Source organism: Lagenorhynchus albirostris, chromosome 3 (genome assembly GCF_949774975.1).
Source record: "Lagenorhynchus albirostris chromosome 3, mLagAlb1.1, whole genome shotgun sequence".
NCBI lineage: Eukaryota > Metazoa > Chordata > Mammalia > Artiodactyla > Delphinidae > Lagenorhynchus > Lagenorhynchus albirostris.
The window spans coordinates 62,646,186-62,918,384 of NC_083097.1; the positions used below are offsets into that span (position 1 = coordinate 62,646,186).

The 272,199-nt window shown below is 36.8% G+C and overlaps 3 protein-coding genes and 1 pseudogene across 14 annotated transcripts in view; 2 read left to right on the forward strand and 2 right to left on the reverse strand.

Annotated features, from left to right (window-relative positions):
• Window positions 1–13,801: 13,801 nt before the first annotated feature.
• HOMER1 (homer scaffold protein 1) lies at window positions 13,802–138,155 on the reverse strand. 4 transcript variants are annotated; one of them, XM_060143182.1, is made up of 10 exons: window positions 137,461–138,155; window positions 93,654–93,810; window positions 89,076–89,207; window positions 85,189–85,281; window positions 74,953–75,092; window positions 41,820–41,981; window positions 39,887–40,043; window positions 35,721–35,831; window positions 35,022–35,102; window positions 13,802–16,710 (listed from the first exon to the last, which is right to left on the reverse strand). In XM_060143182.1, exons 1-10 carry the CDS (start codon window positions 137,463–137,465, stop codon window positions 16,522–16,524), a joined length of 1,227 nt encoding a protein of 408 aa, XP_059999165.1. In that variant the 5' UTR covers window positions 137,466–138,155; the 3' UTR covers window positions 13,802–16,521. The 4 variants fall into 4 exon arrangements, with proteins under 4 accessions (XP_059999165.1, XP_059999166.1, XP_059999167.1 ...); XM_060143183.1 differs by lacking the exon at window positions 41,820–41,981; XM_060143184.1 differs by lacking the exons at window positions 13,802–16,710; window positions 35,022–35,102; window positions 35,721–35,831; window positions 39,887–40,043; window positions 41,820–41,981 and adding exons at window positions 42,207–42,813; window positions 43,403–43,473.
• Window positions 138,156–200,785: 62,630 nt separating this feature from the next.
• On the forward strand, window positions 200,786–258,006 carry TENT2 (terminal nucleotidyltransferase 2). Of its 8 annotated transcripts, XM_060143187.1 has the most exons (18): window positions 200,786–201,113; window positions 201,340–201,408; window positions 203,111–203,298; window positions 204,405–204,484; window positions 206,864–207,037; window positions 207,249–207,338; window positions 210,138–210,375; window positions 225,344–225,458; window positions 225,550–225,641; window positions 227,423–227,501; window positions 229,305–229,374; window positions 232,881–232,957; window positions 233,340–233,468; window positions 238,216–238,259; window positions 245,199–245,335; window positions 253,689–253,780; window positions 255,991–256,070; window positions 257,671–258,006. In XM_060143187.1, exons 5-18 carry the CDS (start codon window positions 206,901–206,903, stop codon window positions 257,743–257,745), a joined length of 1,455 nt encoding a protein of 484 aa, XP_059999170.1. In that variant the 5' UTR covers window positions 200,786–201,113; window positions 201,340–201,408; window positions 203,111–203,298; window positions 204,405–204,484; window positions 206,864–206,900; the 3' UTR covers window positions 257,746–258,006. The 8 variants fall into 8 exon arrangements, with proteins under 8 accessions (XP_059999170.1, XP_059999172.1, XP_059999171.1 ...); XM_060143189.1 differs by lacking the exon at window positions 201,340–201,408 and having other exon boundaries at window positions 203,170–203,298; XM_060143188.1 differs by lacking the exon at window positions 204,405–204,484 and having other exon boundaries at window positions 200,786–201,408.
• Window positions 243,202–243,641, reverse strand: LOC132518125 (NHP2-like protein 1; annotated as a pseudogene).
• A 4,177-nt stretch (window positions 258,007–262,183) lies between the features above and the next one.
• CMYA5 (cardiomyopathy associated 5) overlaps window positions 262,184–272,199 on the forward strand; it is a 106,084-nt gene continuing 96,068 nt past the window's right edge. Inside the window, exon 1 of one of the 2 annotated variants that reach the window (XM_060143196.1) lies at window positions 262,184–262,414. In XM_060143196.1, the coding sequence (XP_059999179.1) occupies window positions 262,260–262,414 (155 nt within the window). In that variant the 5' untranslated portion in view covers window positions 262,184–262,259. The remainder of the gene's footprint in view (window positions 262,415–272,199) is intronic. The other variant, XM_060143195.1, reaches the window with a different exon arrangement.

Below are 272,199 nucleotides of genomic sequence, written 5' to 3' on the forward strand. Positions count from 1 at the left end.
ACGGGGGCCTGGGGAGATGAGGAGCCTGTCAAAAGCAGAGTTGCAGGTCACACGTGTGTGAAGAACACTGAATGGCAAACACAAGTGTGTGGAATTGTGTGCAATTGTTCATGGAAGGAAATGTCAGGAAGAACTGCACAGTCCTAAGATGTGGCTCATATTGTCAGAGTCTGAAAAGATCCAGTCATCATTTATAGTGGATGACATACCTTTTGTTTTTTTTTAACATCTTTATTGGAGTATAATTGCTTTACAATGGTGTGTTAGTTTCTGCTGTATAACAAAGTGAATCAGTTATACATGTTCCCATATCTCTTCCCTCTTGCGTCTCCCTCCCACCCTCCCTATCCCACCCCTCCAGGTGGTCACAAAGCACCAAGCTGATCTCCCTGTGCTATGTGGCTGCTTCCTACTAGCTAGCTATTTTACGTTTGGTAGTGTATATATGTCCATGCCACTCTCTCACTTCGTCCCAGGTTACCCTTCCCCCTCCCCGTATCCTCAAGTCCATTCTCTAGTAGGTCTGCGTCTTTATTCCCGAGGTTCCTTAAAAAACTAAAAATAGAACTACCATACGACCTAGCAATCCCACTACTGGGCATATACCCTGAGAAAACCATAATTCAAAAAGAGTCATGCACCAAAATGTTCACTGCAGCTCTATTTACAATAGCCAGGACATGGAAGCAACCTAAGCGTCCACCAACAGATGAATGGATGACATACCTTTTCTACCTAGAATCTGGTGGGGAAAAAGATCGTTTTTAGCATGAGCTTCTGACCAAACCCTAGAAGCCCCTGGGACTTAACAGATGTGCAGAGAAGGCCACTTCTCCCACGCCAGCACTGCCCACCAAAGGGCTGGGCCCTGCTGAATTGGAGGAAATCAACACCTCTATGGGCACAATTTTACACCTTTGCCAGATGCAAAACCACTAGTAATGAACTTTGCTTGAATTCATTCAAGGGGAATCCAGTGTGGAAATATTTTTTCTCTTTTTCATTCTTGTTTGCAATAAAAATGGAATAAAACCATTAACTGACCACATCTCTTTCTTAATCCAAAACATAAGGCTAACAAAATTCTAATTTAAAAAATCAGTTCATGTCTGCTTTCTGTTGTCACTTGGAGGGATATTTGTAAAATCATCTTTAGCAGTAACAACAAATCATTTTAGATGAGACGCCACTGGATGTATAACATTTTAAGTATTGTAATCAGGTAGATCAGAAAGTGCCTACTTCATGGAAAAAAAACATGTCATTTGCAAGTACTTGACCATAACCCAACAACAAATAAAATTACTTTCATTCCTCCCAGAAAAAAACTTTGAGAAGAGAATTTGTGATATGAAAAGAATATATTGGTCAAGTCTTTCTTGCTATGACTGTTTTTCTTGATACACAAAGTGAAAAGAATTGGAATGAAATTCAAAAACTTCTTTGACCCAAATAATAAAGAGGGAGAAATAACAGCTTATTGAAAAGTGTTATCTTTACCACATTTACAAATTTGTCAGTTTTCTCAAAGGGAGCCTAGGCTCTGCAAAGAAAACAAAAGCCCCCATCATCACGTAGCTGGTTTCAGAGCTGGAAGATTAAGTTGATTCTCAAAAGCATTTCTAAGGTTTTCATGCTGCTCCATGCTGCGTGTTTTTAAGGAATTCTACATATCCTGGCTCTGGAGAGCTGCTGCCAGCTCCCAGTCTGCAACAAAAACTGTCTCAATGTTTAGACAAGGCAGAACCAAAATCTTCATTTTGAAATCTGTGGATCCCAGCAAGGCTGAAGTGGAAGGAGTTCTTTACTAGAGAACATGTCTGGGGAAAGGCTAAGAAGGTTCTCTAGGTGGAGGAATGAGGGGGTGTCATCACCTTTGTTACTACTGACCCCTCATTTGACCCCGACTCCAGCAACCCCAACCCCGGGACTCTTTCCAGGGGGATGAGACAGGAACAGGAGTGCTCTGTAGTAAGAGTACTAAGCTTCCAGAACCCCAAGGCCTGATTTTCCAAAAACCTGTCCCTGAGGCTCCTCTAAGTCCACATGAATGAGTCTATCCTGGCACAAGTGGGAAGCTGTATTTGGAGTGTTGTTCAGTCACTGCATGTAACTTCCTTGTATGCATTTCCCCCATTATGTATAAAGTAGGCATCTCAGGAATCACAGCATTAGATGGGAGTTGAGAGTACTGTATGGATTCTTAGCTTTGTTTTTTCACTTCAAAGTTACAGCACAGTCTTGTGATCAGATGATAAAATCAGGCAACAGAAAGGACTGAATGAGTCACGGTCAGCAATTTAGGAATCTTCCTGAGGACTCTGCCCTGGAGACTCTAGCAATAGCCACCAAGCTCCAATCTTGTTACAGCCTCTTAAGTGAGCAGTCACTCCATTTTTTAGATTATCTTTCTGCCTCTTTTTCTCTCATTGTTGAGGTTGGCAAAGAAAAACATGCCTCTTAGAGAAAAAAAGGAGTCAAGCCCATCTGAGTTCAAACTAGATTCCACTCTTTGCTAGTTATATGGCGTTGGGTGACCACTGGTTTCCTGGGGTCCCTGGGTGCTACTCTGTGAAGCAGAGCCACCACTGCCCTTCCCAGGGCTGTTTTAAGGACCAAATGACCTGACATGTCCAGGGCCCAATACACACTCTGTGGTTAATAAAAGTTCTTACTCTCCTCCCCTGAAGCTATTGCTCTTTCCAACAGAATGCAGTCAATTAAAACCAGAATTATAGGTTTGAGACATCTTGGTTTGACAATCAAATCATTAGCCAAAAGGAGAGTTTGGACCTTGTTTCTCTTTGTTGGGGTCCAAGCTGGTATTTAGCAGGCATTGGCTGAGGAAGCAGGCTACATTAAGTCCTGTGATGAGCCTTATTCAAAGGAGAGTTTCATCCAACTTTCAGTTCATGTGGCTAAGCGCCATCTAAGTTGGGAGAATTAAAGCAATGGTGATTGGTGACTGCATTCTAACCTGGCATACGTGGCTTAAAGGTTAACTTAGTAGCCAGTGGAGGAAAAGGAGAATTACATGGTGCATCCTCCCCAGGGGCCAATCTTTGGCAGGACTCTTGGGGAAAAATTTTGTCTTGACAAAGTCTCTTTCAATCATTCAGTCTTCACCTTGGAGGAAAGCCTTGTATCTTCCTCACTGGTGATGGTAAAAGTAGATCCTGACACCTAAAACAGATGTGATCGTCCAAAAGGTGTGACAAATGAAAGCATGCCCACAGTTATGAACCTAGCACAGTACATATGCTATTATTTATTTTTGTTGAGTTCTTCCTCATGATAGTTCAACAGTCAGAGCAAGAAGCTTGTTATCAGCTCTGACATGAGATATGGAGAAAAAAAATCTATGTCAATGACATAAGATTACTGGCCACTATTCTAACCAATGTGCCATGACAGATAAGCAGAGCTAACAGACAAAAGAGGAAAGCTAATTTTATCACTTCACTGGGGTTACCTTGTTTTCTTAAATGCTCTATAACATCAAGCAATCACATGTCTAAGTTTTGCTATTGTTAATATATGGGTTGACTATAGAGGAAAAAAGATTCTCTGAATTATTCAACAGAATGAACTTTGCAACTAATAAATGAAGACAGTTACTAACATAGACCAATGGCTAGCCTTAGACGTACAGGTTAAAAAAAACCTGCAAAATTATGATGACATATCCTTTATTTTTTTGTAGCTATTCTAATTCTTGCCAAACTCAAAAAAAGATTTGAAGTAGCTTACTATAAAAATATTACCGGGACTTCCCTGGTGGTGCAGTGGTTAAGAATCAGCCTGCCAATGCAGGGGACACAGGTTCCACCCCTGGTCCGGGAAGACCCCATACCGCGGAGCAACTAACCCCATGCACCACAACTACTGAGCCTGCGATCTAGAGCCCACGAGCCACAACTACTGAGTCCACATGCTGCAACTACTGAAGCCCACATGCCTAGAGTCCATGCTCTGCAACAAGAGAAGCCACCACAATGAGAAGGCTGCGCACCACAACGAAGAGTAGCCCCTTTTCGCCACAACTAGAGAAAAGCCTGTGCAGCAATGAAGACCCAACGCAGCCTCCCCCCTCCAAAAAAAAAATATATATATACCTATATATATGAGTACCATCAGGCCAGTATAACAAAATCAAACTACTGAGCAAAAAAACAGGAACAGGAACAAATAAATAAGGGCCAAAAGGAAGAAAAGAACCTAGAATTCTAAGAACACCTATCTGAGGAACCCTACAGCAATTAAGCCCCAAATCTGGTCTTGAGCTTCCTAGCAGCCAGGGTGATAAGGGAATAATGGATGTATGTAGTTGTCAATGCCTAGAAATAAGAAGCACAGGTCAAAAGAACAAATTTTTTTAGTCTTAATCTCTGAAAATAATTTGTGAGTGCTCTTTTCTTAAAAGGGGAATTGGGTAAGATAGTGAAAAAAAAAAATCCTGACAGCTCCTTGGCATAACATGCAAAAATGCTCTCCGTGTACATGAACTACGATCTACCTTGCAGGAACACTATGGAAATAAGTAAGGCTTCACCATTTTAACACAAATTAGGCCCTCGTAGTCGGAATCCCGGCATCCTCAGGCAACCAGAATGTGGCCTTGAGTTTGGACATGAGGAAGATCATTTCCTGGATAATAAGGAGAAGAGATGTCACAAAGAATTTTAGTTTGTATCCATGAACTCTCCTGGAGCTGGATCCTATTGACTTAGTATAAAATTAAATGAGAGCTATCAATTGGATTATCTGGTGTCACCTGCTAGTTCTTCTCTAGTTTACTCTGGACCTTTCCTCATGGGCTCTTTTCTAACTCCATTTTCTCTGCACACCCTTTTACATGTCAGGGCTTTCCAGGGCTCCGGTCCTGTAATCCTCACCCTCTGTTTGATTTCATCTACTCATGACTTCACCAATAGCCTGTTTTCTGGTAACTTTCAAATTCATTTCTTCAGCCTACACTTCTCTCCCAAGCTTCAGATCCATGAGGCTTCTGGAGAAGTACCTCAAACTCACCAGATCCAAACGGAATTTATCTTTCTTCAAACCCAATCTGGAAACCTAGAAGTCCTCGACAGTTACCAAGTCCTGCAATGTCTACTGCTAGTAGATACATTTTCCCAGGCCACAACTAGAGTGTGCAAAGAATATAATTTTGTTCTAAAATACATTCTGCATAGCAGCAGAAATTGTTTTTGTCAATTCAACATAAACTCAGCCAATCAGAGTTCCCCTTCTACCACCTCCTCCCTGCAGTTACAATTAAGTTTCACCTCGTATCAACCGCCTGGGGGGACTTGGAGAGTATGGGTCCTTGCTCTTTATCCACTTCTGTTGATGCTGCATTTGCTTACATGGCTGGTTCCCTCTGGCCCTCGTCACTGGCATGTTTCTGTACCAGCATCCACTGAGATGTCCATCTGGTCACTGGTGCCAGATCCACCAGGTGACCCTCTGTCCCGATTCACTGGCTCCTTTGCCAGTGGCTTCTGTGCCTGCTAGAGAGGGTGAGGCAGGGGAACTTCTCAGCTGCTTCCCTATGCCACCCTGGACCCCCAGGAAACTTCCAGGCAAAACTTGGAAACTGAGGCAGAGCTGTCTTCTGCACTTTGATCCTCCATCCTCTCTGGGGACTCACTTATTTGTCCCCAAACTCTCATCTCAGGCAGTGTTGGCAGGAGGGGGTGCTCGGGGCTCCTTCTTGGTGACACTTGCCGCCCTCTCATTGTCTTGTTTCCCTTCCATTCCTCTTCCTTGACATGAGGAGGGAGGGTCTTTTTAAAAAAAACCTCATTTGAGGGGAGAAATTCAAAAGTAGGGACTTGCCTCTCTCATTACTACAGTAACAACCCAATCCTGAGGGCCAGGGAAGAGGATGTTTTTGCTGTTGCCTGAATTGCTGAGAGTGCAGGGGAGGGAAAGGAACAATAAATGTCAGGAAAGAAAGAGAAACTAAAAATTTCAAAATATCACCCCAACACATATCTCTTGAACATCTCATATTTAGTTCAGCTGTTTTTGCATCACTTCCTTTTTTTTTTTTTTTTGTCTCTTACCTGGATTGCTACAATTGGAAACAAACAAAAAAGCCACCCTGACCCTGAATCTGGTCTTGCAGAACATTTCTTTAACCCATTCTTTTCCCCAGCTTTACTGAGATATAATTGACATGTAACATTGCGTGAGTTTAAGGTGTACAACGTGATGATTGGATACATGTATATGTTGTGAAATGATCACCAGGATAGGTTACTTAACACCTCCATCACCTCCCATAGTCTTGAATTCATTCTTGATACTGTGGCCAGAGTGACTTACTTTTTCTAAAATGTAAACCCAGTCCTACTACTTCCCTCCCCTGAGGTTTCAGTGGCTTTCCACTCCCTTTAGGAAGAGTCAGAACTGCCGAGAACACAAGACAAGGTCCCATCTGGAATCTGTCCACCGTTGTCCGCTCTGATGCTCCAAGCTAAGCCACTGGGCATTAAACTGAATTTGAGCACGTCTCTCTGTTCTTGCGATGAGCCTTTCTCCTCGGCTCTCCATCCGTTCACCTGATCTTCAAAGTGGACTGCTATTCACCTTTTACATTCAAATGCCACCTCCTCAATGACACTGACTATCTCCCCTCTCTGTATATTCCCCAGAAGCTATGACTCCTTTCATGATAAGGTTAGTGTCTTATGGTACTTATTGGCTAACATACATGCTTCTTCCTTCACTACAGTATAAGCTTCTTGAGGGTAGGGACTCTGTCTTATCATCTTTGTATTTCCAGGGCCCAGCACAGTCCCTTGTGACATTGCAGGTGCTCAAAAAATCTTTCACTGAATGAACAGCCAAATATGGCAGGGGATGGACCAGAAGCAAAGCCACCCCACTATTAAGGTGACAAAAGGCTCCTGGCATAAGAGGGAGACAGTAGCTGGATACACCACAGTTTAAGCATCTCCTTTCCTTTTTAAACTTATGTCCTTCTTCCCCACTTTGAAGGCTATAAAGCACAGCATTTTGGGTTTTAAACCGTCCTAAGCACCCTTGGGGGTCCTCCAGGCATCCCCAGATGGTGGCCCTGTACAGTGGTTGGTGGACCAAGTCACTAAGCAAAGGTAAACATTTACACTAAGCATCTTCTCTTTTCTAAGACAGTAAGCGTGTTCAGTCACGCAGCACATTTACTGAGTGATGACTACATCCAAAGCATGTTGCTGGTTGCTGCGTGTAGTGTAATTTAGAAAGATTTTCATCAAGATCAGTTAAAAATTTTTTGGAGTTTTAGTTTTTAGGAAAAGTTATTTATCCAGAGTTCATTCTGACTCCCCGGGGACACGAGAGGGACTATGGAACATTTGACTTGATTAACTGAGTATTAATCAATCTTGAATATCCCTAATACTTGAAAAAGTAGCATCAAGGTCAGAAAGAAGGGGATAGAACAAAAAGTAAGAAAAAAATATGGAAATGCTTAAATAAACTATCATCCATCCACAAAATGTAATAGTCTGAAGAAGCTAAAAAGCATGAGGTAGGTCTATGTGTACCAACTTGCACAGATCTTCCCAAGAGATTAGGTAAAAAATAGCAAATTTATAACAAGACATACCATTTGATGAAATTTATGTACTCCCTCCCCTCCAAACAACTAGTTATTTCTATAAGCACATTATGTTGTATATAAATGCATATAAAAATGCTGGAGGGACATACATGAAATAAATTACACTAGTAATTTCTAGGGCTGGAACTGAAAGATCAAGGGTGACATTTGCTTTATCTGTACTTTTAAAGACATTTGAAAAAGGAAAGCATATATGAACCACTTGCATAATTAAAATGAAAATAAAGGGTTTTTTTTTTCTAAAAAAGGAGAGAAGCAGGGAGATAAGCATTCAAAGACATAATACCTTTGTGAAATGGAAAACGAACGATTTTTCTCATTAAGTGATAGATTGTTAAATATCGTGAGTTGATAAATTTTTGTACCTGCCTTCTTACAAAAGGTCTGCCGTTCATAGTTCAGACACGATGGAGTGGGAAGGGAACACGATTAGCGGGCAGAGCACCTGTGTTCTACTCTTCCTTCTGCCTCTTACTTGGCCCATCACTTAATCTTGCTGAATCTCAGACTCTACAAAATCTATAAAATGGGGATAACAATAACACTTAGGTCATGACATTGCTGTGAAAATTTGTTGTGAGCTGTTGTGAGATGGCCATGTGCCATAGACAGTGACATTCTGTTTTATACTATTATATAGAACATGGGATTTTAATGCACAGAATATATTCTAAAATAAAGGCTCTGCCAAAGGAGACCAAGATTAATCACTACATAAGAAAAATATGAACAAAGGTGGTTGAAAAGTTAGAGTTTATTTGACAATTCACAAGTGATTTGCAAGTTTTATGGATTAGTTGGAGCCAAATTTGAAAACCAGTAGCTCCTCTTTTCTTCCTGGAAGTCTAACATGCTCTAATTTGTTGCCCAAGTAGTGCAAGCCGTGTCTACTCAAGGAATTCAAGCTAATTTTAACTTAAACTAGAAATAAAAATCAAATATACCATACAGCATTCTAAAACCAAATACAGAGAGTATTTTGTGGTTGTTGTCCTTGTTTGAGATAATTTCTACCAGAGATAATTTGTATACAGTTATCTGTTTATGAATCAGTATGAAAAAAAGAGTAAGGATCATTTAAGATAACAGAAATGTTAACTCTCAAAACTTTCTATAGCAATGCAAACACAAACGCCATCTGCTCCTAGTGGTGAATTTAGTATCAAAATAACACATTTAAAAAGGTACATGTAATACACTTAAGCCTCTAGAACTTGACTTTGAGGGGAGGCAGCTGAGCCACAGAAAGATAATAAGCCAAGTTCTACTAGGAAACAGTGACCCTCACCCCTGTAACCTTTTAGAAATGACAGCCACCTGGAAAACCAATATATTAACAGAAAGAATGGTATGTAACATTTAATTTAATAAGTCAATAAGAAAAGTGAAGTTATTTTCATAAACGGCATTTGAGACTGGGTTTACAGAAGACAGACATTATCTTACGTAGACCCTATTTCTGTATTTTGTTTCAGTTGCACGGTATTGAGAAAGTCCTGATTCACATTAAGAAATGGGAGCAGTTCTTTAACAGCTCACCTTGAAACACCAAGGCGCTCTTCATGAAGTTTATCAGAGATGGCTTTAGTCTGGCATCTGCACAAAAAGAGTTAACCTGGTACTGATGTTTGCTGGATTGCAGTATTTTAAAATGTTATAAACTGCATATCTGAGTTTGTTGGCTTTTAATTTTTTATGTTCAAATATATTTATCAAATATTAATGAAGAGTCTCAACAGAACACAGCTGGAATATCATGGCCTCAAGACATGAGTTGATTTGTTGATTTATTTATTCGCGTGTGAAATCTGGCTACTCTATTCTGCGCTTCCACGAGTCCCTCACTCTGTCTACTCACTGCTCTCGGTCATTCCTTCTGTCTCTTTCACAAGCTCTTGTCTTGTACCTGGCTCAAAGTGACATTTTCATCTTGTAATCTCCCCATTTCTCATGCTCTCAATTACAATTATCAATACATATGCTGACAATTCCCAAATATCTATCTCCAGCTCATGTTTTTCTCCTAAGCTCCAACTAGAACTACATTTCTACTTGGATATTCCATAGGCATCTTAAACTCAAAACAGATCTAACCCATCATTCATCTTGCTTTGTCTTGCCGCCACCAGAACTAACCCTTTCCCCATGTTGAATTCACTGTCTGAGTAAATGCGATGGTAACACCTGGCTGTCCAACTCAAGAGATCTAGGAATCATCCTACATTCTTCTCTTTTCTTTGCCATCTACTGATTCCACCAAAGAAGCCCCACTCATTCTACCTCCCCAATACTCTCTGAATCCATTTCACCTTTTCCATCCCAGCACAACCACCATAAAGCAGCCTCTCAACAGGGACTACTATGATTTGCAGAACTAACTAGACTTTTAAACCATATATTTTAACACTATATCACTTCTTTACAAAAAAAAAATCCTTCAATATCTCTAGATTTTCTTCAGAATAAAACCCAAATCTTTTATATGACTTACAAAGTCTTTCCTGATCTACCCTTCGCCTACTCCTCCATCACCATCTTTTGCCATATACTTTTCCCTAACACCCTGTGTGTCAGTGTACTAACCCATTCTAACCTTCTAAATGTCTCAATGCTTTCATCCCTCTAAGCCTTTGCACACGACACATTCTCTACAATTCTCTCACACCCCTTCAACTAGCTAGCTCTTACTCTCCCACCCAAACTCAGCTAGGTATCATCTCTTCTGGAAAAGATTTCTTGACTCTTCTTCCCTCTGGGCTCCCTCATGCTAGTCCTCTTGATCAGAGTACTTATGCACTGTAAACTGTCTGTGTCCTGCACTGAAGTATGAGCTTCTCTCTTGTGTCTCAATTCTTGGGATATACCAGGTGCTCAACAAATATTTTAGGTAAGAGAATAGAAGGCATGACTTAAGAGACCAATGGATCACTTACAGACCTATTAACAAAATACTAACCCCACAACTGTGATTTCCCAATGAGAAGACACCTTGCTCTATGAGTCTTTTTAATTAATTCAATTCAAACCCAACCCTTCCTTAAAAAGTTAAACATAGAATTACCATATGATCCAGCAATTCCACTCCTAGGTATATATTCAAAGAAATGAAAGTAGGACTCAAATCTTTGTATATGAATGTTCACTGCAGAATTATTCACAATAGCCAAAAGGTGGAAATGACCCAAATGTCCATCAATAGATAAATGGATAAACAAAATGTGGTATATCCATACAATGGAATATTCAACATCGAAAGAGAATGAAATTCTGACATAAGCCACAACATGGATAAACCTTGAAAACATTATGCTAAGTGAAATACGCCAAATACAAAAAGACAAATATTATATGATTCCATTTAATTGAGGGCTACCACCCATCTAAAGAACCTAGGGCCATGAGTCACTTCTGTAAATGATCTAATGGCCTGATCAGTCACAGAGGCCTTAACTTCTGTGGAAACAGAATTGACCACAAAGTTACCTAGGACTGACTGCAAAACCCACATCCTGCTGAACTATTTTAGTGTTGGAGGATGAGTTTTACAGGTTTACAACTTATTTCATTAGGGAACTTAAGAGATAAATTGTCTTCCCAAGGCCTTTATAAACAGTTTGCTACTTAAATTTTATAGACTGAAATTCTGCATATGAAACGTACTTTCCTTGGATTATCTGAACCCTGTAAGTTTAAAAAAACTGGAGAGTAAAACATATTGCATAAACATAACACCTGCAAACAAAGTATGACTTGCAACTGAATGATGACAAGCATTGTAAACACCAAAGGAGCCTGAAGGAAGAAGTTCAAGAAGAGCAAATATAAAATATATAGTTAAGAAGTGTCCTAACAGAGATATTCTAGACAGGCAAGCTCAAGGGAAAAATGGTACCAGCAACATGAATAAGATGTCCACCTTCTGACAGTGGACTGGATGACCAGATTGACTGCTGTGGGAACATACCAGATGCAATCATTTGAGCCTTTTTCCCTCATCCCCCCTCCAAAGGAAAACCCTGGCAGGGACCCTATACGTAGAAATGAAATGTCAAACAGTTAGTACAGTGCCTGTCACATAGCAGATATTCAACAAACACCCATTTCTATTCCATTTTATACTGAAGTTGTTGAGAAAGCATTTACTTCAAGTACGTCTGCTTTCTAGCCCTGTTTTCTGAAACAGTCATTCCACTTAAGGTATAACAATCAAATAAGTCATATACACAAGTCATATAGATATGACTTACTATATATATATATATGCATATATAGTAACATAGTTATAAAACACAGATAACAAGATAAAATCATGAACATAGTTAGAAAAAATACCCACAAAAGAAATTTTTCTATATTACAGAAATGGGCTTAATTTTGGCGGGCACCCATTGTCATCTTAATTTGGTTTTATTAGGAGAAAACAGAGCAACATTTCTGTCCCTGGGCAGATCTGACGTGAAAATAATTGACAAAAGTAGGTCAGAATCCCATGGAATGGTGAGGTCTGAATGCTAGGAATCTTATATTAGGTTATAAATCCTGACAGACAATAATGACAGGATCTTCTGAAAGCCTTTGAAATTCACTAGGGCAGTCCCAACTTGTTTAGTTAAAAGCAGCAGCAAGGTAGGAAATAGAACTTCCTGTGACTCTGGCTACCCTGATGTGTCTTAGATAAAAACTGAAGTCATCACGCTCCTACTCTTTTTGCTGGCTTTGTTTTCACAAAAAAATATCCTCTCCTTACCCACATACACTTCTGGTAGCCTTTGGAATGTGTCCTTTAATCTAAAAGATAAAAAGCGTACTTAAAGAGATCAACGAATTGACTAGAAATCTGTTGGGAGCTTATGGCCTTTCCCCTATTCTAGATGCAATTTCTCTCCCTGGGTCACCTGTTTTTGGTAAAAATAACTCAATTCTTTTTTATCTAATATACTAAGCAGAAATCACTTGGCAGTGTAGTGCTGACTGAGTTTTTCCTTGGATAAAATTGTTAGCAACTTGTAGCTACTTTACTAGGTAATATCAATATATAAACAAAAAGAGAAAAACATTCATTTCTTTTAATTCATTAACTATGCTTATTTGTGTGACACCTATATATTGGTTTCCCATAGAGAAAAACTGCCATAAAAATTTAAGGTCCAATTTAACATGAATATTAGTTAAAAATACACTTTCACAATTTAGAGTAAGGTGAATGATACATCTGTTTCCATTCTAAAATGATCCTTTTCTAGTAACTTTTACAATATTTTCTCACATGAAAATTATCTTCTCAACAAATACTTACTATAGCATAGTATCCTACTTGAGAAATTTTTTAAAAATGTGTCTTTCTCAACTACTTCTTACCTGAAAGTTTTCCTCTTTAAGATTTATATAAATTAATTGACTTCATGAATGATAAAGGAACAATGTTAAATACCCAGAAGAAAAAAGTTCAATGAAGACTATTTCATGGCTTCAAGCACTGAATATCAGGATGTTAAAATCATTTGATATCAAATAAACAAAAGGATTTCTTTAGAAAACAAGAAACCACTGCCACCAAACACATTTTCCCATATGGCCTGCCTCGCATTCCAGAGCTGACAGAAAATCAGGTCTGCGAGGAGACAGCAGCTGAGCTGCATACTCCAGAGTTAAGTAAAAACATGGGAGGCCGGAGCACACATGTGAAAGAATACATTTAATTTTAACAAGGCAAAGAAATGAGTTTTAAAAGGTGGTGGTGGTTTAACTGAGTATCTCTTTTAGTTCCACTTGAAAAAAAGGTGTAAGTTTTTCCTCTAACTGCTTCCCAACAGTTCAATGACAGCAAAACTTTAAATCTATGGTGGTGCTGGAGTTCTTCTATTAGGGACAGGAGGGATGCAACTTCATGAACTTTTTTTAATCTGCAGAAAGAAAGGGGGAGGAAAAAAAAGACAGAAAGAAAGAGAGAGAGAGAGAGAGAGGAGAAACAAAAACTAATTTTCCAGGCAGGGAAATACTTATAAAACCTTTTATGTCAAAGTTAGGATTTCACAACATAACACACTAATGCAAAATCCAGTAGCACCTGTAAGATTTAAGTAAATGCTGCCATCACTTAAATGCTTTTTAAAAAGTATCTGTAAAAGACTGAAGGAAAAAAAGATACATTCTCCAGAGAACAACAAATGTATTTCAAAATAAAAACTGTATTTTTGTTTTTCTTTTTTTCAATTGTTTTTTTGTACAAGAATTCATAGTTATAATAACTTACACACAATGGGATCAATCTCTGCTCTCCTTTTCTGTGTCACTTCAAGTCCACATGTTCAGGCTATAGTCCCCAACATTATTTTCTGATAAATATATTACCACAGTTTGATCTAAATATACATTATATAATACTTGTCTCTGGGAAAAATCAAATTTTAATATGCAAACTTTTATTTATATAATACAGAAATGAAGAAAACTACAGTAGGCATACAAACTAATTATGACTTGTAGATGATGATTTCTAGATACTCTCCTACTGTAAATGAATGTTTAAAATAGTCTTAATAAGAAAATTTTATTTATATGTGCACTTGTGTCCACCTTATCCCATATACTGTACACGTCTAATGACAAGCTGGGAATTTAAAGGTGCAGCCCTCAAGAAATTGTTGAATCACTAAAAAAAGAAAAAATTAGACTCTATTGGAAAGGAAAAAACTCACAAAATTTCCAATTTTAGATTTCATGTCCATAGGAAAATAGTAAAAATAATTTTCTGTATATACATATGAGTATATGTATATATTGAATTACAGATGTCTCATATATCAATACAATTCAAGTGGAGACATTTTGGTGAGTTATTTTCCCATTAAATGACAACTATGTCAAAATTTAAAAATATCTTATTACATCATTAAAATAATTCACTTACCATTTCAACAGCTTGTCCTATTTTTTTTTTGAATTTTTAACTCTTCATAACCAAATTTCCTGATCCCTAGTGCTAAATCCCCTATTTTAATTAAAATCTGGTGCTCTGTTACTCAGAAACTGATGGATAAAATCACATCTACTTCAAAATTCCATCAATCAAATAAATTTTATTACCTGATTTATCAGAGAAATAGCTCTGAGCTTGTGTACCTAAATTATCCTCCCTATTATAAACAGGTGAGGCAAATACCCTAAAATAGATGGAGGTAACTTACATGATATCATAGCACATATAATACAAGATGATTAAGTGTCTGATATAAACTTTTCAGAGACACCTGAAAACTCACTTTAGAAACTAACTTTAGAAACAAACCATTTATTTTTCACTCTAATATAAATTAATATGTATGTATTTACATACATACACATACATATATATAAAACAAAATTGTCTAGTGTTGATTAGCTGTTTGTGAGTGAAAAAATGGTTACAAATTGATTAACCAGCTTAATTCTGTACTTAACAATTCAACTGTTTTGGGGTACAAACAAAAAGTCAGTGCATTTGTAAACTCCATGGAGTCAGATACTCAAGCATACACTTTAAATAAGAACCCTCCTCAACGTCACAAGCATTGGACAGCAAGAATATATGGACTCTGATGCAGTTCCTACTCCATAAGCAGACTAGACAGCACTTGACTTACTTTTAAAACAGTTTCTTAAAAGAAATATATAAAGAAATGCATGTTTGCTGAAAGTCCTTTAAAATTACCTCAAAACAACATTAAATCCTGTTCACTGAGAAGAGCCCGCTGAATTGAATTCCTGTTTTGAAATGCCTAGTTAACAGTTTAGAATATTGCCTTGTGAGGATTGACTAGAGACGTGGTTGATGTGAAGACCCAGACAGAGTACACGGCTCCAATCCCAATAGTCCTCTGATTGGCTGCTCGATGGAAATGGATCGCCTTTAAAATAGCTATACACCTTAAAATGATCTATAATAAACAGTTTCCCAACAACCATTATTATTTGTAAATTGAAATGCATTAATCATTCAGAAAAGATTTCTTGCAAAATATATAAATAAATGTAACTGCATATTCTGTAAATATACTTAACATTGCTAGACCAGACCGCCAGTGACGGGCTGCTGTATTTCAGTACTGTGTGTCAAATTTATTAGAAATTTAAAAAGAAAAATTTTGGAGGGACTCAGCTGCCTTCATTAGTTGGCTTTAAAATGTGTAATAAAATGGGAGACAATATCTTCTCATAAATACATGGAATCAATATGGAAAAGTAAACTATACAGCAGACAAGATTAGAGAACACCAGAGTGTACCAGAGTGGTCACCAGAGTGAAATATCTTCCAGTATAAAAAAAGGGAAGAACTCTATACACCCAGTTATAGTAAGTATGTTTCAATTAAAGATGCAGCTCACTCTCACTCCTGGCAAGAATTAATTGGTAATGGCACTGCTGCCAGCAGTGCAAAAATATCCTGAGAAATTATTCCGATTACAACAAAAGACAGGGCTTTCATCACTAAGTTTTTGCACAAAACACAGCTTTAGATATCATAAATAAATTAATTTAAAAAGCAGATAACCTTCACTGTGTTGAACACAAAAAGGGGATGTGACCCAGACATTTGTTAATTCTCCCATTGGCTAATATCAGAAAAAAAGATTGCATTAAGTGTCTGTTTATAACTTTCTAGTTAACTATGGCCAATAATATACATGGAGGTAATCTGTAGTTCAAGTTTTTCATCTCTTTTTCCCCAACTAGCTACAAGCTGAACTCTAAAATTTACACTGAAATATACAATTCCAATTTTCAAAAGATCCTCCTCCTGGACAAGGGATATTCAAATTTTTTGTGCAATCTTGATGCAGAGCCCAAACAGTCCTATGAAGAGAGACAGTATATTTTTTAATCAATTGGCACTGAAATTTAACTTTCCTTAGCTGCGTTCTAGTAGCTTGGCCAAGTTATCTCGTAATTCTGTTAGTTCAAAGATTTTTCCATCAAGAATTTCTAACAGTGTCTTCAGGTTATTGCGAAAAGCTTCTTGTTCATTCTGACTTTTCTCCAGACGTTGCTCCAAGTCAGACAGTTGTCCCTCCAGGTCTTTGTTCCGAATTTCTACTTCCTTTAGAAACAAAAGTGTGATATATATATGTGTGTCAGTTTAAGACTTAAACAATATAACTTTTGTTATGACTAATATTGTGGTAGTTAATGCAGTTTCATAATTAGGATGACCTTCTGAGTCTCAATACAATTTAAGGAGGTTTTTAGCTTTTGCCATCTGAGAAATACATGTGGTTTTATTGATTGGCTTGTTCATGAATACATCTGTCCCCCCAACACAAATTTCCTGACTGCTTGCTTTGTGCCAGGCAACACTAGTCTAGGCACTTCAAATACTGAGATCGGACGAAGACCCATTTAGTGGATTATCTGCGTCTCTTTTCTATTTCTGCCCATGTTCTTTTCCTCTGGCACAACTGTTAGCAATCTCAGATGAAAGAAGGCAGAGAAAAAGAGACAAATTAATTTTTTCTCCTTATTGGAAATTTTGGAGAAAGATGTAGAGAAGAAAAATGACTCAAATAAGGTTTTAGGATCCTCTGAATATGTTAATTATTCTTTGTTTTGCCTCAATATCAAATGAATGCATACGGTAGAGAATATAGCTCACCTGCTAAAAACTGTAGTGAAGATATATAATAACTGTACATATAAGAGAATTATACAACTAACAATTCCAATATACTACAGATTAAGGAAAGAAAAAATAACAAAAGGGAAGTAAAAGTTCATGACAACAAAAAAATTTTTAACTTTTTAAACAGAATAAAATCTGGCATACTTAAAAATTATTTAGAAGTTACTATATATCTGAAGGACAGTAGATTGTTTTTAAAAAATTATTGAAAGGCAATCTGGTAAACGTTAAATGAAAATAACAGAACATGAAGCAGCACACTGCAACGAGGCAAAAATTAGTATGCATGAGGACAAACAATAGGAATTAAAGTACACACAGAAAATAGGAAACAGTTCTGGTTGTTGGGATTATGAGCACTTCTTTCCAAAATGTAATTGTCCTATAATACCAGCAAAATTAAACTTTTGAGAAAAATAATTGGAAAACTGACTTGAATACATACAAGAAAGTAACCATTGATTTAGCATTCTCAACACAAAGAAATATTCACATGTTTAACTAAGAGCAAAGCTCAAGCAAAAAGACACCACAGATGAGTCGGAAGAGCCTGGGAAAATACAAAAAAAGGAAGAAAGCAGTTATAATGACTTATAAAGAAAGAATTTAGGGAATTCCAATCTAATCTTAAAGTATTTACTGTTAGATGTTAAGCAGGTATGTTTCTAATCTTTTTCCTTTGAATAATCTACAAGGTGAAGATAAGTAAACTGAGAGCAGATTCTGAAACCAATAAAATATTTATAAATTCAGAAGCCAAGTTCATGGAGGCTCTAAACTATGGGGGAGAAAACAGACCCTGGGATCAAATGTAAAAATTCCACTCATGATTGCACAGCATGCTCTCTTGCCTGCTTAAACAATAAGCTTAAGAGTACTGTAGAATGTTTCCAACTGTAAAAATAGACCAAATGTCATTCACTAGAAAACACCCACTTCACCAGGCACCACCCAGTTTGCCCTCTAAAGCCGTCCTTAAAAATGAAAGGCTTCCTTGTTCTCCTTGCCAATCAATGAAACATCCAACCATTTTCAGTGGAAGCAAGCAAAACACCAAATTCCCTCAGCTATTAAAATTGAGCTGTTCTCTCCAGGAGTCTTGTGCTCTAAGCCATTTCTCTGATGGAGGAATTTCACTAGGCCCGTAACAAAAGGGATCCAATACAATGCTGTTGGTGCTGGTCTATTCTGAGGCAGAGAATAAGATCCCAGAGGAAGAACAGACAACCCAGGATCAGTATGAAGCAAACTGATTGGTGGCATGTCCCAGTTTTCTACCTTCTGTCTATATTTTCCATCCCTTCTTCTTGACTTTTATTCTCCCTCCCAACTCATTCTTCTGCTTATTATCATTTTTGTGCTACTATTTCCCCTTCCCCTTTACCCATAGGTGAGCATATGCCAGGGGCACCAAGATAAAGCACTAAGGCCAGAATTTGCTAAATCCCTTTAGGGTGCTTTAAAAGGCAGTAACTGAAAGTATATAAATACAAATGCTCTGTATTTGTTAGATATGGAGTCTACAACACTACAGTGATTAAAAAAATGTAGACAATTATTACCACCATCAATGGGACCAGGTCAGGTTATAAATTTAAATCTTGCATCATTTAATCTAAATAAAAGCTACAAAAAATTGTCTTTATTGATATCTGATTCACACCTTAAACTCTTAAAAGATAAATTATTGTTCTATTAGATTATTAACCTTCATATATAACATGACATAAATCATCAAAACAAGTATTAATAATTCAACAGAAAAATGGGTTAAAGAAGAAGTTATTCAACAATTATTTACTGAGTGTCTTCTACATACTAAGCACTGAAGATAAAGTAGAAAATAAAGACGGGCCCTGTTTTGATGGAGCATGCATTCTAGAAGGAAGATACTGGTAACAAAGAAGTCAACAGAACAGACGTCTGTGTAACTGAGGAAATCACTGTGTGCACTGAAATCTTTCAACCATCTTTCCAAACTGTGTAAACCAATAATAAGAACAAATAAAATGACACGAATTCCACGACTTCAACTAGAAGAAAGAGAACAATACAAACTTCAAGTTACCTATAATTAGGAGATATAAGCACCAGTTTCTAGCAAAGATATTTCTCAAGTTCTTATTCTCTTCGCAGAGGGCAAGGCAGGGTTGTGGGGAAATGCACAGAAGAAGGAAGAGGAGAATGAAAGGCCTAAGACTGAACTCTAATAATCCAAAGAAAGAGAAAGACCACTGAAAGTGCCAAAATACTGGTGGAAAACAAAAAGTCCTGGTAGACCAGAGCAGCCTACAAGAAGCGAATTCACAGTATATAGTAGGACACTCGAGAAGGCAACCTTGGAATGGCATACTTCTGAGAGTAAAAAGAAGAGAAAGGGACTTTGGGGATAGCTAATCATAAAATAAATGGTCCTTCCACTGGGAAATTCATTTAGAAAGTCCAAAAATTATGATATGGGCAAAGGTATACCTGGCAGGGGTTGTAATAGTGGTAGAAAAAATGGCAAAGAAAGACACCTTTAATGCTAAAAGTGACAACACACAATGAAGATATAACAATTATGTTTATGTACCAAGAAACACAGTAGCCACCTTTATAAAGTAGAAACTACAGGAGGTCTAAGGAGACATAGAAAAAAGTACACTGATAAGAGCTTTTAATATTCCACTCTCAATATAGGACAGATCAAGAGGAACAACAACAAAAAAGGTAAGGATATAGAAGTCTTAAACTACAAAATCAATAAAGAGCATTCATAAAATTGATCATATGCTAGATTACACAAAAAATCGGTAAATTAGGCAAAGCAGACATTACATAAACAAACCCTTGTGATCACAATGCAGTAAAACTAGAAATAAGTAACTAAATCATAAAACTAAAAGGCCCTTCCACAAGCAAATTAAAACACGTTCTTTTAAACACTTCTAGCGTGAAAGGGAAATAAAACCAAAATTACAGAATTTCAAGAAATAACGATAATGGAAACACTGTCAGAATCTATGGGACACATGAAAGCAATGACCAGAGAAAAATCTATAGCCTTAAACACAAATAAATAAAAATGAAAATAAAGGAATTAAATTCCCTTCTCAAAATGCTAGGAAAACAATAAAAAAGTAAACCAAAACAAAAGGCAGAAATAAAGATAAAAGTAAAAATTCATTAGGTAGAGGACAGAAAGAGTAACACTAATTAATAAGTCAAAATCTCCTTTCGCAAAAAGCTTAAAATAGACATATCATTACTTAAGAAAGAAAAAAAACCTATATAAAATAAGAAATTATAAGAGTTCCCACTGAATATTGAAAACCCAGATGTAAAGCTTAAACAGCCCAATATCTGCAGAAGAAATAGAGAGTAATCATGGAATTACTCCATAAAAAGCACCAGGCCCAGATGGTTTCAAGGGGAAGTTCTATTAAACTTTCAAAGACCAGACAGTTCCAATATGATATAAGTTATTCCAGAGCATAGAAAATAAACAAAATCGTCCAAATTATCTTATGAAGCTAGTATAGCCTTGATACCTAAATCTTATAAATTCAGCCCCCACCTGAAAATGGAAGAAAGTTACAGACCAATATTACAAATGAATATCATGTAAAAACTGTCAATAACAGGGAACAAAAATCTGGTACCACATTAATAAAATGATACACCACAGCTAAGTGGTATTTATTCTAGGAATGCAAATGTGGTTCAGTTTTAGAAAATCCATTAATAAATCATATCAATGGATCTGTGGATAAAAACTATGATTATCTAGATAGATACTAAAAAAGCTATTAACAAAGTTCACTCATTTGTGGTAAAAACACTCAAGAAAATAGGAATTAGCCACTCTCATAATATGGTAAGATACCTATATTTTAGTGGTAAAGCCAGCATTTCAATTAATGGAAAAATATTAGAGGCATTTCCACAAAGATCAGGAACAAGAGAAGTCTGTCACCTCCACTATTGTTTAACACTGTACCTGTATTTTTGGTTTGTTTACTCCTCAGTGCATGAGATCTTTTTTTTTTTTAACATCTGTATTGGAGTATAATTGCTTCACAGTGTAGTGTTAGTTTCTGCTGTAAAACAAAGTGAATCAGCTATATGCATACGTATATCCCCATATCCCCTCCCACTTGAGTCTCCCTCCCTCCCACCCTCCCTATCCCACCCCTCTAGGTGGTCACAAAGCACAGAGCTGATTTCCCTGTGCTATGCAGCTGCTTGCCACTAGCTATCTATTTTATATTTGGTAGTGTATATATGTCCATGCCACTCTCTCAGTTCGTCCCAGCTTAACCTTCCCCCTCCCGGTGTCAAGTCCATTCTCTATGTCTGTGTCTTTATTCCTGTCCTGCCCCTAGGTTCATCAGAACCATTTCTTTTCAGATTCCATATATATATGTTAGCATACAGTATTTGTTTTTCTCTTTCTGACGTACTTCACTCTGTATGACAGACTCTAGGTCCATCCACCTCACTACAAATAACTCAATTTCGATTTCTTTTTATGGCTTAGTAATATTCCATTGTATATATGTGCCACATCTTCTTTATCCATTCATCTGCCGGGGGATACTTAGGCTGTTTCCATGTACTGGCTATTGTAAATAGTGCTACACTGAACATTGTGGTACATGACTCTTTTTGAATTATGGTTTCCTCAGGGTACCTGCCCAGTAGTGGGATTGCTGGATTGTACTGTAGTTCTATTTGTAGTTTTTTAAGGAACCTCCGTACTGTTCTCCATAGTGGCTGTATCAATTTACATTCCCACCAACAGTGCAAGAGGGTTCCCTTTTCTCCACACCCTCTTCAGCACTTATTGTTTGTAGATTTTTTGATGATGGCCGTTCTAACTGGTGTGAGATGATACCTCATTGTAGTTTTGATTTTCTCTAATGATTACTGATGTTGAGCATCTTTTCACCTGTTTGTTGGCAATCTGTGTATCTTCTTTGGAGAAATGTCTGTTTAGGTCTTCTGCCCATTTTTGGATTGGGTTGTTTGTTTTTCTGATATTGAGGTCATGAGCTGCTTATATATTTTGGAGATTAATCCTTTATCATTGCTTCGCTTGCAAATATTTTCTCCCATTCTGAGAGTTGTCTTTTTCTCGTTTATGGTTTCTGTTGCTGTGTAAAAGCTTTTCTTTCATTAGGTCCCATTTTTTATTTTTGTTTTTATTTCCATTTGTCTAGGAGGTGGGTCAAAAAGGATCTTGATGTAATTTATGTCATACAGTGTTCTGCCTATGCTTTCCTCTAATAGTTTTAAAGTGCCTAGCCTTACATTTAGGTTTTTTTTCTTTTTTTAACATCTTTATTGGAGTATAATTGCTTCACAATGGTGTGTTAGTTTCTGCTTTATAACAAAGTGAATCAGTTATACATATACATATGTCCCCATATCTCTTCCCTCTTGCATCTACCTCCCTCCCACCCTCCCTATCCCACCCCTCTAGGTGGTCACAAAGCACAGAGCTGATCTCCCTGTGCTATGCGGCTGCTTCCCATTAGCTATCTATTTTACGTTTGGTAGTGTATATATGTCCATGCCACTCTCTCATTTTGTCCCAGCTTACCCTTCCCCCTCCCCATATCCTCAAGTCCATTCTCTAGCAGGTCTGCATCTTTATTCCCATCTTGCCCCTAGGTTCTTCATGACCATTTTTTAAATTTTAGATTCCATATATATGTGTTAGCATACGGTATTTGTTTTTCTCTGACTTACTTCACTCTGTATGACAGGCTCTAGGTCCATCCACCTCACTACAAATAACTCAGTTTTGTTCCTTTTTATGGCTGAGTAATATTCCATTGTAGATATGTGCCACATCTTCTTTATCCATTCATCTGTTGATGGACACTTCGGTTGCTTCCATGTCCTGGCTATTGTAAATAGAGCTGCAATGAACCTTTTGGTACATGACTCTTTCTGAATTATGGTTTTCTCAGGGTATATGACCAGTAGTGGGACTGCTGGGTTGTATGGTAGTTCTATTTTTAGTTTTTTAAGGAACATCCATACTGTTCTCCATAGTGGCTGTATCAATTTACATTCCCACCAACAGTGCAAGAGGGTTCCCTTTTCTCCACACCCTCACCAGCATTTATTGTTTCTAGATATTTTGATGATGGCCATTCTGACCAGTGTGAGATGATATCTCATTGTAGTTTGGATTTGCATTTCTCTAATGATTAATGATCTTTAGCATTCTTTCACATGTCTGTTGGCAATCTGTATACCTTTTTTGAAGAAATGTCTATTTAGATGTTCTGCCCATTTTTGGATTGGGTTGTTTGTTTTTTTAATATTGAGCTGCATGAGCTGCTTGTAAATTTTGGAGATTAATCCTTTGTCAGTTGCTTCATTTGCAAATATTTTCTCCCATTCTGAGGGTTGTTTTTTCACCTTTATGGTTTGTGGTTTATGGTTATGGTTTATGGTTTCCTTTGCTGTGCAAAAGCTTTTAAGTTTCATTAGGTCCCATTTGTTTATTTTTGCTTTTATTTCCATTTCTCTAGGAGGTGGGTCAAAAAGGATCTTGCTGTGATTTATCTCATAGAATGCTCTGCCTATGTTTTCCTCTAAGAGTTTGATATTGTCTGGCCTTACATTTAGGTCTTCAATCCATTTTGAGTTTATTTCTGTGTATGGTGTTAGGGGGTGTTCTAATTTCATTCTTTTACATGTAGCTGTCCAGTTTTCCCAGCACCACTTATTGAAGAGGCTGCCTTTTCTCCACTGTACACTGTTGCCTCCTTTATCAAAGATAAGGTGACCATATGTGTGTGGGTTTATCTCTGGGCTTTCTATCCTGTTCCATTGATCTATATTTCTGTTTCTGTGTCAGTACCACACTGTCTTGGTTACTGTAGCTTTGTAGTATAGTCTGAAGTCAGGGAGCCTGATTCCTCCAGCTCCATTTTTCGTTCTCAAGATTGCTTTGGCTATTCGGGGTTTTTTGTGTTTCCATACAAATTGTGAAATTTTTTGTTCTAGTTCTGGGAAAAGTGCCAGTGGTAGCTTGACAGGGATTGCATTGAATCTGTAGATTGCTTTGGGTAGTATAGTCATTTTCACAATGTTGATTCTTCCAATCCAAGAACATACTATATCTCTCCATCTATTTGTATCATCTTTAATTTCTTTCATCAGTGTCTTATAATAAGTTTTCTGCATACAGGTCTTTTGTCTCCTTAGGTAGCTTTATTCCTAGGTATTTTATTCTCTTTGTTGCAAAGGTAAATGGGAGTGTTTCCTTAATTTCTCTTTCAGATTTTTCATCATTAGTGCATAGGAATGCAAGAGATTTCTGTGCATTAATTTTGTATCCTGCTACTTTACCAAATTCATTGATTAGCTCTAGTAGTTTTCTGGTAGCATCTTTAGGATTCTCTATGTATAGTATCATGTCATCTGCAAACACTGACAGCTTTACTTCTTCTTTTTGATTTGGATTCCTTTTATTTCTTTTTCTTCGCTGATTGCTGTGGCTAACACTTCCAAAACTGTGTTGAATAATAGTGGTGAGTGTGGACAACCTTGTCCTGTTCCTAAACTTAGTGGAAATGGTTTCAGTTTTTCACCACTGAGAACGATGCTGGCTATGGGTTTGTCATATATAGCCTTTATTATATTGAGGTAGGTTCCCTCTATGCCTACTTTCTGGAGGGTTTTTATCATAAATGGGTGTTGAATTTTGTCAAAAGCTTTTTCTGCATCTATTGAGATGATCATATGGTTTTTCTCCTTCAATTTGTTAATATGGTGTATCACATTGATTGATTTGCGTATATTGAAGAATCCTTGCGTTCCTGGGATAAACCCCACTTGATCGTGGTGTATGATCCTTTTAATGTACTGTTGGATTCTGTTTGCTAGTATTTTGTTGAGGATTTCTGCATCTATGTTCGTCAGTGATATAGGCCTGTAGTTTTCTTTCTTTGTGACATCTTTGTCTGGTTTTGGTATCAGGGTGATAGTGGCCTCGTAGAGAAGGAGTTTGGGAGTGTTCCTTCCTCTGATATATTTTGGAAGAGTTTGAGAAGGATAAGTGTTAGCTCTTCTCTAAATGTTTGATAGAATTCGCCTGTGAAGCCATCTGGTCCTGTGCTTTTGTTGGAAGATTTTTAATCACAGTCTCAATTTCAGTGCTTGTGATTGGTCTGTTTATATTTTCTATTTCTTCCTGGTTTAGTCTCTGAAGGTTGTGCGTTTCTAAGAATTTCTTCCATTTCTTCCAGGTTGTCCATTTTATTGGCATACAGTTGCTTGTAATAATCTCTCATGATCCTTTCTTTTTCTGCAATGTCAGTTGTTACTTCTCCTTTTTCATTTCTAATTCTATTGATGAGTCTTCTCCCTTTCTTTCTTGATGAGTCTGGCTAATGGTTTATCTATTTTGTTTATCTTCTCAAAGAACCAGCTTTTAGTTTTATTGATCTTTGCTATCGTTTCCTTCGTTTCTTTTATTTCTGATCTCATCTTTATGATTTCTTTCCTTCTCCTAACTTTGGGATTTTTTTGTTCTTTCTCTAATTGCTTTAGGTGTAAGGTTAGGTTGTTTATTTGAGATGTTTCTTGTTTACTGAGGTAGGATTGTATTGCTATAAACTTTCCTCTTAGAACTGCTTTTGCTGCATCCCATAGGTTTTGGGTTGTCGTGTTTTCATTGTCATTTCTTTCTAGGAATTTTTTGATTTCCTCAGTCATCGCTTGGTTATTAAGCAGTGTATTGTTTAGCCTCTATGTGTTTGTATTTTTTACAGATGTTTTTCCTGTAATTGATATCTAGTCTCATAGTGTTTTGGTCAGAAAAGATACTTGACACGATTTCAATTTTCTTAAATTTACCAAGGCTTGATTTGTGACCCAAGATATAATCTATCCTGGAGAATGTTCCATAAGCCCTTGAGAAGAAAGTGTATTCTGTTGTTTTGGGATGGAATGTCCTACCTTGTTTCATGTGTCATTCAAAGCTTGTGTTTCATTATTTATTTTCATTTTGGATGATTTGTCCATTGGTGAAACTGGGGTGTTAAAGTCCCCTACTATGATTGTGTTACTGTTGATTTCCCCTTTTATGGCTGTTAGCATTTGCCTTATGTATTGAGGTGCTCCTATATTGGGTGCATAAATATTTACAGTTGTTATATCTTCTTCTTGGATTGATCCCTTGATCATTATGTAGTGTCCTTCTTTGTCTGCTGTAATAGTCTTTATTTTAAAGTCATTTTCTCTGATATGAGAATTGCTACTCCAGCTTTCTTCTGATTTCCATATGCATGGAATATCTTTTTCCATGCCCTCACTTTCAGTCTGTATGTATCCCTAGGTCTGAAGTGGGTCTCTTGTAGACAGCATAAGTATGGGTCCTGTTTTTGTATCCATTCAGCCAGTCTATGTCTTTTGGTTGGAGCATTTAATCCATTTACATTTAATGCAGTTATCGATATGTATGTTCCTATTACCATTTTCTTAATTTTGGGGGTTTGTTATTGTTGGTCTTTTCCTTCTCTTGTGTTTCCTGCCTAGAGAAGTTCCTTTAGCATTCATTGTAAGGCTGGTTTGGTGGTGCTGAATTCTCTTAGCTTTTGCTTGTCTGTAAAGGTTTTAATTTCTCCATCGAATCTGAATGAGATCCTTGCTGGGTAGAGTAATCTTGGCTGTAAGTTTTTCCCCTTCATCACTTTAAATATGTCCTGCCACTCCCTTCTGGCTTGCAGAGTTTCTGCTGAAAGATCAGCTGTTAACCTTATGGGGATTCCCTTGTATGTTATTTGTTGTTTTTCCCTTGCTGCTTTTAATATTTTTTCTTTGTATTTAATTTTTGATAGTTTGATTAATATGTGTCTCGGTGTGTTTCTCTTTGCATTTATCCTGCATGGTACTCTCTGTGTTTCCTCGACTTGATTGACTATTTCCTTTCCCACGTTAGGAAAGTTTTCTACTATAATCTCTTCAAATATTTTCCCAGACCCTTTCTTTCTCTCTTCTTCTTCTGGGACCCCTATAATTCGAATGTTGGCGTGTTTAATGTTGTCCCAGAGGTCTCTGAGACTGTCCTCAATTCTTTTCATTCTTTTTTCTTTAGTCTGCTCCCTGGCAGTTATTTCCACCATTTTATCTTCTAGCTCACTTATCTGTTCTTCTGCCTAGTTATTCTGTTATTGATTCCTTCCAGAGTATTTTTAATTTCCGTATTGTGTTGTTCATCACTGTCTGTTTGCTCTTTAGTTCTTCTAGATCCTTGTTAAATGTTTCTTGTATTTTTTCCATACTGTTTCCAAGATTTTGGATCATCTTTACTATCATTACTCTGAATTCTTTTTCAGGGAGGTCACCTATTTTGTCTTCATTTATTTGGTCTTGTAGTTTTTTACCTTGCTCCTTCATCTGTAACATTTTTTTTTGTCATTTCATTTTTGTTTTTTTTTTTTGATGGGTGGTGCTGTATTCCTGCCTTACTGGTTGTTTGGTCTGAGATGTCCACCATTGGAGTTTGCAGTCAGTTGGAAAGAGCCGGAACTTGGTGCTGAGATGCGGACCTCCGGGAGGCCTCACTTCAACTGATATTCCCTGGGGTCTGAGGTTCTCTGTTAGTCCAGCAGTTTGGACTTGGAGCTCCCACCACAGGAGCTTGGGCCCAACCTACGGCCTGGGAACCAAGATCCTGCAAGCCGGTCGCTGGGGGTTCCTCCCGTCCCCTTAGGTGTCCGTGGTCCCCCACTGGTGCCTGGTAGGTGACCTAGTTGTGAGGAGACGCGAATTCCGCGTCCTTCTAGTAGGCCATCTTGACTCCACCTCTGTACCTGTATTAACAGGTGTAATTCAACAGGAAAAATCAACAGAGGCATAAGAACTGGAAGAAAAGAAGTAAAATTATCTCTATTTGCAGAATATATGTTAGTATACCTAGGAAATCTTAGAGAATAAATGGAATAAATGACAAAACTAGTTCAAACAATGAAATAATTTAGTAAGGTAGAGGGATATAAAATTAGCAAACAGAATTCAACAGCTTTCATATATTGGGATGGCCAAAAAGCTCATTTCGGTTTTCCGTAACATCTTACGGAAAAACCCGAATGAACTTTTTGGCCAACCCAATATATAAACAATAATCAATTAAAAGATACGATGGTAGAGAAAACTCCATTGTCAATAGAAGAAAAGAAGATTAAATATTTACAAATAAACAAGAAACATGCCAAATTCACAGCATGAAAACCCTAAAATGCTCCTGAAAAACACAGAAGTAGATGTGGACAAATAAGAAGACATCCCTTTTTCTTGGATAGGATGGAAACCACACTTCTGCTAAACTAGCATTATAAATTTTAAGCAATCCCAATGAAATTTTTTATAGAGCTAAAGTTTTCATTGACACTAAAATTGGTACTAACGTTAATACTAAAATTTGTATGGAAAAATAAACATGTAAGAATATATTAAAAAACAATGAAAAAGGAAGGCTATGAGGACTGATTGGCCTTATCAGATATTAAAACATACTGTAAAGCCTCTACAATTAAAGAAGTGTGGTACTAGGAATACATAAGAGTGACTAGTAGAATAGCATAGGAAGTCCAGATATACACCAGAACACACATGGAAATTGAATACTTAAAATCTCTGGAAAAAAAGGATAAAGTTTTAAATAAATGGTACTGATAAGTAGATAGACATTTGGAAAAAGATAAGGTTAGATCCATATCTCACACCACACACAGAAGGACAAACCCCAAATGACTCAGAGATCTAAATGTAAAAAATGAAACCACAGAAGTACTAAAGGGAAATATGGATGGATTCCCATATGATTTGAGTTTGGAAAAGAGCTATCTAACTATGATTGACAGCTAGAGCAATGAAAGAAAAGAATGGTGTATATTTGACTACTACATAAAACAACACCACCATCTTACGCAAAGTCAAAAACTTTTACAAACTGGGAGAAAATACGTGTAACATATAATTGCAGATATATAAAGAACTCTTCAAATTTTGTGGAAGAAGGATCAAAAAAGGGCAAAGATAAGAATACACAATCTATATAGGTACAAAAAGATACCGAAATGGCCTTTATGCTTATGAAAGATGTTTAATCTCACTCATAATATGGGATACACAAATTAAAACTATCATTTCCCACCTATCATACATTGCCACAAGTTAAAAAAGTACGAGAACACATTTTGTTGGTGAGGCTGTGGAGAAACAGGCATTCTCTCACACTGATGATACAAGGGAAAACTGGCACAACCCATCATGGAGAGGAATTTGACTACATGATGTTCTCACTTAGAAATCTCACTCCTAAGAGTTCACCCTGTAGATACACCTCCAACAATAACAGAACACCTATGCATAAGGTTACTCATTCTAGTACTGCTGCAAAATACTGGAAACAACCTAAATACCCACATAAAGGAGTGTGGTTTTAAAAACTATCACACATGCAAATGAAGTACTATACAGCTAAAAAAAAAGAATGAACAAGGTCTCTCTCTATGAACTGACAGTGATTTCCAGGACATACCTTAGATTAAAAAAAAGCGAAGTGCGGAAGAGTAATCTAGAGTATGTTACCATTTGTATAGGAAAAAAAGGGAAGGAAATTAAGAAAGAGACATATCTGTTCATTTGTGTAAAAAGAAACACAGACAGGATAACCCAGAAGCTAATGAGATTGGTTACCACAGGGGGCAGCCGGTAATGGGGGGCAAGAAAGGGGGTAGACTGGATTGGACAGGATGACGTGTCCCTGAAGATATCTTCCTGAATAGTTCTGACTTTTAGAACCATGTTAATGTTTCATATGCTCTGTAAATGCATACAAATACAAAATAAAGAACGGGGAAGAAAAAACTAAAATGGAATATAATAAGATACAAATGAACATAAATGTGTTTCAAATGAATAACTAACCAATTGAAAAGGGGGAGTGGAAGAACTAACCTAACTTTTGAACACAGGCTAAGGACAAAAAGAATACTGATCTCTAGTTAGTAGGGTTTTGTTGTTGTTGTTGTTTTGGCAGTGGTATGAATTAGAAACTACTTTCTGTGCTTTCAAGGACTAAGCAAGCAAATAAACATATTGTGGTTTCTTTTTTGTGTGTTTTATTTATTTAACGTCTTTATTGGAGTATAATTGCTTCACAATGGTGTGTTAGTTTCTGCTTTATAACAATATTGGGTAAAGGAGTTACTAACAGGAAAATGGGGAAGGCTAAAATGAACTCCATAGTACTGGACTGCAGTAGGAGGTATGAGTATGATTTCAGGTTTGTTTTTTTTCAATATAGCTATTGTAATGGACATAATGTGCTATGTGTGTACTTCTAGCTTTGATCATTAATAGGGCCTAGAAACAATGACATCTCAATAGCAAAAGGTATATCTTGTGCCCAGAACTTGGCTTCTAAACGCCAAACTTTGCTAAAAGAAATTTTTCTTTGAAGAAATAGCTAATTTCAAGGCTGAAGCTGATAAATACAACTAGGAATATCTAGTTGAGCTAAAACATGAAGTTCTTTAAATGATAGGGTCACATCCAAAGGACACAGAAGCAGGATTAAAAAGGTTCCCACTTGCCAAACCTGGGACAATTTAAACAACAAAATAAATAGACATGACAACTAAATACAACTTGTGATCCTGGAATGAAGCCTGGACCAGAAAAACAATTTTTAAAATTTTGTTATAAAGAGGATTATTAGGACAATTATGGGAATTTGAATAAAGTCTTTAGATAATTTCTTGATTTTGATGGTAATCTAAGAGACTGTCCTACTCCTAGAAAAAACATTGAAGAGATTGTCATACTGAGTGAAGTCAGACAGAGAAAGACAAATATCATATGATATCGCTTATATGTGGAATCTAAAAAAATGGTACAAATGAACTTATTTACAAAACAGAAATAGAGTCACAGATGTGGAAAACAAACTTATGGTTACCAAAGGGAAAAGGGGGGCAATAAATTGGGAGGCTGGGATTGACATATACACACTACTCTCTATAAAATAGATAATAAGAGCCTACTGTATAACACATGGAACTCTACTCAGTACTCTGTCATGACCTATATGGGAAAATAATCTAAAAAAGAGTGGATATGTATATTATAACTGATTCACTCTGCTGTACAGCAGAAACTAACACAACATTGTAAATCAACTATACTCCAATAAAATTAATTTAAAAATTAAATATGAAAAAAAAGAAAGTATACATTAAAGTGTTTAGAGGCAAAGGGACAGCATATTTGGAACTTATTCTCAAACATTTAGAAAAAAATATGAATATATACAGAGAGAGTTCCATAATGATAAAACGAAACAAACATGGCAAAGATGTTAACATCTGGGGGATGTGGGTGAAAGGCACATGAAAAATCTTTGTCTTATTCATGCAACTTTTCTGTAAGTGTGAAATTTCTTCAAAATAAAAAGTTTAAAAATAAATTAAAAAAACAAGATCATTGGGACTTCCCTGGTGGTTGAGAATCCTCCTTCCAATGCAGGGGATGCAGGTTCGATCCCTGGTTAGGAAACTAAGATCCCACATGCTGCAACTACTGAGCCTGTGAACCACAACTAGAGAGCCACGTGCCACAACTACAGAGGCCACACACTCTGGAGTCCATACACTGCAACTACTGAGCCTGCGCACTCTGGAGCCCGCGCACCACAACTACATAGAAGCCCACATGCTGCAATGAAAGATCCTGCATGCCAAAAATACGACCCAACGCAGCCATAAATAAATAAATATTTTAAAAATTAAAAAAAACCAAGATCATTTCATATGGTGATGACTGCTACAAGGAAAATAAGACATGGTAATATTATAAAGAGTACTGGGGGAGGGGGCGTGGCGGCCTGCAAAGTAGTGCTTAAATTGGGAAATCAGAGAAATTAACATGTGAGCCAAGATGTAAATTACATTAGAAACCAGCGCATTTGAAGATCTTGGGGCTCAGACCTCCAGGCAAGGATACGCCAGGTACTCTAAGGTGAAAATGTACTTGGTGCCTTCAAGATACAGAAAGATGACAATAAGCATATGGAAAATTTGTAATCAAAAAAATGATAATACTAAAAAAATAGTAAACTACTCCTTTGTTCCTTATCAGACAGCAAAGATGGCAGGAGACCAATATCCAGAGGGTATCCTGCTGTTCCCGACATCAATTTCTCAGCATAAGTAATTTAAAAACATTTACAACTAGTAATTCTTCTTAAAAAGCTCATCTTAAAGAAATAATGAGAAAGGATTATGTAAAAAGATTCATTATGACATTATTTACTATAGCTAACATTGAAAACAAATAACCATCCCTGTAAGAATGTTGGAAGAAAATTATGGTATATCTATATAGGAGAACACTATACAGCCATATAACATATGCAGCTTATGACAAAATGTTGTTAGGAAAGTAAGACAACAAATTGGTATCTATATGTCTCACATAAAGAAAAAGTTATCCAAAGAAACATTGGGGGAAGAAAATTCTAAACACTTTGCCTTAGGATGATGGGATTATGGGGTTTCTTTCCCTGCTAAATTACATTTTTCTAAATTTTTTACAATGAGCATATGTCACATTGACATTTGAGGAAAAAAACACTTGCAAATTAGAAAAATCATATCATACTATTTTTAATTTACCCATAACTACAAATTTTTTATCCATATCCATACCTACAATCCAAATCCATGCACTGCAATTTCAAAGTTCTTCTACCATTCCAAATATTTAATGATCCCAATTTTTTGGACTGGATTTATGAATGGAGGTTCAAGAGTGTTGGAACTTTTGACAAGCAGATCTTTAGGTAGGAGGGGCCAGGCTATAAAGGAGGAACTTTCTTCAAGTTGGAAAAAATACAGGTTATTTCTGTGGCTTGGCCTTTTAGAATTCACCCTTAGGTTTTCTGAAAGTTTCCCTGTCCTATTCCAGGTAGGCTGTTTTGATAAGTATTTTTGATATTCAGTGAAAGAGCAGGTAAGAACTGACAGTCACAATTCTAGGTGCCAGCTGTAAGATTCAATTACTGCTCAATCAATGATGAAATACATTTAGAAGTTTGATATGAATAAATCACTTCTTGGTTTCTCTGGGACAATGTAAATGTATACATAACTGAAAAAAAATTTCCCAAGAATTGTTAGGGATGGCTTGGATGCTTGGCTGCTGAAACAGTGTGGTAATGCAGAAAGAACAGAGATTTTAGAATCAAAACAAATCTAGGCTTCACTACTTTCTAAGTGCTTTAATTAAACTTGTTAACACCTCTAAACTCCTGCCTTCTCTTTGAAAATGGGGATACCACACCTGTTACTGTGAGAGTTAGAGCTAATATATGTAAGTGCTTAGCAACTGCCTGTATCAAAGCAAGTAATTAAACAATGGGAGCCAAACCAAAACAAAAGACAAAACTAGCCTGCATTTCCCCCATTTCTTCCAGCCCTGATTACATGCTTCATATTTTAATTCTACACCAAGATTTTCTCAACTTTGGCACTCTTGAAATTTTGGGCTGGATAATTCAATGTTCAGTAGCAACCTTGGCTTCAATTTACTAAATATCAATTCCACTACCCTAGCTGCGAAAATCAAAAAAAAATGTCTCCATACATTGCCGAACGTCCCCTGGGGCACAAAACTACCCCTAGCTGAGAACAACTAATCTACACAAATGGTTAAATATAGGAACACTGTTTAATAGGGCAGACCAAAACAAGCAACTTCATTTTTCCCAGACTGCTGAAAATCAGTGATGGGAGAGAAAGAAGGAAATATCTCATTTCATATAAAGAAACTGTTTGTTTTATGAAGGGTCTCTGTTACAGAATTTGCACTCATTTAAATGTAGGTTGGACAAGTTAACTTATCCAAGCCTTAGTTTCCTCATATGACTATTCTATGGATTAAATGCATAATATAAGTAAAGCACAGTATCTGGTACATAATAAGCACTCAATAAATGTTGGTCATTCTTATAATAATCTAGGTACTCTTTCCAATCCTAGGCTTCCAGGTCCCACTTATCACCCTTTGTCCCAAATTCATCACTTCATACACACATTTATAACTACTCCAAACCCTGAAGTGGTCCTGACCCTTCTTGAGGTCATGGGGTAGAAGAAAAGTGCCTGAGCTGGCAGCAGGAGATTTGGGTTGTAATTTTGAGAAATCTTCCCCAACCAAGGCTGATTACCACTGAAAAGGATATGTATATGTGAATTAGAGTCAGGAAGCATAATATTTATGCAGAGAAAAGTGAGTAAAATTAGTTAGGGCAAGGAAAGAAAAAGAACACTACCTTGATTTCCATTAGGGCACAACTACTGCTGTAATTCATACATTAGTTCAGAGTGAAAAAAAAACGAGAATTCCAAAACTGAATATAATCCATTTGAGAAATTTTCTTTAAGTTCAGAGTACTTTTTATGTTAAAAAGTAGACATTTCTAAAATAATTTACTAATGACAATTTATAAAATGGCCATCTATGATGATAAGCTATGTAGATGAAGTTATCAAGTAATTTTTGAAAAATCAATGATCAGGCATGAATCAGAAGTCCTGGAAAAGAAAAGTGACCAATAACCTATAAAACGGAGTTGCAGAAAAAAAGTCATTACTAAGTGAAAGAATGATTGATGACTCTCACTTATGCAGAAATGAATAAAAAATTTTATTATAGCTCACCTGTAGTTTCTGAGTCAAAGAGTCCCTCTGTTCTTGTAGTTCTCTGGCATTATCAATTTCTTGTTTTAATCTTTCTATTTCCTAGAAAAAGTAGAGCAATGTCTTTAACAATATTTTAACTATATCAAGGAGAGAGAAGGCCTTATTTTTCCCTGAAATTATTGTCCCAGTCCTTAGAAAAAAGATGACTTAAAAAACACTCCTTTATACTGATTTCAAGGGGTAAATTCATCTTTATGGGTATGTTGTCTAGTACAGCATAATCTTAAGCAACAAATCAGCTTGGTTGCTTTGGTACGGCACTGCTTAGAAACAGCAGTCTGAACATTTTAAGGTTGCTTCAAGCTTTGTGGATATAATTCTTTCCTGGGATATTAAATCTTTTGACTGGAAACTAGACAAAGGAACAGCTTGTAAAATTCATTTAACTTCTAATGGTTTTCTGTTGATTGTATGAATGCAACTCTCATTACAGAAGTCAAGAGGCAGTATCTCAGTCTGACTGCCTCACTGTAGTTCATAACAGACACAGGGATGGGAAAAATATGAACAAGCTTAATATCACTCAAGAAAAATTTCATCCTAAAAACACCCCACAACCTGACCTTACTGCATAAAGTACCTTTAAATCTGACATAGACTGTAATGTTTGTACACATATTTTAGTGAGATTACAGACAAGTGAGAAGTAGCAAATACCTCTTCCTTCACTTTCAGCGTCTCTTCCAATTCTTGTATTGTCTGATTTAATTCTGTCTTATGGGTATGCACCGCATTTGCTTGACTACTAACACATTCAAGCTCAGTAACCTAAAATTAAATGAGAACACAGATTAAATTACATGACAATTTCAAAGGATTTCTTGCTGAAGACATATAAGTCCCTGATAGGTGACTAATGAATTTTGAATCAATATATCAAAATTAATTTTGAGAAATATTGACAGGGTAGGATGAATAGAATTGATTTGTTAAAAATATCAATTTAGGGGACTTCCCTGGTGGCACAGTGGTTAAGAATCCGCCTGTCAATGCAGGGGACACAGGTTTCACCTCTGGTCCGGGAAGATCCCACATGCCATGGAGCAACTAACCCCTGTGCCACAACTACTGAGCCTGCACTCTAGAGCCCGAGAGCCACAACTACTGAGCCTGTGTGCTGAAACTACTGAAGCCCGTGCACCTAGAGCCCATGCTCCGCAACAAGAGAAGCCACCACGATGAGAGGCCCGCGCACCACAACGAAGAGTAGCCCCCACTTGCTGCAACTAGAGGAAGCCTGCACGCAGCAACGAAGACCCAACGCAGCCAAAAATAAATAAATAAAATTTACAAATTAAAAATAAAATCAATTTAGGACTAAGGATAAAGAACAAAGGAAATAATTAGACTTGGTCATGAAAAGGTTAGGAAAACTTAAATTAAGTGATTAATGACAGTAGAGAACCCCTGTAACAAAAGTCTTCTTTAAAAATTTCTTCTGAAAACAAATTCAAAATCAGCCATCTGCCCTCCATCTGTAGCCTTCAAATTAAATATGGGTTCTGAAAACTGGCCTTGCAGAAGTGAAAAATTTTTCAAAGACATTTCTAAAATGTAAAGGAATCTGGAAGAAAAGATATGCTTAAAATACAACTTAAATCATTTGATGCTAGAATATCTTCACAACAATTTTTTCTTAGAGCAAAAGGGAACAGTTCTCTACTCAATCCAAATTTACTGAGGGTCCAGAGAGCAACATAACTTCTAATGTGCACTTGCTATTTTTTGAGAGAACAGAGAACGGCATTATCCCTAAAAGTGATACCATTCCAAAACAGTCAAAATAGAAGTCAACATAAACACACACACACCTTATCAAAGCTCTCTACACATGTCAGGATCTCATACATTTTGACTGACTAGAATATAATAAATTGTAGACTACTAAGGAAACAGCAAATCTCTCTCCCTCACATTTTCCAAGTATTGAATTAACCTCCATATTCTGTCACTCTACCTCTCATATCACTTTCTTGCTTTCTATTCATGCTCTAATAGCCTTGTGCAGACCCTTATCACCCAGGTGTAAACAAAAACAATGACCTGCCAGTGGACCTAATTATATCCTTTGTCTATTTTTATCTCTTCTGCAAACTGCTAATATCCATCTTTCATTGTGTGACTGTCCCATTAAAAGCCTCATCTTTTTCACAGCATCAAATCTAAACTCTCAGGTCCTCCATAAGCTAGCCACAAACTACTTAAACATCTCATTGCCCAAGACACCTAGTTATGCACTTTCAGCTAAAAGCAGGCAAATCTCCCTGTCCTAAGAACAAACCATGCTCATATCCATCTTGTTGACTTAACTAGAATGTCTTCTCTTACCTTTGAAAACCATTCAAAACTAACCAAACCCTCAACTCTCAGCTCAGAATGCACTTCTCTAGAAAGCCATTCCTATCTACTCAAGTGCTCAAGGCTCTCCTGACCTCTGGTCCACAACACTGAACATCTGTTCAAAAATCTTGGGAATTATTTCCCTATTGTTTAATATATATTAGTTTTCTTTGCTCAATTAGGTAGTATATTCCTCACAAGGAGTTCTAGTTTTGATAATGATGGAGTAGCTTTTACTGGATTACCTTTCCCTCAGATAACAATTGCAAATCATGGGCAAAATGTAAACATCAACTGTTAGAAGGCCCTGGTGAATGACCAAATTGGGCAAAAGACTGAAAGAAAGCATCATACTGGGTGAGATACACATTTACACATCTTTTTGCCTGAAGGCACTGTGCAGTCTGGCTGAGTTGCTTGACTAGAACTCAAGCAAAAACCTGAGATCTTATTTTCTCAAGGAGTCTGAGGAGTTGGGGATGCCTCAGAACCGGTTAAGCAACTAGAAATTCAGGGAACTGTATGAAAAAATGACCTCTAAAAAGCATATAGTTCATATAATGCATATATTATAAAAAGCATATAATTCAATCTTTGGCTGACTTCTGAACTGAACATGTAAACGTAGGAATCCAAGGAGTTCAGCGGTATGGGAGAGAAGCTAGAAGGCTGAAAGAACTAAGCCGTGGTAGTGCTCACCACAGAGAAGACACTTTGAGGTTAGAGTCCCACCAAATTAGGTCTTAGCAAGCACCTTAAGCTTCCCACTGAAACCCCAGAAGGGTTATGCCTTAGAAATAAAGATTTTCCAGGACTCAAGGATTCACCCTAGAATTAAGAACAAAACGGAAATAAACCAACTAGTAAAGCATAAGTCTATACCTCCCAAACTTCAAAGTACAGTCAGCCCTCCATACCCACGGTGGATGTGAAACCTGTGGATACAAAGGGACGAATGTACTATGCCATTTTATATAAGGGACTTGAGCACTCGTGGATATTGGTATCCAGGAGGTGGTTGGTGGGGGGGGTCCTGGAACCAATCCCCCTCAGATACCAAGGGATGACTATACAAGTCATTTAGCTGCTCACTGAAACAAAATTCAACACTGAATATTCAGAGAAAGATAACAGAATCTATGGGCTCTATAACATCATCTCATTTACCATTTCCAATATACAACCAAAAATGACTAGACGTGAAGAAATAGGAAAACACAACCTGTAGTAAAGACAAAATATATATGTATATATATTTATAAATATATATAAAAAATGCTAAAGGAGGTTACTCAGGCTGAAGGGAAATGGTACCTGATGGAAATTCAGACCTACAGGAAGGAAAGAAGAGCACTGGAAATTATAATTATGTGAGTAAATAAAAATACTTTGTTTCTTTAAAATTCAATTGACTACTTAAAGCAAAAATTCCTCAAGGGCAGGGAATACGTAAAAAGGATAGCTCCTCAATGAATGTTTTTTGGATTATGAATCAGTTGTCCTAAGTTAATTTTTCTTATTGTGGCAAAAAACAATAAAAAACACAGTAAAAGTTTATCATCTTAACCATTTTTAAATGTATAGTTCAGTAGCGTTAAGTATATTACCATTGTTGCAAAAGTATATTCATCTTGCAAAATGGAAACACTATATTCATTAAATAACAACTTCCCTCTTTCCCCCTCATGAGTTGACTTTTATACTTAGGATAGAACGGTGTTTACTCAGGGTTCTTACTCTCCCTCCAGTCTCTACTCAACTTCTACCTTACTTCCCCGGTCATCCTGGTCCACTAAGTACACTCCTCAAACTGTGCTCTAAGTCCATTTCCTTTTGTCTATGGGGTTCACTTCTTTGGCAGCTGTCTGGAAAACAGAAACTAGTGGCATCTGCTTCCTACTGGGTGAATGCATATGCTTTGAATAAAATAATTCTTAAGTAATTGTTTAGTCTTCTGATATTAATGGTATTGCGATGTCTGATTTTTCTTTTACTGCCCCATATTTGTATTGTCACCAACTTTTATAAAGAATTTTCTACCTGTATTTTTCAAATTTACTGTTGTTTCTTTAAGAAATAACAATAAAATAAAATAATAAAAGCATTATCATTAACTCTGGAATTACATGTCAATTCAGTATCTCAATTTTCACAGGAATTACAGAGTCTATGTTATTATTCCTATTTTATAGATGAGAATACTGAGTAGAAAGTGGGGAACAACTTACCAAAGGTCAGACAGCTAATAAGTGGCACAACAGGAATTTGAAATCAGGTGTTTGGACTCCAAAAGCTGTATATTCTTCATTCCCATTAAGAAAATATTTTTCTTAACCAATAAACATATAATACAAACCATATATGTTTTGATAACCAACAAAAATCTCCATAAGATGTTCCTGTGCTGAATCTACATGTAAATTTCCTCTGATCAAGAAAATCTGTTAGCCATAAATCCTTACCCATAGCAGCCCTGAACTTACCCGTTTGTGCAGACGTTCTGCTTCCTCTTGATATGCAGCAAGTTGCTGTTTCCATTGTTTCACATTGGCAGTGGACTCCAACAGGGCTGCAGTGAGTTTGGCATTATTTCCTTTGAGGGTAGCCAGTTCAGCCTCCCAATGTTTGCTGATTGCTGAACTAAAATAAAAGAAAATTCTACCCATTATGCTGAATATTGTTACATTGAAGAGACAACAGTACTCACTTCTATTATTTGGTTTATAATCCATGAATGTTTCAAAAACAACCCCAAAAGAATAAAAACACAAATATTTCACTGAAATGTTCCTAGTGAATAAAACCTACCAAGTAAAGAAATATAAAAGCTACCAAAGTAGGAGGCTTAATATGGAAGAGTTCCCTTCTTTATGACAGATACAAGTATCTACAGAAGAGATTCTACCCATTCTCTTTTGAGGAATAAACATTATATCTTGAAAAATATTTATAAACAAAACCTAACAACGTACTTTATTTTTTAAGAGCGTCAAAGCCTGAAGTACAATTTCATTCCTTCATATAAAACATATGAGGATGCTTCAATGTTAATAAGGTCTGGAACATGTAATACAGTATTTCTTTTGAAATTGTTGATTTACGTCATCTTATTCAGAATTTTTAAATGCCCCAAATACAAAATTTGCTGTAACAAATTGAATTCAGGTCATATGATAGGCTAGACCTAGGAACTGGTTCTAAACACTTAACTTCTGATAGAATTCCAGTGTCACTTATAGAACAAAACTAAAGCAATCACCTTTTTCCTCATTTAATGTTCTACTTGATAAGTTACCCAGAGTTAAGTATCTCAACCAAGATAATTTTCTATTACAAAGACTATTCCATTAAGTGAGAAGACCCCTCTCTTGATAATTCCTTCTTAACTTTCCAATGAAGAAAGAATTACCTCATTTGAAAGAAAAAGATGGTTTCTCTTTCTCATTATTGAACCGTTTATTCCTATTAGTGAAATTCTACTAACTTCATCCCATTAACTAGTGATGATAATAGCTTTTTTAATCAGCATTTTGGGTTTTAAAAAGTCATTTGCATCACAGAGCAAATGTTTTGGTGGATTGATATTTTATAGTAATCTTAATATATATTGTATAAAATAAAGTATCATTTCAATCATCAAGATTTCTAGAGCTCATCACCAGGAAGAACACATATCAGCATAACAAGATCATTTCTGTGGCGTTCTTCCCAAAAATGCATAGCCATCATTCCAATTTTGTAAAAACATCATATATATTCTACAAAATAACTGATTGGCACGATTCAAAAGTGTCAAAAAAAGGTAAGTTTGAGAAACAGAATGGAGGAGACTAAGAAGAAATAATGAAATGCAATGTGGGATCCTGGATGGGATCCTAGAACAGAAAAGGGACACTGGTGAAGAAAACTGAGATCTGTAGTTTAGTTAGTAGCATTATATCAATGTTAATTTCCTGATTTTGATAATTATATTATGGTTATGTAAGATGTTAACATGAAGACAAGCTGGATGAGGGTATATGAGGATTCCCTGTACAGTTTTTGCAATTTTTCTGTAAGTCTAAAATCAGTTTTAAATGAAAAGTTAAAAAATTTTCTGAAGTTTACAGAAAAAACTTCATCAACCACAATGAAAGGACAAAATCAAACAATCAGTTAAGCTATTAATTTAACAATCCATTTCTATCCTTAAAAAGAAAGCTCTTTCCATTTCTTCTTTTGTGGAATGATTTTCCAGGTTCAGATTTTCTGAGTAAACCATGCACCGATTCACCTGCCCTAACTGAATTACAGATTTTTAAACCATCTACCAATTTTTCTGCTACAGATGTTAGTTTTATTTAAATGGACTCTACAATCTGACAACAAAAATCTTACTGAACTAATTTAAACACTTGATACATGCAAATATCAAACCTCTTAAAAATTAAAGAGCAGGGCTTCCCTGGTGGCGCAGTGGTTGAGAGTCCGCCTGCCGATGCAGGGGACGCGGGTTCGTGCCCCGGTCCGGGAGGATCGCACATGCCGCGGAGCGGCTGGGCCTGTGAGCCATGGCCGCTGAGCCTGCGCGTCCGGAGCCTGTGCTCCGCGACGGGAGAGGCCATGGCAGTGAGAGGCCCGCGTACCGCAAAAAAAAAAAAAAAAAAAAAAAAAATTAAAGAGCAGAAAAAATGATTTTGAATATTTCTAAAACACATTTGTTGAAAATTTCACAATTATAAAGTAAGATTACCATCTTTATAAAAGGAAAAAGAACAAAAATGAGAGTGCTTTATTTTTTATTTCTCTAGGTTTTATCTTACAATCTGTATGTAGCAAAGTCCATTAAGAATTTGAGAACTCAGCCTACATCACAATTATTTCAGTCATTATTTGTGTATTGTCCAAATGTTAGCCGCTAGCTGCATGTGACCATTTAAATTGCTCAGAATTAAAGTAAAAAATTCAGCTTCTCAGTCCCTTTGGGCACATTTCATATGCTCAGCAGCCACACATGACTAGTGGCTACCATACTGGACAGCAAAGATACAGAACTTTTCATCATCACAGAAAGTTCTACTGGACACTACTGTCCTAGATGATCTCTACATTTCCGTTTTTTTCCGCAATTCTTTGCATTATGGGCTGAATTGTGTCTGCTCACGAATGAATGTGTTAAAATACTAACCCCCAGTACCTCAAGATATGAGTATATTTGAAGACAGGGTCTTAAAAGAGGTAATTAAGTTAAATGGGGTAATTAGGGTGATCCCTGATCCAATATGACTGGTGTCCTTAAAAGAAGATGAATTAGAACACAGACATGCACTGAGGAAGGTCATGTGAAGACACTGGAAGAAAGCATCTGCAAGCCAAGGAGAGGTCTCAGGAGAAACAATCCTGTCAACACCTTGATCTTCAGACTTCCAGCCTACAGAAAATAAAAGTCTATTGTTTAAGCCACCCAGACTGTGGTATATGTTAGGGCAGCCCTAGCAAACTAATACTACATATAACTTAAAAAAACCCCACTATATATCTGTAATATTGCGATTTATAATAAACATACATTTTGGTCTTTGTCCATGGTTCCTAGTTCAATAGTTCCCCAAACCCTTAGACTTTCCTAAGCAATAGAGCAATGGGAGCATCTTTTTTATAATATTTGGTCTTTTGTCCTTAGTTCCTGAAACTGATCCAGAACCATAAAGGTGAAATGTGTCCTGTTATTCATAATAAGCCCTGTTCAGCCACAAGTAAGTTTATGTTAATGAGGTGACTTTGGGAAACCCCTAAAGATGGGGGGACTGGCTGCCAAGGAAGCCAACCATGAGAACAGAGTTGGAACTTTCAGTCCCAATCCCTGATTTCCAGGGAGGGAAGAGGGGCTGCAGACTGAATCAATGACTAATGGCCAATGAGTTAATCAATTATGTCTACATAATGGAGCCTCCATAAAAACCCAAAAGGATGAGGTTTGGAGAGCTTCCATGTCAGTGAACCAGAATGCATTCACATACCACTGTGCTGGGCCCCAAACTCCACAGTGACAGAAGTTCCAGGGATCCTTGGGTGAGGGAAGAGGCCACCACTGTGGAAAAGCCACAAAGCATGGTCAGGATTCTTTTCCTCTTTGGAAACAAAGCCTTAAATCACTGGGAGAAGGGGAGAAAATCTTGTTACCCCCACCCTCCCAGACACAGATGAAGACCCGTGATGGCTAGGGGAAAAGTAGGGAATAAAACTCTATAACCCTGTGAAAAGAACAAAAAACAGTCCTAGACTGCTAGAGGTCCTAGACCATTAGAGGTCTCCAACCTTGGGGGATGGGGCAGGAAACTCCTGCATAAGACTGTTAGATTTACAAGGTTGAATTTGTCTGCTACTTGGAGGGGTACAGGATCACTGACAGAACCCCACCCTGATACCCCAGGACACAGGGCCTGCCCAAGATTGAGGCTGGACAAGGACAATAGAGAAACCTACCCTATCCCCTACCACCAAGCTGATAGCAGCCTTCTACTGGGGGGAGGTCAAGAGACAGACCCCCTCTGAGGCAAAGGTACACAGAAAAGACCAAAAGCTGAGGGTGGAGCAGAAACAGTAAGAAAACCTTCCAGCAACCCAAACCCAACTCTAAGCACATGGTAATGCTAGACATGTTTAAAGCCTGTGATGTACTCATGGTAACCACAGCAACAACAAATTCCAAATCCAGGTCAACCCCTGAATAAACCAGCTTAACCTTCACACTAACAACCTAGCAGAAGAGTCAGGCCCATCTCCAAGAGTAAATACTATTTATCTTTATTGAATGCCTTACTTTTGGCATTCAATAAAAAATTATAAGACATACCAAAAAGCAAGGGAAAAAACCTACTGCCAAGAGAGAAAGCAGTCAACAGAGTCACACCCATAGATGACCACAAAGTAGTATTTATCAAACAAGGAATGTAAAATAGCTATGCTAAAGGTTTTAATGGAAAAGGAGGACACCCTGTATCATCAGATGTTGAATTTCAACAGAGATGGAAACTATAAGAGTCAAATGGAAATGCTAGAGGTAAAGAACATGATAACAGAGATGAACAATTCTTCTGACAGGCTCATCAGTAAACGTGACATGGCTGCATAAAAGTCAGTGAACTTGAAACCAAATAGAAATTAGCCAAACTGAAACACAAATAGAAAAAAGAATGAAAAAAAAGAAACAAGGTATTCAAGATGTGGGGCAATATCAAACTGTTCAACAAATGTGTAGCTGGAATCCCAAAAGGAGAAGAGAAAAAAAAGGCAGAAGAAATATTTTGAAGAGAATCTGGCTAAGAATTTTCAAAAAATAATAAAAGACATTAAACCTCAGATCCAAAAAACTCAAAAACATATTACATATAGAGGAACAAAAGTAACAATTACAGTAGGTTTCTGATCACAAACTAAGTAATTCAAAAGACAATGGAGTGACAGTCATGAAAGAAAACAATTCTCAGCTCAGAATTCTACACGCAACAAAAATACCTCTCTAAGTGAAAGTGAAATAGAGTTTTTCAGACAAACAATAGATGAGAGAATTCATTAACAGCAGACATACACTATAAGAAATATTAAAGAAAGTTCTTCAGGTGAAAGACTATGATACAAGAGCAAAACCTGGATCTCCAAGGGAGACAGGAAAGACAGGAAAATATCTGAAAATGATTAAAATGAAGATAGTTATAAAGGGTCTAAGACAATCCAAAGGAGAAAAAATAGTCTTTTAAACAAATGGTGCTGAAACAACTGGATAACCACATACAAAAGGAAAAACAAAGAATTTTGACTCATATCTCATATTCAATACAAAAATTAACTCAAAATATAAAACTCTAAACTTCTAGAAGAAACCATAGGAAAAAATGTTTGTCTCCCTCAGTTAGGCAAAGGTTTCTTAGATACAACACCAAAAGGATGATCCATTTTAAAAAACTGAGAAAAGGGGTTTTATAAAAATTGAAACATTCTCTTTGAAAGACACTATTTAAAAATGAAAAGAGATTCTGGAATGCAAGAGTGGATCAACAAAGCAAAAATCAATACAGCATACCACATTAACAGAATGAAGGGGAAAAAAACCATGTGATCATCTCAATTGATGTAAAAAAGGCACTTGACAAATTTCAACATCCTTTTGTGATTTTTCAAAACACTCAATAAACTAGGAATAGAAAGAAACTACCTAACATAATAAAGGCCATGTAAGAAAAGCACATAGCTAATATCAGATTCAAAGGTGAAAGACTGAAGCCTTTTCCTTTAAGACCAGAAATAAGAGAAGGATGACTATTTCATCATTTTAAATTCAATATGATACAGGAAGTCCCAGCCAGAGGAATTAGGCAAGAACAATAAATAAAAGGCATTTAAATTGGAAAGGAAGAAGTGAAATTATCTCTGTTGCAGATGACATGATCTTATATGTGGATAACCCTAAAGATTCCACAAAAAAGCTGTTAGAACTAACAAATGAATTCAGCAAAGTTGCAGGATACAAAAATCAGCACACAAAAACTAGCTGTGATTCTATATACACTGAACAATCTGCAAAGGAAATTAAGAAAACAATTCTGTTCACAATAGTATTAAATATAATAAACTACTTAGGAATAAACTTAACCAAGAAGGTGAAAGACTTGTACAATGAAAACTATAAAATGTTGCTGAATGAAATTAAAGAAGACACAAATAAACAGAAAGACATACCATGTAGATGGACTGGAAGATTTAATATTGTGAAGATGTCAATACAACCCAAAGTGATCTACAAATTCAATGTAATCCCTATCAAAATCCCAACAGTGCTTTTTGGAGAAACAGAAAAATCCATCCTAAAATTCATATGGCACCTCAAGAAACTCTGAACAGATAAAACAATCTTGAAAAAGAAGAACAAAGTTAGAGGTCTCACATTTCCTGATTTCAAATGTATTATAAAGCTACGGTAATCAAAATAATGCGGTATTGGCATAAAGGCAGACATATAGACCAAAGGAAGAGAGAGTCCAGAAATAAACCCTCACATATGTGGTCAAATGATTTTCACATACATGGTTGCCATGGCCATTCAATGAGGAAATGACAGTTTTTTTCAACAAATGGTGCTGGGAAAACTGGATATCCACATGCAAAAGAATGAACTTAGTTCTGTGTCTCACACCATATGCAAAAATTAACTAAAAATGGATCAAGCATAAGAGCAAAAACTATAAAACCCTTAAGAAGAAAACATATGTGAAAAGCTCCATGACATTGGACTTATGATGATTTCTTGGATATATCACAGAAAGCACAGGTAATAAAAGAAAAAAATAGATACAGCTGGAGTATGGCAAAATTTAAAACTTCTGTGCATCAAAGGATACAATCAAGAGAGTTAAAAGGCAACCCACAAATTGGAAAAGATATCTGCAAATCATATATCCAGAGTATATGAAGAATTCCTACAACTCAACAACAACAAAAAACAAGCAGCCTGGGCTTCCCTGGTGGCGCAGTGGTTGAGAGTCCGCCTGCCGATGCAGGGGACACGGGTTCGTGCCCCGGTCCAGGAAGATCCCACATGCCGCGGAGCGGCTGGGCCCGTAAGCCATGGCCGCGGAGCCTGTGCTCCGAAACTGGAGAGGCCACAACAGTGAGAGGCCCGTGTACCGCTAAAAAAAAAAAAAAAAAAAAAAAAAATCCACCTGCCAATGCAGGGGACACGGGTTCGAGCCCTGGTCCAGGAAGATCCCACATGTCTCAGAGCAACTAAGCCCGGGCACCACAGCTACTTAGCCTGCGTGCTGCAACTACTGAAGCCCACGTGCCTAGAGCCCGCACTTTGCAACAAGAGAAGCCACTGCAATGAGAAGCCCACACACTGCGATGAAGAGTAGCTCTCGCTCGCCGCAACTAGAGAAAGCCCGCGCACAGCAATGAAGACCCAACATAGCCAAATCAAACAAACAAACAAAAACTTTTAAAAAAAAGGAAGGAAATTCTTATACATACTATGACATGGAGAAACCCAGAGGACATTATGCTAAGTGAAATAAATTAGTCACAAAAAGACAAACACCATATGATTCCACCTATGTAAGTTAGCTAGAGTAGTCAGATTCGTAGAGACAAAAAGTAGCAGGGTAGTTTCCAGGTGCTAGGGGGAAGAGAAGAATGGAGAATTTTTGTTTAAAGGGTATATAATGTGTCAGTTTTGCAAGATGGAAGAGTTCTATAGATTGGTTCCACAACAACGTGAATATACTTAACAATATTAAACTGTACACTTAAAAATGGTTAAGATGATAAATTTTATGTTATATATATTTTACCCCAGTTTTTTTAAAAAGGAAAAAAAGGGCTACATACTGTATGATTCCATTCTTTCTTTAATGTATGATTCCATTTATATGACATTAGGGAAAAGGCAAAACTATAGCGACAGAAAACAGATCACTGGTTGCTAGGAGCTGGGGGTAATGGGGAGAGGCTGACTACAAAAGAGCAGGAGAGAATTTTGGGGGGTGATTGAACCCTTCTTTACCTTGATTGTGTTGATGTGTACACAACTGTACAAATTTGTCAAACCTCATAAAACTGTACAGTAGAAAAGGTGAATTTTACTATACATAAATTATACTTCAAATAAAAATATCACACAACTAAAAGAAAAGAAAGTCTATCGAAGCACTCCTAGATACTCTTTCTATGACTTGTAGGATTCCAAATAATAGGAGCTCTGGAAAGTCAGGTCTTCTTAAAATGGGTAGAATGGTCTCTAAGCTGCTCCACTCATGTATTTGTTGGCATAGGAAGAGACTGGGTGGGCAGGAAACAGAACAGCTGTGACACATAATAAGAGAGTTGAAAATTAAAAGGAAGGAGATGAGGGCAACTGGAGATGGTGATAAGAAGTAGATAGGAGAAATAGGATTAGAGAGGCAGAGATATACACAAAGGAAAGGAATGGGACATAGCAAGGTATAATTAAAATTGATTTGGGCAGGAAAAAATTAAAACAATGCCTCTGGAACAGGAAAGAAAAAGATGAACAAAGTTTTGATATACTATAGCTTGTTTACTTCATATCCCTGAACATGTTTTGAACCTCTAATGTATTAAGTAGTGATGTCTGGCCACAGATAAACTGATCAATGGATTCCCATTAACCTTTTTCTTATTTCCTCTGCAGAGCCCAAAGTACTGCTGATTCCACTAAAAAACAAATGTTGAAAAAACTGTCATATCAAATACTTTTTCGCATATTGCACAAGAGTACAGTAAACCATAACAATTTGAGATTTAATAGTGCCGAAATGAACACTACAGCAGAGCAGTTCAATGCTAAGTTTTTGTTTCTGCATTTTTTTATACTTGGTTCCAAGGTAAATAAATATGTGTTGTTAAGGCTATTTTGCCATATCAACCAAAATTTCATCTTTGTTGGTAAATCTGAATCTTTCAGAACATTCTTGCTACCTGTACTTAATGAGCTGCTCCTCTAATAATCTGTCTTTCTACAGCACAACTTAGGAAATAAAATGTTTTTGATTTTGGTCAATCTGCCCTGTTTTCTCTCTACAGCTTCTTTATATAGTCCTTTCACCATCCAGTATATTAGAATACCTTCCACAATTTCGGTTTATAATGAATTCTAGAGTGCCCTGAAGGAAGTTCCACATGTGAGCTATCTCAGACGTGTTCAGCCCTTACATATAATGTTAAATACTTGGCACACTTTCGCAAGTTTGCAAAAACAATGTTCCTTGCTTTAGTCTACAACTCTTAAGTTATCACGTTCCTGATTTTTAGCGGTAACAAATACCTTGGGATTAATTCTGATACCAACATTTTAAGTTAGCATTTTACATTTCAGAACACTTGTTTTTTTTAAAAAATATTGGGGTTCTCTGGCTACTAACTTGGTCCTTTTTTACAGGTACAGTTTTGATAGTTTCACATTAACTGTTTGCAAAGAAATTGCTTAGCTGGAGACACTGGTGAGTCAGAAGATATACTGAAATACAACTATGATCTCATGTCTGAATGCTGGAATAAAGGGCAAAATAATTCTTTATTCTTGTGACTGTTTGGTAGAGTTTCCCTTCAAAAAGGACCAGCTGATTTCCTGTTGGCTTGAGATCTAGAAGTCAGATGAAGGAGTTCAAAACACTCCAAAAACATCATTTGAAAGGTTCCTTAAACTGGAATTTTACTGTTTTCCTTCATCTAATGTCAGAGTTCTGCAAGAAAGTAGTAAACTTCATTAAATTAGTTACATAAAATCTAGAAGAAAAAGTACTTCAAAAGTACTATTTAACAAATAGACTGTCTAACAAAATAAGAATCTTATGCACAAACAATGCACTTATTTAACCTGTGGAGTGAATCCTCTATGTGAATGGTCAGTTGTAGCATTGAAGAAAGATGCCTCTCTCCCGTGCCTCCAGGACCCAGGATCCACCATCAGAGTCTCTGGAATGGTAGCCCCTTGTATTGATATATATTTCCTAATAAGCATGTTAATTATGTAGAACTGTGAAAAATATCCAGATAAGCTTTTAAAAGAGGATTTAAGATTAGGTTGCAATAGGCTTACTTCTTGACATTCATCTTGGTAGTGAGGTCACTCCCTAACTATGAAAGTAAGAGGGCTGATGTGAGCACCCCACAATACTGCCTTGTCTCAGGACCTGCCTGTTGGTTTCTCTCCTCACTCCCTCTCCACACCTGTGGATGCAGTTGCAGCCACCATGGCGTTCAACCTGTTTGTGTGCCACTTCTGGGCTAGGTGCTCTCATGCCCACCTACTGGCCCCAAGCTAGTGCCACTGAGAAACTAAGGCCTTCTTCAACAGTTTGGATCGCAATTTGTTTTTCTTAATACAATGTAAGCTATTCTTTTAAAGCAAATAAATACCTCTTAAATGAAAACAGTAATTTTGCATTGTGTATAAACGGTATTTAAAGAACCTAGTATACTAAGAATTTTTCTACTAGATATGGCTGAAAGCCCCAATTTGCCTAAATCCTTAACAAGGTGCCTCTCAAAGCTGACTGGAATTTTGGCAACTTCCTTCCTTATCTTTATGCTTATCCTCGGGGCCTTCTTATCAGATGTTCCCTTTGCTCTGTTCCTTACCCTCCTGTTGGCACCTGCTTCTAAAAGCTGCCTCCTCTGACCATTGCTTTCAAGTTTGCCTTGATAATGTCCCAAATTTTACTTTCCTTCCCTGCCTCACAATCCATTATCTTTGCACAGAGCCTGGTGTGTCTGGATTAACATACAATATAGAAAGTGATCGCTAATGGTAAACAGATGAAGATACGTTTGCCAATAAAGTTTTAAAGACAGCCCTGTCGTGAACTGGAAATCACATGGTTATAATTGGGAAACACAGTTTTTAGAAGTGAAATGGAATTTAAGTATTAAAGCTTTTAATAAACAGTGGTTTGGAAGAAAATCTCAGAGACAAGAGTAAAGTAGTTTTTAAAGAAACACTGTATCACTAATGTTATTGACAGCCCCAAAAGATGTTACTGGGTTGAAAAACTGGACATAGGGCTTCCCTGGTGGCACAGTGGTTGAGAATACGCCTGCCGATGCAGGGGACACGGGTTCGTGCCCCGGTCCGGGAAGTTCCCACATGCCGCGGAGTGGCTGGGCCCGTGAGCCATGGCCGCTGAGCCTGCGCTCCGCAACTGGAGAGGCCACAACAGTGAGAGGCCCGCGTACCGCAAAAAACAAACAAACAAAAAACTGGACTTAAGTTATAGAATCAGAAAGTGAGTTGAAGAGTTGGACTCTGCATATGATGAAATTATAGGAACATCTTAAACCATTTATTTTACATATATTACGCATGTACAAAAGAGTTACATAGATATATTAATATCTATGTTTAAATATACGTGAAAGAGCTGTTATAGTCAGTTTAATTGACAATGTTTTTTCTTGGTAGTATATAAATAATAGTGTGTCTTATCAAAGGCATCTGGAATCAGATAAACTACAGAATTTTCCTTAGTTCTGGTAAAGAAACTGAAATACCACTGACTTTTCTGAGGAAGTTATGAAATTAATCTGAAGCAAATTACTTCCAAATGTATAATGCATGTCTGTATCAGTCTATAAATAGAAATTTCTAAGTTGTGAAGAATTCTGTTAAAAGTACACATTAAGCAAGAACCAACTGTGAAACAGTGATTAAAAGTATAGGCTCAGATACACTGAAAACTAATACAATGTTATATGTCAATTGTATCTCAATTTTAAAAAGGCACAGGCTCAGGACTCTGTTGTTGATATGGTTCAAATCATGGCTCTGGCCATTTGCTAGTTATAGGACTTCGGGGATGTTATCTAACCTCGCGGGGTCTCAGCTTCGTCATCTGTAAAATGAGGATTAATACTAACTCTCCTCATTAATTTTGAGGAATAAACAGCCCAAATAAAAGTACCCTTGAAGAAAGCACCTAACCGTCATATGTTAGTGCCTTCTGTACATGTACAGGCAATAAAGAATCCTGAAAGAATCTTCAGTGAGCTATAAAGCTAAAGAGATTTACATTAAATATTTTAAGGGAGATATTTTTGACTAGTGATGTAAATAACTTAAGCAGATACAATTCAAGTGAAACCACATCAGGTGAGCACTCCATGATTTCTGCTGTCACCCTTAGGTAAAATAGATGTATTATTTATAAGTTTAAACCTTTGGTGTAGACCTCAGAATAAATTTATCAAGCTAATGAAGGAGTGAGAAAATAAGTTAACAAATATGATTCTCATGAAGTGGTAAGGTTGCTTTCTGATTGTGAGGGGTGAGAAGAGAAGGTGAAATCTGAATTTGAACTATGCTATGTTTACCTCATAAAAACATAATGCACTTTGATGCAGAGTTTCCCATTTGACTTTAGAGGACACAAGAAGTCTAGCCCTAGGCCTGTTTTTATTCACTAAAATGGAGGGACCCATAAACCCACTAAAAAGAGGCCCTTAGAAATCCCCTACCACCCATAACTGTGCTCCTAGCAGTAATGGAAGCATATCTATGTGCTAGAGTAGCTTTCACTGGAGATGGCTTCATACTATAGTATCTGCTAATATCTGCACACGGCCTGCCTGGCACAGTAATGTCTGTGGTCTCTGCCATGTGCCTTAAAGTACCTGTGGTCAAGGAATGGAGATACAGGTGAAGGGACCACGGAGGTCCCAATTTCATTTTCCCTTTTTACTCTCACTGCAACTCCCTACCTCTTTGACCTCTAAAACCTTTAAAGAGATTCCCTTTGAAAACGTAAAGCAGCCTATTCTCTTTAAAGTAAAGTAGGCGTGGATACCAACTTCTTGCTCAAAGATATTTATTTGTGAAAGGCTCAAACTACTTTAGAGGTGTTTAAAATATTTTAATGTAAATCATACTTCCCCTACCATCAGTGAATTTGAGAGGGTTGGATGCTGGATGTAAGGGAAGGGAGGAAAAGCTATTTAGTGGGCCTACTGCTAGTTCATAAATGAGAAAAGAAAAGAATTTACTCAGGATCATACTGTGAATTGTGCATCTACTGCCTTTAGGCAAGTCAATAATTGTGTTGATTTCCCTCTTATAAAAACTGGTCAGTGACTAAAAACTTTCTTTGGAAACTTATTCAGAGAACGATGTTAGATTATCCTATTGGGGAGATGTCTTCAGGGAAACAACCTTAAATACTAAGAATTACGTTCCTCTTATCTCTTATGAATATACATCTATCTTTTACAAAGAGTGAGATCAATTAATATTGAGGCTGTTCTTTTATTTACAGGGTAATAGCATTATAATCATCATACTTTATTCAAGACAGAAATGAATATTTTTATCTGTCTATCCATAATTTGATTGAGTTTTAGAGGCTAAGATGTCTCTGTTTCCTTGCAAAGCAGGTCACTTAACGAAAATCCATGCTAAAAACTGTTCAGCACAATATTTAGTATTGTTGGGGAAAAACAAGATAAATAAAATAGAAATCTCGCTCAGTACTAGCAGAATGGAAAAGATGCTATTAGCAGAGATTTTGCAAGAGCTAAAATTGAGTAGAAATATATGGATAATTTTACAGTAAAATCTGTTTTCCAATTTCTTGTCATGAAAACTTTTCATTTTTTTAGAAACCAATTGTAATAAATAATTTAATTGACCATTACTTAACACTCAGAATCAGAGAACTTTTGCATTTCAGTTTAAATTTGTTTTTAAAGGTAAGGCCAGAGTCAAAAGACATAACTTCAAATTACTTGAAAGTTTGAGTTGTAGAATGAACAAAATTTTACTTGCAACTATTATTGTTTTTTAGTTGAGGCAGATCATCATTACTAACTTCTTTTATTTAATGTATACGTGAGCTATGTAAATAATATGCAAAGATAAAGGCCCTGACCAGAAGTATTATGCAAACGAACTTTAAAAAGGGGGAGATGATAGGTGAATATACCTCAGAATTAATAATAGCTTAGTCTACTACTGATTGATTGGCTATTAACAAGACAGGCTTTTTTGGTTTTCCCTCTAAAGCCTGCCTGCTCAGCCTGGATGGAAGCCAAAGTAACTCCAAGAACCAACTTTATTGGCCAAGTTGATGAAGACTGGCTGTACTCCAACTGCAGATTAGTTCTGCAAGAGTCACCACTTTAGCAATAGAAAGATGATACAACTAAAATCACTGTCAGCAGGATACTGCTTTGTGTTGTTTTTCTAGTAACAGTGACAGATTTGAACATAACCATCCCACAAATTTAAGTTTCCCTTTTGCTCTAACACCTCTTCTGTAATCTGTGACTTGGAAAGAGTTTTTGTTTGTGTGAAGCTATCACATATGATGTCAAGATCAGTGATGTGGGCTTCATTTACACCAAGCTTAAGCAACTGAATTAACTAACTCAACTATTGAATCCAAATGCTGTAATGGATGGGGGCTTTCTGCCTTCTATATAGCAGCAACAGAGCTAAAACTTGAATTAAGATTCCTGCCTTAAGGTTTTTCCAACTAAACCATAAAGCATTTTTTCACATGTGCTCCTCTGCTCTATTATTTATCACAATGGGCTACACGCAATCATATGTAAGGGTGTTGAGAATGCCATGCAGGTGACTACTTTTCAACTAGCTTAGAATGTGGATTAATAAAAATAATTATCAGATTATACTAATTTAAACAGATTAAGTTTGGATCAAACAGATTTAAGTTATTGCTCCAAAGGTCTTCGACATCATAGCAAAATTTGCAAAACATATTTTGAAATGGAGAATGGTTACAAGTATGGATTGACTAATAAAGCAGGATCTCTATACTTCTTTTTGAGGATATGAAAACAATAGACATCCATATCACTAAATAACTCAAAATCAAAAGACTTTATATTATAGAGATGGATGACTTGTTTTATTTACATTTACATGTAAAAGTAAATAATTTTATAAAACATATAAATGTGAATATCTGCATAATTAAGGGCCTTCTATTACTTTTTGCTATGCTGTTTTCTACAAATGAGTGAGTCTACTAAATCTAGGCTCTTAGCACTAAAATATGCTTTGAGGTTTACTTGGTTTATTAACAGCCTTTGGAAAATAACCCCAAATAACTATATATCCCAAGCTTCAGAGGAGCTTCTATCATATATATTAGTTTGCCCATATTAGTGAAGTCCTTATGTAAATATTTTATGAGCGTGTAATGACTGTTTTTTTTTTTTTGCCTTTCAATTAGTTAAATCTCTATGATTGTTACTGATTTATAAAAAACAAGTTAAAGGCTTATGAGCCCAGGGTCACTGCAGCATTATTCACAATAGCCAAAATATGGAAACAACCTAAGTGTTCATCAATAGAGGAATAAAGATGTGGTATACACACAATGAAATATTATTCAGCCACCAGAAAGAAGTACATCCTGCCAGTTGCAACAACATTGGATGGGCCTTAAGGGTGTTCATGCTAAGCGAAATAAGTCAAACAGAGAAAGGCAAATACTATATAACAGCAGTCCCCAACCTTTTTGGCACCCGGGACCAGTTTCGTGGAAGACAATTTTTCCACGGAAGGTGGGTGGGGGCGGGGGCGGTGGTGGTTCAGGCGGAAACGCAAGCGATGGGGAGCGACGGGGAGCAGCAGATGAAGCTTTGCTCGCTCACCCGCCCACCGCGCACCTCCTGCTGTGCGGCCCGGCTCCTAAGAGGCGGAAGACCAGTAGTGGTCCAAGGTCCGGGGGTTGGGGACCCCTGCTATATTCTATCACTTATACATGGAATCTAAAAAAGCCAAACGCAAGAAACAGAGACCACAATGGCAGTTACCAGGGGATGGGGTTGGGGAAAAGGAATCGAGATGTTGGTCAAAGAGTGCAAACGCATAAGTTCTGGGGATCTAATGTACAGCAAAGTGATTACAGTTAATAATACTGTATTATATACTTGAAAGTTGCTAAGAGTAGATCTTAAATGTTCTCACCACAAAAAAAAGAAATGGTAATTATGTAACCTGACACAGGTGTTAGCTAACACAATCATCTGCAACACATAAATGCACCAAATCAACACACATTGTACACCTTAAACTTATACAATACAGCAATTATATCTCAAGCTGGAAAAAAAATACTTAGGAGAAAGTCTATGCAAATATAGATCTGGAAAGCTAGCTTCCATGCTGAGTTTTTCAAGAATTATATTAAAATGACATGACTTGTGGCAGCTAACTTCATAGGCAACTTAAAAATGTTAATCTTTTGAGAGTATAAATACTCTTTCAGATGCATTTTTGTAAAACTGAACAGAGAAATTCAAGAAGGAAGACAAGCCTATTTTAGATTCCATTTACTGATACCACTTATCACTAAATAGATGTATATATTTTTCTCTTCCTCAAAGGAATTTCTACCCTAATTGTAGAAAAAAAAATTCTAATACATAAGGAACAATTAATCAGTCACTTGAGTCAACAAATGTTTTTTGCACACCTACTATGTGTCAAGCACTCTACCAGACAATGTGAATTTAAGGATAAATAATCATGGCTATTGTTCTCAAATGGTTTACAAGCTCGTGGAGTAGAAATACCTTTATCTTTTGTATTTCCTTGCTCTCAGAGCTGCAGAGTGAAAAAACCCTCTCTTTTTTCCCATCCCCGTTTTTCTCTACAGATTCCTTCCATTGTCACTACCAAGACCTCAGATAAGGGCACTAAGGCGAAGGGCTTCAAGGCGAAGGCAGGCACCCCTCCCTCTGCCTGGATTGCTCCTCCCCCAGTCTTCTAGGTGGTTTCTATTCTCTGGAAGATGACTGATAAGTGACCCCTCAAGGAGGCCTCCTCTTCTGATCTAGACAGACTACTACCTGCCCTCTCCCTCTCCCTTTAATCTCCTCTTACATGATACTTTTCATAACAGTAATTATACAGTCATTTATTTCTTTTTCTTGCACCCCCTCCTTAAGTTTAAACACCATGAGAACAGAGATGTTTGCCTTGTGCACTGATGTATTCACAGTACCTGGCACTCAAATATGTCAAAAAGAGTATAAAGGGAAGCATGAGATCAGAGAGTGTTAAAGTAGCTATGAAGACAGCTAGGGCTCTTTGGGGCTTGCAGAGCACTCCATGAATCACTACCTCTGCATCATCATCATCACCACCAAATATATGTTCCACTGCCTCACAAAGCTCCTTGAGGGCAATCTTAGTCCCTTTGTCCTGGCACACAGACATGCTCAATAAACGATATTGAATGAATGAGTATTAAAAAGGACCTATACATGGATAACTTCCAGAAACAGCTGGTCATGTTTATTTTGACCACGCTTTTGCATGTGGCTCATGGTAATTTTTACATATATAATGGGTTAGCTAAATGATTTCTAATCCATGTGATTATATATGTGTGTATATATATATATATATATATATATATATATATATATACATATAAAAACACTCCACAAAGATAATTGTGCTTTCCAGGTGCTCCTCACCTCTGGACACATCTTTAGAATCACTGGTTTATAGTAGAGCTACTTTTAACCTCTTTACCTTCAAATAAAATTTAGAATCTAATTTTGAACTATTCAGGGCCTATGACCATATTTTGTAGAATACCTTTGAAGCTATTTGCAAGTTTCAACTTGCTGCTCCTAAGAAATGACGTTTGCTATGAGACCCTCTCTAGATGCTATTAAGTTGCCATATCCTTGCACGCAAATCTGAGAACTCTTAGGACAAGTGTTCCAAATGTTTGTTCATGCCATGATGGTTTTGGAAACATAAAGGTGAGCTCTAAGCAGTATTAAAACCATTAGCCAGCTACTTAGTAAACACCCAGATTGTATTCTTAACTATATTACTAGATCAATAGACTAAAGAGCAAAGAAAGTGTATAATGTGTAAGTTTACTATGACACTAATATAAATTACCTAAATCTAAGATTCCCTAATGATTTTCCTTTGCTTGCAGCTATATAATCAAGAATACTATGACTATACACATATACAAGCACACACGATAAACTATTAAAATATCTGTCAGTGTAAATAACTCTAAAATAAATACGACCATGCTGACTTAACCAAAATATATAATACATTCTCAAATGAATTAAATGCCTACAGACCTACCACTTACTGGTGAATTTCAACCACATATTTAAAAACTATTGTGCCAAACAACAAATGAATTTTGTTAATTATCATCTTTTTCAACTTTGGTCTCCACGTGGGCTTAAAATTTATTCAGGATAAACTGGAAAAAGACTGGGGCAGAGAAGTGGAAGGTTAGAGTCAAATTCTAATTCTGAAATCTATAGATTTTAGAAAAATTCCCTAACCTCCTTACACCTCAGATTTTTTTTTCCTGGAAAATGAAGAAATTGTATCTGTTCTTCTTCTCATGAGACAATTATAAAATAAAATGAGTAGAGATAAAACTATAAAAAAAGTAAAAAGTATATGTATATACTCATCTAAGGCCCTTTAATAAATAGACTTCCATACACACCATACCACCTAATCTTTAGAAGCACTAAGGATAGTGCACATAGCCTAGCATTCAGAGTTCTGAACTGAAATAAAGTATTATAAGGTGAAAATGGATAAGTAATAATAACCTATTGTATAGCACAAGGGAACTCTTCTCAATACTCTGTAATGATCTATATGGGAAAAGAATCTAAAAGAGGCTGGATATATGTATATTTATAACTGATTCACTTTGCTGTACAGCAGAAACTAACACAACATTGTAAATTGACTATATTCCAATAAAATTTTAAAAAAGCCAAACAAACACAAGATGATCTCTTAAGGAAGAAAATAAAGGAAGAAGAAACATAAAGATGATTTTTCCCTCAATTGGTATCACTGAACTTCAGTGAATTAAAAGCAAGGACTATTCTCCCCTCGCCTTTTTGGGCATAATGCTTTCTACAAATTAGTTTAGAAGTTGTATTAAACTGTGAGGTATGATTCACAGATGAGATATCAAACAACACTATTTGAAGTGTTAAATGCCTACACTATTATTTCCAGCTGTAGCAATATATTACTTATTAAATTTTTACATCTTTCTTTCTCAAAGGACAGCATATCCGACCTCACCATTTTCCATTGGTTAATACCATGTTTTAAAGTGAGCCACTACATAAAGCAAGTTTCTTTCAGTTTGCTGTTTATGATTTGATACTGCTAAAATCCATTCCCAAGTATAGAAGATTTACTTGTCATTATGGGTTTCAATCTATAAGTCTAGTTATTAGGTAGTATTATAGTTCAGAAATTCATCCCATTATAATAATCCAATCCAGGACATTACAATACTATGCTATCTCCTGTGCTAGCACTCTAATTTTAAATGAAAATTATTATCATTGAAAAGTAATAACTGATGGATCACACATTTTGAATCCACAGTGTCATCTGGAAGGAATTTAAATAATTTTAATTATGTGTGCACATAATGCAAAAGCATAAGACACTTCTTTTTCCTAATGTTCTGTTTAAAGACAGAGATGGCTAACTTGACTTATGTAGTATAATTTTTTATGTAGCACGGTAACATATCAAAGTTCTTAATGATTATAAACTCAGTACTAAATCTCATGCCCAGCAACAGAACACTGCAAGAGGATATCTTATTTCCTGGATTAAAGGCAGGATCACTTCAAGATAATCAAAAGACAGGACCTTATAAATCATTACTCACCCCCATCCCTCCGCTTTTACTTAATAGATGAAGAAACCAGCTCAGAGTGATTAAGTAATTTGCCTGAAAGAATACTACTGGTGGCATAGCCAGAAGAACCCAAGTTCACCTTTTTATTTTTGAGAGGTATATGATGGTAAGAACATCTTTTATTTTTAGAGACCAACAAAATAATCACAAAACCATTATATTATTCACATTTCCTCCCAGGAAATCATTCTCTCTAGAATTATGTCAGGCTCAGGATGTATTTTATAAACTGTTCCCATAATAAAATGGACACTGATACAAGATAGCCCTTCTAAGTTTTAAACATCAGAAAAAGAATACTGTTAAGGTAATGACTAATGTGGTTATATTTCTTCATTATTTCTGAAGCACATGTTCACCAACTTTAGTATTTGCTTTCTATGATATAGACTGGTTAGAACACACATACTGTATTAGATGCTATCATATTTGAGGGGAAAAGAAAGCACTGTCTACTTTTTTTAATCAAAAGATAACTTCTCAGTGTTTCTGATGTTAAAAAAAATCAGTATGGGCAAGAGAAACCAGGTTCAGAATTATTCTTAAAGGAGTTTATTTTTATTAATGCTTACACATAAAATTTACAAATAATTTCATAATTATCCTCAAACTAGCTGTTTACACAGTGTTTTTCTCATTATTATGAGGTTAGAATTTCCAAGATATTATTCTCCCTGCAGTATTCAAACATATCAGCATTAAACTGGATAAAGAGGAAAACACTATGAACCAATGTATATGATTCATATCGGTAGTTGATATGAACATATGCATAAAATGCTTAAATGAGGGCAAATTATAAAATGTTGAAAAGAGGGATAAACCAAGTTAGCCAAAGAAAGGCCCCTCAACAGTCACCTCCCTATACAAGTTAAAGAAACTAATAATTTAAACAACATGAGTGAGTGAATTTTGTGGTATATGTGACCGTAGGGAGCAGTAGGATCTCTGGTAAAATGAAGCATACAAAGTTCAACTAAAGCCGTTAAATTTTTTTAAAGTGAGGCATTCAAAAAATATGGTATTCTGGTTTCAAATGCTTTCTTGATACTAACACACTTAACCCAGGACTATGTCCATTCCCATTTTTAAAGCATACAGAATAAGTTATAAAATACACATTTAAATAATATGGTAATTTAGAAAATATTTTCTAAATTATTTGTTTACAAATGCCAGATTATAAGGCTGACTCCAAAGATTCACTTTGAATTGATTTGTCTTTTGATACTATACACAGTGAAAACAAAGCAGCATAAAGTAGACACTTGATAGCAATTTAAAAACCTCACTCTGGGAGTCATTATCTGATAATTCACACACTATATCTAAGTTTGATTTGCAAAATCGGGCTGGTTGATTTATGTGGAAGAGAGTATGTTATACAATTACTTTCTAAAATATGTTATGAAAATGAAATTGTATAAATGAAATCAAATTCTGCAGGCTAATAATTCTTCTCTAGGCATGAATTTTAGCTAATATTTAAACATTTTTCCTTTATTTAATGAGGCAAATTTCCTTTATAACCCTTTTTGCTGTGATGTGAAGCAAGTGCTTATCAAATCTCTATTCCTATATTAATCCTATTTTTAATGAAAATGTTACTAAAATTTCACCTCTATCTAATTAATAACACAGAGTTTTACTCAAAACCCAAATTCTGGGCACCTCTCTATAACTTTTTCCCTTAAATTTTATCTATTTCATTGTATTTTTCATTTCCTATTCATTAGAAATTGATGAATTGGGTTACCCTTCATCTCTCTAAGACATATGAGTAATTAAATCTCAACTAAATAAAAGGGGAAAACAGACACTTTTACTTTAGCTTTTCTTTAATTATAATTGTATAAAAGCTCTTCGTTGAAAAAAAAATCAATGCAACATTCCATTCAGTTAAATTATTTACAAGGATGCTCAGTGATAAATCAAATACAACTTCATTATCTTACTTCCATTTTAATACACCTAATATCCATTTATAACTATAGGAAAGCACTTGTAAATTTTAAAATAAAATCTTATGGTTGTAGAAACTACCAACAAAGAGACAGTCAAGAGTTATAAATTCTACACTTTTCTTAGAAACATTTAAAACTTGCCTCACAACATCCCTGTGAGGTGGGGAGTTAAGTGTTGTCATATGACAACAGAAGAAATGGACCAAGAAATGAGTATCAGATTACATGTAGGAAAATAACTACATTAAAATCTTAATAGAAACAGCATCTATGAACCACTTCTACTTTGAAGTCCAGGAAAATTAGGTTGCTTATTTTTTTCACTATCTTTATCAGGAATAATTTTCTCCATCAAGGGCTTTTAAGACTTCTGAAAATTAAGTGGAGCAAGTATAATAACATTTTGCCAAAGGAATGAAACACAAGATGCCATGCCAAGTCATTTTTTTTTCTGCTACTCAGAGATATTTTAAATGCTATCTAGGCATAGTGAGGAACTGATACATTTCAGTATCTTCCTTATAGGTACTAATTCTTTTGGCTCTTCAAAGTTAAATCTGTGAAGACTGGGTCTTTTTAAAGTGTCATGTTTCTTCCATGTCAGTTACTCTCTCTCGGTCAGGGTCTATTTGCATCTTTTCAATTAGGATAAACTGCAGATCCTCTTCTTCCATGGAAATGGTGACTCCACTACGTTCCAAAACTAGAGGTGGTCACAGAAGTCATCTACCAAGGAAAACTGGTTGTTTCCGCAGTAGGAAAAAAATCCAAACTGGAGGACTGATCTTTTCTGACTTTCAAAAAAAGTAAAAGTACCCTATCCAGCAGGTATAAGGATGTAAGGAAGTAAGGGGTCCAGCTTTTCCATAAAAATAAAAAATGTTCAAACAGAAATTTTTCTTAAAGTGGGAAGCGGGGGAAAGGGAAATGAGTTCATTTAGGTATATGATTTTTCTTCTTTATTGTTTCTGCCCAAGATACCTATTTCTCTCCAAAAAATCAAAATGTAATATATGTCTAGTACTAGTTAAGGGCTTGACATCTAGTAGGTCCCATGGATTGTGAGACCTGTAAGATAAAGTACATCTCCTTTGCTATGGAAACTAAGACTTTCTGACAATATGTAATAATGACAGAATGGCTTAGCTACACCTTTTAAAAGAAGTTGAAAACGTATGGCTACTATACAATAGCAGTGTTTGTGCACTCAGATAATACCCAATGATGTGTTTCTTCCTGTAATTTAACAAATTACTAATATTCATTCTCTGTATCTCTAGAGAAAAAAAAAATCTATTATTTCATAGAGCCAGAGAGGCTTCAGGTCGTCTCTTTAATAATAAGTTAGCTTGTGAGTAAAGCATACCCTAAAATGATCCCATTACAAAAAATTATTAACCCAAAGGATCATATATACTTTCTAAAGTCACTTTTGCTAACATGCTTTTCCATAAACCTCATGTTATAGACGCCAAAGCAGCTATGAAGGAAATCTCTCTATATAACTGTGTCTAAGGTTTCATATTAAGTATCATGGAGAAATTTTATTGTTAAGATTTTTAAATTAATTAAAAAAAACTTTGGTTCCCCTGGTAAATGACACTAAAAAAATCTGACTAAATTTACCTAGTGACTTAATTTTCTACTTTGTATGCAAAGGCAGGCTTTAAAATGTCCTGCGGCATGATTATAACATGCTTATGTTGCTTAAAGGTTAATGTACAACTATGCTGAAAACTCTTTTAGACTATATGCATCCAGAAACACAACTCCTTCATGGTAAACTAGGTAGAACACTATTGGCGTAAAACAAGTACTGATCACGTAACTGATCATTTAAAATAATCATCAGCTAACATTTCTATAATGCAATAAGGAAAAAATGCAGGATTAGTCTTTTCAAGAATAATATTTACACTAGAAATCAGAGTTATTTGCAATGAATAATTTAATATGTGTATTTCTATTCATATTTAATAAGGACATGTTTTATATTCATTGAAATAATGCCATGATTTATCCAGTATCATTTAAAAAGGACTATTTACATTCTTTCTCTTCTTAAAAAAAGGGCATTTTAATCAGTTGTTTTCTCTTAATTAAAAAATATGAAGAAAAAAGTCAACTATATCACTTACAAAATCAGATAAGAAGTAAATGTACCACCATTCCCACTGTCTATAAAAGCTGCTTCACATATTCTGGAGATAAAAAGCTAGAAAACTGGAAGGTTTCATACTTTTAGATAGAAAATCTGAAGCCTAGTGATAAACTTTTAAAAATTAATGACAGTTTTATAAGGAAAATTCTTCCCCTCAAATCGAGTTTTTTTTCCTTTAAACTATCAAAAATGGTACAAATGAACCTATATACAAAACAGAAACTGAGTCACAGATGTAGAAAACAAACTTATGGTTGCCAAGGGGAGAAGCAGGGAAGGGATAAATTGGGAGATTGGGATGGACACATACATACTACTGTATATAAAATAGATAACTAATAAGAACCTACTGTATAGCACAGGGAACTCTATTCATTACTCTGTAATGACCTATATGGGAATGGAATCTAAAAAAGATTGGATATATGTATATGTATAACTGACTCACTTTGCTGTACAGCAGAAACTAACACAACATTGTAAATTAACTATACTCCCATAAAAAAATTAATTAAAAAAATTACCTTTTAAGAACAATTCCATGTAAGGAAAGCATATGGTTACATTTGTCAAAGCATAGTTTCCTAAAGCTACCAATTGAGGGGAGGTAATCATTAACCAATCAGAATAAATATTAATGGAAAAAACACTAAAAAGCTAGGAATATATGGGAACTTCCTCAACATCATAAGGAGCATCTACGAAAAGCCACAACTAATAGCAAACCTAACAATGAAAGACTGAAAGCTTTCCCCCTAAGATCTGGAACAAGAAGGAGATGTCCACTCTTGTCACTTCTATTCAGCATTGTACTGAAGGTTTTAGACAGGGCAATTAGTCAAGAAAATGAAATAAAAGACATCAAGAATGGAAAGGAAGAAGTAAAATTATCTCTATTTGCGGATGACATAATTTTGTATACAGAAAATCTTAAGGAAGCTACGAAAAAACTATTAAGACTAATGAGTTTTACAAGTTTATAGGCCACAATATCACTCTACAAAATCAACTGTATTTCTAGATACATCATGACAATTAGAAAATAAGATTAAGAAACAATTCCACTAATAACAGCATCAAAAAGAATGCTTAGGAATAAATTTAACAGAAGAAATGCAAAACTTATACTCTGAAAACTAAACACCGTTGAAAGAATTGAAGAGCTAAGTGGGAAAACATCACATGTTCATGAATTGACAGTCTTAACATTATTAAGATGGCCATCCAAATTTTTCTACAGATTCAATGGAGTTCCTATCAGAATCCCAACTGATTTCTTTACAGAAATTCACAAGCTGATTCAAAAATCACATGGAAATCCTAGGGACTCAGGACTGTCAGAATAATCTTAAATCTTAAAAAAGGAAGGATAAAATTGGAGAACTCACATCCCCAATTTCAAAACTTAATACAAAGCTACAATAATGAAGAATGGCATGAGGACAGATCAATGGGATAGAACTGAGAGTTCAGATATAAACATTTATGGTCAACTGATTTTTGACAAGGATGCCAAGAGAACTCAATGGGAAAAGAACAGTCTTTTCAACAAATGATGCTGGGATAACTGGATATCCACATGCAAAAGAATAAAGTTGGGTCTCTATCCTACATCATATACAAAAATACTCAAAATTGGCCAGATCTAAACATAAGAGCTAAAATCACAGAACTCTCAAGGAAAACAGGTGTAAATCTTTGTGCCCATGGATTAGGCAATGGTTTCTTAGATATGACAACAAAAGCACAAGCAACAAAAGAATAAAAAAAAGATAAATGGGACTTAATTAAAATTAACAGCTTTTGTGTTGCAAAGAACACCATCAAGAAAGTGAAAAAGACAACCCACAGAATTGGAGAAAATATCTGCAAATCATTTATCCGATAAGGAGTTAACATCTAGAATATATAAGTAATTACAACTCAACAACAAAGAGACAAACAACCCAATTAAAAATGGGCAAAGGATCTAAGTAGCCACTTCTCTAAAGAAGATATGCAAGTAGACAATAACTAAATGAAAAGATGGTCAACATTAGCCATCAAGGAAATACAAATCAAAACCACAATGAGATACCACATCACACCTATGAAGATGGCTATAATAAAAAAGAGATAATAACGTGTTGATGATGATGTGGAGAAACTGGAACACTTATATACCACTGGTGGGAATTTTAAATGGTGCAGCTGCTTTGCAAAACAGTCTGGCAGTTCCTCCCAAAGGTTAGCCATAGAATTACCATATGACCTAGCAGTTCCACTACTAGGTATATACGTGGAGAACTGAAAACCTATGTCCACACAAAAACTCATATACAAATGCTCACAGCAGCATTATTCATAACAATAGTGGAACTTCCAGAAAGTGGAAACAATCCAAATGTTTATCAACTGATGAGTGGGTTAATAGAATATTATTCAGCAATAAAAGGAAATGAAGTATTGACACATTCTACAACATAGATAAAACTTGAAAACACATCCTAAGTAAAAGAAACTAGTCGTAAAAGACCACATATTATGTGATTCCATTTATACACAACATCCAAAACAGACAAATCTGCAGAGACAGAAAGTAGACTAGTGGTTGCCTAGGATTGGGGGAGGCAGCAAGTGTGTGAAGGGAAATAGGGAAGTGACTGCTAACTGGTACAGGCTTTGGGGGGAGGTAATGAAAGTGTTCTAAAATTGACTGTGGTGATGGTTGCAGAAACTCTTGTACAATTTTGGTTGTACCAGATACCACTGAATTATACACTTTAAACAGGTGAATTGTCTAGTATGTGAATCGTATCTCAATAAAACTGTTATTAACAATATTAATGGGAATATTAATAGCTAAGTAGACCCCATTAGAATTTAAAAGGTAAACTAATTATTCTTTATATCAGTATCTTTTTTAGTCCTGCCTAGTATATGGTATGTTTTTGATGCTAATGATCAAGTTGCACCAATTTATTTACCCCTTTCTGTCATCTCAGTAACAGTAAGAGCATACACAGTTTTTTATGCAACACATTTATTCCTTATCTCTTACATGCCTAAATGACTAGAAACAATATGGGCTACCAAGAAATACTGGTACCAATATAATTCTAATATTGTACCAATACAACTCAACAAGGCTTAGCCGAAAGCTAAGACTCTAGCAGGGGAATTTGGCAAGTGGTGCTAAATATGCGTTCAACAATGATTAAAAACTGAGACGTCGAGTATCGGAAAGGTCATACAGAAAACAAACCCTCTTGGAGTTTAGTAGAAGGAGAGCTGCCACAACCAGGATGGACCCTAATGACCACTGACTCTGGAGTCCTTTCTGGTCTTATCTAGCCATCAGCAAATAGTGATGCTGAATACCTCCTTCCCTGGACTTGCTTCCATATCTGTAAAATGAAGTAGCTGGACTATTAATAGTGGAGGTTCCTTCTATATCCAAAGTTCTAATATCAACAATTAGACTTCAATTTAGGCCAGCGTCAAAAAGATTAACTATTTTGTCTACAATGAATATACAGCTAATCTAAACTGTTAAAGGAAAATGGCAAACTGATAAACAAAAGTAAAATTTACACGTATTTCAATGGTTTAGTTGTATTCACATTTTACATACTCTACGAGGAAGACAGTCCCTGGAACAGGACTACTTTCAATACGTTTCACTGAATTACTTGTCAGCTTATTTCCTTGTGAAATGTATTATCCCACAAAGCAAGAGTTGGTCTCCATCTTTACTTTTGCCAAATGTACATAGTACAATTCTCAATTTCAAAAAATCTGTAGTCCCTAAATTCACTTATTTGAGTCAAATAGTAAGTACTTGTGCTGAACTTTATAAGAGATGATATTTTTAAAAACACAGTTTGCTTCTAACTGGTTTTAAAAACACAGAATATAAATATTGCCTAATTTCACAGAAACTACATCATTGAATTACTCTGCACTGCTTCTGAAATGAAAATTATTCTCAAGAAAGGGATGAAAAATGATTCCATTACATTGAAAATGCACATTTTAGTATCTTTCACATTATTAGGTACTTAATAACACTGTTATTATTTGTAACACTATCTTTAACATTTCTTTACACAAACTACGAAATTTTGAAGAAAATTAGACTAAGTCAGTTAAACTCAAGTCTTATGTTTGACAAGAGTGACTGCTTTTCAAAGAATATAACTAGTTTTACATTTTACCTTCAAGGTCTTATGAAACTGTAGGTGTAACTTTAGCTGACTGAAGCACCGTACCAAGGGCATTCAGAGTACATATTCAATTTCTGTGAGGGAAATTGTTTCCTTCGTATGTTTAATGAATGTCTACTGTACTAAGCACCGGTGATACAAATGAATAAAGCACAATCCTTGTTCCAGGAGACACTGAAAAGCTAATGTTAACCTGTATATGTTGGTTTAGAGGCAAAAGGGATTTAATAGAGGAGACATAATTCAGTCTGAGGACATGAAAGAGAGCTTACTGGAGGAGATGATGCTGGACCTTATGAGGATATACCAGGGTTCACCAGTTGGTGATCAAGTTAGAGGCAGAGGTGGGGTGCAAGGAAGTATGGTGTGTGTGTGTGTGTGTGTGTGTGTGTGTGTGTGTGTGTGTGTGTGTGTGTGTGTGTGTGTGTGTGTGTATGTGTGTGTGTGTATGCAGGGACTCTAAAGAGAAGGGAGAATGTTGCAAAAACGAGGGAGCAAAGACTTGCAGATGAGCAATAGCATGGTTGCTTGGTTTTAAGTAGTTACAAGCAAATGCAAGTAACTACTACAGAATCACAAAGTGATGAGTCTGGGGAAGCCTCATCTGATGATCATGGATTAGTCTACATACATCATGCCACTGAAATATTTTAAGGAGAAAAGTGACATGGTCAGATTTTTGTGTTTGAGAGTAGTAATAACACCTATCAGAGTAATATGTCAACAAAGAGCAAATATCCAGGATTCCAAATTTGCAAATCATATCCTCCCAAATACCACCACCAAGAATTTAATAATCATGCCAACGGATATTACTAGCTGGGAATTTGCTTAAAATCCTTACCTTGGGCTAAACCATATGTAAATCACAAAGATTTCTTTTGAAAGTCTAAGCTAGAAACCAGATGGGTCATCTAATCCTCATCTCTCTGTTTGGCCTTATTTTTTAAAAACTTTAGTATCTCCAGATGAACCGTGTACATTCCACCGTACCACAGACCTCACAATTCCATACCGTCATACACATCACGAACTTCACACATTTATGTGACTTGCTTGGCCTCTGCCTACATTCACTATTTCATCTTGTCCCTTACTATTCTAGTAAGAGGAAAGATAGAAAGCCAAATCCAAAGGAAGAGTATTTTTCCCTAAGTCCTAGAGCAGAACTGTTATCACACACCTCCCTTCCAATGGAAGCCCCACTATGGTCTTCTAAGAACAGAAATGGAAGGAAAAAAGAATTCTTAGAAGCCCTCCATGGGAAAAAGGTCATAATTAACCTAAGATCAATCTGTTCCACTGTGAATGATCACACCTCTAACTTCAAGCCAATCATCCTGAAAATAGAAACTAACAATCACTAGGGATGGACTGGTGAAAATTCTTCCCATTAATTACAACGGTAAGGCAGAGAAGAAGGGCAAGGGAACGATCCCTATTGAAGGTGGGTTAGTAATGTCCTTATCTCATACGAATAGTATTTTTCTTCTTGCAAACAATCCATATTAAGTGATAATTCCCAACAAAATGCATTAGCAAATTTTTATATTTTCTTCAACATCTTTTAGAAGACATTAAAATAGAATAAAAATTAGTTCTTAAAAACTTAAGATAGGAAATTTAAGTATACATACCTAAAAACCTAATAAACAGTCTTGGTCACTAAACTGTATTTTTTCCTGTGCCTTATTCAAAAATACATGAATTGCTTCTTAATTCCCAGAAAATGCAGGCCTATATATACTGCCAAATTACCACAGCACCTCTTACAAAATGCTATCTGTTCACAATTATGGTACAGGAAATTCTGACATCTCCAAATTGTTTAGTTGAGATCTCTCACAAATTGTCTTGGCCTTCAAATTAATTTTTTAAAACTAATTCTAATTTTGAGGTTCAATGGTAGAGGAATAACAATATTCAAGTCAATTGTAACTAATAATAAGGGGAATCCTACAAGTTAAATTTTTCATCTGCAATTTTATCAATGATAAGGCACTTCTTGTGAAATCAACCCCCAGCTTTATACACAGTTTTATTCAAACAAGAGTTATCCACAGAAATTATTTCTATTTTACTTCATAACTATAATCTTAGAAGTTTTGCTTACTATCCATAAAAAAGAGAGACAAATGGCACAGCTGTGGAGAATATAGTACCCCAGAGCTCTTAATGGTCATTCAGTTTTTTCCTGCTTGTATCATCTTCAAAGCACGTACAAAATATATTTGATTCGAGATAAAACACTGCTTGTTTTTTAACATATAACTAAAATGGTGTGTATATTTTCCAATGAAACTTAGTTTTTGAGATTACAAAAATCCCTAGACACAGTTTTAAAGTAGTAGCTTTTAGAAGCTCTGATAATAAATGAAGAAATTAATCTATTAAATACAAATGGAATAAACCCACCCAGATTACGGTAAAATTGTAGTTATACTGCTTTAAAGCAAAATCAACCTACTAAGGAGTGATGATTCTACACATATCCTTTAATGAATATCTGTTGGAAACACACAAAGTGGCAGAAAAAAAAATCTCTTTCACAGAATAGAAGATACATGCAGAACCCCCAAAATGCATAAATTCTAGCAGCACCATGAGAATACATTATCTAAACATTAGAAGAATTTAAATATAATTAGTGCTCAAAACAGCCTATTTTCCATTAAGATAATCAAACTTTTGAAAATTTATCAGTACAAAAATAGCTTCACGAACTACTGCTGTATACACATATCTGCTTTCAACTCTCAAAAATAGGATACCAGCAGTTATTTATCAATATATCACTATATATCTGAGGATCATATATTCACAATGAACAAAATAAAAAGTTTCAGTTTTCAGTATTATATTTCAGTATTACATTCTAACAGCACTGGGAAACTATAAAATTAACTATTTCCAAGAGAATTTTAGATAGTTTTAAATCTTTTTTAAAAATCCTAGAATTCATTAAGAAATAACAAGTAAATTCCAGACAGCTGATGCTATGAAGCAAATCCCTCCTGGAATCAGAGTACAAAACTTTCCTCCATATATATATAAATACTATATTTATATATATAGTACAGTATATAGTAGTTATTTTATTTAGTATACAGATGACCCTTGAACAGTGCAGGGAGTTAGGGGTGCCAACCCTCCGTGCAGACAAAAAGCCATGCATAACTTTACAGGTAGTCCTCTGCATCCGTGGTTCCACATCCACAGATTCAACCAACTGCGGATTCTGTAATACCGTAATATTTACTATCGAAAGAAATCCACTCATGAGTGGACCCTCGCAGTTCAAACCTGTGTTGTTCAAGGGTCAACCATATAGCTAATCTAAGACTACAGTCTCAAAGGATGCCCTGAACACTTCAGTAGGTCAGAGTGTACACCTGTTCAGTCCCAAAAGGATATTATCATTTAGGTTAAAAAAATATTTTTTAAGAAAAAATAGCAATTTAGATAAAATTTATTACCATTTCCCCAAAGAAATTAGTAAACATTTTCATAATCTTCCTATTTTACACATCTCTAGACTTTTAAAAGCATTTAAATAAATATACTAAAAAAGTGTTAATTTATCTAAACTTATTCAATGAGAATGTTTTTGCATAGTTTATAACAAGGACACAACACAGTACTATATAGCACTTGACTTAAGCATTGAGCAGTCCATACATTTTAAAATTTACTTCAGCAGTGTAATTTTTAAAAAAAACAAAGAAAAGAGTAAATAAAGGTAACTCTATAATGCCAGTGAGTTAGATGGAATATAAAAAGTTGTACTAGCTTAGTAAATAAGTTTTTTAAAAGTTCAAAAGTAATTTTAAAAAAGTATTTGTGGATGAAATTATATGTCTGGAATTTGCTCTAAAAATAATACAAAAGTGGAAGAGTGGGTAGGATTAGAAAAGAAACAAGCCTGGCCATTTTTTCCTAAATGTTGAAGCTGGGAGACGTGCTCATGGGAGTTCACTATAGTGTTATCTCTTTCAAATATACTTGAAAATTTGTGTTAGTTTAAAGACTAACAAACAAATCTTGCTTTTCTCTTTAAAGTTAAGTAATACTTTTTAAAAAATAAATAAAGTTTACAGAGAGTAAATAAACTATAAACACATTACTAAATTTTCAGGACCAAATGAAAATCAGGGTTTCCTTTTGTTATGTTAATTAATGAATTAATAAGATTTAGGTATACAATTTAAATTTTAAGAAGAGCACAAGCTGGCTTGCTAAGTAGCTATTACTACAATCAACTCAATCAACTTGACTGACTAGATCATGTTCCCTATATCCTTCCACCTTTAAAAGAAAAAACAAAAAACACAGATATTCTAGTGATTTTGCTCCTAATTTAGCAATAAAATGGTATCAACCAGAACAGAGGAATGTTGGCAAAGTATCTTTTTTCCTATTCATTCTTTTCTGTTGAAATAAGTACTAAGGAAGAAAGACAAAAATAAATAGTATAAGTAAGCCTTAAAAACATAGATTTTAAATGTTCTCTGCCATGGGAAAAAAGGATAGTGTATCAAGTTTAAACATTTGTGAGTTTCAGATTTGAATAGAAATTATTTTAATATTCTTTGTGTCTCTCATTAATGAAACACTGACCTTATTTCTATATAGTTCTCCCAAAATAGAAACAGTTATTAACTTCCTGACACAACAATGTGCTTGTTTTGGGGATTAGACTAAAATGCACTATTAACTAACTGGCAGTACATAGTAGGGTCAAAAGAGCTGAGCTGTAGTTCTAAAGCTGTTACTAATGAACTGTATGACCTAGGACAAATCACCTAACTTCTGGGATGTGTCAAAGGCCCATGCTTTCAAACTTTGACGTTTTACCCTATAATCCAGCCCACACTAAATATGTATGTTACTGAAACACAATTTCATCTCTTAATGTGGGTTTTATCCTGGTGTTACTTATTTCATTTTATATTTCATTTTTTCAGAATGCCATGAATAACCTAAGTTGATTTCAAACCACTGCAGTTTGAAAAATCCTAGATTACACCATCTCTGAGGTCCCCTCTGTTATTTTGAGGTTCTAACATTAGCTGTAAAATACTCAATTTTCTATCTCAGGTAGAAATCTTAATTTCAATCAAGTAACAAGGAGAATATTCATTGATACTGATTGATGTAAAAACAAGTTCAGAGAATAAGTCTTCTAAAATCCTATGCTGAAGTGTTTTTTAAATAATAAGAAAACTGTAAGATTATATAATGCCTTTAACATAATTAAAAGCTTAAATTCATCTGTTAAATTTCATTTTCAGAACTCAAATATCTCCCTGGCTAATCAACATATTTCAGTAGTCAAAGAAGCTGTACCTCACATCAAAGAAAGTAAACTCCTATTTGACTCCCCAAAACAGAGAAAATCAATAGATGACCAATCACAGTTAATAACTCCAAACACTAAGGATTAGCAAAATAATAAACACTCAGAAAATTTTAGGTACATAAAGTAAACTAGAAATAGCTTTTACAAATGATAAATACAAAAGTTCTTATTTCATAATGCTACAGTATCCAATGCACGTCTTGTTTAAGTGTTAGCCAAAGAAATCAAGTTTATAATTATGTTCAGTGTAGTTACATCTATTTATTAATTGGACGTGTTAAATATAATAGGAAAGAAATTTTTGCTTCCATCAACACAAATATTTTTAAAACTGCATATGAATCACATTGCTCTTTAGTAGTAATTGCGTATTTTAAAAACCAGTATGGTTTACAAATCAATGTAAACATATAGTCTTCAGATTGGAAGAACCAAAAATGTTCATGTGTTCAGTCATTTTTTAGCTATAGAAAAGAGAATACACTTATACTGCAATAGTTAAAGCATTACCTCTATGAAAATTCTAAAATATGCCTAACTCTTTTATGCAAAATTATTACCATTTTTAGGAACATATTAGAATAGCCTCATAGTCAGAGTTTTTCCCCATTCATTCCTAAAAAACTCTTTAACAAATTCCTTCTTCTTCCTCAGCTTGACTATGAGGTCCCTCAATGTTAGTCTCTAATAAATTTAGTCCTATGCCCCTAATATTCAACCAATAAAATCAAAACTAAAATTCTCATGAAAAAGAGAGTTTGGAATATCTCACTTCACAATTCTTCTGAATATGCTAAAGAATTTGATCTTTTTGAACTGGTCCAAAGAGATGCACAACAAAGGAAAACTTTTTTCTGAATTTTAATTAAAATTATCTAGGTCAAAAGTTTCCAAAGAAGGATAAAAATTAACTTTAAGACAATGACTGAGAGGTATTTGTTTACATTTACAGTTTCACAGACCTCCTTACATCCTAAAAATACCACAATATGGCCAATAATTAATGTAACTGGTTTTGAACATATTTAGGATAAAGTGCATCTTTTTAAAGTATCAAATTCTTTAAAATTCAGAAGCATGTAAAGATTTATCTCCTGTTAGTTGGTGTGCAAAAATGAACCTGACATTAACATTAACAGGTCCATGCTGGAAGTTAAACCAATAACTTGTCTTCTTCTTTGAAATAATACAGTGAGATTACCTCTAAGACTGGCAAAGCTTAATTTCAGAATAGGAAACCTATTTTTTTAAAAAAATTTTTATAACCCTCAAGAACATACATGAAAATGGAAACCAGGTTAACAAAGAGGGCTTTTTAGGAGCTGGGTTAAGAAATAAGTAAAAGAGATTTGCAATAATATGTTGTTTCACTGAAAAACAATTTGTACTATAATTAGCTCAGTAGCCCTTTTTCTACAAAGGTAATGGAAATGTCCACTCCAGTCCATCTAAGCAACTATAAATCATTAAAACTTTTCTGAGGTTAACAGTTAAAAAAAAAAGTCTGACCTGGAATTTTCACTCAGGGTTGTAACTTTGCAAGATTCATCTGAAACCAAGTAAGTTTCTACACATTTTACTTAATCATGATGGTTGAATTGAATCTGTACCTATGTGAAAATGGCAATGCATTCTGAGTCGGTTCAGGCCTTGGCTCTGAGTTCTGGGTCACATCAGGTGTTCTTTCATCATCTGTCCCATTGATACTTTCTGGTGTTAAAGGAGACTGAAGATCCCCTCCTGCTGATTCCTTTAAAAAAAAAAAAGGGGAGTGGGGATAAAAAAGTGTTACACTTTTGTTAAAATACACAAGATCATCTAAAAGTTAAAACTGACTCTGATGTATGCTTACTTATGAAATATAGTTATTTCAATTGAAATTGGAGTCAAAGACGTAAAAATGAAATTTGAAGGAGAAAAAATTTTAAACCAAAGCAACGCACAAGAAAACTAACTGAAGCAATACAATTTAAAAATGTAAACATAACACAATTTAGAAATGTAGTTTCAAAGAACTGAAAAACTTTTAGGTTATATAAGCAATTAATTGGTTAAAATAAGATATTCAACTAATTACTTAAGAAGAAAAAGAAGATGGGACAAAAATGCAAGAAGATTTTATTTTTTATTTGGGAGGGTAGGAAGAGAAAGGGAACGAAATCTTCAACAAGTCTATCTTTTTGATCTGCCATAGCTTTCAATTCCAAGAGACATTTAGAAAAGTAACTGGAAATATTTCTATAGCACATTATATATAATGTATTTCAGCTTTTCTTGCCTGCTACTCATAATGAAATTATTTCTCTTTGCAATATTTCCTGTTTTATTTCTATCAAGGTAAATTTAGTTTATCCCACTGGAAAATAGATGGGATTTAAAACAAAGGTCACCCTGACACCTACTCTTATGACTGCCATCATCAGATTATCTAAATTTGATATTAGAAGTCAGAATGAAGGGTCATTTGATAACCCTGGTAACCAGGGGTGGTCCTAGCACCAGACTGTTAAAGAGCAGCTTGACAGACCCCTTGCAATCTCTGACCAATAAAACTTCACAATAAAACATCAGTGTCCAATAGGGGAGTAGTTGGGGATAGTCATAATTTGTCAACTTGAAAGAATATAAGATTTCCTCTCAAATAAAAATAAGAATATGTGTAATATAGGAAAATGCTTATAACTAGAAAAAAGAGAATATAAGGAGATATCTAGATTATGATAATTTATACACTTTACATAAAAATTATTGCACGTGAAGAAGCACTAGAAAGAAATATGGAAAATATTGATATTAATGTGGTGAGACCAACTTCCTTTTTTGGGGCTTCTGGTTTTATATTGCTGTATGTGTTTTATTTTACATTTAAGTATTTTAACTAATAGTACCATAGTGCTATAAATTATACAAGCTATCAAAGATCAAAAGACTAGTTTCTTGATTCCACATCCTCACTTAACTATTTTTCAATTATTAATGGAATCTCTAGTTTGACCTTTAATTTCATTCTTTTAAAATCTTTCCTCTGGGGCTTCCCTGGTGGCGCAGTGGTCGAGAGTCCGCCTGCCGATGCAGGGGACACGGGTTCGTGCCCCGGTCCGGGAAGATCCCACATGCAGCGGAGCGGCTGGGCCCGTGAGCCATGGCCGCTGAGCCTGCGCGTCTGGAGCCTGTGCTCCGCAATGGGAGAGGCCACAACAGTGAGAGGCCCACGTACTGCCAAAAAAAAAAAAAAAATCTTTCCTCTGAATCTACTGTTTCTATTAACTGAGAGTCAGTGTATGAATAGTTTGTAGTATACTGTGAAAACATGAAATTTTGTTTTACAACAAAGTCAAATCCTACTGAGGGAACAGTATCCAAAATGACTATCTCTAGATCAATTATGGACCATGTCAATTAGCCTGAAAAAGTTTAAGCAGCCAGTAAGAGACCATGAGGTATTCATATTTGGTTTCAATAAATTGGGAAAATTTTTCTCCAAGAAAGGCCAAACTAAAATAATCAAGGTTGACTGTCCAATCAACTAAACAGTAAGTTGGCCAAGACCTAATTCAGTGGAAATGATAACAGAAAAAATTACCTTGTCAACCTGAAAGGGCATAACCAGTACTAGCAACTAAGGATTTGTTAGATTTGGTTGATAAGAGTGTGAGGGCCAAAAGCAGATTAGGATTAAAAGAAAGAGTCAGAGGAGGAGTAGTGTGATTTCTGGTTCTTATTACCTTCTGGGGTGAAATAAGAAAGATTATGAGGCATGGGTGTTGGGGAGGCTATAACTGTTGATGATACTGAAGTAGACTCTTCTTAGAGACAAGCTAAGAAGGAGAGAAAGAAGAAAGGGATAGAGGTTGCAACAATTCCAGCATCTCAACAGAGCGAGCTTTTCTTCTGAAAGCTCGATTATTAGCTATATTTAACAAAAGGCATATTGAAATTACCCTAGACACTATATCTAAAATGAAAACAAAAGCCCAAAGCATATTTCATTTTTAAGAATGTTTTAAAAAAATTAACATTTGCTCAAGAGAACAAGAAATAGTTCCAACAGTACATAAGGGAAATGAAACTCCTTTGCCTTCTAACTATTCCAACTAGGTAGCCGCACAGGTAGCCAAAAGTGTTGTGTGAAACCTTCTAGAAATTTTACATAGGCTAAAAATAGCACTGCGAAACTAGTTTTATTTAACATATTCCAAACATCTAGTTGTTTTTCAGTTAAAATTTTGTGTAATTTCCTAAACATTCCACTTTAGTTATTCCTTAAAGACCCTAACTTTCATAAAACCTGCATTTTATATCTTTAAATCAAACATTAAAATAAAAAGCATGGAGGTATATCTGTTAGACTACAAACTTTTGACAAAGTAGGATAATTCCTCTTTAGAAAGAGATTCCTAAACTATTATGGCTAGCCACTTCTTTGGTAAATGTTTAAGGAAAAAATTATCAAATAATATATTCTTTGATCACAGTTGATAAAAAAATTAAAAGTGTAAAATATAAATAAAAACAGATTTAATCAACTTCTATCACCTCTCCATCCTTATTTTGAGAAAATAAAACTCACATCTCACTGTTTCTGGGAAATTTCCCTCACACCCCACACCAAAACAAATAATCTGAAAAAGAAAAATAACAGTCAAATTGAAAAAAAAGTTTGCATATTAAAATATGAGAGAGTATCAAGGAAGCCAAAACTAACACATGTGACCACACTATAAAAAAGGAATCTGAGCAATGATGTAAGATTCAGAAAGTGCTAAAGAATTCTCTCTACTCATTTATGAAGTGGCAAGAAAGTCCTCCGGCAAAAAGCAAAAGAAATCAGGTTGGCCCTCACTCCAGGCCAGGCCTTCAGGGTGGTGTCACCAGTCTACTCTCAGGTGTATGTGCCATAGAAGGAGGATGGGGTGTCAAGGGTTAGCTCTACTTAAAGAAAAAAAACTCAGGAAATTGCAGACGATCAATTACTGGTATGATTTATGTAAGAAAGATTAACAATCAAAGAAAAGCCTTCAGCTTTAAATCAAAATACTAGTGAACAAATGAAACATAATATTATTGAATTTTAATTTATAAATGTAAAAGAATCTTTTTTTAGAAAAAGTCTTTACATTAACTGACTTTTTTTTTTTTTAAAGATCTTTTTGTTTTAATTTTTTTTGCTGTGTTTCTGTGCAAGGGCTTTCTCTAGTTGTGGCAAGCAGGGGCCACTCTTCATTGCGGTGCGCGGGCCTCTCAACTGACTTTTTAGATTAACTCATCAACTACTGGCTTTGATTCCAACAGATAAGAGGGCTTATGCTGTACAACCTCCTATCCTCCCAACCTGTCCCACTCCCTTTCCACCTGCTCTTCAACCTCATCAGGACTTACATCCTCTTGGCCCTCTGCTATTATGCTAGTTGTCAGGCTCAACCTGGCTTTATTTCTCTTCATACCCAGCCTGCAATAGAAAGTCAATCATCTCAATTATATTCTCAGTAGCATCATCCCAACTTCCGGGCTTCCTTACCTTCCACAACACCCATCTTGCCAATTTCTAATTCATATCATCATTCCCTATTCTCATGTGCCCAAGCTACCAAATGCTATGGGAGAAAATACGTTAAATATGCTGGTTAGTGTCATGAAAATAATTTTGAGCTCTGACTTCAATTATGCTCTTGAAGTGACGAGTATTCTTTAATTTTACTTATTCCCACTTGACTCTTCTTTTTCTTTACCTAACAGCAATCTCAAACCTCTGTTCAAGCTTTCTCTTGTTCGGTTGTCCTTCCTCTCAGAGAATGATCTAACTCTTCCTTCACAGAAAAAATGGAAATAAATTGGCATAGACTTCCTCGATCTCACACCTATCTGCATCTAAATCTGTTTTTATCCTTCCCTCCTATCTCAAATAAAGTAGCTAATTTGTTTCCACCCTTCCCTCTCACATTACCCTCTTCTGCACAATGCTCCATCAATGATCCCTTCCTTCTCGTCTCTTTTTCCTTCTCTAACTCCTTCCTTCCATTTAAGAACACATTCCAGTCACCCCCACACATACATTCCAGAAAAAAAATTCTTAGCTCCATATCCTCCTGAGATTATCACGCTAACCCTTTTTCTCCTCATACAAGAGAACCAAATATTTGTTACCTTATTCTTATTACTAAGCATTTTGGCCTCAAGAATAACCTAAAGTCACTAACTATCTCCTTTCATTCTACAAAGTGCTTCACATTGCCCTTCCTTCCCAACAGTCCCTGTATTTACAAGTGGACTCCACTTTGTTAGGTTGAAAGTCCTCTTAAAGTCTCAACCTAGTGGAACTCTGCTCCCTGCACTGCCAAGTCATTGTCTCCAACTTAAAATGCTCTTCTCTTGACTTCTGTGCTAACATTCTCTGCTGGTTCATTTCCTACTTCTGTGTTTTTCCCTATATCTCCCTCAAATTCCTTAAGTGACCATCTTTTTTTTTAAAATTAATTAATTAATTTTTATTTTTGGCTGTGTTGGGTCTTTGTTGGGGGGGTGCACGTGGGCTTTCTCTAGTTGCGGGGAGCGGGTGCTATTCTTCGTTGTGGTGCACAGCCTTCTCATTGAAGTGGCTTCTCTTGTTGCGGAGCACAGGCTCTAGGTGCATGGGCTTCAGTAGTTGGGGCTCGCGGGCTCTCGAGCGCAGGCTCAGTAGTTGCGGCACACGGGCTTAGTTGCTCTGCAGCATGTGGAATCCTCCCGGACCAGGGCTTGAAACCGTGTCCCCTGCATTGGCAAGTGGATTCTTAACCACTGTGCCACCAGGGAAGTCCCTTTAAGTGACAATCTTTAAGTGACAATTTTTGACCCTTGTCTCTCCTGTCTTTCCATCCTATTTTTTTCTGGATGATATCATTCTCACCTACAGCTTTAACTATTACTCATTTGTTGATGATTCTTGAGACTTAGTTCCAATTCCAAATTTCTAACTACACACTATTCACCTGTATGTCCAATAGGATTGAAATTCATTCTCTGAAGTAGATATCCTCCTTTGAAGTTCACGCTACAAACCAAGAATAGAAGTTTCAGAAACATCTAACTTAATATCTTACTTTACCATTCTCCCTTGCCTTCACTATTTCCTCAATTCTTACATTTCCTCCAAGTTCAGTCAAGTTCACCATTATGTCTATTCCCTCCCTCTCTATTTTCACTGCCAATAACTAGTAGGTAAACCCAATAGAGAAACACTCCCAATAGATAAATACTCCATTGGGACAAGTAACAGGATTAAAGACACATATCTCCACTGCCCTTACTTTGGAGAGCAAAAAAAATATCCAGAGAACTCTACTGAACCTTTCCTGAAGTTGTAAAACTTGTTCTCGTGGTATTTGGTTCAGTAAAACCACACTTGTCATATGATACTAAGAAGGCATCATATTAATGTATAGGCATTCACTAATTCTAATGGCATATTTGTGGGCTAGATATATAAATAATATAGTTTACGATAGTAACAGTTGGCTACTGCAGACCACTTTTCAAAAAATCCATTTATAGCAGGAAAATCTAAAACATTCGAGATTTACTGCACTTGAAATGTCCTTAGAAATGATATAGTTCAAACCTCTGACCTTACAGATTCAAGAACCATGGCCAAAGAGATCAACTGACTTTCATAGGATCAAACAGCTAGTCACAGAGAGCCTAATAATCACTTACAATAAACCAGTGCCATTGGGTAAATATAATTTATCGTTAAAATGAATATTTTAAAAATTATGGTATTTATAACAAAGCTAAATAAACTTTATTTTTCTCTGAATACACACACTCACACACACATATAATCCATTTTTTCTATAAAGTGAATTCTAAAAAATCTTGAGGAAGAGGTTTAGACATATTAAATATAAATCAAGGTAGCTACTACAATATATTTAATGTTATACAACCTGATATCTTAAATGGAAAAAAAAAGCCCATGAATATTCTTTGGCTTCAAACAAGTGATGGAGTAAATAGATTTTACTCAATTTAAAAGTCTTAGTCAACTGAAGCTAAAAATTATTTTTTTTCTAAACTCCAATGAAGAAAAATGTGGATTAAATGATCATATAGCCCCTTTTTCTTCAATGCATATTCTGAGGAAAGTGCCTAACAAGTTAACTGAAATACAGTATTTTTAAAACTGTGAACTATGTAAGAAATTTCAAGTTTAAAGTCAATCATCTCTCTTGATTTTATATCAAATTGACTATTTAAAATATTCCCATGGAAACATGAGAACATAAGATCTCCAACAGAGGAAAAGTTCTAAATTAATGTCTGTTATTTAAAGAGAGATGCGAAAGAAACTGACAACTAATATGTGATTCAAAGCATTCCTAGAGATGTTACCTTGATGAAGACAACATGAAGATTATCTGATATGACCACATATTTATATCAAGTATACAACCTTAGCTCAAGAGTCTAAGAGGGAATTGGCCAACTTTGTTCTAAATGCCAGACTCCTTTCATCACAAGCCTTTAGGGAGATGGAATGGTTTGTCTACAGCATTATTTCTCAAAGTCTGATTCCCCAGATCAACAGCCATCAGCATCTCTTGGAAACCTGTTAGAAATGCAAATTCTCAGGTCCCACCTCAGCCCTTCTAAATCAGAAATGCTAAGGTTGGGATGCAGCAATTTGTGTTTTAACATGTCTTCCAGGGGCTTCTGATATAGGCTTTATTCAATTAAGGCATCTGTATTTTTCTAAATAACTATGTCAAGACTTTACATCATCATCTTCACCATTACACCAACATTGGAAACTCAGCTGTTAACATTTATTAAGCCTTTACTATATGCTAAGCACTTTGTAATCCTTATTTAATTCTCACAATAACTTTGTAAGAAAATATCATCCTTATTCCCATTTTATGGACTAAAGAAAATACTAACATGCCTAAGTTCAGAAAACTAAAAAGGGTTAGAGCCCAGATCAAAGCCAAGCTCTAGAGTGTACATTATTGCCATTATTTTATGACAGTGTCAACATGACATTGCCATTATCATACTTATTCCACCCAACAATCCTGTAAGGTAAGTAATGTAATACTCATGCTGCAGATGTATAAACAGACTTGGGTTAAGCAATTTTTCCAAGATCACATAGAGGCAGAAAAAGAATTTATGTCTAAGTTTGTTTGACTTGAAAATACATACACCTAACTGGTCTGCTATACCACCTCGAATAAAAGTGAAAGCTATGACCAACTCAGTGTCTACTATTATCAATTATCCCATTTAATCTCTCTACCCACTTTGCTGAATTCCTGAGTAACATTCTAGTCTTCAGGCAGAGTGTTAATTTAGTAGATTGGGTTAAACCAGTGAGAATCAAGCTGTGCTTTCTAGCTGAATGGAATCAGAGTGGCCAAAGGTCATACAATTCGAGTCAAAACAGAAATAGTAATGACCTCTGTAAGGGACTGTCATTAAAAAAAAAAAGAAAGGAGAGGAAAGAGAAATGAAAATACCATTTTCCCCCTACTTCTCTGGCTCTGTAAATTAACAATCAGACTTCAAATATTTTAAAAAGATAAATTAAGGTCAGTATATTTTGGCTCTCAAATACTAATGAACTTAAGACATTTCTTTATTCTTTATATTTCACAGCACTTTCCAAATACAAACATCTTTGATATATTCCTTTGATGAAAGGCTTAAAGACATTCCTTCCACCAAAGAGAAGCAGGTATCTTAGCAGCAACTTGTAACACTTTATGACCAATTAAACAAACACAAGTTATGATTAGAGAAACAGGAACTAAGTACAAGAGCAAAGTGTAAACCATTACAATTTTACTGGAGTTTTTTCAGTATTCTCTTATTGAATGTGTTATAGCATCCTCCTGTGACACTGGAATCATTCACCTGAGGAACTGGAGCTCCCAACGTGTACTGGTACTAAATTTTAAATAGGCTTTTATGCTTAAAAGCATCGCTACATTATCACAGCACTTAGGGAGACAGATTCAAGGGAAGTTTCAAAATGATCATTCTTGTTATTCCAGGTCACTGCAAGTACAGAGGAGGTATCATGGAGCTTTGGCTTCAATCCAGAGTACACCTTTAGTCTATGAGGAAATATGAACTTTAAGCATACTCAACAGAACTCTTCTTTCCTCTGAAAACACTCAAAACTATTTATACCAGTAGGGTTTACCAAACAGAGTTGGGTGCCAGGGGTGGGGAGGAAGGTGAAGAGCAAAATATTTTCTAAAATGTTCCAATCATTTGGCTAGTCACAAAATTCCAAGGCAATTACTATTTACTCACTTAAGAAAGTTTTATGTAAATCAGCTACTACTGACATATTCCACAGAAACATTTGTAATATCCAATCCTTCCTTTTATAAAATCTCCTAAGTACACTTCAAAAACAAACAATTACTCTAGAGAAGAACCCAGCACAAAGCTGAACCTTACTCTTAAGATGACAACTGAAATAAAGATTAACTTTAGAAAAGTCTATTATTAAAAAGCTGAAAATTATTGGCTTTCTATGAGTGATATTATTACATTAAAACCTTTGTGAAAGTACTCAAATGTAACTATTTAATGAATTTTATTTAGAGATGTAATTAATTTCCAACTGAAGAAAGATTACAATGGACAAGTAATAAGTATTAACTCATTTTGTTAAAGGAAAAAGGGATGCTTTTTCTTTTCTTTTTCTTTATTTATTTTTTATTGGAGTATAGTTGCTTTACAATATTGTGTTAGTTTCTACTGTACAGCAAAGTGAATCAGCTATATGTATACATATACCCCCTTTTTTTGGATTTCCTTCTCATTTAGGTCACCAAAGAGCATTGAGTAGAGTTTCCTGTGCTATACAGTAGGTTCTCATTAGTTATATATTTTATACATGGTATCAATCCCAATCTCAAAAAGGGATACTTTTTTAAAAACTACAACCTTTGGGTCTCAGTGCTGAGATGTAAAATGTCCCAACTGTCAGATTTAAACACACCTTAAAATCAGGTAGAACAAACTATATTGTTTATATATTTTTATTTTCTGTATATTGTGATGTTTTGACATCTTAAAAAATCTTTCTGGCTAGCCAATTCTTAGAGATAGCAGGGGGCTAAGGTGGGAGCATGGCTTTGATATGCAAATTAACCACACCAGGCCATACCTCCTCTATCTGGCCCCTCCACCCCAGGAGACAATATTCCTCTGCCTTAATCATCCAAGGAGCTCGATACTAGGCAACTAGGAACTAACTCTCTATAGTTTATGGCCCACTGAAATCATTCAGGCTAGCCAGTCCTAAACTGTTCACCCTGCCCTGCCATTCCCAACAGAAACCCCAATACAGGCTCTAGCCTTGGTGTTCCCCTGTACTCTTGCTTTCTGCCCTCTGACCACCCTGAGGCATCCCTGGTGCCCCACCCAGAGGTGTGACGTGCCTCCTGTTTCTAGGACCTGTGAGGACAATAAACTTCTGTTTTCCCAAGCCTCTCCTATGTCTTCTCTTGCGGGGCTGCACCCGACTGACCATCACAGAACACAGAATACAAACAATAGGGTAATCTATGTTTTTTATATACAATTGTTTTTAAGTTGTATGCACATTAAAAAACTGAGTTTTAATTACTAAACAGATTTTTTCCCCCTGAGATTCTTGTACACATTGGTATATAGGAAAAAAACCCTTTCTCCACTAGTATGGATTAACTGAAGGGTGCATTTCTATGTCTACTTTGGAATCCAATCACCTTAATTTTGCCATTATTTTCCTAAATTTATCTCTGGCATAAAGGATACCATCTAAAATGAACAAAGCTTATAAGTAAGAATAGAAATTAGATACCCACCTGTGAAGGTGTACTGGTAAGTTCCATCTTTTCTTGAGATTTCTCCTTGGCTAGTCGAGCAGCTTCTTTAAATTCCTGAAACTTTTCTGCAAACTGAATGTAGAAAGACTATATACATTAATCAAATAAAAATAGGTCTTAATGCCCACCTTCATCTTAGTTTTCTTCCATTTTATGGAATAACAGACTCTTACACAGCAACTTAGCCCTCAAATCAATTACAGGCATAATATGAAAATGACAGGAAAATAAACCTAATATCAAACATTTGCGCACTATAAAGTACTCTGACAGATCTTGTTAAAAAAAATCATGATGGGGCTTCCCTGGTGGCGCAGTGGTTGAGAGTCTGCCTGCCAATGCAGGGGATGTGGGTTCGTGCCCCAGCCTGGGAAGATCCCACATGCCGCGGAGCGGCTAGGCCGGTGAGCCATGGCCGCTGAGCCTGCGCATCCGGAGCCTGTGCTCCGCAACGGGAGAGGCCACAACAGTGAGAGGCCAGCATACCACAAAAAAAAAAAAAAAATCATGATAAAACTAAGTTAGAATTTGGTTTCAGCTAGCTTAGTTTTGTCTCTCCTTGGTTGTTCAGATATACTTTACTAAGACCAAGGTGTGGGGTACAGGTTGGGAGTGGAATCAGTAAAGATGGGCATACTATGTTTGTTTCTCATGGAGAAAACTAAATCGCTTAAGTGTCCACTCCTAATCATCTCTGTATCTGGAGCATGCTTTTAACTTTTACTAGAATATAAACTCTTGTATTATGTAAGGCATTTTATTTGCAGCAGTACAAACAGCAACGTTTACTACTGTCACTAACTGACATTACTAAAACTTCATTTCCAAAGATTCCTAAACAGCTAATGCACAGCAGCAGAAAGGAAAAGCAGGACCCCACAAAGGTCTTTAAGATTGGTAACCATTTTAAAAAATTACTTTATATGAAATGCTAACTCTTTGGAACCCATGGTAATCAAATAAATGTCATGGCCACAAACAGTATCTATTTATGAACTGGAAGTGGAAACCAGTCTGCCACTGTTCTCAGAGAGAATAAGGCAAGGCTACAAAATAACCAAATTTAAAAAATCTAAAATCTTTGTGCAACTCAAAACATCTGTTATAGCTAGCAATAAAAATATGAAATTATAGGTCCCTCTTCAAACCCCATAAGCCAACCCTGATTTCATTGCCATCTTGGGAAGGAAAGCTTTGTAAGGAAAGGCTCATGATACTCTGACCTGCCAACAGGGAGACGGAGGAGGGTCAAAATTAAAGTTGTCATTATTACAACTTTCCTTCTTAAACACTGTTACCCCCACCTACAACTTGTAGATCAGGAAACTGAATCTATATTATTATACTTATCTAATTAAAGAGAATATCTCATTACTGTAAAAAAAAAAAGTCTGAATATAGAGCTAAAAAGGTCTCATTCACATTGTTGGAATTGAAATAAAAGCAAAACCATAATTAATTTCTCTTTATGTAATTTGAAATAATACACAAAGTTTTTCTTACACTAATTTGGCATTCCAAAGTAGTTAATGTTTAAAATTCTTCTCAACTTCATAAAGACCCATGCTGTTGCTAATTTTTATAGGTTTAGGTTTCCATGATAACAAAATACAACTTGGTAAGCACTCTAACAATCCAAGCATAGTTGGAATTTTCCTCATACATCAACCTTAGGAGACCAGAAATTTCTTTCAATGCTGCTGCTCTCTCATATTTTGAGAGTACCTTGCCTAGAATTGCCTTCAGAGCCTTCTCCAAACTCTTAAATGTTTCATTTCATGTATGATTTTAGTGACAAAACAAGCCAGAATATTTACAGGCTTGCTTCACTTATGTAAAAGATTATGTACTCCTTTGTGTCCCTTATAGTTTACAAAGCACTGACATTAATCTTCAAGGTAGCTTGGAAAATAAGTCATGATTTTGTGATCTTTGGACCAAAACATTCTGAAGAGACTGATCATAAGCTCTTAGAGCCAAGTCTGGTGAATAAACAAACTAGAGTTGGCTCCAGGAGCTACTGAGTTGTTTCCTAATGGTTAATCCACCCTCACAATACAATACTAGAATTCGCTACCAGTTTGGTCAAAAGCATATGCTAACTTTAAAGAGGAAAAATAAAATTCTTTAACTATAAAAGCTATTCTTAGAAAAAAGATCAGATAAGAGGAGACAATATGAGTGACAGAATTTAATAAACTATTTCTTTGCCACATTAGCTATCTGCCCAGTAACTTGAAAGATGTAGTAAAAAAAAAACTTAATATAGTCAAAATTACTTAGGCTCAAAAATCATTTCATGCGGGTTTGAGAAATTAATCCACAATTTAGTTCCTTTGTTGTCAAGAAATTCAGCAAGTGTAATATAATTATAGTTTTAATGTTTTTGCTATAGGCTTTAATAGACAATTTCAAAAGAAAATTTCCAAAAAGGTTCTGAGTAACGGCAAAAATATTAGAATAAATGTGTAATTTCCTAAGGGGATTGTTTATGGAGGGACAATGCTTAACTCGATGCCTGTGTCCCTGCTATGTTGAAATACTTTAAGTCTAAAACTTATAACTTTACCATAGCTCAAGAAATATATTTAGAGAATATAATGGGTGTAAGAGAAATGAAATCAGTTAACACTTGTTTGTTTTAATCACCTTACAGAGAATGACTTATAATCATCAAGACAAAAGTTAAAATAGTTGTAAAATTGAGATTTCAACTCTAATTTATATCAAAAAGATAACAAAAGCACTTGAAAACAAGTGTTAAGGAAAGTTTACAACTAAAACAAAAGGAAAGAAAGATTATTTTAACTACTGAACTATCTAATTATAACTTCAAGTCAATAAATATTCACAAGAGTGTAAGATTTTTTAAAAGAAATAATTTTTAAGAATCTCAATGATTTCTATAACGAACAGCTTAGGTTTCACTTAAGTATTAGCGGTGTATATCTAACAAGAGCCTGATTACCCTGCACTTGAGCTATTTCAACTCTCAAGCCATCAGATCCTATGTATACCAAATCATACATAAAATATGGTTCAAATGTAGGGCTAGTCTTTTAACTGAGTGCTTCAAACAGAAGTTTTAAGCATAACTCTTTGGGTCTGGTGAGCATCAAATGTGAAGGGTAAAAGTGAGTAATCCTCATCTCCTTGATCATCTTGTTATCCTGAGATTGTTTCCTTTTCCTTATAAACTCTTTCTTTGTGACATCCACAAGAACTCAGGATGCTGCTGGTATGAACACTGCATGGCTTTTGTTTATATGCAGGAAAACTGTTTTATTTCCAGTATTTAGCCTAGTGATGCTCTGTATTTTATCAGCCATTCTAGCCACAGTAATTTACTTGGTCAGTTCTGAGAACTCCTCACGGTGTCTCTTAGATCTTACTCTGTGTTGCATCAGAGGCCTCAGAGTAATTCTCACCCAGACAAAGCACCACTTTCCTAAACAGTAACTTATATGTGCCTGCTATTATGTCTGAAATATCACTATCAGCTTGAGTTTTCACAATTCAGAAGCGTTTGGTGTCTACCTATCTTACAGAACATCAACCAAGGGTGCTAACTCCCGAGCAAAGTCCATTCTGAAGTGATAATTCCCACATTTTATTTCCTAGTTAGCCACAAAAACCCTCCTCAATCAATGGTGACTGTTTTTAATGTATACAATGTTTCCAACTGACAGTTTCCAACTGATCAGTTTCCAACTGATCTCTCACTTCTTGCTCTGCTGTCACTAAAGTTGTTCTGAAAATACCAAAGAAATTTCTCCTACATTTTATACTCTCCATTTTCTATTATATATTTAAGACGTCTGATTTGAAGATGTAGATTTCCACTCAGATCTTATGATTTAACTTACTTTCGAAAGATGATGCTCAGAGGAGAACCCCAGTCCATAAACAGTGTTTGCCCTGCTATCAGCCCACTGGCCAAACTTCTGAGATGTTTTAGTAAATGTCATGTTTGGGGTGATGGTGCTGTTAATTATTGCCTGAAAAATAAAACAAGTATGAGTAACCAGCCAAAAATTCGCAAATAGGCATTTAAGCACAGGACTATTCAGATACATAAAAACTCAGGACTCCTATTGAGCCACAATGTTAAATATATAAAGAGAGTTAGAGAAACAGTTTTTAACATTACAAGTGACTGTGGCAATATGGTAATAAGAAAACTATAAGTATAATGGCACTCTACTATAAATTTCAATACTTTACAAGCAAAATAAGTTTTCCTGTGATGCAAAAACTTTTAAAGAGTTTTTAATGTGGTCAGTGTCTTCTCTTTGAACATTTAGGATCAATATCTATGAATTTTGGATGATATTCACCAGAAGCAAGTAGGTTTTAATAGTTGTTTATTTAAAAAAGTAAGGACCCCTCTCCAAAGAATCTTTCAAAAATAAAGGCAGCAATAGAACAAATTTTCTATTTGATCACTATTTTCTAAAATCCATCAACAAGAATTTTCTTAAAGCCAACTTACCTGAAATATACTGTGATACAGAAAAAACTTTCGATCCTTTAGTAAGTTTTCCTTTACTCAAGAGAAAAACAAACCCTTAAATATACACTTTGCTTCTTTACATATAAAGTCGTATAAAATCATGGTAATGAGAATCACTATCACTTCTGTTTATAACATAGTTTCTTAGAAAACTAGTCTTTTAGTACTTTATTAAATATTAACTTTGCTGATCACTTTAATAAACTTCAACTACTCTTTAACACATTAATTTCAGTTCGTTCATCCCCTCTGCCAGTACTATTAAGGTATAGAATCAGTTTTAGTTAAGTAGTCTAATGACTCTGTAACTGAGATTGAGATTACAAAGTGATCCCATAATAATAAACAGATACATTATCAAACCCATAAGCAGTTATTTGGTGAACTATTAAATGTGGAATAAGAATCAAGCATTCCAGAACAAAGCAAAATCTGTACACCACATGAACAACAGTAAAAACGTAAATATTTATGAGCTATGCAGGTACTGATGAAGTTATAATGAATGTATGACATTTGTCCTACTAAAGTAGACAGTAAGAGAGTGGTGGCTTGCCTTCTCTCACAGACAGTAGACATGTTATCTGACAGTAGACACGTTATCTGTTGTTACATGAGAGCCCTTACTCTCTATAAGCATTTTCACCTCCGACAAAATTTATACACTAATATACTGCCTTACCCTTTGGTTCAAAAGCTGTTTTTCCTGGCATGTCATTTTAGATCCTATAAAATGTAGCTAACAACTGCTCTAACATGCAGGGTTGTCATCAAATGAAAGACTGAGTGGGAAAGAATATACTAACAAATGGTAAGGACTCGTTTGGATATGCAACTTTTCGCGTGTGCAAATACCTACTAAATGCCAAGCACAACTCTAGGAACTTGAGATACAACAGTGAGAAGCAACGTAACTGTGGATTACATTCTAGAGCAAGAAGAGTCAGTCACTGAACAAGTAAACAAGTAGCTGACCAATGAAATTTCAGAGAGTGGTAAGTGCTGTGAAGACCACAGACCAGGATGGGATCAAGACTGAGAGGCAGAAAGACAAGGGCTGGCCAGAACTACTTTAGATTTGGTGGTCCTTGAGTGTTTCCTGAGGAGGGTACATGCACATGTGAGCTGGGATCTGAGTGTTTCCAAGGAGAGATGGGCATCTTACAGGTGACCCTAACAACTCTCACATAGTGAGGCGACCACGGGCTTTATAAGGCATGGAAAACGTGTGACTCATGAGTTGCCAGTCACTGACCTTCTGGTTTGGCTATTTCAGACTAACTTCTTTCTGCTTTTATGTTTAAGAGTTCCATTTTAATCCCCATTCTGAACCTTTCCTTGCCTCCATATGACTTGTTTTGGGATTCTTTAATCAGTGAATAAAACTTTAAAATAATAGATGATTCTGCACTTAAAATTATTTATTAGAATTCTTAAAATAGAATGCTACTATAAATCCATTTTTTTAGATTTTTAGTTCTTTAAAATAAATATGTCTCTCAATCCCATAGTTCTTGTCTTTTCAAGGAAAAGAAGTAGAAATGCTGTGTCATTACCAACCATATAGTGCCCTGATCCTGGCCCTTGGCCATACTGACGTCTCTGCAGCAGGATTAGAAAACCTTCAAGCAAACTTGACATGCACAGAAAAGGCCTTAAGTAAGAACAAATGGATGTTTTCTAATCAGGGGCACCTAAGGTTTTCCCAAGTCATCATGTTGTGCAGAAACAAAAGTGAGGGTGGGGAAAAGAAACCCACCCATTTAGCTGCATCAAATAAACCACTACTGCTTACCAAAAAACTACTCCTGCAGGAAACTGCAATAGTTAATAGCATCAGTTCAGAAAAGTAACTAGAAAATGGAAAATGTGATAGAAAATATAACTCCAGTACAGAGAGTAGATTTTATTAAAAGAAACAAAAAAACTTTTTCACAAGAGTTATATAAGAGCCTAATAATTACAAGCTACAAAGTATATTCAAAAATGGAAATGACAGAAGCAATAGTTCATACTGCTTCAGGAGAAAAACACATGAGGATTATTTAATCACAATGGACTTGGGCCTACTTTACTTTTATATATCATTTAACTGCCCTCTCTAATAAAACCACATCTTATCCATGGTTTGGGCCAAGAGAGAAATACAAATTACAGAGAATTGAAGGATCAAGTCAGGGAAAAGAAATAAATTAACACTCTAGGGTCTGAGATTATAATAATTAATATCTGTTAATTTCACTAAACAGTTACAAAATGTGGCAAAATTATTCTTCATTAAATAAAGCTTCAGATAAATTAACTATTGCTATTTCCCAAGTCCTATAAATCCTAAGTAAAAATGAAAAGAGGATCAATTATTCAAATAAATACATGTTAGTCACTTATGTACAAGACAAAGTGCACATAGCCCCTGGTGTCCTATAATCCAGTTAAGGAGATAAGGAATGAGCACATAGAAAAAACAGACTGAAAGTTCAGCATTAAATTAAATTATCTTTGATTCCCCCAAACCACTAGGCAATACATAATTAAAAGCTGGGGGCTTCCCTGGTGGCGCAGTGGTTGAGAATCTGCCTGCTAATGCAGGGGACACGGGTTCGAGTCCCGGTCTGGGAGGATCCCACATGCCGCGGAGCAACTAGGCCCGTGAGCCACAACTACTGAGCCTGCGCATCTGGAGCCTGTGCTCCGCAACAAGAGAGGCCGCAATAGTGAGGCCCGCGCACTGCGATGAAGAGTGGCCCCCGCTTGCCACAACTAGAGAAAGCCCTCGCACGAAGACCCAACGCAGCAAAAATAAATAAATTAATAAACTCCTACCCCCAACATCTTAAAAAAAAAAAAAGCTGAATAATATTAATAATAACAATAGCAGTAAGTGTTTGCATAGTGATTACTATACACACTTTAAGTGCTTTTGCCTAAATTAATTTATTTAATCTTCACAATAATCCCACGGTGTAATGATGCAGTTATTTACATTAGTTCTTTTTTACATATGAGAAAACTGAGACATGAAGACATTAAATATCTTGCTCTAGGTCACATGGCTAGTAAGTATTAAAGTAAAAATTCAAACCAGATGGTCCAGCTTCAGAGTTTGTGGTCTTAACTCTACACTGAACTGTGAAAATTTCCTAGGAATTATCTACATGTATTATTCAAAACTCATTGAGGAAAAAATGGAACTTCCCCCCTATTGAAGGGTATACTCCATCAGGCACTGAGGTAACCAAGTGCTCTGTAGATACCAACTCAATCCTTACAACTACTACTGAGGTGAGAACAATGAAACTCAGAGAAGTAAACACATAATTTGCCCCAAATCAAAAACTTCATAGATGGTAGAATTGAGACAGAAACCCAGGCAGTCCATGCTCATAAACATTTTACTATCTGCCTCTCCTAACAAATAAAAACAGGTCTTGTCCATACGCTTCTCTTCTGAATAATGGATGTCAGCTTTATTATTGAATACTGAACTTAATATTGAAAGACTTCCTATGATTTAGGGATTCTGAACTGCCTACTATAGAAGTATATCTGAAAAGAAGTCTAGTTCCTCACTAGATTACATGCTCCAAGAGTAGAAACTGTGTCCGTTCTGTTGAAAACTATATTCCTAGCACCTAACACAGTGCCTGACACAACAGATATGCAATGAATATTTATCAAATAAACTGACTTCAAATTTGTAGAATATTTTGGCATGTAACTCAATATATATATAAGGTGGTTAATCCAAGTAATTTAGGGGATGAAAAAGTTGCTACCCTAAAAATGATCAATTTTGTTTTTTAAAAGGTAAGTTTTTAAAGCTCAAAAGAAAATATTTTATTTTAATGAAGATAAAAATCTTCTGAATAAAACTGAAGTGTATACTATATAAAGCAAAACAGCAAGGTTATTTAATGTAAATGTAACTTACCTTTGAGCCATCTAAACTGATTATCCTATACACGTTTCTTGTGCTGTCATAGAAATAAGACACAGTAACTGCGTGCTTGCTGGTGGGTACCCAGTTCTTCTTTGTGTTTGGGTCGATCTGGAAGACATGAGCTCGAGTGCTGAAGATGGGTTGTTCCCTGTAGGGGAGAAAACAAAATGACAGGATGAAAGCAGCCACTTTTATTCCATTGGACAATAGAAGATGAAAACTGTATGATTCCACTTACCCAAAAATTCCCTCATCCTTGAAAATAAGAGAAACTTTCTTTTAAATTTGAATACTGAGTATTATAACCTTCTTTAAAACAATTACAGTCAATCCTTATTATTTGAAGATTCTGTATCTGTGATTTTGCCTACTCACTAAAATGCATTTGTAACCCCAAAATCCATACTTGAGGTACTTCCTTGGTCTCTTCCAGTTACCTGACATGTACCTTTCCACCTGAGGTTGATCAAGGTAGCACTCTGCCTTCTTGTTTCAGCTCTCATACTATAAACAAGTGTTCTTTTTGCAATCTGTTTAGCACCATGAAGTCTGCATTTTTGTGCTTTTTGTTGGTGCTTTCACTGTTTCAAATGGCCCCCAAGCACAGTGCTGAGTGCTGTCTGCTCCTAGATGTAAGAAGACTGTGATGTGCCTCATGGAGAAAAAATGTTACGTAAGTTTTGTTCAGGCATGAGTTACAGTGCTTTTGGCCACGAGTTCAATGGTAATGAATCAACAATATATATTAAATAGGGTGTCTTTAGATAGAAACATACATCAAACAAGGTTATTATTGATTGGCTGATGAAAATGTGACCAGAGGCTCACAGGAATCTAACACTGTGTTTCCCTCCGGACAATGGTTCAACACTCATTAATTCAGTGTTTGTGGTGCCTTTATAGAACAAAACCACTGCAAATAATTAGAACTGATGATATGCTGTTTAAATACAAGTATCTTATATGTGACTCTCACTAAGTTAAAAGTTTTTACCCATTTAAAAACTACATTATTCTGGTAACAGGTAAAGAATTTACTGGGAAAATTTACTTTCAATATACATACTGAAAAATATAAGGAAAAATACTGAAAAATATAAGGAAAACAAAGTAGCCCATCATCACAGTATCTTTTACTTAGATCAAGTAAGGCCTTAATGATAAATAGAGGTTTTAAGAATTATAATTTCAAGAATCAAAACTTATCAAAAATATATATTCAAAATATGATCATTACAGATTTCTTTTACAGTCTGAAAAAACAAGCATGAGATGATCTGTATGTGATAGAAGCATTATAAGGCAAAATTTTCCAAGTTCTCAGTTAGAATTCTCTTGTAAAGAGCATTTACCAAAAATTTTTTTGGAGTCCAAATGTTTCTTTCATTTACATAATAACACTTTTCTTTCCTAAAGCAGCTTAAGGTCCTAAAGAGACTTTTAACTGGTATTATATATATAATGTTAAAATTAAGTAAGTTTAAATTTTTTAATTTTAAAGAATTAAAAATGCTTTCCAATTTTAAATTTAAAGAAGGGAAAAGAGAGTATGGAAAAGAGTGAAATTAGAAAACAGGCAAGGCAAATTTTGGTCTTTGGCAAAATTTTTCTTCAGATTAATAATAATGGGCTGGGTGTCACATATGTCTCCTATGATTTACTTTAGCCCTTAGAGAGCTATTAGGAAAGGGAGGTACCTTCCCTGTATGTAACTGGGCTCTTCCCAGTTTCATTTCTGGAAACCACCATAACAACTGTTCTTATTAAAGAATCACTTTTGAAAGGAAGTGAGCGATACATTTTATGCCCCTCCCTAAAAAATGAAGCAGAAAGTCATCACTTCTGGCTTAACTGCTATTATACATGGGTTCATTCAGCAAATAATTATTAATAATCTGGCAAGGCGCTATGCCAGGATGCAGAATTCTTCCAAATTAGGAGTAGGCCCTATTCATTCTCTTTCCCCATCCTCAATCCTTGACTTTCACAGTAAGGCTGGTGTTACATTTGGGTTATCGTCCAAAAGCCCTGCAACCTCTGCTTTTCTTTTTCTTCACCTTTTAATTAAAGTTCAGTGACTGCAGCTAGTTCCAATTCACAGGGAAATTCATTCAAACAAAATTCTATTTTTTAAGACACATAAGGAAGGGAAGTGGGCCATTCTTGGCTCTATTGACTTGGTAATATTTTTTTCATTTGACAGGGGATAAATTTCTAGATAGCGTAGGCTGATAATTATAAGAATGTGTTCTAATAAATGTATTTTCCAAAAAAGTAAAATTGTTAAGACAATGATATTGCTTTTGCAAGCCTTATATGACAAATCATCAAATCCTTATTCAATGGAAGTGCGATGTTTTGAGTCCAATAAATACTTTCCACACCATATTAATTCACACAGTGTAATTAATCTGCACAATTATTCCACACAATTTAATTCCATTCTGAATAAAAACCTTTAGGGTAAACTAGCTATTTTACAAGCAAATGACGTCTGACATCAACTAAATACGCTGTTTTCTTCAATTCTTTTCTGAATAGCTGATTTCTTAAAGAAAGTTATAGTTCATTCAAAGAAAAAAAAAGTAGTTCAAGATCTCTGTCGTTAAAGGCCTAGCCATCAACATCTGGATGATAAAGACTAGGGAAATAATTTTACAGCTGATACCCAGGGAAGAGAATTCCTAGAAGTAACGAGGATGTTACTACATCTGTCAGGGCATACAAGCAGATGACTCACCCTTTTATGGAATATCTACTACATGGTAAAAACAGAGAGAGATGGTCTTTGCCCTTGAAAAGTTCAGTCTGGTGAGGGAAGACAGATTATGTTAAACAAATAATATGCCCTTCACCATGATAGAGTCTCTGAAAATAAGTGGGTAAAGGCTACTGTGGAGAAACTGATGCCTAAGGAGAGTCTGAAACCATGGCACAGTGGTTAGAGGGCATAGTACTTAGGCATGTGTAGCAAGAACCTCAGTGAGTATGCGTGCCTTTGAAGAATGAGGCTAGAGATAGAGAAGCCAGTTCATGAGGGTACCCACTGGAAACTACTGAGAGATGTAAATAGGAACAGATTTGCATTTTAGAAAGATAAATTTAGTAGCCCTGAAAAGGGTGGGTTGAAGGGAAACAACATTGGACATAGGGACACTAGTCAGAACCTTACAAAGGATCCCAAGTATTAAAAAAATAAAAAGAATAGGAGGTTAGGGAGTGGAATAAAGACATGAGGAGGGGTTAAAGGTAAATTTAGAAAGTAGAATCAATAAGATAAGGTACCAGTTTGGATGTAGGGCAGTGGTTTATCAAACAGGGGTGAGTTGTCTCCCAGGGGACATTTTACAATGTCTGGAGACGTTTTTGGTGGTCACAACGGAGGGAGATTGCTACTGGCTTCTAGTAGGAAGAAGGGTGTTGCTGAACATCTACAATGCACAGGACAGCCTCCTACAACAAAAAACTATCCAGCCAAAAATGTCAACAGTGTCAAGGTTAAGAAATCATGATGTAGGAGATGAAGGAGGAATCTGCGTCTCCTGGGCTTCTGGTCTGGGTGACTGAAAAGAAGACAGTGCCACTAGGCAGTGTGGTAAACAGAAAATAAAATCTGGAACAGGGGGGATGGTGAGGGAAAGGATGAGCTCAGTTTTGACCAAGTTCTGATGCCTATAGGGTTTGCATGTAAAACTGTCAGGAAGGGAACTTAAAATGTTTGGAGCTCAGTAGAGAAAACCAGGCTGGAGTGAAAAGTTTTGGGAATCATCAAGAGAGCTTATCTCGTCTGTTTAAGGTACATTTCAACATTAAAATGGAAAAATTTCATTTTAGAGAAAAGCTGTAGAAGCAGCAGTAGAGAAGCTATACCCAAAATCTTAAAGCACTTATCTCTTAAAGGATCTGAAAAGCATCTGACACTGATTATCCCAAGTGTTCAAGTGCTAATACGTTTTCAAATAAACTGGATGGCACTCATAAATAAAGGTTAGACGCACTACTTCCTTTATAACAATTCACACAAAACTAACTGCGTCAAATACCAGCGTTTTCCAAAGTATGTTCTATGGAACAAAAGTCCTAGAATTGAGTGTTCCATACTTATATAAGTTCTGCAAACACCTACGTGTTCCACTCTGAAACATTTATAATGCACGTTAATATATTAAAGGTTCTGAGAAGTCCCGCAGTAAAGAAACCCATTTAACCCTGAATAACCCAGCATGCAGCAAAGTGATCTGATCCTAGAATTCTTTTTCACGTAACACAGTAACATCTCATTTATAGCCACATTTATAGCCACAATATGAGAATCAAAAGATAAATTTTGAGGTAAACACATCTCACTGAAAGCCAATCTGTATATTCTACCATCTTTATTGACATTACTGTTACTAGAATATATATATATATATGGCATAATACAAAACTGAGGCATTAGTCATGACTACAGTATTATTTCTTAAACAGATATAATGACACAAAGTAATTCTCCTAAGAAATTAAACATTAATCTAAAAATCAATTTTGAAAGCAAATAGATTTTTGCATCAAATGCTTTAAACTAGCTTAAAAAACAAAACTAAACACAGAACACACAGAGAGAGACACACACACACTTCAATCCTAGAGAATCATCTACTTTGTAACTTCTTACATCAATAGTCAAGACAGAACTTCCCTGGTGGCGCAGTGGTTAAGAATCCGCCTGCCAACACAGGGAACGTGGGTTCGAGCCCTGCTCCAGGAAGATCCCACATGCCATGGAGCAACTAAGCCCATGCGCCACAACACCTGAGCCTGTGCTCTAGAGTCCGTGAGCCACAACTACTGAGCCCATGTGCCACAACTACTGAAGCCCGCCCGCCTAGAGCCTGTGTTCCTCAACAAGAGAAGCCACTGCAATGAGAAGCCTGTGCGCCACAATGAAGAGTAGCCCCCGCTCACTGCAACTAGAGAAAGCCCGCATGCAGCAACGAAGACCCAATGCAACCAAAAGAAAGAAAGAAAAATTAAAAAAAAAAAAGTCAAGGCAATGAGTAGTTCAAATGACCTTACTGTTAGAAGAGGTTACTGAAGTGTTTTCCAGAAGGTTCGTAAAATAATTCTAGGAAGTTGGTATAAGAAGAACTCTGAAGGTCTTAACCGTGGGCTAAAACTCTGTAAAAGTATTGATACTACATACATAGCAAAGCGGATATGAAGAAAGTTATGGTTTCAAACAATTGCCAGACTTTCCACTTAATTTTCCAAAAGAAAGCAGCCTGGCAGAGGTTAAAGGTATAAGGTAAATGACACCTTCCACTAAGAGTTTGACATTGCTACAGACACTGCCGGTTGACCATCCACCAACTATTCCTCCTGGCTCCTTCCTAACACACCTCAGATGTTGTTCTCTATCCTCCTCCACATGACTGTGAGCTTCACTAAGATCATCAATGCAATCCCATTCTCCTTGCCAGAAGTCCGTTTAGGAATGGACCTCTGAAGCAGTTCTGGCTAATGAGATAATCAGGGAAGGTTTGCTGGAAGCTCCTGGGTACACTCACAAAAAGATACACACATAAGGGCTTCCCTGGTGGGGCAGTGGTTGAGAGTCCGCCTGCCAATGCAGGGGACACGGGTTTGTAACCCAGTCTGGGAAGATCCCACATGCCGCGGAGCGGCTGGGCCCGTGAGCCATGGCCGCTGAGCCTGCGCGTCCGGAGCCTGTGCTCCGCAACGGGAGGGGCCACAACAGTAAGAGGCCCGTGTACCACAAAAAAAACAAAAACAAAAAACACACACATAAGAAGGGACGTTCTCTTAAATAACGTTGTGTTTGCAGTGACACTCGGACCTGAAGAGTCATCTTAGGACCTTGAGGGCAGCTAACCTGAGAACAAAGCCAACATTGTGAACAAGAGCAGATGGAAAAACCAGGAATCTGTTTCCTTGATTATGTCATTGAATCGATGACTCAGCCTCTAGGCTTTTTATGTGATAAAACAAGTTTCCTAGTTGTTCCAAGCAGTTGTCATTTAAAAAATTACACAAATAATAATTGAGGAAAGAGGCTTACATATAATAAATTCTGCAATAACGTGCTCCCCAATAAAATGTGATTGGTGGTCTTCCAGTTCTCCTGGCTAGCTAGCACACACTGGTCATTCATTAACTTTGTAACACAGATCCACATACAATTAGATTTTTAGGGCCCCATTTAATACTGTAGAGGTAATCAATGGAAAAATTTATAAGGCTAACTGATTGAGACGGGTGGAAGAAACATAGAAATCATAAAAGTTCATTATCAATTGACTTTCTGCTATAAGGATTTAATATTCAAGTCTTTTAATCAAGAAACAGCAGTATAACAGCATATTAGAGACATGCAGACAACTACCAAGAGAAATAAAAATGGGAATTTGTAAAAGCAGTTGCCTGGGGGGACGGGGCTAGATGAAGGACAAGATGAGATAGGAAACTAGTACTTGTCTTTACAAACCTTTAAGTACTATTTAACTTTTAAAACTTGTTCTAGTACTAGAAGATTTTCTTAAGTGGCACAGTGTAGGAAGCTACACGTACATCACAGTTAATGCTGAGAAAAGAATGCTTTAGGGGCCACTTCTGAAGACTGTCAAAGAACCATAGAATAAGTGACAATTCTTAATAGCTTGGAACTCAACTAACTTAACAGGACATCATCTGAAAGCATTCTTATTATTCATAAAGAGGAATAAAGGGAAAGTAAGACAGGAGCAGAAATTCCAAATGTGTCCAACTATGGCTCTGGAAGTGCTGAAGGTATGTCCACTTCCTTCCTTCATTAGAAGTAAATACACAGGAAGTAAGACAAAAAACATTCTACCTTTAGCTTGGTTTTTGGAGTTTGAAGCGGGAAGAGAAGCGGGACAATAGGTGTTAAGGCCAAAATGACATGGGCAAGGATAAGACAAGGAGTGGATGGACACAAATGACCATTTAACCTCAATGCAATGCCTGAAGAATTTAGTCTCAGTGCCATTACGAGCTGGCACAGCATGTCTTCAGACAAGCTGGAGCTCAAGCACTGGAATGTCCTCAAAAGAACTGTCCTGTACTAGTTAATAATATAAAGTGTAATTCCACTGGATTATCAGGTAATTGGTTTACTTCCGCTATCCCACCACCCACCTCTACTCTCCCAGCACAGGCCTGTAAGAAAAATCTTACTGACTGAAACAGCTGTTTTGACGCGGCTCAAAGATTAGGACTGCATATTATCAGCTATGTATTTCTATTACCATGTTATGTGTTTAACAGGTGATTACTTATCCATTTTGAATTTTCTTTAAAACAAACAAATAACACATGCTTCCTCTGAGGCAAGCAAAGCTTATCCGACTAATGGCTACCGCACACATAGTTGTACCACAAGAGCGCCATCTAGTGATGAACCAAAAACATAGCAGGTGTTTGTTTAAACTTCCAAGTTACTATACAGCAAAAACAAAATCGTAAAGGAGATGGCCATAACATAGGTATACAGAATTAAAATGTGACACCAACAACTACAAAACGTCTTTTCTGGAAGAATTCTTAAAAACGGTATGATCTGAATTCCTTGATCTTTGAACTGGTTAATTACACATTCAAACGAAAGATTTTTTAAGAAAATCATTGTATCATAACAATTGTGCATCAGAAATATCTTCATGACATCAGGTATTTGACTTAATTAGCATATCTGAAGAAAATATAATCAAATAAATTAAAATTTTCAATCTGGAGTTTAAGATTACTAAATTATAAAACTGTACTTCAAACAGTAACAACATTGTTTATACTCCTTATATACAGCCTTCATTTTAAGTTTTCTTTTTTTTTTTCCTCAGTCTCAGTCCTTTCATTAAGGCACAGCACTAGTTATTAAAAGGGATTACAGCACTTATTTACTTTGGGCACCTTAATCAGTAGCTACATTTAAAAGATCAAAGGAATATGTTCAAATTCATTGGAAAGAGCAAGTAAACCCACTCAATGTATATATTTAAGCAACATCTTCAGTACTCAAAGGACCTGGCTTGCTAGGTCCTTTGAGTATTGACTTCCAAGTGACATCATCTCTGCCCCACTCCCCCTTTTAAAACTCTATTTATTTCAGATAAAATACTTGGTGTTTTAAAATATATGAGGAGGTATTCCTGGTAACTCAGTTACATTTAAAATTAGTACTGTACTTTCAATTTCACTAGACTTTAAACATTCTTCTTTTCCCAGTTGATTTCCACTAAATAAAGCTATATTCTGAGAACTCACAGTATACACTAGGGAAATCTAAGGAAAATAGCCTCTTGTTAATGAGAATTTAATTCTTGTTAATATATATGGCATATTCCTAAAAATCCAAAATAAGTCATTTTCTAGTAGACATCCAATTCCTAGAAACTTTTTAAGTGAATTAAATGTTAAAAGATTATTTAAGTTATAATACCAACAATACTTCAAGGAACAATAATACTCTTAGGTACTCTTTTCCTTTACACTTACTACAAACTAACCAAGTGAATATGCAATCCATTTTCTATCTGAACAAGCAAATACTCTAAAAAATAAACCTATGATTGAAGAGAAAGATCCAAAGGTATTTTGGCAAAATATTGAACAAAAAGATCCAAAGGTATTTTGGCAAAATATTAACATTTGCTACATTTGAATAGTGGTTGCATAGATGTTACATTATTCCCTGTATTAATCTGAATATTTTTAATTGCTCAAAACAAACAATAAAACCGCACACCATTTCTCTAGAATTCTTATTAACACTGAGAAATCTGACTAAATCAGCCACATTTTATTTTATGCATATGTAGATCTTTTTTTTTAAACTGCTGTGCAAAAGTTGGCACTATGATCAGAACTGCACTATCCAATACGGTGACGGTGACTACTGAGCATCTGAAATGTGGCTAGGGAAATTGAGAAAGTGAATTAGTTTATTTGATACTCAAGTAAGTCAGTTACTGAAATACTTCTAAGCATGTATGGAACAACTTGGATATGTGAATCTACTGCTTCAAGTGTAAATTTTATGAAATTTAAATTCAGATCAAGTATTTTTGATAAAAATTTTAGCATCCAAACAGAGGTGCTCTAAGTGCAAAATACACAGTGGATAGTATGAAAAAAGAATGTAATATCTGAACCTCTTTACATATGTTAAAAATATTATGGATATACAGTTGACCCTTGAACATGGATTTGAACTGTACAGGTCTACTTACACTCGGATTTTTTCCAATAAATATATTAGAAAATTTTTTGCAGATTACACAACAGTTTGAAAAAACTCACAGACAAACCACATAGCCTAGGAAAATTGAAAAAATAAGAAAAAGTTAGGTATGTCATGAATGCATAAAATATATGTAGATACTGGTCTATCCTCACATAAGGTGAGTAATATTTAATATAAAATTAATAATGAGGGCTTCCCTGGTGGTGCAGTGGTTGAGAATCTGCCTGCTAATGCAGGGGACACGGGTTCGAGCCCTGGTCTGGGAGGATCCCACATGCCGCGGAGCAACTAGGCCCGTGAGCCACAACTACTGAGCCTGCGCGCCTGGAGCCTGTGCTCCGCAACAAGAGAGTCCGCGATAGTGAGAGGCCCGCGCACCACGATGAAGAGTGGCCCCCGCTTGCCACACTAGAGAAAGCCCTCGCATAGAAACGACGACGCAACACAGCAAAAATTAATTAATTAATAAACTCCTACCCCCAACATCTTCTAAAAAAAAATTAATAATGAGTTAGTTTTCTTACTGTTTTTTAACTTTGCTTTCAAAGAATTACATTACCGTACAGTATGCCCCTCTCTCTGATAATTGGAGAAACTGTGTATCAGCCTATCATCACAGGTAAGCAGTTTAAAAAAAAAGTAATGGCGGTCTGGTGGTTAAAACTCCATGCTTCCAATGCAGGGAGTGCGGGTTCGATCCCTGGTGGGGGAATTAAGATCCCGCATGCCACTTGGCGTGGCCAAAAAAAGGTAACAATGTTTCTAATACTATATTATGAATATGACTGTAATACTGTATGCCATAAAAATTTTACAATCATTCATTCATTAGTGTATAGGCTAGGCTACTGTGAAGCAATTGTATTGATTATTAACACTAGGCTACCATAAAGCCATCACATTGCTGCCTCTTCGTTATCAATGCATGAATTGTTACACCTGTAAATAAAAATGAATTTCTTTTTCACATTATCTTATCACTTTTGATGTCTAGTGTTAGCAATATATATAACATCTACACTGTTTTGTATCATATAAGACAATATCGATGTAGGTACTGACAGGTGATTCATCTTGTAAACAGATGATATATACTTAATGATATTGATAAATACAATACTGTAAATGTATTTTCACTTCCTTATGATTTTCTTAATGACGTTTCATTTTTGTCTAGCTTATTGTATTATAAGAATATACTATATAATACATATAGCATATAAAATATGTGTTAACCAACTATTAATGTTACTGGTAACAGTACTTGTCAATAATAGGATATCAGTAGTTAGGTTTTGGGGGCATCAGAAGTTATAAGCAGATTTTTGACTGAGTGGGAGGTTGGTCCCCCTAACCCCAGCACTGTTCAAGGGTCAACTGTATTGTCAACATATATTAAAATTTATCTTACCTTTTAGAAACTGTAAATTTAAAACTACATGTATTACTCATACTGTATTTCAAGTGGAAAATACTGGACAATTTTTGTAGCCACTTCCTTACTGATAAACATATAGGTTGTTCCAATTTCTGCACTATTACAAACAATGACCCTGTATGTTCACTTGTGTACACATGCAAGAGAGATACTAGAAGCTGAATTCCTGGTCACGGGGTATGCACCATAGCACATTTCCATATTGCTTCTCACAACACATGTACCAGTTTATACTTTAATAGTCTAATATTATTTCCTCCCAACACTTGGTAAGGTCCAAGTAATCTGTGCCAACTTGATGGGCATGAAATGGTATTTCACCATTGCTGAATTTGCACATCCCTGATTACTAGTGAGGGTAAGGAGGTCTTCATATATTTCTGGGCCATTTGAGCCCAGAAGATTTCTACCCTTATTCCTAAGCTTGTTTAAAACCCTATCTTAGCTGCAGAGAGTGAAAAGACCAGAATCCAAAGTCATCACTCAAACTATATGCATGGAAACATCTCATATATACAATTCTAACCACATGTTAGAATTTAGGTGAACTTAATTAAGGTGAACACCCACTAACATAGAGAAAGGCAGAGTTGCTTATTTTTCTAAATCTGATGACATTTAATGTTTAAAAATCAATATAGTATAGATATAGCATATATATTCTACCATTTTTCAAAGGTAAATTACAGTTCTTTGGTATAAAATTTAGTTTTCATATTTTTGTACCAAATTGTTTCTGACATGCCTTAAAATTTTCTCCTTTGTGGAGGGGCGAGTAGGATGGTAAATGTGTATTAGTCAAATTTTTAACTTAGAGTCATCAAAAAATTTTTCTGTCTTAGCATCAAAAAATAATTTTAACAGATAAAACATATTTAATGTTAAACTAGAGGTCAAAAGTAACAACACAATTCTCTTCTCAAATACATTAAACTCCCGGATGCTTTCCAAATAGTAAACTCCACCAGTCCATTCCCACTCTGTTTCTCTCTGCAATTTTCATTCCAACAGCCCTCAAGCTTGGAAGTGATTCTCACTTTCATCTGATCAAGTTTCCTCTAGTCACAGCTAATAATTAGATTTATCTCTTTTCCGAGTGGTCCTCAAGTAGTTTAGCTACAAGTCCGACCAATGAACAGCATCTGGTATTTTATGCATGGTCGCCACACATTCCCAGTATCTCAGGATTACCTAGCTTTCATACTGTTTTATTTTTCCATTGAAAAGGGCTGTACTAAATATAACTAAATGTGACCTATGTTTTCCATTTTTGTCGGCTTTTCAGGTAACAAAAATTATAGGCAAAAGTATCAGATGCTGTGTCCCAATTTGGGGTTTTGCAAATACAATCAATCCCTGTAATTATGTGGTGTTTTGCTCAAATGCATTAGATCTATTACACAACAACTGTGTTAACAATTCAGTTATTATGGTATCACAAAAGCCCAAACAAACACATTTTCTGACTGTGAAGTTATTTAACATTTTTCACTGACCAAAAATTTGATTCAACAGTACAGTAAGCTAGATTTGGTTGTTTGTTTCCTCTTTATCTTTTCTGAAAATGAATTTAGTAGAGGTAAAGGGAGGCTGACTTCTGAGCTACCTGGAAGAGATAATCACTAAAGATAAAAGAGCACCTGACAAGATATAGTACTCCAGAGCTTATGAGAGTGTTTTTCAAACACTGGGTCACAACCCAGAGGGTTATAATTAATTTAATGGGCATTTTAAGAAATGAATGAGAATGTAAAACATCAGACTGTATCACACTTGGTAAGGTTATATGTATCATTTCATGAAACTTTTGGCTACATATTTATATATGCTTGTCACAAAGCAGGATGTCTTTTTTTTTTTTTTTCCTACTGTGGATCAAAAAGTTTAAAAACCTAGAGATAAAAAATGCTTTTACTTAATGTTTATGAAAACTCTGTGAAGCAGGTATACAACACCCATTTCATAGTACAAAAGCATAGGTCCTAAGTGACTTATCCAAAGTCACACAGCTAGAAAATGATATAATAAGCGTATTTTTTAAAAAATGCAAATGGAAATGAAATTCAACCTCACTAGGAATCAAAGAACTGCAAATTAAAACCATGAGTTATCATTTTTTCACCTGTCAAAACAGGAAACCTTTTATTTTTTTTAATGAAAAAATTCAATGTTTGAGTTTAAGGAAATCTGACACTTTCAGAAACACCTAGTAAAGGCTTTCCAAAAACACTTTGACAATGCATATCAAAAGCTTTAAATTTCTGTGCATATCCTTTGACATAGCAATTCCATTCTAGGAACTTACCTTAAGGAAATCATATATATATATGCAGATATTTAGCTATAGGGATGTATCACCACACTGTTTATGATAAGCAAAGATTGTAAATTAAAACATCTAATGACATAAGATCAAATAAATCATGGTAGATCCACATAACGGAATCCTACGTAGCCATTAAAAAACAAAGTTCCAGAATATTCAGTGACATAAGGTGTCCAATATAGTAAGTGAAAAGAGTTTATGTAAAACTGTTAACACAGCACAATTCAATTTTTGTTTAAAAATTTATCTACAGTTGAATCCTGAACAACGTGAGGGTTAAGGGCACCAATACTCTGAGCAGTCAAAAACCCAAGTACAACTTTACAGTCAGCTCTCTGTATCCTTGGATTCAACCAACCTTAGATCGTGCAGTATCGTGATATGTATCTAGCAAAAAAAATCCAAGCGTAAGTGGACCCTCGCAGCGCAAACCCGTGTTGTTCAAAGGTCAACTGTATATTCAGAGAAAAAAATCCATGGAACATATACTTATATTCTGCCCTTGCCCTGCCTTGCCTTTTCCCAACACAGAAACCAGAGTGATCCTTCTAAAAACTGAAGCTAGTATTTAAATACTCCAGGAAAAAGATAAAAAAGGGGCGAGAGGTTAGGATAAACCAAGTAAGGCAAAATGAGGTTGCTACTGAAGTGGGTGGGAAAATGGTGGTATAGGAGACTGTATTTTCTACTTTTTTGTATGTCTAAAAAATTTCATAATATAGAGTTTTAAAGTAATAAAACCTAAATCAGGTGGAACATTGCTCAAAACCCTCTAATGGCTTCCCGTCTCACTCATAGTAAAAGCCAAAGTCCTTAAAATGGTCTAAAGACCTGCCATCAGTGTTTCTCAACCCTGGCTGCATTACAAACACCTGGCCCCAAGCCCTAGCATCACTGGTCTGGTGGGCAGCCCCGCTTCCAAGGTGATTCTCATGTGGAATCACCTCTCAGGAGGAAAAACCACTACAGGATAGGACCCCTGCTCCCTCTCCAACCTTTCTGTAGCTTACTGTTTTGTTTTGTTTTAATTTTTATTGGAGTATAGTTGATTTACAATGTTGTGTTAGTTTCAAGTGTAGAGCAAAGTAAATCAGCTATACCTATACATATATTCACTCTTTCTTTTTTTTAGATTCTTTTCCCATATAGGCCATTACAAAGTATTGAGTAGAGTTCCCTGTGCTATACAGCAGGTTCTTATTAGTTATCTATTTTATACACAGTAGTATGTATATGTCAATTCCAATCTCCCAATTTATCCCTCCTCCCCCTTACCCGCTGGTAACCATGAGTTTGTTTTCTACATCTGTGACTCTACTTCTGTTTTGTACGTAAGTTCATTCATACCCCCTTTTTTTAGATTCCACATATAAGTGATATCATATATTTGTCTTTCTCTGTCTGACTTACTTCACTCCGTATGACAATCTCTAGGTCCATTCATTTTGCTGCAAATGGCATTATTTTGTTCTTTTTTATGGCTGAGTAATATTCGAAAAGATACATGCACCCCAGTGTTCACCGCAGCACTGTTTACAATAGCCAGGACATGGAAGCAACCTAAGTGTCCATCAACAGAGGAATGGATAAAGAAGATGTGGCACATACATACAATGGAATATTACTTAGCCATAAAAAAGAACAAAATGCCATTTGCTTACTGTTTTTTGCCCAGCCACAATGGCCCTCCTTGTTTCTCAAACAATGCCAAGCACATCCTACCTCAGGGCCTTTGCCTGAAGCACTCTTTCCCCTCAGATCTGTCTAGAATCTTCCTTTGCCTCCTTCAGGTGTTTGCTCAAATGTTACTTTCGCAGTGAGGCCTTCCCGGTTGCCCTATATAAAAACTGTAGCCCCTTCCTCTCCTCTCCCAGGACTTCCTATCCCCCTTCTTTTACTGTTCTCCACTGCACTTATCACCATCTGACATACAACATATTTTCTTATTTATCATCCCTCTGCCCCAGCTAAAGTGTTATCTCCTTAAGGGCAAGGATTTTGCCATTTTTAATCAGGGCTGTGTTCCCAGCAACTCAAACACCTGGCACATATTAAACACCCAGAAAATACTTAACAAATAAATGAATAAATGACTATATACCAAGACATTTAGAGTTGTTGTTGGTGGGATTACAAATGACTTATTTTTTCTTATCTCAACTTTTCAATATGTGAACATGTACTATATTTATAAGAAAAAAATCTGAGCAAACAATATTAATGCAATGTATTTCCTTGCTTTAAAAAAACACAGTTAGTGGAATGTTATCTCGGTGATTACACAAATAAATAGCTATGTAAACATCCAGTGAGCTTTAGATTTGTGCATTTTACTGAATATATGCCTTAAATTGTTAAAAAAGTGAAAGACAGTTAAAAATATTACAGCCTGAGTGATAACGGATTCATCTGGCAAACAGAGATTTGGAGACACTCTTGCCTGTGGAATACCTCCTACAAATCATCCACAAATCTCCACTGACGCAAGTTTTTTCATCAACTAGGTCTCCTCAGAATTCTCCTTATGGTGTGTAACAATACCTAGAGTTATCCTATACAACAATAATCTAAAACTACTTGTGTGCCTTTAATTGTGAACCAGCAAGCTTGTCCTAAGAAATACTGTAAAATATCAACTCTAAGAAAGCCAATCATCTAAACCTGGAGAAAGTTCCCTAACTGGTTCTCCAGCTAACAAAGCATAGAAGATGATGATGGATTAACTAAACATTAAGTACAAATATTAGCTGAACCAATTGATAAATAGAAAAGTATCAATTCTGCTAAAGCCTTTGTGTTTGGCAGACATTCCACACTACCTAAGTGGACAATAACAGAACTCGGATTAAGGTTGCCTCATCCAACTATTCAGTGACCATTTAGGAACCAGTTCTCTTCAGTTCTTCTATAAAAGTCTAAAACCTGGATTCTGGACAAAGTGGTAAAATCTACTCTTGAATCTTTCCTACTCAAACATAGCCTCTCATCATGTGAAAAAGTGCTCTAGAGCCTCAATTGAATGCTCTTTTTGAGACATTTGAGAAAAAACAAGTTAGCCTTATTTCTCAAGAAGAGAGCAGTGGTCTTAACAGCAAGGGTACTACAAACAGCACAGAAGCACGGCATGTCATCCTACAACAATTTTACATCATGGTAATAAAAAAAATCATATCAAAAATAAATATGGCTAGAGAAAAATGCAAAGTTTATATAAATTTATAAGCTAGGCCATAACACTTTTTAAAAAAATCAACACCTTCCTATCCCCAGTATCCTAAATGCATTCATTCTTTTCTACTATTTTCTACTTTGGCAGAAATATCAAAAGTATTTGTTGAGTCATTTGTAGTGATGTGGATAAACCTAGAGTCTGTCATACAGAGTGAAGTCAGAAAGAAAAAAACAAATACCGTATATTAACACATATATATGGCATCTAGAAAAATGGTACCGATAAACCTAGTGGTCGGGCAGGAATAGAGACACAGACGTAGAGAACAAACTTGTGGACATGGGAGGGGAAGGGGCGGGTGGGATGAACTGAGAGAGTAGCATTGACATATATACACTACCATGTGTAAAATAGGTAGCTAGTGAGAAGCAGCTGCACAGCACAGGGAGATCAGCTCGGTGCTTTGTGACGGCCTAGAGGGGTGGGGTGAGGAGGGTGGGAGGGAGATGCAAGAGGGAGGGGATATATGTACACATATAGCTGATTCACTTTGTTGTACAGCAGAAACTAACACAACATTGTAAAGCAATTATAATCGAATAAAGATTAAAAAAAAGCCTGCTAACTATTATAAATTCTCCAAGACTAAACTTTCCCTCCCCCTATATTATTAATAGAGCCAGAAGGCAAATTTCTGCTTATCGCAATTTCTTAGAAGAAAGCCTTCACTGAATTAAGATTTAAAGTTCTCCCTTGAATCTCTTAACAGACTAACAACAAACTCCCTTTGGATCCCCATATTATTCAGTATTTCATATGACAGTGCTAGGAAAAAACTTGTCTGCTTGCTGTTATGCCGAAACAAGACTACAACTCAGCACACTTCTCACTCATTTGTCAAGAAGCTCAGCCATGTTCTGTTTTCCACTAATACTGATCTTATCTCAGGTGTCTGCTGTATCTACTCATATTTCTTTTCAACACTGTATCTTTAACCATCCTGTTTTACCTTGTTCCTGATTTTACAAATTACTGGAAATTCTCTGTAGTAACTGAAAGATTACAGAACTAATATAATAAAAACTGAATAGCTTAAACACTAGTTATTGAATTTTAAAAAGTAATAGTGACAAAAAAGTTGAGTTTTTAACCTTTTGCAGTTGGAATGATATAACATCTTAACCGTTTCCCTTTTATAAATCAATAAGCATACAACTTCCATCATTTGTGCCAAAGGAAGAGATCCGTAGACTGGATAATTCAAACTAAGAAATTCAAATATGCCACTTTTAAGCCTGAAAACAAAAGCCTAAACTTACAAAATGGATACGTGGTAAATTCTTTGGTTATAATTAACATTTTTGAGAGCTTACCATATGGCCACTGTTATAAGCACTACGCCTGTGTTATTTAATCCTCTCAACCTGTGTGAGGTAGTTGCTATTCACCCTCTTTTGCAGATGAGGAACCTGGGGCATAGAGAGGGTATGTAACTTGCTCAATATGACACATGGTAGAGCCAGCACACAAACACGGCCTGGCTCCAGAGCCCACATCTTTATCCTATACTGACTCCTTGGATGGGAAAAGAATACTTTTGCCAGGTAAACCCGAGTTCACTGATGTAACCAAATTCTTGCCTGACCTTTGAGCTGAAATTTTGTTGACAGAAGTGGGATAGTATAGCTAGACAACTCTGCTTACTATGCATGTTAAGCACTGTTAAGAGTACTTAAAGGGCTTCCCTGGTGCCGCAGTGGTTGAGAGTCCGCCTGCCGATGCAGGGGACGTGGGTTCGTGCCCCAGTCTGGGAAGATCCCACATGCCGCAGAGCGGCTGGCCCTGTGAGCCATGGCCGCTGAGCCTGCGCATCCGGAGCCTGTGCTCCGCAACGGGAGAGGCCACAACAGTGAGAGGCCCGCGTATCGCAAAAAAAAAAAAAAAAAAAAAAAAAGAGTACTTAAGTGTTTTCATGGGATATATGTATGTGCACTGGCACCACTTACCTTTTGCTTGTATTTTGAAAACAATTTGTATTATAACACTTTATTGGAATGATAGTGTGGTTTGGAAGAATCCAAAAACTTACTTTTAGTCATGCCAATTATCATAGTTCTTGAGCTTTCCTTCTGCAAAGGAAGATAACTCTCTGATCTGTATTTTGATACAATGGTTTCACCTCTGTAACAAAATACAATAATAACAACAATAACAATAATAGTGTTAGCCTGTCTGAGGTGAAAACATTGGTCTTTGAGACTAAAGTTACTAATTCCAATGTATCTTATATCTGCTTCAGACATTAACTAGGTTTCATCACATGCGGCATTTCTGAAGAGGATTACATGACAGGAATAATACGCATATTTTGATGAAAGAGGAGCTATACACTTGTGAAGATACTTTCTACTTTCTCCTTGTTGTTTTTCCTGTCTTGATTTGGTTTCTTTCTGGCAGAAAACATCTTAAGAATTTAATTCTTCCAGCATTTTATTGAACACTTCTCCTCTGATAAAGAAGTTTTTCCAGGAAAGTGTTTCCCTTCAGTTTTAAAAATGTAATTCCCTAACTAGTTGTACTTTATACTTTCTGTAAAAGCTGTCTGAACCATTACAGGATTCCTACACACACATGCATGCGCACACACACACAGTCAGAAAGGTTAGATTACATACAAACAAGTTTTATAAAGTGGGCTGTATGAACTACTTTAGGAAATACTTTTAAAGTCTTTTTCTTATCAATCATCACAACTAAATATTTGTGACGTGGACATAGAAAAAAACATACTTCACTAGGTGAAATTGTAAATAATCAATGTAAAATGGGAGAGCAACAGAAGACTTCAGTAAATTGACAGATCTTTTAAATGTAGGGCTGCAAAAAAAATTATACCATTTGAAAAATAGGATTTATTGATATCCTCTTTAAATAATTGTGGAAGGTTGAATAATTGCCCCCAAAGATATCCAGCTCCTAATACCCAGAACCTGTGAATGTTACCTTGTTGGTAAACAGGATTTTGCAGCTGTGATTAAGACTCCTTAGATGGAGAGATTCTTCTGGATTATGCTGGTGGACCCGAAATGTAACCACAAGTGTCCTTACAAGAAGGTGGCAGAGAGAGATTTAACTAAAGAAGAAGCTTATGTGACAAAAGGAGAAGAGTCAGGGAGATTGGAAGATGTTACACTGATGGCTTTGAAATGGAAGAAGAGGCCATGAACGATGAATACAAGGAATGCAGCTCCAGAAAGTGGAAAAGGCAAGGAGACCATTCTCCCCTAGAGCTTCCTGAGGGACTGCAGCCCTGCTGACACCTTGGTTTCACCCCGTGAAACTGATTTTGGACTTCTGACATCTAGAACCGTAAGAGAATAAATGTGTGTTATCTTAATACCAACTTTGTGGTAATTTGTTACAGCAGACATAGGAAACTAATACACTAACAGACGGTACAAATCTTCAGTTAAAATCTATTAACCCTCTGCCATTTACAGAATTAATTTATTCTAAACTATGTTAAAAATAAGTTTCTCATCATATATCTCAAATAATATGTTTACTTAATAGGAATAGAATAACTGAAAAAAATAGCATAAAATCTTAATAGAAGCAAATTTGAATGTATTAAAGCAATTTTAGGCAAGTTGTTTGCCAACTGGGTATTTTCAACTGCAGGTAATTTGATGAAAATTAAAGCTCAAGAATAACTCTTGCCATGGGAAGAGTTACAATAATTGTTCAAGAGTAACAAGAGTAGTTGAGTAGTGACTATTTTCCTCCCATTTCAAACCAACATGTGATTCAAAAGCAGCACTGTTGCAAAATGAAACAGCTAAAAGGAGAAAAGGTAGAGGAAGAAAGTAACATTTTGTTGAATTCCTATTACATGTAAACGCCTTATATAAATTCTCATTTCCATCTCAAAACAACTCTAAGATATAAAAGAAGTTAGATTAAAAACAAACAAACAAACAAAAAAGGACTTGGAGGAGGGGACGGTTTAAATAATTGGCCAAAGGTCACAGCCAGTACTGGTATCTCTAGGATTCAAATCCAAGACCAACTGCAAAGCCCAGGACTTTTCACTACTCCCAAAGAAGAGAATGTTGTCTGGCAATGAAAACTAGACTTAAGTTTCTTTCTTCTTCATTTTTGAATTACTCACTGACTGATTCAAAATGTCATAAGTTATAAATCTTTGTTATTGTCATGCTAACAAATATGTTTTACTTCCTCATTCCCTCTGAGATGAGTGTTATAACTATACAAGTTATTATCTCTATATAAATATTAGAAAATATCCTGCTTCTTTCATTAAGCCCTTCTACAAGAATATTTAAAATACAAAAATATTCAGCACTCAATAAACTAAAATTCTAAATATCTAACACTCAATCAACAGAAACAGACCCAGAAATGACACAGATGATAAGACTAGTAGACAAGGACATTAGGATAGTTATTATAATGATAGTCCACATGTTCAAGAAGGCAGAGGAAAGCATAAGCATTTTAGGGAGAGACTTGAAGATATATAAAAGCCCCAAATCAGTTTTCTGGAGATGAAAAACAAACTGGATGAAATTAACAGCAAATTAAACACTGCCAAAGGAAAGAAAACTAATTTGAAGATACAGAAATAGAAACTACTCAAAATAAAGCACAGAGGAAAAAAAAACACAAAAATAGAGTATCAATGTAATTATTATAGAACAAGTAGCCTAATATACATGCAATTGAAATCCTCAAAGATGGGAAGAATGGAAAAAAATATCTGAAGAAATTACGGTTGGAAAATTTACAAACTGGATAATATCCCAAAGCCACAAACCCAAAAAGCTTGACAAACTTGAAGCACAAAGAAACATGAAAAAAACTACACCAAGGGACATCATAATTAAATTGCTTAAAACCAATGAGAAAGAGAAAACCTTAAACACAATCTCAGGATTGTGGGGCACATTACATACAGAGGAACAAAGGAAAAATGATAGCAGACTTCTCACTGGAAACAACACAAGCCAGAAGACAGTGAAACAACATCTTAAAAGTATGAAAAGAAAAACTCATCAAGAATTCCCTACCCAGTAAAAACATATTTCAAAAATAAAAGTGAGGGCTTCCCTGGTGGCGCAGTGGTTGAGAGTCCACCTGCCGATGCAGAGGACACGCATTCATGCCCCAGTCCGGGAAGATCCCACATGCCGCAGAGCGGCTGGGCCCGTGAGCCATGGCTGCTGAGGCTGTGCGTGCGGAGCCTGTGCTCTGCAATGGGAGAGGCCACAACAGTGAGAGGCCCGCGTACCGCAAAAAAAAAAAAAAAAAAAAAAAAGAAAGTGAATTTAGGGTGATGAAAATATCTTAGAACTAGACAGAGGCGATGTTTACATAACCTCTTCAATGTGCTAAATGCTATATGCTTTAAAATAGTTAATGGTTACTTTCATGTTACATGAATTTTACCTCAAAAAAAAAAAAACCTTTAAAATAATGAGGGTGAACTTATTTTCTCAAGACACACAAAACCTGAAAGAATTCACCATTGGTAGACCTGTACTGTGAGACAATGTTAAAGGGAAGTTTTAGGTAGAAGAAAATGATACCATATGGATATCGATATCTAGAGCTACTCAAAGGAATGAAGAGCACCAAAAATGGTAAATATGTGGGTAAATATAATGTTTTTTGCCTTATTTTAAAAATAATTAAGGGACTTCCCTAGTGGAACAGTGGTTAAGAATCCACCTGCCAATGCAGGGGACATGGGTTCAATCCCTGGTCCAGGAGGATCCCACATGCTGCAGAGCAACTAAGCCCGTGTGCCACAACTACTGAGCCTGCCCTCTAGAGCCCGCGAGCCACAACTACTGAACCTGCATGCCACAACTACTGAAGCCCGCGCACCTAAAGCCCATGCTCCGCAACAAGAGAAGTCACCGCAATGAGAAGCCTGCGCACTGCAACGAAGAGCAGGCCCTGCTTGCCATAACTAGAGAAAGCCCATGCACAGCAACGAAGACCCAATACAGCCAAAAATAGATTAATAAAATAAATTTTAAAAACATAATTAAGTAAAAATAACAATTTATTTTGAGGGTTATGTTATTAATAGAAGTAAAATGTATAATAATAGCACAAACACTATACTATTGTAAGGTTCTTATTATATGTGAAGAGATATAATACCACCTGAAGGTAGAGTGTGATGAGTGCATACTATAAACACTAAAGAATCACTAAACAACAACAAAACATATTTAGAGGTATAGTTAGTAAGCCAACATAGTAAATAAAAGGAATTATAAAATATACTCAAGTAAGTATGCCAAAACAAGGCAAAAGAGCAAGAAGAGAGGGCAACAAAGAATAGATGGGACAAACTGCAAACAAGTAAGATGGTAGACTTAAACCCAAATAATACCAATAATCATATTAAATGTATATGGTCTAAAGACCCCAATTAAAAGGCAGAGACTGTCATACTGGATATAGAGGAACACCTAACCATATGATGTTTATAAGAAAATCATTTTAAAAATCATTTAAAATATAAAGACACATGTAGGTTAAAAGTCAAAGTAATCATAAAGTCTACTCCCATCCCCAGATTGCAAGCTCCAAGAGTTTGTTCACCCTTCTGTCTCTAACACTCAGCAACTGGCATGCTATGTTTATTAACTAATAAAAGCCTTTAGAATTTGTGAAAACTTCTACACCACCTAACTATTCCCAGGCCACAATATCTGAGGCACCAACAGCTGTTTTTCTTGCTGTTATCTATATCTCACTTCAAAAAGTCTATTCTCTCTTTCCTACCCAGTCTCCCAGGGGCTGAGAAAGCTGGAACCTAATCTTGTTAGATCTGTGCCAAAAGTAAAAGAACACTGTTTCTGAGTGAGGGTTCGGTTAGCTTTTCTTAAATAAAGTACATCTATTTGGCTGCTCCCTGAGAGTCATGAGTATTTCTTTGTCAGACCAGCTAGAAGCCTTTTGCCATGAACTGGATCCTAGAGGAATAGGGGAATAGAAAATACACTTGTGGGTTTAGGTTTAAAAGTACAGGGAGAATAGTAGGAATTCAGCCGTTCAAACTGCTTCCTCCTCCTACCTCCTCTCCCTCACAAAATTTATATATGTGTTTCTCCTCTACCCCATCCTCACCCTAAGCTAACAGTAGGAGATGAACTCTGAGGAGCTAAAGGACTGACTCCTGGTGTTTCTGTATCTCTGTTCCTTTCTTCCAACAAAGTTTGGAATATGCTATTGCTAATGAAAATATGATATATGATGCTTGTATTTGTAAGTTACAAAGAATACATTTTAACATTTCAAAGGATTCTAGGCAAGGTACTGGATATATAACAGGCCTTAACCTTCATGGACTTAAAGAGATAATTACCAACTGTGATCAGTATTGCCAAAGAAAATAGAGAGCTGTGGGAAAGAGTGTGCACATCAGGAATGGAGGAAGAGATTTAGATTGGATAGTTAGCTAAAGAGTGGGAATCGGAGTGATAATAGTGTTTCATAGGCTCAGACAATAGCATGTGTGTGACAAAATGCATTTTCCAAAGATGGCTGCAACAATAACTCCTGTCCCTCTTCTAGAACCATGTCATCTGCCTATCAGGAGGTGGAATTTATGTCCTCTTCCCTTAAATCTGAATGGACCTTTGTGATTGCTAGACCAAAACAATGAGGCCAGAGTGATGCAGTATGACTTCTGAGACCAGGTGGCAATAGGCCATCCAGCTTTCAGCCTGGTTCTTGTAGGGCACTCACTCTTCAAACTTGACCACGATGCAGAAAGGAAAGCTAAACAGACTGCGGAGAAGAACCAAGGTCCCTGGCTGAGTTCACAGTCAAGAGCCAACACTATCTTGCCAACCATATGAATGACCCATTTAAAAGTAGATCTCGCAGCCCCCGGTTGAGCCACCCCAGACAGTGCCACACAGAGCAGATATGAGCTGTCCTCACCAAGCTCTACCCAACTTGCATATTGGTGAGCTAGATAAATGATACTGTTGTTTTAGGCCACTCAATTCTGAGTGGTTTGTCATGTAGAAAGAGATAATCAGAACAATGTGGATAGATCTTGAGGCTGGCAAGAGCTTGGCAGTTCCAGAAACTGAAAAATACAGTGTGGCTGCAACACAGAGAGAGAGATAACACCAGCATCAGCAACAACCAACAGTTAATATTTGGTATTTATTATTTTGTATGGCATTGTTTTAAGTGATTTATATGTATTACTTTATCATTAGAATCCTATTGCATATACTCTTAAAACGCTGACTTTAAAATATGGGGAAACCGAGGCACAGAGCAGTTAAAATGACTTGCCCAAGATCACACACTCAGGCAGTCTACTACAAGAGCCTATGCTATGAATAAAGGCGTACTTCCGCTCAAAGGACAGAATGGCATAACATGAGGTGTAGAAAGGCAGATCAAGCCCAGGTTATGCAGATCTTCACAGAATGGGTGGAAGTTCAGGTGTTAGTTTATGAGTAATAGGATACTACTGAACAGTTTTAAGCAGGGTAGTACATGATCTAACTAATATTTAAAAGATCATTCTGGCTGCATGTGAAGAACAAATTAGAAGAAAGGCAATAATGTTTGACAGCAAGGTACTCCTTGAGAATAAAATTAGAAATAACTAAAATATAATGGTTTCACTGAAAGAATATAATTGATGGATCAAGTTGATAATACCAAGCCCCATGATCAACGTTAACATACAAAAAGAGAACTGCCAAGACACTGCTATGTGCCTTCTGGTATAATGCAACAGACAGGAAGTAAACCACAACCATCTATGACATATTCTTAGGGGAAAAATTTCAAACCTGAATCCAATCAAGCCTAGACCTAGCCACAAGTTTACCAAAGACAGGAGAACAGAGGAACAAGTTAAACAACACTGTGAGGATACTGCCTGCCAAATCCAGAATATGTAAAATTCTAGATGACAAATTTGATAAACAGCAAGAAAGGGAGGATGCTGTTATAGATTAAAAGGAACCCAAGAAATGTATCAACCAAGTGCAATGTGTGAAACATGTCTGGAAGCTGATTTGAACAATTCAATGATTTAAAAAGACTGATGAGGTAATTGGGGAGCTCTGATCACTGATCAGATGTTAAGAAATTATTAGTGGGATTTTTTGGTATGATGATAGTATTGTACATATTTTTTTAAATAGTCCTATTTCTTAGTGATACATACTTAATATTTACAGATAAAATTATATCATGTCTAGAATTTGCTTTAAAATAATGTGGAGAGGGACAGGCAGTATAGATGAAACAATATGTGCCATATGTTAATAACTGTTGAAGCTGGATGATGGATGCATAGGGGTTAATTATACAAATCTCTTTAGGTTTTCATATGCTTAAAACTTTTCTTAATACAAAATTTAAATTTTAAAAATTTAGGAGTCTATCTAAGCTCCCCTAATCCAACCAAAGTGAGGCTGTAAACTCAGGCAGAAATGACAGGCTAATGACTAAGTATAAAACCTCCAAGTGTTTTGCTTTTTCCTTCAAGAATATGCAACACAAAAGCAGATGACGTGTAAGAACAGGCGATTCATGAGAGGTGATTAGGCAGTGCCCCTAGCACTCTCTGGGGGTGAGGGGGTCCCAACAATCCCAGTGGCAGGTGAAGATTGATTCATGAGACTACTGTAGCACTAAACATCCAATCAATTACCTTTACTCGTCAAGCAACCTCCTGATTGCAAGGGTTCCACTGTGGCATTTTTTTCCATGGGAGAGGATGTATTTCTAATGACTTATTAATAAATTGCCATTCTAGTTTATTTATCAGTCGCTTTTAAGTTTTCGCAGTGTAAATCAGTCCATAGAGCCCCAAATCAGACATCCTAAATAAATAACTAGTAAGCCAAACACCCCAGACTTTACAATCTGATAACCACACCAAAATATTGTCAACTTTTCACCACAGAACTTCCTCTGTTATTATAAATCCTGCACATAGTAATAGAGCTATTACTAAAATCTGCACATTTATAATAAATAGAAAATAAATTTCAAAATGGAATAGTTACCATTTATTGAGCGGCTATTAAGTACATCAAGCACTAGATCCTTTGGATACATTTTACTACCTAAATCTTCAATCTAGATGGAGCACATACTATTTCCATTTTACAGATGAAGAAAAGGATATAAGTGAGCTATTGAAGATCACAAAGCCAAGTTGAGGATGAAGCCAGAATTCAAACCTAGATTTGAGGCTAAACCAAAGAACTTCTTAAATTGTTGTAGGCTAAATAGATTCTTGTGGGTTTTCATGGTTACCAGACCCAAAAATATAATCTGTGAGTACATGTTTAATAATTTGAGTACCTAGTGAATGCCAGGCATTCGGTTAAGAGCTATGGGGAATATACAAAGAGGAACCACATATACATCCTATTCTCAGAGAGGTTTCAACTAGAAAAAAATTTTTTCTAATAGAAGATAATTATGTAAGAGTACAAAGTGATAAATGCCACAGGAGAGGTAATATAAAGTGCTAAGAGGATTCAGAAAAGGGAGAGATTTCAAGATTTCAAAATACAAGAAATGTATAAACTTGTTAAACAAACGATTTTTAGGTTGGCTTGTACTAATGGATGGTGTACTGAGTGGTGTATGTACACCACTCAGAAAGAACACAAGGCCAAGCAATAGAAGGCTAGGCTCTACCACCATCTAACATTGGGACTCTGGGCAAAGCCCTCACCTGCTTCACTTAAAAACGACACAGGTACCGACTTACAAGGTTATTTCTGCATCTGAAAACAAAGGGAAACAAAACATTAATTAAAAAAAAAAAACAGGCAGAATATCTCTAAGGTTCTTTCCTCCATCTACATGAAAACTCTACTTGAAAAAGTTAATACACTACTTTAATTTTTAACTTATATTCAAGTTAGACCCAACATTCAGTTACTAAAAGAGGAAAAACAGGCCCTCTGGGGTCAAACAAGTATTTCAACTGCATAAATGCAACACTTTGACGTGAACTGAAATTTCACTCTGCTGCTTAAAATCCTCCAGGGTCCCATGACCTCTGCAGACAGACCCATGGAGGGGACATACGAAGCCCCCTAGCATAACTTGACTTGTAGCCCCTAACAGTAACTGGCTAGGGAAGGAGACTATTTGCACCTTTATACTCAGCCTCTGGGGCAGCTAAAGGGTGTAGAGGAACATATTCCTGAACACCTGTCATGTGCCAAGCAGTGCAGATACAATTTACATTAAAATGTGATCTCATGAGGACTGGAATTTTTGTCTATTATGTTCCCTGCAATATTCCCAGCACCTGAAAAAGTGCTGGGTGCACGGTGGACGCTCAATAAACATCTGTTACTTGAATTAATAGACAAGGCAGCTTCTGCCCTCATGACACTTATGGTCTAAACTAATGCTATCATAAGAATTTAGAAACATATTTTTAGGTAATAAGTATGAGTATATTTTATTCTTTTGTTTTTTTACTTACCTTTTCCTATATTAAACTCTAATCTGAGTAATTTAATAATATCTGACTTTAAAGATTCTTGTAATTGGTGAACATGTCTAATAAGAAAGACCTAATCAGATATTTAAATAATCTTCTGTAGACCTATTAAGATGACCAACAAGATGGCTTAACTATACAAAAGAGTTTTCATAAAAACAGTTGTATGTGCATCTTATAAAATTAATTACAGTAGAATAGGTGATTATTCCTATCACATATAATATTTAAACCTCAACTTCCTTACTGAGAATTAATATTTTCATGGTTCCATCAAGGCCCCCCAAATCAGGATATTCCAAGATAATCAATGAAATTAGAACATTAAACAGCTTAAGTTCTTTGGATATAAAATACAGGAGGAAGGGGTTTATTAATGGGTATTTTATTAGAAGGCGATGAAGTCTAAAATCTTATCTTTGGCTTTCAGTAATACTAGAAGTTAAAAAATTTTTTTCATGTTCTTTATTTAGAAGTCAGAAAAACACAAAACTTAGTTTTAATACCAGAAATTTAACTGTATAAAAACTAGTTATAATAACTGTGATTTATTAAGTAGTTCCTATTGCCACAATGTTTTAACAACTTGTTTATATCTGATCCTTTAACCTTCATAATTCTATCCCCATTTTACAGATGAGGCAACTGAGACATACAAAACTTAAGTAACCTGCCCAAGATCACAGAGCTAAGAGGATCAATAATTTAAATGCAGCCACTGGCTGGTTCAAAAGACCTCATTTGATTTCTAAACTGCTCTGCCTGTATTATGCTATGCTGTTCTATATCACAGCTAGAGCTTCTGCAGCCTAAATCCATCTCTCGAGGTTAAATTAAAAAAAAAAAAAACTTTAAAAAATGGTGCCAGTCCCATCAATTTAGAGCTTGATGGTGAAATTAAACTTTATAGAACAAAAGCTGAAGTAAAATTTATTTCACTTCAAAGTCTCTGTTTCTTAACTGATTCTAACTACTACAAAAAAGAAAAATGCTGTTCAATTTGCTAGTTAAGACATATTCCCCCAGCATGAAAGTCCCCATAAAAAATAAAATGCTATCCAAGCTGTCATGATAGTGAAACTAGAATTAGCCAGGGAGTACAGGTATTTTGAATGACTAGAAAGAAAACAAAGCCCACCCATCCAAGAAGACTAAGAATATTTACATTTATCAAGAGTAAGAAAGACAGGGTAAGTTAAAGTTGCAAAACTGCTTCCAAAATAGTAATACTATACTGAGTTCTCGATAGGCATCAGAGCAATGTTCGAGTGCTCACGCCAATCAATTAACCTCTGTGACTTTCCCCAGTATGACAGAAGAAAAAATTCAGTAAAGGACCCCTCTACACTCTGGTTCCCCATGAGTGCATGTGTGTTGTGTTTGGCATGTGTACAGGGCACAAGTGAGGAATGGGGAGATAAATATTAAATGGAGCCCCAAAACTCAGGAGAGCTCCAGGACATGCCACAGGACTAGGTTCCAGGATGCTTCCCGCAGACAAGGCTTTAAATGTTAAGAAACTGGTGCCATTCTGGCAAACTTAATACTTACTAGGTTGGTTTCCTAAGATAAGAATGTTCTCTACAGAAGGAAAAGGGGACTGGGGTGGGGAAAAGTGGCATATGTAAATAACTCTCAATAGAACACTACCAAAATTGGACATACCTCTTTCGTGCTTCATTTTTAGCAGAATGGAGGCCAGGAAAGCCCTTCTAAGACACAGTTCTCTTCTCCTCAGGTACAGGAGCAACCTGGATTTAGACTGTTTCCACAACAGGAGCACCAAAACCTGTGCTTTAACCTCAGGTGGGCCCTCCAAGCTCCTCACTGTTCACGGTCAGTAATCTCTCCCATTCTTCACCTCTCTTCCCAAGGCTCTGACCAACCTTCATCCTCTACACCAGGGGTCCGCAACCCCCGGGCCGCGGAATGGTACCGGTCCGCGGCCTGTTAGGAACCGGGCCGCACAGCAGGAGGTGAGTGGTGGATGAGTGAGCGAAGCTTCATCTGTTGCGCCCCATCGTTCCCCAGCGCTCGCATTACTGCCCGAACCATATTTTTTTTTTTTTTTTTTTTTTTTTTTTGCGGTACGCGGGCCTCTCACTGTTGTGGCCTCTCGCGTTGCGGAGCACAGGCTCCGGACGCGCAGGCTCAGCGGCCATGGCTCACGGGCCCAGCCGCTCCGCGGCATGTGGGATCTTCCTGGACCGGGGCACGAACCCGTGTCCCCTGTATCGGCAGGCGGACTCTCAACCACTGCGCCACCAGGGAAGCCCCCGAACCATATTGCTCCCCCAACCCCATGGAAAAACTGTCTTCCACAAAACCGGTCCCCCGTGCCACAAAGGTTGGGGACCGCTGCTCTACACTCTCAGAAGATGGCCTTGTCTTTCATCATTTTCTAGAATACATGCCCATGAAGGCAAGGCTCTTTGTTCACAGATGTAGCTCATATACTCAGAATAGTGCCTGACACATAGCAGGCATTTAGAATATTTGTTTATTACATGAATCAGGGAATGAATTGAGGAAATGGAGTCCCCCAGCTAAGGAACTCCCTCCCAGTCTCCTGCCCTTTAACCTACAAACTTAACCCAATCATATCCTTCCATACATACATCGCTCCAGTCTACAAGGAAGATATGCCTCTTATTTAAGGTTAACTATTTCTCCTGTGCTCCAGATTGCACTCTCTCCCATCTCCTTTCTCAGTAATTATCCCTCTGTACTCTAATTTTTAAATACCCCTAGCTATGGACTCCGTTCTCAGGGCCTAAAATGAATGCTTAGTCCCATTTTGAAAACAAAACCACAACAATTTCTTGAACTCTAGAGCTTGCTGAAGCTACACTCTATTTCAGAGAAGCTTAGTCTTAAAGGAGAAGCCTACACTTATGGTCCCTGCTTCCTCATCCTTCATTAGCACCATCACCTGGTGGCAATTTGGATTCATCCCAGGCTGCTCAAACTTCTCAAGGTAAGGTCGTTAAAGGACCACTACTTACCCAACCTAATAGATACTTTTTGCCTCATTTGATGTTTTTGCTACATTTGATCCTGGCTACTCAATTCTGGAAACTCCCTTTCTTGGCTTTTTGACACTGTTCTCTCACTGTGCTAGCCTGAGAGCTCTCTCAGCTTCTTTGCTGCCCCTTAAATGACTATTCCCCCAGAGAGGCCTGATCTGCCCTTTTCTATAAATATCCTGAATGAGCTCATCCACATTCAAAGTTTCAACCACTACTTATATATTCTAATGATTCCCAAAACTCTATCATCAGCCTAATTCTCTTTTCCTGAATACCAGACCTGGATACCCAACTATAAGACATTCCCACGTAGTTGGCCATAAATACATCAATTTTTACTCAATTTGTCATCTCACCTCACTGCAAACTTGCTTTTCTCCTTGTTCCCTATCTCAGCTAATGGCTGACCAAGCCAATCTCCTTACCCCTCTATATCAACAGGGTTCATTGTCAACGCCTATAGATAGTACTACTTAAATCTCTTTTTGACTTCAGCCCATGTTCTACTCTACCTTAATTCAAGCCATTATTCTTGACTAAGCTGCTGCCATTAACCTATTACACAATTAAACTTGAGGATCTCCAAGACCCCCACTCATTTCTCTCTCATATACACACACCCCTCCTCCAAGTCTAAAACTTCATCCCATATTGTAACCTGAGTAGTTAATCTAAAACACAGGCATGGTATTAACTCTACCAGCTTAAAACTGTTCCTTTGCTCACCACTATGTAAAGCAATGGCCTCTAAAGTGGGGTACAGGAATAAATTATTTTCTCTTCTTTCATTTCTATTTTTATGTTTTATAATATATATGTATGTGTGTTTACACACACACAGTAGAACATGCAACTTATAAATATACACATATGAAGGAATATGCCCAACATCTTTCATTGATATGGGTGCCACAAAAACATGTGGAGACCACTAATCTACAGAAAGTACAATCCTCTGACATGACACAGCCATCATCTGTCCCTGGACTAACTTTCTAGCCAAATCTACTTTTATATTATATCTGAGTTATGCCAAACTACCTTAAACTTTCTAACTAGCATATGCCACCTTTGAAGCTGTACCTTTGCCACTCCCCTGCCCAAAATACCCTAACAACCTCCTCACACATTTTCCCTCTCCTCACTGCCCCCACCCCCCGGCCCTCATCAACTCTTGTTTGTTCTTTAATGCTCCAAACAAACATAACTGGCTATGTGAAGCTTTCTCTGACCTTCCCAGGTAGAGGAGGGCACTTCCTTCTCTGTGCTGGCAAATACAACATACATCTCTGTTACAGCACTTAAGTCACAGTAATGTAATTTCTTGTTTACATGACTGTCTACTCATCTTTGTATTGCCAGGGCCTAGCGTGACTCATAACACAAATAAAGTGCTTAATGTTTGTTATACAAATGCTCAAGAGGCACAGTGCTAAGGAACAAACTGTAGCAACACCTTAACTACCTGACACAGTTGAGAGAGTAAGTGCTCTGCTTTGCTGAGGTTTGGGTTGATGATCAACTTTAACTTTTAAATTTTAAGATGTGGTTACATCATGCACTGAGTTTTCCGGTCAAGTCAGAGAGATTTTTAGAAAGTCAACACTTCATCATCCACCAAATACTAATCAATTAACCATCAACAGTGTCAACACATTCTGAAAGATGCCTTATATAAATTCAAAAGCTAAGGCTCAGTGATTCGGGTCAAACATGGCAAATTAATTGCACACATATATCTTCCATTTCTGAAACTACACTAAAATGAAAGTGAAGGGAAAAAGAAGGTATAAACCCATAAAACCAAAGAACAAAAGTGACTCCACTGTGTAATTTTAATACAGTTTTGAAAGAAGTAATTTGGAAGAAGGAATAGTACATGACTTGGCAGAGCCAAGGAAACTGTATAGTGCCTGCAAAAAAGGGAACTAAAAAGTGAACAACTTGCTGGCCAGAATTCAGAGGCAAAGGAATTGCAGGAGAGGGTGTGAGGTATGGGGCTGATACTGGGGAGTTGATCCAAAGTTTAAGTAACAGAACAATGAGAGCTCCCTTCCCCCCTTCCCACCCTCCATAGTCAAGCAACTACCTTTACCAATAGCAGAAAACAAGGATGAAGCATTAAGAGAAAGGCTGCAAACCCTCCCCTTCATGTTTTTCAGTTTACAGCAGGTAATATGCCTCCTGGGTATATAATGGTATATACCTTGCTCTCAGAATGCCAAGAGGTATATACATTGGAAGATTGTTCTCTAGAGTGAACAGTCTCAAAGAAAAGACCTACAATCTCAGAGAACAGATCTCTACTTACTGATACCTGGAAATCACCCAAGAAAATGGCCTGTTCACCACCTAAATGCCTAACACGAAGCCCACCGGTGACAGGACTCACTGGGTCACAGAGAGCTTCTAACCGGCTTTTTAGTATCTTACTCTTACACACAGCTCAGGATTACCAGATATTCCAGGAAAGTTTCCATCATGAAAGAAGAAACTAAACAAAAAAGGAACACAAAAGAAAATTTAGGGAACAGAAAACAAAACTTCAAAACACTGTAAGTGTCCTCAAATCGATGACATATTGAGAAAGAAGACCTGGAAATTTAAAATTATGTGAAAATTAAAAATCCAATAAAAGTATTAGAAGATGAAGTCAAGGAAATTTCCTTAGAAGGCAGAATAAAAAGAAAAAAACTGGTAGATAAGACAAAAAGGTTACCATCCAACTAATAGGTCAGAAAGAGAAAAAAATGTATGAAATGATATTTTTTAAAAATAGAAGAAAATCTCCCAAACTTAGGGAAGTTGACGGCTGATATGGTCCAGCAGTGACCAAAAGAACAATTAAAAAAAAACAAAAAAAACATACAAACAAAAAGTGCCACACCACATCATTGTGAAATTTTTGAACAGCAGAGAAAAAAAATAAATCCTAAAACATTCCAAAGTGGGGTAAGAGTAACACATGAAGGAACAGGCATCAGAAACAAGCAGGCTTCAACAGGAACACTGGAAACTAGAAGACGACAGATCAGTGCCTTCACAGTAATAAGAGAAAATTACTTCCTGTCTAGAGATCTAGCCTCAGTTGAGGGGGAGGGCACTTTCACATATGTCTCAAAAAAGTTATCTCCTACCTAGTCATTTTCAGGTAACTACAGGAAAAGGAGATTCACTAAAACAAAAGGATAAGTGAAGAAAACAGTGTCCAGGAAACAGGAGATATGATGCCTCACCACCCACCCCCCAAAAAAATTAAGGGAAAGTCTAGTATGAGACTACATAATCCAACTAAAGAGTAACCAGTCCATAGTGGAGCAGGAATGCAGAGGACTACAGATTTTTAAAAGTTAAAAAAAAAACCAAAAATAAATGGAATGGACATACTGATACTTGAGCATTTGGAAAATATCCATAGGTATTTGATGTGGTGCAGCAGGCAGAATTCTAAGATGGCCCCTAGATTACTGCCCCCTGGTGGGCATTTTCTGCATAAAACTCTCACCTTCAGTATGGGTAGAAGGCTTGAATATGATGGGATGTCACACAGGTAATTAGGTCACTAATCAGTTGACTTTCAACTAATCAAAAGGGAGGGTACCCTGGGTGGCCCTGACTTATTTAGGCGAGTCCTTTAGAACAAGATGAAGCACCAGAGAGGGGCTCCTCCTGGCTGCCTTGAAGTCACAGCCACTTTGAGTTCTATAGCTGCAAGGAAATGAATTCAGCCAACAACCACATGAGCTTTGAAGGAGATGCTGATCCACAGATAAGACTCTAGTTCGAGCTGCCACCTTGACTGCTGCTGCCTTGTGAGACCCTGAGCAGAAGACCCCGTTAAGGTGTCTGGATTCCTGACTCACAGAAACTGAGATAAATGGGTGTTGTTTTAAAGCCACTAAAATTATGGTGATTTGTCACACAGCAACAGAAAACTAATACGATAGCATGTGGACAAACTTAAGGATAGCTAAACAGGATAAACAACTTAGAAGGAAATCATACTTCCTCCAAAAGCATAAAAACTTCAGGAGTCAGTCTTCCCTGGTGGCAGAGTGGTTAAGAATCCGCCTGCTAGTGCAGGGGACACGGGTTTGAGCCCTGGTCCAGGAAGATCCCACATGCCGCGGAGCAACTAAGCCTGTGCGCCACAACTACTGAGCCCGCGCTCCAGAACCTGTGAGCCACAACTACTGAGCCCGCGTGCCTAGAGCCCGTGCTCCGCGACAGAAGCAGCCTGCGCACTGCAGTGAAGAGTAGCTCCCGCTTGCCGCAACTAGAGAAAGCCCGCATGCAGCAACGAAGACCCAACGCAGCCAAAAATAAAAATAAATTTTAAAAAAAATCACAAAAAAACCTTCAGAAGTCAAAGCAGTGTCAGGTAGTTTAGAAATAATACATTCCGAAATGCCAGAAAGCAGAAGTCACTCTGAAGCAAGTGGCATTAACTGGTAAGTACTGCTGGAGGTAATCAGGTTTAAAGAGATAGAGATCAGTTTCAAGTTGTCCTGGATCTTTTAGCTTATAAACAGTAGATAAAAGGTTCAATCAAGGTTTCCCCCTTTAGTTCAAATTTATAACGTTTTTCAATTTGCAAGCAGAGAAAAGAAAGCTTCAAGAATCATCGAGGCTTCTGAATGGACAGAAGTTTCTCATACGTAAGCTTCGTTTTTCAAACGCCGTGACTCTAAGTAAGGTCCTTGGACCAACATCAACATCACCTGAGAAGTCATTGGAACAGCAAATTCGTGGGCCTCACTCCCAGACCTACTGAATCAAAAACGTGGGTTGAAGTCCAGCAATCTGTGTTTTTAACAAGCCCTCTAGGTGATTCTGATGCAAATTCAAATTTGAGAACCACTAATCTAGTGTGAATTTCTGCCGCTACCCTGCTATGCTCTGGTCTTCCTTCTTGAGTCAAGAGTTAAAGCATTTCCAAACCTACTGTATCCAACCTAGATCAAAGTATCACAGTCACTAACACATGGTAGGAGCTCAAAAAGTGCCAAATAAATAAGAGACTAGGCTTCAGGTGTATTTCTTTCACCAGAGGGTTTTTAGAACACTGGCTACAAATGCCTTCAGGCAGGACATGCTCTCTTCACTTTCCCACGGTCCCCACCAAGCCTTACTGCCTTCTGCCTTATATATTCACACATTTTTCTGCCCAGCCAATGATAGCATTAGAGTTTGGGACCTCTGGGGGAAAAGATTCAGAAAGAATAACAATTTTAAATCTGGATACAATAAGGCCCAGCTGTCTCTTATGAATTCTAGGGAATCAAACAACTTACAGCTGTTGCATGATGATTCAGAAATTGTACTGTAGGCCACAAGTGATCCTTCCACTTATGGGTCTCATGGTCCAACATTAAGCTCTAGGAAAAGTGTTTCAAGATAACATCTTAAGCATTCTTTTTCTGGTCTGAAGTCTTCAGAGAAGTAGACCCTGCTTCCTCACACATTCTTGAGGCTCATGTGTCCATTAACTACAAGAGCAGTTAACAGGGCTTTGACTGATGGAATTTACACTGTAGAATCAACTTTGGAAACTATACAAAACATATGTAATAACATTTCAATTCATTTATGAGAAAGACTTCAATGTATTTAAAATATAATGCATTGAGCAGACACTGATTACGCTAAAATTAGAATGCACTTTCTTTCAGTACCATCTAAAAGGAAGACAACATCCATTTAGTTAAAACTCACTATCAAGACACTAAGCTTACATTAAATTAGAATTTTTTTTTTAACTATGAGGGGTTAGAAACCCCCTATAAATCAGTCTCTGTATATGTGAGCATCCATTTAGGATCCCCTGAGCTAATGGTAGGAACCCCAAGGAGCTGGAGATCTAGCACATGTTCTGCCCCTGCATGACCTCCCCTAGTCACATTTTCCTTTTGAGCTCTGGCTCCAAAAAAAGTGGAGATTAGTACTAACATTCTGAACTACTCCTTTACACTTAAACAAGAAACCATTTTTGCTATCATTGGTGTAATTACTTTAGCCAATTTTGAAAAGAAAAATAAAATTTGAGATAAACAAGCTAAAATTGATACAAACACATAAGTATCTATGTATATGTAGGAACAGTGACTGATCCTGATAACTCTGTACTGTAGATATTAGTATTTTTTAAGACCTTCACTCTTTAAACCCAAGAGAAGTTCTAAAACTTAATATATTAATCACAGAGAAACTTAAAGATTCAGAAAGACTCAACAAAATTTCACAATTGTATGTCCCAGAAATAAACATGGTAGCACTTTAATGAATTTCCTTCAAATCTTTTTATGCATGTACAGATGTATTTTATATAGTTGAGAATATACAGCTTTGCATCCTGGTTTCTAATCGACCACTGCACCATCTTTGAAAATATTTTTCAGGCTAGCTTTGTACCGTATGACTAACCTACAGTTTACCACAGATCATATACTAATTACTCCAAATATACTAATATGCTACCAAGTAAAACTAAGTAGCAGTATTTCCATTAATGTCTTATTACCCTCACATTAACATAGGCATAGCAATAAATGTCAATTTAGCATTAAAAAATAGTAAATGAAAGCAACAATAAAAATAGACAACTAAAATCCTATATATTTTCAGTTGAGTAGGGAAAAAAGGCAGCCTGCAAGATCCAGAACTTTTTTTTTTAATCAACAGAACCTCAAGGAAGATGAGTTGAAGGGTGATTTGTGAGTCTTTCCATTCAGCTGAATGTATACAGATCCCTGGCAAAACTGAGTACACAAGAGTAGGTGGAATCCTCATTCTGTAAACATCTTGGGAGCTGGCAGGGTGATTAAGCAAAGCACATGAATTTTAATGTTAAAAGTCATATGACAGAGATTCATAACTACAGAGGACAGAAAACAGCAGTTTTACAAGATAAGCAAAAAGAAAGCACAGAAACGTAAAAGGATAAGCTAAGCACACTCAAGTATTACAGTTGGTTCAAAATAATTGTCCTACCTAAGTTTAGTCATGTACAGACTTACCTTCCACAAAGGAACACGGACAGAAATTTTCTAGTATGAGTACTTTGAGCTCTTTGATAGTCAAATCCACTTAAGATAATTTCGTAGCGACCATTACTAAGAGCCTAATGGGGGAAACTGAAAGTAAGTAGGGCAAATTCCAACTCACAGAAAAGCCTGATTCAATATAACCGTCTTAAACTTCTTAAATGAAACAGAAGGCAACACTACTTAAGTAAGATTGAGCCATGCTTAAATGTAAAGGTTAAAGGATCCAACAATTTACCAAGAAAGTTTATCAGAAAAATAATTGGTACATCCAACTTATACCCAACTGCTAGGAATCGGCATTTTCTGTACACTAAGAGTGGGGTCTAATTCCCCAGATTCTTTCAACTTACACTGCACGTGTGTGCTCTGCTACGACCTAGGTGGTTAGGAAACACACTGTACGGTACTCAGAGAGATACCAGAGCTGTGGTTATCTATCTCCGCCCTCCTACTAAAGACAGGGACAAATGAGGAGCAAGCCCTTCTATAGGTGGGGTGGGGGTCAAGAACACTCTCTTCCACAGCCTTCTGGACTCTGAGGCATGTGGACACATGGATCCAGATGTGCCCATGACATAATAAACATGACTTAAAACAACCTAATAAAGGAATAAAAGCTGTTTGGTATCTGTGATCCCTCAGTACACTTTTTTGTTTGTGTTTAATTTCTGTCTAACTCTTGTTTGGTAATTTCACAAAAAGTCCACAATTCTTAAAACTGCTCTGCCTTAAGGAACTGGTGCCGACTCTTTTCAAAGATAACACGGAAATGCTTCATGTTTTAGGGAAGAACATTAAAAGAAAATGTCCATAAAGCAAAGCAATTTTTAAAAAGCTAATATTAGGTGTTAAAAGATTAAAGTGAAAAAAAAGATTAAAGTGATTTTTCAAAAGCTAGAGAAAGTGCAAAGGTAAACTGTACTATGAAGAGAGTATTGGCTAGACTGCTAATTTTTCGGATTTTATAATTTTATTTTCTGAAACAAAAAAGAAAACAATGATGCTTTGCCTTCTTCCAGTAGCCTATCTTAAAAAAGATAATTATGTGTAAATGAAATTCAGATCTTAACTAAGTCAAATGTTTGTTTTACATATTTAAAATTCTTTTAGCTACACAAGAGCCATACTGGGTTCACAATTAATCATTGTGTGTGTGTGGGGGGGAGAAACCTCATGAGAAAGAATAGTTTGTTTCTTTTCTTTTGCAAGGTCACTAAAAAGTAATTTAGGGACTTCCCTGGTGGCTCAGTGGTTGGGAATCTGCCTGCCAGGACACGGGGTCGATCCCTGGTCCAGGAAGATCACACGTGCCACGGAGCAACTAAGCCCGTGCACCACAACTACTGAGCCCGTGAGACGCAACTGCTGAGGCTCGCACGCCTGGAGCCCGTGCTCTGTGACAAGAGAAGCCACCGCGATGAGAAGCCCACACACTGCAGTGAAGAGTAGCCCCTGCTCGCCGAGAAAGCCGGCAAGCAGCAACAAAGACCCAACGCAGCCAAAAAAACCAAGTAATTTAGTTTTGTACCTGTAAAAGTAATTCTAAATTATACCTACCAGAGAAGTGAGATTTTTAAAAACAAGATGAGAAATAAATAAAATACAAGTGGAGGGTAATGACAAAGCACAAAAAAAGGTAACATATACATGTGATTAATTTCAACTGCTTCCCTAAAAAATGTTGCTTAAAACAAGCAACACTGATTCTCATCAATTTCATCTTTTTTTCAAATCAGATATTTTATTAGGGAGCACAGAAATAACCAATGTGTTAGACTTATGATGGATGAAGAAAGGAAAATCAAACTGCAATTAAGAGCACAAGTTCACTGATAAATCTGTCTCTTTTAACAGTGTGATAATGGATGTCCTAATTTTATAGTATACAGAGATATGTTGTGAAAATTAAGACTTTTTAACCTAAAAGATTCAGTTCTATATGATTACACATGTTAAAGACCACTGAATGATTAGCCTTTAAAAAGTTTTACTTACTCTTGCAATGCCCATTCAATAAGATTGGAAAATTTTATCTCAATTCCTGTAATGTATATAAATGCTGCTTATCACATGGAGATTCTTTCGAAATGAAGATACTTAATGAGGATGAAACATTATATTGTCTCAAAAAGCACTCAACTTTTCAAACCTTAACAGAGAAGTCTTTTTGATTTCTAGGAAGATCTCAATCATTCCACAAACATAATGAATCTCGTAAACTATAGGGTCACTTTATAAGCCATGGGTCATTACAAATATGCAACACAAACAAGAAACTGCACATTTCACTCAACTAAACAGATCCTAACTGAGAAATAAAGCTACTTAAAATGCCTTATATTCAGTCATTTAAAAATTATATCAGGAAACACTTAAATATTTGGAACTCATTTTCCCTACTCTTCTATCCAGTGAGTTGGATTAATCTTAAAATAACAAAACAAAGCAATGGAGTAACTAAAAATAAATATTTCAACTGAACACCATAGGTCTGGAAAAACAAACAAACACACTGCAGTAGTGATGTTGAACCTTCTGAGATTTTAACCACCTTTTCATCTGAGACATTTAATCACTTAAAACTAAACTGAGTTTACAACTAAGTATAAAGACACTTTTGTCAGTCGCTTAACTGCCATGAATTCCATTCAGGTAATTATCCTAGATCAACTTCTAAGCTATAAACTCCCTAAGGGAAGAAGCACATGTTACTGGTCTCTGTATCAGCAGTACTGAGCTGCTGTACATGCCACATGATAGGGGTTCAAACCTGGTAAAAGGAACAGACTTCCATCTAACTTTCCTGATGTTAGAAGTGATTAAGTGGTTGCCTTTGCAACAAAGCCCATTCAGATTGCAGTGCATGCTGGATCAAGATTTCTGCGTTTTAGCTAAAGTCCCCGGAGAGCAGCACCCAGTAGCATGGGGCAGAAAGTGGTGTCAGCTTCCTCTCCCAGCAAAGAAGCGACTTGGTTCAGGTTGCAATGAGGCAGCACTCACTTCCACGCTTCAGGAAGTTATCTGAGGAAAGGCGGAGAAGAGGGTTTCCAGAGGCACCCACAGGCAGGTGAGATAAATCACAAAGAGCGTTATCAACCTCATTTGCAGGGAAAGTCACATTTTAAAAATAACTCACTCTTAATAAGAGGGGGGAGGGAATAGTCCCTTGTTGAGATCACTAAGTTGCCAATATGAGCTAAGTAAAACAAAAGGTAGCATGAAAAAAAAAAAAGGTAGCATGAAATACCTCACTGAAGTTATGTGATTTCTGTTGCCTACTCTAATCATTCCAAAATAGCTCCTGACTCACTGCTCTCCTTAGGAGATACTACTTGGAGGGCTGGGGGGTCATACCTAACAAGGGCTCCTCGCTGGGGCCCGGAAGTTTTCCTAGACTTTACCTCACATACCTGCTCTCATTTTTAGGGGTTCTGATACACCTATTTCACAAACCAATACTTCAACCACCTTCACTGTAATTAAAAACAGCTCAGGCAGCATCCAGGATACTTTGACAGATTCTGCCAACTGTCAGTTTCAGCTGTTCTTTTTCATTTCCACCATAGTTCATAAACTACTATCACAGGAGCCTTAGATTTGTTTTTGGCCTGAACTAATCACTCATTTTCTTTCAAAATCATTCCTTTTGTTTTGATTTTGCCCCTAGACTTGCAATTATATCCAAAAGTAAGGCAGAGATAAATTTTTATTATAACCTAACATTAGTCAAAAATATATTCATAAAACATGAAACTCTCCACTCACAATATTAAATTTTAGATACAGATACCTGTCAGAGTAAGGTAATTTAGGATTGCCTAGGTAAAACTTTAAAGGCCATTTAAAGCTCTGTTCCCTTTTGTTTTAAGTAGGTGCAGGAGGCTGTGCTTATTCCACAAACACTTATTAGGTACAAACACCTACTAAGTGTGGAAACTTCCACAAATGCCTTCTCTTGACAACTTAGATGAAACAAGTCACTACTACTGAGAGTCACAGCCCCAAATGCAGACTTGCAGAAAAATTATGCCATAAACATTCACTCCTTTGCCTCTCCAGTCCACCTTTAAGACTTTATTAAGGACTAATAAATTAGTTTATAAACACATTTAATTACACTGAAGTATTTAAAATCTGGGCTATGTGCAGGGGCTTATTTTCATGTTTTAAAGACCAATCCCCTTCGTTTTAAGTTCATCTCAAGCTTCCCTTGGTAAAACCATGGACATTCATGCAGCTTAAATGTTGTGGAAAACCATGAATTTTCTTTCATGATGCTACCACTCCACAGCTTAGAGAGAATGCAGCCTTCAACATGAAAAACTGCCACTTGATTTTTCTTCTCTGACACATTTTAAACAGAAGAGCTGCGGACTCTCAAGGGAAGCCATATTTCAAAGATTTTGAATAGTAGTATTTGTCAGTATTTTCTCTCATTAAAATTGGTACAATTCATCCAAAACATTTTTCAAATGCCATTATTTTCCAAGCTTACATGCTTAAAAACTGCTTAGAGAAAATCTCTCCATCTGAGAGATTTACTTCAAGAAACCAACAGCAATTATGAAAACTGCAGGAGAAAAAGAAATAATTCACTTTTACAGGCTGGAAAAAATTTTAAAACTCACCTAAGACCTTCATTTTACAGATTAAAAAAACAAGAGTCCACAAAGGTCAAGCAATTTGCCTCAGATCACCAAGCTACTAATAGCAGCACTAGAAATAGAATGAGGTATTTTAATTGCTGTTAGCAGTATCCCAAATCATGCAAGTTATATATATTCTCATCACTTTGTCATTTAAGTTTTAAAAACAAGTATCACTCTTTCTCATCAATTCCTGATGGACTCCTACAACGTACGTTCTACATCTTCAAACTTAAGTTTATGAACTACAAGTTCTAATTCCAACAAAAAAGGGTAGTACTAGTAAGAACTTTCCTCTAAACGTTTTAAGAATGAAAGTTTAGGTGTGCACACCCCTAAACTGTCACAACGAATTTCAGTGTCTGTCCTTTCAATCTCTGTCCCTTAACTACACTTTAGATGTGTTTATTCAACTACGAAAAAGAGAGAGAGAGAAAATTCTAGAAGTTCCTCTTTGACAAAAAATCATTGAAAATCTGTCAATGAAACTAGATCATTACTCCATTAATATATTATGGAAGTCTGGCTTAAATTAGTAAGAGTCACTAGCATTTTATCGAGTTACTGTGTGAAAAGTTAACAAAAGGTAGGAAAACGGCACTCTTGGTTGACTTTGGATCTGAAAGAAGGTATACATCTGACATTGTTAACACAAACTGAAGACGTGATCATAAAAGAAAAAAAAAAAAACAGAGAAAGTGAACAAGTTCCTTTAACAAAAAGCTGTTTCCTATTCAGGCTCTGATCTTTAAATGCAGGGCACTGTGGACTCCTCCTAAGACTTTCAGATTTTCGTTTTAAATGCCCCAATAGAGCAATTCTATAGATTTTAGCTTCGGCTATTCAAGGGCAAAAAGGAGGGCACAGTGAGGACAATTTACACTGGATCATTTTCAAGGACTGTAGTCTAACCACTCATTACTTAACAATTGTCCTTTGTGCACCTGATTATTCTCAAAGTACTGAGAGAACGCAGGACTTCTTTTTGAAAGATACCGGCAACAAAACCTAAGAGAACACGACTTTGATTATAAACTGCTGCGGCACTTCGACCAGGAAAGGGCAGTACGTGTAGTCTTCTTAAAGACCACTAATAAAGCTACATTCTGGTTACAATAATAGACGTATGTTCCTTAATTACGGCCTCCGGTGTTACTCCACAAAAATAACTTCTTAAAAGGTTAATACACCTATATTTTTAAAGCACGACCAGCTTGGCAAGGTGGCAAATTTGTTTGAAAACATAAAACACAGACAATTCACCACCACCGCTCAGTAACACACATACATAAACAGACTCGAAGCGGGGTTAAGCACAAAATCCTTACCCCATTTTGCCCAGTGAAAACTTGCTCGGAAGTTTCTGCTCTTATGCTACGGAACAACTCCAAAGGAATTTCTCCGTCCGTTATTTCGCAGTTGCTTTTCCACCCCCCGAGATCCTTTTGTGGAGGTATTTCAGTGATGCTGAAAATTCAGTTAGTTCCCTTAGGTAAAATGATTTCTCTCTGGGAAATACCAAAATGTTCAAACAGAGGTGGCATTTGCTTATTAGAGTTAAAATGCTGCGCGGAGGAGACGGCGGTCAACTCTATTCCACAAAATGAGTCTATGAATCGGGAAATGCAGAATCCAGCTTCACGGAGTCCTATAAAAAATGAGTTCAGTGGTCATTTCTCTCCTGTCCTCCTCCACACTCAGGGAGAGCCCAGGTAACTCGGCCTTTTCGGTGCTACTAAGGCTGCGGGTTCAAATTTCTCCACCACACCAGGTCCCTGGGGGTGGAGCGTGCAACCCAATGCGACGAGCACTTGAGAGATCCCTACGAGAAAATAAAAATCCTAAGCGCAGTAATGCCACTGCTTCCCTGCGCTCACATTAGAAAAAGCTATGTAGAAAAATCTCTTCCAAGTGCAAACCCAGCGGCTCGCGACGTGCATGGCACTCCACATTGGAATCTGTCTTTTAATTTTTTTCCCCCCTCCTAAGACTGGGAGCAGAGAGGAGGCGGGGAGGAGGAAGAGAAGGCTGGGCAGGATCGATTCATTCTCCCGAGGAGAACACACGGAGCCATTTCCAGGCTGGCAGCAGGCTGGGGGCGCAGCGCACGCCGGGGAGCAGGGGGAGGGGGCCGGATCCCACCTCCCTCAGCCCCTGCCCGCCCCCCGCCGCCGAGCACAATGGAGCCCGGCTCGCGCCCGGCCCTTCATTCGCTGCTGCCGCTCTTCCCTCCGCTCTTCGGAGCACCGCAAGTTCGAGGCTCCGGCGGCGGAGAATGAATGAATCAGAGAGCCAAGCCCCACGCTGCCCCCCGGCACCCTGCCCCCAGCTCCGGGACGGGCCGAACAGCGGCGAAGGACGGGGCTGAAGGGTCGACGGGAGCCCGCCCGAGCCGAGGCGGGCGGCTAATCCCGCGTCGGGACCAGGGGAAAGGGGCTCGAAGCCGCAGAACAGCCGCTGCTCCAGCGCCCCCACCCCTGCTCCTCGCCTCTCCCGCTCCGCGCCGCCGCCACGCGCCGCCGCCACACGCCGCCTCACAGTTCTCGGGCCCCGCCGCCGCCGCCTTCTCACACTTCCATCACCGCCCGCCTTCGCCGGCCTCCAGCTCCTGCTCGGCGGAGCAGCGCTGGCTGCGCGGCCCGAAGCCCGCCGCTGCCTCCGCCTCCACCGGCCGCTCACAGAGCGGAGGGCGCCGCTTCCCAGGTCAGCGCCGCCAGCAAGAGGCGAGCGCGGCAGCAGAGCTGGCTGCGAGGGGCGGGGGAGGGGGCGGGGAGAATCGGGAGCAGTGCGGTCCCTCCCCCTGCTCGCGGGAGGGGGCGGCCGCGGCGGCGGCCGCGGAAACGCGGCCGGGCACCAGGGACTGGGGTGCTGACCCGTCCCGAGAGCCCGGCGGGGCCCTGAGGGTAGCGGGAGGAGGCGGCAGCTGCGAGGGCGGCGGGGACGCTGGTGGTCACGGGCCGAGCCGGCCCTCGTGGGGAGCTAGGCCGGGCGGCAGGTCCGGCGGTCCGTCCTTCCTTTCCCCCCCTCCCCTAGTGGTCGACGGCGCGCGTGCCGTGCGCTCTGCTCCGCTGCTGGCTCCTGGCCCCGCTCCCTGCCGCCACAGCCTCCTCCGCGCCCCACACCGGGTGCTCTCGCTGAGTCTCCATCCTCCCCGCAGGAGGACCTTTAAATAGCAACGTCAGCGCGCTCCTCTCCGCACACACGTCACCCGCCGTTCACGTCACCGGGGTGCGGGGGATGATGTCACGCGGCCGGAAGTACTGCTAAATTAGGGAAGGAGCAGGGGGAGGAGGACTCGGCGAGCTCTTCTGTGCCCACCTGCTCTCGCTTCTCCTTAAAGGCCAAAGCGCAGGAGACAGCCGAGAGGAGCGGCGGGAGGAGGAGATTTCCTTGCAACAAATGTGCCAAACACAAGTGAATCATTCATAGCAACAGTGCCGAAGTGTCAAGCGGGTGATAGCCTATCTCCCACTCCCACCCCTGTTGCAGCAGCTTTCCCGGGTTTCTCAAGTCCCCACCAGCACGGAAATGTGGGAGGAGAGACTGAGCACAGTGGTAGATATGTTTCCAGCAAGACTTGGGGAAAAGCACCTTAATTTTCGAAAGAGTTATTAAATGCCATTCTGGACTTAGTAGGCTTTAAAACTTTTTTTCTTTCTTAGTGGCTACCTAAAGCACTAAAGAATAAAGAGCAGAGCCATGAACACTATCTTAATGATATGAAGTATAATAATGGGGTGGGAGGCATCAAATGATCTAAACGTTTTCATTTGCAAAACAGCAATGTTTTGGCATAGGATAATGAGTCAATCTTGACTTTGTTCCCTTATAATTATCGTCATGTACAACACATAGCAAATCCCAGTGTACCCTCTCAGTTCTGGTTTATCAAGAATATGAGTTTCAGTCTATGGAAACTGAAAATAAGAAAGACTACCAAATCCTTTTTATTTAAGTATTAATACAAGCACAGTTAGACTAATTTTGTCTTCCTTAGTTTTGACCGTATAACGTATAACACAATATCTCTTAAGTATGCTGTTTTTCATTTCCTATATGGCAACGATGAGGAGCCATCTATCTTTAGGTTTACTAGCTATGTGTGTGTTTGTGTCTATAATAAATCATGCTATGAATGCTCTTCAAATTCCAAATTACTACAAAGTTTTTTAAATGTCTCCGTTATTTCATAGTTTATTATTAGGTCAACTCAAATAATGAACTTTGATTTGATCTGATTTAACATGATAACCATGGCCCCAAAACAGAGCTACTACAAAATGCCAAAGGCTGTTGCTATTTCAGAGTTAGTCTATAAGCTCAGTGACCATGTTTTCCAAACCAAAATCCAAACACATCATTTAACAATAGACAAAATATTTGGAATCTGAAGTGACCTGGGAAATTCAGGACAAAGGATTGCCAACCTATTCAGTGATTGTTAGGAGAGCTGTAAATGGATATCAGTGCAGTTTAAATACAAGGAGCTAAAACTCTACGGAATTTATATCATATGTATTTTTAATGTTTTGAATATTAAACTACTCACATGATTCCTAATTAAGGAACATTGGGTTTTACTTCTTTCTGCATTTACGCTTTCTTGATCAAGTTAGGAGCCCAGGACTAAAGAACAACAGCCAAAAGAATTAGGACCAAGTTGCAACTAAATCAGGCTTTCTGTTATCTTCACATTATAAAATCATGATCTTGCTTATAGTTTGAAATATCGAAACTAGTTTTTATTAAGGTTATAACAAAAGTTGATCAAAAGCAAACCCCTGCTTGCCAATTTGTCTAATATATATATATCATATTAATAGAAATTGTACTAATTTATATATCAGACAAATGGAGCTTCTTAAGTGTGTATAAAATATTAAAGCAATAGAGCTATCATTCTTCAAATAAAGTCAACTCTTGGCCCTTACAAATTAAAACACAAATTATTACTCTACTCAAATTTCTCTACAAGCCATTTCCTATCTAAACTAAATCACTTTTCTCTCTTTTGTGCTCTTGCCATTGATGTTAATTAAAGGTCTCAATTTACCATTTTCAAACACTTCATTCTACCCTTTTATCACGACTTCCTCTGGTTTACAATCTTTTTTCCCCTCATTTTTACTCAGCTGTCAAAACAGTATGTTATCTGCCTCCCTGCTTTTACAATGTTGACCCGTCATTAGCGTTTCTGCTTTTCAAACCTACATGGTCCCTCCTCAACTGCTCTTTTGGTCAACTGAAAATTGAGAACAACTTTTTTTTTCTATATAAATCTCAGGGTGCACTGTGATATAATTACTCAAAGTTTGTGTGATTATTTTTTATTTTAACCTCTGCACTTAATCTAGAAAATTCTACCAATAATTGGTCAATTTTTCTTTCTAACTTATGTGGGATTAGCATATAAGGTAATACATGCGTTCATGTATCCAAAGGAATAAGTAAAACTTTGTAACATTTTATGTATCATGGTATGTCTGCTCAGAAAATATAATAATAAATTGTCTTTCTCCTCCCTTGAAACAATTCCAGTACCATTTTGAGAGGAGTCAGAGAACCATTCTATATGGCTTTCCATCTAAAAGTAAATATTTTCTCTCCTAAAACTGAGCTGATGTAACCCAAATGCTAGTCATGAATTTCCCATCCTGATTGTTTTGTTTTTTAAAGTAGTGAGCTTCCTAGAAAGCAATATATTTTCTTTTACCGGAAGAGGCAGAAAGTACTTTAGTAGAGTTTCAAATTTTTAACAGTTCCTTTTTCCCACTATGCTCTGAAAATTTGTGGCAACGTTTATGAATACCCACTGATTTTAGAATCTGTGGGTGGAGGCATCTGTTTTAGTTACAGAGTTTACTTCCATGCCCTCAATAGGGGATGGTGCTGTTCAATGGGATGTTCATAGTTAGGTCATGAGATATGTCTTTTTCAATGAAAAGATATCTAGGTGATAGAAAAACCTTCCATGAAAGAGGGTTAAAGCCAGATTTTATTTTTAATTGCTTAACATTAGATAATAGCAACTCCCCTTCCATGTTCTCTCTTTTTCATTACCAAAATACCACTATTGCTTCAAATAAAGTCATAGGTAGAAACAATAGATTAAAAGATATCTCTCCATATCACAGAAATCTCTAGATTCCTCACTTCTGTGACATAGTTATGAAGAAACTAAATAATCAGCAAAGATTAAAAGTAATAATAAGAAAAGGCTTTTTGAAAAGTTGTAGGGAAATAGAATTTATCCAGTTGATGCTCCAAAGTTATTCCATCTCCTCCATAAATGTAGCAGGTACTGGGTGCCAGTAATTTGTTTGGCCTGTTTAAAACCATCTTTTACTATTATCAGTAAGGTTCTGAATAGAAACAGGGTAGTTAACAGTCTCAGGGGTGAAAGTCTAAGCATTTGGCACCTCCAAGGCAATGGCTTGAGGACAACTTTTACCCTTCTGAGTATCTGCACTGTTTTATCAGAGGGCTTGGGAGTGGTAGAGGAAGGGAAGTCAGAGAATTATCCTTAGGAAAGATATGATATAAAGCCCATGGGCAGTGATCTCATAGAACTATCTCCTGCTCTGATTTTTACTGTAAATTCATTATTTGTTTTCTAAACATGGTTAAAGAGATACAACTAGAATCCCAGACTTGTGAAAGAACATACCAGAAAGTTTTCAATTGGTGCTGTGAGAAAATCATTGTACAACGGTTTATGTAAATTTTTTAAAGATTCAGAAGAGAAGGGGATATGGTGCCTTTGAAAAAATTATCTGGCTTAACTCCAAGTTGTTTGTTTGTTTGGTTGATTGATTGTTCTAAACAGCGGTTACAGAGTACAAAAAATTCAGAGTACAGGCTGGAAAAATATGCAAATCTGCAGAGACCTAGGGTAAAGAACGCAAAGTAAAGCTTGCGCTCTACCTGTGCAGTTCCTTAGAATGGAAGGCTGTGGAAGCTGATTGCCATGGTAACCAATAATCTTTCTGCTGAATGGGGGAACAGGACAACCATGAGGAAAATGTTTTAAATGATCTACCTTATTTTGTGATGTTTTTGCTGCCAGCTAGGAGAAAAACACCATCCAAGGTATTTAGGACAGCCATGCTTAAAGGAAGCTGCCTTCTTTTCAAAGACACAAGGCTGAGGCAAAAACTGGGGGCTCTTTCAAAGAGAGATAAGGGGTTGAGGTGACAATTGCAAGCTCTCTGAAGCAGAACATAATTGGTAAAGACTGACATGGCTAAAGCAGGCAGAAGCAATACCTAGAAACTGTGTTGAAGGGTCTCCCGAGCGTAAGAGGTCAGACATGAATAAAGATTCTCAACATTTGGGAGTTTCAGCCAAGTTAGCTTATGTTACTCGTGAGACTTTTTATTTCTTTTTATCTGGTTGTAAATAGTAATTTCTCTAAAATTTAAAATGGAAATGGTAAATATATCTTTAGTCAGTATCTATTATTTTAATAATAAATAATATTCTTATCATATACATGATAAATATATATATTGATATAGACAGATAGCTAGATAGATCTGTATAATATGCCTGTATTGACTGGGTCATCTGCAAAAATCTCTTACCCTTGGAATAAAATCCAAATTCCACGCCTTGGCCTAAGAGACACTGCATGACAGACCGCTGCCCACCTCTCTTACCTTGGTTACAGTTCCTCACCACCTCCGCTGCTACTGTGTGAGCTGGTGTGTCAACTGCAAAGGATCAGAAACCCCACCTAATCGTGACGTAAGCTAAGACTGGCTTTTATTTGCTTATTTACTTAACAAGAAGTCTGCAGTTAGGTGGTCCTAAAGTTGGTTTGGAAGGTCCAGTGTATCATTAGGGTCCAGGTTCTCTCCAACCTTTCGCTCTTCTATCTTCATATGTTGGTTTTTAAACCTGGTCCTTTGTCTCATGGTTGTTAAAAGACTATTGCGTTTCCAGGCATCATATTCTCACAAAAAGCATCCAAAGCAGAAAAGGAGAGAAAGAGGCAGGAATTTTCTCCTTTATGCCTGTTTGTACCAGAGAGAAAAATTCTCAAGAGGACCCCAGAAAATTCCCTCTCATGTCTCATTGGCCAGAACTGGGTTACACGCCCATCCCTAAATCAATCACTGATGCTTTGGAACAGAATTTTCATGATTCTCTTAGACAAATGACGGTTCATCCTTTGAATCTTCCTATTGTGTCTGAACAAAATTAGAGCTCTCTCAGCAAGGAAGAAGAGGCAATGGCTGTTGGACAAGCAAACCATATATTTGCCACTCGGCCCAAAGCCGCTCTGCTATTCCTGCTGCTCTTCAACTATGACAAGCTTGTTCCAAACTCAGGGCCGTTGCCACCTGGAACACATATGCCTAAGATAGTCACACTCCTCCTTATCATTCAGGTCTATGTTCACATTGCATCTCTTGAGAGATACCTCCTGAACATCCTGGGGAATCTCTCTAAGTGGAGCTTTCAGGAATGAGAACTGGCAGGGAACAGAATATTCAAATTGGGTACTTCAAGGCATGCTTATTAAAGATACTACTTACAAAGGTGGGACAGGGTGTAGGAAAACCATAAGAGAGGGGGCAATATCTGGCTTAGCAGGGCAGACCACCCTTCTATACCTGAAAGGACAAGAATAGAAAGCAGTGGCTAGAAATGAAACAGAGAAGATTGTGTGGACAGGAGCTGAGTCCTTGGTTAAGGGTCACAGCCAGCCCACAGAGACCCCACAAGGAGGGAGCCCAGGAAATAAACATCTCAACTTCACCAATAAATACCTCTCCCCTTACCCCCTCCCCACCTCCTACTGGTGGCCCCCTTCCTAAACTTGACATATAGGAAGTTAGAGGGCACAGGAGTCCAGTGATGTAGTCTATACACGTTGTCTTCCTGGGGCAAAGAGCAGGGAGAAGAGTGCAGGGTGTATCTGGTGGGGCGAACAGAAGGAATCCAGCCCAAATCATATTCTACTTGTCAGCTGTTAGATTAACAATTATTTAGAGTTTGGCACATGGAAAAACAAGTACAGTTAAGCCCTGAGCAACATGGGGATTAGGGCACCGTCCCTCCACCCAGTGGAAAATCCGAAAATCTGAGTATAACTTTACAGTCACCGTCCCCACCTCTCCCATTTAACCAGCTACCAATCACGTACTATTACAAAATCCACATGTAAGTGGACTGTGCAGTTTAAACCCATGTTGTTCAGGGGTCCACCGTACTACCACAGACTGTTAGCAGGAGTGTAAATTGGTGTACCCTTGAAGGCATACATAAATTTTGACATAGCGGTTCTAAATACTTTAAAGAAAGTATCCTACAGATATACTTTCTCATGCATTCAAAGAAACACATGCAAAAATTTATTGTATTGCTATAAAATAAAAAAAGGAGAGCAAACAACACCTATGTCCATCAAAGGGGACTGATAAATAAAAATGGTATAACCATATAATAAAATACTATGCAGCTATTAAAAAGAATGAGATAGACCCATAGTGCTGATAAGGAAAGATGCCCAATATAAAAAAATTCTGGATGAATACAGTAAACTAAATTGTGCTTTAAGGAGTGGGATTATAAGTTTGAGAGTTAGGGGGATTTTTTAAAACTTTTCCCTATTACTATTTATATTGTTTGATTTTTTTTTTTTACCATTAACACATTATCTTCATAATATAAAACCAAACCAAATTATTTAAAAATATTATTTAAAACACACAAATATGTTAAAACTTAACAGTAGGAGGACAGAATAACACATTAATATACATTTTATGTTCCTGTCTCCCTCATATCCTTTTTTGAAGAAGACTGTGTAAGTTCAAAAATATATTTATAGAAAGAGAAGAAATTGAAATAAGATACTTTATTGGAAATAGTGATTTCATTATACTCTTCACTGATGCAACAATATCTGGATATTTTATTTTAGGAAAGATGCTAATGAGATAGCAAGATAACAAAGGTGGTGAGAACCAAGAAAAGGCCATGTGAGGTGTGGGTGAAGGCAGATGTTTAATTTGCTGAAGACAAAACCAAGGGGAGACATGATGATTGACTTCATAGCATGTCTGTCCCAAACAACAGTTAATAACTGTGTGAATATGTGCTACATGAGGTAGTAAAGGGTCAATGGTAAAATTTATTAAAAGGTAACTGTTAGCTCAGTATGAGAAAGAATGCAAAAATGATCAGATCTCTATCAATAGAATTGATTACCCTGAGAATAATTGGCTTATTGTTTCCTCACTATGTCTATTACAGCATAAACTGGCTTTATGACCAATTGTTGGGATGATGTTACTCTTACCAGGTAAGAGGTTGGATATAAGACCTTTAAAGTCATTTTTTATTCAAAGATTTTATGACTCTTCAAGTCTGAGCTCACATCAAAGTCATCCTTCACCATTAGCTTCTCTACACTGTCTCCTTCAGAAAACTTACCCTCTCCTCTGATGTCAGTCATTGCCACTGCACAACTTACCTTCTTTGCTACCCTCCATGCTCTGATCTCACATCTAGCCTACTGAACAGCCCCACTGAGTGTTCTTAAAAATCAAAATGGCTAAAGCAAATTAAACACCTTAATACCCCATATTTGTCCTCTTGGGATTTTCTTATTTCTGTACGTGATAGGTCAAGCAAGGCTAACACATGTGACTTGTAAAGAAACAACAAGCCCTTTTAAAATTCAGATCATTTATTACTTACATAAATAGCAAAAGCAAAGACAGCAGAAGTGCCAGCTGCTCATGTCCCTTGTCCCACAAGACAACACAGAAACAAAAGGACCTGGGTGACAATGCAACATGAGTTGTGGGACATACTGTTGCTGAGGAACTGATTCCACACTGCAGCTAAGTAGTTTTATAGCCTGCAGTGGTGTGCTAAGGGGGGTGGTGTTATATACTAAAGGATTTGGCTGACATTTTTATTTCTGGTTTCTAGGAGATAACCTCTAAATCCTTGGAATTTCCCAAGGCATAAGAGTGTCTTCAGTATTTATGGTGGGTACCTTGGGCCATACCTGAATTTTTTGCTAATGCAATGACTTGGGACAGGAGCTGGACATGCCAGAAAAAACAACCATATAATTAGAGAGCTGGGGCTTTGAGCCAGGTGATATCAGCCCCAATCTCTGGGAAGGAGAGAGGGACTAGAGATCAATTCAATCATTTTGTCAATGAGTCAATTAATCCTGCCTACATAAAGAAACCCCAATAAAAACTCTAGACACAGAGGCTCAGGTAAGCTTCCCTGAATGGTAACCACACAGGATGTGTGGGATGGTTACACAGCCTAAAGATATGGAAGCTTCATATTTGGGACCCTCCAGAACTTGCCCTATGTGTCTCTTCAGTTTTCTGGTCCTGATTTATCCTTTATAATAAAACCATAATCATAAGTCTAGTGCTTTCCTGAGTTCCGTGAGTTGTTCTAGTGAATTATCAAACTTGAGGGGATAGTGGAAGCACCTGAATTTGTAGCTAGTTGGTCAGAAGTGTGGGTGGCCTGAGAATCCCTGAGCTAATGGCTAGTGTCTTAAGTGAGCACAGCCTTGTGGGGACTGGGTTTTTTATTTATTTGTTTGTTTATATTGAAGTATAGTTGATTTACAATGTTGTGTTCGTTTCAGGTGTATAGCAAGGAACTGTGCTCTTTTTTTTTTTTTTTTTTTTGCAGTATGCGGGCCTCTCACTGTTGTGGTCTCTCCCGTTGCGGAGCACAGGCTCCGGACACGCAGGCCCAGCGGCCATGGCTCACAGGCCCAGCCGCTCCGCGGCATGTGGGATCTTCCCGGACTGGGGCACGAACCCGTGTCCCCTGCATCGGCAGGCGGACTCTCAACCACTGCCCCACCAGGGAAGCCCAGGAACTGTGCTCTTAACCTGTGAAGTCTGACCTGATTCTGGGTGGTTAGCATCATAATTGCATTGCAGAGGGGAAGGCAGAAAACCTCATACCTGTTCAGAACCTAAGAGATGATGAGAAATGGTCTCATGATACCCTCCCAGAAAGATGTGGAGACAAGTGAGAAATGGCTTTGCAGCAGCAGTTCCTCACAAGCTTCCCACGGTCTCACGTTCCAAGAAGATCACAGAACAGTCTGCCAAACTTAGATCAGCTGCAGGTAAGCTTTGCATCGAAAAGGGTCTGGAAATACGTTTACCAAAATGATGGCAGTTGTTGTCCCTGAGTCGTGGAATCAGAGTTTTTGGCTTTCTTCTTAATGCCTTTCTTTTTTATACGTTATAGAGGCAATTTAGGGAGCGTTTCAGTGTGGTCTTTGGGGACATCCTGCCTGGGTTTGAATCTCAACTCTGTCATTTAGCATCTACATGTTCTTGACAGTGACCCACTACCTGTCCTGAGACCCAGGGCTCAGCCAGCTCCGGATTCTCCTAGGTGTGCATCCACCCTCCCTTTACCTTCTTCATCTATAAGAACATCACATGGAACTTGATCATTTTATTTCCCAGAATGAAACTATAATATGTCCATGACAAGGTTCTAATTCATCATCTTTGTTTCTCATTAAAACAACTCAGTGAACGAATAAAAACCAGGCTGTTTGGCATGATTGTTTTCCTACTAAACCAAGACTTCACGCAATTTACTTAGCTTCTCAATGCCTAAGTTTTCTCATTTGTAAAATAAAAACAATAAATAATAGTCCCTACTTCATAGAATTATTGTGAGGATTAAATGAGTTAATATAAACAAAACCCTTAGAACAGTGCCTGGCACATAGAAAGCACTCAACAAATGTTAATTATTTTTAATACTTTTATGTGTTATTTGATTTGTGTACAAGGACCACATATTATCTTTGTAAACAGGAAAATTAAAAGGTGCAAAAATTAAAATTTCCTATTATGTATAAATCACATTAATTTTTTTCAATTCTCATCTAGACAAACTGGCCAAATTTTTGCTTATAGTCATAACATCTCATAGTCACCATATAGAGAAATGGAATTAACTTTACAGAATATTTGAAAACTTCAATGAATATCTTAGATGAATATATACATATATAAAATAGAAGTATTTTTAAAATGTACATATACATAATTTTAAATTACTTGAAATTCTTCAACCACCTTCCAAAATAATCCACAGTTAACATTTTGTTCTCATATACATTTAAAGGAAGAACATTAGATGTTTATAATGTTTTATCTGTGGGTAATGGAATTCTGGATACTTTTTTCTTTATACCTTTATACATATTCTAAATTCTGTCAAGTCATCATGTATTATTTTTTATAATTAGAAAAATATTATACTTAACTATAAAATTATTTTTATCAGAATCTTTTTTGCACTATATGTAAAAGAAAGTAGAAACAGAAAGCATTTGAGAATCCAGTGACATGAGAGATTGCTTTTAAAACATTCTGAAATTACATTTTTATTGGTTTTAACAAGATTTACAACCTACTCAATGCAATAGAGTGGGCACGACAAAACAAATTTGTCTGAAAGCACTAGAGCCAGCACATGAATAGTCATGACATTCAGTGGCATGTCCCTTGTTGAAAAATATTTTTTATAATCTGTAATGGTGGATTCTTTACTAACAGGGTAAGCTGCATGTAGAATAAAATGAAAAGATTTTAAAAGTAGAGATTAAAATATTATAGATTAAAGATGATAAAGTATTTTAATTAAACTTCCTTTTGTTGTGTTAATACAAATTATAATCAAACATGGACTTAAAGAACATCAGCAAGTTTATACATATGGATATTAAGAATATGGAGTTTGGAATCAGACAGACTTTAACTTCGAGTCTTCTTGGCCTTGCCAGGTAGCCTGGATAAATTATTGAATATCTCTGAGCCTCAACTTTCCAGTCCCTAAAATGTGTATAATAATAATACCATGGACTTCCCTGGTGGCACAGTGGTTGAGAGTCCTCCTGCCGATGCAGGGGACACAGGTTCGTGCCCCGGTCCGGGAAGATCCCACATGCCGCGGAGCGGCTGGGCCTGTGAGCCATGGCCGCTGAGCCCGAGCGTCCGGAGCCTGTGCTCCGCAACGGGAGAGGCCACAACAATGAGAGGCCCGCGAACCGCAAAAAAAAAAAAAAAAAAAAAAAATACCTGAAGGGTTTGCTATAATAATTAAATGAAAAATAAAACACTGGTACATTGCAAATGCTTAGTAAATGCAACTTTTATGTATGAAAGGAAGCTGTCAGTTTTTTATTTCTTTTACTGGCATGAAAATTAATGGCATTCTTCCTACTTCTGTAATCAGCTGTATAAGAGGAACTATATACATGGAAAAGCAACATTAGACTATGTAAGAATTGGAGAAGCTGACTTCAAAGTTGTTTCTAAAATGCATTCCTTTCCTTTAAAGCATACAAAACCTTTGAGAGTTTTACACAGAGGCATACCATACCAACTCTGTGATCTTATCAAGTGTAAAAGGAAACCAAATACAGAGAATCTAGCATAAAAATACAAAATCTTTTCTACTTTGCCCAGTGATCTCTGAATCCTTCTGAACTACTACATTGTAGCCTCTTCCATCCATGAACTGGTCTGCAGATTATCATTGACCCTGGATTTACCACATAGGTAACAGTAAACTCCCAGCCTTTAAAGAATGCCTTTCCTGGGCTTCCCTGGTGGTGCAGTGGTTGGGAGTCCACCTGCCGATGCAGGGGACGCGGGTTCGTGCCCCGGTCCGGGAAGATACCGCATGCCGCGGAGCGGCTGGGCCCGTGAGCCATGGCCGCTGAGCCTGCGCGTCCGGAGCCTGTGCTCCGCAAGGGGAGAGGCCACAGCAGTGAGAGGCCAGCGTACCGCAAAAGAAAAAAAAAAGAATGCCTTTCCTTGCACAAAGGCTCATGTCAAACTTCAAAGGCCTTTGGACATCTCAGTCAAAGTTGACCTCAAAGCTTACCGCATGAGTTAACTGAGCCCTTAAGAGTACTTTAGTGTAGGGACTTCCCTGGCGGTCCAGTGGTTGAGACTGTGCTTCCGCTGCAGGAGGGAGATGGGTTCGATCCCTGGTTGGGGAACTAAGATCTCACATGCCAAGCAGTGCGGCCAAAAAAATAAAAATAAAAAGAGTACATTAGGGTACCTATTACAGTTTTTAGCTAAATGTCCACAAAACATTTTTCCTTAAGGGGAAAACCTTTCTTCATTGTTCTTCTGCCCTTCCCACTCCTACAAGAAGACTTCTCTGGAACGACTGAACATCCCACAGTTTGGAGCCAGAAAGAAAGTGGTCTACCTCTATCCTTCACCCAGCACCTACTCTGGAGTGACCACTGAGGCTTCAGCTACATGGAGCATTCCTCCAGTCCATGGCATTCCCTTAACTAACAGCATCTCCCTGGGACCCTCTCATCTAAAAAGGGGGTCAACACTCTTGAGCATGAAGTGTACAGGAATGAGAGCCGCTACCTTTCTGCCTACTTACCCAAACTCTCAGATTTTTCCTATCATTTCTCCCATTGCTCTCATAGGTACTTTCTACTTGGAGGAGCTTATTATCATCTATGAATCTGATATTGTCTTCCAGATTACCTACACAAATTTTAAATAGGTTTGCCTCAGCACAGAGGTATCTCTGAAATCCTGCTGTTTATGCTTCTCTACATTAAGACATGTTCATATACTCTCTTTCCTCATTTTAAGCCAGGTCTCTATCCTTATTTTATTTTTAAAGTACTGCCAATCCACTGATGACCTCATCAAAATTTCTTATTAAATAGTAGGAAATGTCTTTGCATTTAAGGATTTGGTGAAAGTCTTATAAGTTTTGCCCACTAGTTTTCCCTTTGGCACAACAGTCTTTATTTTGCTAAAGACCTCATAATATTTCTATGTGAATTTCTCTTACAAGCTATGGTGCCTTTTCCCCAGTAGGTTGTTTTATACGTTTTTCAATGGTCCTACCAGTTAATTACAGATTCAGCTTGTTTATCCAGTATGGTGCAATACTCGCTGTCTGTAAGTTTCCACAGCTATGCCTGCAATTCTTCATTTAGATAGAATTCAGATAAGCAATCCATCAGTCCCCAGGAAAGTTTGCCAGCCGTTGCACCATTTAACACTTGATGTTCTTTAAAAACCTATGTAGATCAAGTTCTGTTGATTCATCTCTTTCTGGTGTGTTAACTAGTAACCAGGCACTTCTCAGTATTTATTCTTAAGAATAATATGACCTTGTATCTGTATAGTGCTTTATGCTTTTCAATTATTTTCCGCTTTTCCATGGGTCCAATAGTATTAATCTCTGTGAATCAAAAGATAAACTACGTTAAAAAAATAAAGCCTATTAATCAAAAAAACATAATTTAAAAGTGGGACTCAGGGTTGTGTTTCCTTAGTAAAGACAGAGGAGAAAAAAGAAAACCAATTCATTTACTGTTAGGACTGTCTGTTGTATTCCTTTCCACTCCAGTTAAGTAATTCCCCTCATTCTCTGCTTTACCTCTTCTGATTGACTTAAAGTTTCTTTTCTTGGTTTAGGGTTTCCTACGAAATGCTTCTCAAATTCTTATTGACCATCATCTATTACTAAATTATCAGTTGATTTTCAAAGAAAACTACTATACGATAGTTTTTATTTATTGGACATCTACTACCTGCCAAGCACTGTGCTGAACATTTTATATTTTTTTAGGCCCACAATAAATTTAATGGAGTGGGTATTCACCCCGCTTTATGGAAGAGGAACCAGAAGCGCAGCAGGAATTTATTTGTTGCTTGCCTGAAGTCCAGCTGGAGTTAAACACAAATCTGCCTAATTCCAAACCTTTGCCCTCAACGCCTATACTCTTTTGCCATTTAATTGGAGCTAAATCAAGCATTTCTAGAACTGTGAGTGGCCAGATTAGGATGTTGACAATCTGCATTCTGGGCTGGTTCTGCCACAGGGCAGGGCAGGTGACTTGTGGGAACCTGTTTCTTTATGTGTTAAAAGTGTTAGCAGATTACAAGACCTTTAACGTTCTGTCCTTCTATTTATGTAAATATTCACTAACCCTATGTGGTCAATAGATAGGCACCAAATAAAAGGAAAAAATGTGAAAACGTTCTCCTCTTTTAAGTGGAAAGAGAACAGTCTGATAGTATTCATAACAATTCCTCCACACAGGAGGAACACGTGTGTTCTATTATTTTACTTCACAGCCCTACCTGCCCCAAAACCCCCACTGAGGCACCCATTGAGCAGTACAGCCCCCACTTTGAATGTGATGGCACGTATATCTGCAAATGAATTTTATTCATTGCTATGAGTCATGGATATACATGTTCATTGCTTGACTTGAAACTGCAATAATTGAAAGTTTGAATGTAACAGAGTGCTTATTCCCTTATTCAGATTGTATTCGGAGTGATCTAGTGAAGAAAATTAACAGTCAGGGCTTAGATTTGGCTAAGTCAGACTTAGTTTTTCCCCAGATAATTTTTAGATTTCTAGGCTTCTCTTATTCTTTACATAATAATTCAGCCTTGGGACTTCCCTCGTGGTGCAGTGGTTAAGAATCCGCCTGCCAGTGCAGGGGACACGGGTTCGAGCCCTGGTCTGGGAAAATCCCACATGCCGCAGAGGAACTAAGCCCATGCGGCACAACTACTGAGACTGCGCTCTAGAGCCTGCAAGCCACAACCACTGAAGCCCGTGAGCTCTAGGGCCGGTGCTCCACAACAAGAGAAGCCACTGCAATGAGAAGCCCGTGCACTGCAACAAAGACCCAATGCAGCAAAAGAAAATTCAGCCTTTTTCTTGTTTCCGTTTATAATAGAAACCTTCTATGGGGGTTACTTTGCATGCCTTCCCTCCTACCCCATCCCCAGTCCTGCCCAAGTCCTAGCCACACCAATCTTCCTCCACCCTTCTCTGCCCTGCTCCGTGCCTCAGAAGACTGAAATTTGCTGACTATATCTCCATGACTCTTTGTGAGCTGGAACACATAGGAGATCTGAGGGTGGAAAGTGGGGTATTTTCTGTTCCCCCCTGCTTTGGCACCCCAGCTCTTGGTCATCAATCATCAACCACATTTTCTGTCAGATCACTCTTTTTTTCCAGCTCCAGCTCTCACTGGGTTCTGCTAACTCTATTTCCTTTCTTCGTTTCTTCATCCCCAGGGGGGAATTGGTTCTCTCTCTGTAGCTGGCTGCTGGGTGCCTCACCATACTTTATCTTATCCTTGTCTGTATATCTTTGAGTAGTCTTTTCATTAAAGTCTCTTCCTTTGAACCACCTAGGGTGAATTTTGTTTCTTCCTTAGGACCCCAACTGATTCACCATCTCTTACCTAAAAGCCATTGAATTGGAACTTAAGCACTTCAATCTAAAGATGACATTGACTTCAGTCAATGAATACATATTGAACATCTTGAAATGCTCAGGATTATACTAAATGCTGTGAGAGGTACCAAAGTCATTGGTGACATGATTCTTGTCCTTGAGAAGTTTATAATCTAATTAGAAAGTCCATGGTCAATATATTAAAAAATGAACATGTAACACAGCACTTTAAATTTTATTTTATTTTTTGGCCATGCCATGCAGCTTGCGGGATCTTAGTTCCCTGACCAGGAATTGAACCTGGGCCCATGGCAGTGAAAGTGTTATGACCTAAACGCTGGACCGCCAGGGAATTCCCAGGACTTTAAATCTTTTTTAAAAAAAATAAATAAATTTATTTATGGCTGCGTTGGGTCTTCGTTGCCGCACGCAGGCTTTCTCTAGTTACGGTGAGCAGGGGCTACTCTTCATTGTGCTATGCGGGCTTCTCATTGCGGTGGCTTCTCTTGTTGCGGAGCGTGGGCTCTAGGCGCATGGGCTTCAGTAGTTGTGGTTTGCAGGTTCTAGAGCGCAGGCTCAGTAGTTGTGGTGCACAGGCTTAGTTGCTCTATGGTATGTGGGATCCTCCCAGACCAGGGCTCAAACCCATGTCCCCTGCATTGGCAGGCAGATTCTTAATCACTGCGCCACCAGGGAAGTCCAGGATTTTAAATCTTAAATTAGGTAGTTTATAAGACTAGTCAGGAGACAGGAGATAAAATTATCATAGGAAATGCTCACCCTCCAGATATGCCATACTTCTTGTATTTTTAAATTTTCTGAATTGGAAACATTTTTTATTTATTACACATAAAATATATTATTCTGAATGAGAAAGTATTAGTGAAATTTTAACCAGCTATGGAATACTCATGCTTGAAATATCCTGAGTAAGTGAAATGTGTCCAAAGGTACCTGCTGTAAAAACACCATGAGGGCCAAAAGATCATTCTTGTGTACATAAGAGGAATTTGTTAGTCACGTAAGAAGAATGGTAGGGCATTTGCCATTGATCAGTTTGAAACTCTCCACCATTCCCATACACTATGTGAGTAAGAAACTGATCAACTGCAGCTGACTCTGAACTTCAATGGGAGTCCTCTGATAGGTCCAGAGGTATGCACTAAAACCCAACCTTGCTCATCAGTATATCTCCCTACTAGGTTCAGAGAGAAGGCCCAGAGGTGGGAGAATGGGAAAGGCATACACTGTACTCTGGTGCCTAATACGATTATTGCAATCCAGTAAACAGGTTACTATTTTAAGAGTTTGAATGTCAAGAGTACAAACTTGATATTTCAGCCACAGGTTGGGAAGGGAAAGACAGAATGTGCAGAAAGGTGTTGAGTTTCTCTGCCTGTGTATAAACATCAGGAAAGGCTGTCATAACAGGAAAGGCTTTATCAGGACATGGGGATTTGTTTTCAAATTCAATTAGAATTCAATTAGGCAAGAGAGAAAAAGGACTTGTAGGAGAGAGAAAAAATATAAGGTTGGACAGAAAGATGGAAATGAACTAGGTATTACACATGGGACAATGAAAAAACCAGCTTGACTTTACAGTCAAGTATACTTTGAAAAGTATAAAGTAATATTGGACAGATGAAATAGGGACAGATCAACTTCCTGTAATGGTGCTGATGTGAAGAGAGCACCAGAATTTCTAAGTATTATCAGCAATGTGATTTTTAAAAATTTTTTATTGAATATAGTTGATTTACAATGTTGTGTTAGTTTCAGGTGTACAGCCAAGTGATTCAGCTATACATATATCCATTCTCTTTCAGATTCTTTTCCCATATAGGTTATTACAGAATATTGAGTAGAGTTCCCTGTGCTATATAGTAGGTCCTTGTTGATTATCTATTTTATATATAGTAGTATGTATATATTAATCCCAGTAGCCACTCTGTAGAATCATGTTTGGTTCGAAATGCTATCATATTCAACAAGCAGGGCTTGAAGTGGATACCATCTCATAAGATTCCAGATCTGGAAGCTGATTTTGTGGTCCTGTGCATGTTACAATAGATGTAGGAAGAGAGGAAGTTCAGAAGTGCATTCTCAGCTAAACTCAGGGTGGGGATAGATCCACTAATGAGGCAACATAAATTTGCAGCTACTGCAACAATAGTCATTCAAGATTGCTTCCTTTCCCAAAACTGGAGGCAACATAACAAAGATTTCCTTTCCCTGCACAGGAGCCTGCTTCCTACCAGGAGTGTGGGAAATCAGAGAAGGTTCACCATTTATTACTAGCTTACCATGATAGTCACTGGGTAAAGGAAGGGTCATAAAAATACAGAAATGATAATCGATGGAGAGAGTAATTTCTAAGGTTTTAGCAAGCACTGTCCTCTTCGTGCTACATTCTACAGACTTGTTTTCTCCCATTACTCTCAGGTCTCCCAATTCCAAATGAGGTAAAGTGGCACTGAGATTCCTCCATCATTAACTACTGCTGCATAAATGTCTTTTAAATACCTGGTTCTGGAGTAGCAATTATTGGAGCATTTAGCTAATAAATGCCTGGTGAGTCTGATCTCTGGATATGACAATTAAAAAAAACTGCCTGAAAACTGGATAGTAAATTAGCAACACCAGTTATTGAAGTGTCACATAAGTGTTTTTTCACATTAAGGTACCAGTATGATATAACGCTCTTATCATGACAGTGGCCTTGACTCCTTGAGTTAGCAGAACAGACGACTTACACTCTATATAACTATTTTAGGCCGTGAAAAATTCCAAGTCAGCACCATTTTTTCCTATAAACCTGCACTGCACACATCACACTGATGTGAAGTCAGATAATTATATTAATATATTATTAATGAGATAATTATATGAAGGTGCTTTGTAAACTGAGCCACTGAGTTAAATTTTTGAAATGTTATTTATTACAAGTTTGGTATGCTGGTAACAATAATCTGGAGTGCTAACAAGAATTAAATACATACATGAAAACAGTATTATGCCATTACCTTTTTCTAATGCTTTAAAATAGTGTTCCAACTGTACACAGATATGTTTAAAAGGATATTCACTGCAACATTGGTATGGCAAACCAAACCAAACCAAACAAACAAACGAACAAAACCAACCTGGAAACAACCCATGTGCCCATAATTATGAAAATGAACTATGGTACATTTGTATAATGGGATGACATTTAGCCAAAGATAAGAATGAAGTAGACTTTGTAAGTACTAACATGTAAAGATATCCAAGAGATATTAACGAGAAATACGATGTGCAAAATAGTATGTATTGTATGATTAGTATGTTTCAAGAGCTATATAATTGTCAAGGAATTATTGAAAAAAGGTCTCTCAGGACAGTAATACATGCTAGTAAACAGGAAAACATTCTTGTGGAATACTGCTACTCCTCTGTTAATAATGGCTCACCATATCACAAGAGCTTGACTTTCTACAATAATTTTGTAATGTTTGGACTTTTTTTTAATAATGAGCTTATCCTCTTTTCATAAGCCTAAAAATTCAAGGCTTTTAAAAATGAATAAAACACCTGTGCTTAAACAAAACCTAAACACATTTATGAGCAGATATGATTGACTTTCAATCATGTATTGAAAGAAATATTGGAGGTTTGAATTGCTAAAGTCAAAGTTTAGTTCACCTTGCTGAGACTGATTTGGAACTGTGGGGCTTGGAACAAATGCCTCAAAATATTGATCCCACTGCTCAAAGGCACCAGGCAATAAGTTCAAAATAAGGTTCAGAGTCTCTGTGGGGCTAAAACAACTTTTCCTGCTAACATAAGCTGAAACAAAGATGAGTTTTATCCTCTTGGAAGATTTTTAGTTTTTATTTGTGACCGATAAATCAAAGGTCCACATGTCTGTTGAATGCACTCTAAGCCCCAGAGAGAAATCAACAAAAATGGCTTGAATATAAGTTGAACAAAGTCAACTTGGACTTACACAAAAGGAAATACTAATAATGACCAAAGTTAGCATTGCTTTTTGCCATCAGGAGCAAAGCAGCAAGAGTGTAAACTGTTCATGAAGGGAGATATTTAAAAGATTCAGCCATTTCAGAGATAAATGATTATTTTTCCTTCATTTGTCCATCCCCATACTAGTTAAAATGCCTAGTTACTGGCTGAATATAGAGAAAACTATGATGTTATTAAAATTCACATGTTACAGGCTAGTTAGCAATATGCAAAACAAATCTTATGCAGACACACAAAATAATAAAATCTCAATTCGTGAAGCTGGTGAGGTTGTAGGCCATTAAAATTTTTTCCCATCATGGTTTTAAAATTGGGCAAGCCACAAACTTAAAAACAAACATATTTTTTATTGTTTTTTTATTTTATTTATTTATTTGCAGTACATGGGCCTCTCACTGTTGTGGCCTCTCCCGTTGTGGAGCACAGGCTCCGGACGCGCAGGCTCAGCGGCCATGGCTCACGGGCCCAGCCGCTCCGCGGCATGTGGGATCTTCCCAGACCGGGGCACGAACCCGTGTCCCCTGCATCAGCAGGCGGACTCTCAACCACTGCACCACCAGGGAAGCCCCAAACATATTTTTTAAAAGTAAGATGATTTCACAAAAATTACGGCTTCCTTTTACACATCAAACGGTGCACATGAAGGAAAAAGTCATTCAGTACTATGTTTGCAAAAAGAGTTTGGTTCTAGATTGACTCTTAGAAATCTTCAAGACTAGTTGTAAGTGTAGTATAAGAGAGGAAATTGTTCTTTTGGTATCCTGTGATTCTCTTAATTGTTTCAGCTTGTTCAACAGACTTTCATTATAGGCAAACATTCACAATATAAAAAGCCTTCTGGAATTTGGAAGTTAAGTTCCATAAATTCACACTGTCCCCTCTGCATTATCGTATGAAAATATAGAATAAATATAGATGAATTAAATAATATCTCTTTTCTTTCTAAAAAAATAAAGATTGGGAATTCCCTGGTGGCCCAGTGGTTAGGACTCAGCACTCTCACTGCCAAGAGCCCGGGTTCAATCTCTGATTGGGAACTAAAATCCCACAAGCCGCATGGCATGGCCAAAAAAATAAAATTAAATGAAATTAAAAAGAAAGATTAAAATAAGAAAAGAAAGCTCATATCCTCTAATAAATATTTACCACAAGTTCCTAAAAGCCCCTTAGGAAATCTGAGGTCCAAGATCCGTACGGCTTGTAATAAAAATATTATAAACACCAGTATGTTTATAATTTAAACATATGAAATCACAGTTAATTATCTTAAAATGGCATAAATAAATTCCAAATTTTAATTTAAAATATAATAAACTTAAGAAACCAGTCAGTAGATAGCATAAGTTTAAATTTTGCTTTAATTCAAGCTAAACTAATATGTTTAACAGCAGGAATTACATAAATTGGAGGGGTTTGAAAAGCTGAAAAGATTCACTGCTAGGTGAGTTACAACATAACATGTTAGAGCTATATTGGTTTTCAACTAACTTTAATCAAAGATTATGCAACATAATTACTTTGCTTTTATTCTTGTAAAAAAACAGTGATAATTTAAGCTGTAACATAAATGTATTTGCTTCTACATGTATAATTGAGCTCTGTGCTCTTTGTTTCTTCAGCTAAAATCTGGTGTTTGTATATTTGCTAAACATTTTATCCTGTGTACAATGACATTTGCTTCATAGAATAATAACGAGAAGTGACAGCGTGTAGAAAACAAAATTAAAAAGCAAGGATACATTTTCTAATTATAATACATAAGACACAATAGGGAAATAGTAAGAAAAAAATCAGATCACAATGATTTCATGTAGCTCTTAAAAACTTTGAGTCCAAAAGATTTTAGAATAAATGGTAGATAAACATGAATAGCTACACAGTTATTAATGTTGGAAGAATGGATTACAAATATTCCATGATGGGAAGACTACAGTTCTCTAGAATGAATGCAGATAAGTTATTCCATATTTTTTCACACTCAGTATTTCAAATAAGAGAATTTTTTATAAGAGTATCAGTGATGGACTTCCCTGGTGGCACAGTGTTTAGGAGTCTGTCTGCCAGTGCAGGGTACACGGGTTCGATCCCTGGTCCGGGAGGATCCCGCATCCCACAGAGCAACAAAGCCCGCGTGCCACAACTACTGAGCCCATGTGCTGCAACTACTGAAGCCCACACGCCTAGAGCCCAAGTTCCGCAACAAAAGAAGCACCGCAATGAGAAGACAGTGCACTGCAACGAAGAGTAGCCCCTGCTCACTGCAACTAGAGAAAGCCCGTGTGCAGCAATGAAAACCCAACACAGCCAAAAATAAATAAAATAAATCAATAAATTTATTTTAAAAATTGAAAAAAAGAGTATCAGTGATCATGTAACTCCAGAACTTTCTCTTATATTAAATCTGCCTGATCAGCTGAAAAAGACATTTCACATAAAAGAAATCTATTTGAATAAAAGCATTTTCCTCAGATACAGTTCAATGAACATTTGTTCTTTGTTGACTTTATTACACAAATTCAGACATGAAGAAAAATATAGATCCTGTCCAGTTGAGCAGGGGCCATAAATGAGATACACAAATAATTACAATGCAATGTGATGAGTGCAATTATAGATATGTGTATAGTTGTAGGAGTAGCAGAGGAGGAAGTAATGAAGGAGGAAGTAATGAACTCCTGGGTTTTGAGCATAGGAAGACAACATGAAGATAAAGGGTGGAAGGAGTATACTTCCTATCATCGGTCTCATTGTTTAGCCGCAAAATAAAACATATTATAATTCTATAATAATTTTTGCAAGGAACTAATAATAAATTAAAAGTTCTTAAAAGAGTGCAAATTGCCTTAGTATCAAAATCAATTATTGTAAATCATTTCGATTAAAAAAATAGACTTTTAAATCTACATATTCGGACTTCCCTGGTGGCGCAGTGGTTACGAATCCGCCTGCCAATGCTGGGGACACGGGTTCAAACCCTGGTCCGGGAAGATCCCAGAAGATCCCACATGCCGAGGAGCAACCTAGCCCGTGCACCACAACAACTGAGCCTGTGCTCTAGAGCCCGTGAGCCACAACTATGGAGCCCATGTGACACAACAAGAGAAGCCACCACGATGAGAAGCCCACACACCACAACGAAGAGTAGCCCGCACTCACCACAACTAGAGAAAGCCCGTGTGTAGCAACGAAGACCCAACGCAACCAAAAAAACAATACGTAAAATAAATAAAAAATTTTAAAAATCTACATTTTTGCAGTTCCTTTGAAAAAACTGGTTGAAAATAAAAAGGCACCTCCTAACTTGTAGATGGGGGAAGAGGGAAATAAAGGCACAGACGCTGGTGCCAGACTGCCTAGGGTTGATCTCAGGCTCTGCTTCTTACTTGCTGTGTGATCTTGGGCAAATTACTCAACCTCACTGTCTTTCAGTTTCGTAAAATAGGGTTGATAATTACTGTAGCTGATGATTGGTTCACAACCAACCTGCTATTCTATCTAAGGGGCTGAGTTTTCCTTGATAAATGTCCCAGGAAAGAACACCCAGGGCTGTCACCTTTGTCTCTGGCCAGTAATTCCAAATATGCTGAGTTGAATCCATTCTGCAGGAAACGTGATCAATGAGTCAGCAGGGAAGGGAACCCACCTCTTCTTCACTGGCTGAACAACTGCTGAAGGACTGTTTTATAAAGTCTCTTGGTCCTGGAGGGCAAGTTTCCCAACACAGGATGCAAACTTGAAGCTACTCTCATGTTGTTTTTCCCAGAAAGAAGGCAGATTAACCAAAGCAAACTAAAGTCAGCTAGCAGTGCACAAGCTTATGAAAATGAAACACTGTTATAAAGAAGCAAAACTTAGCTTTAGAATTCTGAAGAACTTACCTAGCAAGTAATAAAAGCAAAATGCCCAGTGAGATTCACTGGGGAACTCCACACCATCACGTCCAGCTGCCCAGTCACTGATCTTGAAGCATTAATAATGGAGGATTCAGTGACACAGTCAGATTCCACTGCTTTCCATGCACACAATTTAATATATACCACCAATATTCCCATAAACGTGGTAGAGCATCTGTGAATCACCGACAGTCACTTGCAGGTATAAACACACTGGTAGCTCCTCTCCTGCCTCTTGAATCCTGTTTTCAGAATGAGAATACTAGCTAAGATTAATTGAGTACTTAATATGTGATATTTATTGTGCTAAAAACTTTTTCCATATTGCTTCATTTAATATTCAGTCCAATGTGGTAAGTACTATTATCATGCCTATTTTACAGAGAAGGAAACTAAGCCACAAACTTGTGCCAAGGCCATATCATTTTTAAAAGGAGAATCTGGGGTTCATACCAACTCCAAAGCACATAGCTTTTGCCCTCTACTGCAATCTTCTCCAGACTCTGGAAGGAAAGAAAGGTTTTTCTGTTGTGGAGGAGGGGCAAGATATGAATAAATTTAAAAGCAAACACAATTGGTCTTAGGCAAACTTGTAAATAAGATGCAGCTCTCTTTGGTGCCTGTCCACTTCCATTTCTGAACCTTTCTCCTACGCTGTTATGTTTCTTCTGTGATTTGGATTACAAATTTAATACTACTGATTCTGTTATAAAATTTGGTATTGCAAACTAAAATTTCATTATCTAATCATGGTCACGGTTCTCTATCCCCTAATTTCCCATAGGTATTATGCCAGATCAATTTCCTCACTGTCCTACCCTCCTGTCCTTTGTAACAGACCCTGATGCTGGTTAGCAGAGAAAGGAAACCCTTCTGCTGCCCTGAATGGGCCCTAACACCAGTCCCTTCTTTGCTTTTTCACTGCTCAGCAGTGGCCTTCTTGGGTCATCTCCAAAATCTCTTGAGAACATAACACTGATGCTGTGAGAGCTTCTGTGACAAAGGTATCAGGCTTTAGGCTTGTTCCTGATTACTGACATGTAAATTTGAATGGATGAATTATCTAAAATTCTGGCCCCTAAAAGCTTTAAGTTATGGTGACAACCTACATGGTCTTGAATTCATATCTACACACAGCTTCTTAGGAACAGAATTCTTGGGCAAAATGACTGCGGTGTATTCTGGTTTTCAAACCAACATGTCTGATTGTCACATAACATGAGAACTTAAAGATCACTCAGTCCTAATGCTTTTAGAGATGAGAAAATGAAAATCCTGGAAGCTAAGAACTATCCCAAAGTCACACAACTTATTGATGCTTGTACAGAATTAGAAACCAAGTCTCCTTATCATAGCTCTTCTAGTAAACAAACAATAAGACCAAAGGCAGTATGCTGTGGAAGGACCACTTGCCTAGGATTAACGAGAGCTAGGTTTAGTGCCTGATTCTTCCACTATGTGACTTTAAACTCTTAACCTCTCTGGACCAATTTCTTCAATTATAAACTGATGATTTGGCCTAGAATTGTCCAATAATTTGGTCATTAGCTATAGATGTGGCTATTGAGTGTAAGTTCAAATTAAGATGGTCTGTAAGTATAAAATATCTTTATGATTTCAAAGACTTAGTACTATAAAAATGTAAAATATCTCATTATATCATTTTGATATTAATTACATGTTGAAATGATAATATTTTTGGTATTTGGGGTTAAATAAAACATATTACTAAAATTATTTTTATCTTTTTCTTTTCCTTTTTTAAATGTAGCTACTTGGAAATTTTAAATTACCTATATGGTTTGCATTATCTTTTTACTTGGCACACTGCAATAGGAGATCTCTCAGGTGTTTTTTAGATCAGGAGTCAGCAAACTTTTTTTTTTTTGGTGGAAGTCCTGATAGTAAATATTTTAGGCTCTGGGGACCATATGGTCTCTTTTGCAACTGCTCAAGTCCACCCTTGCAGCCCTAAAGCAACCACAGACAATACGTATGAGCTTGGCTATGTTTCAGTAAAACTTTATACGTACATACAAATGGGTATATTTATACAATACATACACCAAAAGATGTGGCTGTTTTTCAATAAAACTACAATTACAAAAACAGGCGATGGGCCAGATGTGGTCCACAGGCTCGCTATAGTTTGCCATCCGCAGTCTATGAGTCTATTCAGTCTTTCTTCCACTCAACATTTCCCAAGAAGCTAGTTGGTATTTTAAAATATGGAAGATAAAGATCCAGCCTCTGCCTCAAGTCTAGAGGGGCAGCCAGGAGCATAAACACATAAGCCGTCATGATACAGTGTGAACAACACTATAATCAAGGTGGTTAGACAAGGCTTCTCAGGGAAGCAACAATTGAGTTAGGGGCCTGAAGAATGAGGAAGGGAGTTTCTAGATTAAACAAGCAAACAAACAAACAGGTATATCTAGGGAAACGTGATAATGTAAGGGGAAGTGTGTGGGGCAGGGGTGGGAGAGGTGCTGGTGGTGGTGGAGGGGAGTGAGGTGGGAAGAAGGCCACGGCCCAGATGATGAACTGCCTTCTATGCCACACTGAGAGCATACTAAGACACTGTGATAGTACATATTCAACGGGAACCCTGAGCGCCAAAGTTTTCCACCTTGGGGGCCAGCCCTGAGTGGAGCACCAGACATGGAGGGCAGCCAGGCTGGCAGGGGGTGGAGAGGCCCTGGAGAACCACAGAAGCAGCTGCAGAAGTGATGAGTGGGCAATCTACAGGTAATTAGATCAGTGTGTTTTGCATCAGAGAGCTGAAAACCTAGCTCACCTCTGGCCACCAGCAGGGCCAAACAACCTTACCAGGTACTGTTGGCAGGCCTGAGGCAGAAGCAGAAATAATGGGGACAAGAAGTAAAGGAAAGGGAGGAAAGTAGTGGAAAGAAAAAGCAAGTGAGGGTGAGAGCTGAGGTCTCTATGGAGGTAATAAATCGCTAATGACCTTAGGAGACCCTCAGAGGTGCTGGGTAGGAGGCTGCTAGGGACTGATAGGCTAGGTGCACAGGTTCTTGGCCCAGACTGTGCATTAGAATCTCTTGTATAATTGGAGTTAAATACATATATTTACCCACCAGAGATCCTGATTTAATTGGAATCAGGGGCCCATGCATCAGTAATTTTAAAAGACGATTCCGGTCACAGCCAAGGTTAAGACCCACTGGTTTGGCTGACTGGAAGCTGAACTGATGCCGTGTGACTATTTGGCCGGTAAGAATGATGCTCAAGAGAGTCCAGGCAAAGCAAGACAGAGCATCTAAACCCATTTTCATTTGTGGGAAAACAATGACAATTGCATGCCATACTAATCCCCAAATACTTATAGTTGGTTAGTACTGTTATTTGAAGTGTATGCATATAAGTTTCTTCTGCATTAGTCTGAAATAACTAAAATCAGGTGGCTTCGCCAGAGGCTTTTGGTTCCAGATATTCTAGAATACTGCACTCTCTAGTCACAGGATCTTCAACTCTTAGAGACAGGTCTTCTGATGCCCAAGATTTCTATTCACTTCAGAAAGTGGAATGCTGCTATAAAGCGATCAATTAAAGCAGCTGCACACAACCAGCAAAACATGAACTCTGGTTTAGGATTTTTTTTTTCCTGGCAGATGATAGAGCCACATAAAAATACTTAATCAAGGGTGTATAAGTTCAGAAGCAATTAAAAATAGTATTTCACCTTTTTATAGTGGGAGGATTATAAATGGATATATCTTTGCTTTTAAAGTTAAGAAGAGAAAACATGAAACTGTTTCAAAAGACTCAGCCTACCTGGCCGTTTTATTTACTATTGCAACTCCCACTCCCTACCCCCCTACCTTCCTTTATTTTTTCTACCGCACTTCACGTTTTAAGATAGTACATAATTGTTAGCTACTTTGTTTTTCTCCCCATCATCAGTAGGAGGTAAACTCCAAGAGGGCAAGGATTGTTGTCTGTTTTATTCAGCTGTATTCCCAGTACCCAGCCCAGTAGGGGCTCACTAAATGTTTGTTGAAAAATCAAATTAATTGTTTAAAAACTCTGGTTATTTTAACATATTGAAAACTGTTTTAGAATAAGAGAGGGAAGGTCTGATACCACTTTAAGAGTGAGTTTCTATAAGAAGCTAGTTTTAAAAGAGAATTTGGAATTGTACTAAAGCTGTTTGAAACAAGTTAATAATACATAGATGGCAAGTGAAGGTAAAAAAATCAATTACGAGGCTGAGAGAAATCAGATGAAGTTAGTCAATAGTTGTAGAATTGGCTGTTGACAAAGGGAATCCTAGGATTTTCGTTCAGGTCTGGATTATGCTAAACATTGTTTCTCTCTCTCTCTCTTGCTATGAGGCTCAAAAGATGAGGTCAAAGACAGAAACAGGGGCGCTTCCCTGGTAGCGCAGTGGTTGAGAGTCCGCCTGCCTGCCGATGCAGGGGACACGGGTTCGTGCCCCGGTCCGGGAGGATCCCACATGCCGCGGAGCGGCTGGGCCCGTGAGCCATGGCCGCTGAGCCTGCGCGTCCGGAGCCTGTGCTCCGCAGCGGGAGAGGCCACAGCAGTGAGAGGCCCGCGTACTGCAAAAAAAAAAAAAAAAAAGAAACAGGGAGAATAAGAGAAATTAAATGAATGTTTTCTTTCTATACATTGTAAGCAAATAGTTACGGATCCACTTAGGGTTTAAAAGCAGGGTGGAAACTGCCTATGATAATTTGTTTATGAAAAGTAGCTCTGCAGTCTACAGTTCTGGAACCAGGACATCCCTGCAGACTTCTGATTCTAAAAGATTTATGGCAAATTTAATCTGCATGGGCTTAAGTGAACCTCGGTTAGTTTAAGCAGTGGACTGTAGAGCAGGGTACTTAGCTATAATTATGTTAAAGGTTAATAAGAAAGGTTCTTGCCTGTAGAAGGATGTTAGGTTTCCTTGACATTTTTACACATTGGGATCTCTTTCTAATAAAAAAACATTCTTGTCTATTGTCATTATGAATTTTACATAATGCATCACGTATTTCAGTAACTAAGTTTTGAGTGAAAAGGCGTCTCTTAGTGGCAGTTATTCACTCCTGTAAAAAGTCTTCCAATTTAGGCCTTTGGCTGGGTCCTTACTTCTCACCTGTTGATGGCTGCTACCAAGTGGTAATCCAGTCCTGAGGTACTCATCTCCAATCCCAGCCCAATGAAGTGATGGCACCGGCAGAAAACATTGCCTTTAGTTCTGTTTTACATAAGTTGAGAGAAACAACAGACTCGGGGTCCGTGGGAAGAGGGAGGAGAACAAGACAAAGAGGTGAGAGAGAGAGAGAAAGAGATGAACAGCAAAGAGATAGAGATGGTGCTATCAAGAGGCAGCGAGAATATTATGCCACATAAACTTTTGTGCACACATAAACACACCTGTGCACGTGCACATAGTGATCCCAGAGAGACAGGTAGACTCACAAAGAAAGATGCACTTTAATGGAGTTCAGGGCTTGGTCCTAAAGGCTTCTAAAGTCGTTTCTTTTTTCCCCAACTATAGATATAAATGGGAATAACAACATCTAGTAATTGCAAAGTGAGCTGATACAGTTAAATCAAGAGTAAAAAGTTACCCATCCTCTCTCGGGCTACACGCTTCAGGCGTTAAAAAACATTACAAACCCTTCCAGTATTACACATACTTAGGATATGTAAGAATGTATTCAGATATCATGGTGGCCTTGAATGGATCAAAGAAGATCAAAAGAATGCTTTTAAAACCATATATGAGATATTTAAGATGTGAAGGAAAATAAAGGGAATATGAGTAATAAAGAGAAGATTCAAACTAAAATTGCACCAAAGTCTCTGTGCCTGCACACACCTCCTTTTAGGAACTCTGTCCTGATCAATTTTGGGTGACCAGGTGACCACATTTTCTACCACATGACCCTGCCTCTCTCCACTGCCAACCACACATGATGGTGCTGAAAAGTGGCATCTGGTCTAGGGTTAGCCAGTTTAGGGTCTTGTCTGTGGCCAGTAGAATGTAAACTCTGGCAGCAGACATTTTTATTCGTCTCTTCCACTACCTTTACCCCAGCACCTAAAAGAGTGCCTTGCATATATCAGGTGTTCCATAAATATTTAATGAATGAATGAATGAATGTGGCTTGGCCCAAGGAGATGAGCTGTGTCCATTCGAGTCCTCTCTTGCGGATGTGAAATTTGAGAAAACAGAGGAAGTGTGGGGCAAAGGGTGAAAGGATGTAGGGGACTTGAACTGTAGCCAAAATTCAGGGGCAAGCTATTAGGAAATTGTAAACAGATGGAGCTGGGAAAGAAGGCCTAGAGAACATACATAGAATGATGTGAAGATGTGACAAGAGAGGGAGAAACTGCTCTGTACTCACCACATTTCCCTTGAGGCCTCCCCTAGGATCCCCACAATATCCCTGCAGAGTCTTAAAAACAACCCCACCCTCACCCATTCCCTTGAGTTAGCTTGAGTAATTCTCTGTTCCTTCTAATTATAAATACCCTAACTTAAGCAAGAATGTTGTATTTGATACAGCAATGCTGTCCCAAGATAAGGTTGTTACAACTTTTGATACTTACATGAGAGTGAAGGTAGGAGGCCAAACTGGTATACAGAAATGATTTAAACTTGTAAAAATAGAAAAATAAGATGTATAAAATGAAATCAGTCCAGGGCTAAGCATACTAGAAAATAGACATTCATGCAACAAAAAAAGTTAAATGTTTGCTAGGTGCAGGCCTTGTGCAACATGAAAAGACATGATCCACCCTTGTTAAGAATCCACATTCTGAAAGAGGGACAACAATCCAGTTAAAACTCTGAAGAGGGCGTCCCTGGTGGCGCAGTGGTTGAGAGTCCGCCTGCCGATGCAGGGGACACGGGTTCGTGCCCCAGTCCGGGAAGATCCCACATGCCGCGGAGCGGCTGGGCCCGTGAGCCATGGCCGCTGAGCCTGCGCGTCCGGAGCCTGTGCTCCGCAACGGGAGAGGCAACAACAGTGAGAGGCCCGCGTACCACAAAAAAAAAAAAAAACAAAAACAAAACTCTGAAGATCTCAACATAGTGCAAAGGGAGCATGTGAAAGGGAGAGAGTTTGAACTAAGGTGTGAAGAGTAAGTAGAATTTTGCCAGCAATCAGTGAGAAGATACCACAGAAAAATTGTACTAGAGTTGCTGAGTGGGAGGAGGAGGACGTTTTAGGCAGGAGAAATAAATGTGCAAATGCATGCAGACAGGAAAAAGAGACAATTATGGAATTATGAGTCTGTGAAGTACAAGAAAGGACGAGCAGAAGATGCAGGGAACAGGTAGGCAGGGCTAGATGGTGAAGGAACTGAGATTTTATTCTGCGGGGCATTAGGAGCCAGAAAGAATACCGATCACTAGAAGGGTGTGCCTATAGGCTCCGGACGCGCAGGCTCAGCGGCCATGGCTCACGGGCCCTGCCGCTCCACGGCATGTGGGATCTTCCCGGACCGGGACACGAAGCCGTGTCCCCTGCATCGGCAGGCGGACTTCAACCGCTGCGCCACCAGGGAAGCCCGGTGTGCCCATATTTTCAGGTGAGAAATTTCACCCTGGTGGTGGATTGGTCTGACTGGAGCTGGGGGAGAGTCCGGGGCGGGGTTTAGGGAGAGGTGGGCCCGTGAATAGAAAGGTCCTAGTGGAATCCAGGGCGGAAGAGGTGGGAATATAGAGGAAGAGCTGGAGTTTTGAGGGTAAAATCATCAAGACTTGATAAAGACAAGATGGGTAAGTTTGTATAGACCAAGAAAAATAATAAATAAAGATATGAAAAACAGTCATTAACATTTGGAAATGATTTTGCAGTCGCTAAAGAGAATTTACACACTCTTAATTAATCATCAGAACGGCACTGGGACAGAGCTACTGCTATTATCAAAACCTCCATTTTATAGAACAGAGTAAATCTCAGAGAGCTCAAGGGGCTTGCCCAAGGTCACTTATACTTTAAGAGGCAGAGCTAGAGCTACAACTTAGTTTCCCTGATTTGAAGCTCATTTTTCCCCCCTCAATTGGGCTGTCTCTATGAGTCAGGTGAACAGATAAGAGAGCATAGGAAAAGATTTCCCAAGGCAGCGCCACTGTTGAAAAGACAACAACAGAAAGACAAAGCTAAACTTCTGTCAAAGTATTTTTATATAATTAAACTTATTTTTCATTTATTCATTAAAATGCTGAAAGAACAAAAAACATTCAGGACTCAGAAACTGATTCTTTTCTTTTATGTATCGATTTGGTGTTTAAATTCAAAGGTAAGAGTCTTTGTTTTTCTAATTTTCCTCTCTTTGAAGAAAAATGACATTTTATAGTTTTGTGAGCAGGGCTATTTCTCATGTTGGGATTTTATACTCTATTTCAAAAATGACAGGTACATAGTGCCCTTGTAGCCAGTTTCTGATGATACTGACCTGAGTCTTTACATAACACTGCTGTATAAGGAATATGATATTCTTTACCAACATTCGGCACACTAATCTTTATGATGTCCCTGTCATTTCAACAAGCATCAGGAATTTTATTCCCTCCTTGCAAATAGAGAAACTCATTCTTAAAGTGGTTAAGCAAGTCTGTTCCCAAGAGCTTTACAAAGTAGATCAATGACATTCTCTTTTACTTTCAATCCACTAGACAACTCAGGCTCCAGATGAAAAAATAGTGTTGTTGTTGGATTTTTCAGATGAAGACTCACACTCATTTAACCTGTATTGAATGCCTACTATGGGCAGGGTACTATGTAATTTATTTTCTTTAATCCTCAGGAACTCTCCAATCTTTTATCTACAGTACTTAAATAATGATTAACGGCATTAATTTAGTAGAAGGGAAATGTATTAATTAATTTCTTTTTACATCTTGGGCGAAGAAGGCAGAAATTTTTTTTTCTCATTTTGTATTTAAAGTTATTAAAATAAATACAAAAATTATAAGTGTGCAGCTCAAGGACATTATTGTTAAAACCAAATATTAATTCTTGTCAATGAAAAAAACCTTTTATTTAAATGTGTGTTTTAAAAAAATTTAATAACTTCACAAAAAGCTTCCTTTCATTTTCATGCCTTTTAATTATAATGCCTAAAATACACTGTACAAGGAAGTTTTTGAGAGACAATAACCACCATTTTAAACCGGTTTCTCCAGTTGCAAGGCAAGAGGACACCACTAGGGGGCGAGCAAAGCTGTCGTTTCCAAAAGAACTTAAAATCACTGAATCAGAATTAGAGCCGGAAGTGACCCAAAGGTCATTGAATCTAAACTTCATATTTTATGGACATGAAAACGGAGAATCAGTGATATTACCTGATTTGCTCAAAAACCACACAGCCATCTATAGATAGAAGCAGCTTAGAAGTCAAGCTTTCTTGTTGCTATCCAGCCCATATTTCTCCCCATAGCAGTCAGTTATTCGTTCTGAATCACTTGGCAAACCTTTACCATCAATTGATAACCCCCTTCATTAAGACTTCCATACTCTTAGCTCTTGTCTCCTATCAGGAAAAACCTGGGGACTTGAGTTAAGTTTCTTGTAATTTCTTTCTGTGAGATTGGTGATATTTAGTAATGTTCTGAAGCCAGAGCTAGTAAGCAAAGCATGAGCTCTCCGATTTTGTCACTCTTCAGCAAGATTATCATCATCATCATCATTGTCATCAAACATATGTTCTGTGAATACTGTGGTTTGACATTTATTTCTTAATCTATTTTTTTTTTTTTTTTTTTTGTGGTATGCGGGCCTCTCACTGTTGTGGCCTCTCCCGTTACGGAGCACAGGCTCCGGATGCGCAGGCTCAGCGGCCATGGCTCACGGGCCTAGCCGCTCCACGGCACGTGGGATCCTCCCAGACCGGGGCACGAACCCGTGTGCCCTGCATTGGCAGGCAGACTCTCAACCACTGCGCCACCAGGGAAGCCCTCTTAATCTATTTTGATGAATACTAAAACTCTCCACTTCTAGGTTTATATTCTAAAGAAACTTGTGCACATGTACATGGGAGATGTGAATTTAAAAAACTCACAGCAGCATTGTTCATAAAAAGACAAAAAAAAAAAAAAAAAAGGCAACAGCCCAAACACCCATCAGTAGTAGAATTGATAACTAAATTGTGGTCCACTCATAAAAAAGGAATACCAGAGTAGCAAAACTGAATGAAATACAGCTTTGTGTATCAATAGATGATAAAACTCAAAAATATGTTGAACAGAAAAGCAAATCATACAAGCCTATATATGTATGATTTCATTTACATCAATTGTAAAAGAAGGCAAAATTAGACAATATATTGCTTAAGGATACACGTATATGATAAAACAATTAATAGAAGCATGGAGTGATTAACAAAGTTTCAACATATGGTTAATTATGGTGGACAGGGAAAGGAGCATCACCAGGGAGAGGTAGAAAGGAAACTTCTAAGGTACTGGTTATGTTCTATTTCTTAAGACGGATAGTAGGTACATAGCTCTTCTTTTATTATTCTTCTTTAAACAGCACATATACACATATACACTATTGTGAAGGTATGATATATTTTACACTAAGAAAGTTTAAACAGTAACAAGCTAATATTTTTTGATTAACTTGGAAATTCTATATTGCAGTTACAAAGATACACCTTAAAAACTGTTTTCTTTTTTATTTAGAATTAAAGCTTGGTTTTAGCTTAAATCTCAGAACATATTGAGAATTAAACATAGTACAAAATATTGCAATAAGGACCATGTTTTAAGAAATACACTTATACTAAGGGTGGGAAGGCTAAAAATGGCTAGGTCTGATGTTGTTGGAAATAGCTGTATTTATACTGGGCCAACACATTTGAAAAACCAAACGTTCTCTTTTCATTGATGTTTCAGGAATTATGACATCATATCTAGTGAGTGTTACATTGAAAACCAAATCAACCTAGTAATATTTTCCTCATGTTTTAGATGTGATATTATAAAAGCTTAAGTTGTCAAAGCGAACAGCAGATATAACCTATTATTCAATTTAATACATCCTCAGCCATTTGGGTAACAGAAATTTGTTCTTCCTGAAATTAACATGGCCTTAAAATAAACAACTCTGCATGTGTGTATCTTAGAAACTTTATAAGGAAATCATTTTCTATTACCATGTGTGTATTGATTGTGGTAGATTATTGTATTATATGAATCTAGTTACATCATTAAGCTCTGCAAAAGTAAAGACCTCTTGGCTGAAGGGTGGAGCAATTCTCTATGTCAATTGCTAGAGGAAGAGGTAAGACCCTAGACAGGAAATGGGAACTGAGAGAGCAGGCTCTAGGTTTGGGGTAACAGCCAGGGAGCTGGATCTCTCTTCCTCTTTCTAGACTTTAAACATTCTAGATGCCCAGTCAAGGCCTCCACACCCACATCATACATGTGGAAAAGGCACCCCCTCCTCAAGTCTTCCTCAAGGCATTCTAGTTTCAATGATTATAAAAAGTATCACAATGTACTGACTATGTAACAAGATACTTAGCTGCCATTCACCAGAAAATTATTTTGGTAAACATAGAAATCTGTGATGTCTACAATGCGAATGGTGCCTTCTAAGATGTGATATCTTTGTGCAGTGCCCAACCTGCCTAACTGTATGTTAGTTCTGTGTCTGGGATTGTACACCTATGTGGTGGGTACTCGTGTATGGTATTTACCATGACGAGGAAGATTGGAAGCTAGGAGGAATCCAAGCAAAATTTCTTTTTCTAAGGCCTCATGTGGAATGGGGAGATAGCTGTGAGAAAGCAGAGTCCACCTTGGATATACTTTATTTTTACTTATTCTTTTTTTAAACTATCCCCTAGATTTTAGTTGATTCTTTTTTCACAACCCAGCCTGGTCTCGGTGTGTTCAAAGAGGAGCAGCTCCTTATCATCCAGGTAGGATGGTGGCAAGATGATCCACCGGGAGGGGAACTTTACGGGGGAAAGTAGGGGTCCAGCTGCTCTCTTTCACCAGGAAACTTCAGACTTGGATATTCTGGATTTTATTTCCTTACAGATGATCCCTTGAATTTTGTTGTGAGGAACTAAGGATCTGTGAGTTTTGAAAAGGCAAAGACAGGGCAGAGTTCAGATACTTCAGATTTTAATACTAATAGCTAATAATAGCTAACACTTATTAAGCACTAATTATGAGCTATGCTAAAATGTTTTACACACTTACATATTTTCATCTTTGCAGCTATCGTATGAAGTGGGTTTACTAATATAGGAAATCGAGGCTTAGAGAATTTAAATAACTTTTCCCAAAAGACACAGGAAGTATCTGGTAGATAGCTGAATTGATCTAATACAGGTCTGCCGATCTGATGGTAGAACCCAATTCACCATTATACAATCTAGAATAGTCCTTAAAGATTTAACACTTTCTTAAATAGACTGAGTCTTGAGTCAGATTTATGGGAAGCCCCTCACTCCCAGAAAGGGCCCTGGCAATGTGCTCACACGGTCCCATGATTTTGTAAAACTTAAAGGCCTAATTTTTTATATTCATTTTCTTAAAGTAGCCTCCCAAATTGTGCAACTACTGAAGCCCACGTGCTGCAACTACTGAAGCCCGCGCACCTAGAGCCCGTGCTCCACAACAAGAGAAGCCACCGCAATGAGAGGCCCGCGCACCGCAACAAAGAGTAGCCCCCGCTCGCCGCAACTATAGAAAGCCCATGCGCAGCAACTAAGACCCAATGCAGCCAAATAAATAAATAGATACACAAATAAGATATTTTAAAATTTACATGAAAATTGAGAAAATGTGAATACTGACTCAGCATTTGGTGGTATTAAGAACTTTTTAAAAAAATTTATTTATTTTATTCATTTATTTTTGGCTGCGTTGGGTCTTTGTTGCTGCGCATGGGCTTTCTATAGTTGCGGAGAGCGGGGTCTACTCTTCGTTGCGGTGCGCGGGCCTCTCATTGCGGTGGCTTCTCTTGTTGTGGAGCACGGGCTCTAGGTGCACGGGCTTCAGTAGTTGCAGTATTAGGGCTCAGTAGCTGTGGCTCGCGGGCTCTAGAGCACAGGCTCAGTAGTTGTGGTGCACGGGCTTAGTTGCTCCTTGGCGTGTGGGATCTTCCCAGACCAGGGCTCGAACCCATGTCCCCTGCATTGGCAGGCAGATTCTCGGCCACTGCATCACCAGGGAAGCCCAAGAACTTTTTTATTAATTTTTAAGTGTAATAATTGTGATTGTGTTTTTTATAAAAAATCTGTATCTTCTTGAGATATATAATAAAATATTTACAGATAAATGATATAATATCTGGGATTTGCTTCAAAATAGTTCTGGGGTAGAAGGCCAGGGATGCTGGTGGCTGTGGGCATAGATAAGACAGAACTGACAGTTTGTTGGTGATTGTGGAAACTGGGAGATGTATACATCAGTTCATTTTTATTATTCCCTCTTCTTTCATGTATGTTTTTAAACATCTATAATAAAGTTTTTATAAAATGTAAAAAATTTTCTTTATCTGCATCTATCTCTATCTCTATCGCATACTGTTTCTGTTTCTCTGGAGAACCCTGATTAATGCAATTAGAAATAAGGATCTGAGGAGGCTAATCTACAGGTTTCCTGTGGGCTGCATGTGGATTACATTAAAAAGAACTGGATTTGGGTCATCTCAAAAGAGACTCCGCCAGAGAACAAAAGTATGGGCACCAAGGAAGGAAAGTGGGGGGTGGGGGGGGTGGGATGAACTGGGAGACTGGGATTGACATACATATACTAATATGTATAAAATAGATAACTAATAAGAACCTGCTGTATAAAAAAATGAATAAAATAAAATTCAAAAAAAAAAGAGAGACTCCATAAAAACAGTCTCTCTAAAGGGTGGTTGTGAGCCATCTAAGGCTTCAAGCTGAGATGTGGTGATTGGAGTGAGAAGTGGTGGAGAAAGCAATCGTCAGTCTGAAATCATTTTCTGTGAAAGGAAGCTGGAGGTTGGAGGTCCTCAGTAGTGAGAACTCAGAAAGTCCACCGCACCAGGCAGAGAACATTGCCTTTGTCCATGAATCCACCTCCTCCATTGATCAGACCATAGAAAAGCCACAAAGAGCAGCCTAGAAAGTGTAGAAGTCAGTGTGTCTAGGAAGAAAGAACACCCCTCCCCCCTCCACCCTGCCCCCGTTCCACACAAACCCACCCTGACCTTTCCCATTTGGGGCTTGCAAGCTTGATTCAGGCCTAAGGATGGAGGGGATGGGGGATGGGGGCATAAATAGAAACTTTGAACCAAATGAGGCCATAACATTTTAATATTAGATGATACTGAGATTTTAATACACGAACATGACCAGAAAAACTAGGATCTCTGCCTCAGATTTCATCCAAGGTTGGAGAAGAATAATTTGACAGAGAAGGTTTGAAAGAGCAGTGGAGAAAAAGAGCAAAGTGGCTTTCTTTAGTCCCTGATGCAGTCCAGCTCATTCACTTACGCAGTTACGTGCACATAGCTAAAAAAGAAATTTGGGGCATGCCAATTTATAAAACTCCCTTATGAGTACCATTACTATTTTACTTCTAAAAGTACAGTGAAAAGCTGAGTTCCCTTCAGATTTAAGCCTCAGGGGATTCTCTCTCTCTTTCATTCTTCAAATGAATGTACAGTAGGCCATTAAACTCATTTCCTGAATCAACTGGATAATTCAAAGTTTCTCATCTCCAAAGTATAGCCTTAACATCGTTTAAGCAGATTGAATATTGTAGCTTTTATGTATTGCTGTAATAATATATGTATCAAAATGACACCAAAACTTAACGAGTCAACAAGGCATGTTATTAATTCAGGGTGGTAAGAGTCTGTTGAAGAGGAGGGGGTGGTACCTGGCCGGAATCTAATTGCTTTTTATTAAGGAAAGACACCTCCACATGAGATGCAAATCATGAAAGTGGCAGGGCAATAGTGTTCAAACACTGCCCTCTTTTCCAGGAAACAATATCTTCGCCCTTAAGTCTTCATAACAATCTCTCAGTGTTTTGCAACTCACTGCTTTTTGCCAGTCAGCGAAGTTCTCTGCTAAAATATTGTCAGATCATCAACCCACAAGCTATAAACCACCTACCCACTAGCTCCGTTCAGCGCTAATTTTCTTTTAATGACTGTTTGTTTGCCCGGGAGGTGGGGGAAGAGGGAGCTGTTCTGATGATTTATAGCATCTGCTTGCTCACTAAAATTTGGTTTGTTTAAATATGGAGTCTGATATTTAGAGAGCACTTGAAAAGTTTTGAAAGTAAATGAATACCTTTTTCTTGAAATCGAGCCAAAGGAATGATCCTCTTGGTTTCTTCTCGTTTGCCTGAAAGTGGAGAATCAGAAAGCATCAAAATGGAGGGCAACCTCGACTTAAACACTAGAACGGAGTATAAAACGTCCTGCATTATTAATAATCTAGTTTTGGTTTTCCAAAGCAGCCTCCGCACTCTCAGGACCTGATGAATGGGTGGAATTTGAGGACCACCAGACTCATCTTGAATGTTCCACATGATGCTATTTTCAGTTTTCCACATCCTGTCTGTCCTTTATAGAAAATTTTTCTTCTGCTTCCATTCTTACTTTTCAAGCCTCAGGGAAACTTCCCTCTACAACTTCTACATGTTGATAAAATGCTAACATCTCCTGGTTACAGGTTCTTTTTTTTCAAAATGGAAACATGAGAACCTTTGTATTACCAGTAATGATTGAGAACCTCATCAAGAGCTCAGTGGGCAACTGTCCCTTGCATATCGGAAGCTGAAAGCCTGGCTAGAGTATATAACTTTATCTCTTTGGGTCACATATTGTACTGAAACATCATTATACTTTGTTGCAATTCTAGCTCAGGAATTAAAGGAAGCCTTTCTTTCCGTTTACTTTCACTTCAGCTTAGACAAGCCTTCAGTAAACTTTTTGGCCTAGAAGGCAACAATGAAGCTGTTGATGGGCTTAAGAGGTAGGCAGAGAGAAAAACGAAAAACAAAAAACAAAAAAACCAGAAAGTAATGGGATTAAGAGAGAGCAAGGGAAAGAGAGGCAAGCCCAGAGGAAGAGAAGAGAGAGGGAAGGAAGAGGGAGAGAGATGGGAGAGGAGTTTATGAGGAAGACAGGCACGTCAAGAGTATCACACATGAGATGTGTGACCACAGATGGCCCACGACCTAACATTAGCTAATAAGAAGCATACGTATTGTACAAATCTTTTGTACTTTCTTGTAATGTAGAAATCACCAGCACATTTTATTTTCCTTGGTGTATTTGACATTTTTGAACTCAGTCATTTTATTTTTGAAAGAAGAGGTGACACCTACTCTAGGTTTTTGAAGAAAATTATATTAGATGGGATAAAGTAAATATAGCATTTAGCCAAATGCCTGGCATAGCATTAAGTGCTCAATGAAATGTTAGATTCCCTTCCCTTTAAACAGTAGGTAAAACTTCTCATGAAAGAGAAAGAGCATGAGGAAAAAAAATACAACAACAACGAAGATGAAATCTATCAATAATTACATAGCCTCCTTTCTCTATGGATTCTGAACTCTTCCTCCAGGACTTCTTTTACCAGGGCTGTCAGCTTATAATAGAATTAGCTGATATGTGTTTTTCTTCTTCTGCTTCCTCTATTAGAAGAAGTGGTGTTTGTTTTGCTTTGGGGGGGAGGGGAGAGTTGTTTTCACAGAAACTTTTAATGCATGTTAAGAAGAGTGGACTTTATTCCACAGATGGAGGAGCCAATGGCATTTTTCAAGCTGGGGAGGAGTGTGACAGGCTTTTCATTTCGAAATATCCATAAGGTATAGGAGTGGAGAGTAGAAGACTGAGGCTGTAGGCTAGAAATCATTGATTTAGTCAACAAATATGCCCTGAGTGCCTATTCTATGTCAGGTGCTAGCGGGACAAGGTCCCTGACCTCTTGGAGCATGACCTATATGTATATAAAAGAATAAAAAGACTGGAACGATACACCATATAATCTTAGAATTGTTGGAGATTAGAATCTGGAGAATAGGAAAAGGATTGGGTCTGGGTATGGGAACAAAGAAGATTTTATTTCTAATGTTTTTTTTTCTTTTTGAAAATGTTTTGAGGAAAATATGATAAGGTAATAATTCCCAGTTTGGGGCAGTGAGTATACCACTGTTCATATGTTTTTGTTGTACTCAGTGTGGTTTTAAAGATATATTTATACATATTTTGATATTCTTCCCCTTAAGAGATGAAGCTTACTTTCCCTCCCCTTGAGTTTGGGTTGGACTTGGTGACTTGCTTCCAGCAAATAGATATGGCAGAAGTGATGGAATGTCACCTCCAAGATTAGGAGAGTGGCTGGGACAGAAGACTTCAGCTTCTGCCTTGGGTTCTCTGTCTCTGTCTGTCTCTGTCTCTGTCTCTCGCAGATTTCTCACTCTAAGGAACCAGCTACCAAGTTGTATGAACAGCCTGATGAAGAGGCCCATGTGGGGAGAAACTGAAATCTCCTACCAACAGCCATGAGTATACTTGGAAGCAGATTGTCAGCCCCTTCACGTGACTGCAGCCCTCGCCAATGACATGACTATGAGCTCATGGGAGACCCTGACCCAGAATCACACAGCTAAGCAGAAATTAGGTGAGATAATAAATGTTTATTGTTTAAGCTGCAAAATCTTGGGGTAATTTGTTGTGTAGCAGTAGAAAACTAATATAAGTTATTCATTTTTAATTTTTTCTCAAAAAAGGAAAAAGGACCTCCAAATAAATTTATGTCAATAAAGCTTTGAAACAAAACAAAGTGGAAAGAAACTCCTAGAATAGAAGTTTCTTTCAAATATCAACACAAAGCAAAGAATTCAAGGGTTTGAGGAGATCAGAGAATCACAGGATGAAAGGGTCAGGGCATGAACTCTGGAGCCTGACAACCTAGACCCAAAGCCCTGCCTCTGTCCCTCACTAGCTATGTAACCTTAGGCAAGTCACCTAACCTCTCTGTCCCTCAGTTTCCACATCTGTAAAATGGAAATGATAATAGTAGTACCTGCCTCATAGGTTTGCTGTGAAGATTAAATGAATCAACATATATAATGCAATTAGAACAGTGCTGGTTCTAATACAGTAAACACTTTATACATGTAACTATTATAATTTTTACTATTGTTTCAGTAAAAGGGAACTTAAAGATGATCTAATTCAACCTGTTCATTTTGCAAGTGAGGAAAATGTAGGTTCTTACTCACAGACAACTTAATGGTAAAACCAGAACTGAAGCTCAGGTTTTTGATAACAAAATGAGTGGCACAAATACTTTTTAGCCAGTAAAGGTATTTTATAATGGAATTTTTTGATTACAAAGACTTCTCTGCCTATGACCTTGTAGCAGCGGTCCCCAACCCCCTGTTAGGAACCAGACCGCACAGCAGAAGGTGAGTGGCAGGCCAGCAAGCAAAGCTTCATTTACTGCTCCCCATGGCTTCCCATCACTCACATTCCTGCCTGAACCATTCCCTCCCCACCCCGTGGAAAAACTGTCTTCCATGAAACCGGTCCCTTGTGCCAAAAAGGCTGGCGACCACTGCCTTATAGGATTCTAGAGAAGACATTTTCTTTGTATTTCTGTTTTTGGAGTTTACTTTGGGTCACTTTCATGCTTTTCTAAGGATGATCAAAACTGAGATCTGAATTCATCTTTTCAAAGAACAAGACCTATTTCCACAGGATGCAATGATTTGTCTACTTGATTTCAATAATACTCTTCTACTTGGTTCCCTATACTGTATTCAAAAGAGGAACATTTCAGCCGACTACTAGAAATTGGCAAGTCATCTAATGAGATTCAGCAGATTACAAAAAGGCTGAAGAAATACTCCTAATCTAATATTAGTCAACCATGATGCTTTAGTTTGGTCATTTGATTTTCACAACAATCCTATGAAACATACTGAGGTTTTTCCTTCTCTTAAAGATCAAATAAAAGAATCTCAGGGAGTTGAAATGACTTGCTCAGAGTAACACAGATTAGAAGTGGCAGAGTCAAGCCTAGAATTTAGACTCTCTTACCTAAATGTCCTTTTCAAAACATCACTATAAGTTTCCCCTGTAATTCCACATCTGGGTCTATAGCCTACAAAAATACCACCAAGGTGTGCAAGAATATATGTACAAGGGTGTTCATTGTAGCATTATTCATAGTAGTGAGGGCTTGGAGACTACCTAAATATTCAGTTATAGATGGTTATTAAAAAAATTAACATATCCATCCTATGAAAGGGACACCATGGAAGCAGCCATCCAAAACAATGAGGTACACACTACACAGTGACATGAAGAACAGACCAAAAAACTGTTTAATTTAAAAAAGCAAGTTGCAGAACAATATATGATTCCATTTTTATGTAAGGAAAAACCTTACAAATTAATATGTCTGTGCATGTAAAAAGGTCTGGGAACACACATAAAAAACTTAACAGTGATAAGCAGAGATAGTTGAGAATGCAGGAGAAAAAAAGTACATGAACTCAAACTTATACTGTTTACATTTTTTATAATGGTTATATGTTATTTGATACTTAAATGTTTTTAGGTTGAATTATTAACAATTTTTTAAAAAGTAATTCAGCCTCTCAAATATTTATTGAATTCTTCTTATGTGCATGTTCAACACTCTGCCAGCGGTTAAAGAACTCACAAGGAAGTCGTCTTGGGGAAGTTAGCATCGGGTTGGAGAGAAAAGCAGAACTTAGAAAATGATATAAGACATTTTATACTTAACTTTGGGGGAAATGACCAATTAGTGTTAGGAAGAGTCACACAGATTTCATTCTCTGTCGAAAGTTTTATACAAGGGAAGTTGCCTCAGGCCCCAAATTTCCCTTCATCCTACTGCAACTCTGAGTATCACTAAAAATCATAAATTTCTCATTATTACTTGGGCTCATTAAACTGGAATAATCTGTCTTTTCTTTATTCATCTATCATGTGTAGTTCTCAAAGACAGAATTTGATTGGCTTGTCTGCTGTCACTTTGTATCCACAGAAATTGGGCCACTAGACAGAAATTGGGTGAAGCCACTTCAGAGGAACCTGGTATATTTAATTCCTAGCCCACAGAGATCATTTCTGGCTCATATACCAGTTCTTCATCCAAGCCAAGCCAAATCATTACGGCTTGGGTATCTGGGTTGATTTTACTGACAAAGAATGCTTTTTGAGCCACAGAACTTATATTTAAAAGAACTGATTGGTGCTGCTTTTCTTCATGGCAAATAGTTTCTTCATGGCAAATATTATGGACCCTTCCTCCAGTCTGTTTAGTGCAATAGGTAAAGGAGAGAATAACAGAGGTAAAGGAAGAACATCTTTGAGTATAGCCAGGTTGAGAGGCAGTTAGAGAGAAGTTTGCATCTATTAACTAGCTTTCTGGGGCAGGGCTGCTCTGTACAGTTGAACAGGTTGTACCTGCATAAGAGCGTCTGCTGAGGGAGTGAGGGGGCTGAAATTCAGGCTGAGCTCCGCTCACCAAACATCGCGCAGTGCTGGCTGTGGGTAAACCTGGCATGTGATTGGGTGCCGTGGGAGGGATATGCCTTTTCTTCAACTAGCATAAAAGCACCCTGTGGACTAGCAGTGGCCCTATTCTTGTGATAATACCAGCTTGTAAACTTGTAAACTGAAGGATCAGAATTGAGGGCCTTTATGGAAGATAGGGAGGGAAGGGACTTCAGAGGAAAACTCAAGTTAATGTTTCCAACTTGAGCCTGGTACAGAGTAGGTATTTAATAAATATTTATTAAATGAATGAATGGTGCTGGGGATAGAGTAGTGAGGAAAATAGACAAAATCTTTGAGCTTATGCAATAAATTAAAGATACAGAACAATATGTACTACATGATACCATTTATATAAAGGGCATAATAAAATAAAATTGAAATGTGAAAACTCTGTTACTCAGAAGTTCTACTCCTAGGTATAGCCTAGAGAAATTTGTACACCAGAAGACTTGTATAAGACAATTAATAGCACATGTTTTTAATAGCAAAACCAGAAAATACAAATGAAACAAAACCCCCTAAACTGGAAATAATCCAAGTGTCCGTTAACAGGAGAATGGATACAGTGTAGTATATTTGTACAATGAAATTCCACACAATGGTGAAAATTAATTATCTATAGCCACACACTGATTCGTGAATGATAGATACCATGCTTGGAGCTATGGCAGCCATCTTGACATCACTGAACCAATGCTAACAGCTGCCCATCAAACAAACTCCAATTAGCTTAGGTCGTTGATAGCCAGGTTTTCTTGTTAGTTGTAGATGTAAACATTCCTAGTACATAATAGTTAACTGAGAGGAAGTTTCAAGAGTTATTAAGGATGATAAGTCAGGGGAACTTTTCAGTTTCTATTGTTGAAAATTTTTACTTTAAGAACATATTTATGGGGCTTCCCTGGTGGCACAGTGGTTAAGATTCTGACTGCCAATGCAAGGGACACGGGTTCGAGTCTTGGTCTGGGAAGATCTCACATACTGTGGAACAAATAAGCCTATGTGCCACAACTACTGAGCCTGCTCTCTAGAGCCTGCAAGCCACAACTACTGAGCCCACATGCCACAACTACTGAAGCCCGTGTGCCTAGAGCCCCTACTCTGCAACAAGAGAAGTCAATGCAATGAGAAGACTGCACACCACAATGAAGAGTAGCCCCTGCTCGCCGCAACTAGAGAAAGCCTGTGTGCAGCAACAAAGACCAAATGCAGCCAAAAATAAATAAACAAAATAAATAAATTTATTTTAAAAAGAACATATTTATGGATTATTTGGATAATTTAAAATTTTAGAAATTTAAGTGCAAGTCTATTTACAATAGCTAAGACTTAGAACCAACCTAAATGTCCATTGACAGAGGGATGGATAAAGAAGACATGGTACATACACACAATGGAATACTACTCAGCCATAAAAAAGAATGAAATCATGCCATTTGCAGCAACATGGATGGACCTAGACATTATCATATTAAATGAAGTAAACCAGACAGAGAAGGAAAAAATCACACGATATCGCTTATATGTGGAATCTAAAAAAGAAAAAATGATACAAATGAACTTAAATACAAAAAAGAAATAGATCTACAGACAGAGAAAACAAACTTATGGTTACCTAAGGTGAAAGTGGGGGAGGGATAAATTAGGAGTTTGGGATTAACATATACACACTACTACATATAAAATAGATACACAACAAGAAACTACTGGGCTTCCCTGGTGGCGCAGTGGTTAAGAATCCACCTGCTAATGCAGGGGACAGGGGTTCGAGCCCTGGTCCGGGAAGATCCCACATACCACGGAGCAACTAAGCCCGTGTGCCACAACTACTGAGCCCGCATGCCACAACTACTGAAGCCCGTGTGCCTAGAGCCTGTGATCTGGAACAAGAGAAGCCACTGCAATGAGAAGCCCACGCACCACAACAAAGAGTAGCCCCCGCTTCCCACAACTAGAGAAAGCCCGTGCACAGCAATGAAGACCCAATGCAGTCAAAAAAAAAAAGAAAAGAAAAGAACCTACTGTATAGCACAGCAAACTATACTCGGTATTTTGTAATAACCTATAAGGGAGAAGAATCTGGAAAATATATATATGTGTGTATATGTGTATATATACACCACTGAATCACTTTGCTGTACACCTGAAACTAACACAACATTGTAAATCAACTATACTTCAATTAAAAATAATTTTAAGTGCAAGAAAGCCAAGAAATAGAGTGATATACAATAGATCACATGGGTCAGCTTCTCAATCTTTCTTAACCAAACTTTTACAATATTTACTTCACTTGCCTTCCCTCAGGTTTCCCCCAAACCATCCACCCTTTCTTTTTTTTTTTTTTTTTTTTTGCGGTACGTGGGCCTCTCACTGTTGTGGCCTCTCCCATTGCGGAGCACAGGCTCCGGACGCGCAGGCTCAGCGACCATGGCTCACGGGCCCAGCCGCTCCACGGCATGTGGGATCTTCCTGGACCAGGGCACAACCCGTGTTCTCTGTAGCGGCAGGCGGACTCTCAACCACTGCGCCACCAGGGAAGCCCCATCCACCCTTTCTTTACTTAGGATAAAGGTCAAGCTCCTTAATGTGACCCACGATGCTCTGCTTTCTCTGATTCCAGCTCTATCTCACAAACCATTCTCTCTCTTGCTAACAAAGCTTCAGTTACAGTGGCCTTATTTTAGTTCCACAAATGTTCCAACTTCCCAGCTTTGTGGCCTTCAACATGCTATTTTCATTTCCTGAAATGCTCTCTGGACATGACTTGCATATCCAGCTACCACTCCATTCTTTCTTCATCTTCCCTGCCCTCTCCCCCGAATCTTTCGCTTTCTCATACAGGTGAGCAGGAGGTCTTTAGTAAAATAATATACCCATGTTGTAATATAAGAGGAGAGCAATATTTGCAGGAAAAAAAGTCTTGTTTTTAAAATGTGTTTGTGGTTTATTTTGTAGGTGCTATACTCTAAAGACCCTAAAAGGCTTTAGTCAATTAAAATGAAGGTTTGAGGGGTCTCACAATTGCCCTCCTAGAACTGTACTAGAGACAGGAATTTCCATGGACTTGACCACAGAGAGCATTGACTGATGGAGAGGATCCTGGGGATAGGGCAGAGGGAAAAAAAGGGAAGACAAGATGAGATGAGAGCAAAAAGGGACCCTGGCACACATCTGATGCTGTCTCTGCATGGAGATAATTTAATGGAAAAAATAAAAAATGTTTCACTCCATCCTCACACCATGACACTGTGCTCATGACTGGTTAGTTGGAGGATTGTTGTTTCTGGGGGTAGACTATATATGATTACTCTTCCAGGCATTCTGAGAGCAAAAGCAGGGTCATGGGGTCAGACTTTTTTGACAGCCTGAAGAAGTGAGGGAAAGAAGCAATGATTGGAACCCGGAGACAGAGAAGGCTGTGTGAAAAAAGCTACTGGAAACCTTCAGTTATGAACATGGCCAGCCTACTATGACACGACAGGAAGAAGCCTGTGGAATAAAAACCCAACCTGTCTTTTCTCCCTCCCTCTGATCTCCTGAGGCTCTGGGTTGATCCAACTCAACAGGAAGCTTGGTGGGCAAGGAAACCTGGTGGTAGAGTCCATATAGGTCAGTCTTTCAGGCAGAAAGCAGAGTGGGATGGGTGGGCTAGATATGCAGGCCAAATGGAAAATATCCAGCACAGTGCTGGTAGATATGTCCATCCTCTCTTTGTAGGGAAGCAATACAGGAAGTCGAATTATAAACACAAAGAGTACGAAATCACAGCAAGGAAAATTAGTTGGCTAATATCATTGTCTGATGGCCTAATAAATACATTCTTGAGATTAGTGATCTTGCTGGGAGTTTGAGTTGATATGTCAAGAGCATTACTGCTGTGTAAATAGAGTCATGCAATAATCTCCTTTCTATAATTTCTTCCCTCTTCATTGTTGGGGTACGTATATTGGCACCTTCAGAAATCTTCAAATTACAAATTTCTCAATAGCATATCCTTTTTTTAAAGATAAACCTTCTAGTTAGGAACAACTTCTTAGTGTTTGGCCATGTCGCGGCATGCGGGATCTTAGTTCCCTGACCAGAAATCGAACCCGTGCCCGCTGCAGTGGAAGTGCAGAGTACTAACCACTGAACTGCCAGGGAAGTCCCAGGAACCACTTTTTAATTAAGCTGTTTCTCTTTTTCTACAGTTCTAAACCAGCACTAAAAGTTGGCTTTTTTGTGGAGGTCATTTCCACAAAGAAAAAATAATTTAAAAAAATTAGTTCATGTCCCCATGAATATAAAGGTAAGAAGAGAACAATAAAGTTAATTTTTTAGGTGTATTCCAAGCCATCCTAGGTAGACTCATTCAGTAACCAGAAATTCTGTGAAACTAGAATTTATGTATATAGAATTCAAGTTCTTACCACAGAAGAATTACAAACCATTACAAGACCAAAGTTCTACTGAACAATTGGTTATATTCGTAATATTTCAATCCAATCAGACCTCCCTGAGGTTATGTTCGGATTACTTTGGCTGGATTTTGGATGTTTGTAAAACTTAAATCTCACATTAATCGAATATCTCTTACGCTGTATAATTTCTGACTTAAGAATTTTATTTTGTCATTACGTATAACAAATACATAAAGTATTATTATTAATAACAATAAGTGAACACCCAGGTACCCACCACCTAGTTTAAGAAATAGAATATTACCACTCTATGTCCTGTGCACTGTCCTTCAACTATTTCATCCCTCTTCTTTCCTCCCTTTCCCCATGGATATCTGGTACCCTCAATTTTGTATTTATCATTCCCTTGCTTTTCTTTATAGTTTTACCGCATATGAATGTATCACTAAATAACAAATTGTTTAGTTTTGCGTGTTTTTGAACTTTGTATAAATGGAATCATATAGTTCTTTTCCCTTGCAACTTGCTCTTTTTATTTTTCTTCAGCATTCAGATTTGTGAAGTTCATCCATGTTGACATATGCAGCTGCAATTTATTTTCACTGCTGTATTCACTTTATGAATAAACTACAACTTATTCACTCAGTTTCTTGTCAACAGATATTTGAGTTACCAGGCTTCTTTTTTTTTTTTCTATTTGAAACAATGCTGGTATTAACATAATTGTACATGTCTCCTGGGTAAGAATTTCTTTAGAGTATATACTTAGGGGAGGAATTGCTGGATTTCAAAATATATACTTATTCAAAGTTATTTGAAATGCCAGTGTTTTCCAAAGTGGTTTTAAACAAAGTGGTTTTAAATACCAGAAGTATTTAAGATTTCTCATTGTTTGACATCCTTATCAACACTTGGTATTGGCATATTTCAAAAATTTTGCCAGGGAAGTCATTCTACAGATGGCAGAACATATCTTTGTAATTTTATCTTCATATTTTTCATTTTTGAGTTAAATTTAACCTCAGTTGGAAGGTATCTTTTCCTTCCTTTCATCACTTATATTTCTTATCTATCTTTTTAAATACATCTACTTTCTAGATGCTACATAAAGAGCTGGATGATATTCAGATTGATTTAATGAATAATATCGATTATTTATCAGAGTGGTACCATCTGGGTAGTGTGTTGGTACAATTTGGTGTATTCAGCATCCTTTTTATCCCCTTTCCCTCACTTCCACCTACGCATCCCTCAAAAACATCAAGTCGTGGTCTGCGGGAATCAAGCTCCCCTGATTTTGATACTGCAATACCTGAAAGAAGCTGTCTTCTAAAGTTCGTAAGTATAATTTTAATGTCAAGACACATACCTGTTATGTGTTAGGAATTTGGAGCTACCTGCTGAATTCAGTGACTGCTAAAACGAAAATCTAAAATTTCAATTTATTAGATTTTTTTATAGACCTACTTTATTTTATTAATGCTGAAGTTCAGCTTAGGGTTCTTTCCTTACGGTAGCAACCAGGTGTTCAAGTTGCAGGGTGACTCAGAAAGTACTTCTTACTCAGCAATCCTATGCATATTCTCAGTTTCACCTAAAAACAAAGGGTCTGGTAACTTTGTTTTGGGGCAGGTGGTGGTGGGAGGGAAGGAGTCCCGGCCATTAGTAGTAGTTAAGCCTACCATGATGATACTCAGGAAAAGATGAAATGGACAAGTATCTGAGTTGAAATTTAACAATTCTTAATAATCACTAAGAATCTAATCCTCACAACCAAGACACAGTTGCTCTTATAATATCCCCAGGCAGATAAGGAAACTGAGATGTGGAGATGTTTAAAGTTACTTGGCCAAAGATCTCATGTGACTTGAAAGATGTAGCTAATATGGAGGCAAAAAACATAGGCAAACAGACTTTTTGTTTTTGAAAGATGCCAAGACTTTTAAGTTATTTTTCTTTTCTTATTTTATTTTAATCACATTTCTATTTTCTGTAAACCAGAAGCCCCACTCCAAAGCTTTATTCTTAGACTTCTGGCAGCTTGGACATCTACCCAGATGACTGGGATTTCAGTCATTTTTCTTTTCAAAGTACTTGTAGGTGGCGGTGTTACTTGCAAACCCTACTTTGATTTTTTTTCCCAAGGAAGATTAGAAAAAGCCATCTGGTTAACATTTCCCTGAAAAATTCTCCTCTGACTGGAGCTCCTTAAGAAGAAATTGCAAGAGAAGAGAGTGTGGTATAAAGCTAGGTGGAATGCAAATAGAAAAATTTAGAAACTGAAGTATTACATTCTGATACTTATGAGAATTACCTTTTTGGACAGTAAGCTCACTTTCCTTCCAGCCCTTGTCTTTACTTTTCCTTTTGAGGAAAGATTCGTTTGAATTAAACCCTGTTTCTCAATAACACTTTTCTAGCTCTTGTTGTGGTTTAATCTTGTTCACATACTGCATGTTTGGTCTTGAAGTTTGGCTCCTTCTCTAATTAGCTGTTTGTTCTATTCAGCTTTTCATTACTACTACCCTCCACCTCCCAAATAGTGACATTCTTATTGTAACTATTTATCCAGAAGATAATGGGTGCTCAATAAATATTTGTTGATTGACTGAATGACTGATTAAATGAATGAACAAATGAGTTAGTGAGTGAAACCTTACCAGGAAGGAAAGAAACAAGATCAAGAGAGTAAACGTGAAACAAATCCTTAGTGATGAACTATGTAAAGAAGTGTTTGTGATACTGATTTTATTCCTTTACATGTCCCTAGAATTTGTTAACCTTTACGTAACGTTGAAAAATCTATATATATCCATATAATTTCAGGACTCGGGGTTAGAAAAATCAGATGCCATTTAAAAATTACTGTTGAATCAATGAAAAAAATAAGGGTTTGGGGGTTCTAATTAGCTCATTTAATTGCAGTTATTCTAACAAGTTGTTTGGAACTTACCACTAAGATCGATTTTTTAGACCCTCATTGCCTAGTAAATTATTCTTCCATTCACAGAATTTCTTTTACTTTGAATCTCTTAGAATATTATTTTAGTTTGTTCAGTTCTTGAGTTTCCAAAGTAATAAAAGTTAAAGACTATGATATTAATCTGGGCCATATTGAATCACATCTGTTAAACAAACATTCATGATAATGAAAATTGAGATTTTGATTGGCATTTAATTCTTATTGTTGTCTTCATAAAATTAACCTTTTAAAAGCCAGCTTTCAGATTACAGATTTTAGTTATATTGTATCCCATCAATTTTAATTTTTTACTTCCTTCTTGATACATTTCTGTATTTTCTAAAAATTTCCCAATAATGCTTTATTACTTTTATAATCATAGAAAGCAATAAATTTCATTAACTCCTCTCCCCACTAAATCAGGCTTTTAACACTCTGAGCAAATTGCTACTCAAATTTATATTTTACTATAGTAATTTCTGAAAGCATGAGAACCCATGGCAGTAATTTCAACTTGAAATTTCCAAGGGCTCGATCCAGGTGAACGAGTAGCGAACTACATTCACAGTGTATTCATGTAGAATTTGCAACTGCCTTCTTTGATTGTTCTGTCTATTCTCGGACAATATCTAAGTTGAAATTATATGCTGATATACTTTAAATGATTTAGTACATATTAATTTATTTCCTTTTCTATCTTTAATACATCCATTGTTTTCTTACAAATAAAATGAGCAGGGATAATTGCTAAACTTCATTTTAGTTCTAATACCCTATAATCATTTGCTGAGATTGTTCTACAATAAATTCATTACAGATAGAATGATGGAATAGTGTATTTTGAATTCCCAAGAATACTGTTAAATTCAACAGTCAGTGTTTGTTCTCAGGTTGCACCCAAAATAATGCACTTTGAAAGTGTCCCCATGACATGTAGAGGATCACACTGGATAGTGAGAAGTTGATAAGTTTGAAGAGTTTTAAAACCATGACAATCATCTAACTCTATCCTGTACCTCTGGTTTCAGTCACTCCTTCCTAATTAGAAAGACATCTGTGTATCTCCAAGTAGCATTACTTTAAAAGGAACTGCCTAGGATTTCTTTCAAACTTCTGTATCTCTGACTATTGACCCTGCTTGCAACATGGACTCCATTAGTGAAATCCAAACCAGTTACTTCATGACTTTCATACACATCACCAGGGTAATTCAGGATGTCTCTCTTTTCTTTTTTTTTAACATCTTTATTGGAGTATAATTGCTTTACAATGGTGTGTTAGTTTCTGCTTTATAACAAAGTGAATCAGTTATACGTATACATATGTCCCCATATCTCTTTCTTCCCTCTTGCAACTCCCTCCCTCCCACCCTCCCTATCCCACCCCTCTAGGTGGTCACAAAGCACCTAGCTGATCTCCCTGTGCTATGAGGCTGCTTGCCACTAGCTATCTATTATATGTTTGGTAGTGTATATATGTCCATGCCACTCTCTCACTTTGTCCCAGCTTACCTTCCCCCTCCTCGTATCCTCAAGTCCATTCTCTAGCAGGTCTGCATCTTTATTCCCATCTGGCCCCTAGGTTCTTCATGACCTTTTTTTTTTTTTTTTTTTAGATTCCATATATATGTGTTAGCATATGATATTTGTTTTTCTCTTTCTGACTTACTTCAGTCTGTAGGACAGTCTCTAGGTCCATCCATCTCACACAAATAACTCAGTTTCACTCCTTTTTATGGCTGAGTAATATTCCATTGTATATATGTGCCACATCTTCTTTATCCATTCATCTGTTGATGGACACTTCGGTTGCTTCCATGTCCTGGCTATTGTAAATAGAGCTGCAATGAACATTTTGGTACATGACTCTTTTTGAATTATGGTTTTCTCAGGGTATATGCTCAGTAGTGGGATTGCTGGGTCGTATGATAGTTCTATTTTTAGTTTTTTAAGGAACCTCCATACTGTTCTCCATAGTGGCTGTATCAATTTACGTTCCCACCAACAGTGCAAGAGGGTTCCCTTTTCTCCACACCCTCACCAGCATTTATTGTTTGTAGATTTTTTGATAATGGCCATTCTGATTGGTGTGAGATGATATCTCATTGTAGTTTTGATTTGCATTTCTCTAATGATCAATGATGTTGAGCATTCTTTCATGTGTTTGTTGGCAATCTGTATATCTTCTTTGGAGAAATGTATATTTAGGTCTTCTGCCCATTTTTGGATTGGGTTGTTTGTTTTTTTAATATTGAGCTGCATGAGCTGCTTGTAAATTTTGGAGATTAATCCTTTGTCAGTTGCTTCATTTGTAAATATTTTCTCCCATTCTGAGGGTTGTCTTTTTGTCTTGTTTATGGTTTCCTTTGCTGGGTAAAAGCTTTTAAGTTTCATTAGGTCCCATTTGTTTATTTTTGTTTTTATTTCCTTTTCTCTAGGAGGTGGGTCAAAAAGCATCTTGCTGTGATTTATGTCACAGAGTCTTCTGCCTATGTTTTCCTCTAAGAGTTTCATGGTGTCTGGCCTTACATTTAGGTCTTTAATCCATTTTGAGTTTATTTTTGTGTATGCTGTTAGGGAGTGTTCTAATTTCATTCTTTTATATGTACCTGTCCAGTTTTCCCAACACCACTTACTGAAGAGGCTATCTTTTCTCCACTGTATATTCTTGCCTCCTTTATCAAAGAGAAGGTGACCATATGTGCGTGGGTTTATCTCTGAGCTTTCTATCCTGTTCAATTGATCTATATTTCTGTTTCTGTGCCAGTACCATACTGTCTTGATTACTGTAGCTTTTTAGTATAGTCTGAAGTCCAGGAGCCTGATTCCTCCAGCTCCATTCTTCTTTCTCAAGATTGCTTTGGCTATTCGGGGTCTTTTGTGTTTCCATACAAATTGTGACATTTTTTGTTCTAGTTCTGTGAAAAATGCCAGTGGTAGTTTGATAGAGATTGCATTGAATCTGTAGATTGCTTTGGGTAGTAGAGTCATTTTCACAATGTTGCTTCTTCCAATTCAAGAACATGCTATTTCTCTCCATCTATTTGTATCATCTTTAATTTCTTTCATCAGTGTCTTACAATTTTCTGCATACAGGTCTTTTGTATCCTTAGGTAGGTTTATTCCTAGATATTTTATTCTTTTTGTTGCAATGGTAAATGGGAGTGTTTTCATGATTTCACTTTCAGATTTTTCATCATTAGTGTATAGGAATGCAAGAGATTTCTGTGCATTAATTTTGTATCCTGCTACTTTATCAAATTCATTGATTAGCTCTAGTAGTTTTCTGGTAGCATTTTTAGGATTCTCTATGTGTAGTATCATGTCATATGCAAACAGTGACAGCTTTACTTCTTCTTTTCCAATTTGGTTTCCTTTTATTTCTTTTTCTTCTCTGATTGCTGTGGCTAAAACTTCCAAAGCTATGTTGAATAAGAGTGGTGAGAGTGGGCAACCTTGTCTTGTACCTGATCTCAGAGGAAATGTTTTCAGTTTTTCACCATTGAGGATGATGTTTGCTGTGGGTTTGTCATATATGGCTTTTATTATGTTGAGGAAATTTCCCTCTATGCCTACTTTCTGGGGGATTTTTATCATAAATGGGTGTTGAATTTTGTCGAAAGCTTTCTCTGCATCTATTGAGATGATCATATGGTTTCTCTCCTTCAATTTGTTAATATGGTGTATCACAGTGATTGATTTGTGTATATTGAAGAATCCTTGCGTTCCTGGGACAAACCCAGTTGATCATGGTGTATGATCCTTTTAATGTGCTGTTGGATTCTGTTTGCTAGTATTTTGTTGAGGATTTTTGTATGTATGTTCATCAGTGATATTGGCCTGTGGTTTTCTTTCTTTGTGACATCTTTGTCTGGTTTTGGTATCAGGGTGATGGTGGCCTCGTAGAATGAATTTGGGAGTGTTCCTCCCTCTGCTATATTTTGGAAGAGTTTGAGAAGGATAGGTGATAGCTCTTCTCTAAATGTCTGATAGAATTTGCCTGTGAAGCCATCTGGTCCTGGGCTTTTGTTTGTTGGAGATCACAGTTTCAATTTCAGTGCTTGTGATTGGTCTGTTTATATTTTCTATTTCTTCCTGGTTCAGTCTCCGAAGGTTGTGCATTTCTAAGAATTTGTCCACTTCTTCCAGGTTGTCCATTTTATTGTCATAGAGTTGCTTTTAGTAATCTCTCATGATCCTTTGTATTTCTGCAGTGTCAGTTGTTACTTCTCCTCTTTCATTTCTTTTATTTTTTTTTTTGCAGTATGCGGGCCTCTCACTGTTGTGGCCTCTCCCATTGAGGAGTACAGGCTCCGGACGTGCAGGCTCAGCGGCCATGGCTCATGGGCCTAGCCGCTCCGCGACATGTGGGATCTTCCCGGATGGGGGCATCAACCCGTGTCCCCTGCATCGGCAGGTGGACTCTCAACTACTGCGCCACCAGGGAAGCCCCTCTTCTTTCATTTCTAATTCTATTGATTTGAGTCTTCTCCTTTTTTTTCTTGATAAGTCAGGCTAATGGTTTAATAATTTTGTTTATCTTTTGAAAGAACCAGCTTTTAGTTTATTGATCTTTGCTATCATTTCCTTCATTTCTTTTTCATTTATTTCTGATCTGATCTTTATGATTTCTTTCCTTCTGCTAACTTTGGGGGTTTTTGTTCTTCTTTCTCTAATTGCTTTAGGTGTAAGGTTAGGTTGTTTATTTGAGATGTTTCTTGTTTCTTAAGGTAGGTTAGTATTGCTATAAACTTCCCTCTTAGAAGTGCATTTGCTGCATCCCATAGGTTTTGGGTCATCATGTTTTCATTGTCATTTGTTTCTAGGTAGTTTTTGATTTCCTCTGTGATTTCTTCAGTGATCTCTTGGTTATTAAGTAGTGTGTTGTTTAGCCTCCATGTGTTTGTATTTCTTACAGATATTTTCCTGTAATTGATATCTAGTCTTATAGCATTGTGGTTGGAAAAGTTAGTTGATATGATTTCAATTTTCTTAAATTCACCAAGGCTTGATTTGTGACCCAAGATATGATTTATCCTGGAGAATGTTCCATGAGCACTTGAGAAGAATGTGTATTCTCTTGTTTTTGGATGGAATATCATAAAAATATCAATTAAGTCTATGTTGTTTAATGTATCATTTAAAGCTTGTGTTTCCTTATTTATTTTCATTTTGGGTGATCTGTCCATTGGTGAAAGTGGGGTGTTGAAGTTCCCTACTATTACTGGGTTACTGTTGATTTCCCCTTGTATGTCTGTTAGCATATACAGCACCTTTTGTATTGAGGTGCTCCTAAGTTGGGTGCATAAATATTTACAATTGTTATATCTTTTTCTTTGATTGATCCCTTGATCATTATGTAGTGTCCTTCTTTGTCTCTTGTAATAGTCTTTATTTTAAAGTCTATTTTGTCTGATATGAGAATTGCTACTCCAGCTTTCTTTTGATTTCCATTTGCATGGAGTATCTTTTTCCATTCAGGATGTCTCTTGCCCTGTTTTTAGAAGAGGCAATGGTCTTTAGATGGATTACGAATTTAAAAAGATTATATTATACACATTTTCTTTTCAAAGCCCACTTTCAAATCCTCTGAGGTGAGCCAGTATAACTTGATATTTAACCAGTTAAAAATAACAGGCTTGGAAACAAACAAACCTAAGTTTGTATCCTAGTTTGTGCTTTTCAACGGCTGCCTGACCTTGTGCAAGGTACTTTACAGTTCTTATCCTCAGTTTTGTCGTTTGTCATAATAGGGATAATAATAGAACTCCGTTTGTAAAACTGTTTATGAGGAATAATTACTTGCCCTACATAAAGCACTTGTATTCCATTTAGTCAAGTGATGTTTACTGAGTACTAACCATGTGACAGGCACTGTGCCAAGCTCCTGTCTAACTCAGGGCTGTTCTCTTTCTTCCTTCAAATTTTCATCTAACTTCTACTCCCTTAGGTCTTGGCTTAAATGGCACTTTCACAGGGAAAGCTTCTGTGTTAGTTCGAGTCCTCCAAGAAGCAGATGCCAAGACAGGATTAGACATGCAAGAGATTTATTAAAAGATATCCCTGTGGAAGATAAAAATGTGGAAGCAAGGGTAAGCAGGGAAAGCCTCAGGTTCCAATGCACGTCTGACATCTATTGAAGGAGGAGAAGGAAGGAGAATTGGGTAGAAAAAGACTGCAGCACTCTTCTAAGAACGTTTTGGCTAGGCAAATGGGGAGTTCCCAAGTCAGAAGTGTCTATTAGAAGGGTCCTTTGTCCTGCAGGAAGGTTGGCTCTAGCATCTCTGCAGTGGTCAGTCACTGGCTGGCCGCAGTTCAGCAGGGACATGACCTCGGTTCCAAATGTGGTGGTAGATCCAGAGAGGCAGCAGCTGGGGTTGTCAGTCAACTATGCTCTGCACACAGGAGATCTGAGTAGCGCACATACTTAGCCATCGTGCTCTTCATGATCGGTTAGATACCCCGGTTATTTGTTTTTCCTTTTCTTGGTTACTACCATTAAAATTAGATTTTTGGGGACTTCCCTGGTGGTGCAGTGGTTAAGCCTCTGTGCTATCAATGCACGGGGCCCGGGTTCAATCCCTGCTTAGGGAACTAGATCCCACATGCCTGCTGCAACTAAGAGTTCGCATGCCACAACTAAGCAGCCCACGAGTTGCAACTAGGAGACTGCCTCCCACAACTGAGGAACCTGCCTGCTGCAACTAAGACCTCGCACAACCAAATAAATAAATAAATAAATAAATATATGTATAAAGGGCATTCCTTTCAGAAGCACCAGTTTAAAAAAAAATAAAACTAGATTTTTGTTTTCTAAATTTGTAAAGTTTATTCTCTCTGAACTGTAAACTACAGGAGAGAACAGACTAGGTTAATTTTGTTTACTACTCCATCCCCAAGATGCCCCAGATGAGATGGCATATAACAGGTACAAAATACAATAGTAGTCCTTATTTGTATCCATTCTATTCCACATTGCTACATCCAAACCTAGAAGTTGTAGATGACTCCACATCACAGAAGAGCTCATGTTGCCAATCACATACCAAATATAAAATTAACAATCGCAAAAACCACATCATCAAAACACCCCAAGTCCCTTCTTCCCTGACTCTGCCCCAAAGCTGGGGGTTGGATGCATCTTCTGTTTCTGCCTAGTCTTTTCACTTTCTTAACAGTGTCTTGAAAAGAAGTACTTAATTTTGATAAAGTCCAGTTTATCACTTTTTTTCTTTTAAGGATAGTGCTTTAATACCATACCTAAGAAATCTTTGCTTAGCCTAAGGTTGCAAATAATTTTTTCTTGTTTTCTTCCAGAAGTTTAAAGTTTTACAGCTAGATATATGATCTGTTTTGTGTTTTCACATACAGTATGAGATAGATAGATTGATTGATTGATTTTTACATATGGATATCCAAATATTCCAGCATTATTACCTGAAAAGTCTTTCTTTTCCCCATTGAATTGCCCTTGGTCTTTGTTGAAGATCATTTGGCCATAGAGATATATGTGACTTTTAAAAACCTCACTATTCAGTTTCATTGATCTGTTTGTCTCTCTTTATATCAGTTCTATACTATCTGGGTTAATGTAGCTTTATAATAAACATTGAAATCAGGTAGTGTAGTGTAAAATTTCCAACTTTGTTCTTCTCTTTTAAAGTTGTTTCAGCTATTCTATGTCCTTTGTATTTCCATATAAATTTTAGAATCACTTTGTCAATTACTTAAGAAAGCCTGCTGGGATTTTGATTTGGAAATTGACACTTTTACTGTATTGAGTCTTCTAACCCATGATATATATCTTTCTGTTTATCTGTGTCTTCTTAAATTTCTCTCAGTGTATTTTGTAGTTTTCAGTGTACAATATGTATAAATAAATAAATGTATATTTATTTATCAACTCATCTCTAAGCATTTGGTATTTTTAATTTCAATTTCAGATTGTTTGTTCCTAGTATAATACAAATCAATTTACTTTTGTATATTGATTTTTGTATAATGTAGTCTTGATGATCTCATTTGAGTTCCAGTAGCTTTTTTTAGGTTCTATAGAATTTTGACCATATATCATGTCACGTGTAAATAAAGCCAGTTTTACTTCTTCCTTTCCAATTTGGATGCCTTTTATTTCTTTTTCTTGCCTTATTGTGCAGGCTAGAACTCCCCCAGTACAATGTTGAAGAGGTGGTGAGTGCAGAAATTCTTGCCTTATTCCTGATCTTAGGAAGAAAATATTCAGTTCTTTCCCATTAAGTGTGCTGCTTTTTATTGACGTTTTCTATCAAGTTGTATGTTTTCTCTTATATTCCTAGGAATGGGTATTGAATTTTTCCAATGCTTTTGTTGCACCTATTGAAATGATCATACAATTTTTCTTTCTTAGTCTTAGCTAATGGTGAATTATGTTGTTTGATTTTCCAATGTTAATTCAACCTAGCATTCCTGGGATAAGCCCTCATTTGTCATAATGTATAATATTTTTTTATATATTGTGGAACGAAAATAGGTAGAATTTTATTAAGGATTTTTGCATCTATGTTTATGAGGCTATTGGCCCATTGTTTTCTTTTCTTGGAACATCTTGAGTTTGGGTACCAGAGTAATGCTGTCTTTATAGAATGATCTGGGAAGTATTTACCTTTCAAATTCCTGGAAGACTTTTGTAGAACTGGAATAACTTTTCCCTTAAAAATAAACCATGTTGGGCTTCCCTGGTGGCGCAGTGGTTGAGAGTCCGCCTGCCAATGCAGGGGACGCGGGTTCGTGCCCCGGGCTGGGAAGATCCCACATGCCGCGAAGCGGCTGGGCCCGTGAGCCATGGCCGCTGGGCCTGTGCGTCCGGAGCCTGTGCTCCCCAACGGGAGAGGCCACAGCGGTGAGAGGCCTGCGTACAGCAAAAAAAAAACAAAAAAAAAACCCCCCAAAAAACATGTTAACGCTATAAAAAAGAAAGCTGTAGTGATTGTATTACCATCAGACAGAGTACAGTTAGAGCAAAGAATATTACCAGGAAAAAAAGAGGGTCATTTATAAAGTGAATCATTTCATAATGACATAATAATTTTCATATTCATTTCATTAAAGATAAATTCACCTAAATAATAGAACAATTCTAAATGTTTATGCAACTAACAGCAGAGCTTCACAACACATAAAGCAAAAACTGATAGAACAGCAAGGAAAACTAGAAAAATCCATAATTATAGTGAGGGATTTCAGTGCTCTTCCCTTAATAATTAATAAAATAAATCTAAATCTAAATAAATCTAAATCCCCCCCAGGATTTAGATTTGAACAGTAATATCAGGCAACTTGACATGATTCACATTTGTGGAGCATTTCACCCAACAGCTACAGAATACACATTTATTTTAAATGTACACTGAACACTTACCAAGACAGACCAACCATATTCTGGGCCACAGAACAAATCTCAATAAATTTAAAATGATTCGAATTATATGAAGTATGTTCTTTGATGATAATGGGATTGAATTAGAAATCAAAAACAGAAAGGTATCCGGAAAGTCTGATACTTGGAGACTAAATAACATAAATAATCCGAGGATCAAAGAAAAAAACCCATATAGGGAAATTAGAAAGTATTTTGAAATGAAGTAAAATGAAAACACAATATATTAAAATGTGTGGGATACAGCTAACACAGTACTTTGAAGGAAACTCATACTACTAAATGCCTATATTACAAAGGAAGAAACATCTCAAATCAAAGACCTCAGTTTCCAAGAAACTGGAAAATTAATTTTAAAAACTTCAAAAAAGAAGAATAAAGGAAATAAACGTAACAGTAGAAATCAATGAAAGAGAAAAGAAAAATAAAGAAAATCTATGAAACCAAAAGTTGACTTTGAGATTTGAAATCAGTGAGATTAATATTGCCTCTTGCCAGGTCGATCAGCAAAAAGGAAAAAAGACACAAGTTACCAATTTCAGGAGTAAAAAGGACAATAAAGGAATATTGTTAACAGATTTACACGAATAAATTTCAACAACTTATATTTTCACAACTATTAAAGCTCACTCAAGAAGAAATATTAAATATTTGTTTTATTAGTGAATGTTAGCTACTAAGGCAGGGAGTTGAGTCTGGGCTTTATAGATAAATAAGGGTCCCCAAGCAGCTCTCAGTTCATTAACGGGAAAAAACAAAGCTTAATACTGATCAGTGTAGAAGAGTGAGGGAAAACTTGGCCAGGAAAATCTTCTCTGGGGAGGAGTCACCCGGCTGAGAGACAGGAAGGATCAGTAAAAAAAAATGTTTATCAGAATTTGAGCTTGAGGAGCGGGTCCAGGGCAGCTCTCCGCCAACCACCCTCCTCCGTCTGCCGCTCCGCCTTTCTCTAGGCAGTCCCAGCCCTTCCCCTACGCGCTCGCGCTTGCTCTCGCAGCTGCCGAACGTCCCACGCCCTCCCAGCCGGGCCCCCAGGAGCCGTGCGCTTGCGCACTCGAGCGAAGACCTCGCAGGAGAGAGTGAGGCGGCTGCCGGAAGTATGACCTCCGTCCCCCTACTCGCCGTTTCCATCCGGGGTCACGTCGGTCTTCCGGGTGTTTCCGACAGGGCTTTCTACGCCGCTTTTTTCCGGCTACATTTTGGTCTTCCGTCTCTTGCCACCTCCCTCGAGTTCCCTCACCCTTGCTGCCCCTGCCTTTTCTTGTGTCGTACCTCCCCGGCCGCCGAGCCCGGGAATTAGATCGCAATCCGGAGCCGGAGCCGGGCCTACCCATTCCGCGCGGGCACTACCACCTTTGGCTCTGGAGAAAGCTAGGACCGAGCGCGCCGGGCCGTCCCTGCTCCGGCTCTGGAGCTCCTGGGCTGGCGGTGCCGGTAGATTCTCCTGCTTAGCCTTCCCCGAGGACACTTGTGAGTTAGGGGGTTTCGGAGAGGAAAGCAATGGTGTAGGCCCGGGTGGGGGGCGGGGCGCCGGGAACTTTTTCGGAAACTGTAGTGTTTTGCGTGGGAGGTTCCGGCATAATCTCTCTGATATCCCAGACGTATGGGCGGCCCCCAGGCTGCGGTACTTTCTGAAGAATCTTAGGAACTCTTAAACGTTTCCCATTCGTTTGTCTTTCTCGCGCCCCGTCCTCAGTCTAGGACCAAACAAGGAAGACTGTCTTGGGACACTGCATGGGGTTTCAAAGGGTGGTGAAGAACTAAGGTAAATATCAGGATTACTAATTTAAAATTTAAGACTTTTCACTAAATAGTTGTGAAATTGTCTCAGTTTTTAGCTTTACAGGAAACCGCACAGGTTAGGACTGTCAGATTGTTGTCTATCCCTTTTGTTTTTGCACCGTTCAGCCTTTGTAGATAGGTTCTCCATCTCTCTTTCTAGGTCAGAACACGGGGGGTTTATGTGTCTCATAAATCCTCTACTATCCAAGTTCCCTGCCTTGTTTGATCCTCTCTCAGCTCTTTGTTTAAAATAGCAGTCGTTTATTTATATTGGTACACCAATAGGGTGAACAAAAAAGAAAATGAAACTAAAACTCAAGCTACACTGGCAACCTAACAAACGTGTGGTGTATGGTTTTGTGGGGAAAGATCAGAACCGAACACTAAGTCTGCGTATTTGAATTACAGGCGACATACTACTTTTGTAAATACCCTCATGTTGTATGCTTTATTACCACAAGGCTTTAAACATGGCATTAACAGCTAGAAGGCTCTTAATATGTACTGATGAATAGCCAAATAATAGTAGCAGTACTCTGTTGGTGTGAATAGTCTCAATTCTGTCTGATCAGGAAGTGTAACAAGCTGTGTGTGAAATAGGTATTTAAGAAATGTCCATTTGGAATCATGTGGCTAGATTATTTTTTAATACTTGGATGGGATCTAATTCTTGATCAGAGGGGATATATATATAGCTGGTTGACTTTGCTGTACAGTAGAAACTAACACAACATTGTAAAAGCAACTATACTCCAATAAAAATTAATTTAAAAAAAGGACTGTCGTTATCAAAACCTGTGGGTGGTTTGAGAGAGGGTGAGCAGGATTTAGGAGTTGGACTTGTTGCATTATGGAGAAAAAAAGTGAGTTTAGGGGATCAAAGGCATTTGGACAAAGTGGACAGATAACTAGATTTGCCACTACATTTCTGGTTTTTATACTAGGTAGATTCCACTTTCCAGAGAATCTTGATGAAGGAATTATGTAACCTTGAGTGTTCTCTAATTCCTTGGAGGAGAGGTCAAGTTTAGGACAGAAATTCCGGGTTGTAAGTTATAGGACCAAATGCTATATCACTAGGAATTACTTTGTGAACTACTCCTTTACTACCTTGTCTCATATATGACTATTTACAAATAAATCTGTGTAACTTCCAAATGGGCAACCTTAGTCAAGAAGTAATCCTTAAGATTCTCTCCTTAAGGCAAGAACCAATGCAACAGTTTTAAAGCAGTTCAAAATTTACCTAGATTATTCTTTTTTATAGTCAAGCACAGATTGAGAAATTGATAATTTTCAAACTAAGAAAAATAGGATACCACCAATATCTGGATTTTATTTATCATAAAATTTCTTACACCTGCTACCATGGTTAATGTGGAGTAATTTTTTTTTATGGATCATTGTCTACTTGGTGAAGAAGGCTTTCATTCAGAATATAAAGAAAAAGATTTAAAATTTTGTAGAGGTCCCCTTAAATCTGGTATGGTAATAGTTTTGCTGGATTTTATTCTCAGAAACTCTATTCTGTTTAAAAAATGATCCCTTATATTGTTTTATTATAATAGGTTATTATTTTGGTGTCATTTTTATCTTCATCAAAATTAGTGTTAGAATGTATTAGGAGAAATATTAGAAAGAGGAATTGAAATTCATGGGCTTTTGGTTTACTTCCTTATCTCTAGATGGTCATGCAGAATACTTGTGTTGGAGAGCATTGAATGTCATTGATTACATTCCCTAGGAATGATCCTCCCCACTTTGAAGGCTGGCCTGGTTAAGAACCAGACTTGAGGGCCAAAAATTCATCCTGAGGAGAACCCGACAGATAACTTTGTTTTGGAGGCGCTGGAAAACCTTTGATGCTTATCTGGTAATTAGGGATAGGCTGATTTAGATAACTGCCCTAAAGTACACTTTTGAGTATGGAATCATTCTCAGCTTTTAAGCCGTGGTCGTTTGAGGAGTACTTCTGGGCTACAAGACATCTTTTGACTTATTCTTAAGTTTGAATCTGACCATGTAATGCAATAGAAATTAGGTGAGGTCTGGGCTATTATGTCATTTTGGGTCTCAAGCCTGAAGAAAAACACAAGCATATTATTTATAGGTATAAACAAAATGTCTAGAATTTTAACTACGAATTGATTTAAATAAATCTGAATATAGAGTGTTTTAATTCTAGTTTTTCTGAATACAAATTTCTTCTCTTGTTTGATCAGATCTATAGTATCTGTGTTACAACAAAATTAAATATCAAGCAAAATTCATTATAATGAATTGTATTTAATGTCATTTTCTCATGAATTCTTTGAAATAGTAATTGTTTTATGGGGAGTTGAGTCAGAGTAGCAGAGTCAAGGAAGCCAAGAAGGAGTGTAAGCCCAGGCAAAGGGAGAAGAAGGCATTAGTTGACAGCCTTAGATCTGGCATTCTACAATTATTGAGTGTACTTTTAATAAAGAATTCTCTGGAATCCTGCTTGGTTCAAGATATTTCCTCTGATCAGTGAACATCAGAGAGTACAGTTTAGCAGATTTGATAGGATTGATTTTTTGTTTTAATCAATTTCCTATAACAAGGGATAAAGGCCTGCTGAAGAAAGCTGACAAACTCTTGTTTTCTGGAGGTAACACCTTGTCTCTGGTCCAAATTAGAGTCAGGCACTTGGGATGGGATCTGATGGTGGCCCAAGACTATTGTCCATAATCTGTTATGAACCTTGGACTGGTGAATCTCACTCTTTGGCCAGTCTAGGAAATTTTAATCTTACAGAATTGAAAAGGAATAAAGTTTCTGTGAGTGACTTATTTGTCTCTTCCCAGATCTTTCTCTTTTCTCTCTTGTTGTCTCCTATTCTAATTTTTCCAGCCATCTTGTCTTAGTCCCAGAGGCAATTACCATTTCTTTTAGCAGCTTATATGTTATTTTCCTCTGTTGTTCTAAAAAAAAAAAAACAACGTAGAAATTTTTATACAGCTTGGTTTTTGGATTGACATCTACTGATCTACTGAAAATGAGGATTTACCACTTTTATGTACCCTCTCTCATCATAAATTGTGAGATTTATGTGTGTATAAACATGTAAATATATGTAGCATATAGTATATTTTATGTAGCATATGTAATCTATAAATAAATACAGTGTAGTAAATATATAATAAATATATTACAATTTCTGTTTAAATCAGTATGTTCAATGTTCATGTTATTGTAAGAACCAAGTAGGTGACTGATTATATTTCCTTTTTTATATGACCTTTTGAGTGTGTTTTGTCCGTAGTTTAGAAATTTATTATTAACTTGCTGCATTTCTGTTCCTATACTTTCTGCTCTGTTAGCCGAACTCCTCTCTGTGGTCAAATATATAAGGTAATCTACCAGTTAATCTTTTTCCTCCTTGGATATCTTCTTGAAGACCTCTATGTGTTCTAACTTAAGCTGTTTAGCTTCCCTTCACCATCATCCTGGGGAATTTGTCTCTGCCCTGTGTCAGAGCTCCCTTTTCCTAGATCCCAGATTTTCTTTTCATTTTTCTTTTTTTGATACTTTACATGTCTAAAAATGTTTTTATTTTCCTTTTGCACTGATAGTATAGCTGGGTATAAAATTATAGCTTGAAAGCATTTCCTTCGGAGCCTTGAAGGCATTCACTTCCTTGTTTTGTTTCCACTGTTGCTACTGAGAGGGCCAAAGCCATTTTGATTACCATCCCTTGGTGTTTTTTTTTTTTAATTGAAGTGTAGTTGATTTACAATGTTGTGTTAATTTCTGCTGTATAGCAAAGTGATACAATTATACATTCTTTTTTATATTCTTTTCCATTATGGTTTATCTCAGGATATTGAATATAGTTCTCTGTGCTATATGGTAGGACCTTGTTGTTTATCCATACCATCCCTTTGTTTATAACATTTTCTTTCTCTGTAATATTTATAAGCTTCTTTTACCTGATATTCTGAAATGTCACTGTAATATACCTTTATATGTGTGTGTGTATGTATATATATATATGTATATATATATATTCAGTTGTGCTTTATACTCATTGGGTCCTTTCAATCTAAGGCTTGGTGTTCTTCAGTCTTGGACATTTTCATGTTTTATTTACTTGGTAATTTCTGTGTTTTCTCTGTTCTTCCTGGAACTTCTGTTGTATTGGATGTTGGACCACATAATTTGGTTTTATTATATTTTTTTCTCTTACTGTCCTGCCTCCTGTCTGCCCTCACCAATTTTTCCTTTTTGTTCATTCCTCAATGTTATTTTTAGCTTTCTGCTGGATATTTCTGCTTTTAATTTTCCAAGAGCCCTTTCTGCTTTTTAAAAAACACATTCTTATTTACATATTCAATGTTATTTCATTAATTATGGAGGTTTTTTTTTTCCCTCATTTTTCATTTGTTGCAGGTATTGTTTCTGTTTATTCCTAGGCCTTTTTTTTTTTTTTTAACTTTTGATGATCCATGGATGTCTGTTTTCTAACTAGAAATCTAAATTGGAAGCTTATGTGCATGAGTAGGCAGTTCAATAGTAGGCTTCACTGTAGGTTGCGAGTGAGCTTAACTTTTTCTTGGTGAGCGACTGTTCCTATGTTACAGGTTCTTTGGTTACTGTATTATATGGTTTCTTGTTCCATTATTCCATAGATGAGTTTTCTAATTGCCTGAATTGGGAATGCAGGCTGGGGATCCTATTTTTACTTTGTAGACTTAATACTTGTTTTCAGTTTGTTTTCTTACCCTACTCTTTGTAAGTCTATAGCCTCTTGGGGTCAGTCATTGCAAATAATAAATATCTAGTCTTCTGCTTGGGGCAGTGAACGATTCTCATTGCTTTGTACCTAGGTTTTCCCCATTCGTGTGGAGCAAACTGTCTTTTATTGGAAGTTCTTTTTATAAGTTGTTTAGACTTTGAGGGGAATCTCAGCATTTTATAAATAGTTATTAGGTGATACAAATTCCATCCCTTGTTTGATCAGATCTGTACGATCTAAATCCTGGGAATCAGGTTGTCATATGACAGCTTATACCTTTGAATAAATTACATTGGGAATAAATGTAAGAAATTGTAGGATTTCATTAAATGTCTCACTTGGGTGGTTTCTTTTTATTATCAGAGTATAGTGGTGTTAACTTGATTCTAAAAGATTTGTTGATATTAGGATAAATTTATTAGGGAAAATTCTTCACAAAATTAGAAATGCACAGATTTTACTATCATTTGAATAATGTGGTTAATCTAGATTTAAAATTTATTATTAGTAAGTTTTTTTGTTACTTATGGTGTGACTTAAGAGATCTGTTTGAACTTTAAAAAATAACTTTGCAAATGAAATTCGTAACTTGGTAACTAATTGTTTATTAATTAGCAGATGCTAGTTATCAAAGAGTTCAATGTCTTTAAGCTATAATAAATTATCTTTAAAACTATTGTAGGTAGAAGAATACATGTTTACTCTTAGTGAACAAGAGCATGTTCCCAAACTCAATTTTGGGTCGCCCGCCTTTCACTCCAAACCATCAACAACATAATAACTTCTTCACCCTGTCACCAAGTCTTTATTCGCACCAGCAGCTTATAGATGCACAGTTCAACTTTCAGAATACAGAGTAAGTACGGTGTTATTTTGGCCCATGTCATTTGTAAGTTTCATTTTCTACTTGACACAAATCCTTTTTATATGAAACATTTGGAGCTAGAGAAAATGTCATCATGTCTTGTTTTCTTGTGATCAGTGAACTGTTTAGTTTTTCTGAAATTAGTTTTTTGTTTTTAAGGAAAAAATGTATACTACTACTGTTCTTTCTTTGTCTTTGGTAGCTTGTCTAGAGCTGTATCATTACAGCAGTTGACATATGGAAATGTCAGTCCAGTACAGACCTCAACTTCCCCATTATTTCGAGGAAGGAAGTAAGTATTTCTTACTTATTTTAAAAGAAAAAATTGCATTTTGGGGAACTGTTTAACACTGTATCTTGTATTAAGTTGAATGGACACTATGCCCTACATTTTGTTTTCTGGGACCTGTGTGATCAGTCCTGTAACAGAATTTTAAAACTTCAAAGTATTTAAAAAATTTTAGGGATAACTGTCTTCAGATAACTACTTTTAATTGAGATTTTTAACTAAATAAGAAGGGTTTCCGTATCTGTTTGTTAGGGCTGCCATAACAAAGTACAATAGACTTGGTGGCTTAAACAACAGAAATTAATTTTCTCAAAATTCTGGGGGCTAGAAGTCCAAGATCAAGGTGTTGGCAGGTTTGGTTTCCCCGGAGGCCTCCCTCTTTAGCTTATAGATGGCTGCCTTCTTTCTCTGTCCTCAGATGGTCATCCCTCTGTCTGTGTTTTCGGTGTCCTAATCTGTTCTTCTGAGGACACTAGTTATATTGGATTAGGGCTCACTCTAATGACCCCATTTTAACTCAGTTACTTCTTTAAAGGACCTGTGTCCAAATACAGTCACATTTTGAAGTACTAGGGGTTAAGACTTAAAAACATATGAATTTTGAGAGGACATAATTCAGCCTATAACACCTTCTTTCTAGTAAAGTTTACTATTTGATTTGTCTTACACAGGTAAGTTTCCACAATAAACGTTATTATAGTGAAAATTTCTACATGATATAAAGCTTTCTATAGAGAAGTCAGGAATCAATTCATTTTAACCAATTTGATTAAAAGAAATTGATGTATCATGGGGTAATTATGATAGAACTTTAGGGGTGATTATTAAAATAATATTTGGCAATATTTGCAAGATATTACTATTTATAGTCTGTATAAACATTCCGTAACTTTTATGTCCAACTAGAAATAACAGTAGCTAAGAATTATTGATCACTCACTATGTGTAGTAGGCATTGTTCTAAGGACTTTGCAGATAATGGTTTGACTAAGTTTCACAACACTTTATGAGGTAAGTACTGTTACGCCTCTTCTTTTGAGGAGAAAGCTGAAGCACACAGAAGTAATGATCTGGTTATTCAGGTAGGAGTAGCATAACTGGGATTTGAAACCAGGTGGTTTGGCTCTACATCCCATACTTAGAAGCACTGTGAATTGTTCTTCAAAGCTGCCATTGTGGAAAACTATATAATGATGCTTAAATTATTGACTTTATTAAAATTTTCATTTTTTAGAAATTGCCTTGATAGCCCATTTGTGAATCATGAATGAAAATAAATTCCACTAGTTCATAATTATACATATGTAATTTTAAAACTAAAATTGACATTCTCAATAGAAGGTATTCGGCATACAAAGCTCTAAATTTTATGTTTAAAAAATGTTAAAGGGGCTTCTCTCGTGGCTCAGTGGTTAAGAATTCGCCTGCCAATGCAGGGGACATGGGTTCGAGCCCTGGTCGGGGAAGATCCCACATGCTGTGGAGCAACTAAACCTGTGCACCACAACTACTGAGCATGCGCTCTAGAGCCCGTGAGCCACAACTACTGAGCTCACGTGCCACAACTACTGAAACCCACGCACCTAGAGCCCGTGCTGTGCAACAAGAGAAGCTACCACAATGAGAAGCCTGCGCACCACAATGAAGACCCCGCTCACCGCAATTAGAGAAAGCCCGCACGCAGCAACAAAGACTCAACACAGCCAAAATTAAATGAATAAATAAATTTTTAAAAAATAAAAAAAAAATTGAATATACACTTATGTTTTTAGCATCTTTACCTGTGGGTAGGAGTACCAGTTATTTTGTGGGTCTGTCAAGGAGAGAGTAATTGACATAATCCCAAGAGTATTAAAATAAAAACCTTCAGGTGACTATGACTCATAAAATTTTAGAGTTCAAAAGGAATTGGATAATTTCCTATGGTGTAAACAACTTAAGAAAGTAAATACCTTTCTTTTCCCACAAATAATTACTTTTAAATTATTTTTCCCTTTTTGTTTTGAATATTTTTAAGCCTCCAGAAAAATTTGAATAGTACAATGAACACCTTGTGGTTTTCCTAGATTGATCGGTTCTGCGAGATTTGTTTTATTCTGCCTTTTTCCTTCCCTATCGCTACTTTTTTCTGAGTGATATGAAAGAAGGTTGTTGACATCGTTGCACTTTACCCCGCAACACATCAGTGCATTCCTCCTAAGAACAAGGATATTCTCTTGTATAACCAAAAATATATTGATCATGCCCAAGAAATTTAACATTAGTACAATACTGTTATCTGAAATGCAGTTCATTTTCAGATTTCTTTAGTTGTCCAATGTCTTTATATAAAGCTTTTTCAAAAAGTAACTGTCTCTTAATTTGGTCTTTCCTACTGATAAACCAGAACATGGGTGATCTCAAAGAGCCCTTTTTTATATATAGCACTCAGTTCAGTTAATCTTATCCTCCCTATGTTAGAGTTTGGATCTTTTATTGTTAGTGATTCTATAAATAGAAAGTCTTCTGCCAAGTTTTTGCTGCTGATAAGAAGTATTGTGGTAGTTCAAATGCAGGAGACCAACCCTAATGTATATATGTGGTTTGTTTTTTTAAAAAATATGCATCATTATTACACATTTTTCCTAAAGCGTTCTCTAAGGCATCTCTTATGCTGAAAATGAATATTTTAAGATTGATTTAGAGCTAATGTGGCCTCGCTGAAAAAGTCAGTATTGTCATCTATTTATATATTTTTAGTGTTTTCTATTTGTAATCAGAAAATTATATCTTTAATCACTAAGGTATATTGTTTGTTTTCAGGAGATTAAACGATGAAAAGAATCTTCCTCTTGATGGTAAACGACAACGTTTCCATTCACCTCACCAAGAGCCAACTATAGTTAACCACATAGTGCCTTTATCAGGTGAAAGAAGATACTCAATGCCACCATTATTTCATACACACTATGTACCAGATATAGTCAGAGGTGTTCCGCCTTTTCGAGAAATACCATTTTTAGAACCTAGAGAAATCACACTGCCTGAGGCCAAAGATAAGGTAATTTTAATGTAGATTTTAGTTTTATCTTTTGGGAAGTTAATATAAATAGTGTATTGAAAGTATCAGAAATATCTAATGTCTTGGATTAAGTAGAACATGCCCTTTTTTGCACTATTTAAAGTACTATTCAGAGCTTTCTGTCTAAATTTGATTCTTTGATTTTTGTGAGCTGTTCTTCTATGGAAATGCAGCTTTCATATCAGGATATCAGATTTTCTGTGATTCATAAAAATCTGGGATTAGAGCCTAAAACGTTTGATTTCTTAGTTTAGAGAATTCTGTTGTTACCTATTCTTATTACAGAAAAACAAGCTTTCATATGGATATTGTAGTAAAGTATTAAAAAGCATCTTTTGGGATATTTGTTTTTATCATGAGGTTTTTAATGTCAAAAATAGAGAACCCAGGAGTCAGTGAGAAAGTAATACTTCCAAAGGGATATGATCAGGAAAGATTTATCAAAAACATTATTTGTAAAAAAAATTTCGAATAAATGAAATGAAGCTCTTAAAATAATAATTCTTGGGAAATGACATTATCAGCATTGGGGAACAATGAGTTATTTAATACCAGTATTAGAAGCATATCTCTTCTCTCTGCCCATATTTAGTGAAACCTAAAAAAAAAAATTCTGGGTAATTTAGAAGAGTTTATAATGTAAATATCTGCATTCTCTGGAATTGTCTGTGGCTTATATTTGTTGTTTTTGCATTTTCAAAGCTGCACTACTCTGGAGAAATATGACATTTGTAGGCTAAGGAGAAGAAGCCTGAAAAGAGTGTAGTGACTTTATTTTGGGTTCCTAGCAACCAGCGTAGGTCTGGAACATAGTAAGTGTACAGAAAATGTTGGGTCAAAAAGGAACACTTGCTGCATTCCTTAGTTGTGCTGCTTTTTATTCTCCTATCATTCCTTTTTTTCTTTAATTGAGATGTAATTGTATCATAAAATTCTTTTTTTTTTTTTTTGGCTGCGTTGGGTCTTCGTTGCCGCACACGGGCTTTCTCTAGTTGGGCAAGCGGGGGCTACTCTTCATTGTGGTGTGCGGACTTCTCATTGCAGTGGCTTCTCTTGTTGTGGAGCACGGGCTCTAGGTGCGCAGGCTTTAGTAGTTGTGGCACATGGGCTTAGTTGCTCCGTGGCATGTGGGATCTTCCCAGACCAGGGCTTGAACCCATGTCCCCTGCATTGGCAGGAGGATTCTTAACCACTGTGCCACCAGGGAAGTAAGTCCACGTAAAATTCACTCTTTTAAAGTGCATGATTCAGTGGTTTTTATTATATTCACAAGGTTGTGCAACCATTACCACTGTCTAATTCCAGTACCTTTTATCACCCCCAAAAGGCACCTTGTACCCAGTAGCAGTTCCTTTCTCATCTCTGCCCCTCTCCCCCAGCCTCTGGCAACCACTAATTGCTTTTTTATCAGTATGGATTTGTCTGTTTTGAACATTTCATATAAATGGAGTCATACAATATGTGGTCTTGATTCTTTCACTTAACATGTTTTCAAGATTCATCCATGTCGTAGCATTTCTCAGTTCTTTATTCCTTTTTATAGCTGAGTAATATTCCATTGTATAGATAAACCATATTTTATTTGTGCATTCCTCAGTTGATGGATTTTTGGGCTGTTTCCACTTTTTGACTATTCTGCTATATCTGTGTACAAGTTTTTGTGTGGACATGTTTTCATTTCTCTTGGGTCTATACCTAGGGGTGAAATTGCAGAGTTATGCAGTAGCTCTGTGTATAACTTTTTGAGGAATTGCCAACATATTTTCTAAAGTGGCTGCACCATTTTACATTTCTACCAGCAGTGTGTGAGTGTTCCAGTTTCTTCACATCTTTGCCAACACTTTTTATTGTTTGTCTTCTTGATTATAACCAGGTGGGTTATAACCTAGTGGGTGCGAAATGGTATCTCATTTTGATTTTGATTTGCATTTCCCTAATGACTAATGATGTTGATCATCTTTTCGTTTGTGTGTTGGAATGTGTATCTTCTTTGGAGAATTGTCTATTCAGATCCTTTGTCCATTTTTAAATTGTTTTTGTTATTCTTGTTGAGTTGTAAGAGTTGTTTATATGTTCTGAATACTAGACTTTTATCAGATAGATGATTTGCAAATATATTCTTCCATTCTGTGGTGTCTCTTTTTACTTTCTTGATGGTCTCCTTTGAAGCGCAAAAGCTTTTTTCATTTTGATGAAGTCCAATTTGTTTTTCTTTGGTTGCTTGAGCTTCTGGTGGCATATCTAAGAAACCATTGCCTAATCCAGGGTCACAAAAATTAATGCCTCCATGTTATTCTAAGAGTTTTATAGTGTTCTTAGATTTAGGTCTTTGATCCATTTTGAGTTAATCTTTATATATGATGTTAAGTAGGGGATCTAACTTAATTTTTTGCTCTTGGTCCAATTGTCCCAGCACTGTTTAAGAAAAAGGCTGTCATTCTTTTCTTACTGTGAAGTAGGAAAAGCATTTAGTCAATACCAGTGGGAGGAAGGAAAAAGCAGAGTGACTAACTTGGGATGTTTTGGTACCCCCCCACCCCCCCTCGACTGTTTGTCCTTTCTTTGCTTTCTCATTTTAAAGAAACTCATGTAATACTATATTGTGAAAGCCTGTGGTATAAATCACATGAGACCAATTCTTTGAATGACGATATAACCGCCTTTTACTACGTGTGGGTTTTTGATATATACATGCAGGTAGGCCCATTTTTTATGGAATATATTATGCATGAGTATTGAAGTTCTCTATTTTTGCATTTATTTATTTGTATGTTTGTAATAGTTAATTCTTAGAACTAACTAAATAACTACTAGTTCTGCATATGGATCAGGGATATACTGAGTCTTAGTAAATGTAATAACATGATTCACATTAGTCAGTATAAATCATCTAGTAAAGTATGGTTCCATATCAGTAACTTTTTCTTTGCTTAGTAGCATAGAAAAAGATTGTCCTAAATCTTATGTTTTTGGCATAAGCACTATCTCAAGGGATAAAGATAATATTCTGTTGTTAAACCAATTTCTTCGAGTGCTACTCTGTACTTGCCTAGTTGTGGGAGAAAGAAGGCAAGTAGTTAGTTCTGTGTCCATTCTTTAAGTGAACACTTTTTAAGAAAACTAACATTTATTGATGTCTCTTCTCTTCTAGGCATTCTACATATGCTATATTATTTAGTCTTTTCAACAACCCCATGACATGGATATTATCCTAATTTTACTGAGACTCAGAAAGCTAAATAACTTGCTCAAGGTCACAGCTAGTAAGTGACAGAACCAAGATTTGACCCTCATCTCTAATAATACAAACAGGAGGAACTTAAGATGCTTAAAATCAAGAGTAAGGAGATGACATTCTTAGAACTGATTATAATAGCTGGTAATCTGTGGCAGTAATAGCTAATGTTTACTGAGTGTCTTTCTTTGCCAGCAGTGAGCTCAGTAGTTTGTATGGTTTACCTCTGTTTATCTCTGCTGGATTGTAAAATGAGTGGGAGGTTCAGTGAGAAATAAAAGTGGAGCAGTAGTTTGAGGCTTTGAATGCACAGTAGAATGCCATTGAAGGTTTTTGAGTAGAGGACTATCCCAATTAGATTTGCATTTTTGGGAAGATAGTTCTTAGAGTATAGTGGAGTTTGGTTTGGAATAGGAGGGCCTGGAAGTTGGATGATTACCTTGAAGGCTATTAATTATCAAATTCTTTCAGATGAGAGGTGCTGAAGCTTTCAGTTACAGTGGATGATTGTGGAAAAGATGTGAGAGACCATGCATAAGGAAAATTGGTAGATGTGTGGAATGATTGAATATAGGGGAGAGAGGGAGAGAGAGAGAGATATCAATAACTTTAATGATTTGATTCTGGACTGTTAACAGAGATAAGGAACTCAGATTTTGGGTGTATAAGCTGATTGAGGAAGTAGTCAAGAGTTTTTTTGAACTGTGGGGAAATCTGCTGTAACGTTTGTGCTCTTGAAAGACCTCATGTTCTGCAGATTGCACACTAAGAATATAGGGCTATGGGAAAATAGGGCTGGAGGACACTACTCAAAACCTAAACGGTTTTGTAACCAGAATGCTATCAAGAATAATAATTGATATCTTAGGAAATGACTTGGACAGACCAGGTAGGTGGCTTAGCATGGTTGGATGCTGCTGCATGGGATATTAAAAATATACATTACAGAGTTGAGATGTGCTGGCTTGTGGAGGGCACTGAGACAAGGCAGTTAAAAGTGGCGCTCTGAGTCAATGAGTCTGCTGTTAAGATAGACTCAGAAGGAAATACACCAGCAGAGAGCTGTGTGAGTCTGGGGGTTTGCCTAGCAAGTGGGAACCCTGGATATGGGTGCTTATTTTTAGTTGTCTTAGATCTATAAGGACTCCTGCCTGTGAGCAGCCAAGCTGAGGGCTTTTTTTTTTTTTCTTGTAAGGTTATAATTCCACAATTTCAGCTCCACATACAAGTCAACCCAATTAATACATTAAATTGATACTGTTCCCTTATTTACCAATCATCTGTAAGCTAATCAGTATTGTAGAAAAACATGTTGTAGCTGAACTGGCCATGTATATTTCAGAAGCAAGGCTGGGGCCAGAGATATGAATCCTGAAGTCACCTGAAATAGTGACAATTGAAACTCCTGAAGTAGATTAGATTCTGTATTTTTTTAGTATCCAGCAAATATTTGTGAGTGACAGCTATATGCTACAACGTTGTGCCAAAACATTTTGGTAAACGTACGTGGTCTCTTTAACATGTACATACAGTATAGTGAGAGGGAGAGCCATTAAAAAATAATCATGCAAATCACAGTTTTATTTATATATAAGTGCTATAAAGGAAAATTGCAGAGTGGTAAGAGAATTTATTTGAAATTTCAGTGATGGTCTAGAGGAGGTAATGTTTGAGCTGAGATCTGACGGGTGAGTAGGAGTTAACTAGTGAAAGAGTAGTGGGGGTGGAGAGAATGCTTTAGAGAGAGGGAACAGTGTATTTGAGGGTCCAAAAAATTGTAGAAGGGAGCATGGAGTATGCAAAGAACTGAAAGGAGGCCAAGGTGGCTAGAGTTTGATTGGTTTAGGAGTTTTTTAATCAGGAAAGAGATGAGTTAAAATTATTCTGACTTCATTTTAAGCAGTTGAACAAGTGTGGATGTAGGGAATTTATGGTTGTGAAAGGTAATGCTGCCTTGAATTAGGAAGTGCTGGTAGTTAAGATGAAGAAAAACTGGATTTAAGCTTTGTTGGGGGAAGTGAAATTGATAGGATTTGATGATGGATTAGAGATTAGGTCATCTAAGCATCTGCATCATGGGATGTTTAGCCACATTCCTGGCTTCAATTCACTAGATGCCACTTATCGCTGGTTATGACAACTAAAAATATCTATAGATATTGCCAGATGTCCCCTGGGGGGCAGAATTGCCTCTAGTTGAGAACCGCTGGTTTAGGTAGAGAAGAAAATATTGAAGATTACTTCCAGATTTCTGGCTTCTATAACTGGATGCATGGTGGTACCATTCACTGAGACAGAACAAAATGCAAGAGGAGCAAGCTTTAGGAGTATGTGTATTTAATAGGAATTGAAGGGTGAGCAGGGATGTCATGGGTTCTGTGGACATGTTGTCTTAAATGTGCATTTGAAACATCAAATTAGATATTTAGAGTTGATAGTTTAATACATATAGATCTGGAATTAAGAGGAAAGGTATTGACCAGAAGTGTACATTTGGTGATCATTGGCATGTAGATGATAATTGAAGCCAAGAGGATGGGTATGATTGTCTAGGGGGAGTGGTGAGCCTGGATCCAAGACTGATTGAAATAGGTTGAGGAAAGGGTAGGAAAACAGATACGGAAACTAAGCTTATTTACAATTGTTTTGGGAAGTTTGGCTGTGAAGAGGAGGAGCCAAAGATGGGAAGTTGGAACAAAGGAGTTTTTTTGTTTTGTTTTTGAGGTGGAAGAAACTTTAAACACATATAAATGTTTATGGGAAAGATTCCTTAGAAGGTGGAAAGGGCATGGGTCCTGCCTATAGGTGGAGTGATTGGCTGTAGGTAAGAGAAAAGCTTTTTGGAACTGGAGGATATAGGAGGAGAGGATAGGTGTAGGTAAAAGGAAGATAGGTAGATTTGTACATATGGTATGGAGAAGTTAACGGAGTTTCCATAGTAGAGTGGCTTCTTCATGTTTTCTCTCTGAATTACTATGCAAGGTTATCTGTTGAGAGTAGAGAAGATGAAATGGGATGTCTGAGGTTTAAGAATAGTGGAGAAGGTTTGAAACAGTATTTGCTGGGTAGTGTAAAGAGCTCACTTAACATTGGTAATAATGAATTTACTATTAATAATAATAAATCAGTCAGCTGCTTTAGTAAGTTCCAGGGAAATATTTTGTTAGTAGAAGTTTTAATTAGTTAGAGAATTAAACCTAAAAAATTAAATTTTTGAAAATGAGTACGTTCTGAGTTTAAATTTTTCCTCCATTTTAAAGTCTTTTCTCTGTTTTTCAAGTTGCTATATTAGCAAACAGAACTCTTCTCAGTAAAAAAAATCTGAGGTACTTTTCTGGATTTTAACTTTTATTTCATTGTAGTTTTTAGGTGAAGATATGGTTGCCTGAACAAAAAAGAGGCTTGTAGAGGAATCAATTATCTGAACTCCTGAATTCCATCTATAATAACTGATTTTTGAAAATTCTGGGTAGTTTGAAGGTATTAAGTGAATTGAAGTAATTGATTTTGAATTTTGAGTTGAGATGAGGATAGGTTGAGGTTTTCTTGGTACTGAGTATAAAGTAAAAAGATGATTATGAATGAATTGTTCAAGATTTCTTGTGTAATGTTCAGTTTTGGAAAGGAGCAAATTTTATGGAACCTCTTGACACCCTAGGAGGAACAATTTGGGGACAGTTATCTTGCAGATTTTTCAGAGGCTCTATCTTTAAAATTTTCAATATTCCACCTTATTTAGAAACAGAACAAATGTATATGCCCATATCTCCTATCAGTTTTTTTCCAGCTTTACTGAGATATGAGTAACAAATAAAAATTGTATATATTTAAAGTATACATGATGTTTTGATATATGTATATGTTGTGAAATGATTACCATAATCAAGATAATTAAGGTGATATTCATCACCTCACAGTTATATTTTTTTGTGATGAGAACACTTGAAATCTACTCTCAGCAAATTTCAAGTGTACATTATTATTAACTGAACGTATTCACTGTAATTGTACATTATGTCTCCAGAAGTTATTCATCTTATAACTGAAAGTTTGTATCCTTTGAGCAGTATTTCCCCATTTTCCTCATCCTACTCCTCAGCCCCTAATAACTGCCATTCCACTCTCTGCTACTGTGAATTTGACTTTTTTAGAGTCCACATGTAAGTGAGGTCATGCAGTATTTGTCTTTCTGTGTCTAGCTCATTTCATTTAGCATAATGTCTTCCAGGTTCATCCATGTTGCAAATAGCAGAATTTCCTTCCTTTTTAAGGCCGAATAATATTCCATTGTGTATGTATACACGCACACACACACACACACACACACACACACACAATTTTCTTTATCCATTCATCCATCAGTGGACACAGTTAGGTTTTCTCCATATCTTGGCTACTGTGAATAATGCTGCAATGAACATGGGAGTGCAGATTCCTTGTTGAGATAGAGACTTTTTTCCTTTAGATATATACCCAGAAGTGGGATAGCTAGAACATATGGTAATTCTATTTTTAATTTTTTGAGGAATCTCCTTGCTGTTTTCCAATATGGTTGTACTTCCTATGAATACTGTGTAAGGGTTGCCTTTTCTCCACATCCTCACCAACACTTATCTTTTGACTTTTTGGTAATAGCCATCTTAACAAGTGTGAGGCGATATCTCATTGTGTTTTTTTTTAAATTTATTAATTAATTTATTTATTTTTGGCTTGTTGGGTCTTCGTTTCTGTGCGAGGGCTTTCTCTAGTTGCGGCAAGCGGGGGCCGCTCTTCATCGCGGTGCGTGGGCCTCTCACTATCGTGGCCTCTGTTGTTGCGGAGCACAGGCTCCAGACGTGCAGGCTCAGTAGTTGTGGCTCACAGGCCTAGTTGCGCCACGGCACGTGGGATCTTCCAAGACCAGGGCTCGAACCCGTGTCCCCTGCATTGGCAGGCAGATTCTCAACTACAGCGCCACCAGGGAAGCGCCTCGTTGTGCTTTTGATTTTCATTTTCCTGATGCTAAGTAATACTGAACATCTTTTCATGTACCTGTTGGCCATTTGTATGTCTTCTTTGGAAAAATGTCTCTTTAGGTCCTTTGTCCATTTTTAAATTGGGTCATTTGTATTTTTGCTACTGAGTTGTATGAGTTTCTTATATATTTTGGATATTAACGCCTTCTCAGATATATGGTTTGCAAATGTTTTCTCCCATTCTTTATGCTCCTTTTTCATATTGTTGATTTTTTTTTGCTGTACAGAAACTTTTATTTGATGTAGCTCCGCTTGTTGATTTTCGCTTTTGTTGCCTATGCTTTTGGTGTCAAATCTGAAAAATCATTGTCAAGACCAAGGTCATGGAGCTTTCCCCTTATGTTTTCTTATATGAGTTTTACAGTTTCAGGTCTTACAATTAAATCTTTAATCCGTTTTGAGTTGATTTTTGTGTATGGTGTAAGGTAAGGGCCCATTTTCATTCTTTTGCATGGGGATATCCAGGTTTCCCAACACTGTTGAAGACTGTGCTTCTTCTATTGTATAGTCTTGACACCTTTTAGTTAACCATATGTGCATGGGTTTTTTCCTGGGCTGTCTATTATGTTCATTGGTCTGTGTGTCCATTTTTATGCCAGTACTATACTGTTTTGATTATTATAGCTTTGTAATAGAATTTGAAATCAGAAAGTGTCATGCGTCCAGCTTTGTTCTTCTTGCTTAAAACTGCTGTAGCTATTCTGGGTCATTGGTGGTTCCATGTGAATTTTAGGATTGCTTTTTCTATTTCTGTGTGAAATGCCACTGGAATTTTGATAGGCATTGCATTGAATCTGTAGATAGCTTTGGGTACTGTGAACATTTTAACAATTTTGATTCTTCGGATCCATGAATGGGATATCTTTTCATTTATTTGTAGTCTTTAATTTCTCTCACCAGTGTTTTATAGTTTTCAGTGTACAGATCTTTTACCTCCTTGGTTAAATTTATTCTTGGGGCTCTATCTTTATAATGTATGTGTCTGTCATAAATGTTTTAAAGCCACTGAGATGTAAATTCATGTAGAAAATCTAGACCAGGACTCAGCACAAGAGATCCTCAAATGAAAGCTTGTTTTGTTTGTTTTTTTTTCATCTTCCTTTTATTAGGCAGTTCTTTCTTAGCTAAGTTCAGATAATAGTATGTGCCTAAAAGCAGTCAGGGTTCAGGGAAAAAAATCAGTAATTCAAACTGCCTAATCAGTGTACCAGTTGATAAATTAATCAAGAGATTAATTTATCTTGATTAAGATAAGCCAATGAAAGCTTATCTTAATTGGCTTATTATCTTGTAAGCCAATGAAGGCTCTACATTGTGGCCACACACAAAAAAAAACATAGTAATTTAACACATTAATAAAGAGTGGGTTGTTTTCAGCATGACATTTTCCCGATTCTATTTTATTTAATTTGAAGGGAAAGGGAATTCAGTATCAAGAATGAATTTAAACTTTTATTTCATAACTAGCTTTATTTTACTCAGTAATTGGTACTAGCTTTTTCTACAGTACATGTGTAACAAAGATTGTGGCAATGAGAGAGCCTGAGGAATTGCTAGTTTTTGTTGAAGTGTTTGTGAACTAATGACCTATTTTCTGTACGATATTTAATTTTATTTCTCCTGTCTTGAAAGCTCATTGCTAATTTGTGTTTGTTGTTTGTAGATAGCACTTATATTTAGCCCAAACCCTGTTACCAATTTTCATGTATTATAGTAAGTGATCAGGTCTTGATACTCCCAGCTGAAAGGTTTTTTTCACTTTCTTTTACATGGGGACCCAGCTAACAGGGACAAATGGAGAATCTACTGAGAATACCATGCAAAAGTTATACCTTAAGCTTTCTTTACTGACACATTTAAAAACTTTTCTGAATCTAAATCCATACTTAACTTGTCTTTAAGTTGTTGTTGATCTTGTGTTGATCTCAGACAATGATAACTTTATTGGTAATTTGGTTTGAGCCTGAGTTTGAGGACAGGTTATAATATTTTTTAGGAAAAAGGAACATTGGTATTTGGAACAAATATTAATTTAAATATTTTAAACTATTATGTAAATCTTATTTTTTATACAATTTTGAGAAGATATAATTTTTATATACAGTGAGAAATAGATATCTTCTATAATTAATTTTAAATTAAAGTAATAGATCTTGGCAGGCAGCCTAAACTGGTAGTATTGTAGAGATTTAAACAACTTTAAGAATAATGTATTTTACAAATACTTTGTTGCAATAGTTTTTTTTTTTTAAACTAATGATTAGGAAGACTTTACTTTCGAATGAAACAAAAACAAAGTCTTGAAATGCCGTTATGCATAGTCAGCTTATTACATATATGATCTAAATATTTGATGCTTGATATTCAGCCAAGGAGATTTCATATCATACATTCCTCTATTTTTCCAGAATTATAAGACCATTGAGCCATCTTCTGAAATATTTCTCTAAATTTAAGCAAGAGAAGTCTTGTTTCAGCATATATGTGCATTTCTTTTGAGTTTTTGTCTTATTTGGACTCTATATGTCTGGTGTAGGATAATCAATAAGGCGGCTGGATAGGGAGGAAAATTTATTTGTATAACAATCTACTAGGTCTCCATTATAGTAGTACTTGAGAGAGAAGAAATGTTCTATGAATGTAGAAAAAAGAAGAGGAGCAAATATGTGGAATTTCGTATTTTCTACCTAGTCATACATTTTTTCATATGTGAATGTTTCTACATGAACATGATCATTCAGATGAAAAAATTTTTTGAGTATAATAACATTTCATTTGGGTATTGTTGTAAAGAAATTTCTCCCTTGCTTTTTTTTTTGGCCACACTGTGTGGCTTGCAGTATCTTAGTTCCCAGACCAGGGATTGAACCTGGGCAACCGCAGTGAAAGCGCCAAGTCTTAATCACTGCACCGCCAGGGAATTCCCAAGAAATTTATTTCTTTTTGTTATTCAACAAATGTTGAGTACCTACTCTGACTTGTAGTAGTTTTGATCTGCCTAACGGATTCTCTAGATCATGGGGTTGGCAAAACTTCTTCTATGAAGGGCCAGTTAGTAAATATTTTAGGTATATGAGCTACATGGCCCCCCGTCACATTTTCTTTTCTTTTCTTTCTTTTTTAAACAATGCTTTAAAAATGTGTGGATCATTTTTAGTTTGCTGGCCCTACAGAACAGGCCAGAGGCAGTATTTGGCCTACAGGGCCAAATACTAAGTGGATTAATACTAATTAACACTAATACCTTGCTCTGAGTGGATAAAACTTAATTATTCAAGCGCCATTTAAAATTTTATATTAACCACTCTAACTGGAAGCCTTTTTCAAGTCTTTTTGTAAAGATGGATGCCTTTTTAAAAAAGCTTCTTAAAAGTAAAGCTTTTTATTATGGAAAGTATCAAATATATACAGAAATAGAATATAGTATTATAAATCCTCATAACACCAAGCTTTAACAATTACTGACATTTGACCAATCTTATTTTGTCTATACCTCCCTCCCTTATTAGTTTGAAGCAAATTCCAGGTGTCATCATTTCATTCATAAATATTTCAGTATTCTGTTTTGTTATTTTTTTTGTCTCTCCTTTTCCCAGGGCTATACTGTTTTGATTACTGTAGTTGTATGGTTAAGTCTAGAAGTTAGGTATGGTAAATCCTTCAACTTTTTCCTTCTATCTCTCCATTTATTTAGCTGTTTAATTTCTCTCATCAATATTTATAATTTTCAGTGTACAGGTTTTGTATATCTTTTGTTTAATATATTTCCAAGTATTTCATATTTTTAACTGCTTTTGATAATTTAAAAAATGTAAATTCCCAGTTATTTTTTGCTGGTATGTATACTTTATAGTCAGTTATCTTTTTAGGAAATTAAAACATGAGAGAAAAAGCCTTGGTTTCTACATATTATATTAAAATGTTCATTAGTTTTGTGGGCATATCTTTCTGGTATGCTTCGTTATCTGTAGGAATGTTACTCTTCTCATTTTTTTAATAAAAACTTTGTATGTGAATTGACTAGAATCCTTTTTAGACATTATTTCTTCAAATATTATTTTTCTGTCCTCCCATTCTCACCTCTCTTTTTGAGATTCCAGGTCCTTTCTGTTTAAGTGAGGCGACTTTTCCTATACTACTTTTAGATGAGGAGAGTTGGATAAGCTAGCTTTGCTAGATTTGTGGCTGTAGGAATCCTCTTCTGTTGCTATGTAGTATTCAAAAATATACTTTCTGAGACCTTTTCTCTTCTCCTTCCTTGCTTTTATCTAGATTGGGTTTTTCACTTTCTACAATATTAACGTTTTTGGTTAGATAATCTTTGCTGTGGGGAATTGTCCTGTGCATTGTAGGATGTTTAGTGGCATCCTGGCCTCTACCTGCTGCTTGCCAGTGACCACTCTGTTGTACCCATTCCCCCAAATATGATAACCAAAACTGTTTCCAGACATTGTCAGATGTCCTCTGGAAGTCAGAATCATTCTACTTTTAGACTTTCTTTCCTTTACACCTAATGGCTCTGTGCTACTTAGTTTAGATTTCTCTTACTGGCAATTTCTCCTTGGTGTGTTGCTGTGTTTTAGAAGGGAGTTTCACTTAGTTTTGAGATTTCTGATCTTTGTGTGATCCTCTTGCATTTACTTATGAGTTGTAGCCTGTGAAGCTCCCTCCCAGTTTTGGTTGCTATTCCACACCAAGTTGGACCTGCCAATTTAAGGAAGGGGGTGGGAAGTAGTACCTCTAGGCAGTTTGATTTCTGGATGTTCTGGCTTTGGGGCTGTCCCAGATCCCTTTCGTCTTCTTTCTGTTATGTTCTGATACCATGTGGGTCTTGCTGCTATTGATGTTGGGTCCTAACTGCCAGTATTTTAGGGTTCATGAGTAATTTATAGTCAATTGTGCTGTATTCGTTGGCCATTTTTATTTTGTTCTGGTTTGGTTTGATCTGTTTGTTTTATTTTCCTAGTTGCTTTGTCTTTTTGGGGGGGGGGTGATGGCTACTCAGGGATATTAAATAATTATGTCTCTTTCACTGCCAAGTTGCCCAGACTGCCTCTGCCTTCTTAAAATGAGTATTCTAAACATGATAAAAGAAACTGTTTTAAATGATGGGTGAGACTTGTGCCTGGTCATGGACTTGGGGAATGGCCTAGAGAGGGAGAGGTTGAAAATGCAAAAGACAGACCAAAAAACTGATGGAATATTTGTGCCCTAGAGGCTACCAGAAGGGATGGATACAGAAGTATTGATAGAGGGATTAACTTTGAACCGAGGAAGAGGACAGTTTGACAGGAGAGGTAAGGAGATGAGATTTCATACAGATAGTAGTTTGCAAGTTTGTAGTTAGGAAGCTGAGGAATGTCACATTTGGTATCCTCAGTTTTCTTAGTAAACTTTAATGTGAAGTTATCTGCTAAAGAAAGTGAGATAAGTGTAGGGAACTTGAGGAAAGGTGTAAACATTTTGGAATGCTGATGGTGAAAAAAGGAAGCAATATCTAACCAGAGACATGGAAGTAATTGCTGAGAGATGCTAAGGGTCAATCTTAGGTTTGTTCTTAAACTATAAATTTGAAAGATACCAATTTTGTGATGTTTTTTTAAGTTAGCAACTCGGATATAAGAGCAGAGAAGGTAGTTGTTTGTAGTGAACCTAAAATTAGGATTTTGTTAGAGCATGACAAGGGTGTAATGTTGTTAAGGCATGATAAAAATGAGTGGTTCAAGGGGTGCATTGTGGGGTATAGACTGCGTAGAGAAGGAAATCATGCTATTTCAGGAGCTGTTGGGTTGGGAGAAAAGGGAGGATTCAAGAGAATCCAGGTCTGTGTGGTTCTAGAGAAGGTATGAGGAGGGTAAGAAAGTGAAAATTGGACAGGAGATTGAAGCCAAGATAGGATATTGGAATTTAAAATTTCAGAGGTAAAGAAGTTCTGTTTTACTGTAAAGACCATGATATGGCTCTGGGAGTGTAACACTGATAAAAAATATTAAAGTAAAAGAAGTTCAGAGATGCTGGGAGTATGTTATGATACTTAGCCCATTTTAGGTAAGGGTGTCGCCTGTGGTGATGGCAAGAGGTCAGTTGGAGGGGAAAGTGTGAACCAGATAGGTAGATAAACAGGGAGATCTGTCCATAGATGGCCACAAGAAGGCAGGGTTCAGGGCGGTGTTGTAAGAATAGGGAAGAGGGTGGTTTGCATGAGCATAGACAACCAGGGACTTTTCTTCTAAAGTCTGTTGTATTTGGTATTTGTGGTATGAATACCAGGGGTTGCGTAAACTTCTTCTTTAAAAGGCCAGATAGTAAATATTTTAGACTTTGCCACTCACATATGGTTTCTATTGCATATTTTTGTTTGTTTTTATAACCCTTTAAAAATGTAAAAACCATTCTTAGCTCGTGTCCCATACAAAAACAGGCAGTAACTGAAGGTTGTAGTTTGATGACCTGTGAATTACACTCATTATGAATTCTCTGTGACTTGTCAGTGATACTTTACTATGTAAAAGTTGGTAACTATTTCAGTTACTAAGTAATTATTGTTACTTGAATAAAGGTAGTTTTGTATTAGAAAGTGTTAAGGAGATAATATATATTTAAAAAATACTATCAGTAATTTTATATTTCTCAATACAGTAATAACTTTTACATTTCTGAACAAAATTTTTACTTCTTTTTTTGTGGTGCATCCAAGTTGAGTCAGCAGATACTGGAGTTATTTGAAGCATGTCAGCAGCAAGTAAGTGATTTAAAGAAGAAAGAACTCTGTCGAACAGAGCTGCAGAGAGAAATTCAGCTGATTTTTCCACGTATGTTTCCTTGTTTTGCATACCCTTTGAGTACATGCATCCCAATTTTAAATTTTAAATAATACCTTATAATTCTCTTCTGTTTCTCTAGAAAGCAGACTTTTTTTAGTTGGGTCCTCTTTAAATGGATTTGGTACTCGGAGCAGTGATGGTGATTTATGTCTAGTTGTTAAAGAGGAACCAGTAAGTAATGAAACATTTATTCCAAGTGTGTTTCTCATGTTAAGTCATTTAAGAAATTTCATGTAAGAGTCATTGAGGAAAAAAACCTGTTTTGTTTAATTGCTTCTTTGAATTCTCTGTTTATAAGAATTCAAGGAAAGCCAGGAAATGCTGCTGCTTTTTTTTTTTTTCAGGCATGTACACAATAAACGTAACAGAAATTCTAGCATTAATTTATTTCTAAACTATTAAAGTGAGGTGGTTGCACTATGTGTTTTTAAAGAGCTCTGCCTCTATTTTGAAATGTTATTAGGTTGGGTATGTTACCAGGATGCAGCAAAGAGGAAGAGTTTTTCTTTATCTTGATATATTTCCTTCCATTTCTATTCTCAGTGATTCTATTTTTAATCTTTATTGTTTTCCCTTTGAAAGTACTATGGGATTTGTAGTACTTATTTTGGGAATTCAAAAAGAGAGATTTCACTGAAATTTAAAGTAAGACTACTGTGATTTAACGTAATTGTCTCTGATATTTTGACTTTGTTTCTTCTTATTTAGCAACCAGATTTTGCTATTTAGTATTATGTTTATTTGAGTTAACTGATACTCTTGTGTATCCTTAATTCCACAATAATTGTTGTTCATTAAGCTGACCTGAGCAGCCTCTTTAATATGCTGAATGAAGTCTCTTCTTTTTTTTTTTTTATAAATTTATTTATTTATTTTTGGCTGCATTGGGTCTTTGTTGCCACGAACAGCGGCTACTCTTTGTTGCAGTGAGCGGACTTCTCATTGTGGTGGCTTCTCTTGTTGTGGAGCACGGGCTCTAGGCACGCAGGCTTCAGTAGTTGGTGGCACATGGGCTCAGTAGTTGTGCCGCGCAGGCTCAGTAGTTGTGGTGCACGGGCTTAGTTGCTCTGCGGCATGTGGGATCTTCCCGGACCAGGGCTCGAACCCGTGTCCCCTGCATTGGCAGGCGGATTCTTAACCACTGTACCACCAGGGAAGCCCTGAAGTCTCTTCTGGATCACCAAAGATTAAGTTAATTTCAGTATAATTTTAATATGCCTTATATTTCACCTCTTAAAAAATACAAAAACCCCTGTTGAATGGTAATATATATTTTTACTATTCCTGTTAGTCCACTAACAAAATTGACTTCTAGTTACTGCAAATCAGAAAGAGATTTATTCCAGGAAAGAAACTCTTGATATTTTTCTAGGCTTTGAAATCATATAAAGGAAAACTGAAAAAGAAAAAAAAAAAAAACCCCTCAGAAATAATAAACATAGTGGAGAATACTAGAGTTTTGATTAAAACTTTCTCCCATACAATTAGGTTATACTTAGGTACATCACACTAATCCTCTAGTCTTATTCACATGTCTGAATCATGTTGTTACAACTCATACTGAAACACCATAGATTTGAATCTTATTTTTAAGCAACTCACAGTCTAGATAGGGAAATAAAACATGTTACAGAAAGTTAAAATTCTGTTTATTTTTCTTGGAGAAGATTGTTTTTTTACATTTATATACTAAAGTGAAAAAATGACATATGGCTGTTACAGTATTTCTTTTAAAATTGTGCTTTTAAGTTTAAAGTCAGAAATTGATTTAGAAATATTGATGTAAAAGATAGCATAAAGGTTGACTTTTAAACAATGTAATTTACTGTATATTGAAAAACAACTCCAATGAAAAGTATACTTTATGTTTTCTTTTTGTTGAGGTACATTAAGAAAATAAAACACTAAGTTTAGAAAGATAATGAAAAAACACTTTATTTTTAACTTTTCAGTGTTTTTTTCAGGTAAATCAGAAGACTGAAGCACGGCATATCCTCACCTTAGTCCATAAACACTTCTGTACTAGACTTTGTAAGTCTGACATGCTTCACGTTCATATGTCATTTGACAACTATTTATTTAAAATGTCTCGCACTATATTTATTTTCTGGTAAGGATTTTTTATTTTCTGGTTAGGTTAGGTATAATGTAGATCCTTTTTCCCAAATAAATTCCTTTTAACTTTTGATTAAAAAGAAGAGTAAACCATTCAACACAGAAATGTATAATTCAGCAAATCTTTATTGAGTTTACTTGTAAGCTGTCCCACTGAAGGTAGTGGGGAATTCAAAGATATGTAAGCTTCAGTTCTTTCTCAAAAGGTTGTAGACCATTAGGGAAGCTAAAGCATGAATGTAAATAGCTGTAATGCAGAGTATCTGACAAGCCAAAAGAAGTATACAGGTGAAGTCTTATAGGTATTCATGTGAGGAAGAGAGAATTTCATCTGTTTTGCAATGACATATATCTTTACTTGTTTTAAAAACATTATCACTGAACATGAAGCCCAGATATATTACTCCAACAGAAAACAAAATTATTGACTTAGGCCATTTTATTGTAAGATTTTATTCTTTGAATAAGCTGATGAAGCAGATTTTAATCCTCATGTTAAGCCATCTCAAATAATTTATTTAAACTTACACAGAATATTGTGGACATTTGAAGTCACACTAACTGTGATGTTGGAAAGATAGTTTGTCTGTTTATTTAACAAATACTCCTTATGTGTCAGGCTTTGAGCTGGAAAATACAAAGTCACTTAACGAGTTATTGCCCTTGAATAACATATCAGTCGTAGGAAAGAAACGAATCAAGAGATTTATTTCAGTGGACTTGAATTTCACATCTGTAAAATAAAGGAGTAATTTGTACCATAAATGAATTTTTAATAACTATTATTAAAATCATAAAATATTAAAAGTGAAAGGGAGCTAAGAGATCATATAATTCAAATGAAAGTTTTCTTTTTAATTAGTGTTTTTAATAATTAAGGAAACTGGTCATCAGTGGGCTTAGTAACTTGCCCGAGGAGTATAGTTTGTTGGTGTCTGAACCTGTACTTGGAACTCAAAACCTTTAACTCTTAATCTTATTTTTCATTAAACCTCACTGAATTCCTGCACATAATTCTATTTCAAGCTTGATGTATTTTATGATTTTTGTGTTAGAAGCATTATAACAGAAAATTTTTAGTGTTACAATATGTTATTACATTTTTCTTTAGTTGAAACATTAGGAAATTGCTCTTTTGCGAAAAGTTTGCAGTTTCTTTTTTATATACATTTCTGTGTTTTCCTAATTTTCTACAATGAACATGTATTTCAACTCACAAAAAAACATTTTTTTAAGTTTGGTGGAATAAAAAAATATGTATATATGTGTTTTTCCTCTTACAGATCATACGTATTTGAATGTATCACTGCCCCCTGTATCATGTTGCCAACATTTCCACATTTAAGATTCTTTGTAAATGTGATTTCTATGGCTGCCATAATATCTTGCCATGTGCTGTACCAGAATTTAGCTATCCCCCTGCTGCTGGCATAGATACTTCTCTTATAATGCTCTGATGAAGTTCTTTATAGATGTTATTAAATATTAGACCGCATTTCTGAAAATAACGTATTAATATATAAAGTCCTGTACATGGTATTGGAAGTTCCAAACTTAGAAGAATTTGATAACGTCCTTTTGTCTTTGCTTTCTGTCTCAAAGACTATATTTTCTCAAATTGTTTTAGCTAAGTAAAATATTACTTTTAAAAAATGTGCATTGGAACACTATGAATTTGAGAAACATTTACAGATATCCATATTATCTTTTATCCTTCAGCTGGTTACATTGAGAGACCTCAGCTGATTCGAGCAAAAGTGCCAATTGTGAAGTTCAGGGATAAAGTCAGGTCAGTGATTATTGAGTTCTTTTTTTTAAGTTGCCTTAGATAATTTTTAGGTATTCTTCTGAGGTAGATAATTAAGAAGTGTATGCTATCACGTAATAGCTTATCTCCATTTAGAGATGATTTGGTTTTTGAAATGATTTTTTAAAATAGTCTGAGCAGTTGTTTATACTTAACTGTACTTAGTTATTCTGGTTGACATTTTGAGTATTTGGGACTATCCAATTGAAAGAATATATACGTATTTATATTTTAGAGTTTTAAATGATCCTCTTGCCTTTTGGAAATGTAATGTGCTCTTGAGAACATATCTTAATTGATGAAATTTGATGTATATTTATATCAAAGGGGGTTGTTACTAATATAATTATATCTATCTACGTATTCTAGTTTGGGTTCTGGATTTCTTATAGGCATTGGAATTAGAATCTTTTATATAATATCTATTTACATTTTATAAAATGTAAATAGGTGTTTGTTTTATTGGTTAAAAAAGATTTATTTTCTAAAAAATATATAGGATTGTGATAAATCACATTTTCTAGCCCAGTTTATAAAAGTAATACTGAAATTATATAAGTATATATTTAAGTATATATATTTAAGTATATATATAAGTATATACACAGTTGATCATTATTCATGGATTCCATATTTATGAATTTGCATACTTGATAAAATATATTTTGTAACCCCCCAAATTAACATTTGCAACACTTTTATGATTATTCGTAGACATGCACAGAGTGGGGAAAATTTTGAGTCACCTGATGTAGGTGTTCCCAACTGAGTTTAACAATGTGACACTCTGTTTTCTTGTTTCAGCTCTCATACTATAAACAAATGTCCTTTTCACAGTCTAGTTAGTGCTGTTTTTCACATTTTTGTGCTTTCGTGCTTGATTTTGCTGCTTAAAGTGAGTCCCGAACATAATGCTGAGGTACTGTCTAGGGTCCTTTTGCACGAAGCTGTGATGTGCCATATGGAGGAAATATGTGTGTTAGATGTGCTTCATTCAAGCACGAGTAGAGTACAGTGCTCTTTGCAATGACTTCACTGTTATTGAATGAACAGTATATTAAATGAGGTGTCTTTAAGTTGAAACATACATAAAACAAAGTTACATATTGATCAGTTGAGGAAAATGTGACTGGAGGGACTTCCCTAGCAGTCCAGTGGTTAAGACTGTGCGCTTCCACTGCAGGGGGCACAGGTTTGATCCCTGGTCAGGGAAGTAAGATCTCACATCCCATACAGTGCGGCCACGAAAAAATAAAATAAAATATAGTGTCGCCAAAAATATTCGTCCGGGTTTTTCCATACGATGTGATAGAAAAGCCCGAACAAACTTTTTGGCCAACCCAATGAAATGTGACTGGAGACATATCGATCGGCTGATGAAAATGTGACTGGAGGCTCCTAGAAACCTAATCCTTTGTTTCCTCTAGGAGCAATGGTTCACTGTTCACTAATTTAGTGTTTGCAGTGACTATATAGAACATAACTACTGTGAATAATCAGAATTGACTGAATATATATATTTTAAACAAATCTTTAGATAAGTGCTGGCTCAAACTTTCCCCCTCATTCATCCAAACATCCATCTAATCTATAAATATTTACTGAATTTCTATCAAGTAATGATGGAGTTTTCTATTTTTAATGGTGAAGTTTTTTTTTTAAAGCACGAAGATATAGAGAGATAAAACATAAAGTAAATGTAAGTAAAACTATTAGCTAATTATAATTGTTTTGAAAAATGTAGTTATATAAACAATTCTTTTTCTATTTAAGATTATTATACAAGGTTTTTTCATTGTTAAGTATTCTATATAAGCACCATTTTATAAATCTTCTCTATACACACCATTAAGGAAAAAAACAACTGCACTTCTAACATCCAAAGATAACTGATGTTAACGTTTTGGTATAAGCCTTTCAGACCCTTTTCTATGCGTATGAGTGCATAAAAGGTTTTTTTTTTTTTTCGGTACGCGGGCCTCTCACTGTTGGGGCCTCTCCCGTTGTGGAGCACAGGCTCGGGGGGACGCGCAGGCTCAGCGGCCATGGCTCACGGGCCCAGCCGCTCCGCGACATGTGGGATCTTCCCGGACCGGGGCACAAACCTGTGTGCCCTGCATCAGCAGGCGGACTCTTAACTACTGCGCCATCAGGGAAGCCCTGCATAAAAGCTTTTAAAATTAAAATTGAAATCATACTTTGTTACTTAACAGTATATCATGAATACTTGCTTTTATCATTGAATATCTTCTGGCTTCATTTTCAGTTGCTTTACAGTATTTCGTTGTGTGAATTTATTGACTTTAACTTAACCACTCCCTGTTTAAATAAGCATTTTGTGCATAAAATTCTTTCCTTATTAAGGGTTACTTCAGTATTTCCAGAAGTAGAATTTGAAGCAAGTACTGTGGATATTTTTAAAGCTCTGAATTCATATTTTTGGAAGTTTTTATTTGCACACTAGTTTCCATCTAAGTGTTTTTTTCCTCTTTATTGAGTTATATACAGGGAGTGCAAACTGGTTTCAGTGTTAGATTTGTACAAACACAAAGAATGTAACTTTACTGTTACTATAAGCTTCCCAAAGCCAAATATATCTGAAGTGTTAATTTCACCATCAATTTTTATTAATGTGTATGGATAATTGAAAGATTATAGGATTTCTTTTCCCATAACTAGAAAATCTGAAAAGGTAAATTTCAAATTTTACAGTTAAAAGCTATAGAAAGGACTTTCGTTGAATTTTTATTTTAGACACTTTTCACAGAAAGACTCATTGTTCAGCAGTTGGACCTGATAGTATATGGTCCTGTTACTTATGCATTAGTTAGTCCTTGTTATTTTGAATTTAGACATTCTTTATGTATCCCACCATTATTGCCATATTTTCTAAATTGTGAACTGCATGATATCTTTGATTTCAAAGAAGTGTCCCTTTTGTTATGTGTTTGGTTGTTATAGTTCTTCCTAGATGTCAGTAGCCAAGTTTGTCATGATACTATAATTTAGCAACCCTTTTGGAGGGAATATAAAGTGTAGACAGAACTTTTATTTTTTCACCTGTACTTTATTTGGCTTTTCATTCCTATTTTAAAGCAGATGATGCTGTCGTTCAAAATTGATTGAGAATAAATAACTTAGTGGGATAACTTGCCCAGAAATGTGTTTGGCCATATAATTTTGTTTATCTGGAAAAGATTACAGAATTAAAAGTTTTTGTTTTGTTTTGTTTTGTTTTTTGTTAAGAATAATTGAAGCCTTACTGGTACATTATGGATCTTTCAACAGTAATCTTATTTTATATCTTTAATAGACCCCCGATCATACTAAAAGTATGTTTTCATTCTTATTTCTGTAGTGTCTCATTTTAAGGTCTTTGGGCCCATGCTATTTTGTATCATTGGATGGATGGATGGATGTGAATTTAGTTACTAGGGAGTTAGTTTATTTTGTATTTGAGCTGAAGTTTTTTTCATTTTTTAAAATAGTTGTGTGGAGTTCGACTTGAATGTAAACAATATTGTTGGAATAAGAAACACATTCCTTCTCAGAACGTATGCATACCGTAAGTTTTGTGTTTATTTCCAAACAATTAATACCTTCTGTATTTATCCTTCATTCTTTATTCCTTCATAAAGATGTGTGTAGTAAATACTAATACCTCTTTGTGTTTATGTACAGTGTGTCTCATTTTCTCATATACATAACATGTTGCTACACTAAAATCACATACTACCAGAGTAATAGGTCAATAAAATGAATTTTAATAATTGGTCATTTTTAAAAGGTAACAAGTACATTTTAGAAGTAAGACACATGTATGATGAACAGTGTTTAATAACTGGAGGCATTGCTCTTTCTATTGGCATGGAGTTCGGAAATAATGTAAACTTTCAAAGAAACTGTAAAATCTTCTTACCATTTTTAAGTTTTAATTTTACTTTCAGTTGAAAATCGAGTTCGTCCGTTAGTACTGGTGATTAAGAAGTGGGCGAGTCACCATGAGATAAATGATGCCAGTCGTGGTACTTTAAGCAGCTATAGTCTTGTATTGATGGTTTTGCACTATTTACAAAGTAAGTATTGTGGAGTTTTTCCCAATTTTTAAAACGGAAATGCAGTTAAACTTCATTATGGTGTCTTCCCTGTTGACCTTATATTCAAATATCATTGTTTTAAGAAGTTTTTTCTAAGGCACATACAACCACATTTCCTATTTTGTTGCTTTGAAGAGATGTTTTAGTAATGTTATCCCTGGAAAACATTATAAAGAAGTTTCACTGTGTTTTTATTTTTTGACAGTTTCCTGTATTCGCTCTTGTATTCAAAGAACTTTCACCACTGTATTGTGGACCCATTATCTTGCTCAAGCACCATTCATCATGTTTTTTATTTTTCACTTGAGACAGGAATTAAATGATTTTCTTGTTGGTTTAAAGAAGCTTTTATTTCCTGTGAACTGGCATGGAGATTGGGTGAAAGACTTGATATTAATGTAAGACCATTTACCAGGAAGTTGTGGGTTAATATTGCACAGTTTAGAAAACAATTGTTCTAATATTTGTTTATACTCTTTGACTCAGTGATTCCATTTCTAGGAACTTATCCTAAGGTAAATAATCAGCGATGTACATATGAATTTATATAAGGCTGTTTTTCATAGTGTTTGTTGAAATAATGAAAGATTAAAAATAATCTAAGTTTTTCAGAGTAGGAGGAATGGTCAAATTAATTATGATATATCCTAATATGAAATTTATACAGATACTAAAAACCATGTTTTAAAGATATTTATTGATATAAGAAAATATTTATGATAACTATGTCATATACAACATATTACCAATTTTATTTAAAAGACAGTAGCTATACTTGAGTGTGTATATATTCATATGTATACAAATACAGAAAAGGTATGTGCCAAAAATTTATCAGGTGTTATTACTTATGGACAGTAGGATTCGTTTTCTTTATATATTACTGTATTTGTAGATATTTTATAATATATTACATAAGAGAATATATTTTTATTTGAACAGTGGAATCAGGTGAATTTTTTTGAGGTAATGAGAGAGACTTAAAATAGTTTAAATGGACCAAAATTTTGTGAATCAGTAATCATCAGAAAGGTTTAATCTTCCTCTTTGTTGTTAAAGAATTTCAGGCTAATTATAATACATGTATTTTTGTTGCTGAACAGTCTTGGATATATACTAATTTGATGATTGATTTGCCCTTCCAAAAGGGTTTGAAACATGATGTTGGCTGCTTTAGATACTTCTTTATATATCACTGATCATTTTTGTCCAATTTTATAGTTCAATCTGAAACATACATTACTTTTGATGCTTTTTTAGTGAACTCTGTCCAATCTTATGGATTGCAGTTCACTTTTATTAAAAATTGAATAGATTAGAAATAGTTCTTGTAAAATACATATAGAATATATGAAGAAGAATAACATTCATGTACTACCACCTAGTGTCTATTCATTTTTTAGTTTTAGTTGAGATTTAAACATTAGATTTGACTAAAGCATATAACATGCGTGAACATTCATAATATGTGCCCTATCCCTCCATTCTTTTGGGTTACATTAGAAATTTTAATTTGATTGCTTTTTTAGAAAAATGTACTTTAATCACAGATGCCCCTTGGTGGTTTTGTAAGCAAGTTAAAAATTCAAATGTTAGTATTTTACCAGTGTAATGAAATCATGTTAAAATTTGGTTTAGATTTTGTTAAACATTTTATTCTTGATAAAGTGGTCCTGTTTACTAAGATGGTTAGTAATTAATGGCACTCTCATCAACCATTTCTAGGTGTTTGTTAAAAGACATCAGCTAACCAGACCTACTGTGTAGTTCTGTACTTTGGCAGATTTAACCTACTCCTCCACAGAAGAAATTACAGAGATTGAAATAAGTATTAATAATTGCTTTTCTTGTCATACAAGAGTCTGCAAGGTGTATTGAGCAGTTCCAGCTCTGCCACAGTGAACTAGTTTGTGTGATTTTGGCCAAGTTATTCTACCTCTCTGGCTTTAATATTCATCTGTAACACTAATGGTTGGATTAGATGACCTTTAAGTTTTGTTTAAATGCTTTAATATCTTTTCTGCCATGAACAGAGAAGGGAGACAGGTCCTTTCTATGTAGAAAGGTTGAAAAGATTAAAGCATTTCCTAGAATGAATTTCAACAGTTACAAACTACATATGCTTGAAAAAGTGACTGATGAAAGCATGAAGGGAAAAACCTATTGAGAAGAGAATTTAATAGCAATTTAAGATTATGAGTTAATAATAAAGGCAAAAGTGTCAGTTGGTTAGAAACAACAATATGAATGAATATTCATGGAATGTTTACCATATTACCAGGTATAGAAATATCTCTTAGGCATTTTAAAATTGTTCTTGTGTTTTCAAAATTAGTGGTTGTTTAGTGTTGTTGAAGGTCTGCTTTTTTTTTTTTAGTTTAACTTTTGATAAATTAGTATGTAACTTTTATGTGTATAAATTTGTGAAGGCCTGACCAGAAGGCTCTCATCCAAACTACAGGCAAAGTAAAATCTTATAGATTAAATATATTCAAGGCATTATCTATTGATCATATCCTGCAATAATAAACTTTTGTCTTATTTTGCTTTTGAGAGAGAAAAGTAAAAGATTGAAGTCCAGAATTTTGAAATTAAAATAGATGTTGTTACAGAGAGATTCTTTCAGAGTGTATGTTGGTTTGGAATAAAGTAAACATTTGAAAAACTACTAAATGTTTTGAGGTTACTATCAGGATAACATTGATAAATAATTGCCAGGGTACACTAACTGCTTCTCTAATGACGAGTGTTTTTAAATCTTTAGGGTTGTAAGGCAGGGGATTTTTTGAATGATAACCTTGCCCCCAAAAGCTTCCAAATTGCTTAGTTCTAAAAGCTCTTTATCTACTGAAAGACCCTATACCAGTGGTTTGTGTTTATTTTTCTCTCCTAGCATTCTAGTTATGAGATAACTAGAACGAGATACTATTTTTTTCCTAATTTTCTACAGTCTTTTCTTCATCCTTTTTTAAGTTATAATTTTATTTTACTAGCAGTGTTACATGGGAATAGAACTCAGGTTTTTAGATTTAAAACTTAAACTAATTTCTAATAAGAGTTTCCAATTTGACTTCTATATTATAATGAAAATTATTAAAAAGCCATTAAAAATGTTATACAAATATAGACACTTTTAGAATTAAGTGACTGGGGCTTGAGTTTATTTGTAGGGTCTTCTAGAATTTTAGCATTTGAATGTCTTTGGGGAAAAAAATATGTATCCTTACTTCCTGAGAGTGATTCTGGTAAGTAATGAGTGAGTTTTTTCCCCTAATATTCTTAGTCATACACTGTGAACGTTCCATACTATCATGGAATTTTATTTTATTACAGTTTCCAGTTTTCAACTTGGGAATAAAGCATGATGAAGAGATATTTAAATAAAGCATCCTACTTTGTACTATGTGGTAGAAATTTATACATTTATAATTATAGTTGGAAACCATGTGAATTGGTCATAATGGTTGATTATGTGTTCATTAATGTATTCCAGGAGTCATTAAAAATTTTTTTTGCTAAATAGCAAATTAAAAGTCAAGTAATGATTCTTTGTTACTGAATTTATTTAATTACAGTTGACCCTTGAACAACCCAGGTTTGAACTGTGCGGGTCTACTTATATACAGATTTTTTTCGGTATATATGTATTGCAGTACTTACTACATGATCTGCAGCTGGTTGAATCTGTAGATTTGAAACCTCAGATATGGAGGGCCAGCTATAAAGTTATATGCAGATTTTGGACTGCACAGGGGTTGGCACCCTTAACCCCTGTATTGTTCAAGTGTCAACTGTATATGTAATTATTTCTAATTCTTAAATACATAGTTTATCATGCAGTACTATATTTGGTCTTTAATCTTAAAGAAATCTTGAAAATGTATTATTTGTATCTTACCATATTCAAGATACTATATTTTACAGTTCTTATATTGTGAATATTAAACACTCTGCCTTTCATGTTATTCCATCTACATTCTAATGATGTGAGATTACAGTTAGCACATTTAATGAGGTTGGATTTGGTTGAAGGGTGCAGAATGGCAGTTAAAAAATGCAGAGACATATGACGATAATGATTCTTTTGTATGAAATTTTATTTATTATATAGCAGATTGGTACAAATCTCCTGATTTAGATTTCTAACCTTTGCTGAGGTTTTCTTTTTAAAAATGTATTAATGAAGTTGAAGATCTTTTCAGTTTTTTTCCCAATAGATCAATTTCCCAAAACTATCTCAATTTTGGTATTATTGTTAGAAGAAATTAAATAATAAAGGGACAATTATGATAGAGCTGTTATTCTTACGATGTAGTGCCATTGGATTGTACTTAAAAAATTTTTGTTTTGATAGCTACATCCATCTTAACAATGTCTTTTTAATATCTGTAGCACAACAATTGTCTTGCTTATTTTGTGTGTGTGTCTGATGTTGGACCAAATGATGTGTGTCCATTTATTGATGACCTATTATTCTAAAACCATGTAAGGAACATTTGTTTACATAGAAATATATGTAATTTATTAACAGACCTTAAATTGTCTACTTAGATATATTTTGAATTTAAATTTTTAGGGATCAGAATTAATTTCACAAAGTATATGAAAGCTGTTGAATTTTAGCATAAACCCATATAATCTCATACCTGGGGTGTAGCTGACAAATTATTGCTTTGTAAAATGAATTACATGAATCACGGAAGCTTTAAACTTTTTCTTTTTATAGCCCTACCTGAACCCATCCTTCCATCCATCCAAAAAATTTACCCAGTAAGTGTTCCTTATAAATTATTACAATACATGTTATGACAAGTATATGTGGAACTATTATGTGCAGTATTAACGTGAATATAAAAGTAGTATTAATTACCTTCTAAACATATGATAACATTTTCTACATAGACTGAGGCATTGGCCACTAGAATGCAAAAATGTTTCATATAATTTTTCAGAAGACTCTGCTATTTTATTTGGTTATTGGCAGACAATCTTGTCATTCATGTTAATGGTGGAACTTTTTGTGTGATGCTCATGATTATCACTAATGGGAATTAAATATACTTAGTTGGTGAAGGCCCATTTGGACTCATACCAGTTTTTTTCATGCTACCAGTTTTTTCTTGCTACTTTTTTTCATGTTTAGAACATATCTTTAGTTAGTAACTCAGAAGTTTTATAGCCTAACATATGTATAATTTGAAATCAGGGAAAAAAATTAAGATGATGAACAACTGGGTAATCTTTTTATCTTTCATTTGATCTTACCAAGTAATATTCTAAGAGGTAACATTAGTACACTGTCCTTGTGTGTACACTATTAAGAATCCTGGTGAAGTTAATTGGAAACACTCAAGAAATGAAGTGTGCCTACTAGAAAAAGTTTAGTATGTACTCAGTTTGAGTTTAGAGAAACCTAGGTAATGTACTTATTCATAATCTATATGAGTATTTTTGTTTCTTTTCTAGTTTTTGTGTTCCTTTCTCCAGAATTTGCTGTTTCTTTGTTTATAGTCTTACCATTTCTGTTTTCTTCCATAGTCATTCTTGTTCCTGGTTTTTTTTGGAAATAATATTTAGGCAGCTTGTTTAGAATGTTTGACCAACCTTCTGAAACCACATAATTTTTTACCTGTTAGTTCATAAACTTAAGAGGTGTTTTCTAAACTTACTAAATAATCATATTACAAAGGAAAACATAACATCCATCTTGAGTGATCAGTTTTCAAAGAACTTATTTATTTTATATGTATCAGACAAAATATAATAAATATATTGACCTGGAACCTAAATTAAATGTAATTTAATCTTTGATGATTGAGAACTGATGTTCTTGTTTTTGAACATCAGTTATTCTTATAATGCACACATATGAGGTACTGGATAATAAAGGGTTCACTGTAAATAGAGTCTTGCTGTAGTGGGGGCCTCCCAGTTTGTGGTGTCATCTACTAGAAGAGACTGTTTAACACAAGAACCTTTTGGAATCTGGCTATCTTATCTTCCTCCTTTTAAAAACAAATTGCTGCTGTGAAGAACTATTATAATGAGTTTACAGTATAGCTATGTATAAGTATTTATGCTTTTTTAAGGATTATGGTAAATGAAAGCATCAGAAGGTATAGAAATGAAAATAGCATGAACTTTTGGGCCTATTCTTGAATGTTTTCCTCCCTCTACAGTTTTTATTCTTTAGCTCATACTGAATGGTCAAAGATAATGATTGGGTGTTTACTATTTCATTGCATTGTCTCAACTTTATTTTTCTTTAAGACCTAGGTTTCAGTGTAGAAAGAGCTGCATATATTTTTCAACATACAAAGGATCTAAGTTAAACTTACCCTTTAAAGAATCTATTATTGTGTATTGAAAAGATGCTTCTACAGAGATCTCGCTTAAAACCATGTACTACTTGGAACTCTCTTTACTAATGTAAAATACTGATGAAATTTCAGTTTAATAGCACTATGCTGGGAGACAGAGGTATTACTTTTATAAGATAGATTCTTACTAGTATATTCTAGTTTGAAGAACCTCATTTTTACTTCTGTTTTTCATTTTTCTAATCACCTAGCTTTCTCCCATGACAGGGTCCTGATTTCTGTTCACATGTACTACCTCTAAGCCTATATTCTCCACCCTGTTTTGCTAATAATCTTATTTCTACACCTGTAACCAGGAAATAGATTTAATACCTGCCCAGCCCCAAGGCTTTAAAAAGTACTAATAGCAGGCCCCACTAGACTTAAGAATATCTTAATTTGCTTTCATGTGTGCTTACATTGTCATAAATATTTAAACCACATTATCTTTACTATAAGATTGATACTTACATGGATAAGGACTTAATACCCCTTCTTAGCAGGTTTTTTTGTTTTGTATGAAACCTGTAAACTGATCAGTGGAGCGCTTTTTTCAGTGGGCCATCTGATGGAACAAGCAAATTAGCTTGTTTCTTATTACTAACAGTAACTATCATTTATTTAGTATCTATTTTATATCAGCACATATAAATTTTGTATACAGTATCTTCAATCCTAAGCAAATAAACTTCTAAAGTACTCCCCTTGTTTCACAGTTGAATGTTAGAAAGATTACATGATTGATCCAGGCTGTTTAGTCACAACTTATGGATGCAGCAACTGGTATTTTTTTCCATTAGACTGTGTTGCCTATGGAAAGGCAAAATGATAGTAGTAGTCACTAAGATACCATTTCATCTAATTTGCATTGCTTACTACATTTTATTTGTATATATCTGATTGTTCCTATACAGATATATTTATATACCTTTAAGAAAAGCTGATATGACAAAATTTCAGCTTGATAAAAAAGTTTGAGAATGATTTAAAACTTTACAGTAACAAACTTTCAATTAAAAAATTGGTATGGTCTTGCAATTCAGTTGTTATTAAATTATGAAAGGAAAAGATGAAAGATTATAAACATCTTTATCAACTATATCATGATATATAGCATTATTGATTATTACTACTTAACTATTGACTGAAAAAGCAACATAAATGATAGAGGACAGAGTGTTTACTGTTGAGTTAAAGAAATGAAGTTGAGAAGGTTTAAATATATAAACTCAGATTAGGCGTATGAAGGGATCTTTATTTTAATGCAAGCATATTATGAGATTCACCTAGATTTATGCTAGGTAGATTTATCAAGACAACTTATATTTGTTTCCTTCCCTAGTGGTATCTTTCTATTCTCAGAAGCCAAAGATAATTCCACAATAATGCATTGAAAGTTGCAGGAGGTAACCGCATACTGTGTTGTAAATGTATAGTTAAAATAATCATCATGCCTCGCATATACTGAATAATTAATAAATAGATAATATTGCTACTATGCTTTCCATACATTGTATCATTTAATTTGTATAACAACCCTATGAATACTGTTACTTTCTTTATATTATGGATGAAGGAGCTTAACCTTTGGAAAGCTAGATAACTTGGTTAAGTTCACATAGCTGTAGAAGAACAAGGTTGCAAACGTAGGTCTGACTCCAGAGCTCATGCTCTTAACCACTTCATAATAGTACTTCTACTTTGTGTTAAATACTTACATTCCTTTCAAAACTTTAAAGATCTCATTCATATCAGATATAGTTTAAAGGCAATTTAATGATCAGTCTTTAATGTACATCACTAGATTAGTGGTGATCTGCATAAAATTAAGAAGTCTTGGTAGAACTTCAATGTATCATTTAGTTCTTTCTCTATATAGGTAAAACTCCACTTAAATGCTCCATATCAGTTATCCTTTTCTTTGAGATCTTCCTCAACGTTTCTAGGCTTTAAAAAGTCATATTGTTAGAAAATTGTGCAACTTAAATTTCTTTGCCTAGAAATGGAAAACAGTCATCTTTCATTTAAGCTATACATCATTTTAAAGAACAGTTACCAAGTAAAAGTTCAGCCAGTCTAATTTAGTCCAGAAAGTGTTTAATTATCCAAATTTTCAAACTTTGAAGGTAAAGTAAGATATGATGATACAGCCTCAAAAGATCATGGAATCTGGCAAAAGGTGTTTTGCTAGGCAATTATATGGGCAAAAACAGTGAGACTTTTCAAATGTTTTTCAAGAGATTACTTATTTAAATTTTTCTTAACTTGGCATTGTGAAGAGAAAATGGAAGATATGTGTCTTCAACGTTTAAATATCATTTGGAAAATGTTTTCAGGATTTAGTTATTACATATCTGGATATCAGAAGCCCAAAATAAGATATAACCTTAAAAAATAATAGATATATCTTCCCTAAGTTAAAAAAAAACAGTAAATATCAGTAATCCAAAGGAAAAAATGCTTTAAGAAATAGATGTTATATTGTATTGGTTAAATTGTTTTTCTCTGGATTTAGATTGTAATTTTAAAGGCTGCTTTTATTTCTTTGGCTTTTGGATTGCTGCTTACGTGCCCTCATCCTATCTGAAGTAACATATATTGTTCTTCAATACATAAATGCAGTTGGGGAGCTCCTTTTAAAAAAATTCTTCAATGAAATTTTTCTTAAAGCAGAAAATCTTTCTGTAATATGAATGATTACCAAAAATGGGGATTACTTAAGGTTAAATAGAATCCCTATTTACTTGTAGCTTCTTTTAGTTGGATCCTATTTTTTGTTTGTTTGTTTGCTTGGATTTCTCCTTCAGTTCTCCCTCAGTAGGTATGACATGGCCCTTTTTATATATGACCTTGAAAAAGAACAGTGAAGCTAAGAGAACACTGGCCAAACTGTTGGTTCAGGGTCCTTCAGCATTTTAATATAGTAGGTCTCACAACTCTGTAGTTTTAATCTCACAATTACTGATATGTTTCTTTAAATTATTTAACAAAATAAAAATTTTAAAGGGGGTTCAAACAGTTTTAAACTTCAGGTAAGAAAATGGCTGCTCTGTCTCAGCATCATTTCATAACTTGAATGCTTATTGTGCTAGGTGCTAGGTGCTAGAAATCAAAATAAGAAGCTTTCAGAGCAGAAACTATTAAACAGTGACCCACTTTTCTTTTCCCTGTCATTTGAACTTATACCTTTTTTGTTTAATTCCCTAGAGAATATTAAATTTTATAGGTTTTTTTTTGAGCACTATAATATTTTATAACAATAGAAGGTAGCTCAAAATACTATATGCTAACAGACAAATGATACATAACCCCTGCAGTAGGAGTCAGCAGGGAGTGTGGCAGAGGCCACCTGTTTAGACTAAGAACCTTTCAGTGGACTGCTGGATGGACTGGATCTGCTGCTTCAGTTGTGAGCCTTCTTTGATGGTGACAGAACAGGCGATGACAGCCTGGAGACCCCACAGGCTTGCCCCAGGGCCTGCTTGGAGCGCACAAACACGTAGGGCACATTCTTGTCCTCACACAGCAGTGGGAGGTGCAGGATGATCTCCAGGGGCTTGGTGTCTGCAGCCATCACGATGAACTCAGAGATGCCTCTCTTGAGGGTTTTGGTGGCCTCATTGGCTCCTTTGTGAAGCTGCTTGTAGTTACATGACTGCTGAACGAGGTCCAATAGTTTCTTGGTGAGGTCGGCATCTGCAAGAGGGTAGGCTTTCAGATTTACATCAACCTCAGTCATGGCTCCGGTTCCATGGTATCGTCACTCCTCAAGGAGCACAGGCGATGTCAGAGCTGGAGCCAGTTTTACAGTTTTAAATAATGTTATCCTAAGTCCAATTTTACACTTAACAAGTAAGAGCAAGACAAGTAAGAAACCTGCTCTTCCTTCTGCCTTTACTCTTTATTACAAATTAGTGCTTCTCTCCTAGTCCCCCTAGTCCTAGAGACAAATAAGATTTCTACTTGAGTCATATAACGTAATAATAAATCTGTTAGAAGTGTAAGGGAAGCCCCACATTTAGCAATGCCAACTTTGTGAGTTGTGGTTGGAGTAGAATTTTTCTTCTGACAGAAAGGTAATCACTTCTTGGTAGTTAAAAATCGTTGATAGAATTATAGGTAATGGGGCAGGGAGAGAATATATTTTTATTTTCTTGCTCTTTGTTTTTACTGATGTTTTTTGAGGACTATCATTAAATAGATGCACTACCCTATTTCTCGGTATTACCACTTAGTTATTTGGGGACCCTCTATTTTTTTAAATATTGGAGTTATTCAGATATTACTAATTGAATTAATATCTATAAACCCAAAGTTGATCTGTTGGGTAGTTGAGAACCTTAAGTGTAGTTGTCATTCTGCTGTCTTAACCAATTGGGTTTTTTTGTTTGTTTTTTAAATCTTTCTTTTCTGATGGCAAAGGGGAATATAGAAAACCTTTCTTGAGGGCACTGTGAAAATTACCTGAGAAAGAGTATTTTCTAACGTAATGGATATGTATTATTTGAGAATTTCTATAGTTCATTTAGTTTATTTTAGAGCCATAACTTGCAATAATAGAGGAAATAATAGAGGAAAGATCAGATATGAAAATGAATGGCATACCATAGGCAAAAATAATAAGTACTCATTAGTATTCTTTCTAATAAGTATCTTGTTTGGGCCTGGATTGCAAACAGATGATATCCTCCTTTATGCATATTGTGCTAAAAGTAAATTGCTGAATATTGCTTGCTGGTATGTTTCCTATCTTTCTTCTTTTCCCTGCCTTCTTTGTCTTTGCAAGTTCAATTCATGTTGAACATCATTATTTCTGTTCCCTCTAAGATACAAAATACAAAATGAAATAAAATTTCAAAAAATCTTAAAATCAGCATAAGTACTGTTTATGTATTAAAATTACTTATATGACCTTTGAGAGAAATTTTAAGTGACAGTTGGAGAAAGCTCTCATCTTGTCCTTGATACACTTCAGAAAGTACAACTGCTCTTTATAGAAATAATTAAGAAGGATATACATTTATAAAGAAATCTAAATATTATTGGATGGAATCTTGGTATGTACAGTAAGGTTTTATTTATGAATTAGAAAATCTTTTGCTACCATAGGAATTCATTTGGTTAACTGAGTGATATACCTCAGTCAGGGTTAGAATATCTTAGTTTTTCAGGTCCTTTCTGGCCTACTCCAAACATTGGTGAAACCTTTACTGGAAGAAAATCTTCAGATTTCCAAATTGCCAACATAAAGAAAATTCTCTCTTCTTCAGACAGCCTTATGTTAGGATTTATAGAATTTTTTGGTGTGTTTTTAAATGGCCTCACATTTTTCCCTTTTTCTTTTTGTTAGGAATCTTTTAGTCCTGCTCTACAGCTGCACCTTGTACATCAAGCTCCGTGTAATGTTCCTCCTTACCTCTCAAAGAATGAATCAAATCTTGGGGACCTCTTACTGGGCTTTCTTAAATATTATGCTACAGAATTTGAGTAAGTGAAATTTCAAATTGTGTTTATTCGTTTGTAAATAAGTGAATGCTACAAATTGGGTCATAAACTGTATTTATCAATTTCAGTGTTGTAAACTACTCCAAAAATGTGCAGTTTATAAAATTTAATATCTAATAATTAATTAGAAACTAAATAGCTTTCCTGTTTCTAGCTAATAAAAAAAATTAGAGTTCAATAAGCCCAGTTTTAGTTGATTTCAGTAGTGATCCCATTTTATATTTAGCCACCTCTTTCCACTGTAGGGCCTGAATAAATGTTTGTGTTGGTCCTGTGTAGGTGCTGTATAGTATGGAACATCTGTTTTCCCGGAACTTAAAATTTGTAATAAAAAACACAGCTAAAACAACTTGGAAAAAGTTCTACTTAATACTTGATATCTGAATAAATAGTTGTGTTTGTATGATATACAAATCAAGGACTACTCCTTTTCCTTTTTTTTTTTTTTTTTTTGGTGAGGGTGATACATAAACATGAAACAGTAAAGTGTATAGTCAGGCTGGCCATAACTGAAAGTTCTTACAGGAGTTTTTAGTCCAGATAGAGTGGGATTAGGGGTTGTTTGCAGCTCTTCTGATCAATTTGGAAAAGCTTGAAGGAGAGAATGAATGAGAGAACTTAGAAGTTGTACAGTTAGAGGAGGAGGGTACAGTGACCATAGGGTGCCAGTTTGAAGAGGTTTGGAGAGGGGAACAATAATAGTAAGCCTAATAAATTGCTATTGCTTGGTGGGAAGAACTATTCTAAGCAGATTATATGTATTATCTCATTAGTTTACATAATAGCCAAATGAGTTGGTATTATTTTATGCCCATTTTACCAGTGAGGCATATAGAGAGGTGAGGAAACTGGCCCAAAGATCACACAGGTAGTAAGGGGAATACTTCAGATAGTTTTGACTGCAAAATTCACTCTCTTAACTATGATACTTTACTGAAATGTTGATATTATCTGCTATCATACAGGAGTTTTAAAGAAACTTGACTCATATAAGATGATTTGAAACATAGGACCTGAAGGAAGAAGTGTTCTTTACATTTCTCCAAGTAAAGTTTCTATCAGACTGCCTGTTTTGTTTATGGTTGTGTCTCCATTACGTAGCCCAATGCCAGGTAGTGGTACTTGAAAAATACTTGCTATAGGTAAATAATTTTGAAGCAGAAAGTAAGATTATGGATATGAGTCAGAGATCGTCAAGGTGACTTAGAAATTACTGAATTAGGTTAACAAAAGGAGTAAGAAAAGTGCTGAAGAAAAGTAGTTCAAGAAGAATGAAGTTATAATAATCCAGGTTAAAAATGACCAGGACCTGAATGTAAGTCTAGGCAACAAAGATAAAAAGGAAGGAGCTTTCATCTGTATAAAGATGAGGAAAGATTTAAGACTGTATGAGACATGGGACGTAAGAGAATATAAAGGTTATTCTAGAGTTAAGATTTTTTAAGATGTTGCAGTGATAATAGCTAATGTTTCGTGAATGTTTACCTAGTGTCCTGCAGTATGCCGAGTGAATCCCATGTATTATCTCATTTAATCCTCACAATAACCCCTTTCAAACTTCGGGAATTTGTGAACTTGAAACTTGCCCGTAATGATACAGTTAGATAGCCAGAGAACTGGGATTCAAATTCAGGTGACTAAAACCACATTCTTAGTTGTTAGACTGTATTGGCATCATCTGTTGTGTCATGTAAATTAGATATTGGGGGAAGTTCATAGAAGAAAGATATTTTTCTGCCATGTAGAGTTTAGGATTAGAGCATCTAGAGAAATACTTTGAAAATCATCTGCTTTGTTGGACTGAAACAAAATGGTAGATGTGCAGGTTTGTATGTTAGTTTAGTATTAACAGAAACTAGCTTGCTGTGCCAAATGAATCTGGCTAAGAGGTTTTGAACTTTTGGACGCACTTGTTATGATGCTACATGAGTTAGGTGACATCTTCACCTACTGTTTCATCATATAGTGCATTGTTGTTTCATACCAGATATTTTCAGAAATTTGACTGTAGGGAGCATAGCCAAGAGTGTAGTCATGGTAATGAACTAGGTTCTGTGCAGAAGAATTCTGGCAGCCATTAGAAGCATTTGTAAGGATGTTTTCTGAACTTTGAGATACTATTTAAAAATTCCCTTTACTTGAAGACAAAGAATTAAGTGCCTGTGAAAGGATGCTTGAGTACCTGGTATGAATGGTGCAGAAATTTTATATGGCCATTTAAAATTACCATTAAAAAGATTTTCTTACCTACTTCACTCGCAGCTTTCTCCTTAAACCTTGCTGCTGAAAATTCTTAAAATGAAGCCAGCTTTCTAGAAATGTACCTAGGAATGAGGAACTGACACAATAGGAAAAAAAAGGATCAGGTGGTTCAGGAGTCTAGAAAAACATACAGTCAGAATTTAATCACTTTGTAACTTAGCAAAACAACAAAAAAGAAAAGAAAATTTTAAATTCTAAATATCTTACAGACTCATAGCTACTGGAGATTCTAGGAACCTTAAAAGGTATCTGTTTTTATAATTCTCTTTATTTTCTGGATGCCCAATCACATGTCATTACTGCTAGTTTATCTGTTGAATTAAAAATACATACCTGTATACTTAAATACATACATTTTTTGAAAAAGGAAATACAAAGGACAATTTTTCTATCTCCTTTCTTACTATTTTTTCCTCATTTTATTTCATCAGTAAATCATTGAGTGCCTACTCTATACCAAGCTATTTTCTATGCACTGGGGATATAGCAGTTAACAAAAGTGTCTTTATGGAGCTTATCTTGTAGTATGGAGAGATAGACAGTAAACAAATGTACAGTATGTTAGATGGCGGTAAGTAGAGAAAAATAAAGCAAAAGCAAGAAAGGATATTCTGGTGTGTGTAGTTGTTGCAATTTTAATACCTGTATTGCCGTTTAATACCTAGCGTGGTAAGACAGTCTCACCGAAAAGGTGACCTTTGAAATAAAGACCCAACGGAGAGGAAGGTGTGAGTTATGTGTCTATATGGGAGAAGAGCTTTCCAAACAGAAGGAAAAACAACTGCAAAGACCCTGAGGTGGAGGTTTGCCTAACATGTTCAAGGAACAGCAAAGAGGCCAGTGTGACTGGAAGAGAGTGTAGAAGTCAATGATGTCAGAGAGTTAAGGAAGTCCATGTCATGTAGCGTCTTGTGGTTAATTTTGATGACTTTGGCTTTTCCTCTGGGTAAAATGGGAAACCACTGGAGGGATTTCAGTAGAGAAATTGCGTGATCTGATTTAGTTTATAACATGCTCATCCTGGTTGGTGGATAAGAATAGACTGAAGGGGGAGCCGAAGGCAGAAGCAAGGAGACTGTTTAGAAAGGTGTTGTAGTAATCTAAGAGAAGTCATGTAGCTTGGGTAAAGGTGGTTGCAGTGGAAGTGGATGAGAAGTGGTCAGATTCCACTTACATTTTGATTTGCCATAGATTAGATGTGACCTAAGAGAAAGCGAGGAGCCAAGAATGGCTTCTAAGATTTTGGCCTGAGCAACTGCAAAGGTGGAGTTGCCATTAGGTGTGATGTGGAAGACAAGGGAGGAACATTACTGATTTTGCACATTTTAAGGTTGAGATACCCACAAAATATTCAAGTAGAGATACTGAGTAGAGTTGGATATACAACTCTAGAGTTCAGGAGCGAGGTCACAGTTAGAGCTTTATATTTGGGAGTTGTCAGCAGGTAGATGGTATTTAATGCTAGGAAACTTTTTGAGAAAACCAAGGGAATATAGATAGAAAAGGTTTAGTCCAAAGACTAAACCCTTAGATACTCCAGTGTTAAGAGGGGTACAGGAAATACAGAAGATACAAGAGTGTTTTAAATGACAGTGAAGAGAGAAAGACAAATTCAGAATGTAGATATTCTGTGAAACAATTGGCCTAGTCTCTCAAAAAGTCAATATCTTAAAAAAAAAAGTGGAGGGGACATTTCCAGATTAAAGAGATGGAACAATCAAATACAGTGGATGAACCTGGATTACAATCTGATTGTAGAGAGGGTGGAAAAATTATAAAAGGCATTTGAGTTACATTAATTTCTTGATGCTGTTGGTATTACAAAGGAGAATAGCCTTATTCTTAGATATATGCCAAAGGATAAAGAAATGAAGTTTCACTCTGTCTGCAGCTTAACAAAAGGGTCAGTTCAAAACATACACATATACACAAGCAAATGTGGCAAAATATTAACCACTGTTGCACTGCTTTTAAGTTTTATGCTTTTCATTTTTCCCTTTGAAAAATGTCAATACAGAGATGAAATAAAAATAGATTAGGTATGAGAAGGAACTAATATATAGTAATCAAAAAAGGAAGAATCATTGAGAAAGGAGGAAAGCCAATAGAATGTGGTATCTTGGAATCCAACGGGGAAAAACGTTTTGAGGAGGAGGGAGTGATTATGTGCGTCACATTTTTTGATAGATCAAGTACAAGATGAGAACTAAAAGCTGACCATTGAAGCATCTGTCCATGTGGAGGCTACTGGACCCTTGACAGGAGCAGTGGATAAAAAGCGTCATTGGGGCCTTTCTCACCTTCTGAGATGGCCCATACTCTGTGGAGGGTGTTTCTCCCAAGGCCAGTCTCGCCTTCTGAGATGGCCCACACTCTGTGCAGTGTGTTTCTTTCTAAATAAATCCACTTTTTCCCTATAAAAAAAAAAAAAAGTGTCGTTGGTGTGAGCTAAAGAGAGAAAAGGAGGGGAGGATTTAGGCAGTGTAGCTAACTCTCTAGGGAAATTTACATACTTGTAAAGGGAGCAGAAAAAGTGGGGTAGAAATTGGAGGATTAAGCAGGGTTGAGATTTTGTTTTTAGAAAGAAATTTTGCCATCTTTATGGCAAAATTGATGATATCAGAAAAATTGTAGTAAATTGTTGAACAGTCTACTTGTTTGAGTAGAGAAGGATTGGAATCTAGAGCACCAGTGGAATAGAAGCGCTGACAATTCATTAATAATAATGAGGAAAAAAAGAATATATAGATACAGACAAATGCAGGTTGATGTGGTGGGAGCTAGAGGAAACTATCTTTTGATTGTTTTAGTTTTTTTAGTGAAATGAAGCATGGACATCAGCCAGGAAGGATTGTGAGGGAGTAGATTTGAGAAGTGAGGAGAAGGTATGAATTATCACGTAGAAGAGTAAAGGAGTGAATTAACTATGGAAATATAATATGATTGGTGGGTAGTGGCATTTAGGATCATTTTGAGCTAAGTCATCATGAATTTAAAGTGATCATAAACGGAAAGGTCAATATGGTTGCATTTTTTCTCCAGCGCTGTTTAGCTGCTTGGGAAAGGATTGGAGTAAACAAAGATTTAATTATAGTTGTATCAGCCAAGTAAGTTCAGTGCAGCAAGAGCAGGTAAGAGAGTTGAGAGATGTGCAAGGGAGTGATTTTAATAATTGACCATGGACAGGACATATTAAATTCAGTCTTGAAAATGGGCACAGTGTTGCCTACATGACATCTAGGTGGCAGTTTCCAATAGGTACTTGTACATTTTGTCGTGGGGCTTAGTAGCTGGAGAAGAAGATTTGGGAAAGAAACATCAGAGTACTGAAGCCCGGATGGGTGCTCTAGCATTTGAAAAAGATTGAAAAAGACAAAGTCCTGATAGACACCAGCATTTAAAGGGTCAGGCAGAAGAGGAACCAGTCAAAACAAAACTCCAGGATTAGAGTCAAGCTTTTTCTCTGTTTACAAGATTTGAAATCCCTAACAAAGTGTTTGTTTGTTTGATTATTTGCTTCCCAGCCCTTAGTAATAGAATAAAAATATACAATTTTTTCACTTACTTTGACTAGTCTTAGCATATATGCAGCCATGTGGTATCGGACACATAATTTTGTCTATATTAGACTTAAATTTTTCTTTGTAATGTTGTTGAAGTCTGCATTTCCAATTTAATCAATTGTCTCAAAATACTTTGTTTGTCACAAAAAGAATGGCTAGAAGAGAATTAATAAATGAGTACCAGCTCATTATCATTACTGAAGAAAAAAAGCAAGCATCTTACCAATATAGTCAGAAATCTGTTTTATATTCAAAAGATTATCATACATTATCAGATCTGTTTTAGATTAAGCCCCATATCTGTTGTTCTAGTCTTTTCTGAAACATCCTTCTTTTATAGATTGTATCTTATTTTATACTTTAATTATTGAGTGACAATGACAGATTTTCACATGGCAAGCAAATTATGGTAGAGAAATATGGTATGATAAAAGGCTTAGTTTAGAGCCTGTTTTAAAGAAGGAAATGTATAGGGAAAATATTTCTAAATTACCATTTGAATTCTACATTTAAATTCACCTCTAAGATTAAAAGTAGTATATAAGTTACGTATCATGTTTATGATTTGAAATATTTAATAATTTCAAATATTTGAAAGTTCTTCAAAAATGCAGTAGATTGAATCAGTCCAAATAGTAGTGGTTCAAATATTCTTTTTTAATTCCTCTATGAAGTACTTCAAATGATACAGTCATTTAAATAACTGAATTGTTTGGGTTGTTTATAGGTTGAAGATTAAACACTATCTGGTTAGTGATGAAAAAGTGAATATGGTTGTGTCACATATGTTTCTGTGATCCAGTTTAGAATCAAATACTGGCATGTAATATAAATTCAGGATTGGATTTAATAGAAATATAGTGGTGAAGAGAGTTCCTTTGATTTAAGAAAGTAAAAGTTTTAGTTTAACAGCAGGATACAGTATTTCAATATTTTAAACTTGTCTGAGAGAAAAAAATCAGTCCACCTCCTTTTAACATAATATTTCCTATTTTAATTCTACTGCAGATTCCACTGTCCTATAAGTTGAAATTAGAAACAAGTAGTCTCAGGAAAAAGTTCATTTTATTAGTGAAATTTGTCTTATGCGGTATAAAGTGAAGTAGCACAAAATGTAATTCTACTGTAATTTTGTGTGGGTCAGCAATGTGGTTATATAACTCTCCCCTTTACATTGTTATTTTTAAGAAAATTTTGGTAACACACTTGGACCAGTAGAGCAGTGTACTTCTTTTCTGTTTGGAGTCCAAACTAACAGAGCTGCTGCACATGAAGGATCTAAAACATCTTACTGTAACCAATCCTAAGTATTTCTTTTTGACAACCCACTTATTTTTAAAAAACATAAATTCTGATATATATTTTTAAAGAACTTAAAGCTGTCTTTGCAAACTATTTCTAAACTGTATTCTTGGTAAGAAAAAATAGAAAATCATACTTTGAGGATTCTTTTCAGTTATCAAACTTTACAAGATGCAATATTTTCTTGCATGTTTAACATAGAAATTAGTCAATTTTCCAGAAACAAATGCCATACTGGACCCACGATTATATCCTTATGGATTCTCTAATAAATAGAGACAGAGTAGGACAAGTGTTGCATTTGGAATGTCCCAAACCATGGTCTTTCTCCTACTGAAATGATGGAGAAAGCTAAATACAGCTGAAAAAAAGAAATCAGCTATACCCCAAACTCATTTTTCTATTGAATACAAGCTGAGTGGTTATGTGTTTTTAAAATGTTTTTGAAAAAAGGAAAATTGTACTTGTATAAAATTATTATAATTTGAACTTGTACAAAATTATTATAAATTTAAAAAACAGTGTAAGGTTAGGATATACTAAAGACGGGACAGTTTACCTTCAAGCATGCTGATAAAATTGTTTTACTTGAATAAAACTTCACTGTTAACATCTACATCTGATATACAGCAATAACGGTATGTTTTCATAGAGTATTTTTTTTTTCTTAAAACAGCATCTTCTTGCTTCTACTGGAAAATTAAAAATTTTTCTGCTATAAATCGTATCGGTAGAGGTGCACCTGAACAGAAATTATTTAATGATGCCAGAAAACAACACAAGAAGATTACCTCTCTCTTACCAAATAAAAAATTCTTACTGGGGTGTTAACAAGGAACATAGTTTTTTTGCTTACTTACATTTTATTTTTCATATTACTTCATTTATTCAAAAAATATGTATTGAATACCTAGTTTATACTAAGCAACTAGGTGAAGAGTAAAATACACAAATAGCTCAGCATCTTGGAGCTTTCATTCTATTTAGGGGAGACACACAATAACATAATAAATAAGCAAATTGTTAGAATGTAAGTGCTGTGGAGACAAACGAAGTAGAGAAGGGGAAATGGGGATCGAGGTGCAGAGGGTTGAAGCAAATTCCAGTTCTGTGAGAAGATCAGAGTAGGCTTAACTACTGATATAATAAAAATAATAAAAGGGAAGTTAAGAAAATAGTTAACATGATTAATGTTTTTCTTTTGATAGCTGGAACAGTCAAATGATTTCAGTTCGTGAAGCCAAAGCCATTCCCAGGCCTGATGGTATTGAGTGGAGAAATAAATACATCTGTGTAGAAGGTAGCTTTCCCACAACACTCTCTATTTCCTATCCAACTATCATCATGGTACTGAGAGAATTACTTGAATACTTTCAGCTTATATTTCATCTAAAAGTAATACATTTATGTTCTGAAGTGGTTTATAAGTCTTTTAATCGTAAGATTTTAATTAAAAAATAATTTAAAATTCTTTAGTTGTAAAATAATAAACACGAATTTAGGTGTCGAATCTTTCCAGTCGGTAGGATTTGAGCAGTCTTCACGCACCTCTCATGCTTGTAGTTGGTTGAAATTTAGTTTCATGACTTACATACAGGTAGAAGAAAATGATTCTTTGAAATAAAATTAGTTCTTTTATACTTAAATATTGATAATTAATACAAGCTAGATTTTTATGAATATTAAATTGATTTTCCTTTAAAAATTAAATGGTCTGCAGATAGTCTGTTCTCTAAAATTAATTTACATGTAGTTGAATATTTCTTTAAGTCAGTGGAAACTGACTTCAAGAGGCAATATTGTTCTCACAGATGCCAAGTTGATGACTTTTGTAAATCTTGAGGTAACATAAAGGGTTGAGATTTGGCATTTGCAGGAAAACATCAAATTTAGAGTATTTTAATCTTGAATTATAATGCAACACATTAAGAGTTTATAAATGTGAAATTGAATCTCCTGCTTTGGTGTTTCGTTTGCTAAATTGCACAGTGTGTGTATGTTATTTTAGTTACTTGGTTCTTTTGAATATTAAATACAGTTGTAAAGTGCTACGTACTGTGATCTGATAGTTTAGCATATGGCGTTATTTTATTTTGAAAAGTACTGTGACAATAAAGTTTTTTGAAATAGCCTTTCTGAGCAATAAAAAAATAAGCAAAAGGAGTTTTTAAAATTACGTGCCTGGTTATATGACAAATCTAAAATTAACATCTCCATCAAATTTCCTATTCTTTCACACCTTTTTTGAGGTCTTTCCCCTCATTCTAGCAACTTCATTCTCTTTCTCACTAGTCTCTCTCTTTCAGCTTTACAGCATACATAGGTCTTCTCATCCTTGAAAAGTACTCTTGACTTGATCCTACTGGCTTTTCTGAGTACTTTTTTTCCTCTTTTTTATGCCAAAATTCTTCAACTCTAGTAATTTTAACCTACTGCTGGCATTATTTCAGCTCCCATCTCACTCCTGATGCCTTTAGTTATCCTTCTTTTCTCACTGTTATCTTCAGTTTCCTCATTCTCTTATAGAGAATCAGTTTCTTTGTCTCTGTATATGAACTCTTCTCTCTTATTTTGTGGGTGAAGGGTGAGTGGGGGTGAGGGTAGGGACATGGAAAGTAATATTGGAGACACACACATAAAATCTCTTATTTTGTTCTCTTCCTGTCTTGTCCACTTTTTTCTCTATTCTGTTTTTCTGTCTTTCACTGCCAAATTTCTGATACAAGTTACGGTTCTCATTGCATTTTTTTTAAGCCATTTAGTCACACCATAATTCTCTGCACTGTCTTCCATCCTCCCTGGTATTAAACCTCTACTTTCAAAGGCATTGACCTTTCTCCTACTAGACAAATCAGTGGTTTTTTATTATTTATTTATTTGTTTTTGGCTGCCTTGGGTCTTCATTGCTGTGTGCGGGCTTTCTCTAGTTGTGACGAGCGGGGGCTACTCTTCGTTGCAGTGCATGGGCTTCTCATTGCGGTGGCTTCTCTTGCTGCAGAGCACAGGCTCTACGTGCATGGGCTTCAGTAGTTGTGGCTTGCGGGCTCTAGAGCACAGGCTCAGTAGTTGTGGCGCACAGGCCTAGCTGCTCCGTGGCATATGGGATCTTCCCAGACCAGGGCTCGAACCTGTGTCCCCTGCATTGGCAGGCGGATTCTTAACCACTGCACCACCAGGGAAGTACCTCACAGTAGGTTCTTGACTCTATGATTCTTCAGAAATCTTACCTATTTTTATGATTTATACTTAATATACCTATGCTGTTTACTTAAAGATGTTTACTTTAGACATCTTCTCACTTGAATTTTATCTACCTTGTTAGACAGCTCATAGCTATTATAAAACTATTTATTATACACATAAATCTGATGTTAGGCTAAACCACATGCAATTGCTACTGTGTAGGTCAGAAACTGTCAAATATTGGCAATTTCATATAATTCAACCAAATAAAAAACTGAAGTTCTCATTTTAATAATTTCTTGTTTATATGTGCATTTAACATTGTAGAACCTTTTGATGGAACAAATACAGCCAGAGCTGTGCATGAAAAGCAGAAGTTTGACATGATCAAGGATCAATTTTTAAAGGTAAACAATGCATCAGATTAACTCTAGAAGCATTAGTGCACTAGTGTGCTTTGAAAATTAAAAAAAACATATAGGTAATAGGAAAGAACAGCTCTGGTTCCTGTGTTGTGAAGCAATTAATGTGGCGCAATAGGGAATTTATTACTTGAATTTAGAAATACTCCTTCAGAGAGATCTGACTCCGCTTTTACTCACATGGCTTTCACTTTGTGGAAATAAGCATTTTCACAGTGAGCTTATTAAGCTCTCAAAATGAATGAATAAAACCTAAAGGACTCCTTTCCCTCCTTAAAATATTGGGGAAGAAATATAGCCTTAGAAGAAAGCCATATCTGTTCCATATTTTTCTTCTATATACCCCCTGTAATAAGGAACTAGAGCTCCATTTTATCTTTGTTTATATTCTGAGAAGTTAAACAAAATGTATGTGTTTGTGTGCACACACATTTTATATATATAAAGTCATATATATGTAAACTGTAGTTTATTCCTTAGCTCTCTAGTCCACAGTATGAATTTTTTCATCAGTGATTTTGCTAGGTTTGATTCCTAGCTTCAAGTTATTCAACAATACAGAGTAGAAACACATTGATAGAAATATGTATAGTAATATTATGAGACATATAGGAGAGAATACTTCATAGAATAAAAAGATCAAGGAACTTGTGAAGATCATTATAGAGGCATATTTTTTCATTACCGAGACATCATATAAAGTGGACTTTATTTTGATGATTATTAAAAATGCAAGTGTATCATGTTTACAGGCTGTCCTTCAAATTAGGCCCTCTCAGTTTGTCAACCAGAATAGAAAATTTAGAATGAAATGGAATTCTGTAGGGCAAAACAAGTATCCAAGAGGGAATGTTTTTCTCTATCAGATTAAATTGAGAACTCAAAAATAGCATTTGTACATTTCTGTTCTTACTGATGGGTGAGCTTTCATTTATGATTGTTTAGCTATAAAACCAGTACTTTTAGTCAGTTGAACAACTGAAGTAAGAGCAAACTGCAAAGATCTGCAGCCAGATTTTTTGGTAGTGGGCCAGATTTTTAGCTTATGAACAAGAATTTCAGTTTCTTTTTTCTCTTAAAAATTCTTTTCACTCTTCTTGTCTAGATGTATTGTATAAGGTGCTTTATTATAGATTTACTCTCTCTTTCTTCATAAATACAGTTTTTAATTGGAAGAGCTTTCTAGATACAAAATAGTCAGTCAAATAATTGAAGTAATCTTTCCTTACCCTCTCAAACCCAAAGGTTTTGTATTAATTACTTTGCTGTTTTAAATGACATTATCTAAATCGGTGAATAAATGTTAATATTGTCAGTTGCATCTTTTTGTACCACCTATGTGCTCATTTCTTTATTAATGAATTGGAACTACACAGGTGTAAAGTTTTTAAATAACATCTTTCTGATGACAGAAACAATACTTTTACTGTGTTAAAAACTTGGGAGATAAAAACACAGACACAAAAAAGTCACCCCAAATTTTACTGCCTTGAGAAATCACTGTTAACATTCTAGTAACTCTCCTTTCAGCCTTTTGTTCCACATATATTTTAGGTTTTAAGAATGATTTTTCTTTCTCTTCCAGTCATGGCACAGATTGAAAAACAAACGAGATTTGAACAGTATACTACCGTTAAGAACTGCTGTCCTGAAAAGATAACTGGCCTCTATTTCTTAATAAAGAACAGTAGTAACATCATAATGCATTTTGTTTACCTTCATCATGGTTTCTTTTTAATTGTTCTTCTTGTTTTCATGTTTTATTCTTAAGAGGACATACTTATATATGCATATTTTATTATGACATTTCCTAATAAAACCCTTTGATTTAAAGATGTATTTTTGAAAATGTTTACATTGATAATTAGTAATATTATGGCATGAATTTTCAGGAGATCAAATAAAATATTTTTTTGAGAATTATCAAATAAAAGTTTTTTGCTATAACTGTAATTAATTGTACCACATGCTAATACTGAAGAGATGTGTGGACTGTTTTGGAAAGGGTCTGATGTATACATACTTAAAAGTATCACCTTCGGTAGATGGTTTGTTGCCTGAGTCTGTTCTAGTGAAGTGAAGATTCGAGTCAGTTATTCAGTTACTTGAAGCAAAATGAAATCTTTTATTTCAGTGAAATCACTGCAGAGGCATGAAATACTGGACAATTGCCTTAAGTCCTCACTTGACTCATCAGGATAAACTGAGGCTTTGTGTCGATATTAGCATTTCATTAGTACCTCACATGCTTTTGGTGTACTTGTGATTGCTTTAAATTTTGTGTTGAAACAACTACATTTTGCACTGTAATAATATGAGCACTAACTGTGTATTGTACAGCAGTTAGGGAATTGTTTTGAAGAATCAGTTCAGTGTAGACATTTTGAAAAGGTTAAGTCCTCTGTGCTTTATGATAGCTTAGTGCAATTTGCACTTTTGTTTTACTTCCCGTTTTCCTGCTTTTATTTTTCCTGTGACATGAAGCAACAGAAACTGAAAGATCAAAGTTGAGATTATATCCTATTGATAGTATCAGTTTTTTCTGTGTATAATTATAGGATTGTAATCTAAACTGGAATTTTTAGGCAGTAAGCCACTATAAAATGTTCTAGATAAGACATAACATTATTATAAATAAAAGCTTAATGTTTGTAAAGATATCTTTTCCACAAGAAGAAATAGTGGTGGCTGCTAAAAATGCTGCAGTGTTTATTAAGGTCGTTTTTGGTTTATGTAAATATTTGTAAATTGGTCAGTGCCTGTAAATTTAAATATAAATAATCTTAAAAACAGTTTTAACTTTTTCAAAAGGACTGTGTACAACTTCTTTTAGACCTGCTGTAGCACAGTTTGTACCTCTAATGTATTTGGTTTTTTTGCAGACCAATTCAAATGCTAACAAGACTTTTGCTTTTTGACTCATAAAAGGTGCATATTTTCATTTTTTTCTTTAAGTTTAAATTTTTGTATGATCAAATGGAATAAAGTTTATATATGGAAATTGTCGATGTGTTTTTTGCTTTTTTTTTTTTCTTTCTTCTGTGAAAGTCTTTACTTCTGAGATGAGATTGAGGCTGTAGTTATCATCTGGAGCTGAACCGAATCCAGTTATTGTGTGTAATTATTTAGATTATGCAGAGAATCTTGGAATCAAGTTCATTCATCTTTAAGCCAACTAGCCACATCAACACCCTATTTCTCTGGCATTATTAGGAATGAAGCTTTCCACACAGGTGAATTTTTCAGTTTACTGATGATTAATGCTTTTGAAGCAATTAAGCTTTATATACTAGTTCTTTTTCTTGGAAATTTCCCTAAAATGTAATTTACACTATGCAACTCTTCTTTATCAGAATGTGTTGAGTATAATTAATATTCCAGTAATGACTCCAGGTAATAATTATAAACAATAAATAATAGCCATAGTACTCCATAGTAATACTGTGTAGCTGTCAGACATGGATAAGTGTCTGGGGCATTCTGCCTCTACAGTATTATGACATTTCCTAATAAAGCCCCAGAATTTACCATGGACTCCTTCATGCCACTGTTTCCTCAGCTTTCAGTGACCACCAGGCCCCCTATCTCACTGCTGCTGCTTTTCAGCCATATCGCTATAACAGATAATCAAGAAGTTAATAAATTTACACCCAGTTGTAAATCAATAGACTGAAACCTAAGATTATGCACTTTGTGACTGCTAAATATGTCAGATAAGTGGTCTGTCAATATATGAGAGAATTTTTTTTTTTTTTTGCAGTACGCGGGCCTCTCACTGTTGTGGCGTCTCCCGTTGCGGCGCACAGGCTCCGGACGCGCAGGCTCAGCGGCCATGTCTCACGGGCCCAGCCGCCCTGCGGCATGTGGGATCTTCCCGGACCAGGGCATGAACCCGTGTCCCCTGCATCGGCAGACGGACTCTCAACCACTGCGCCACCAGGGAAGCCCTGAGAGAATTTTTAGGCTTTTAAATTATTTTCAATATGAATTATTTAATTGTGTTGTGAATAATAACATTCTTTTCTATTTGTATTGATCTGGCCATTTCTATTTATGTTGTTACTCAGGAAAGTAGTGTTAGAAAGTTTAAAATGTGCAATCTGTACTGCAGTTCTAAATTTTGGATTGGTTTGAGCTAAGATCTTCACAAATCTTGTTGACTATAGTTAGTGTTCCTAAGAAATTTTGAGTTAAATGGAGGGAATATACCTGTAGTTTTTTTGTGTGTGTGTGATACGCGGGCCTCTCACTGTTGTGGCCTCTCCCGTTGCAGGCTCCAGACGCGCAGGCTCAGCGGCCATGGCTCACAGCCAGCCGCTCCACGGCATGTGGAATCCTCCCAGTCCAGGGCACGGACGCACGTCCCCTGCATTGGCAGGCGGACTCTCAACCACTGCGCCACCAGGGAAGCCCACCTGTAGTTTTGATTAGTGTTTAATAGATCCCACAGCTGCAATTGATTCCTTTTTGTCCTAATGAGCAGACACTTGGGATTACTAATGCAAAAGCCAACCTGCTGTAAGAGAATGCATACTGCTGATGTTACACCTGGTTTAGTGAACCCTGGAAGGCTGGACTATTGCTGTCTTCCCTCTCATGCCCCCTAGCTGATGCTTCTGTACTGTACCTCAACTACCTGCGGTTCTTTGCCCACAGACCTAATGCACACATATGAGCTAGGGATAACTGTAACTGGGGAATACTACCTAATTTACATTTATCATATTTAACAACTCTGTGAATAGAATTTGCTGTAATTAAAAATCAGTGTTAGCTCTTCTAGCCATAAAATCATTCTTACGAAAAAAAAAAGATCTTTATGTATTGTGAAGATATCTCTACCTGTTGTACATAGCAGGCCTGTTCTCTTCAGTGTAGGGACCATTCATTAAGCACCTACTATGTGCTAAGTACTTTGCTAAGCTTCTGCGCTTGTATGAGATGGGGATAGTGGGACAAAGATAAACTTACAGTCAGTCTACTGGGGAAAGAGACACAAACATAATTTTAATATAGGATAATGTGGGAACCTAAAACAGTGTTATTGAGCTTAAGCTGGGGATTTCAGAGAAAAGTGTGATCTTGAATGATGAGTACCCAGGTAAATAAAGACGGGAAGAACGTTTCAGGTGGAAGGAATTGTGTACATAAAGGCACAGTGGTGTGACTTGATAAATGTTAGAACTCCTGACTTACAAAGACAAGACCAGACAGCTAAGATGTGGGTTGTTAACATTTATCTTCCCAAGGACCTTGTGCTTTAGTCCTAGAACAGTGGGAAGCCATTGAGGGCTCTTAAACATGGGCATGGCATGATCTGGGACTTTGGGTTGAATTTCAGACAAAACAGACTTTGGCCAATGTAGGGAAATTATTCCTCTTCAAAGTTTTAAGATTTGTGGAGATAAAAGTTTCCTGGCTGAATAATCCAGGGGTCACTGAGGAAGAGAATACACAATATTGATTTGCAAATATAAAAGGAGCCAATACTGAACAATGGTTCAAAACTGGGCTTTTGAAATGGGCAGACTTTGTTTCCCATTGGGTCACCTTGCTAGCAAAAGGAGACCTTGAGCAAGCTAGGTACCCAAGCTCTTCTGGGCCTGTTTTCTCATTTATAAAACCAGCATCTTAGTTAAACCTACCACAGCAGAGTTGTGAGGGGGAAATTACGAGTGCCTGAACTAGTAGTAAGTGTTCTGCTCTGTAAAAGGGAGTAGTTATTTGGTTGGGATAAGGGCCCATCGAGTAGCTCAGTTCTGCTGCAAACCTGAAGCCTACCAAACCCACTCTAGAGGGAAGAGAAGCAGGGGGACTGTGTGCCTTTCCTCCTCCCAACTCCCGGATGCAGCGGGAGCCTGCGCCCCTCGGAGTGGTGCTCTCCAGTTGCCCAAAGGGCCCGCCAGGGACCCGCCTAAATTGGGGCGGGGAGGGCTGCGGGAAGTTAGAAGCGCAGGGAACAGGAGACGCCGAGCCCCGGCCCCAGAAGCTCGGTGGTGAAACTTTCTGACGCTTTCTATTTAAAGTCGCGGGGCTCGCCCGCCCCCAGGAGGGAACCCGAGCCGCCCCGCCAGGACAGGGCAGGGCCGGGCCGGGCCGGAGGCGCCGTCAGAGGGAGAACACCAGGCGCTGCGCGGGCGGTTCCGGCTCCAGCTCCGGCCCGGGAGAGGCGCGATGGCTAGCAGCGAGAGCAGCCACGCCGCGGACAGCGCCCTGGGCTCCGACGCGGACGAGGAGGTGACCCGGGGGCTGGACACTGAGGAGGAGTCGGGGGGCGAGGAGGACGAGACGGCCGCGGAGTCGGAGTCGGAGCCGGAGCCGGACGCCAGGTAGCGTGGGCCCCTCGCTCCGGGCCCGCAGCCAGACGCGCGCCGCCCGGGCCGGGAGGGCGGCAGCGAGGCTGGGCGGGTGCTGCGCGGGGGAAACGCCGCACCCTTCCTTTCCCTCTTTTTAAGCGCTGGGGTTCATTTCCCTCGAGCTAAGCACTTTCTTTCTGGGGGCGCTGCCTTGGGAAGAACTTGAAGGTGAAGGTGCTTGCTGTCAGCTGGAGTGACAGGCCCGGCTGGAGCAGCAAAATTCATCCCTCCCCATCCCCCTTTCCGCCCTCATTACCACCCCCTCCCCCCAGCCGGCTCCTTGTGACTTGCTGCTGCTCTTGTTTATTCTTGGGCATTTACTTCGGGTTCTGCCGAACTGCAGACCTGCGCAGAAATGCCTACATTTGGCCCAAAGCCTAGGAACAATCTTGAAACCCTGAGCTAGAGGAGAAGAGGGTATGGGGTGGGGTGGAGGCCGAGAAGCCGCTCTGGAAACTTAAAAGGACTGAAAGTCTCCTGGATGCCCAGCGCTGACCTAGGTTGCTAGAAGAGGACTTAATTTTTGTACAAACGCCCATACATTCTTTGGAAAAAAGAAGCATGAATTTCAGTCACCCCTGTTATTAAAATTCTGCTTTTTTTTTTTTTTGGTCTCAAACATTTATCAACATTACATGTGAATACAATTAGGTAATAACTATACACAAATGTGGGTCTCCCTGCCTCCCTTCTTTCTTGCAGGCCCTAAAATGAGAACAGCAGGAATCATCTCCTCTCGATTTGGATTTGTTTTTACCTTTCCTTGTTCTCTTTGAGTATGGGGATGGGGGTAGGGTGTTTGTTTTTAGTTTTACGTTTTTTGTTTGTTTTTTGGTTTGTTAGTTGTGTCCCTTCCTAAATCTATTAATATCAGTAGAAAGGCTTTGTAGGTGACAGATGGTTGTGCAGCACTGCAGAGCACCCATCTTACCCAAAGTTAAAAGTGCCGCCCAACCAAAGACAGCAGAGCTGAAGCTGAAACAGCCCACAGAGGGGCATTGATTAGGGTGAACTGTCAGTCAGATAAGAAGTCTGGAATATCGGTCACATATTTACCAAGTGGGGAGCAGGCACAGTCCCTGCCCTCAAAGACTTTATGGAAGAAGTTAGGAAGCAATATGGAGACCATGAGACAATGTGCTGAATACACGAGAGGGGAGGGAAGGACAGACCATGGTACCGTGGAAGGTCAGAAGAGTGTGTAGATGTGCGGCTGCCTTCAAAAGTAGTGGGCATGACTTAGGCCCTGGAGAATGGGCAAGAATTGCAGAAAGGAGACGCAGAAGAGAAGGCACCAGTGGGAGATGGAACAGGAGTAGGGACCTGTGATTCCTGGGTAGTACGGAGAAGGGGAAGTCTGTCAATCCAGCCTTTTCCCTTAATGGCATCCAGGATCCTCATATCCTTTTGCCCAAGCAAAATTTGCACCCCTGCCACCCAAGAATCTGAAAACTCGTTTACTCTAAAATGTGAGCAGCTGATAGAGATTCAAAATACCACTTTGGTGTTGTGTTGCCCTTTGCCAAAGGTCAAGATCTTCAGGTAAAGGCATAATTTATCTGCAGTAAATGTCAGCCTGCTCTGACTACAGATGATAAGGTGGACACCAGGCCAAGCGTCGGAATGTACAGTGGAGGGAAATGGGGGGGAAGAGGTAGATGGTGGTGGTGGAGGCCTTGAAAGCCATCCCATTTAAAAAATTTTGGATTTGATGACATGGGTAACAAGAAATCAGTAAACTTCTGGAGAGGATTTAGGAGAACAGATTGGTGTCATTGAGAAAGGAGACTGACAGGCAGATTGGAAAGTTGTGTTTGGGGAGGGCTCAGAGCAGAGAGGCAGCAGCAGAGAGAAGGAAGGGAGATATGTAGGGATTGCTCCATGGTGGGGCAAGGCGAAGGGAGGTGGCAGCTGTAGGCTCTTTCAGGAGAGAGGTTTCTGTTGGCAGGAACTCCTCTGGGAAGTGGGAGTTCTTGAATGTTTTCTAACCTCAAAGTGTGATCAGAAACCAAACTATTTTGGTGGGCGTGAGCTTACAAATATGGCCTAAAGTTCTTCTTTCTTCTGAGACTAGAGGTGAGAGCTTCGAATATTCTCTAATTTATGGGAAGGAAAAACGATGAGACATTCTTCCTCTCAAATCCTCCATCCAAGTTTTACAGTTAAAAGAGGGCTCACTCCATGCCAGGCTCAGTTCTCATTTTAAACCCTCCCAGCAGCGCTGTGAGGTAGCTGTCCTGTTAATACGTGAGGAAACCGAGGCTTTACATAATTTACTGAGGGTATAAGGCAAGTAAATGTAAGAACCAAGATGTGAGCCTCTGTCTGTTTACTCCCAGCCACTGCTAGACTTCCACACCTCCCTTCTTTTGGAGGAAAGACCCTTTCTTACTGTAGGGGAAACTTGAATGGCTCCAACTAACTTCTATATGGAAAGGTTATTGGAGGAAAGGGAAAGACCTTTTATTCACTATTCCGAATAATAATGGGAGTTTTCCCCTTCTTGAATGGAAAAGTTGTCTCTGTCTCTGTTTCCTCAAAGATCAGAACTATTTGCAGAAGTTGATTTACAGACTGATTTTTTTTTAAATTGAGAGGCATGAAAGTAACATGAAAGTAACTGAATGGAAATAGCTTAAGTAATAATAACAGAATGATTGATGATGGCATCTCTTTTGGTATTATTAAGCCATTATTAAAATGTTATTTATGAAGATTTCTAACAGTATGGGAAGTGCATATATTGAATTTGAAAAAAAGTTCATTTTATAATTTAGAATGATCTCACTATAAAATAAAGTGTGTATTGGAAAAAGGCTTAAAAGGTTAATAAAGCTTAGCATAATAAAGGTTATAGTAACTTTTATTAACCTTAAGGTTGAAAAAAGGTTAATAGTCATTGTCTCTGAGTGATGGGATAATGGTCGACTAAACTTTTTTCTTTAACTGTATTTTTTGGTTTTTCTGTAATGAACAGACAGTGCACTTTATTATCAGAAAAAGACTTCACTTTTAAAAACTCAAAAGGTACAAAGCGTCATCTGCTTGTGCATCTTTTCTTTGTTCTTCCAGCAATAATATATAGAATTATCTATAGCCACCTTTCTGAATCAAGGAAAAAAATCACCTTTAATTGTAAAGTGCAGGGAAGCTCACCATTATACATGCCAGTGTTTGTATTAGATTAGAGAACTACCCTTCTGATATATCATTCAGTGATATGAGTATCATTGGCATGAAGAGTCCTGAGTGGCAACCCTGTTTGCCATTCCATCATGGGCAAATCTCCCATCCTCTCTGAGCTCCATATTTCTCATCTCTAAATTGGGATAATTTTACAGATTTATAAAAAGGGATAATTAGTGATAATTCCTAATTCATAGGTTGTCACAGGATTAAATAAACTATGTGAACATGTGTAAGAGTGCTTGGCCTTCAGTAGGTTACCGGTAAGTTTTAATTTCTTTACATCCCTTCAGATGAATCATTACTAGCAGCCAAGCTACCTTCTGCCCACCATTCATCAATGAGGGGAGAGTGATGTCTCCATTTTCAGTATGAGAAATGGTCCTATTCCACTTTGGCTTTCCTGTGTTCCTTCATTCACTAAACATTCATGGAATGCCTACTAATTGCCAAGGACCATGCTGGGGATACAAACATTACTAAGACTCCATTACTGTCCTCAAGATAGTCACATTCTAGGTGGAGAAACAGAAAAATGTAATTATGTCATTAACTGTTATAAGAGATATAAGGAAGAAAAGGTCTGTATGAAACACCTCAAAGTAGGCAGGAAGTCCTGGGGTCTATCCTGCCTGGAAGGATGGGGGAAGACTTCATCCAGGGCCTTTGGAGCAGGGTCTTCAATCATAATGAAGTGCCCAGAGGGCTCATTGTTTGTGGATGTAAGAAAAAGATTTTCATGTTGCTAAAACTTCATACAAAAGTTGTATGTAAAAAGCATCTCTATAAAACCTGCAGGATTTGAGAGCTGGGAGAGGCTATAGAAACATCTTTTCCCAACCAATCCTTTTACAGATTCAGCAACTGAGTTTCAGGGGACGTTTGTTCAAAGTCACACAACTTTTTAGCGGTAGAATTAGGACTAGATCCCGGTGTCTGGACTCCAATCTATGTTCATTTGTTTATTCATTCAACAACTACTTATTGAACTCTTACTATGTGTCACGCACTTTCTAGGCACAAAGGATACAGCAGTGAACAAAATGAACCAAGTCCCTGCCCTCCTGGGAGTGGCTTTCCAGGTTGGGGAGACAAATAGACAAACAAATATGTAGTGTGTCAGGTGGCAATCAGTGATATGAGGACAAGTACAGCAGATAAGGGTTATACTGTTTTGGATAAGGTGGTGAAGAAAGCCTCTGTGATGAGGTGACATTTGACCAGAGACTGAAGGAATGAGTATTCTAGGCAAAGAGGAGAGCTGGTGCAAGGGCGCTGAGGCAGGACTGTGTGTGGCTTATTTGAGGAACACAAGAGCAGAGTAAATAAGGGGAGAGTGATGGGAAATGAGTCTAAGAGATGGTTGGGTTGCAAATCATGTAGGACTTTGCAGGCCCTGATAAGGGCTTCTGATTGTATTCAGAGTAAAATAGGAAGTTGGGTTCTGCCTACCATACCACTCAGGGTTAAAAAAAGAAAAGAAAAGCACGGTGATTGCATTATCCCATTAAATAGTAAGCGCCTATACTCTCGTATACTCATTGAACACCTGTTGGGTGCCCAACACTGGACTAAATGTTTCAAGCTTATGGTCTCCTGTATGGAGGAAGTTACGTAAATAGACATCCATGAGTTTTGTATTTTTCTGACTGTAGTCCGACGAAGCCTGACTCTTTTGGTCTTTCCCACAGATCACTTGGAAATTTTTCAGAATTTTTGTTTTGGATCTTTTCTGTTGGTCAATTTTAATTTCTCTGTTTAAGCACAGAGGTTTTTGCTACAACAGTGCCCAAATCTTAAAAATCATGTTTATTTGCAGCTTTGCCAGTGCCTGTATAAAAAAGGTCTGCCTAAGCTGATAGAATTAAACTTATTAGTGACATTTACGTTTAATCATTGTAAGAAAGAAACCTATTGGAAGGTGAGGGGAGTTTGTAAATGGTTTTTGTTATCAGTATGGAGCAGTCTGTTGCCATATGTCTATTTATATGATGTCTCTCACTTCTGTGCTTACCTAGGTGTTTTGACAAGTGTGTTATTTGAGACAGCCCTCTTCTGAGGTCAGTGGAAAAAGCTGAGATGGGAGGGGTGACTACTTAGGATGCCAGAGACTGAGGGAGGAGAGAAGATAAAGCAGAGGCTCTTGGAGCCAGGAATTGAAGAGCTATTTAAGTGTTGGCTGCATGGGTATTACATGCCCTTGGTGAGACTTTGACTCCGTATAGGGGACTACAGCAAGAGTTGGATTTTTTTTCTTTAAAACAGCAAACCAACCAAAATGTGGGACATTTTAACTGATAGAATTTTGCCAAAAAAAAAAAAAAGTGTCTTATATTCCCTGGATATTCTGAACCTAGGCTCAGTGAAAGCCTTGACTCAATTCGGACAAAGTAACCAAATTCCCCTTCCTTCCTACCAAAAGAGAGAATCAGGTATAAGAGACTGGATGTGGTTTGTACCTGAAATAGTAATCTTTGATGTAGCCCAGTATTATCCAATATTTCTATTGGATAATAAAATACTTACAATGTGAACCACATATATAATTTATAATTTTCTAACAGCTACATGAAAAAGTAAAAAGAAACAGGTGAAATTAATTTTAATAATATGTTTATTTAACTCAATATCCAAAGTATTATCATTTCAACATATGATCAATATAAAAACTATTAATGGGATATTTTACATTTTTGTGTGCCAAGTCTTTGAAATTTGATGTGTGTTTTACATTTACAGTACGTCTCAATTCTTCTTCCCCACCCCCAGGCTACATTTCAAATGCTCAGTAGCCACATGTGGCTAGTGGCTACCATATTGGACAATACGGGCCTGATAATACCTAGAAATCCATTAACTTCACTGGAATGCAGAGAACTGTTCCACTGATAATGAGTTCTATATGCTTGGCCCTATGCAAGGCACCAGAGACATAAGGGTGGTTGGATGGCACAGTTCCTTCTTAAGGAGCTCACAGCCTGGTGAGGGGAAGCAGGTAACTCCAACATAATGTCATAGCACTACACTGAGGATATTAACAAGGGAACAGAGAAAAGAAGTATATTCTTCTTAAAATGAAATTTAGAAAGATTTTGCAGAGGTGATACTCCAGCTGGGCAGAAAGATATTCCAGACACAATATGTGATTAGATATTCTTTAGTTCCTGGTTCCAGCTCTTGTGCTAATTCCTGCTCTGTTTGAGCTTTCTTTTTCTCATCCAGAATCACTCAGAATTTCCAGGACTGGGAATATTTGTTGAATTAATAAGTGAATGGCATGAATAAATGAGTGAATGAATGAGCAGGTGAATATCAAGTCATCCAGATTCCCTTGAGAAGCAAATTTAGTTGGGATGCTGAACCTGTTAGATTAGGTAGAATTTCATTAGTTGCTGACCATTCATTTTCCAGGAATTGACAATAGCCAGGGACTCTGGAAACACAATAGCTTGGAGGCGACAGTGATAAGTACTGAGGGATTGTTCAATTAGGATGTCTGTGGTTATCATTCCCACCTTCTGTGACTCATTGGGAAGCCTACCCTAGACTGACCCTTGAGCTGGATCATAGATGGACAGTTAAGAATAGGCTTTGCATTTTGCCCAGAGAAAAGTCCTCTCTTAAGGCAACCGGAGTGTATTCAGTTCCAAAACTCTACATCCTAGTCTGATAAAGTCCAAGATATGTGGGAGGGTTAATTGATGCTACCAAACTCTAAATGCTCAAAGCCCTCTCATGGAGCCATTACTATGCTTTCTTAGTTTGGGTACACATCTCTTAAAAAAAAAAAATCCACAGCTAAACAGAAATTTTCATCACAAATTTCCTCTTATTGGCTGAGTTCACTAGGGCACTTAAAATTGTTGATTTGTAAATAAAATGAATTTCCTCCTGTTATGACTTCATTAAATTAACATTTATTAAGTGGAACATAGGGTGCCGGATGGTGAGCATGAGTAGCAATTCAACAACAAAAGACCACAAGAGAAATTGAACTAGAGAAGTTTACTACTCACAAGTCCTGGAGGAAATGCACAGCGTACCTCAAGGGGCCATACAGGGAGGTCAAGGCAGAGTGAGTACAGGCAAAGGGAGAGACAAAACCTGGCACACATGCCTTTATTAGGGTCTATGTGTGGAATTCTTGGGGGTTCTTGGGCTAAGACTGGATCAGTCAATTCAAACCAAAATGCATGGGGTTTTGGTAAATTTCACAGGAGTCTTATCTAAGGGGCGCACAGGGGAAGACGATGGAAGGTGAGGGAGACTATTGATCACAAAAACTGTTGGGGAAGTCATATCAGGAGCTTACTATGAGGACTGTCTCCGGGACATGTTCTTACATGAGGAGGCTGGTGTCAGTTTAAGGCCCCTGCAGGCCACTTGGTCCAACAAAATGAATGCCAGAGCAGTAATGCCACCATGTTGCTTAGCTAAATTCGAGACACCTCCAATTTCAGAAATGTACCTACTGAAAGAAAAGAGGCTCATTCATTCAGCAGATATTTGATGAGGGCCTACTGTGTGCGAAACAAAGTAAATTAAATCTAGAATGAGTGAAGAAAACAGAGGTCCTAATCTTTAGAGTTTAGTCTCTGGAGAGGGCAGGCATTAAACAAATAATCTCACAAGTAATTAGTTGAAGCAAATACATTGGTAAAATGAATTGTGCCTGGGGAGCAGAGGCAGGGTTCTGCTAGGATCCCGGTCCTTCAAGTCCCAGTCTCTGAGGCCTCCTTGCTCCTTCCTCTGGGAGTTTTCTGTTGGTCTCCTTGTCATCTTGCTAGCAACTTCTCTATCTGCCTACAACAGGAGGTTTCACTGCCCTGTGGTCCACATATTGCTGGAAGGCCTGGCTGCTGATGACATTTATCCTAGACAGGACTTTAGCATCATCTCCCTGACCTGTTTATGCTTCTGATGAGTGAACAGAGACCCAGAGAAGGAAGGGAAACCGACATCAACTCAAGGAATAGCTAGTCTATTCCAAGCATGGTCACTTGTTAGTTTGGTCTATTTTCACAATAGCTCTATGATATATGCATTGTTTTCATTCCCATTTTATGGAAGAGAAAATGGAGACTTAGCAATCTTGAGTAATTTACCTAATGTCAGATGGCTAGTAAGTATGCTAGGATTCTAACCCTAGTCTAATGGCATAGCCAATCCTGGAACACTCATGAGTTCAGTGCTCATCACCAGCTCTAACACACATCTGGTGTTTATTAGCCAATTTCTTTCTTTTTTTGAGCATAAATTTACTTTTAAAAAACAATTATTTTGATTTACTTCTGATTTTAAAAGCAAAACATAAAAGCCCCAGACAATCTATGTAGTAGCTAATCCTGACCAGCACCTCAGCTATATTAAGTTTCCTAATGTGTAATAGGGAGAGTAGGTCTTATGTTTAAAAATAGATGTTAGGAAAAAAAAAAAAAGATGTTAGGCAATCCTGTGTGCTTGAGTTTTGATAAGGTCAAACATAGCAACACCAAAATAACTTCTCTGCATGCTCTATGGGATCATATGATAAATGTTCAATAGGTATTTACTTATAATATCTATAAAATTCAGATCCTCTGTTTAAAAGACAGAATTTGTATGATTTAGCATGGTATACTCTGAAGTTTTCATATCTAGTATTTTTTTTTTTTTTTAAGAGAGAATGAAGAGAAGAGAGTGAGACAACAGTCTGTCTCTTCTTAGAGTTTTGGAATGTCCAAGAAGGACAGTTTTGGAATGTCCAGTAAAGTCTCTCTTCATCTAGCACCATTTTGGGCATAAACCAGATTCCAATGCAAAAACACTTGATAGGATTGAAAAGACCTGGGTTATCATCCTGGCTCTGCCATTTACCAACTGTGTGACTTGGGGCAAGATAGCCTCTCTGCATCTTTACCATGGCTTCCAAGGCCCTACCTGACCTGATTACTTCTCAGCTCATCTCATACCCTTCCTCTGCTACATTCCAGCCACACTGGCTTTTTTCTGAACCTCCTGTGTGCTGTGCTAAGCCTGTCCCTGAATCCAGGTCTTCGCTCTTGCTGTTTTCTCTCCCTGGAACACTTTTTCCTTAAATCCACCCTTCACGTTCCAGAAAGAGGCTTTCTGCAACCATCCTGCCTGATGGGCTTTCTTCACATCTTTCACTATCGCATTGTTCACTGTTTCACATTCCTCTTCATGGCACCTGTCACTGTCTGAAATGGTATCTTTTTGTGTATTTATTGTTTATTGCCACCACTAGAGTGGAAGCTGCATGAGGGCGGGGGCCTTGCTCTCTCTTCTGCTACATCTCCAGCAGCTAGAACACAGTGTCAGGCACACAGTAGGTGCTTAAGAATGGTTAAGTGCATAAGTGGTTGGATTGCAACACAAAATGTTTCATTCTAGGATCTCAGGTTTCCTTCTCTCAGATCAATACCACTCTTCAACACTTGTTCTTAGGTGCCAAAGCAAGGATAGGGAGAATGAGAACTGAGAGTGGTCTTTGAATTTGGAAAATGCAAGTCAACAGAGAGAGATTAATGACATTGAAATGTAAATGCCTTTGAGAAGGTTAATAGCTTAAA

Excerpts from the sequence above, each read along its gene's own strand:
- TENT2 (XM_060143188.1), top strand. The coding sequence starts at position 206,901 with ATGTTCCCAAACTCAATTTTGGGTCGCCCGCCTTTCACTCCAAACCAT. Across the intron at positions 225,459-225,549 it reads AATTCAGCTGATTTTTCCAC|AAAGCAGACTTTTTTTAGTT; the intron begins GTATGTTTCCTT and ends CTGTTTCTCTAG. Across the intron at positions 245,336-253,688 it reads TATTATGCTACAGAATTTGA|CTGGAACAGTCAAATGATTT; the intron begins GTAAGTGAAATT and ends TTCTTTTGATAG.
- HOMER1 (XM_060143182.1), bottom strand. Across the intron at positions 35,832-39,886 it reads CAGAACGTCTGCACAAACGG|GTTACTGAGCTTGAATGTGT; the intron begins GTAAGTTCAGGG and ends ATTTAATTTTAG. Across the intron at positions 16,711-35,021 it reads CTTTGACTCAGAAACTACAG|GAAGTAGAAATTCGGAACAA; the intron begins GTGAGCTATAAT and ends TTGTTTCTAAAG.